Raw genomic sequence first — 288,358 nt, forward strand, 5'->3', positions numbered from 1 at the left:
CTGTTGTATTTACAAACTATTTCCATGGGCAGTGCTGCAGGTTCTTCCTGTTTTGTGTTACTTGAAGCCAATTGAATGTTAACTGATGCAAGGTGATTTCTGGATATCCCTCTTTCATGATGCTGTATCAAGAAGTGTTTTGTTGCCCACTAGCAGACCCTCCTAGCTGGCTCTGGTGGGCAGGTATCTGGGACCAGCTGCTTTTTTGTGTCATTTTCCTCGTTGTTCTTTTCCTCAGGTACATGTGTTGGTGTAGTAAGAAAGATTTCTTACCTGCTTATCCCCCATGTTGTGGGTGTAAGTCTCTTATAGGTTTGTGCAGGAGTTGTGGTTGAGGTACCAGTGTGTGGAAGAAACTGACATGTAAGACAAAAGAGAATGGAATAAATATGAAAGTTCTGTGACAAACTCTTCTGTTTGATATGGACTCATCAACAAAAATATTTTTCTCTGCAACATTCTATCTGCACTTCAAGTGTAAGCTAGGCTATTTGCTGCCTGGGAAGTCCAAGGGAAATAAATGTTTTATGCTTACTTTGTCACACTTTAGATTAAACAGCCTTTCAGTGTAGAACTTCCTTTGACCCAGGATGCCCTGATGTCAAAAACATGGTCCCCTGAAACTAAATTGGAATAATCTTGAAACAAAATCACTGAAGCTTTAATTTAATTTTTTATTTGTGGATGCATATGGAATAATAATTTTGCTTCATAATTTCAAGCTGAAAGATAGCTTTTCACATCTATCGAGATTTTCCTTCTCATGCATTTAATCTTTTATGCTTGATTCCTAAGAGGCACATTAATATTAGGAACAGGGGAATGAAAAAAGACCTCCTCCAGGACAGAGGAAATTTTTTTAATTGATTAGTTTTCTGTCTTTGTGTGACTTTGAAAGCTAGAGGACAGCTGAGTATTCCAGCAGCAAAAGAAGCAGGAGGTATATATAAAAATACACGAGGCAGTGCAGGAGAGTCAAGAAAAAGAAGCAAGGTAGTGTGAAAATAGAAATATCAAGTTTTTATTTTAACAGTATTGAAAAGTTGGTAAGTGAACAAAGCATATATTAAGTGAGGGGACAAATCTCAGTGTGATGTTACCGCTTTCTGACTTAAGCACACCAGGAATTTGTAGAAAAGAAGGAAAGACAATGTTCAAAGCAGAATATTGTGAACTATAATTAGTTGGAAAAGGCAAGTCCCCACACTGAAAGTTTCAGACTTAGCAAAGAGGAGTGTCTTTCTCTTTGTGCCCCATATGAAAGGATCCAAGAAGACTTAGATCAAGAGACAGAGGAGATATTTATGGAATGTCAACAGCACATCAAGAAGCAGTTTGTACTTGTACTTGTGGTGGAGGATCAGCAGAAGGGACTTAGAAGGGAATGAAACTGAATTACTTTCATTTGACCTTTTTTTGTGGATGGTCACTAGCCCAGAGTTTTGGAAATGTGAGGAGCTACTTGAAGAGATGCTATACTCCCAACTGTGTGTGCTGTGTGGGTGCAATCAGAGATCCTGGTTTTCACCACCCTCTCCCACTTCATTAGCCATAAAATTACATGTAGTCTCAAAGAAGAGAACTTTTAAACAGGGAAAACTTCCAGCCTGATCTTTCACAAAATAACAAAATTAACTCATTTGTGGCAGCAAAAAGAGAAGCCTTTTTTTATCAGGGGCTTTGTATCCCTCCCAAAGGTTTTTTACTAGCAGTCTTAGTACAGCACCAAGTATGAACATCTAACTTTTCAGCTTGCACTGAATAATTAAAGAATTGCATGCAATCACACTGCAATTCCTTCAAAATGGACATAATGCTTAAGTACTTAAGGCCTGTTTAGCTTGAACAGGAGAACAGAAGGACATTTATAGACGTTTATTTCTAGATTCCTTGTGGATGATGCAATGTGCATAGAGTGAAGTGAATTTACCTGAGGGGAGCTTGGTGGTAATCTTTTCTTAGGACTTGCAACATCATGCAGTCTGGAGGAAACCAGCTCTTTTGATTTGAGGATAATTTGAAAAGCATCTGTTTTCAGATGCTTTCATTAGGTCATTCCATTAGAAATGGAAGTGCTGGAAATATTTTTGATGGGAATTATGCAGTGGAAAAAGAATGCAGTTGACTTTTATTTCTAAAATGGCTTTGTATTTCAAAGAAGTTTACAAAAAAAAGTGGGCTTCTGAGCATGTCAATAAAGTTTGAATGAGTGAAGATCAAATTGTAAGTGGACTTGGTAATTGCATCGTCAGTTCTGATGTAAAAGTGGCATTTTGATGAGCACTTTTGTTACTCAGTTTAAATTATTTCATGTGGAACTCATTATTGTATTAAATTAGAATTTTATCTGGAACTCTCATGGCTTGAGACTATATATTTGCTTGAGACTAATGTAAGATGTGCAATCAGATGGTACGTTGAGACGTGTATTTAAAGTGATTTTAATCATGATACTGAGGCCATTCTATTCTTTGAGAGCAACTTTCATAGCTGGAGCCTTCTATGCTGACTTGTTGAATGTGAGTGTACCTATGTACCCCTAGAGGTGAGGAAGTCCTGGTGTCAGGACTGGAGCATTCTCTTGCAGCAGACCTGAAAAGAGGAGACAGAGACAGGTCATTAAATACCACCTGCAGAGGGTATTGCCAAGGTCTGCAGACAGCTGAGACTGGCATCTTGATTAATGAGGAAAAGGACAGATTTTACAGAGAGAAGCTATTCTGGGTCTCTGCATCAGAAGGGTCATGTCAAATAATGCCTTTTTCTGTCATGTAGATAGAAACATGTGTCATTGGTGCAGCACATGAGAACAGGCTGGGGCAAATGGTGATTGTCTGTAGGAACGGGAAGTGATGGATTATCAGGTGACTGTGTTGGAACTGCTGGATATGTCTGTAGCCAAGAGAGCTGACTGGTGCTTGGATGTGTCTGGGGAGGGCGTGGTGACAATTACCTGCGTTTTCTTAAGTACCCTTTCCCTCTCAAGTTACTCAGTTTAAATGCATACCTTCGATTTAAAATGCATTAAAGAAACTAAAACTAAGAGCAGGTATGATGTTGGTAAGGCTTATTTTCTTAGGTAACTAGGTCAGTATTTACAGAGAAGACCTGTTTGCCCAAACCTTGACAGCAGTGTTAATAGTTTTCTTTCAAAGGTAAAAGGGAAAAAAAAAAAAGGAAAATACAAAGAAAAATCAAAAGGCAATATTTGTGTGGTCTGAATTTGTTAAAATGATAAAGGAGGGAGATGAGAGGAGAGAAGGAAGGTGCTGGACACTCTTTGGCTATTAGGGCTAGTATGAAATGAAATTTGAAAAGAAATGAAGACAGGAGGTGGACAAATAACTTCTATGCAGCTTTTGGGTGGTTCTGTAAGTTGTTTTGTTTTTTTTTTTTTTTTTTTTTTTTTCATGAGGGATTGGGGTTTGTTTTGGTTTTTGTCTTGGTTGGCTTTAGAAATCTTGATTTCTGTTGAAACTGTTAAAGGTATGGAGTGCTAAAGCAGGGAATCCGAGTGAGTTGGATGCTGGTTTAATTGCTCTGCAACTGACAAGGGTGTGTGACCCCTTGGCAGCTGCCCTGCGCTCTGGCAGCAGGACGAGGGACAAGCAGGCAGAGGAACAATCTGATCAGTTTTTCCACTGAGCTAACTCCCGAGCACCTAATGTTACACACTGGTGTTTAATAAATCAGCTCTCAGAACATGAGTGGGGAGAAGCTACAGTTCAAGTACAGCCATAGGATCCATGTTTAAATAGACACTGTGTAGATACTGATAGCTGCTCAATAAGTTACCATGGCAGGTGCTAAAGCACATCCCTGTGTTTGAGCTTTGGGGAAAGTACATCTGTGATATACATTAGGGAGTCTGCACCAGATCATACTGTTCCATGGTGTTTATTAGTTCACCTTTGTCTACTTACACTTTCAAAATAATTTTCTCTGCTTTCTTTGTGCCAGCTCCTGCTTTTGGGTTCAGGGGTCAGCCCTGATTGAATGCAGTCAGCTCCTAAGTCATCCTCCCCACACTCTCAAAGGTGGTTTGGCATAGAAAAGTGGAGTGGCTGGAGCCTAATGAGTCATACCCAGCTATTAAGTAAGATTTATGTTGATCATAATTAAAAGTTAATTGAAAACAAAATAATGACATTTTTATTTTGAATGCACTGCACAGTCAAGTATCCTTCAACTATTTTCTAGCCATGATTTTTAGTCCCAGGAGACCTTACCATAAGTAAAGAGAAGGTTGGAAAGAACTTGCCCTTTGCTTAAAGGCATAACCTTGCTTTTAAGTCTGTCCCCTGTCAAACAGGGGATCAGCTTTCCAGAACGTGGCTCATAATTTTTAATGAAAATAAAATACTAATTACTAGTTGACAGTGCTTATTGCTAAGATATTTGGGACAGTCTTCTATAAAATTTAAGTGAATTCCTTTTAGTTCTCTCTACACTAAGAGAAGCCTGAATCATGTGTTTCCATTTGGCCTTTGGGAGTACAGCTGAGACTTGAAAAGATATACTTTAAAAAATGTTTTGCCTTGGAGAAATAATCACTTGTTCCAAACTGAGACCTGAGTGGCAAAATGTGTATGGTGCACAGTCAGGAGAAGGGCAAAGCCTGTATGTCACCCTAAATAAACCAGTCCCTCCTAGGTGTGTAGGAAAAACATTAACTTGTTCTAGAGTGAAAGGTACAGCAGTGTTAGAAAGAAAGGCATTCAGTAGTTAGGAGTTCTCTAGCAGTGAATTTGTTGTGGTCCTTTTGTTAGTTTGTGAATGTTAATGAACTACTTGTGGATTAAAAAGAAGCAGCATTCTGTTACATCTACCTTGCAGGTAGAATTCTGGCATGAAAAAACACTGGGTGCCTAGAGCTACACTGGTTAATGTATATAGTTATCAACATGCATTCATTCTGTCAGGGGGTTTCTTACCTACATCTGTCATTATATATCCCACATTCTCCTTGTGGTGAAACTTCTCACTTACCAGTGTTCTAAACATAGACTACTTCAGTTTATAAACTGTTCTTTAATATTTTCAGTTTAGTTATTTTTGAGCATCAAAATAGACAGATTTTCTTTCCAGTGTTTACTTAGAACTGACCCTCCCAAAGAGTAAAAGAAGTATCCAGCCCATGTTATTTTTAAGGTGTTGCCTAAACCCATTCTAAAGCCAGTTCTTCAGAGGAAAGCAGAGACATAATTCATCTGCTGAAAAGGAATAATTTTTTTTTTCAAGCTATAGCGGAAAAATCATTCCCTCATTTTGTCAGACAGCCAAGCAAACTCCTGACAAGTAATTAATCAAAGTAATATATCAAATTTTAGTAAGAAAAAGAGAAGACTTGCATTCCTACTCAAGGAGGTGTGACTGTGGCAGTAGGGAGAGAATTGGATTGTTGTATGTTTATTTCTGTGGGCCTATTTGAAAATCAGGGTAAAATTTTTCCTTTGGAATAATTCAGACACCTACAGAACACCTTCCTACATTGTACAGGTCAGAGCCAGCATCTTCCAAGGACTTAACATAATGCCATATCAAGTGATACTTGTCTTCTTAATTCTGGGCTTTTTTTTTAGCCACCCATCTTCCTGAGTTACATGATCCACTTCTTCTGAGAACCAGGTTTTAAAACTTAGGATTGCAAATAGAGAAATATATATTTATGTGTTCACTTTTGGCTTTTTTATGTTCACTTTTCTTGTAGAGGTTAATTACTTACAAATATTGTGGATTCCCCCACATAGCTCTTTTGAATTGACTACACTGTACAGCAGTTAGCAATGTAAATTGTGATCCAGGCTGGGCTTGCTACCAGAGATGATGCCACAAAAGGTGGGGATGGGAGAAACTGAAATATTCTAGACTGGAATTTTCCTTTCACAATGACAACAGTAGTGCTATAGCGAGTGGATTCAGGAGGTAAACTGAAACAAAAGTAATTTGTATGTTGCAAACTTCAGACTAGTTCAGTTCTAAAGGCAGTTTTATGGGCTGTGCTTTCAGGCACACACCCAGAAGAGAAACTTGAGGAGAAGCAGCACAGGACCCTCCTGGTGTTGCTTTACTTCTTGTTCCACTGCCCTCTTCACTGGCCATTGGCATTTCGCAGACTCCATGTATGAGCACCAAACCTTTTACTTTTTGTAGAGAGGTTTGTGATTTCCCAGAAAAATGCTATTAACACAAATATTTTTCACTCTTGCTTCCACCTCGCTTTGGTCAGTAGTGGGATAATTTTATCTTAATCCCCTACGCTGCTTTATGAAAATGTGGCATTTTAAAAGGGACATGTAAGTACTAGATATCTGAATGAACAGGCTTGGTTTGTATTCCTGAGGTATGAATTAAAAATAAGTGAAAACAGATGTGTCTTATTTTGCATTTAAGAATGATTTTCTTTTTAGCTAATGATTAAATTATTCTTTGTTCAAGGCTCTCAGGATAAAATACAGATTACAAAATACAGTTGTGCATGTCACTATTTTCTGTCATATTTGAATATGTTGGGTGATTGAAAGTCACCTGGAGAGACCAGTTCTAGTGGGAAAACACCACTATATATGTGATTGTCTCCTAATACCTGCTCTTGACCGAGGTTGGTGTGCTGCCAAGCAGGTACAGCTAAAGAAGTATTATACCAGTCCCTCCGTCCCCGAGGACAGGTACAGCCAGAGGTGGGAAATCATCTGTTCTTGCTGGTTTGGATGTCTTCTGACTATTCTGCTGCTGTCACATACATCATTAAAGTAGTTTAAAGGGAATTGCTTCTGTATGTGGCTGTAGTGAAACAAAAATTTTCACTACTGTCTTGACTGTTATTTTTCCATAACATTTTTGAGATTAATGGGAAGAAAAGTATGTGGAAAGCTTCTACTGTAAGATAAATTAGGTTGGTATGTTTCAAAACACTTGAGAAAACTTTTGTTAGGGAGTTGACTTACAGATAGGTTGATTTGTTTATACAATGCACATCAGCCATAAATATTTTGAATTTTTGTTAACAATACCAAAGAGGAGTTGATAGTTTTTTCCCCCCAAGATCTCTATTTCTTTTGATTGTTCATTAGAATGCCTTGTTCAATACACTTAACAATCTGCCTTGAAGCTGTGTCCGTGGCTGTTTGACCTGTTAGCTGGCCATGTCCAGGTGACTGCTGCATTTTTCTTTAACCTGTCACTTACTTTCACTTGACCTGGTGTACTGTACATTTTGAGGAAAAACACATAGTTAACCCTGCTGATTTTTCTGCTATTTACAGCTTCGTTGCTTAGCTACCATCACCTGAGTTCAAAGCACAGTTGTCTAGGATTCTGTATATTTGGGCAAGATATTGACAGAAATAGCCTTAATGAATTTCTAGAATTCTTCTAGCAACTGCTTTTGATGACAGTTTTAGTACCATGTATATAATGTCCTTTTTTGGAAGTGCTACTGACCCTATGATTTGTAAATCTAAGGTAAAGTTCTTCTGTATTCATCTGTTTTCTGGCCTTGCTGTGGCAAAGTGCAAACCCTCATGTCTGTGGCATGTTTTTTTAAGTTAAGGGGGAAGAAAGCATGTTCATTAAGCATTTGACAAAGGATGCCTTTGAATAATTTCTTTCATCTCTTCTCAATTATGTATGTGCTGTGAAATGTGTGTTTTGTGCATGAAAATGGATTATTGGCAACTTGTCTTCTGATTAGTATTGTCAAGGACGAGTTTTTAAAGTTTTTTTCCCCTTGGTGCAGCATTCCACAAGAGATTCCGTTTTGAAGGAACACTGAATTTTCTCCTGTATTTCAGTCCCAGTTTGTCTTAATTAAGCTTTTTTTTTTTTCCCCCAAGCAATGGACTTCTCACTTTTTAATCTAGTCTTACAGTGATTTCAAACTGAACAGACATTTTTCTCATGCAGTTCTATTTTTTTCTGGAGTTTAAATGCTCCTAAACTGTGCATGCTTTGGAATGTACAGCATTTCTCAGTAAAACAGATGCCATACATCAAAATCCATTTATAAGGTGGTGTAGCTTGCCTCTGAAATCACAAGTTTCTGGTTTGGGTAAGAGCTTAAGTTCTAGTTGTGTATGTTTTTTATTTTTAATGGGTCTGCTGGAGTGGCAGCCATGACATCAGTCCAAAACAGAATTACACAGTCACTGGAAAATGCACACTTTCATTAGCCAGCAGTGAAAGAAAGAAAGAGTGTGTTAGACTGTCAGAGTTTATGCTGTGGAACAGATAAAAGGCCAAGTGTAGCAACTGCCAGTTAAATAATTTCTAAAATAAGCCAGTGGTTTTTTTTCAGTTGAAAGATCAGTTTTTCCATAACTCCTCTAATCTTCTAGTTACAGTTCCTGCTTTAGAAACACTACTGCAAAACAGTGGCAGCAAAACATAATCCAAGTTTTTTCTTGTTAATGTAGGTTTTATTTACATATGAACACAAATTATATGTATATAATTTATTTTTTAAAATCATTCTCCTTGCAGCATGACACACTATTTATTGTCAGTCTGCCCAGGTCTTTGAAATAAGCCCTGGTGAATTTATTTTTTAAGCTTCTATAAAGAGATCTGGGAAATTTGTGGCATCTCAGATGATGCTATCAGGTAATTAAAATAGGAGTGAGGGTCGTAGAACTGCAAATATCTTTCAAGTATTGAAGACTTGGCTTCCTGCATATCTGAAAGTACAGATGTAGGACATCTGGCAAGCTCTCATCCTCTTTCTCAGTCTGGATCTATCTAAACTCTTTTTCAGGAATTTTAAATTTTTTTTTCTTCAGTTCCAAAATTTAAATTATTTTACAGGAAAAGTATCAAATGGCATCTTAGTTCTGTATGTGATATGTCATACTGTGATCTGTTCTTGTTGCTTTAGCTTCAGAATTGAGACTAAAAGTGACCAAGGCATTAAACAAAACCCCTTTGCATTTCAGTTTGGAGTTGAAATTTACTTATATCTGAATCAGCTGTGACTTGCTCACATTTTTGTCTGTGCTTACAAAGCTTAGTCCAAGCAGGATAAAAAAAAACAAAAACGAGCATTTTTCATCTCACCAGCCTTTGGAACATTCTGTGCTATTTATTACTGCTCTTTCCATCCACAGTGTATTCAGTGGCAAAAGACACATTACAGCTAAAAACCTACTGCTGGTTTTGTAATCCCAGTTTTGGTTCCAGCAAAACTCTCAATAGAAATGTGAATCCCAAATTTGTCAAAGGTTTGTAAAGAGATCAGGCATGTGAAAATTAGGTTAATTTAGTAATTAAGCTATTTTTTCATTTAGAAGCAGCCTTCAAAGGTCTCTTTCAAGTCAGACTTGAGAGCTATGTGTTTTAAGTCATAGCCTGCTTTCTTGGGAGGTGTAGAATTATAGGGTCCATTTTATGTTTTGTCTTCCTTAGTGTGTTTTTGCTAGTTAAAGAACAAAGCTGTGTGCAATTGTCTCTGGCTTTCATTCTTTTCTTATTACTTTTTTTCCCCTCCCAAAATACAACTAATTGTGCTCATATAAAAAAGATGTTTAGAGCCTGATGGACCCTGGAGTTTCCAAGCTTTCAACAGTTTAAGTATTCATACACTGTAGATTTAACTTTATCAACTCTGCATACATACAAGCAAAACTTGGTTGGATACATATCAGCAACTTTCCAAGACAGTAAAATGAAACAAACTTTTGAACCTCTTTAATGGGCTGTTATAGAATCATTTTTCTTTCTATTCTATTACCCTGTTTCTGGCTCTATAGAGGATTCATTTTCAAACTAGAGTTGCTTTATCTTACTGCTAAGGCACTTTCTCTCTGTTTCAGGATTGCTTCACAAATAATTTGTGGTTAATTTAAGGTACAGCAATACAAAATTTGGAAAAGCTTTGTTGCAAGGGATTGAAAACTTGAGGTTTTTTTCCCACTTAATAGGAGGTATAAAACTTCAAAGGGAGAATAAACCTGGACAAACTGTAGTAGATAATCCAGAGATTCTGTCCAACTGGTTATGATGCCACAAATAGAAATTCAGGAAACATTTCAAACTCTTGCCAGTCAAACAAGAATACCCTGAAACTAACCTTTGATCTTAATTGGTATTCCTTGGAACTGCATTGACCAAGTATATGGCATAGCAGCTGACACTGCTTTGTAAATCAGTAAGAACTTTATTTACCCATTGATTTCAAGCATATAAGAAATTTCCTTTCTGGATCAGTGGAAAGCATGTTCAAGGACTTATGTCTGTAGTCCTATAAATCTATCTTTAATATGCCAGCACTAGCCTATGCTTTGCAGACATGCTTATTTTTCTTCACATATCATCTTCTCTGCTGTCTCCCTTTGCTGTGTTATGACTTTAATTCCAAGTCTGAGGATTTACTAAGCAGTTTTATTGTATACTTGGTGTTAACACAACTATTCTACCCTTGCTTATGATGAATCTGCAACTGAGCTCAGTTGCTGGCACTTTACACGAGTGTATCAAAGGACCATTTCCTCACAGAAATAGATTTACCACCAGAATTGCTCAGGAACTGAATGCTAAACTGCCACCACAATAAATGCTTTAAATGAAAGGAAAATAATAAGAGACTTTTAGTACTTCTTTCCATATGGTTGTGCTTATGGCCCTTTCTGACTATGAAATAACACGTAGCACTATCATGATAGAATTTTCCATGACAAAACCTACTGGCAAAGCCTTGGTTTCTGCTTTTGGAAATTACTACCTATCTCTATTAACATGGCCATTTTAGAGAGATAAATTATTCACATTATTGAAATATTAATTACACTAAGAAATCATCTCTGGAGACTAAATGTAGTCGGAATTCAGTTTTGAGAAGTCCTAGTCCAAGGAGATCAGTAATTAATAGGACTTAGGTCTATGGCAGGGTGAAATAGAAAAATGAAGGCATATGAATCATATCAACAAGTATTTTCTGAACAATGCATAATATTTTTGAACTGATATATGCATTGTTCATTTCTCTATCCTGCTAATTACCTGGAAATTATGGAGAGGAGATGAAGTTCTATTGTATGAAAAAGTAGAAATGTCCTGGCTACAGAAAGCTATGTAAATATGTATGGGCCTGTGTTGCACATTGGATTTGAGAGTCCTTACAGAAAGACACAATACCTTACAGATTCCCTTACAGAATCCCTCAAGACACACATTTATGGTAACTGCTGTTGTAATAGGTAGAGATTTCTAATATCTGATGGCCACATAAATATAATCCAACTCTCAAAAATATTTCCTTTTATATTTGTAAATAAAACCCATTTTTAACAACAATAGCTTCTAAGGAGTACCTCTGAAATGTCTTTCCACCCTTAACTCATTTATCCTACATCAGAGGAACCACATAGATCTCCTAATACCCAGCTGACCAATTTTTAGTCTGAAGTCTCTGTCAAACTCTTTACAGGATTTGAATAAAGGACCTCAAATATGTATCTAATAAAAAAAAAATTCTAACATAGCCAAAGGAAATATCTTTTATCTGTGTTCAAATATTCTGTCCTGACCTACTTTCCTAGGCATCCATTAATTGCAGTATTTTTACAGGTGTTAAAGGGTATGACTTTATTTCAGTTTTTTACAAGCTCTAAACTGAAAACAAAGAAATAATCAATAGGTTGGTAATTATTGTGGAAATAGAAGTGGAACAGAACACTTAGAAATGTTTAATAGCCTCAAAAATAATCAGGAGATGAACTTGTCTGGCCTTCTCTTGAAATAGTCAATTTTTTGTTGTCCTTTGTGGCCCTTCTGTGTGCACATCAATGCCAGGTAGCTTTTTGCTTCCCTATAATTTATAAACTACCCTTCAAGTTGGTTTTAAAGTTGTTTGCTTGAATTCGTGGTATTGTATTGTTCCCTCATAAAACACGCACATATAACTCCTTAACAGCAGAGGATACTACATCTATGTAACAAGAAAAATACCATCTGTGGTAGATGACAGAGTAGAACACACATGGTTCAAATAAGGAAAAAAAATCCATTGTTTACTAGAATTTTATAATCTGCAACAAATACCACATGAAACTTTGGCAGTTTTTTTTTCAGGCTGCTGTCTCAAATGTCAGGGAGAAAAGCAAGAAGAATGCATGAATTGTGGCAGAAAATCTAGTGTTACATGTAATATTTATTGAAATATGCTAGAAATGTGTTTGTTTTCAGAAAAGGCAGCTGTAAAGTGGGAAAGAAGGACAGAAATACTTTCTCTGACTGTCTAGGAAGGCAAGATTAGGACAGTCCTAGGTATTCTGTGCATGTCACTATATTCACATGGATGTAATAAAGCTTTCCAGGCATGGATATGCTCTAGACTTTCATCCTGACCATGCAGCTTACTACTCAGTGCACTTCCTGCACAGCAGATGAGTTTTCCATTGCTATCAGCAATGTGGTGACGTGTACATGGCCACCAATACCCCACCTATTTCATGGAAAGTAACAAGAGAAGACTTTATGCTATCACATTTCCCAAACTACTTGAAGCAGCTGTGAAGAATTTTTTTTTATTTGATTATAAGTAGGAAAACCCCTACCTTTTCTTGTAAACATAAAAGTGCTGTTAAAAAACTGATTTTTACATTGTCAGGCATGCAGCGTGTTTGACTTCAGGGTGAGAAGCTTGCAAGGGCAGCAGATTTGGTTTTCTTGGTAATTCTGTAGATTTATATGCACTTGTAACAAACTACTCTTGAGCAGGTGTTCATTAGAGAATGCGTGGTTTCTTGAGAGAAGGTTTCGGAGGCACATATCTGCATTTTTAGGGCTTGTTTTGGGTAAGTAGCCAAAAATTGCTGCTGTTACGTGGTGGCTAAGTAAGGAATCAGCAGAGATCTAGAAAAAAATGTTGTGAGTCTAACTTATAAGTAATGCTGAGCAAGGTGGGTGATACAGGTAGGTAGTAGAAGTGCAGTAGGCAGCTTCTAAAGGCATCGTGTGTGAGTTGGAATTTGGCTCTTCTTTATCCTCGTGGTATCATAGGATGTTCCAGACTTCCACACTTGGCTGAGGTTCCTGGGTGCCCAGAGCACAAACTCCATGCAGAGTCATAGCCCAGCTTGAGGCTTCTGTGAACTCTTACAAGGTTGGTTTAAGAGCAGCCTCCAATCACTCCTTGGGGTCTGGGAGCTGCCTTTCTGTATGTACAGCTGGAGCTGTCTTGCTGTAAAACCCATCCAGAATGCTGAGAAATTAACATGTGTGTGCTTTGACACACATTACTGCGTGGAACAGTTGATACTAAGTGCTGCATCTCATCACTGACTTAAAATCATATCCCAGTGACAGCAATGGAAGACTAAAAATTGCACTGTTTATATTGATACTAGGCTTACCTGAAATTGGCAAAACTGCTTAAAAATAAGCACAGCAGACTAAAGTCGGTCTCAGTAAGAGTATTATTTTTCCTAGACATTTTTATAGATACTACCTGTGTATCTTGTTTAATAACCTTTTATTCAGAAGTCAACCATTCCACTGTAGAGACTGCAGAGGGAGCAGCAATCCCTGTCTTGCTTTCACAGTGCCTGTGAAAGGGTTCTGGTTGACAGTAATGGAAACTCAAACCTTTCCTTGGCCAGGCCTTCATGCCAGTGACTGCTGGGAAGGGCAAACTTTTCACTCTGGCACTGTGTCTTTGCCCAGACTGCAGGTCCTGGGGCCATCCCATGGCTGTCACCTTTCCTGGAGCTGCTGGTGAGGTGTTTGCTGCACCTGGGAGAGCGGCCAATGCAGGGGGATCAGAGACTGCCAGCTTGGTGTTCCAAGCTATGCTGGATAGGAAAGGTCACACAAAAGCAAACATTTTGTGTAAATTGCTGTTGGTAAGAGAGCAGGCTCTTGTTTTGTAGCAGACTAAGCAGGAGATACAAGATGAGTGAACAAATGTTTATTCTGGTGGTTGAATGTATGTGTTGATGAGAAGGGCTGGGAGCAGAAATAAGCTTGGGCAGCTTCTTTTACTGGAAATTCTTCAGAGAGACACTTGCTGATGTTGTACACAGGAATCAATTTAGAATTCATTAAATTCTTAGCTCTTGTTGTAGAAACCATTTTTTTTTCTAGTTGGTTTATTTGAAATCTGAAAACCATGTAGTATTAGGCTCTAAGAGGCCCCAAAACAGTGTATGTTTTGGAAGTGCCTGTGGGACAATGCAAACCCCTCCCTAGTCCTTACAGCTGTTTTCCAGAGACCTGGGTTTATAAGAGCATACCAAGAAATCCCTTGTCCTAACTATGGAAAGGGTGGGAAAAAGAGAAAGAGAAGGAGCATGACTGAGAGCTTAAAGAAGTCAGAAATAACTCCATTGAAGTTTTACAGTCAGACAGGGACCTATTTACTACAGAGAGACTGCCCAAATCGAAAATTGTGTAATGATGGGTCCTGAATTTTCACACACACTGGCAGAAGAAAAATATAAATGTTGTATTGCAGGAATATAAAAACAAATCTGAATTTGTAGTTCAATGCATTATTACTGTCATGCAATAATGTTGTGTTTTAAAATTGCAGGGAGTCTTGGTTTCACTATGTAGGCTGTATCACAGGCAACCTGGTTTCTCCTTGGCCATACTTAGTAGGAGATGTAAAGATATAGAGGTCAATTAGCAGCTAGCACAGGCATAATTCAAAAAGATGATCTTTCTTTTGGCACTGAGCATGCAACTGCAATATTCTGTAGTAAGCCAATGAGTAAAGCAGCCACCTCAAACTGCTGTTGGTATTGCAGACCAGTAAATAGGAAAAAAAAATCCATTCTAGTTGAATAAGCTGTTAGTCTGATGAAACTCTGGAAGTGAGACAGAAAATAAACCAAAAAGGACAGTCTTTACTGCAGTGTAACATGATTTTAAATTATAAACCGCTCTGGGGACTTTATTTGCCATTGTCTCTTGCCCAACTGTTTGCTACTGTGCTTGAATTGCTTTAATTCACCTCCCCTGGTGAATTCCTTCCATCTTATCTATTATCTAGAGAAGAAGAGTTTCACCTTGTTTTCCACATTCTTTGATTTACAGTTATTTTTCAAAATTAATACACACTCCTAATGTAAGTCTTAGAGACCATCTGTAATTTAAGTACAATTCTTGTAGGGGCAAGAGCAGTCAGTAAAATAAGGTGCTATAAACTGTGTGCCTTCTATATTTGCCCATATTTCCTTAGAGCAGAAGCTGCTGCTTGTTAGGGATTAGAGAACTGAAATGTTCTGGCATCTCCTGCAAGCAGGAAAATCGCAAACCTTGGCCATGCATCTGCTGAAGTAACTGTGGTACTTAAATAAAGGTCTTGAAACCTTAATTAAGATGACATGAAAACTAATCAGCAACACTAGGCACTGATCAGGGAAACTTCATTTTATTTGTCATGCTATTGCACCTCCTTCCCTGTACATGCACTCAAAATCCAGAATAGTGTTTTTCCCTATGAAATATAGTCCCCTATATGGTTCTGGGATTTCAGTATTTTTGACTGTCTCAATTATAAAATAAAAAAAAAAAAAAAGAACTGAGGAAAAAACACAACCACAACTCTGTTTTCCAAAACCTCCAAACTTCACAAAACGAGTGCTTTTCCATTCATGGAACTTGCAGAGTTTGTTACTATTTCCATGTTTTTTTAAAGACATGGGGTTACAAAAGTTATTGAGAGTGCTCTCTTTGGATGGAGGCTTGGTGTGTTTCTCCCAGTCAGGCTTTACTCATGTAATCACGGATTTTCGAGGCAGCGTTAAATTGGATTTCTTAAGGTAACAGAAACCTCTTTGTCTGAAACCTTCAATTCTAGAAATACCAAAGTGCAGTTTAGAGAAAAGAAATAAGAAACATCTGGTAAGTCAGGATGCTGTCTGCACTGGCACAAAGATGCAATAATAAAAAGACATTTTTTTCCAAGTCTGTGCTTGCAAATAACATTATTACAAGAGTTTGCTGGCTGCAGAGCGCCTTATGGGAACAAGGACATGTTGCAAAGTATTTTGCTGTATGGAACAGCTACACTTTGGAAATAGTTCTCTGTTGGCTACTTGCATGAGAGAATAGTGAGGTTGGCTTATATTTGGGGCAGCTTTGTGCATCTCGCACAGATGTATTCGTCGTAGCAGCTGGTAGCAGAACTAAGGGCAGTGTGAAATCTTAGTTTCTTACTCAGTAAGACAGTCATACTCTGTTGTAACTGGTTCTTCATAGTCTTGAAAAGTCTTTTAAATACCATTGGGATCATCCCCTCTGGTGTATCAGTCTGTCTTTGATATTTGATAGTCTGTGGCCTACAAGGAAATGGACATTATGTGTGCATGTAAAGATTGCACCCCAAACCCTACCTGTGCTAGACTTGATACAGCTTGAGCTCAATGCTCCATTGCCTAGGGACAGTTTGTTCTGGGCAAGTAGCCAAAAAGTGCTGGCACAGAGGAATTCTCCTGCCCACAAAATAGGGCATGTAGTGGTTGTAGCTGTTCAAGCAAGGTAAGCTCATGCCAGCCACAATCTAAGCCCTTGCTTTCATTATGAAACAACACTTGTGCTTTTCCTAGTGAGCAAGCTCTGCTCATCCTGGCACAGATTATCTTAATACTGTTCTCACAAAAATGGGGATCTCTATTTTAGCAGCCCTAAAATTATCTTGTGATATGACAGCCAATAGCACCATTTTGGAAAAAGTGCATTACAGAAAAAAACATTATTAATGTTCTCTCACTTTCTTCTTCTGGCTTTAAGTATGTCCCTGGCACTTTTACTGTTTCATTTCTTTTCCCCGTAGTCAGACTCTGCTGTGGTTTGGTGCTTAATAGGAGATGCTGATTTATCTTAGCGTCAAACTAGCAACCCTTCAGTGAAGTGTCAAGTGAGACCTTTGTCCCCATGTAAGATGGCTCTGCTGGCACCAGATGTCAGTGTTGGTCTGCACTAACCGGGCACAGGGCCGGGCATGTCTGTGTGTCCCCCTCTGCCACAGGGGCTGCAAGAGCCTCAACCGGCTGGATGGCGAGAGGAGCCATTGCCTGCGACTGAATTAGAGATGAGAGCTGCTTTCTGATTAATGGATTCTTTAAAAAATAAAATCATTGTTGAAAAAAGTGATTTGATAAATTGTATCAACAAAACAGCAGCCATTTTGCTCAGTTAATATGAACTGCTGTTACATAGCCAGTTCTAGTTGTATTTTACCTCCAGCTGCTGTAACTACTGAAAGTGCAGCCCGTGGAAATCTTCACTGATTTTCCATTTATGTTGTGCTAATTGTTTACAGGCAAATTATTTTTACTAGACACTGATTACAAAAAGCAGAGTAACATAAATGTATTAGCTTTACTAAGATGCCTCATAACTTAAAGAAATAAATGGTCATTATTGTAAGTGAGCAATAGTCCATGATGTAATGAATGACACAAATGATGCCAACTCAAGCCATTGACGTGTGCGTACGTGGGAAAAGGAGTTTGGATAAACGAGCAAGGCAGATGTTTTGACGCCAGTGACTGAATCTGATTTCTGGGTCAGTTTCTGTGTTTTACCTTTGGGAGGACTGTAGAGAATTCTTGGCTTGTTATGATCTATGGGCTGAAAGAGCTTTTGACATAACTTTGCCAGGATGAACTTTACTTCTGTGTAATGGAAGCAGATGCTGGCTGTCTTTGCTTTTAATGGCCACAGTGATGTGGAACCTCGTGCCAGCGTGTTTGGCCAGCACTGCTGGTAAAGGATGGCATTCCTACATAGTAGAGAGTCAGAATTCAGGGTTAGGGATGCTATTTCTTGACTGACACCCTCAGTTTTGAGGGGAGTAAACAAATTTGTTTTGAAATAATTTAAGTGAACCAAAGTAAAACCTATCTGTGATTGAATTGCCTCTAGAGGTTTCTCTTCATCTCTGATCACTGAGGGGAATACAGCAAGCAGTATCTTGGGTTATATAGATCAGCTAAGTGCTTAAGATTTAATGTGATTGATATCTTTACAAATTTTTCTATCTTGATCAATTTTTTTATAAAATTGATATTTTCTACTATCAACTTATGCAATTGCATTTTGCGTTAGGTCCTCAGAAGAGGGAGAAGGTGAAGAAAACTTCAGCTTAGTAGTACTGAAAAAAAAATCGCTTTGGTAAGAGAATACTGACTGTGAGAGAATTGGAACGTTGCTCTAATTGAAAGGAATGCTGAACTAATGTTTGTATTAGAATAAATTACTAAAAAAAAAAAAACAAGAGAAAGTATGAAAACATATCTAGACCACAGGGTTGAAATAGATTAAATTTTAAGAGAACATAGAAATGAACTGGAAATTTCCTGTTATTCCCCTAAGTTAGATTTGTAATAGAAATAAGAAAGTGGTCTTAGCTAGAAATGTATTTAAGTCTTATCTCTCTTTTTTCATATTACCTTGAAAAAACAGGATCATGGATCTCAAAAATAAGAGATCCATATGCCTGAGCATACATGTTTTGCTGATTTATATTTTTGTTGGAAAAATTCTAATTCATATTTGTGATGTAAATTAGGGTATGAATGACATGAAAAAAACCCCAACTTTTTCCCTAATTGAGAATAGATGGTACTCCCCACCCTGCCATACCCCATTCAGGATCTGAACATGGAGCAAAAGGACATGGAGGAATGGGAACACTTGAACTTTAGAAAATAATGAAGTATTACCAGGTGCTATTTGATGCTGACATCCTCTAAAAAGAGATAGTGGCTAACAACTTTTAATGTGAATTTATGTGAATATTTATATCAGATCTTTTATCTTTGCTTTTTAGCAGTGAGAATTCCTACAAACTTGGGCTTTTTGGCAAATATCAAGACTTCCATCCCTCTTTTTTTTTTGGGGGGGGGTGCGGGGGAAGACCCAGGGGAGACCAAGCTCAACAAACAAATAGGCAAGGCAAAATTAGTCTATATCCTGTAGTGGACATGGTTGCATACCTTTTGCAAACTCACCTCAGTGGCAGCAAAATTTGTCTTGCACCCAAAAGCCTGTTTTTCTCAAAGGAAAGTCCAAAGTGTTTTATCAGTTATAGAGGCTGCTTCTGGTATGTGTGCCTCCAAATTAATCCTACTTGTACTCCATTCCACAGTACTAATTAAATTCACTTCTAATCAGTAAAGATGTTTTCTCTGACACTACCTTTTCCAAATGAGTTTCTAGGTTGGAATATGCAGCTATGAGTAAGAAAGGATCTGGATAATTGTATTGTCCATTTAAAAGTTGTATTTCATATACTGTTTCATAAACTGTCCTGACAAGTAGAAACCCCTTACCCCTGCCCCAAAGCTCAGCCCTACCTGGGGCCATCTTTGTAATTCCTGTCAACCTGCACCTCAAATACCCAATAGTATTTAGCCAGAAGATTATTTCTAATTTTATATTGCTTAAACATCCTATCTGCTTATTATTTTTTAGTTCTGTCTGTGATTTGCACTCCCACCTGTTACACTCACTTCTCTCTTACCCTTTCCTGTTCTCACCATAATGCTGTTACAACATAAACTTTGCCTGGTACTTCCAAGGCCTTCCACAAAATAAAATTAAGTCATCAGTTGTTTGAGTATATTCTGACAGGAGTAATTTAAAATATGTTAAAGCTGTAATAACTTGTTTAATAAATGGAAATACTGGTCTATTTTAGAAATATGTAGAAGCTAAAAAGTAGCCACAGCATATATTATAGCTTATAATTCTTGAAGAATTACAACCTGTCAGTGTATTTCTAACTGTGTAGTAAGACTGCAATTTAAATACTCTGTTTACTGAAATTTTCCTGCTTCGTGGTAGTAAGACCAACTGATGTTATGGAAATGGTATGTTAATAATGTTTTGAGAGGTGAAGTAATATTTTGAGTACTAAAAAGGATTGTCTTTCTTTAAGGATTTTTGTCTTGATCTACTGAAAAACTGAAGAGCTTTCATTTGTGTGGATTTTATGTGTTTTATCCAGGGGAAAAAAGTTGTCATCTTCTGGTTCAGTGACACAGATCCAAATCCTATTGAAGTTTAAGAACTTTCTATCTGTTTCATAGTTTTTTGCATCAAGTTAGAAAATACTATCCTTTTGACTTTCATGCAAAGTGATCTACTTGCGTCTCAGATGATAAATCTAACAAGCAGTGGAAGTCAGACAGAAGAATGCCTCTTTGTAGGCACTGAGCCATCGTCTAGGATTTTTACACACACTCTTTCTCTTCTTGTGTGCAAGTAATGACTGAGCAGGACTCAGCTTTCCAGAGGGGAGGGGATGATGAATCTCTTCTTCCCCATTTTTTTCCTCAGGGAGCAGACAGATCTCCTTCCCCAAGCTTGCCCAGCATGGTGTCCTCCTAAGAAAGCAAGAATAAGAAGAATATTTAGCACAATTCTTTCTCACATTTCTTCCTTTAATAAGTTCTGTGCTTTATTTTCCTTGTACTGGATTTACTCCAAATTTTTCATCATGAGCTCAGAGTTTTACTTAAATCTTACATCTGTTAAATGAATCTATTTGTGTGTGGCAGACTACTACAGTGATTAATATTTCCCATCTTGGTGTAGACAGTTGATGCAAAGCACAGGATGATATATTTAAAACTGCACATTTCTAACTAGAATCCTATTAGTCATCTTTTCTAGACAAAAATGAAGGGTCATGTCTACACTCAAAGTGAGGTTAGTTTAAAAAGCAGACAGAAAATATCATGTAAAAGCTCACAGCAATTTCAGACCATGCATTGATATATGTAGTTTTAAAAAATTCCAGGGTGTGAATTTTTTCATTTCTGGAAGAAAATACAGATGTTCAAACTCCAGCATTACCCACAGCACTAGTCATGTTTTCCAGGCTGGCTTCCTAGGTGGACTGTGGCTTCCAGTCTTATATCTCTGGGATTCCTCTTCAACTACATCAACATCTGGCACAGTGATTTTATACAGTTTTGTTATTACTTTCCCCATTTGAAATACATATACCATGAAAAATATTATGGGATGGTGACATATGTTATCATACAAAGGAAAAAGGTTGTGGCTGCAGAACATCACCTCTGCTTTAATGGTTAAACATGAAGGTTTAAGTCATGGGAGGATAGACACCCTGGTCATAACTTGGATTTAATTTTATTTTTCTTACCTCTGAATAAGAACTTTCATCAAACAATAATCAGTGATAACCTAGGCATCTGAGTCAAGCAGAGAGAGCAGTCTGTGGAGCAATGGAGCCACCAATGAAGTTCTCAACCACAGCTCAGTGACCTTTAGTATGGCTGCTGTAATCCAACCCTCCCTTTTGCAATGCTGGAAAAATGCTACTGAGAACAGAAGGTTTCACAGAAGGGAAAGTCAATAATGGTTCTTGTTCATTCTACTTAAAGATGATAAAGCAGGTAAATAACCCATATGCTGAACAAAATTGAGTTTTGAGAATGAAAATAATACCCAAGGTGAATTTGGGGCAGACAGGAGTGTGACAAAATCAGCTGACAAAAGGTGACTTCATAGAATTACAGACTTGATCACTTTGGATGACTTCCATAAGTCTTTAGTTTGTAGCACCCAAATTGCAGGGTTTTGTCTTCAGCCTTAAATCGTTCATAAATCAAAAAATGGACATGCTATATTTCCCCTGCCTTTCTCAGTTCCTCATTTAAAACTATGGCTTTTATAAATTTAATTTTATATGAGGCCTGTGCTTTATGATGTCATATAAGGTAATTTCTACTATTTCTGCCCAGTTTCTGTCAGAGTTTCCTTAATGTGTAGTTCCATGTGCTGCAGATACAATTAGAGCTGCCAGAGCTGTATCTCCCTGTCACTAACATGGCTGAGCTGCATATAAAGTCATTTTGCTGAGGCTCAAAGACCAGGGCGTTTGCAGGACTTACTCAGAGTCAGCTTGAACTTTGTGACTTCCAGAGATACTGGTAAATAAACTGTCTCTGCCAGGCAGATTAAGTATTTCTATTTTAGATTATGGAAGAGGAAAGTAGTAGCTAGCCAAGGCTCTGTGTTTTAGTTTAATTGCAATTTATGTAATTAAATTAAATCATCTAGTGCCTTAGAGGTAGATTTCAGAAATTGATTTAAAATTAATAATAAGAGAATTATTAATTCTTACATTTAACGTAGTTCAGACTGTTCCATAACCCAAAGCAAAAAGTATAGCTTATATGAAATTATATCTTCTAAATTTTTCATTTAATCAAGTAGTCCTACGTGTCTGTCTTGTTCTCTAGTCTGAAAATGGTAATTGGAATTCACCACTTCTGAGGAATGAAGCGAGGGCTGAATTCTGAGTACAGCCATAAATGTAACTACCTGTATTCCTTCCTAAACAGGAGTACCCACTGCCCTGTAATTCAGAGAGGGATGTCCAAAGCTGTCTATAAACACTTAGTCATAAAAAATGAGTCCCAAACACGAAACCTTGATCTTTTCTTTGATAAGAATGCATCTGAATAAATCAATTAATAATCATATTTAGTACTTCCAAGCTTTCCTAGCAGTTATGCCATTGTAATGTCTTGCTTCCTGCTCTTCCTGCTTGCATTCTCAGAACCTTCAGAGTATAGTTTGACTTTCTACTGTACCTTCTCATGTTTGCCAGAATTTCTGAACTGTAGTCATCTTTGTAGCTGCAATCATGGCAAAGTCTCTTGTCTTGTGCTCCCCTGAGAGTGCCTCTTATTGGGATTCTTGGAAAATAAATCAGTGACTGTTTCAGCCCACGTTCTAGCGAGTGGCCGACCTCTGTATCCCTTTGGATAGCTCTGAAGTGACTCACAAGTCTTGTCCAATCCTGGCTTTTATAGCATTTTTCCATTCACTTCAGTTGCAGAACAGTGTTTTTTCCTGCACTTCGCTCTGAGAACATAAGGGAATTCTATTTAGCATACATTAAATTATCTGACTAAATCTGTGCCTCTTACTAGGTTCTTCACGTGGCAGTTAATTTCCTTTTCCCTGCCATGAGCTTCTGAGGTTGGGCACTGAGCAAGTCAGGTGGGCATCTCCTGGCTGGCCCTTGGCTCTGTGTACCAGCAGTGTGACCTTCTTCTGGTACTCCACAGATTGCTGCCAGGCTCAGCCTGATTTAATTTACCTGTTTTCACAGACTGTATTTTGGAAAAGGAATCTGGCCATGCTGATATTTGGAACAATGCATTGACAAAGTCTCTGTGTTGCACTGTGGGAAGTTACTCATCTGCTTGCAAAAATGGACAAACCAAGTAAAGTATGCAGCCAGGACATAAGATTTTTAATGTTACAAAAACCTACCAGGAATTAGACTGACACTTAATTCTCCTGCAGCATTTCCGGTAATAACTTCATTGAAAACCAGTTACAGAAAACCATGTTCCGTTACACGTACTCCCTCAGCACAGATAATGAGACCTTGGGGGCTGTGGGTTCACCACGGCCAGGTTTCTGTAGCTAGGAAACCATGGCATCAGTACTGGCTCCCTACATTTTGGGGAGGTAATGGATTTCAGCAGTCTGCTCCTATAAGACAGCTTTGTCCACTCCATCAACAGAGTTCCTTTCAGAGCTTCCATAAACTCTATTTCTATTACAATACCTTGTAATTTACTGTATCAAACAGCATGATTTCTTGTAAGAAGTAAAGCTGAATGTTGTAATATTTCACAAACTATGAAAATATAATTTTCTTTGTTCTTTTCTAGTTTTGGAATTTATCATAAGTGTCATATTTTATCAGACAAGCAACCTGAGATTTAGAATTATGGGATGATTAAGCCCAGGTTATTTGAAGTATTTATTCATCTTAAGATTCACATCAGATGTCTAAGGGCAGATCTATAAGACATTTAAACAGGCAACAAAATGCTGGTTTTGAATGCTTTTTTTCTGCTCCCTCTGAAAGACTTTAAAAAGTGAGCAGTGTCAATTTTAGTTTTGTTCTGGTTTTGAACACAGCATGAGTGCAGTTGTTCAGTCCCCTGCTCTTGCACAGAACCTGCCTGAGTCTGTGTGGGTAGTCAGGCTGTGCCTGGGGTTCCATTGATGTCAGGTTTGGGTTTTAGTCCTTAACTGTTTCTGACCATAGCCCAGCCTCAGCTGCTAAGCTGTCCTGTCCACACTGCAGACAAAATCCTGTCAAATTAAGCCAGATTTAAGATAGTGCCACTTTCCATGTAAAACACAATATCCATCTGCTGTGACAAAGTTCAGCTATCACAATGATGCATTTATTGTGTGGTATAAAAGAAGCAGGTGTCCTGATCCAAGTCCTGAAAATTGTCTTATATGCATAAACATATTTATGAAACAGTCATTACAGAGGGGAAGGCTTGGTTGTTTGAAAACAAAATGTGTAATTTTTTAAATACAATGTTGTAACTGGAAATTTTTATCAGCAGATTTGACCTACTTGGCAAGAAAGATCTATTTTGATGAAAACTATTGGATCTGAGTGATGGAGTCTTTATTCTGAAGGAGAGATTGCATGCAGTAAGGAGCAGAAGTATTTTGTGATTCTTATTATATTCTTAAATATTTAAAACTCCAGCATACCATGCAGTAGAATAGATTTTATTGAGGCTGAGTTAATGATGCCTAATACTACCAGCTTCTGGAATGGCTAGAGCTCAATTTCTGTAATGGGTTACCTGCCTTATATTGTTAATATTAATTTCCCCCCCCCTTTCCAGTTAAAATTACCTATTTTTACTTATTTAACAAAATATTGCTTTATGGCTTCACAGAGCTGAATCCAAGGGCACTGATACCTTTCTGTATTTATGGTACCTACTGCATTCTTCCAACTTTCACTTCCATGTGGTGGGTGAAAAAGAAGAATCACTGATCTCAAGTAAAAACAGCTCTCAAAGGTGCTTAAAAATTAAGATCTGAATGTTGGATTAAAAATATAAAGCTGCATTTCATTATAACAGCCAGCATTGCATTTCATGTGTTCTACTATTAAATGGAACTTTCTATGCTAAACCCCACCCTTTTAAAATTTGTCCTTTTTTAAACACTAGAGGTTACTTGAGAGATTGTTTTTTTCAAATAGGGTAATGTCTTAGCAAACCTATGCCTGAAAGGTGTGTCTTTTTAAGAATAATTAACTGCTGAAAAAAGACAGCTTCGAAAAGGTATAGCAACCAATAATTACAAAATGTTAATTAAAAAGCTGGCTTTGCATCTGCAACTGATTATGTTTCTGTGATTATTTTTCACAGCAGCCAAGAAATAGGTGCTCACTTGTTAGCAAAAGTAAATTTTAATGACAGCTCTGAATCATCCAGGTTGCTAAGAGGTTAATTCACAAACCAGGTGGTACTAGGTGGAGTTGAAAAGTGTGCCAGGCACTGTAAGAACTTTCCCACAAGCAGTCAGGAGAAACCTTCTCCAGTAGCATGCAGCTATGTCAGCTGGAGGGTCAAGGTAGGTGAATTGTAGCTTTCACAAAGAGCTTGGGGAAGTAAATGTACTGTCTGTGACCAGGACTTCTAAACATGCAAAATGTTTAAGGAAAAAAACAAAGTGAATCAACTGCCAAGTGGAGGAGTTGATCTGTTAATGTTCCTGAGAAGTGATTCAGGTAGCTTCATTTTTTATGTATTTCATTTGCTTTGAAAACAGCAACAACAAAAAAACCCCAGCAAACCAAATTTCAGCACCAAACCCTACCTCCCCAAAATGTTAAAAAAAACCCATCTCTCTCTCTCTCTCTCTTTCTCTCTCTCTCTCTCTCTATATATATATATCTGTGAACCAGATTTTTGTGATGTTTGCCCTCATAGAGCTTATTTGTGACAGAGTATCTGCAGTTTCAAATCTTGCCCTCATATATTTTCCAGAAAAAAAAAAAATTGATAGATATTAACTAGAACAGTAATAGAAATTGCTAAGACATGTACTTTTATCTTTTTGAAATAACCATAGAAGCTTTTTCTTCAAAATTCTGCTTTTTTTTGGTGGGATTTCTATTTATGTGATAGGACTTGACCACTTGGTAAAAATTACCAAATCCTCTAGATTCCAGAAATCTAGAGGAATGTGGCTTGTGTTGCCACCAAGTCCAGATAACTGAAAATATCAGTTCTGACCTTGTCTATCTTTATCAGAACAAACAGAGCTCTTCAGAGATGCCAGTTTACAGCTGTGATAGATCTTGAGGAGTGGAATTTTTATTGGTTTTTGTTAAAGATTTTAAGAACAGGGTCTTGTCAGCAATTTGGTGAAGTTTATGAATTAGAGATGTGACACACAAAATCCTAGAGGTAAATTCCCTGTGTCTCTGGGGCTGGTAAATCATCCACTGTTTAGAACACTACAGGATCAGTGGTAAAAAACTATAAAATCAGTAACTAGTGGAATTTTTTTTGTATATGCCAGCATTTGTGGCACAGAAAATGTGACCACTTTTTGAATGGTTATCTAAAATGCCTCTTTGAGCTTCTTTGTGCAGGCCTGTGTAGTGTCACTGAACTGCATTTACCCAACAAAAATGATTTTACAGGTGGGATATTTTGGATCAAAATGTCAATCCTGTTTATATAGAGTTTTGTAAGTTATAAAGACATAATTGGGCATTTTATATGAGCAGTAACTAAGAATGGTTGTGTTTTATTAATTTGGAAAACAGTAAAGCTTGCATAAATTGTTTGCATTAGCCTTTGAAGTCTGTTGTCTTAACATCTTGGATTCTGCTTTGGCTTCCTGGCTTTGTGACAGAGATGCTCTCTGGAATGATTAAAGAATGGTAGCAACTACACTTGAGCCCAGCTTCTTCAGTGAATCCAGGCTTTGGTAAATGGTTCTTATGGCTTCCAGAAAAACTATAATTTAAAATTGGCCAGAATGAAGAAAACTCGTTTGTAACATCAGTCATAGTAACACAGTCCTTGCAACTTCTGCCTGCTAGAAAACTTGCGGAGTTAAAATTGTATTACTTTGTTCTCTATTCCTATAAAACAGAGAAAAAAATTCTAAACTTTATGCTCATAAAGTTTGATATCATGTTTTTTTTTTCCCTCTCTCCTCTCATAGGAACTTTATAGGCACTTAAAGCATTGTAGTAAGTCACTGCAGGTTTGATGCTCTCCCATGCTGCACAGATGTGTGGGTTTTTTTCTTAGCTGTGATTCTCATCAGGTAGTTTGGACTCTTTACTAAGTTATGTAGCAGAGGAGAAAAGAGAAGAGGCTTGTGAAAGGAGAGACATTGGACTTGAAGACCAAATAATAAATAGGAAAGGAGAAGAGAAACTGTTATCTCCAAAGGAAAAAAAAAGTTGGTTTTTTTTTCCACATTTCCTACATATTCCTTATATAATTTGCACATCTCACATAATGTTTTATTGAAAAGTCATATAAAACATGATTTTTTTTCTTTTTGGGAAATTTTTTTCTAAAAAAATTAAGATTTTGCTGTTTTAACTGGATGACTTATTTCTGAAGCACTTCTAAATTCTGTTGGGTTTTATGAGGAAAATTTTTACAGCTGTATAGTGAGGTATTCCCTTTCAAATTCAGCTGTAGTTGAACACTGAACTCCTATTCTTTGAAAACTTCCCAGAGTACATTTGAGTATTGGGAAAGGGCTACATGGCTCCCTGCAAGCTTGTGCAATGACAGGAATATTCAGAAAGCAGCTTAATTTGTGGCTTCTAAAATCACTGTTTGTGAAAATTATTAATAAAATGTGATGAAGGAACTATCTTAAGAATTACACTGATGAAAAATTATGAGAGAACTTGTAAAGAGAGCAACAGCTAAAAAAACTTAAGCAACAACAAAATTTGAAACCAACTGAACTGCTGATATCAGTGTTCTATAGTTTAAAAAAATAGATGCACACACCCCACACCCCCAAAAAACCCAACGTAAAATCAACTCAAACCTGAGGTTCTGTAGTGTTGTAAACCCATGATATGCTATTTGTAACGTGAAAACTCAAAGTGACCGAATCATGCGTTTGCCCAGTTTAATAAACACATAAGCCAACAGAATATATGTCCTAAAACTCTGAGTACAATTGCTCTTTTTAGATTAGGCTGAAAAACCAAAAATTTTGAGTGTTTATTAAGGGTTTTGTTTTCACAGAGGGTTAAATTGTGAACAGACTATTTCCCTGTGCATTCTTGGAAAAGTGAAAATTAATATATATTCTAGAGTGTATTTTTGGGGTGAAAAAATTTTGCAAATACTCCATGCCTGTAGGACAGGAATACTGTAAAATTAGAAAGGTGGAGTGGAGAATGCAGCGGTGAACACAATGACAAATCCCAAAGAAGCAGTGCTTTCCCCGTGCCCCTTCTTGGTAGTGGCATGGGAGCTGTTGTCACCTTGATGTGCTAATCACTTCCTGGGTGACATTTGCTGACAACTAACTTTACAGTCATCAGAAGAAAAATTTTAAAAGGCACTTGTAAATTACTCTAGTTGCCTTCTTATATACTATGTACTAGTAATCTAACTCTCAGAGTTAAGCTGGGAATTAAGTGCCTTTGATGTAATGCATTGAAAACCCATATGGGCAGTGGTCTCAGGGATTTCTGGTGCCTGACACTTTGCCCTGGCTCATGTTTCTACAGATACTCTAGAGATGAGTAAAAGGACACTTTTCCTTCAGTCTGTAAAAAGCTGATGGAGTGTTGCTTTGGTATGAAAGACAAAGACCTGTCTATGAATTATGCAGTGGAAACTATATGGGAGAGATTAATACTGTAGGTATGGCTCTCCTTCTGCTGGGTCTTGGCAGTAGTTCCAGGTTATTCCTGTGCACAAGTGCTGTGTGTTACTGACAGAGGGGAAACTTCAAGGCCCCATGCAGGTCTGGAAAATTGCTTTAGGAAAATTCAGTCATGTCAGACCAAGTAAAACAGTAATGCAGAAACTGTAACAGGAACAGAAAAAACATTCGCAGTGTCTGACTGCCTGGTCCTCTCTTGTTACGCTTCCCTTTCACTCCTGAGCACCTCATAGCTGTCAGAACTTCTTGGTTTTGTTTGTGCAACTGCTGCTCATGCTCTGATTGACTTACTGAGGGAAAAAAAATGAAAAACAAAAACCTACAGAAATTAAGATGAACAGTTCCCACAGAAAGTAAGAGTGGAGTTTAAAAGTGAGGACTGGAGAGGACTGACAATTCCTCTCCTGACCTCCTTAATGCTCTATCTGAACTTCTGTCTGAGTTTTTGTTCAGCATTTTGGGCAAAGATTGATTTATGACACATGCAGTTTTCATCTAAAGCTGCACTCAAGTCGTGAATGGGTAGGATAGGATTTGCTTTTGTGATGACATTATAAAAATAGCACTTTCTGGAAGCAATTTGAAGTGTCCCTGCAACATGAACAGCACACTATAAAGGCTTTCTGACTTATGAAATATTTTCTATGCCATTAGACTTAACTCTTCTGTGACTGTAGATATGTAGCTGTTGACAAAATGCATACAGCAATGTGATCTAGCAGGAGACAAGCCACGAAGGACATAAAGATAAGATAATATAAAGTCAGAGGTATGGGAATTCTAAGGATGTGAGGATAAATTATTCATCTAAGTAGCATACTGCAGATTAAATGTCCTAAATATTTGTGGGTTTTTACTAAATGTTATATGAATGTTATTTTTACATATATGCATAGAATTGAAATACATGTGTGTTTCATGCTTTTAGATACATTTTTCATGAATATTAACTGGGCTTGCAGTCCAGAAAGTATTTGGACTTAAACTGTTAAGAAGCACCGTCCCAAGGGCACTTTCTTTAGAGAGAGCTTTTATGTAGGTTGGAAATGCCCTGCTGTTCATACATAAGTGCATACACAATATGGACATTACAGGTGGATGTATAAAACAGCATCTGCTAGCAGTTTGTGGCCAGCTTGAGCTGCAAATTTCCATCTGTGACCAGGGATGTCACTTCTTGTAACAACACTGAAGAGTGTTTAGTTTGCTCGAAAACTTTGGTTTCTCAATTGCATTTTTAGTATAAATAAAAGATGTGTCTTGCCTGGAAGTAGCTGATAAGTTTATTATTCTTAGCTTTGTGTTGTCTGAGCTGCTCCTGAATTGAATTGAAGTCCACTGCAATTTCCCTTGCAGCTCTTAAAGAAAAGTGAACTGTTGGTTTGTGTTCCTTAAAATTCTGTGTGAACTGTGCCAGCTGAGGAGATGATTACTGAATATTCCAGTTGCCCCAGGCAGCTGAGGCCACTGCCTCAGCAGTTATCCCAAGCCAAGTCGTTTGTCTCTGTGGTCAGTGAGCTATGGCTTTTTTCTCTTTCCCAGTATATTTTGGATTTTAATGTACAGCTTTTTCTATTCCTTTTTCCTTAAAGACTCATGAATTGCAGTGTTACTGTGCTGAGAAAAAGAATGGCTGGTGTCCCAATAAAGGCCTGGCGGCTGAGGCAGGCAGGGCCAGTGTGAGGAACGAGAGCTGCTGCTATGCAAATGCTCCAGACAGTGTAGCACAGAGGCCTTGGATGGAGAGAAGTTTACTGCATGTCTGCCTAATCTACATTGAGGAGGACATCTTTCTCCATTGAGATGTTGTTTTCCTATGTGATTGGATAGATTATCTTTTCTGGCTGAAAAGCAGAAGGCAGAAAAATGCAGTATATTAGAGCAAGCCAGAGGTTTCAGGTTCTATGAGCAGGGAAACACACATTTTTGGAGGAGCGTATCTTATTGCATAACCTCTGCTTAGCAGCTAAAGGAGAAAGCAAGTGCTTTCTCCAGGCTAACAGCCACTCATGACATGCCTTTTGCTCCAATCTGAGAAGCTCACGAAATAATCATTTACTTTGTACAAGTTTTCCATGTGAGCTGAGAGAATAGCTAGGCTTTATGATTGCAGCTATTACTTTCATCCAGTGTCAAAGCTGAGTTCCAAAAGGTCTGTGTTTAGTCTCCAATGAATGAAAAAAAAGTTCTCTGCTCCTACTGAAAACTCTCTCATCTTTTCCAAATAGTTTCTGTGTGAAACAGAGGATGTGTCTGAGCTGTAGAGGTGGCAGCAGTTATGCTATGCTTTGGCTACAATGGGAATTTGCAGAGAAATTCTCTCTGTCTGGAATCCAAGCTGAACATCCCTTCACTTGAGTAACATGCCCAAGAATAGGCAGGATAACAGAAGGAAACCATGTCCCCTGTGTCTGTGCTCCGTGCTTGGGGATGCACATGAGCACAGCCCTAAATGAACAAAGCCTGAGTGAATTTCAGAGTGCTTTCCTTCATGAAGTGTTTGCTGCTTTATGTAAAAGCTGTTCCTCTTTATTTATATACCACTAAACCACTTGGTGGAGGATATTTAATTAGGAAAAAAATATTGCAACTTCAATTTTGATTTTTATTTAAAATTAGTTTTTAACATTAGAAGTGCAGGCATTTTAGAATAATGATTCTTAGAGTTTTAAAGAAATATTGATTCAGTGGGATTTTTTTAAAATTTGAAAATAGTGTTGAAACTTGCCATGTGGTTGTGAAAATTAAAAGATTTTTAGGTTATTCCAAATCTAAAAACCAGAATCAAAACTACATTGTGTCCTGGCTGTTTTTTATACTTGTACAGAAGCAGTTTATGAAGCCGTTGTCTTAGCGAGGTGGGAGTTTTACACAGACCTCCATCAGGTAGAAATAGGTCTGCAAAGAACAAAGCAGAGGAAATCAACCTCTGGTTGCTCTGTGCTCTTTAACAGCTTCAGTGTTATGACATGCAAGTTCTCTGTCTGCGTTTCAGAAGAGAGGAGCTGGTTACAGCAGTGCCCTGGCCAGATTCCAGCAGGGAACTCCAGAGCTCCATCTGCCAACTCCCTCCTGCAGTTACAGACGGGTAACTCTTGCCTAAATAAAGCATCCACCCACTGCAGATTCTCTCCTGTGCACAAGTACATGCAGTATGCACAGTTTAAGTGTCTTCATGCCTATGTCTAAATAATCTTCTTGTTGTGATAACACGGCAGCTCCTCATTGTTGTGTGTTACGTGGCATGGATATTTGACCCCCACAAAATTTTCTGAAATGCTGAATTATTTTTTCCTCATCTTTGAGCATGATTTTGGCTTTAGAGAAATATTTTTACTCTCTATCAAATTCAATACTGAAGAGGAAATTGGCAGAAATTTCTTTTGTAACAATGTCTAGAAGTATCAAGTGCAAAATGAATTACTGTTATATAGGAGCTGGCTTCACCTCTGTGAGGTGGAGAAGGCTTGGCATCTCTCAGCCTGAGGATACTGGAAGGAGGGAAACTTCTCTCTCCATCCAAAAGTAGGATTTAGGTTTTGCAGCAGGCTTTGACTTTTGAAGACATGCTTCAAAGAAGCAGTCATTGTAGTTTTACCTACAGGAAATCTTCATTGCTTGTCATGCACAAACCAAGATGTGTGTCTTTAGCAGGATGTGACTGAGCATCTTTTCCAGCCCTGCATCTTGTCTTTGCTTATTCTAAACTGGCTCCTTTGAACAAGAGACAATAAGAAAGAAACTATACAGCATCCTCCCAGGAAGGAAAATGTTTGTTTTAGTGAAAAGAAAAAAAAGAGATGCAGTTCAATAGAGGCTCCTGATTTAAAAGACATTTGCAGACAGTGGCACAAGGCAGTGTTAGTCTGATATGATGAACATCCTGGGCCAGCAGTTACATTCCTTTTCATTTTTTGCAAACCAGAGAATTTAAATAAATTTACCCTGAGCATTATTGAGCATTAGTGTTATGTATATAGTATATGCAGGCATTTTCTGATTCCAAAATAAATAACAAACATCTTTATTTGATGCTGAAAGTATATTTAACATTACTGTTTAAATGTATGTTTCTACTGTTACAGAAAAATAACAATTGTGGAATCATTGCCATGCTGCTGTTTCTACAGTTTTTGTAGTTGGATGTGAGGGAAAATGAAGTTCCTTATCTCTAGTTTTCAATAGATTTTGTTTTCCCATTTCCCCAAGGTTTAAGAAAGAAATTGCTCTTTGGCAGTCAAATTTGCAAACAGATTTCTTTGGCATGTGTGCTTCTGGCATAGCTGTATGTTGATAATCAATTTTAAAACAGAATGAAAATAAAAAATCAATGATGGTAATTTAATATTTCCTTGATAATAAAAGGGTTACAGTATGTATTTTTGTACCCTAGCCCCAGACTTGTTAATTGTTGCTAGACTCCTGCAGAATTCAATTATTTATAAACTCTTGTCAGTGTCAGAAAAATGAACAGTAGTTAAAAATCTGGGCATATAAGATGCAAATAGGACTTTCACACTGATAGGATTTCACTGTTGGATTATGCTGAGAGTTCTCACTCAACAGATGCCTGAAAGCTTAAGCAATTTCTTTTCTTTTTTTTTTTTTTTTTTTCTACTGGGAAATAAGAAGTTGTTTCAGGCTTATGTCAGAACCCATCTGACATAATAAGCAGGCAAGTTCCAAAATCACTTTAAATTAAAAATCAGGCCAATGATAGTTAACGTTCCCTGCAAGCAAAAATTTCTCAGTATCCAAATATAGCTTTAAAATACATGGCCCCAAGGAAGGATTAGTACCATCTTATGATAAATATGATTAAATAGAAGAGTCTGTTTGAAGTTCCTCTGGAATTTGCCACTCCTATATTTCTACACCTTTAGCTACTACTGGAGGAAAGTGAGTGAAAGGAATTTTCCTGGGATTTGTATTTGAAAACTTCTAAGATGCAAGGAGTCTTAAATTACTCTAAAATTTATTTGGAATATGAGAATGTGAGTCTATTCTCTTTTTTGTATTTTATTATATTGCTGATAAACAAAGTATTGTGATATTTCAGCACCAAAACCCAGAGAAGCTGTCAGTCTTGTAATGCAGTAGAAGGTTTGGTGAACTATTGAGTGAATGGTTTCTATTTTGAATGTCTAGTAAAATGAATGTGAAGAATACACAGATTGAATTTACATTCTGAAACAGAATTTTGCAGTGAAGGGAAGGAGAAAACATACATGGGCTTTCCTCTAAGAAACAATCACACAGTAAAAGTATGAAAAAAAAAGAATTCTAAAATGTATCAGTTTAATCTCCAGGTTTTGTGAGATGTAGCAGGCTGTGGATCAGGGTCTTGGCAGAAAATTAATGCATTTAAAAGTTAATGTGAAAATACAGGAGGGCATGATACAGGCAATGAATGTTCAGGGAGTTGTGTACTGTGGTCATTTGGTAGATGATGGCACTGCATGGCTCAGTGGATCTTCTCCCTCCCTCATTTGGGTGATTCCTCATATCCCCAGGACTTTTGTCGGAACAATTATCGTTGTGGAAATCACCAGCAGTTCTGTAAAGGATTGGTACTGCAGTGATGGTCTTTGGTACAGAGGTGGAATTTTTGTGGCTGCTAAAGCTGTTGTAGTCATAGGCACACTTAAGGGATCAGGAGGTTGTGTTTTCCTGTTTGATGCTGCCTTCATACTTCATTCTGTTTGTATGGATTCTATATGTGTGTATGAATATGGGTGTGTAGAGTGTATACATTTATAGAGTAGAGTGAGTGTAGAGTGAGTGAATTTTGTGAATGGAAAATTCTAATTTGGCAGCATATTAGGCAAAATGATTGGGAATTAAAGAGATTCTGTCAGGACAGTAAGGCCTCGGGTTTTTTTTTTTAATTTAATCGGAAATAATACTTGTGAAATATGTCATGTTGATTATACTAAAAAATAAAATTTATCTTTTATGAGAACAGACTCAGTTTGAACAGGTAAAGATCAAGCTGTTAATTTACTTACCCTAATTCAGAGAGACAACTTTAAAGCATGTTTCAGCCTCCAGGGCATATTTTGATGGATAGTTATGACAGTTTATGTACTAATAACACTTGTTCAGTAGAAAATAATTTTGAAACCATAGATCGCCTATGTAGTCATCCCACAATTTAACTTTCAGTCATTGTTGGAGTCAACTACATTTGAGTCACAAGCCTCGCAGTCAAAATATTTGTTTATGAACTCTTTGGATCCCCTTGTCTCCCCAGAATTACTTTATTTAGGCACCTAAATAAGCTGATGTTTATTTTAACACAATTAGGGTAAATAATATTTAGGAAATTAGTAACTTAGGAAATTGTAATCTTGGGCAGGGTTATGAGAGATGAAAGGTCAAGCTGGTGTGTACAAGGTAGGTGGATTTTACAAAATAGAGCAAATTCATTTGATAGCATGCCTTTAAAAATTCATGACCTTAAAAATTCATTCATTTTGCTGGTGTCTCCTTAGCAGTGTAGGTAAATAGGCTGCCTTTGACAGCTGCAGACACCATGATAGCATACAGGCCTTATATTTACAAAACACTGAATAGAATCTGCAATTCTTTGACACTTCTGCTACTCTTAATGCTATCATAAGTGCCTCTTCCCTCTTGGCTGGCTACAGTGTTAATTTTTTCAGTGGAAAACCACGGCTGATGGTGAATCATCAGACCAGCAACTACTGGCCTTGTCTGTAATGGTGTAAGTGGTAGTCAGATGCATGTGAAAGGCCGTCATTATCTGAAGCAATACTGAAATTACAATGTTCTAGACAAAAAAAAAAAAAAAAAAAAATCAGATGCCACAGTAAAAAGGTTGCATTGTGAGCAGGATACTTAGGTTACTCAGGGATACTCTGAAAATTATTATAGAATGATGGGACATTTCTTGTTTGAAGCTGATAGGGTTGTTCATATGTAAGTCTCCTAAGGAACTTCTGAGGAACTCTAGACATGATGTGCCATATTTGCCCTATAATTTTAATATCATGTGCTATATTACTGTGTAGCTGACTTTTAAGTTGCAGTTTTAGATGTGTTCTTGATGTGTTAAGTTTAGAGTCATCTATATTTAGCAAGTGCAATGGTTTTCAGGATATTTCAGAATGCTTTTTTGGCATATTACTCTGTCAAAATGCAGGGCTTGAAAGAGTTTTGTGCAGAATTCAGTGCTTGGTGAATGGAAGTTCATTCCTAGCACACTAAAATGGCAGCAGGTCCGTGAGGACTGAAGATTCACAGCCTATATATTTTTAAACAATGGAGAGCACTTTAAATAGACCACATTTAAACATTTTACTGTCAGGGAGGTACTATTAATACTTAATTAAGATCTGTCCTTAGTCTGCTCCTCAAATGTCTTTTAGACTCAAACTAGAAACACAAAGTGCTTCGATGCACTGTTAAATGACTTACGCTTTCTGTTGAGTCACATCCTGCCCCTTTCTTAAAGGAAATGAACATTGGAGACATTAGATTTTATGCCAGTAATGTTTAATGTGAAACACTTGGCCTTAGCAGACCTCATTTTCTTGCTCATGCTGATTTTGCAGATTGGTAACTGCACTTATTTCAGTGGTGCTAGTGAGAATTCATCTTGGAGAGCAAAGCTGTGTTCACAAAGGGTAAAATGCAATCTTCAAAATGCATTAACAATGGCTTTGGGAAAAGCAAGAGTTTTTAATTTTCTCTTCTACATGAAGATATCAATAATTTCTGCACTAAGCTCCTTATGCTAGCTGGGAAAGGCAATATGAATTCATTACTGCCTGGACAGAGAAGGTTGTTCTCCAAAGAGAGCTTGAAACAAATAATTGTAATGTAATTTTATTTTATTCACATTGGTAATTAGGCACAACAGTTGCTGTGAAGTTCTGTAGGTGTTTTAGAGACAGAAATAAAATTAAATCATATATTTTCTGTGTCTCTGCAAATTATTCTGCAGAGATCTGTTTTTTTAATGAGACAGATCTAACAATTTTTCTATCATTAACTAGACCAAAATGTCACTTTGCAAGATGAATTTTAGTTAAACTCCTGAATGGTTTCATGACTGCCTTGAGATTTCAATTAACTTTTTCTCACACAGAGTACAATATTATTAATATCCAAGAGAACAGTGACCTAACATTGTAACACAAATGTCTCGCTCAAATGGAGAATTAAAAATGGGACATGTTAATGCTGCAGTGGTCTGTGAAGTGAGTTGCTTATGCTTGATCTGTGCTGATAAATGTAGTCATCAAAAAAAAAAAAAAAAGATGGGAGGGAGAGGTGCAGTTTTAGGGAATTTGATGACAGCTGCCTTGAAGGTGGAGAGACGCTTCCTTATTTTGGAGAAATTGTTGTAAGCAGCCAGAAAAGTCTGCTCCAGGAGCAGCATAGGAGAAACAGTCAGCAGAGCATGTCCGGTTTGTGGCAGCTGACAGGCAGGAGGTGACTCTGCTTTGCTTCCTTCTTGCAGGAGGACAAGGCTCTCCAGCTCCTCCAGAAAAAAGGGCTGTGCCCAGAAGTTTGTTCCAAACTTTTCTTTCTGGTCATAGTGCAGTATTTCTCTTTGGGTTCAGTTTTCAAACTTTTGAATGAATTTTTTAAACGTGTTGAGGCTTTGGACACATAATTTAGAGTTTATACCACCTTGCTTTTTAAAGATGTGTATGAGGTTTGAGTTCTTGCCCATGTTTGCTCAGCAAAGGTATTTTATTAATCAAGCAATTAAATATGACTGCCACACATAGTTTAAAATTTTGTTGGTACTTTTAAAGTTAAGAGGTGTGCAGAAAAGAACCTATTCCAATTTCTTTTTTCACAGAATCATAGAATGGTTTTGGGTTGGAAGGGATCTTAAATGTCATCTTGTTCCAACTCCTGTGCCATAGGCAGTCACACCTTCCACTAGACCAGGTTGCTCCAAGCTTCAGCCAACCTGGCCTTGAACTCTTTCAGGGATGGTGCATCAACAGCTTCTCTGGCCAACCTGTGCCAGGGCCTCACTATGCTCACAGTAAAGAATTCCTAATATCTAAGCTAAACCTTTGCCCTCTTTCAGTTTGAATCCATCTCCCACTATCCTATAACTAAATGCCCTGTTTTTTTCCCCTACAAATGTGTAAACCATATTTATAAATCTTAGAAATTTACATTTCTAGAACAGCAGATTTCAAAAGGTACCATCTGCACTGTTTCTTGAAAACATATTGAAAAGGTAAGACAAGTGAACTGTTCTTTAAAGAAAAAAGGTTATTTTAGAATGTCTGGGACTGCACATATTCAAAATAAGGTGGTTCTTTCCTCATCTTTTTCATTTCCTTCACTTGAACATAGTTGTGGAGAAGCTTAACCACTCTGGAATACCAGACTACTTTGGTAGGAACATAGATGATGACAGATGCAGCTATTCTGGGGACTGAGAGCTGCTAATCCATGTAATTGTAAAAACACATGAAACTCCATAACGGCTTTTTTGTACACTGAAATGAAGATGTCCACTTGCACTTGTCTTTGAACTTAATTTTAAGAACTCAAGGCAGTCAGACTTCCCAAGAAATGGGGGTACCTCAAAAATAGAGTCAAAATTTTGGCAAGCCATCTAGCAGTAAGTGGAATACGCAGTTTGTGCTTTCCCTGAAGTGAAAATCCAGCTGTGATCCCTGAGGATGTCAGTAGGCAGGTTTGCATTGCCCGAAGCTAGGTCTTAAATCGTTTAAGATCCACTGCATCACTGCAGTCAGAGGATCACCTACTACTGACTGCTCTGAAATACCAATATTTGATGATTTAGAGTCTCCTGTTAGATGGCACACAGCTGTTTCCTTTTATTATGCGTGGCTGCACATGTGAAAAGGCATCTCTTCTATAAGTATAGGTTGGAAAAAATTCCATCAGAGAATCAAACTTGTCCAACCTGTGAAACTTGGACAAAGCTTTCCTTGGAAGCATAGATTCTTGACATAATCTGTCAGTGATGGGTACAAATCAAATTCATTTGAAGATCAGAACTGTAGAAAAGCCAGCTGGCTTCCAGGTTGAAAATAACGTGGATTGAAGTGACAGTCTATTTCACAACAATTAATAATAACTGGGGAATAAGATGATTTACTGAAAAATATCTATAAATATACAAATAATATAAACGTAAATCTAAGTACTATATATTAGAAATCCATTACATAGATTTTCAAGAAATAGAAATTATATCTGTTTTTACAGAATTGTTTCATGTAGCAAACAACAGGACACAAATTCAGTGAAATATCAGTGTAGAAAACAGTGTTGCACCATTGCTACATTTTGTATTTACATGGCAGGCAGATAGATTTCTCTGCCTGGAAATTCCTTTCATGATTGCTGTTCCTGTTTGTGCCACTCAGGTGACACATCTAGCAAAGGGACAAACATAAAAAGGAAGTGTCCATAGGGAAATTCTGTACAGAAGTTGGGCGTGCTGATGGAAGAGCAGCCCACATTACACCCTATTATATGGTGGTGGCAGGGCTGCATTGTTCATCACTAGTTTTAAAGGGTAAGAGTATAATTAAATTACATTTCTCCTTTGACACTAGGACACTGTGAGGTAAAACTGAGGGCTGCTTGTAAAAGTTTTTTTTACAATCAATTAGACTTGTAATGACTGAAAATCATTGAAATAGCAGGCAACAGAGTGGAAAGACTTCCAATGTAAAAAGTCAGTTGCTTGTTTTATACAGTTTCTCAACCTATGTGTTCCCTGTTCACTTGAGAGCATCCACACATGCTTGGCAATGCAGGAAATGATGCATAAATCATTACAGCAAGGTCAGTAAATTCACTACTGGAAGTTAAAAGTTACTTGTGTTCAGAGAGAAGCAGTAAAACCTTTCAAATAGAGGCTGTAGAAATGAAATAAAATTTGAATAAACAGACAAATATTCTAATATGATATGTGTTTCTACTTTGCTTTAATAATAACTAATTTAAATTTTTGCATTTAAGGGAAACTGTGTCTTTGATTCTTTGGTCTTTTCTGGAAATGAGAATATCACCATTAATGTGGAAACCACTTTTTTATGTTTTATGGGAAGCTTTTATTCTCTGTTTCTACAGAGTGTTATTTTAGATAAAGTTGTGACATTCTGTGTCTGAAACTTGTCTGCTCTTCTACTTTTCTGCCAGCAGCCCACGTGCCCCTGGCACTGTAGCTGCTCTCTGATTCTTAACCCCTTTTTTTCTGGCTGGATCTGGTGTGTAGGCTCTTGGAGCAGGAAAGGAGAAATAGCAGCACAGAGGTCTCAGTGTTTCCGTACCCCCTACTTACATCCCTGTCAGACAGCTATGGTTGCCCACTCCTGTGGGAGTTGTCAGCAGGGATGTAGCATATTCCGGTCAGGCTGGATAGGTATTACACCATCAGGTATTCCCAGTGCTTTGGTGAAATGCATTGAGGCCCAACAAGCTTATTCAAGGAGTTTCATTTAATTCAAGTGCCCTTATTATGCCTCAGTTACCTGCTCCCATTGTGATGTTCATTTCATTTCTGTATGGCAGAGCTGCCAGGACATGGGCACAGTCTTGGGTAAGAGCTAAAACATTGGCTCAGAGAAGGAATTAAGAATTCGCTTTTTCTTCAGCTTTCTGGTATAGGACGCCTACAAATTGCAGCCTGCAGAGCTGGCACATTACAGCACTGTTCCCCTGCACACTGATGCACTCTGAGGTCTACAATCTGGTCATTCCTTCCAGCTCTGGGAGTATGAATATTATATGGACACATGGATGCTTTTAGGCACACAAACAAATTTCATCCTTTTCTTGTCTCTCTTCCCTGTAGTTATTTTGTACCTTTCTGCTTATTCTTTTACTTAACATTTGTCTCAGATATCTTCCTTAGTGCCTATAGCCTTCATCTGATTACCAAGGAATGGGGTTTAGGTGCTGAATCTTCTGGCTCCAAGTCCTCTTCCATCTCTAGCTCAAATAAAAGTGAATTGCTTCTGCAAACATAAATGCAATAGAAGCACCAAACAGTATTGAGGACAGAAGTAATTTTTTATAAAGAATGGTATGTGGGCAGGGGTTGTTTTCCTATTTCAAGGCACATAATCAATAGTGCTAGTTATCCTAAAATACTGTTTTTACATTTTGAGCTTGCTCATTCAGGCATGATAGAGTACCAAATGTAATGAATGGTCTTAGCTCCAGTTTTTCCTACTGCTGGCCTGTTCTTTTAATTTTGTCGTGTTGAGTAATTTTTTAGTGTAATGGTCTGTATTCACTTCTGGACAATCAACTTCATTTATCAGGCAAATTCAGTATTTCAAGTTTTCCACACAGACAAACTGATGAAACTTTTGTGTCATCTGTTGACGTTGGCAAGCTTCAGTCAAGGCATTGCTGATATTGCTTCTAGATCTGCATCTTGTGATATGTCATGACATCCCATAAGGTGGATTTTCCAGTGGTTTCCAGCATACCATATGCAACTTATGTGCAGTTGTTATTGCTGTCTTTCCCTTTGCTAATTTGTTAATTTCAGATTTTTCAACTTTATGTTATGCTAGGAGCTATCTCCACATGGTAACTAAATAAATTTTAAAAACTTGAGGATTGTTACGGACACTGACTCCATCTAAGTCAAACTTTATTGTGGCTGTTAATATATGGTTATTGCTATTTTCAGCTGGGGGCAGAAAACCAAAAATCCATGCCCATTTTCTTCGTTATCTACTTACTGATTTGTTTGTGTGTGTGTGAAATTGAAATACTTTTAGCCTGAACCCAAGGCACAGGTACTGAAGCATGAGAATAAAGGATGAAAACAGGGAATAAACACCATGGCATGGAAAAATACCATTGCACAGTGTTATGAAGCAAGTTATGGAATTGGCCCAAGTATGCAAATATTTTCTAATCTTATTTTGAGTAGGTAAAATATACCATGCCCCCAATTTGTTTTTCCCATTACCTGCTCTGCACTCCTGAATCTGAAGAGAAATAGGACCTCTTATAACATCTATTTTTAAAGGATGGCAACCTAGCACAAGGAGTGTCCACATAAAACACATTGTGTTTTCTCTGAACTTAGGCATAACCTAAGTTATTTACATAATTGTACATAACCTTGTATTTAAGCAATGTAATCTTTGTGCCAAGATACTTTGGTTTAATGCTTGAAGTGCCCATGGGAATCTCTCAGATCATCGACAGCCTCTGTGTCATAGTTTTTGAGGTGACATGATGCATCTCAGAGTGACATGTTCATCTGGCTGCAGTTGAAGAATTTTTAAGTAAGATATCATGTTCCTCTACAAAAGTAAAAGTACAAGGCAACAGGTTTGTGATTACTTCAGTTGCTTTCAAAAATAATTATTTTTCTCTTATCTTTTGCATGTCATCCAAGATGAATAAGCTTTAAAATCTCATTTTTAGCCATTATTAACACCTTGCATTTTAAACCATGTTGCATTACTGTAGAACTATCTCTTCACTGGGTGTTAATAAAAAGCAATTGCAAAAATGGAAAGCAGGCTGTAGTTTTCTCTCTAACTTGTTTGCTTATTCTCAGGTTTTCATTCTGTTTCACACCTTTTCTGTTAATATAATAGATATCTACCAGGTAAATTAAAAATAAGGTTACATTTTATAAGCAAGTAGTAGACCATGTGTTACTTTTGAGAAATATCTTGGGCATCATTTCACAAGACTTATTATTTCTGCAAATTAAAAAGTTTGTCATATTTCTTCAGAGCTTTCTTGGAGTCAGGAATACTTTAGCCATTGAGTCAGAAACTCTTCATTTTGCCTTTTGATAATTTTCCAGTTGCAATGGTTGTCTGTGTTGTTTTTTCTAAACCCTACATAGGTAAAAAAAAAAAAAATTCTAATTAAGTGAAAACAGACTGAAATGTGACTCATCCTGCTTGTCAGGGATTGATTTGCAGATGTAATTTTGCTTTCTATAGCTAAAATTATAGTTATAATTAGTCTAACATGATATTATGTTTCTGTTAAACTAAATTAAATGTCAGTACTTTAAAAAAAATTCAGTAAGAATTATTTTTGTTCAGCCCTCCTATTAAGTAAATTTGAGCAGTCCTCAAATCAGTCATGCACTCCTACATGTCTCACGAGAACTTAAAAATCCAGCAGGGAATTTTTGAATAAAAGAACAGCTTTTATGTTCCAGTCAGAGGGATTCCTGGTGGATGACTGCACAGTTTTTCAGGGGAAAGTGAGATATTCCTTAGCATAATGCTGAATTTCCAATCTCCCTCTGTATTTTCTTGGGAACTTTGCTCTGAGACCAAGAAAAACACTTTTAACATTGCATTGCTACGGAAATACACAGGAAGTTAATTTGTGATACATTATAAATTCTTTGGTTCCAAAATGCTTTAGCTCACAATCTCTTTGCTTGCTTTATTATTTTATTATCCTGGCTGGGAAAAAAGACTTTTAAGTTCTTATGTGGGAGGAGGAGGGAGGAGCAAATAGATAAACATCTGCGAGAGAATTACAAAGCTGGGAAATAAAAATAGCTTTTGAGAAAGCACTATGAAGTGAGTCAGACTTTTGGTTAGGGACTCAGATGGAGTAGGGCTAGCTGTGTAAAGGAGAGAGCCAGCTGCTGGGGGATGGCCTGGTGGGAGGATGCTTGGCCATCTGATGGAAAGGGGAAATCTCAGGCATGTCTGTTGCTTGAAGAAGATGGGATTTTAAAGTCAGATTATTTATTTCATATTTCTCAGCTCTCTTAATCTGGCCAGAATTGTGTTTCTTGGAATTTGCAGACCTTTGAATGTCCTCAGTTGGGCACTTGCATGAAGCTTACACAGAACTGTCTTTGAAGCAGGTTTTGGCTTTTGAGCTGGTTTGAAACAGTTTTAGTTCTCTGTTTGGCTCTGCTGTAGCCCTGACCTGCTTTTAAGGCCCTAGCAGCTTTCATAACAACTTAAAGGGACGCATTTTGAACCCTAGTGAGAGGTGGAAATGGGTCCTGAGGAAACAGGACCCTGCCAAACAAGGGATCAATTGTGTCCTATCTCCAGAGCTGCTGCGTGAGCCCTTCTGGAATTTCATCACTGGGTGCAGACACCAGCAGCTCTCCTCATGCCCAGGTCTCTTTCTGAGGAGTGGGAAAGCTCGGAGAACAAGAGGCTGAGCCACATGGATGAGCCTTCCTTTGAACTGGCATGTGTTGGGCAGCCAGACTGAGTCCCTCGCTGTCCCCTGGCAGTGTGGGGACAATGGGAGGAGCTGTACCGCTGTGAGCCACAGCTGTCAGCAGCTCCAGATCCAGCACCCAGAGCTAAGACTAAGCTAACACAAAGCCAAAATGTCGATTAGTCTGTTGAAATATACTATGGCTTTTGCAATTTTAAATTATAATCTGACCTACAGTCATAAAAAGCCATGAAAATGAGCAGTCGTTCAAAAGATCTGCAGCTGTAGGAGACTGTTTTGCCCTCCACAAATGTACAAAATGTCATTTAAGTTTAATGAGACTTACATAGGTGCATTGATGACCTTGGGATTTCAAAGTATTTAATTTTTTGTTTGAGTACTAGTGACTGAATTTTCCTGCCTGGCACACAGCTGGCTTTCTTACAGAAATATTTATCTCCAGTTAGCCATTTAAAGCCCCCATTTCCACAATGGGAACAGAGGATTGCATAGATGAAGGACTGTGCTGATTTCACCTGATTTCCCCAAACAAGTTCTGTAATTACTTATTAAGTTTGAGTATACACATAATTATAAAACTGAATGTGACATTACACCCTTAGGGGGGGTCATTCCACAGAAATTCTGCATTCATCAGTTCAAATGTGAAAAAGTAACATTTACACAAATTGTTTGCTAGCTCTTTACTTTAGAAGTACATTTGGTTTTAAAGGGATACTGTGTCACTCTTAGAGGATATGGAAAGAGTATTCATGGGGAACATTTTCATAGATTGTTAAATTGCAAACTACTGAAGTGCCTTAGATATAAATTTTCTTTCAGTGATGGAGGAAATAGTTGAATTTGTAGAATTCCAGGACCAACAGAGATAACTTGGAGAAGGACCAAGTTCCATAGGCCTGGTGTAGATCATGCATGTTTACTAAAGAAGCAGATCAAACTTCAATTATGTCTGTCCTCAATAATATGGATAGATTCACTTTTGAATAAAAACAGGAAAAAAACATTTAGAGCATGCTTATCGGGATAAGTATTAGACACATATATGTTTAGAGAGGAGTATTGTAGGCAAGCCAAGCTATAGATTAAAGCCTTCCAGTAGCCCCTGTGACTGAACAGCAGACAGAACTATTTTTGGTATATCCTTCTTATTGACAGTGGAGAACAATTTCCATGAAGGCTGGTAAATATTCAGAGAGTTAAGTTTTAATGGCACTTAGAATAATTGTTTCTGCAGTTTCTTTGACTAATTTCTCACCATCATTAGAAAACCAGCATTTGGCTTTGAGTTTTCTGACATTGGATGACTTCTGTTCAGGGCTTCTAGAGCTGATTTGAATCTGACTGTGTAGATGTGACACTAAATAAAGCTTGAAAATAAACAACTGCAAACAGCCTTTACGTGAATTGAAGGATTTACTGAAGTATTCACTGTTGTAGAATCTAATGGTTCTCTGGGTACAACACACAGAGTTTTAAAACCTTACAATAGCACTGAAGGAGTATGCTATTGAAAAGGATCCAGCTTCATGAAAATGAATCATTCTATGATTATTTAGCTGTTCTTTTCTTTCCTATATAACTTTGAGTAGTGACTTTTTTTTGGAGTTTGGATACTTTAGTTCCTGCAAAAAGTGCATGGTTGGACCATGTTCCTGTTTATAGAGACCTGTTCTCTGCCAAAGAAAATATTTGTCTGTGTACCACTCTAACTAAGTACTTCCTCTAGTCTGTGTGTGTGTCAGGTTCAGGTTGGCCTTCTGATGGTCTGTTGGAGCCCATATATAAGATTGTGGGCTTTTAAAATTCCTTGTTATAGGTCTAGCAGCCAACATTCAAATAGACACTACAAGATTGTCATAGCAACATTGCATTGAGGTCTGATATACACAGAGAATGTAAAAGGCTTTATCTACCTTGTTGGTTTTTTTCTACCAGAATCTGTATTTTGTCATTTTGCTGGTGACAGGCAAGTTGCTTTCCTTTGCTATGGTGGAAATCCTACTCTAGGACCTGCTTTAGCAGGTCAGTGGGCTGAGTTTCTTCTAGTACTGATCCTGAAGCTGTAGTGCAGTGAGCTCTCTGTGATCTCCCCACCGTTGGAAATGGCTTTATTCTACAATTTGAGTGATTTTTCAGGGGCCTAAAAATTCTCCTCCATGGCTATAAATAGTATTTTTAAAGATCTGTGGCACTGAGGAGAGGTTAGGAGTAACTTTTTCCTCCTCCCTTCTCTTTCTATTTTCTACACATTAGAAACCTCACAAGATTATTCAGAAGGGCTGGTGTACAAGCCTCAATCTAAGATTTCAAAAATACTAAAAAAAAGAGAAAGAGAAGATAAATTAAATAAACTGGGTCCTGAAGACTGTGTAAGCCCTAAGGATATTTGACTAAACGCTGATGACTTTTTAAGAGTTTGCTATATCCTTGAGTTAACATCTGCGTGGAGCCCTGTGGCTTCAGTGGGGCTTGTGAGACTTTTGACAATTCCTAAGGGAGTCTTGCAGGTAAGACTGGGATCGCTGTCAAGTTCCTGAGAGGACTTTACCTCTGACATATGTTTTCTTTCTCTTCAGAGTGACATTGTCAGACGCTTCCTGAATGCAAATAAATTAGGTCAAGATTTTATATTACATTTTTTCCTGTATTAGAAGAGTAGGACTAGAATTTCACACAAGTCTCTTATTCTTAGGTGTAGTTCTAAAAAAAGTTCCAAGACACAGATGAAAAAATCTGAAAATTCTTCCAGCTTCATTAAAATTGTATATGAATTGACATTTTCTATTGCAACCTTTGTCAGTAAAAATAAAAAAATATTATATAAATTTATAATAGCAGATAGTTAAAACTTGTATTCTAGCTGCAAAGGATAAGGTTCTTTAACACTAAGCAAAACCACATATTTTATCCTGCTTGAAATTATCCTTCACGTAATTTAAACTTTGCTCTTCATAGGAGAATTAGTGCATTGCTGAATATTGGAAGCATACAGAAGAAATTGAATGAGCATTTTCATCTATGTTTTCTACCCAGTGTATGAGATGTTTAAGTATAAGGATAAAAATAGCCAATTACAATCAAACATTTAATTCCCAGTATCCTAAAATCTGTGGAACACCAAGTACTTTCTATTCAGGCCTCTCTTCTTCCTAAAGATGTGATTGGGAGTGTATTTAAGAGACAATATAATGGTCACATTAAATAAACAAAGCCAAACAATCCTTCTGAAAGTACCCTGAATGATTGGTAGGAATATCATGATCAAAATGATGACACAATATGAGATATCAATAAACCAGCCTGATTACAAGAAATACAAGTTGCAATTAACTCGTACCTATACTTGGTTTTCTGGATGTGTTTGTGCTTGGATTAGGTAAAAAAAGCTCAGTCCAATAAGTTTTGAATATATGCGACAATTAGAAATATAAAATGGTGGTCACGGAATGAAGTGGACAGGGAATATTAAAAATCTGTCTTCCTACTGCCCATGAGCAGAGTGTCCTGCAGTGCCAGGGCTGTGTCTCTGAGCAGCAGGAGGCTCAGTGTGTGGGGGCTGCACTCCATGGGTGCTTTTCTGCGTGGGTAATTTTCCACAAGACTGATTTTGGTTAGGGGACCCACACAGAAAGCACCTTTGCTGATGGAAATAAGCCTGGTGAGAGAGATCTCTGAGGTTTGCTCACATTTGTGTGGGGCTTTTTCACACATGGCTCCGTTTGTGTGAGCTTTACTCTGTGTAGCAGTGGTCAGACTTGATTTGCCTGCTGAAGTGTAATGTGGGTGTAATTTAATGTCCCAGCATATTTGCGGGAGAGTATATGTGACATGGTCTGGTACTTTTAAAGTACCTGAATATAAATAATCTATGCAGACCCTTGCTTTCTAACAAGAATCCTCAGTCTTTCCCAGATAGCAAACAGCCATTAACTGAGGGGAAAACCAGCAGTCCCGTCACCTGCTGTGGCTGTTACTTATCTCTGGGCACATTTCAAACCACCCCATTGCTGGATCCATGCTTACAAGGTGAGGTTGTGTTCATGTGCTGCAGTGCCACCAGGTTTAAGTGCTTCTGCTGCTGCCACAAAGGGCATAACAAGAGGTATAAGAAATTTTTGCATGGAAGTTTTTGCCTGCCATGAGGATCTTAGGGTAGGGGGATTTTTGAGAAGCAAATAAGTTGTGCTATTGTGGAAATGTACAACCATCTTTAAGCTTTAATAACTATTTTCTGAAATGACTGAGGCTCATCTAAGCTATTAATCTTTAAAAGGGTAAGAGACTGATTTCCTGAACTACATCATGAAAGCAATCAGTTGAGGCAAAATGAAGCATATCAGTGAGTATGGAGAGTAGATATTCTCTTCCAAAATCTGCTTCAGTCCATTAACCAGATGAAAATCCACTTGGTGATGGGTCATAATTTGAAAATAAGCCTGCCTCTTAAAGAGTTCTGCATTGAAATAAAAATTGCAAAAAGTTTTCTAAAAGAGCTCAGTTTGCACATTTTTTCACAGCAAAAATTAAATGTAAACTTGATGAATTGTTTCTTAGTAAACTATGTTTTCAATTAAAACTTAATGTTTAAAGGCAGTCCAAAATGTGCTCCACACATGCATTCATAGAATCTTAGTGCAATAAGGCTCATAAAAGCTATAAAATATTGGAAAGAAGACAGCATGGAAAGGAAATGGAAAAGTAAAGCAGGCAGAATAAACCTCTTTTGCCTTCTCTATTTGAACCTAGAAACAGCTGTACTGACATTTATTTAATGTCCTGGGCTTAGAGCTCTAGTAGTGACACCAACACCCCCAGTGCTAGAATTATAACTCCGTTATAGAAATTTTATTTTGTTTTAGCTTTGTGTGAATGTGATGCATAAATTCAAGTCTTATATCTTATTCAGACTTACACACATTCTGATTCCTTTTTTCCTCCTTTTTCTCTATTACTTCCTTCCACCGTTGTTGCTATTCCCCTTTATTTTATTAATTATCCATAATTTTGTCCATGTTGGCACAGTTTTTCCCTGACTGCTTAAAAGGAAGAAATAGGGAATGTCCACGTCAACATGGAAAATACTAAAAATACAACAAGTTTTTTTTTTTTCCCATGATTTTTAAAATTGCTTTTAAATTGGGTTTTATGAATGCCCTAGTTTTCCATTTATCAGATCTTACCACGTGATAGAGGTAGATCCTATTTTATAGAACAGGACTCACTTTTAAGAGAGAATATAGACCTTATCTAAATTATATTTTCTTGCTAGAAGAAAAATACTGCTGAAAAGAATCTAAAAGGATCATCTTGACTATTCCAGGCCTTTAAAGCAGATTAAAGTTTATGTATTAACAGAGTGATGAAAAGATGGGTTAAAAAAAAAAAAGGTAAAAAAGGGGTGGAAGCAAGAGAATACATTAATTTAGTATCTGAAATATTTCTGCTAACTTCAACAGGGGCAATCTTTCACCCCTGAGTCTACTGCTTTGAGTTGGTGTCAAAAATGCCTGCCCCAAAATTATTAAATCTGTTTCTTCCTACTACTTAAAGATATTGAATAAAGTATTTTAAGAAGGTTACCTTATAGAAAGCTGAGCAATTCCAGTAAGGTGCTGAGCAAGCTAAGCTCCTTTTGTCAATGGAGCTGAGGCCTTTCCCAATTTTAAATGGTAAGCAAGTGGAATCAAAGGCACTTCAACTATCCAGGACAAAACCCAATGTGTTTAAAACTGGGCCTTTTCTGGAAAATATAAATTTAATATAGGGCATTATATCATAGAATGTGTTGAGTTGGAAAGGACCCATCATAATCATCGAGTCCAATTCATGGCGAAGCACAGCACACCCCAAGAATCCCACCACATGCCTTAGAATGGTGTCCAAATGTGTCTATAGATACTGAACATTCACTAAACATCTGCTAAGGTTTTTTTACATGGGAAACAATATCCTGTGTAAATGGATCCTTTCAGTCCTACTTTATAATGTGTGTAAAGTCACAGGCACTTTGTTTCATATGGATGTAGTAATAAATGTGGGATTTTAGGGGGGAAAATATATTCCTTATTTTAGTGGCCCTTTCCCTGTGAGGGAAGACACTCCTTGGACCTGTCTCCACTTTTGGCTTGCACAGTGCCCCATCTGCTCAGGACACTCCCTTCTGCAGGCCACCCAGCGTGGTTCCCCCATAGCTCCCTGCAGGCAGCAGGCTCAGGCCCAGAGCAACTGCTGACAAAGTCTCATTTTGAACTCACACACATTCCAGCATTTGGTTACCTTGGGGTTTATCTTACATGGAAACTTACTTGGAAACTGTAGAGCTTGACCAGTAACTAACTTTCCTTGGAGAATTATGTATGTAATTTTTCCTAAAATTAATTTTAACATACATGTTTTGTGACTGGCTTGGTGATTCCAAAGTCCCTCCTGGACCTGCTTTAGGCATCCACCAGTCACATCTGTAGGCCAGCTCTGTTAATTGGCATGCAGTGTGTAGAGGCTTTTCAGCATTATAGTTTGCTAGGAAATCAGATGTAACTTGGGAGCAATGTGGTTTGTAGGACTGCATTCTGAACTTCTTGCTCATTTTATGGTTGGTAAGAATGTTGCTACAAACTTAAATGTTTTATTACCCAGCTTTCAAGTAGATGACTCCATCTGCTTTGGATGTTCTACAAATTCAATTCTAGGGATGAAGATCAATGCTTTAAAAATAACAGTGTAATGACAGGGAAAACAATTGGCTGGTGTATTTTCTATACTTTGGTCACAGTGGCCAATGGGATGTTAGTCCAATGAGATCAAAATGGAAACCATGGGCTCTTTTCTTACCCAAGCTGGAAAAATTATAAAGACAGGAGAGCTGAACACAGGCCCAGGCAGCATGATGTGCTAATATGATTATTTTACTTCAGGTAGCTGAGGACACACATGCTTAGATCTATACCTTGCACATAAATACTGGTGACTATGGGGGTTCCATCTGCATGTGACTTTTTAGATAAGAGTATGGGCAATGAGTTTAACTGAGCTCCACATCATCTTCCTGTTCTTTCAGTGGGGTCATTGATGCTTCTGACGTTTGAGAGAATAAATTAAGTAATATTTCTGAATTTGTGAAACCTGCAGCAATTTAAATTTTAAATTAAAATTCACATTCATTTAAATAAACAGCAACAGATAAAAAACTTCAACAACCATGGATGAAATCAATATATAAGATTTTAATAATGTCCTCAGTTTGCACAGTTTAAACTCTTAAAGACAGATACAGTGTTTTTTTCCTTGAAGGTGTATTATGTTATGCTAGGACATGATAGCAAGTTACCAAAGGCTCATTTTGTGCTTGGGGCTGCACTGAGCATATTAAAGCACAGTTCAGCGGTCTGAAATCTGTGTTAAGACAAAGTAGAAGAATGAAAATGAAATAATACTATTTTTAAACTGTGGATAAAGTTTAGTGGTGGTGATTAAGTAATCCTGAGCCTCAACACATCTTGTAACAAGCCTATGCCCACAAGAGAATAGGGTTAAAAATAAACTTTCAGCCGAATTTTTTCTGTACTGTCCCATTGGTCAGTGGTAAATTAATTAAATATTAGGAAAAAAAAAAACCAAACAAACCAGTGAAGGCCATCAGTTGAGACCCATTTGAATTACAGATTAGCATTTGCCCTTGCCACTTAAGTGGGTAGCTTGCTGTGATCCTTTTATGTTCTCACTTAATCAGTTTAAGTTCTTAGGCAGACAAAAGCCAGCTTGACAATGAATTTGTAATAAAGAATAAAATAATGATGCTTTTTTTCCTGTTCTAGGTAAAGAATAAGTATAATATTCAGAGGACTTCATGCAAGACTTTCCCTAATTATTTCCCTAATTAATTCCTTGACTTTTTTTGCTTAGACTAGTGTTGGCTTTAATTTAATTGAGACATTCTAAAGGAAAGGCTGCCAGTGCCCATAACTTATTGAACTTACTGGGTTTGGAGTTCCTCATAGCAAAAGCCTATTTATGGTGACTGATACAATCCAAGACTCCTCAATAGCAGTTTTAAAGCAAAGTATCATCCTATGTCCCAAAATTAAAAATAAACTGAAACAACACTGCAAAGGTTGGATGCAACCAAGAAAGATATCTTTCCTCTATTAGGACTTAAATTCATTTATTAAACCTTCCTACACAAAGGTTGATGGGAATATTCTCCTACAGCTAGGCAGCAGAGTTACTGCTGTAGCATTGTTTAAATCTCTAGCTGATACTAGTTTTTTTGGTGGATTTTTCTGCAGGAAGATTATGATTTTGAGGCTGTACATTTTAGAATCTAGTCCATTTAAAATATGATTGAAAAGTAGTATAATATTCCTCTGTTTTCATTCTTGCCCTTTTCTGTAGTTTCCTATTACCTTTTCTCATTTTAAATAGCAGAATTTTCTCTCCTTTTACTATGTGAAAAACTTGTATAAAATAGGGAAACTGATTCCTTATGCAGTAATGGTCTTAAAAGTGCAAAGTGAACACACTTCAAAGGTAGAACTATTTTCCTCTCATATATTATTTCTGTCATGTTCTTTTTAATAGTTAATTCCAAGAAAGGGCAAGTATTTTATGTGGACTATATTTTTACAAGTTAAATGTATGGTGTGGAAATTTGCTGCTTTTTTTTTTTTTTTTGAAGCTAAGTGTGTGATCGAAGAAGTTATACAAGGTGGAAATTTCAAACAGCACTTAGAGTGGATTTAACTGCCTACATAAAATTTGATGGCACCTCTCACATTGGTGGGAGCTCCCTTTGGTGAAACCGCACTGCTTTTGAAAATCTTGCTCGTCTTTGAACAGACGCCCTTTAAATTCAGCTACAGCTTATTTCCAGTTTCCATGAATCCACTGATTACATATTGATCTGAAACACTGGTGCAGGTTCCCATATGTAGCAGATAGCTTGCTCATTTATATGAAGATACTTTTAATCAGCTTGTTACAGATTAATTTAGAACAGGAGCACTGTCGCACTGTATGTAACAGAGTGAAAGGTGTGAGAGGCCCTTAAACTCCATTGGAGAGACCCTCATGGAGATTGGATTTTAATTGCTCAAATGTATGCATGCTCAGATGCATCTGAAGCTGCTAATTGGGTTTTTCTGGCCTGACATGGAGATTTTGAAAGGTTTAAGTGTGTGAATTATATTTTAACATATTTCTGCATCCTCACAATTACCTAAGAGCATTCCCTAGCCTCATCTGTCACTCACAATATGCTTTGACTTTTGAGTAATTTTTAATTTTACATGTGACTTTTAGGTCAGATAACTTACAGTACTGACTTACTGACTAAAAGTAGGTAATATCAGCCAACAAGATATTAGGGAGTATTTAGTTATATCTTTTTTTTAGAGTATTGTATCTTGACATTTCTAGGAGTGTCCTAGCTTTGGGGACAGCTCTCATTTCACCAAGACTTTTTAGAGCTTATCATTGAGCACACACTTTTTTTGTGTGAAGATTTTTGCTATTTTTTGTGTGAAGATTTTGCTATTGTGTTGTTATTTCCCTTCCTGTTATATAAAGATTCTTAAAAGATGAAAGTTGTTCTAGTGTGAAGCATGAAACACCTCTCCTGTTAAGACAGGCTGGAGGAGTTGGTGTTGTTCAACCTGGAGCAGGCTCTGGGGAGACATTATAGTATCCTGCCAGTACCTGAAGATGTCAGAAAGAAGGGGACACACATTTTAACAGGGCCTATTGTGATTGGACAAGGGATAATAGCTTTAAATGAAAAGGATGTAGATTCAGACTAGGTATAAAGAAGGATTTTATGATGAGAGTGATGAAATACTGGAAAAGGAGTCCTGGAGAGGTGGTGGATACTCCACGTCTCAAAACCTTCAAGATCAGGCTGGACAGAGCTCTGAGAAGCCTGATCTATTGGAAGATGTCCCTCCTTGTTGCAGGGGGCTTGGACTAGATGACCTATAAAGGTCCTTTACAACCTTAACTATTCTGTGGTTCTATCAGAAAGTGGTTTTTAAATAATTTTTCATCTCCTGTGAGTAATCAGCCACAAATTGGTAGCTGAGGCAATCCTGAATTCAAAGTGTCTCCTGCTGGTGGAAAGAGCCTGGGTTTGTTTCCTACTTTTCCACACTTATTTTTTCTGCTGAGATGGACTAGACAAAGAGGATTTAGTCCTACCACCTCTGCAGTGTCTCTGTCTACTAAATTTGGTGTGGTTATTCCTCAAAATGGGGTCATGGGTGTTGCACTGGGGGTCAGTGCCTTGCAGCCCCTTTGGCCCATGGCTCCTCTCAGTGTTTCTTCAAACACATTTGCTGCCCATACTGTAAGCTGAATGTGTAACAATGAAGGTGGACTGGAAAAGAATCTGCTCCAGGAGTTGGGGCCCAGGATTCTTCTACCAAGGAATTTTCTTCTTGTGTAAGTTTTCCTTGGCATAGAAGAAAAATGAGCTCCAAAAAAGGCTTTACTAGTGAATCCATGACCTTGGGCTAATTTGTGAAATTCCACATTCCTCTGTTCTTACAGAATCCTAAAATCTATGGAAAAAAAAGTGAAAAAAAACATTGGAGAGATGTTGCTGCATAAATATACAATATCATTCTATGCAATATAGTCTTCTCCCCTGTTGAGAGGAAGAGGGGAGAAGTGACACTGAGCATACTTGGAATTATTTCTCTGCCCACTCTTAATTGCTTGGTCTGATTCTATTCACAGTGGTGCTACCTGAAGATTTTCTGTCATTCATATCCAATGGAATGCTATCAAATAGCTTAGACCTGGAAGTGAATTTGTTTAAATGAAAAATGATAGGCTTAATGATTGCATATGATGCTTATAATAAAACTGAAACCATCTCTAAGTGCAGAACCATGATAAAAGGAAGCATTTATAAGGGGTCATAAGGGGAATGGATTAAATTAATATCCTTTTCTATTCTATTGCTCATCTGTTTTAGTTATATGTCATAATTTGTGGGTAAGACCAAAGCAGAATTAGATGTGAAGGGCAACTTTTAGATATCACTGTAGGAATCTCTCCTGGGAGTGAAATGATGGAAGGTATCTTTGAATGCCTCAGAAAAAAAAGTGTCAAGACAGCTTGGTGCGAGAGAGTAGGGAACTTTGATGTTCTCTTTCAGTGTTTTTATGTTCATCTCTGGTTTTGTTATTAGAGTGGATTTGATGTAGCATTGCAGTGCTGTGCCATTTTCTGGGTTACCTTTCTTCTGTGAATTCTGGACCTTTGAAGAATCAGAATAAAACTTCACAGGCTTTAGGATTCTGCATCACTGACAGGTGCTAAATCATCCTGTGATTAGCCAGAGAGTTTCCACTCTGTATGAATCCAGGTGAAGATGTTTACTTCAAATAGGATTGTTCTCGAGCTGAAATGGCTGAACACAGAAAACCTTCCAGCAGATGAATCTACATTTCCCTGCAGCAGGTATAGATGACCCCATTCTTAGCTAATTAGGGGATTAGTGACTGAGCTTCCTTTCAGCAGACCATAAACACTGTGGGAAGAAAGAAATTTAACATTCTACTCCCAGCTGCAAGTGATCCACAAAAGAGAGATTTGCTTAGTGCTCACGCTAGAATGCTAATTAAGGCACATTGTTAAGGGCTTAACACTAGGTTGGGGCTTAGGTAGGTTTGTCAGGGAACAGGGGCAGAGAGCCCTGAAGAAAAGCAGGTAATTGGATATTTTGAATGGGCATTCTGGTATTAAAAGTGTAGAGCATCTTCTGCTGATTTTCAACAGTCTTCCCAACTGGTAGGATAGTAAATATCGAGCACGTAGGCATCTGAGGAAAGGTTATTCAGCAAAAGAATTCATTTGAGAATGAGTATTTCCCTTTGAGTGAAGGAGGCTTATTTCCAAGTTCCTGACCCAAGCTGCCTTATTTTAGCTGTGTGAGTCCCTCTCAAGGGACTGGAGTCCCGTTTGATAGCACAGCGAGGCAGGGGGCAGTTATCAGAGGAGAGGAGGAAATCCTCCTCTGGAGCGCTGGAAGAGATCGAGTTCCTAATAAGGGAATCCACTCAAAATGGGGCTATACCCTCCATTTCCAGGAAGCCCAGGAAGCGTGCGCCGGGTGTGGTAAAAGCAGAGCTTTCTCTTCCTGACAGCTTCTTAAAACTCTGCTTTTGCTTGCTTAATAAATGGTCCTGAAAAAGCACATGCACTGCACAGCAGCAGGAAAGTATCCTGCAAGTGTGCTTGTAAAGAGAAAAGTTCAAGGAAGAGTGAAGCCAGCTCTGATTCGGTTATTTACCATCAATCAGACTGTTGCTTGGCAGGGAGTGGATGGTTAGGAGCCTGAACGAGCTGAAAAGGGGCAGGAAGAAAGTGGAGGCAGCATTCTTCCTATTTAAAGCTGCATCCCCTGAAAGGAGTGTTTGCAGACTGCGCTGGAGCTGGTGCTGAAAAGAGGGCTCGCAGACTTTGTCCTGGAACTGATGCGGAAAGACAGAACGACTCCTCAGCTGGCTTCATGGTGCTAAAATAACCTTACGATTCTGCACTTTTTGCTGCCCAGGGAGGATACATGTCTAATATCTAGGCATGATGGCAGTCTTGGTACAAACGAGAACTTTTTTCATCCTCGCTGCTTTATTAGGCCGATTTGTAACCATAAAAGCGCAAGAAGTGGAAGAGTATGAAGGTGGTGAGTTTCTCTCTACCTATAAAACAATTACCATAATCCTCCCTCTTTGCATGCAGTGTGTTTATTGTGTGATTTGGCTAATAAGTGGAGTGGAAAACCTCTGGGATACGAGAGGAAGACTTTTGCTTTCACGTATTGAGCAGGGTGCAGAGAGGGGTTTGCGCTTTGGGTTTTTGAGCGGAAGAGCGAGGTTTGCGGCGCTCGCTGCGGGCACAGAGCGGGAGGCCCGGTCAAAGGCCAAGTGCTGCCGCGGGGCGCTCGGGCTGAGCCCCCCGTCCCGGCGGGGCTGCGGCCGCTGGGAAGTTCCCAACAAAAGAAAGGGCTTGGGACGCGGCTGGAGGACAGCTGGGCAAGCGAGCTGGGAGAGTAAACACCGAAGCCTCGCAGGGTGGAGTTGTTTGCGCTGAACTGCATCTGCTTTCTCACATTCTTTGTTTTAGAGAAAAGCAGAAACGTGGATTCTCCCTTTTTTCACCCCTCCCCCCTCCTCTTCTTTTCATTTTCCCTTCTTTCCTTCTCCGGCTCGTTTTCCCGCGGGCTCTTGCGGAGGGGCTGCCTGACGCCGAGGATGGCACAGAGCCTCCCCTCCGCCCGGGGGCTGGCGGAGCGAGGCAGCGGCCGTTCGGGGCAAGCTCCGTGCGGGCAGGAGCGCTGGCGAGCTGCGAGCCTCACCCGCCCGACCTGCGCTGTCTGCGGCTGCTTGGTAGCCGTTCGTGTTTAGTATCATGCCTGCGAGAGAGACACTGATGGTCAGGAGAAGGCGTAGTGACTGTACTCTTTCATCAGTCGGGAGGGATGTCGTGATCTCTGTTGATTTCCTGAAATGTGAGCAGGCTGGTTGTGGGACAGTCTGGAGCTATTGTACTCCTGAGCGTCCTTCCTAGGCTTCTTATATGTAATACTGGCTTCTTTTCCAAATTATGCCCTACAAAGTCCCTTTGTAGGGCATTTGAGCACATTGTAGGATGTACCCTACAATGCAGTTTGCACTTACTTTATTGTCTATTTTTATGAGTCTAATTTTTCTCGTAACTAAACTTTTTTGATAATACGCTGGATTGCATAAGTGAGGAGGAGTCAAAGCTTGATGAATAAACCAGTGCAATATTTCTGAAACTTTTGTTCTACAAAGCAAAATGAGACTGTCCTGCCCATGCACAGCTGTGTAAGAAGTCCCATAGAGGGGGCAGTTTATATAAACTTTTGAGTGTAATTCATATACTTACCATAAAGGGAGGCATGTATTATGCATTTTTCAATTACATGTAATTCCAAACAAAACAATTGTGAAAATACTGGCTTCATTTTTTGTTATCCATTTAATAAAAATTATAGCTTTTTGCCTGTTTAAAAAAAATGGGCAAAATTTATATGAGTTTTCTGTGTGTTTTATTACATGTAATTTACTAGATTGTTGGAATTATGGAAATTATGGGATAAACCAGTAATGTAGCAACACGTTCTGGGGTATATTTCCCATGTGCTGATGGCTGAGGCAATTGAGAGGTATGCGGTAAGACAGAGAGCAAAATTTGTTGTAATAAATTAGTGACATCTGTTTACACTTACATCACTTCTCATCTTCCTGTTTGAGAAGTAATAGCTTTTGTCTACTATACAGACCCTTTTCCAATGTTCATTATATTAAAAGAAAACCAAACTCAAACCTATTTTAAGATGATGTGAGGGTTGGTGCAGTGAAGATAAAAGTAGGGTACATTCTACACATTGGTCTGGTTTAATTGCATAAGAAATGGATTTTACCTTTCATTTAGTTCCTGATTGAAGCCTACAAATGCTGAAGAGTGGACAGGTTTTACCCTTAGTTTGTCTTGGGTTTGGTATTTGTGTAGAGGTCTAACATCACTCAACATTGTATTTTACTGCAGGTGACTTTGTCTGTAGAGCTGCTTATTATATATATATATATATATATATATATATTCACTTATGTACTACTTGAATATAGGTACTACCAGATAAATAAATATTAGAGGTATCTGGGAAAGCAAGAAGGGCACTTCAGGAAGCGTAGATTAGAAAAAACTATCTGACTTTCAGAAATGACTGGTACAACACTGGTTTACATCCTTTTTTATGACAATCCTAGAACAAATAAGGATTGGATGCTGCTTGTCAACTTTAGACATGGTGGCAGAAAGAAATAGCTTTTGTGGTAGTATGTTACAGAATTTCTCATAAGGGGGATTGATATTGATAGAGGAGTTGAATATAATAAAGCAGATAATATGGTTAAAAAACTTTAATGAAAGAACTGTAATACTACTTTAAACCAAACATACTGCTTAACTTTTTGTCATTTACCATTCTGTACCTTTAAGTAATGCCAGTTTCTTTATTTTTTTTATTTTTTCTCTCTTGAAACCCTTGCAGATTGATCTGTTCTGCTCAGAAGCACTTGGCTGGTAGTGCTACATGGTGCACATGTTTAAAATGCATGTAAAAATGTGAAAACCAGACACTTCCAAACGTATTACAGCAAAATTGGTCATTTTGAGTCTGACTGTTTAAATGTGCCTATTTAAAAGTTATTTATCAATAAGGTCAGTGGTGCAAAATCCTAGAAGGACTGGAAGATCCTGGTTTTAATTTCTTGGTAGACACCTGGTCTAGTTCAGAAATGCAACAGGATCAGAAAATGCCCAGGAGGTGACTGAAATTTCGTGTTGTTTAACTGCTGAATGCCTGAAAGCTCTGAACCTTTGATAACAGGGTTTGCCACACAACTCTACAGTCCTTCCTCTTTCCCTAGGGCTGGGATGGAAGGAACTACTAGCAGAAGCAAGATGAGCTTCTGGGATCCTTTCCTGTTACCTTGGGAGTGTAAAAGTTTTTTAAAAGTAAATTAGAAACAAGCCTTTAGTGGAAAATCAGTACATTTGAGTCAGATTTGAAATTGTGGGAATCACCTTGTTCAAGAAGAATTGTCTGTGCAAATTGCTTGTGTCAAGGTAGTGGTGGTTTATTGCCACCATTTCCTGTATTTCTCTTCAATCCTATACTTGCCTTTGGCTCTCATCAGTTTTTGCAATGTACCTTTGTCTGAATTATATTTTCTTGTCCACTTCTTGTGGTGTCAACCCTCCTTCAGCTGAAATGAATGTGAGTGCTGGTATTGATTTAAAAATGTCTAATTTGATTGACAGTGTGAACAAGAAAAAAAAAGGTCATTGTTCTATTTAGATTAATAATCCTCTTTGCCTTTTTTTGAATTCTCAAGGTCTTTCATTTTGTCTGGAAACCATGCAAGGGAGAAAGGAGATTGGACTGACTTTGGAGACACAAATAGCTCAGCTGCTGGAATGGGGCTGTTAACTGTGTCCATTATCTTCTCACTGATACTATCTTTAGGGAGATAAGACCTTGTTACATTGCACAGTTCCCATAATGGGGCAAGTGTTGGGAATAAGATGGCAAGTGAAAGTCCTCTGCAGCTATGAGAAAGTTATTGAGTATTTGTGCCAAATGCTTTAGATTTGATGGGTCTTTCATCTATGTAATCTATGTAAAGAGTCCAGCTCCTAAGGAGAATGATATTGAATGATTCTATATGAAAGAGGAAAAGCACCCCTGTCTTTACAATTGCCACAGTTTTAGTGAGGATCTGATAATACTTAGAATTACAGAAGTATTGTTTAGGCTGGAAAAGACCCTTAAGATCATTGAATCCAACTGTTTGCATAGCACTGCTTCAGCAGATTGATATTCCAGCTCAGCTTGGTGTTAGCTGTGAACTTGCTGTGATCCCCTCAGGCAGATCATTGGCAAAGATATTGAACCAGGCTGGGCCCCATACTGAGCCCTGGGGAACACCACTGGTAACCACATACCAACTGGATTTAACTCCAGTCGCCACCAATCTTAGGGCTTGGCCATCTAGGCAGTTTTTTACCCAGTGGACAGTGCACTCATCCAAGCCATGAGCAGCCAATTTCTCCAGAAGAATGCCATGGAAAACAGTGACCAAAACTTTACTAGGTTCCAGGTAGACAACATCCCAGCCTTTTCCTCATCCCATAAGTGGGTCACCTTGTCATAAAAGAAGATCAGGTTGGTCAAGCAAGACCTGCTTTTCTTAAACCCATGCTGGCTGGACCTGCTTATGTATGTAAATGTAAATGATATGGTTATGCTGTATTGATTCTCTTTTTTTCCCCAAAAGTTCCAGATCCCCAGATTATGTCTGTACTTCTGCTCTCTTATGTCTGTACCTCTGCTTTCTTAGTGAGGAAACCTGCATATGTGTGTGCATGTAAGTATATGTGATTGGGGGCTTAAGCATAGTAAATAATTCAAAAATAGAAATTACTATAAATCTAAACAAGCAGCAAATAGGAATCTAGTATTTATTAGACAAAGATGTAATTCTGTGGGAACTAACTCATTGAATTAGAGAACTTTCCTGACTGTAAAAGTGTGGGAAGGATACTCTACACAGAAATTTCCACAAGAAGACTCTTCAGGAGGATTCCTTCTGTTCAGAGTGAGCAAAACTTTGCTCAAAATTATGGAATACATAAAATTGAGGGTCACGTTGAACCATCTACATTAACTTGTAGAAAATACATTGTGATTGAAGAATAATTGCATGCTGTGTTTGCTAGTGCAGGCATTTCCCCCCCCTGATGTTTACAAATATGGATAATTGCCATAGAAATGGAATGGGCATTTCATGACTCATGTTTTAAAATGCTCAGTCTTCATTTCTTGGTGAGGTCTTTTCATCCTTGCAATTAATTTCAGTGTGATAACATTCTTTCAGCTTGATTTGTTCATGCAAAACATGCAGGATTGGTCCTGTTTTTAACAATAGTTAAAGGTAAGTTGGTTAAAAATATGTATTTTTAAACTTACTAATGCTTAAGAAATTTTCAGAAAAAAAGAAGTATCTACCAAATCCCTTGACTGATTATAAATGCTCCTAGGAAACCCTGCTTAGGAGCAAGTCCTGGTGTTGAAGTTGTGTTTACTATCTGGGAAAACTGTAAGTTACGATTTTTCTGTGGTTAGAATTCAAAGCGGTCAACTGGCCACATAACTTGGTTTTTGGTGTTTTTTCAGAAAAGAAATGCAGATTCTTGTGTGTATGTGCAGGGAAGCAGGAACTGCAAAGACAGATCTTCATGCAGCAATATAATCCTTTAAAAAAACTGAGCAGATGTTTGTGGCTTGTATACAACTATTTTTCTGTATATAGAAGAAGGCAACAAACTCAGTGCCAAGAAATAGCAAAGTAATGAAAAATAGTCGAAATTCCAGCTGGAGGCATGTGATCTATCCTTATATGTGCACAGTTTCACTTATGTTTGTCATTGTGACCCTGCACATTTTGTGTGTAAAGTCCTGATGATATAAATTTCTCAGAAATTATTCTTAGAAAGAATAAATTAAAGTGTTAATCCAGTGGATTCTCAGTTGGGTCACGGAAGAGAGACTGGACTTGCGCTTCAGTTTATTGTGTAGAAAAACCCCCCATTCTTTATATAACCAACAAGGCAAACCCAAGTATCCTTTAATGTGAAATGAAAAAATTAATCAGATTAACTTGGAATTTCAGTTTTTGATAAAGGCTTCTTGGAGTTTGAACTTTTAGAGCATGAGGAAGGATTGTTGCACTGCCTGAAATATCAAGCTGCAACAGACCTACCTTGTTCCACCGTCCTTGAATGGCCTGAGGCTGTCGTGTGCAGAGGGTCAGGGATAATTTGAGCTGGAAAATAGGATGCAATAATTCCAAGTTTAATGAAGTAAATGTATTTCTTTACATGGTATAAAATGAGAAACCAGGTACTTTCAAGCTGGAGAAAAATGGCTCTTAACTATGACAGTTACGTAACGCTTAGAGGAAGTGAAGTACCCCAGGGGGTGGCATCATGTGTTATGTATGTCTCTAATGTAATCAGTGCATTCTGTATGTACAAATAATACTGTTTCTCTAGATACTTTTTTTTGGTCATGGATTGTTCTGGGATTCTGTGCTTTTCCTAGCTTAAATTTAGAGAAATTTGAAGAGTTAGTGCTGTTCCTGAACTGCAAGAAAGGATAAACCAGTGGTACTGACTATAGGAAGTAACACAATTATTTTAATATAAATGGTTATTTTATAATTTGATTTATAATTATAAAACTGTAACATGCTGGAAGCTTTGAATGATGATAAAGCCTTGATACTGTGGTAATTAAAATATCCAAACCATTGCTTACAATTATCTCTTCTTAGTAAGCAACATACATTTTTCATAGCCTGCTGTGCTGCCTTTTATTCTTGCAGTGAGAAACAATTCCATTATTCCACTGTCCCACCCGCATTTGCTGCAGAAAGGTCATGTATTATATAAGCACGAAGACTAAGAATGATTGTCAGAGGGCCAGTGGTGGGATGCTCCCTGTTCAGGGAGCTTCTATTCATGCAGACCCTTGGGATTCTGTTTGTATCTGCTGCTGAAGATAGGTCTTGTCTTTGGAGAGCTGTCCTAAGAATGCTCCTTGGCCATGCTGCTGCCAGCTGAAACTTGATTGGAGCTTTGGAGGATTTGCATTTTTCTGCAGCTCTGTGTGAGCAGTATAGCTGGGAAAGTGATATAATTAAGTTGTTTTCATACTGAAAAGCTTTCATGATGGTTTGTGTCTTCACTACTTTTCATTTATAGCCTTTGGACTATGCAGCAGTAGCATGGGAGGACTAAAGAATTAATTTGAATCTTTGTGCCCTTGTTCTTTGGATAATGTGGCTGAATAGAAACACAAACAGCGACTCTGATACTGCTGGCAGGAATTCAGAGCTTTGGACATGAACTCATTTAGAGTGAGAACAGAAGAGTAAACTGTCTCCCTGAGGTCTGCTCCCTGCTGAGCAGTAGATGTCTGGCAGAGAAGGTCCATACAGTATCTTCTCCAAATATTCTTTGGTCATTAAGTGCTTGCCAGCGTCCTTCAGCAAGCTGACCACCTGAAGTGGAGGATTATGGGCATAATGGCAGTGTAGTGTAGGAAGAGATTGAAAGAGAAAAAAGAAGAGTCATCACAGAACTCTTCGGGTTGGAAGGGGCCTTGAAGCCCATCCTGTTTCTCCACCTGCCATAGGCAGGGACACTTTCCATCCAACCTGGTCTTGGGCACTTCCATGGATGGGGCAGCCACAGCTTCTCTTAGCAACCTGTCCCAGTGCTTCATCCAACACACAGGGAAGAATTTCTTTCTAGTATCTAATCTAAACCTGCCTTCTGCCAATTTGTGAGTTTGTCCTGGCCCAGTTGCTCCAAGATTATTGCTTCACATTAAAATGATAGTGAAAATACAGCTAAAAGCCAGTAGAAAACTGTTCTCCATTTGAGGAGAGCTGTCTCAGGCCAGCTGTATTATCATAAGTAACCTCAGAGGTTACGCTGAGGGAGCATTTTGTTTAAAGCAGTTGTGTCTCTTTCAGGAAATGATAGACAAGGTTGATTGAGATTAAATGACTTTCTAGTCTGAAATCTCATGTCTCCTGTCAGTGTATCAAGTAAAAGTATTTAAGGGAAAAATTAAAGAAGAAGCAGCAAACAGAAGCTGGTTTACACTCAGCTTTTCACAAATACTTTCTTTACAGGGTTCTATCAAATCTTCAGATCTGATAAAAAATGTGCTGAATTGCCATAGTGATTGCTATCCTATGACAGTTATTTATGATTCATTTTCTGTCTACTTCAAAGTAGGAGTTTTTTCCTTCAGCTGGAGTGTCTCCTTTTCCAAATACTCAGGATGATTTAGTCATCTTTAAGCCATCTATGCTATTTCAGAAAAATCAAGTTACCCTGAATTTAGTTCATCCAAATTATGAATTATAATTATAGTTAACAAGTAACATAATCAATAACCTACTTTTTTTAATCAAGTATGATTTATTTTTGGCTTTCTTGCTTATATCAGTGATGAGCCTCTTGGTAGGAAAGATACCATTGGGTAGCTGGGTTATCTCACTTCTCAAAGGCTCCTGGAGGCTTCCTGAAATTCTTCTGAATAATCCTCAGTGTGACCAAAGCTCTGAGAATAGAAGAGGAAGGGAAGCAAGAGGCGGGAACTTCCAGAGGGGACTTGGGAATGTGATGGGGCTTGGACCTCTCAAGGAGCCCTCAGCTCCATTCAGCCGAGGGGTCATTGTCCTGTTGTGGCTTCAGGCTGTGGAAAAGGGGTGGAAATAGCCTGCATTTTCCACTCCTTCAGAGGCACAGGCAAAAAGTGGTATCTCTTTTCCTCTGTATTAATTTTCCACTGGAGTAACTTCCTTTACCCTTAAAATTCCCAAACCAGCACACATAATGCATGCATTGAAAACCTGTTGGTTTCTAATACTAAAAAGATTTCATGTGTGAGGAGGAGAACACAATCCTAAGAGTAAACATCTGTACTTTAGAACTCTCTGGAATCAGGAGTGTTGTGATCTGTAAAGATCCCCAGTATATATGCTTACATCTTTAAAGAAAATAACGTTTGTAACTTGCTGCAAGGTAAAGATTAAAGTGGATTAATATATAGTGTGTTAGATTTTTGTTGGGCATTTTACATATATTTGTGAGTGTGTTGTCTTCCCACTGTATGGGAGCTACAGTGCAAGGCAGATGCACCTCACTGGTGAAAGTAATGGAGGATGATTTCCAGATGTTTAATGCTTGCTTTGGCAAGAGGCAGAAAGGACTGGAACACGCATTGGCGGCAACAAAGGAAGGGAAGAACCTGATGTCAGAGGCACTGAGCCTGGTGACAAGCTGAGCAGAACATGGAAAATGGAGCCATATGGGGAAGGAAGAGCCAACATGACAGTATGACTACTGTCACCACACTGAATCTTGGAACTGTAACGGTGACTGGCAGAGTGCTGGGAGCCTACTTCAAAAATTAGGAATGAGGTCAGACATGTTATCCTTTACTCTTTTTTTTTTTTTCCTGTAATGACAGAAAATTCCATCTATAGCTGGACACTGAGCTTGAATAACTTTGGCATGCTTTGATTTTATATTTTCACTGTAAAATGCAGGGCTTTCCTATGAATTTGTGTGCAGTGCAGAGCACAAAGCATCCTTGATATCAAGTGAAGCCTTAGGGTACTACTGTAATATACATACTGAGTCATTGTGCTAATAATACATTTCTAGAATGGCATGGATTTTCATGTTGAATAGCTGGCTGGTTTGAGAAGTGGAATTGGCTCCTCAGCAAAGAAATCTCTGGCTAGTGAATCACCTGCTTGCTGTAAGGTTTCAGTAGGCACCTCTCTGGGGCTGGCTGTCCTTTTTAGCATACACGCCAACACTCTGCAGCTTTACCACATTTTATCAAAAACACTCATGCTTCCTGGTTTGGTTTGTTGTTTTTTGGAGAGCAAGGTGAGATGATGGGGAGAGAAGAGCTAAATCTCTATCTCCTTAGGCTGTGCATGTTTGTGCCTTTGAAGAGTACCAGGGCCAAACAGTGTGAAAGGCACTGCTTTAATGTTAGTGATATCATTCACATGGTTTTTAAAATGAGGGTATGGAGCACTTAGTTATTGGGGTTGGCTTTTTTTTTTTTTCTCCAGCTGTTCTCTGTTTCTTTGAGCCTTTCCTGGTTTCCTAGGAAACCTCTGCAGTATAGAATTTATCTATTTTGCGGGCAGTTTATTTTTTTTTTTTGTGTTTAAATGTAATGAACATGCAAAGTAAATATTTGGTAATTCAAATCTCCCATTCAGAAGAGTACTTTAGAACCTATTTTGATGCACATGAATAGTCTTACTTATTGTAATAAGACAACTTATACCTTTATTTTATTTTCACCTAAATCAATGAAAAATGTAATTATTTCAGTTTTTCTTTTAAAAGAGGTTAACAAGCTTCAAGATCTTTAAAGCTGAAGGTTTGATTAGATGAAATAATGCAGCAGTGAGTTATCTTAAATAGAATAGCTATTTTAAATAACTTTTATAAGTTATACTGATTTTTTTTGCACAAATTCACATTATTTGGCTTCCTGTCATCAGTAAACATCAGTACAGAAACACAGCCCAGCTTCTGGTTTCACTGGAAACCAAGGGAATCTCGGTGGTTTTGTTTTGAGTTTGCTTTATGCTCAAATCTGACATATTAAAGGTTCTTGCATCATCTCAGATATACATGTACAGAAGAACATGGAAGTTAAGGCATTTGGGGTTCTCAAGATGATCTGTGTGCCTAATAATGCTTAATATAATAGATGACCTGGTAAATTTTGCATGAAGCTACAAGAGATTCAGAAAAATCTTAAGTTTGGGACAGACTTCAGCATGCCTTAATCTGGAGAGTGACTTGGCATTTGGTGCTTCTATCATCCTGATCTCTAGCTCTGTCTGGAAGAATGTTTTGGGACCCCTAGGCTGGAGTGATGATATCAGAAGGGAATGTGACTGCCTGGAAAGGGGATGCTCCTATGGTCCTGGTTTCTAACAGGATACGGCTGTGGCTTAGTCTGAGTCCTATAAATGTGAGTGAGTGTTGACTCAATGCCGTGAGAAGAAACTTTCTGGTGTGACAGTACCCTGCCTTTCTTCTACTGGGATGAGAATCACACTGCGCAATTCCTGACATGCATGCAATTTCAAAATGCCAGGGGAGAGAGCACGACTCTGCTGCTGCTCTTCATGACTGCATCCACATCCCTGCATTCAAAGTCCAAGTTACCTCATTGGTAAGACCTGCCAAGTAGAGTTCTCTTGAGAAAAGGAGTAAGGCATTCTGCCTGTGCTGCTTTTTTTTTTTTTTTTTTTAAGTCTACTTACCCTATTGGTTAAATGTTTAAACTTCTGAAAAGGAGTCTGCAAATATAGCTGAAATACAGCACTGCTTTTGAGCTAAAGCTGGTCTGTGGGCTGAAATATGAGTTGGAGTAAAAAGCGTGTACTCTTAAATAGTACTGTTACCCAGACTTAGCATGCACCAGCAGTCAAATTAACTGGGATGGTCTTAGGATGCAGGAGTATAGTTCCTGGAAATGTGTAGCTTCGTCAAATAATGCCCTCCAGGCTGTGCTCTTGGACACAGCTGGGAGACACTGTGCAGAACTTACTGTAGGGTATTACAGTAGATAGGCTGTGCTGAGCCCACGTTTAAAGACATTTACCCAGTTTGCCCTTTGATTTCCACCCTCACCCAAGAAAAAAGGCTTTAATGGATGCCTGTTATCTCCCAGTATAATCATATAAATCTGAGTCTGGCTAGGATTAATGGAGTGGTTCATCTTCTGACTTTCAGTTGTTTACTTTGAAAGCACAGATCTGGGGCTGCTTTAGCAAAAGGATATGCTTCTACTAAAGTTAGTTTTTAGTTTGTCACAACTGCCACCCCACCTTATGCTTCTGGTCACCAAAATCAAAAAATCAGTATTATTTTTTTACCTCAAAGTGGATTTTATTTCTTCATGAGATGACTAAGTAAGTCTTATTCTTGTGTGCATGGACTTTCTCTCTCTCTCTCTTTCTTTTTCTTATTTTTTTCCCCTTAAATCTCCTCCCTTCCGGAGGCTGAGAGGCTGAAATTCCTCCTTGAAGTTTGCGTGACTTAGAAAATTCTAAGTAACTTGTTTATACAATGGTATGCAGCTCACAATGAGATGTAAATACCAGCACACTGATCCTCTGGCTTTTGCTTTTGTCTTGAACTATAACTATTTATTGAAATGGCAGAGTGAGCTTTAGGACATTTTGTCAGAACCAGGCAAGACAAATCACTAATTATTATGACCCCTTTTGATATCTAACAAACTGTGAAGTTTGAAGCTAGATCTTGCTTTGGCCTGGTTCTTTTTGTATGTCTCAGGAGGCAAGATTTTTTTCCCTGGGTGATATAACTTTGTTAGATTTTTTTTTTGTGGGGGATGGGCATAGTTTTTTTTTTTTTTTCTCCTTCCTCCTGGAGTTATTTAGCATAAGGAAGATGAAGATTTGACAAGGGATTTCAGAGCTAATGCAGAAGAAGCTTCTCTTTCCCTTTGTGTGTCCTGTTAAAACAATGCTTCTTGTACTGCTTGCCTTGCTCTGAAAAGACATCAACAAATGGTATACGACAAGCCTGGTTAAGGCAAGTTTAATAAAAAAAAAATTGCAGGTGGTTCTGGCTGACAGTTGCCTCTGTCACACTGTAAAACCTATCTTCAGTTTGATTAGGAATAGAATGACAATTTTTCAGGAATGCAGATATGAAAAAGAAAAAACATCTGCTGTGTAACTGGTAGGTTATTACAGAGGCAGTTACAGCAATTATATTTTTGTGCAATGAAGCACAATATCTTCAGGCATCTAAAATGTTTCTTTCAAGTCTTAATGAACATAGCCCCTGACCCTGAGGGTGATGTAGGCGTGTGCCATTCTCTGCTATACATTTTTGTAGCCCAGTAGGAGATTTGAGGCTGCAAAAAATTGTAGCTCTAAATATTATACCTAATGATAGATGTACTAATAAAGGACACAAAGTATTTCCTCAGAATACACTTTTTGCTGTTCTAGCTTACACTACTTTTCTTGGGTTTTTTTTTGGTTTTTTTTTTTTTTTTTTTTTTTTTTTTTTTTTTCCATCCTGTGGGAAACTTGTAGGAGGCTACAACCAGACCAATCTGGTTTTGGAAATGAGATTGTCTTCATGCAAAGTGCCTGAAGGGTAATGTTCTTCTTTTAGTCCAACTAAATGCATAATGAGTTTTCCAGTACCTGTGTTAGCACTCTCCCAGCTCTACAAGGAAGAGTCTGACATACTTGCAAAATGCAGGTTTTTGTAGCCTGTGAAATTTCTGGCATGTCATGTGTGACTAAAGATCATGGCATGTGTTGCACCAGGGCTTTAGACTGTGGACTGTGTTTGCTCAGAGAAACTTTCTACAGAAAGAAATGTGAGTAGTATGGACTCTAATGTGGACTGTTTGGTCAGGCCATGATTATTCCTTTTCTAATAAAAAGGAAAAAATTGATGATGCCTTGAACAGGCTGGTCTGTATGTTATGCAGTCTGCATAAGAGTATAAAAACAGAACAGAGAGAAGAAAAAACTTAAAAATATTGCAGCTCTTTTTGATCCAGAACAGACTTTACATTTCTGATTAAGGAATATTCTGAGTCATTGGGCATTTGATTTCTCAATTTTTGTTACATGTGAATAGTTCTGCAGTTACCTGAAATTATTCATCTGTTGTGTAGGAAAGTTTCCCACTCAGCCTAAGGTGTTACCTACGTTCATAAGAAGTTAATATTAGGGAAGATGGTACCAGGACATCAGGTGCTTTTGAGGCCTGGTTGAAAGGGAGTATGTTTGTAAAGCCATTTCTGGAGCTTGTGTGAAGTGTAGCCTAGCTCCTGTGAAGTGCACTTCTGAGGCAGTATTATAAGCTCTCCTGGTCTCTCAGGCTTGACACTAAAATGGCAGGAATATTCAGTTGTGTAGCTCAATTGCAGGAGGATGTTTTGCAAAAGACTGTTGGACATTTTTGTGTGCTGTCCTGTTTGAAAGAAGATGCTTCTGTAATCAGGTGGATGACTGACATCAATGCTATTCTGTGCTTTCAGTGTTTATTTCCAGGTGTGCATCTGGGATTTAATTTATTGCCCTTGAGAGATTCTCAAGGGTAATTATGTTCTGAATAAAGCAGTCTCAGGTTTTGTACCTCACCAGTTGCCTCTTCTGTCTCTGTGCCTTTATCATGGGGCTCCTCAGAGTGTATTGGTTTCAGAGACAGCTTGCCAGTGATCAGTGAGGCCTTTTCCCATATTGACCTGAAACTGTTCTTAACTACATAAATCCAGCCAGCCACAGCGATGAGGTGTGCACAGAAAATTTACTTCATGGAGGGACTTTATAGAGCTTACAGTGCAGTTAAGTTGAAATTACATTGCAGTTATGGGAAATGCATGGTTAGTTATGCCTTCCCTCATGCTGTGCCTTCCCTCAATTCTGTGCCATGAAAGAAACACATATCATTCACTCCAAATTAGTTTTTGTTGTAGTTGAATTACTTTGAGGGTAAAAAGGGAGAGCTAGTTTCTTTAATATGTATAGATTCCCATTAGTGAAACAAACAGAAAGCCAGTGCTTGACTGCTGATACTAATTATGATTCTGAGTTGATTCCTACATCGGAAAAACAGAATAAACATGTACACTTTCATTGTTTGCCTTTATAGATCAAAGTAAGAAAAGTGATTAATTTCAAGTTAATGTTCTGAACAGTGATGTTTTATTTTCACAACCAAGGTGATTGTGAAGTGGATATTTGACTCTGATATGCTTGGCACTGAACTACCAACCTTAGATATTTTACTTGTAGTGAAAATACTATTCACTGAAATAGTTTGAAGGAGAGTTGCCTGTGTAGATTTTCTGTATAACTGAGATGATTAACACTTTATTTGAATATGATATTTACAGGTTTATTTGTACAAGAAAAATTTTGGCTGAGAAAATGATGAGTGAAACTTTTTTTTTTTTACCATGCAGCTCCCAGGTTTTATTTGTTCACATATTTTTTTTATTGTTTCACATGTTTTATTTGTTTTTCCTCTGGTGTGCAGTATGTAGTGTAAATTCAGGGCTTGGTGAACAGTGGTCTTTGGAAAATTGCTTGGAAATATCTCCCTTTCACCAGAAGAGGTTGGGCTTATGTCAGTGCTGAGACCCAGGAGCAGTTACTGATCCTGAGGTGACATCTAGGCTGCCACTGTGTGTGATAAGCCTGCTCCCTTCTTTTAGGCTGGTACCTTTAAATGCCAAGCCAATTTATTTAATTCCTGAATTTGACACAGAACCAGTGAAATAAGGGCAAACCACCATTTATTTACTTCAGCTTTCATGAAGGAGGCCTATCCCAGGCTCTAGGCAACCTGCCATCAATTATTCATACAATTCATAATAAAAAAGGCAAAAAACCAGTAAACTATACCCATGTTTGCCAACTGCCTTAGCTTAGGGGTAATGAAATCATCCAGCCTCTCACATTCCCTTAGCCCTCTAACTCTGCTCCTATCAAATATTTGTTCCAGAGACAAGCTATGTCTCTGTTGGAGTTAAAAATGTACATTTTAATATATTCCAACAGATCATGAAATTCCCTAGTTTAGAAAGCTGGCTGTGCCAAGCTCCTCTGCTATAGACTATAATTTCCTTTCTGAAGAGAGAAGGAGCATCTGGACCTACTCAGTCCTCAGCACAGAGTTCGTCCACGTCAGCAAACTGGAGCTCCAGTGTGGCTGCCCAGGGTCAGCTGTGGGCTGCCTGGAATCTCCTCATTAAACAAGCCCAGAGTTTTGGATCTGGACCAAGCCCCTAGAACTGAACATGCTGGGACATTTGAAAAGTCCTGTTTCAATACCAGAACTCAGTTGCAAAAGGTCATTGATGCATGCTGCAGACATTTCCCTGTGTGCTTCAAATCTCAGATTTCGAGTGCAAAATCTTATCTGAGCATAACTGTGATTAAAAACGCAGTTAATGGAGGGGTCTGCTTCCATTCATTTCTCCAGTGGACAAGGGAATATACTGTGTTATCTTTCATGATCTTAAACTGTCAGTTTAAAATTGTCTTGGTTTCTTTAGAAACATTTGTTTAGAACTTATATTCTTAGCCACTGACACTTGATAGAAATTTTCTAGCCATTAAACTTCTGTCAAAGGCCATACTTGAATTGTGGTAATGTAATATTATAATTTGGCATTAATGATTATTAATTTTGGGGAGAGGCTGGTGTAACAGCTAATTTTGGTCCTGGTTCTGTCTCCATGGTTCTTTCTAGATGACTGGTCTTCTGACTTAGCTAAGAGAAAATACACTAACATTATTTTTGGCACTAAACCTAAGGATTGTTGGCTACTGCCATGCTTGGATAGATGGAGATATACAAATGGGATCCTCAGTGTGCATTAGTCAGGGAGATTGGAACAAGATGCTTCCACGGGACAGCAGTTGTCTCTTGACCTGATTGCCTTAAAAAACCCCAACCTCAAACCCCACACTAAAAACCCAACAACCTTATCCCCCAAAGAAAATTCATTCACTGGGTTTTCTGGGTTTCAAGTTGCTGTGTTTGCAGCCAAGTCCCACCCAGGATGTCTCTGAAAGGTTTGGTTGAGGAGTGCTGAACCAAGGTCACATCTGCAGTGAAGTCTCTAGGGTTGGTTTTCAACACCAAATAATTCTGCAGTATATTTTTCCTTTGATTGCAATTTCATACTTAGGTTACTAATGCATGAAAAAAATGTACTGTCAAGTCAGATCATTTGACTTACTCTCCTGACATTTCTGTTTGGAAGAGGCAGGTCTTGGAGCAGGTCTTCATCTGGTATAAATTACAGTGCTACCATTACATCAGTGGAATAATTTATGCAAGCTAAAGGTCTGCAAGATAATCCAGAGACCAGGTGTGCCCCATGTTCTGTGTTTTACCCCATTGTCTGTAAAATTATAATGTAGTAATGACTGGTGAGTTCCTACTGTGGTGTTTGTTGTGGTGTGTATAGCTAATGCTGATCATAGTTAGCAGTCATGCAATTAAATTCTTATCCTTACTTGCATGTAAAGGACATGCATAAATTTGGCCATATTTTCTAACCTCCAGGCTGTAATTTGGGGGTAGGAGAAACTCCCACAAGGTACACACACTTCTAAACTGGAAAAACAACCGAAAATGTAACAAACTGTTATTGGCTACTTTTTGGGTTCTCATCCAACATAGCCCTGAAAAACCAGAATTAAGGTTTGGATTAGGGCCTCATTTGGTTGTTGTGGTGCTGTTACTGAGATTGACACTTCTTTTTCCTAATTGGAGAACATGAAAACAGCTTTTCTTCCCTCCTGGGTGAGAAGCTGGGTGCCAGTATGGCCCTGTATTGAGTGATCAGTGGGATGCCATTTCAGGTATCATGTGATGTTGCACAGGATGGCAGCTGAATTCCGATCCCTATGAAGTTTACATTAGCAAGGAGGAGTATGAGGAAGGAAACACAGGTTTCAGTGTGTTAATTCCTGCTCAGAAGTCGATTACTTAGTATTTTCACTGATACCATTGTAAATGTCTTAAAAGAGGAGCAGATCTTTTTGCCTGGTCTCTCAGGACTTGGGCGAGTCCTCATTAGGACTGCAAGTGTTGCCTTAGATTCTGTGATCTTAGTAAAACTATTAGTAGTACTACCTAAATGTAACCATAGGAAGCTTGTTTGTCTCCTCCTGACTGAAAAGTTTTGTTATTTAAATAAAGCATTGGGATATTATCAAGCTTGTGGTCCACTGAAATGAATAAAATTAGGCAAATTATGTTCATGTTGTTCTTTATGTTAAGTCAGGAAGAAAAGCAACTGATAAGATTAATATCCAGATAAGTGAACATTTTAAAGTCCTTGAGATCATGTAATCTCCTGAAAATATAGAAATGTCCTGGTTGCTACAGAGCTCTTTTTAATAGACTGGGGCAAATGCTAAAGCGTGTGTAAACAAATCTATGTATGCATATGTGGGGCAAAAGTAAGAAAAACATTGACTATGTTGATGAATGAATATTAGAGTGTATCACTTAAAAAAAAAAGCAAAGCTTTGTGAATGTTGGCATGGTGAGATATTATTTCTTTCCCCCCCCCCAATTTTTATGGAGATGTTTAGGAATAACTTATGTTTTAAAATTTCTTTCTCTTCTGGTCAAACTGTAATTCTAAAAAAGAGGCAGAAAATAGTATAAAACAAATTTTTCTTGTTCTGGAAAATTAAGCTTTTTTAAGTCAGCAAATTGAACTACTAGACAAAAATGTACTTAGAAGTCAGGCTTTTTACCATAGGAGAATTTCTTAACTGATGTCCCTGTGTAAGTAGTCCTCAATACAGTGAGATAAGCACCCCCCCATCTCTTCTGCAACACCTGTAACTGCTGTCCCTAGAGCCAGGAAGATCTCTGTCCTTGCTAGGGCACTACCATGGAGGTTTCCAGTATGCTGACTTGATTCAAAAATTATGTAAACAAGAAAAACGGACATGATGCCAAAGAATTCACAAGCTGTGAAACTCAGGTGGGGGAAGAGTTGAGCCCCATGTTGAGAGGGGACATTTGTTGTTTCACTGGTTCCTTTCTTTGCAGCATCACACGGCAGCACTGGATTGTTGGGGAGAACTGGGAGGAAACAAAGGGGGAAAAGGAAAGTATACCTTTCTTTCAGCCTTGTGCTAAGTCAGCACAGATTTCAATTAAAACTTAGGGATTTTCTGGTTTTCTAAGATCTTCAATTTCAGTGCTACTTAGTGTTCTCTGGAATTGTCCCAGAGCTTAGTAAGCAGTATGGTTGAATGTAAGTCATTGTTTAATATTGTGTATTGGTTAATAATATGCCTTGTGTTCCAGAATGAAAATAATCAAGAAAACATACATTAAAAAAATTAATGGCTTGACATGCTTTTGTATTTAATGACTAATTATAATGGGATGAGATATGTTTCTTTGTTTCTCTAAATAACTCTCTTCCCTCCTTTTTCCCCCCAGTTGATAAGCATACTTTGGGAAAATGGAAGTATGAAGTATGACACTGTCATCAGTGTCAGTCAATAAAATTCCATTCTGACAAGCATTTTCTATACTTCCATTAGATCCTGACAGAAGTGCAATCAAAATATTTTGTAGCCAGTGCAGAAAGGCAGGAAATACTGTTAATCTTTGTGGGCTGGGGTGTTTATTTTTATAGCTATGCATTAAAGCTCTCTCCTGTAGTTGGCAGAAGAACTTATTTGATAATGCTTAGTAACTTGGCATCACATTGGTTTCCATAATTGCCTTTCCATGTATTACACTGCAGCTGTTTCTTTTCCGGTGATCCAGGTATTGCACTCTGAGGTACCTGAGATGAAACCCTTGCAATGTGTTAACTAGTATCACTCCTGTGGGTGTAATGGTGGCAAGGCCCTTTAAAAAATGACTTTCTGTACGTTTATAAATGAGTTAAAAGTGTAGCTCTTCATTTGGAAACATTTCTGACTGTAAGTATGTTTGTCACTCCAGTGGATGGAAAAAGCACTGCAGGTTCTAGCTTGTATTTCTGGAGGGTCAACATAAATGCTTAATTAAAACAGCAACAAAAGTTGTGTTATCCCATTTTAAGGGCTCTTTGGTTATGATGAAAGTAGTGTAAGTAACTGTGTGTGGTAGTTGATTTTTTTTTCCTGTGACAAATGTTTAATGTGGAGAAATCATATTTCTCTTAGTTCTGAAGGGGACTAATGATAAAGTTTATAGTGTAGGAAAAAAAAGCAGAAGTTACTATGTAGTGTTTGAGAGTAAAATCTGTTCAAAACATGCACCTAGAAGGTTTAAAAACCCACCTGGGGAGTGTCTGTGCATGAAAAGGGGGGTTTCCACCTAGAGTCAATTTCAGCACCTTTGTGGCAGCCAGAAGTCATTTTTTGAATTGAAACAGCCATGCCAGAGGATGGAATGTCCTTGCAAAAGTATTCCTGTGAGAAAAGGTACCAAAACCATGGGAACTGGCCAGCTTTATTTGTGTTTGATTATCACTCACGATATGAAATCAGACCGAAGTAGTACCTTTGCTTGGCTGTTGTCTTCTGTCAGGGCCAAAATGTAGTTTGTTCAGGGTGACAAAATAGGACATGCAATGTATTACAGAGACTTTTGGCTGTGAAGAGCAGGGGTTAATCACTTTCTAGTAAAACTGAAAAAAAAAACCCAGATACTTGTGGAGCATCTCAGAAAAAAACAGATTTTTCTTTTTCCAGTGGATGAAAGGTCTGCGATTGCATGTGTCCTTTCAATACCAGTGTTAATGTTGCATGTGATGTAGCTGTATTTCTAAGTAAGAGATACCTTATTTAAAAAAAAAAAAACCTCAAAAATACTTAAAATATTAGCAAAATATATTCAGCAAATTTAACTTCTTGTCCTTCAAAATCAGGTGAAATTAAGTGCAGCTCTCTTGACTACTTTTAAGACATGACCAGAGAGGCAGATAAAATACAATATTGCTCCTGTAAAATTCTGGGAACAAATTTCATTCCAGGAAAGAGAACTACATGACTTCTCACAATGTGTGATTAGGCAAGCAATGGTGAAATGATTACAGAATCACAAAATATCTTTTGTTGGACAGTACCTGCCAGGACTGTGGAGTCCAGCTCCCATCATAACATTAAAAATCATCATTATTATTATGGAGAAGAAAATAAACGGAGCAAAGCAATAGTTTTCAGTCTGATATAGAAAATGCTTTCAAATTTTATAAAAGCTATTAATTTAGACAAATCAGGTGTTAAATAGACTCTAACTAAAAATAAATTGAATTTATCTTTCCAGCTTAGTGCAGACTAAGGTCAAATTTTTGCAAAGTGACCTCTAGTTGGCCTGCCAGAAAAAAAAAAAAAAAAGGAGGAAGGAATGTACTTGATGAGTAGCTGTCCTCACAGTATCTCAGGGTGAATGGGCCTACTATTTTGGAGAGGTAAAGATTTCAGTGTTCTAAATTGGGAGACATGTAGGCCTGAATTTTTGAAAGAAGCAATTTATTTGCCCTTTTTACTTCAGGTCGAGTGGTGGTTATGCATCATTTCATTAGAAAACAACAATAAAAGAAGTCTTTCCAGCTGAACAACCACAAACAAGGGACAAATACTTTCAAATACTACGCATTCCTCAACTATAATATAGGAACAAAGTAATATTATATAACCTAAGGGTGGTTTGTTTTTTTTTTTGGAAACTTCAAAGTAGTTAATATCCTTTGATGGAAATAATTATGTTTCAAAATATTTTATGTAAATTAAATATCATCTTCAAATTGCTGTTTCATGGTACGATGGAAAAAGATACCCTTATATTATAAACTTATTAAATAATTTTCTTTAATATTAATCATAACTAAAAGGTAGCATGCTCAAACCACATCTGTACATTTGAAATACTTTAGAATGTATACATAATAGATACATGGTACAGAATTTTTTCAATACAAGTATAGGATCCTGATCTTAAGAGGAGATTTTACAGGACACTTCACAAACTCTGTCTATTCTGAATTCATTCAATGGACAGAAAAAGAAATCATCAGGAAAAAATCAATTTCAAAAGAGTTATCTGAAAATAATTAGCATTAGTAGTTTTCAGACAGGGTGTGTGCAAATTGTGTCCCTGATTCCATTATTTGTCATGCTGCATCAAATGTTTTAAGAACTTCAGAATTAGCCAAGATACTATGCCTTTTCTCTGAAAGGCACGACATACCAGCAAAATATTTCCAACTTCATTAAAATTTACAGCAAATGGTTCATGTTAATTATGAAGAATAAGTATCTGGTAAATTATCTTCATGTTCATAATACAAGCAAAAGCAAATTATGGTTTAAGGCTCTAAATAACTTTGCTACTGGAAGATTACCTAATGATTGTATTTGAATTCAAGCATCAGGTTTTTGCTAAGCCAGACATGTGCAAGCTGAAACTGGAGTTGAGTCAAACCAAAACATAGGTTATTCTGCAAATATTAAAAACCTCCCAGCCCAGTGTGTAGGTTATTCAAAAGTATGATGAAGCTTGCAAACTAGTGCCAGCTACAATCCTGAACATTCCAGCATGACCCAACCTGCTGGTGAAGCCATGTGACAGCCTTCTGGATGCGCACACACATTTGCACACCTCAGAAAAGTAATATTTGTTATCTACTCAGACTGCCTAGAGGTTGTCCACACCTTGGTATCCAAAATATCACTAGAGGACCCATATTTAAGCAACTGAATCAAGCCAAATATATTGATGAATGTGTGCTTGTGGAAGTTTTTCTTCTGCAGTGTTTAAATATTCAGACATTATTTTTGTCTAGTGCAAACCTGCAGTTGCTTTTTGGACGGTAATTCATAGCCACATTTAAATTACTTATTCATGTAATGTAATATTTTTAATCTTATAAAATGACAAGAATTTTTTTGATTGAAACATATTTTAGCTGTACTTTTGATCTGAGTGTAAAACTGGATAACTGATAACGATGGTGTGATTGCAGAATAAAACAAACACACACATTAATAGTCACCTGTGCCAAGTCTGTATCGAGAGGGTAACAGTGAACCAATTGAAAGTTGCAAAGCAGGTCATGAGAAATGCAGCCCACAGCAAGGTTCTCAGTGACAGACAGACATTGAGGGAAGTCAAGGATCAGGAGAACTAAGTAAGGGAATCCAGAGCAGGAGCAGGAATGAGGGCTCAGGAATTGAGCTCAGCTGTGTGAGGATGTATGTCAAGCAGAAAGTAAACCAAATAACTTTCCCTTATATGAATAGCATAAATAAATATCTGATATGTCAGGATTTCAGTTTGAGGAAGATTGATTGTGAGCAGTGCAGACCTGCCAGAACCTGACTCTAATCATGCGACCGGCAGCAGGCCAGGATTCATCATTAAGCTTTGTCTGTTCTCATGACCTGGAAAGGATTTTACAGCAAAATACCTGAGCTCCATTTTATTTATCATTGAGTTGTTTTCTGTAAGGTGGGAAGGTAAACTAAGTTCAAACTGCTTGATAATGCAGAAAAGCAGTGTCCCCCTCAGTGTTTTTGGATCAATGCATATGATGAATTCCTGATGCTCAGATGCTGACTAAATGGGGATTTATTAGCTGTGGGTTGCTTTATGTTGTTTTGTGTGACTCTGCAGATGGTTTGTGGGAGGAGGACATAGGAGTAAAGGTAGGAGTTGGAAAATGATTAGATGCATCTGATATGTATATTCTGATATACAGATATATCTGATATATATCTGATATGTATATGTATGTTAGGCTTTTCTTGAAAACTGGGGAAATGCATGTGCAATTAATTAAAACTTGGTTACTAATAAGGCATTTTGAAATGGTAATCTAGAACTAAACAAAAAGAAGGAACATTCTGATGCTGATAATAGTAGAGATTAATGTTATGAAAGTAAAATACAGATAATGCTGTGTTACTCATTAAGACCTTTAATTCTATGAAAAGTTAGCTGCTAAAATCTAAACCATGACTGAACAGTACATTTGGTGCCAGAGATGACATTATTAAGCTTTTATTTTTTTTTATGTAAAAGACTGTAGTCTCTCAGAAACAATAGATTAAATGCAGCCAAAATGGGAGGATGTTTTCTGTTTATGTGCTAAGGAGATGAGCAGATAGATGTGTGCAGTTCTTGCACTGACTGCTGTGTATGAAATCTATGTTTCAGTGTGATAGCAGCAGAGCAGGCCAGTGTGTCTGGTGTTCCCTGAACAAGGGTTCACACGTGCAGTCAGGTAACTGCAGGTGTCTCTTACCACCATGATCAGTTATGGAAGGGATTGGTTACTGTTTGCTTCATGCATTTTTTTCTTGCACAAAATGTGTCAGTGGGTTGGATTGCAGCTGTGGGAACATAGCAAAGGTCTTTTTTAGAAAGTTGAGACAAATAAACCAAAGAAGAGCCTTCTTGAGTGTTAAGAATTGCATAGTTAAGGGTACAGTTTTGACAAGGGACAACTTATAATTCAGAAACATCTTAATGTCACCTTAGCAGAACCTGTCTGTAATTTTGTCTGACGTTTGTAAAATTGAACTGACCTTTTTCTGGAATTCAGCTTTGGGTGGGACCCCACTGGATTTAAGGTAAAATATACAAATGTATGCTTATCTGGGAAGAATTCCACTTCTATTTTTCCTTAATTTATTGATTTGTAGATTGATATTCTTCTGATTCTGTGTGTCTAAAACAGAAAAATCAGGAATAAACCTGTGTGGTAGTGAGGCTGATTTTATAGATGTCTTCTGTCCATTTAGCTTCAGCTGCCTAATACTGCAGTGCTTTAATGGTTAGCAGGTACATTGATAGTTAAATAATTAAGCATCATTTATATTGATAATCAACACCAAAGGTGCTTCTGGATTCATATCAGCTACCAAAATGAGAGTTTGTGGATTCTAAATGAATCTGTGAACTGTTTCAGTACTATCAGATGGAATACATTTGAAAACTGATTTTGTGCCAAAGTGAACAAAATGATAGCTTTGTCCTCAGTGCCAAGAAGATGTGTTTTCACCACGAGATAATTAATGTGCATTTACTCATGCCAGTGTGGAAAACCAGCCTGGATTTTGCTGTAAAGTAACTGTGTGAGATAGAGTTACTCCAGTGATGGTTGACCTTGTCTCCATTGGGATTTTACAGTGCACTTTCTAATGCTGGTTCTTCCACAGTGAAAAAAAAGTCCAACAAAGGAAAAACTAAAACAGCTTTTTCACTCTCATTCTAAGAAACCAAATTTGGATTAATAAAGATTTTTTTCATAATAATAGTTATCTTAATCTCTATTTATTTTTTCCAACCAACTGCAGTCATACCAGGTAAGGAACATGAACAGGGCAGGACTGGTTGGAAACCTGGAAGCCCAGATAGAGAGGGAGAGAGTGCCAGATGTTTCTTTCTTTTCTGGAAGGACAATAGACAACTTCAGGGGATGGTGAAGGAAAATTTTAGGGAATGAATGGAACTGAAATTCAAGGGACAGAAACTGTTGTGATTTGGTAAGAAAGGGGGTGAAGTCCTGACTATGCACTTCTAAAGGAATTGCTGGAACAGAAATGTGTCAGTATTTCCAATGCAAAACCTTATGAATTAATGAGTCATATTAAAAAAAAATAAAGTAAGATTAGCTTTTAGTTGTCTTCACTGCTGTTTTAGGTTTTTAGTTGTCCCTCCATGCTTTTTTCCTTTTTTAAGTTACTTTGTGTTTTAAAGATTTCCTTTGCATGCTTGGGGCTAAAATTCTCTCTCTTTTCATGAAAGAATAAATCCTCATAAATAATATGACCCAGAACCTAGAGTTTTAAGAAAAGCACCATGTATCTTCAGTCTCATTATCAAATCAAGAGAGGAGATACAGTCATATGTCCACTATATCTTACAGCTTGGTACTGACAGATGTGATTATGTTTGGAGGATATGTAATGTAGAAATGGGTAGAATTCACATTAAAATGCAATTTAATAATGTAATAGTAACTATACTTATAATAATCTTTATTATTACCATTATGATAAATATGTTCTACTCATGGCCAGCAGAGAAATAGATGCCTTCCTGTGTCATGGTGAAAAACATGTATGTTAGACTAGTCAGTGTACATAATTTATTATCCTTCTGTAAATTAAATTTTATTTAAAATGAAGATTTAAAAACTTTTGACTTTTATTTTTAATTTACAGACTTTTTTTGTCATTTTGAATTATGCAGAGATATATATTTACTCAAAAGAGGAAGGAATTAGAACATACAATGCAAGTATTTGATATACCTGGAAATATCTAAACAAACTAAAACTTGGTATTACACCATACAACATGGTGTAAAGTTTCTAAATGCTTTTTTGTACCATTGCTCTTAGAAATTTCCAAAGCTGTTCACTATCTGTAAGAAAAGATGATACTGATCTGACTTTAGAGGTAAATGACAGCTAAGAAGTAAGACTTAAGAGTTTAAAAAAAACAGTTTGAAAGACTATGAAAAAGATGTTTTGGACTGCACTGTACCTTTAATTTTTGTGTATGTGAGAACGAAAGAGATGATCTAATGGATTTTTGTCTAACTAAACCCTAGGAAATTATTCTCAGGTGTGAGGCTCCTGTAAGTAAGCATTGGAACAGTGATTTCTGAGAGTACTTGATAAAACCTGCCATCCTTTATGTAACAATTAAATCCACAGGTAAGTAGGAGTTTGCTACCGATTTGCCTCAAAGCACTTGGATGTTTTCAACTCAAGGGTTGAGCGCTGTGGTTGGTGGTGTTTGTCTTCTTGAATGCTCTTCTGGTTCTGGTTATGTGAAATAATGTGTCATCAGAGAAGAAACTGTAGTGGTCTCTAAACCAGTATAAAGAGACAGTTATTACATCCATCCTCTTTTATGCATCCATCTCCTTTTGTTATCATTGCTACCAATATATTGATTTGTGCCTTAGTGCAAGCTATGTATAAATTCTACATTGGTTTTTAATATACATACATACATACACATAAATCTTCTTGTTGTAAGCTGAAAAAATGGGAAGTAGCTGATGTGATCTTGAGTTGTGCTATTTCATCATCTCTGGGGGAAGAATTACTTGTATAGGAAAATGCTCTTCATAAAGACCTAGTGTGTTTGCAAGGGACCTTTTGTGGGAATTTTGCCATCATGGACCCATTGTTGTAAGTAAGCTCTGTGGCTAGTAACATGTATGATTCTGTGTCAGTGAGTGCCACATGTCAAAAAAGGTAGGCATTTTACATATGAGGAACATTTTTAGAAATGAAAACCTGAAGCAGTTGAAATTTGACAGACAGGAAACAGGGGGCTTTGCTTTACTGAAAGGAAAATGCTCCAGGAGTGCCTGCTTTGCATTTCCCAGACACACTGTGTGGTGGACATGCAGTCGCCACACGGAGCAAACACTGAGTGTACTTCATTAAAGGCTTGTTGGAGCTGCTGGGGTGTTCATACTCTAGCATTCCTACAGCTCTCTGGAATTCTTCTGCATTTACCATGATGTTCTATTTGCTCTATAAAGTAGATGTTGGTTAATGCCATGCCATGAAAATGGTGTCCCCTCACCACCCAGTTGGTACTGCCTGCTGGCCATGAACTACATTCCCCATAAACTCCCCTTTGGTGATGTGTTTGAGACTAAAAAAAAATCAGTGCCAAGCAAGAAGCAGACTTAGGGCTCAGCCCAGTGGTGCATCTCTGCTGGATTATGCTTTTCTCTTGCCATGAATGGCACCATTTCAGGTGCTGTTGGCTAGACGAGGCTTTTTCTTTATTTTGAGTAAGCCAGGGTGATAGCCTGAAATAGAGAGGAAAAAATGCACAAGCAGTGATTTGTTGAGTGTAAATGGGAAGGGAAATAAACTCTGGCCAAGGGCTGAAAATGAATCTCATCAAGCTAACCTGGGCCTTCAGACTGATTTGTATTCCACATTTTCTGAATTTAATCTGCCTTGGGATTTAGGAGATATTTTTAAAAAATTGAATAGTTTTCTGAACTCTGGAAGACTGAAGCTATTTCCGTTTGAAATGGCCTTCCTGGCTATATCTCAGTTTCCCATATGTACTAAAATACTGGAAAATGTGCTTTAGTTCTTTTGTGGTATGGTGGGATGTAATCAGTCATAAAGACAGATGAAATGTCGATATTTTTTTTTTCCCATGCTTGGGTTAGTAATTATCACTGTCAGGAATTTTCCCTTATCACTCTTTTATATTTATCTAGTTCTCCAAGTACAAAATATATGGGAACTGCAGGGGGCAGGGGTGCAATGACTGCAGGAAAGGAAACCCACAGATATTTGCTAAGAGCAGCTGATCCCTGCGATAATGATTTTTCAGCGGTTTTTAATATGTGGGCCCTGAAAAATGTTGGGAGTGCAATGTACTACAGAGCATTTTAAACCTGCAAAGAACACATTGCCTTTTCCTCTGGCTCTCTTTAAAGCAAGGGGCTGAGGTGCAACTCCTGGATACATCTCAGTTCTGTGTTGGAAAAAGGGGACATTTCCACAATCTGGCTTGTTTGGTTGCTTTTATGCCCTGGGAATTTTTTTTTTGGGAAGAAGTGTCAGGGGCTGACTTAGACGTGGGCTCTGATGTTATCAGATCAGGACCCAGGTTTGGAATGTCAGGACACCTGGTTTCAGCCAGGACACACAGCTGCATTTGCATTTTGTGCTCTTCATACACAACTGTAGTTATCTTAGGGGACCTCTATACATTAATAATGGATACATGAAATCCATTTGGAAATATATTTAAGGAACTATTTAAATAATTTGGGTTTAAATATATTTTTACTGTTTTATATGTAATTTAATGTGTATATTTAATATGGTCTGATTTCAATAAGCAAACTGTTGTATTTGCTTGTAGCTCACAGAGCTATATGAATGATTTTATTAATTTAAATTTGGTAGACACATTTATAAGACTGTAAAAGTTGCAATGGAAAAGTGATTGGAAAGAGATTTGCTTGATCATATTAAGAAATGTATTTGGATTGAATATTGCGAGAAATTGGTGGCCATGATAGCAACACCATTCAAACACAGGAAAAAAGAAGTATTTTCCAGGAATTCACCCCCCAAATCCACTTTTATTGTCTTTTCTGTCAGGAAGTTTTCTGTCTTTGATGCCTCTTTATATTGATACACTTGGATAAATAGAAAATAGATAGGATAAAATAATTTTTTTATGATAATATAATATATTCCTAATACACATATATTGATGCCTTCTCTCAAATTAGTTTGAATTTTTAAAAAAATACAGCCCTACCATCCTGACTTGGTCCTGGTCTCCTATATTATTAAGCTGTCCCTTTTTTTAACTGGTCAGAACATGCACTAAATGTCTGATAAATACAGTAAGCTGAATCTGGTACATTTCCAGACTGGCCTATTTGAAAGACAGAAGGAAATTTCATGCATATAAATCCATAAAAAATTCAGAATGAATGAAATCCCAGAGTGATCGTGTCTGTTTTCCATATATTATAAATGCTATCCTGTACAGAGCAGGATATTATGAAATAATGTAATGCATAAAAATATTGTGAGGGATTTTAATTCATGGAAAGAAAAAGAAAAACTCTGGCTCACATTCCTTGAAGTCACAGACTCCTGAACAGAGCCTTTACGTGAGGATTGCAATGTACATTGTAACATTGTTGTAAGGTACTGCTTCAAGTGAACAAGTTTGTAGAAGACATTCTGCACATCCTGCCATGTATGTATCTTTTTGTAAACAGTTAATTAATCCTGTGTCAGTAACTTAGATTTTGTCTTGCCAACAGAAATTATTATTTTGGGTTGTTAAAAAATTCTGGTTTAGGCTCAAATCCATATTTTAAGAATTTCTTTGTGAATGTGAGATAATTCTTGGGTTAGCTTAAAATAGGAAGAGGAGAAGAAGAATTTTGTGTTACTTTATGCTGTTTGCCATTACTGACAGATGTCTGAATGTACTTTTTAAAAGCAGTTGAGGCCATTTCCTAACAAATAAAATAGATCCTGAGCAATGTGCTTGTTAAGTGCAGGGGTGTATCTAATTCAGCTGCTTCAGGTTTCCAGACCATCCAGCAATGGAAAGGGATGCAACAGGGTCAAATCTCCTGTTCCCTGAAGTAGGATTGACTGGGGTCCTAGGGATGAAATACCAGAATCACAGCCTGGCTGTGATTAGCAGCCAGTGCCAGAAGATAAGTAAATAGCAGCAGGACGTATTTCTCCTCACCATATGAGACAGAACACTTAAAAGGCAGAGCTGCTAGTAAGCTCTGAATAGAAGAGTCTGGAAAATAAATTCCTGCAGCATCGTTTTGATTTTCACTACATGTCTCAGAGCTTTGAAGTTGTTCTGGCAAGTGATGATTGGTTTGTTGTTGTTGGATATCTCAGCATGTATTCATTATGCTTACAACAGACATGAAGACAAATAAATTGAGTAAACCATTTAAAATATGCTATGTGCTGTAGACAGAGGAAATTTGAGGAATGTGTTTAAATTTTAAGCCCTCATCACTTGTTTGCAGTACAAAAAAAAGCTGATAGGTGCTGCCTCCTTTTTGACCCTAGGTTATGGGTAACTTCTGTGGAGGGATTCCTGTAATATAAAAGTTTCTTATGTCATGGGGTAAGTGTTTTTCAAAGTGAAAAGGTATTTCAAGCTCCTTCTCTCACACACACACACACACAAAAGGTAGTTGTTTGCTGTAGTCAACTTCTTAATTTTTACTCTAAATAATTTGTTAATAGTAGTAGAATTTTTCTAGATGTATTTATTACACTTAATGATGGGGCAACTGAAGCAATCTAAACTCACAGAGAGCAAGGAAAATGGACTAAAAATTGAAAGAGAAACTGAGCATCAGTAATGGTCTGCAGGGGGCAACTTTCATGGTTTTTAAGGTGAAGAGCTGATGCAGAAGATCGATGTCTACTGGAACTTCAGGTTGCAAGACTTTGATCAATGTTTTTTTTAGATAAAATTCTTTTATCTGTGTTAAACCAGAATTCCTCCTCTGGGTATTTTGAAGTGTTCACCATGAGAAGCTACAATATGAGTGGGTGGATCTGGCAGGAAATTACCACTTTCAGCCTAGAAAAATGACCTCCTGTGGCATAAAAATAGATGTAAAATGTGGCACAGAAGCTCTTTTGTCTCTTGAGTTTGGCAAGTTTTCTGTGAGGATGGAAATTTATGTGAAAGTGCTTATTGAAGGTATTGATAAGAGGTTTACTAGTCATCCACTGAAGGAAAATGAAAGAATCGCTGGCTGTACAGATGGCTTTTGAACCACTTGGGATTTGAGAGCCAAGAAATGCAAATGCAATAATTGAATAGAAGTCTAAAGGTGTTAATTGAGTTAATCTTACCTTAAACAAACACAATTATGGTAGTTTAAACTAGTTTAAGTCTAGTTACTTTTCAGAAATGCTTTGTTAGAAGAATCATTTCGAAAGCTTTTAGAACAGATCTTAATGAAGAATGAGAATCATTGAAGGATAATTAAGGCAGATTTTAGGGTTTGATTTAGAAAGGGACTTGTCTATTATTGCAGCACAGGCAATGGTGCATCAATTTCAAAGGACAATATGCTTTGCTTGTTGTTGAAAAAGTCATTAGTTACCTCTCATTCTTGTCAAGTTGCTTTTGGACTGTTTTGTGAGATCTGACATTCCCAGTGGGTCTTCGTAGCCACAGGTCAATGTTTTGGTTTCTGCATTTTATGAAAGTAGATGTCAGTATTTCAGTTTTATTGACTCATGCTGTTGAGATGAAGGCATCCTGCAGAGCATATGCTGACAATCTAAAAAATGTCAGTTTTGTTGAAAATACCCAGTTTACATGTATGAAAACTTTTACATGCCAAAGTGGCAATAAGCATCTCTGGTAGGGAAATCAGTCTGATTTAGTGGTTAGAGACTAGTTATTTCATAAAGCTTAGGATGCCAACTCTCCAAACTGTTCCGTTGGCCTGGGCATCCAGGCAGTTCCCAGAGCAGCTGCTGGCTTGCTGCAGTCTGGGGCTCAGCATCCTACTGGCTCTGTGCCATTCCAGCCTTGTTCTGCATCCGTGCTGGAACAGCCCCAGGCTTGAGCTCACCCTACAAACAGAGTGCAGGTGTGTTTGGAGATGTCCATGGAGAAACTGCATCTGCCTGGGCAGGCAGAATCTCCTCCACAGATCTTAAATACCCCCATGCTGCTCTCTAATTGACTCAGCAGGACATGGAATTTATCACTGAGGGCTGCTTTGCTGGGCGCTGCAAATTAGGCCCAGGTTGGGTATCCCATGTTGTCCTGTGTGCTCAGAAATTTGTAGAAATCACTGGCTGTGAAAATGCTCAGGAATGACTCCTTTTCAACATCCCCACACCTTACCTGGATTTCAAATCCTGGACCATGTATTCTCACAGGCCATTGTGATTAAATGAGGAAGTTTTGCTTCCCTCTTTTATTATCTGAGGTGGCATCTTTGGCATTGAGCTAAAATAATTTCCTATTTGTGGAGATGGGAAATTTCCCACCTGTTGAAAGGAGCATTATAACACAGATGTGTTAAGGCTGAGCCTCATGCTGTTTGAATAACTGCTTAGTGACTGTGCTATGTATTGTGACTTCAGGCTGGAACTGAACTGGAGTTTCAAAAGGCAAACATGGAACAAACATTGCTCAGTTCTATAGATGGTAATATAGATAAAAAAAATATATACATACACAGAGAATACAAAAGCTTGGGGGTCCTTGTGTATTTACTACTTTTAAACATAAATGGGAAGTCAGTGCTGAAGAGGAAATTTCACCACTATGAAGAAGGCAGTATGATGTTCATCTGTAAGCCATGGGTTTCATCCCAGAACTTTTCTCCAGTATTTAAAGAATAATTCTTCCTAAGTACTTGAGTGAACTACTTATTCCATAGCACCAATAAAGGATCCTATAAAATTATATAGTTTGGAGTAAAAAGAAAGAAATCATGTTGTCCAAATGTAAACATGGGTATGTATAAACCAGAAATTTCTGTAGCACTTTGTTAAATTTCTGAAAGATTATTTATGGGGTTCTTGCATTTGGAGGTGAAAGTGACTATTAGACCATCCATTATCTGACCCTTTTATCTCATACTTCATTTGCTCTCACCACTTTACTCTTGAGCTCATTATTCTTTGCTTTTATTATATTGAAAATTGTTGTCTGCTATTGAAAAATGCAGTGTGCCTCATTATCCTAGCTCTTCCAGAATTGTTAAAGGTATCTTTTAGTTTTTTGGTGGCTCCTCACCTATCTAGCTGGAGAATGTTGTCTCTCAAGGAGGTTCTTGTGGATACTTGGATCCCATGTGTGTTTCTGGATAGTGTCAGTGGGGTCTAGTATGTCTGGTGTGGTCTAATGTCATGTCTGTTTGCATGCTGGAAGTCTTGGGGTCTCAGAGATGCAGACTGAAGGGTCTTGTCTGGTATCTACACTCTCATTTCTTAACAGGACAGAATCTTTATTATTCTTTAGTGCCTCAACACTAAAGCTCAGCAGTGAGTTCTGTTACCGAGAGTGAAATTTTTACATGATAGCAATATCACATCAACTTGAAATCTTGTTCTGTGATTGTTTGGGGATTTTTTGAAGACTGACTACATTGTAGTTATGCCCTAATAGGGGCCAGGGATCATGGATCCCATTATAACTTGGGAGGTTGCACTGCCTCTTACAGTGAGATTTAGTGGTTGAGCTTCAGTGATATTTACCTGGATCTGTGGAAAGGCTTCAGAGATCAGCTCTAGTACAAATAACTTCCTTTCCAGTTGTAAGAGTCCTGGAACTGCTGCTAAATCAAGTGCAATGAGGCACGCATCTAAAGTAAATTACGTTATGGATAATAAGAAAACACTAAGAAATTTTACAGAATTTAAATTATTTCTGAGAGAAATAATTTAATACGTTCAGAATCCAATTGGTATGATGAGCTCTAATTGCATATCTAATATTTCTTTTGAAATGAGCAGTGACTGGCCTACTAACATAACAGTTAAGAAAAGATTTGATTAGCAGCATAAATTGAAATATTGTTTGAATCAGATCTTGAAATGTAATTACCAAGTGCTGTATAGTCATTATGGAGAATGTGGTTTCTGCAGATGTACCTGAGAGCATACAGAGATGATCTACACCAAACTAAAGCTTTCAATTAATTTGACAGGTTATATTATAAAATCAATAAATGGTGGTGTCTAAGAATTTTTTTATGGTGTAATAATTTCAATTTGATAATTTGCAAGCATATAAAATGATATCTTGTTTTATATTTAGAGGTTGTGTATTTTCTGATGATTGAATAGCAGCCAACAAGTGCAGGTATTTCTGGGTTTTGTATTGAAACCTAAAGAATACTAAGACTTTTAGCCTGTTTCAATGGCCAGACACTCAGCAGCTAGCCAAGGTTATTTCTTAGAATGGACATTTCTTATTTATGACTAGTCCTTTATTAATGCCACAACTGTATCTCACTCAGCAGTCACCTTTCTGATTCGTTGTCAAGATTCTGTGAAATACAACAAGCAGCCTGTGAGCTATGTGCTTTTGTAAGTTGTTATATTTGATTTATAGACTGTATGGAGTGTAAACTGCACTGTTCTGCTTAATATCAAGAGTATAAGGGGCCCTGAAACAACAAGGCTGTTTATATTCAAGTGTTGATATCCAAAGAATGCCTCAGAGTGAGGTTTGCTTTGAACACAATGTATTTGTAACTCATATTGTTCTTCTAGTACAGTGAAAGGAACCTTTTTGATGCAGCTCTGTCGAGTAACTATCTTCTAAAATATGACTGGATGATTTACAAAAATGAAGGAATAATTTGTAGTACCAAAAGAAGTCTATGTTTTGCCATGATATATTTCAATAACTAAGTCAGGCTGATGTCTGGTATTTGCTCCTGACAGGGAAAAAAAATCAGAAAACCAGCAAATTACAGTGTTCTGGTTTTAAATTACTAGATTTCTAAATTGGTGAGTATTGTATTAAAACCAAATCAGAGTGATTTCTATGTAATATAGCAGTTTATCAGGTGTGCACAATGGGGTGTTTCTGATCTTGAAAGTAAGCTTCTCCCTGTTTGTCCTACAGTACCCCCATGGGGAAGATTCTCCATGCACCATGAACCAAACACAAATTTATATCAATTTCTTGTGTTTGCATTTACGGATTCAGAATTGCAGAGGAGGCTACATCCCTGCTGAAATGTCACAGAGCTCAGTACTCAGCTAAATTGGTCATTCACTCAAAATTTTTTCAAAAAACTCCCAGCCAAACCCAAAAAAACAACAGTCTTCAGTTTTCTGAGAATTGCATTAGGGGAATTTCTCTATTAAAAACCCCATGTATGCAATTTACATTATATATAATCATATATATATATATATATATAAAGCTGTTACCTAGCTTTAGGTGGGTGCAGCTTTTGTTGCACTTTGTACATTTTCATGGTTTACATATGAGAGTAACTGCAATAGCTCATGGCATCTGATACAAATTTAATCTGTCATGTTGACAGTGTTTATTATTACTTTTCAGTGCCTTCTACAACAGTAACAAAACCAAATCAGCCCACCAAACCGCTAATAAACCCTGTCAAAAATTCCCCTGTCAAGCAGTGAGCAAATTCCTTGTCAAGAAAGGGTTTGTGATCCAAATATAGGAGGAAATTCAAATACTCCAAAGTTTCTAGCAGAAAAACAGAGAGCTAGTCAATGTGAATTGTAAATGTACGGAGAGGAGCCTGATCCAAATTTATTGAAGCTAAAAACCATTTTTGTAATTGTTAAATTAAGGGGGTGTAAACTATAACAATAAATTCTGGGTTGGATCTAGAATACAGTAAGAGGCACATTATTATATTTCTTTTTTCCATATGTCTTCAAAATCATTGATTTTCAATAGATAAAGTTAGTGAAATTACATGAAATTATCCCAGGTAATCATCAGTTCTAGATCAAAGCAGTCAATGCTTTTGGACAAAGGTGAACTAACTTTTTCCAAAATGTATCTGAGTGTGACTTTTTAACTTGGGTTTTGTTTCAGGGGTCGTGAAATCTGTGCTGGCTCATCCATTAGACAGAGATTTTTACTGGGACTTTTTTTAGGACTAACCCAAATAGCTGTCTTATCTGCATTATTTTAGGTTTCTAACAGGTCTTATCCTTGGTTGAGGACTGTTCTTAAAATTGTATATTGTATCTGCATGTCTGGGCATAGATGGCACAGTGTTTGTGCATCTTGGACAGGGCAGGGATGCCATGGGTTGGGGCTGTGTGTCAGTGAGGTCACTGCAGCAGTGCCTGAACAGCCACAGGAGCTGGCTGAGGTAGGACCGTGCACAGCCAGTCCTTTCTGTCAGCAGTACCATCACACCCTCTCCCAGGCTGCCCCCCAAAACACCTCCCCTCTCTCTTTTCCAATGCTAGCTCAAGGATTACTCTTCCCCTGGTTTTTCCAGGTTACTCCTGTGATTGTATCTTGCTCGTTAAGGTAGAAATGTTGCCTGCCAGCTGGAAACTGCTGGAAACAGGGAGGCCTTTTATGGAAATGCTGACACAATTTTATCTATAGCATAGCAGTGCAAACCATCTGTTTCCAATAAGGTGCTTATTATCTTTTCTTGTCAGACTTATCACTACAAAAATATTTTGCTCCATTCACTATAAAGGGGTGCAGTTATGGACATGATAAGGAGGAACTTTATGAAGGATGGTTTTCCCTTTTGATACTGATTTATGCATGTTTATTTCATGGCCAGAGGCAAAAAGCCATATTCCTTTTATATTCTCCCAGTTCATCTGTTTTGGTAGTTCTTTAGGAATACAACACAGAGGACCATGCTTAGACATGTGTCTTATTCTGTGGCTTTTAAAATTGCTGCAATTTATTGTTTAAAAACTGGTGCACAGGTGACTGTGCTGAGGGGCAGTGGTAAACAGTGGGAGAGTCTGTCAGTGAGAATGTTGATCCATTAGCCGCAGTGCAACTCTAGCTCTTCACACAAATTCTGTGTATTTAGTCTGTGACAATTTGTCTGGTCTTCTGTTTTGCTCACTTAATGCAGTTCTGTCTGTTGTTTTATCATGTGTAAAAGTAAGATTCGTGACAACAGGTAGAGGTTAGGAGAGCACAGGCTTTGAAGGATTTTACTGTAAACATTGAGTAAGACCCGGGTGAACAGAAGAAGAGAAGAATTAATTCCTATGATGATACCAAATCAGTGCTGAAGGCCTGCTGCTTGTGGGTGGTCTACAAGTATCAATTTGTTTTATTACATGCATCTAGTGTATGTTGCAACATTACTGAAAGCCTGAACTCTCACACGAAGTTTTGAAAGGAGCCAGGCAGAAAGCCCTCTCCCAAGGAGATGTTCATTGGTGTGTCAGCACATCGCATTTCCATCACTGCTCTCCTTAAGGCAGAAGTTACCTTGTACCTGAGGGCAGGTGAAAAGCTGTTTTGGAGTACTGGCTGTTCATTGAGTAATTGGGAGGTCTGGGTGCAGCACTCAGGTGAGGCAGCTCTGCCTGGGATGAGATGCAGAGCTTAGTCTCATTGCATGTATGATACAATCTGGCTCCTCGCTCATATCTTGCCTCTGTGTTCGTGCAGATCAGTTATATCTCTCTCATGTGTTGTAGCTCCACTGTGGGACACTCCTCCCTCAGAATGCTCTGTCTTGAGCACTGTTGTGCATCTTTAGTGGGCTGAAATTTTCACTTCTTAAACTCTGCAGAGCATTTTATTTCAGAAAATTTGTTTTATTATAAAAACCTTTTAATGAATTTTATTCCAAGCCTACCAATCTGGTAGGATTAATGATAATATAAAATAATATGGTGACGACGTGTTTAGCCTTATTTGCAGAAAAGATTGTTGGCAGTAGCTGCATGAGCCTGTGTTAGCCCAGAGCACCAGTGGAGAAGGAGTTAGTGAAGCAGGGCATTGGCAATATTGCATTTCTTCACTAGTGTAAATAAATCTAGCAATAGGACACTGCATGCTGGAAATTGTCACAAACCTCTAGTGCACTTTGTGGATAGATGCCAGCTATTTCTAATCCTTTGGGAATTGTCCAACAGGTAAGTATCTATGTGAGAAACAGCTCCTGATCAAGGGAGTGAAAGTCAAGATCTTTAGCTGGCGTTAACTGAAGCAGCTACAGATTTCTCAGAGCTGACTCTTCAAATTAGCTGTGAATGCATCATAATATTTCCAGCCTCTTTTTTTCAAGAAAAATGAGTAGTTCTGGTGGTGCCCTTGGTGATTCTAAAGTTCTGAAGGAGCTAATAGATCAGATTTGTTTCAAATGCTCTGTTAAGTCTGAAGAATAACATCCCTGACTGATTAATTTAATTGCAGTACCAGGTAGAAGAAAACACATTAATTTGCAGAGATGTTCCAGTTTTGCTTTACAATAAAATGCAAGTAGTGACCCAGGTACTAAAGCCACTGCTTAAAGGACTTGAACATAAATATCTTACAGGCTTTGAAGAACCAAGATAATGGTCTCACTTCTGTCCTTTGATAACAAGCATTGGTCTTTACTGTTACCTAGAGTGTATTCCAACATGTTCAGTATTTTGCTGAATTGGATTAATATTTCTAAATTCACAGTAAAATGCAATCAAATGATTGTCTATTTAAGGTGTTGTGGTTTACTTCTTGCTTCAGAATTATCAATACCTAAAAAGTCTTGTCAAGCAGCTTTTGAATGGGGCATTGTAATGTTAAAGTGTCTTCTTGGTGTAACACTCAGATGTGTAAGGTGGTGAGGTAAGGCAAATATATAGATTTTCCTTAGGGAAAAGGTTTCAAAGAAAGAATATGGGGCTTGAATGGAAAAGTTGAAGTGGTTCAGAAAATGAAAATATGTAGGAACCTAAAAAGATAGGAAATGAGGGCACTTTTTGAGGAAAATTAAGACCTCCAAAGACTCTGATGAGCTTGTGATAAGCTGGAGTTTATCTGAACCAAGCAAAACATTATTTGAACTTCCCCAGGGAGTGATTAAAAAAATATCACAGAGATTTGGTGAAGGAACTTGCATTATGTTTGTATGCCAAACTGCTCTTTCAGTCACAGTATATTGTTTAAATGCAAAGCCAGCATTAATTCCCTGTTCAAACAGAGCCCACAGGGCCCTAAAGTGGACCTTTATGTCCTTATGAATGTCCTGAACTGTAAGGTTCAAACAAGTGATTGGGCTATTGTTATTTGTTGTTTGTATTGCAGTCTTAAATGCTGTGTGAAAGATGCAATTTGAGATGCATTTCTTGTGCCACAGATAATCACTTCTAAAGATCCCCTGCATTAGAGAGAAGAAAAAAACAAACTATGCTGAAAGGTGTTTATAAGGAGTTGATGTGATGCATCATGAAATTTTAGTAAAAATTTCAGCCTCTAAATGTAACACAATAATGCTTTACAGGGGGTTAAAGCCCACTGCCATTAATTAGTGTATTTTGATACCATAGGCTCAGTCCCCAAAGGTTTATCATTTAATGGCACTGAAGACTTAAGTAAAAAAACCCTGTTTTTTAGCTGGGTTTGTGCCAAATTCTTTCTTGAAACCTTTTCTCTAAGGAAAAAGCACATATTTGTTTTTGTTATTATCATGTAAGTTTGGAGATGTCAAAACTAAGACACTTTTACTGTTAAACTGAGTCAAATGTGTTGTGCAGGATTCCTGGCTTCCAGCTGGTGATTTCCACTTCAGAGCCCAATGTTTGGTCATATTAGAGCCCAGCTTTATGTCAGGGTTCCCTGTATTGATTACACAGGTTACTGAGTGCAGTGAAGGCCAAGTTTTGATACCAGCAATGGGGCATAGTCACACTAGAGTGCCCACATACCCTGGATTGTTCCCTAGAAGTGATCTCGAGCCTAATGCTTGAGTTGCATCCCTTAAACATGGATGCTTCTCTCAACCACACACAGGTTTCCTTCCTTTTATAGAAATGTTTTATTTTCTCTTTTGTATTTTATACATTTACATGAACCTAATTTCAGGTCCTAGCTCTGCTTTGGGAGTTAAGTGGTGTGACAAGATGTCAGTATTCAGAACGCTTTGCTTTGGAAAATAAAATGTTGTAACTTGGATGCTGCCACCTTGGGCTTTTAAAGACTCATATCAAAGAAACAATAGTAGGGTAAAATTAAAAAGATCTGAAAAATGATGAAGTCGTTTTGAAAGGAGGAAGTAAGGGAAATACTAAATAGATTATGTTCAAAGCAAACAGTAGCTGGAGGTGATGACGGCTGGTTTGTTTTAAACTAGGCATCCCTACTTGAATTTTAATTCATTCCAAACTTTTTAGTATGGATTATTTGCCTGACAAACTTCATAATGCTTCCTCCCTGACGTATGGAACCATATCCAATGACTAGGAGCAGGGGAGCCTGCAGAAAAGCCTTTCATTTCCTCTGTCCCAGAAACCATAATCCTGCAGCAGAGCTAAGTAATGGCTGGTATGTATCCATTTATCACTGCTATGCATCTAAATGACAGGGTGGATAGTATGTCTTCTTTGCTGACCTTTTTATTTTCTTTTATTTTTTTGATTTTTTTTAAACACTTGTATGGACCAAGGATTGGAACAGTACCAAAGACAAGTTAAAAATTGAATGGAAATAAAAATATGTAGTTTTTATCCAGTGAATCATACTGTAACACAGAGTCTCCAGGTGGCAAAGACACCTGCAGTTCTTTCAAGGGATTTTCTTTACAAAGTTAACGTTGCCATTTTCCACTGTTACATCAAGGAAAAATCAGAAAGTGGATTTTGCTTAAAATTCCTTCTTAAATATAATGAAATTATGCAGCATTCTGAAAATGGAATGAGGATGTTCTTCACCTCACCTAGCTCTGTTTGTCTTCCAGTGGGATTTAAAGTACATTGGTCTGCAAATATGAGTCTACTTGAAGTCATCCTTGTTGCATAGAACAATCACCAGCCTGTGCTAGAGGGGAAGATTCTCTTAAATAACTGAGTTTTCCCTTGCCGGCCTGGATGAGTTGGGACAACCTTGAAAAGGTCTTATGACTCAGAAATGATGAAAAAGATGGAATTGGGTCGGGTCAGTGAAAACATTTTTCTGCAGCTTGACTTGGATTTTTTTACAAGGCTTTTATTGGTGTGAGGTTCCCTCTAGCAAATCCCAATGGTTTTTTTTGACTGAAATAGGTGATTTCAAACATCCCGAGAATGAAAGAAAAGGTTTTCAAGTTATGTAGCTAATAAAAGGACTGTCCTTGGTATTTCAGTAATGAAATACTTTCCAACAAAAAATACCCTCAAAAACCCCACAACCCACATTGTAGAAAAATTCCTGAGCAATGCTAATTATCTTAAGGAGTTTTTTTTATCCCAAACTTTTCTTGAAATGAGCTGAGCCCTACTCACTTGTTACTTACTAACGTTGTTCCTTTTACACACTGAAAGGAGGAAACTGCTTATTGCTCCTATATCTGTAAGTAATAAATAAGTTTAACTCTCTCTTGGGCATGAGACACATCCAAATGCCTGTCTCTTCCTCATGTACATATGTGTGATTATCTTCAGGATTACACTTGAAAACTAGGCTGCTCCTTTAGAACCTTCCTCTCTGATGCTGTGCAGAAAGCAGCCGTGGTGCCCTGAGGGCTGCCAAAGTCTGTTCCATGTCAGCTTGGAACCAGAAGTTGCTGACTGAGCTGTCTGAGCTGTGGTAAAGGTAATGGTGGCAGAAAAGAAACAAGAGGCTTTGTTCCTGAAATTTTTGCAGGTTTTTTGCTTACCATTCTTCTTTTTTACTTTCTTAGAGGCCCAGAATTTCAGCAAATGAATGGCTTTGCTGTACAAACAGCATATTATGAGTACAGCTTTCCAGCAATACCTTCTTACTCCACCCAAACACTGGGTAGTTTTCACTTCAGTTTGAAATGCTGAGCCTGTTGGAATGCAAGGATTTTTAATTATGGAACTGAGTTTTCTTGCTAATTACAAATCTTTATTTTTAGTTGAAAAAGAGGGTGATATTAGCCAGCAAGGATGCATTTAGGGGATTACAGGAGTCCATTTTGCAAACCACAATGTAGAATAGCTTTGTGGAAAAAGGCAGCATGTAATGATAGGTTCCTATTGAACTTTGATGTGTATGGCTTCAAAGAATGAGAGTGTTTGGGCAGCAGCAAGTGTTTCTCTTAGATATAATAAAAAAAGACATCTATATGCATTTTTGGTGACTTCAAAAGAGCTAAATCCTGCAAAACAAGGAAGGCAAACCAGTTATTTTGCAGTGCGTTGCTCTTTTACCAGTTAGACTCTGAGTGTTAGAGCATATATGAAACTGGAACAGTGGAACTTGTAAGATTTAGAATAGATGGGTACAGAGAAGAGCAGACAGAGTTAGGGGCTATTTATTTAATGCATTTTCCTCTTTCCATTGAATTGGTTAAATCTCATTGCCTTCTATAAGATAATTGGCTCGGTGCACAAGTGAAGCTGCTGTTTACTTTTGGTTCAGCAGCACTGACATCATCTCCCATAGCACCCATAGACAAACTGTGGAAGAACTCAGTATGGTATTGAACGGGTGGATAACAAGGTGAATGATGACCTGGTGGGACTGTTGAGTTCACAGAGTAGTGGCTGGCAGTTCTGAGTCCAGCTGATGGCTAGATCTTAGTGACATTCCTTAGGGATCAGTGCTGGGAGCACCAAGAGATGGTTATTTTGGAACCTGACTGACACAGTGTGACCTTACCCTGCATGGCTTGTTCCTTGTGCCATAGGTTTCTGGCTGACTGGACAGCCAGGGTGGTTTCTTGCGAATTGTCCCTAGATCCCTACAGGATTCCAAATGGGTTGTGAGTGGAAACTGTGTCTCACTGATAATGGCACAGGAAGTAGCTGAGAGAATTTTCTTCGCAGCCAAAATGCATTATTTTTACTAAATCACAGCAGTCCAAGTCTGGCTTTTGGAAAGACCAAAATCAAACATTTATGGATTCCAGAAAGGGAGCCAAAATAGACCATCGAATAATATTACATTTGTACTGTAATCTTGCTATTTTAGGCTTAAGTTTAGAATTATTATGCACAGTTCATTATGTCCTGATCACATTTGCTTAAATTTCCAGTAGCAGCAAGTTGGGTAGGATTTCCACTGTTGGGGTGTGTTTGCTTTCAGAAGGTTTCAACCTCTTACATTTTGGGAAATGTGCTAATTGCAGGTTTAGTTTTGTTGTAGTTTAAAGACAATGCCTGCATTGCTGAACTTGTGTGTGTTCCACAGTGCCAAGCCCAGGCCCTGCCTCCACTGCTTGAAATGTGTTTGCTGTGTGTTCTCTTTGTGAGCTCCCCACCAAAAGAATCTGATATTTCTCTGGGACCAGCCTGTCTTCATGCAAATGAAGTGATTCTTCTTAAAAATGTCATCCCATAGTCAAGAATGTGCTCCAACATTTGCTTATAAAATGAAATGATCTCTGTTGCCTCAAGCCTCTTTTGAGATAATTAAACATAATAATTGTCCTTGATAAGCACTTTGTTTAGGCTTTTTCCACACTGAGTCAGCAATAGCTGAACTGACTTTAACTACCTTGCATGACAAAGTCCAAGCAGAGCATTTGTGGCCACGTGGGCTCCAGCAGAGACCAGGGACCCTGCTACTGACTTAGTCTTTTGACTGCTCTGCTCCAACTGCTGAAATCTGCAGTAGTGTTTTCTCAGGCGAGCCCGGAATGCCTCCCCGTGACAGTCTCTGTGCAGCCTTGGACATTTGGAAGTCATTTTATTTCCCACTGTATGCTTGAGGCTTCAATGTGGTCATCTGAGAGTATTTGTATAAGCACTGCTGGCATATCAGGCTCCTCAGCTCCCTCCTTCACCCTATTCTCCTGCAGGCACACAGCAATGTGTCCTGCCAGCCTACTTGGGAACTGAAGTAACAACAGAGAAGAAGAAAGTTAAACACGTTTACATCTAACCTTATTCATGGGATACCTCTAATGAGTTAGTTTAACAGAGTGCTTTTGAAACAGACATGTCCAAGACTGGGATAACCAAAAGGAAAGGACCAATCTGACTAAACTTTGAGCAAGGTTGCTTCTGCACAGTTTCCTGCATTGTCTGGAGTGTTGACTGAATAAGGGTTGAATCTTGTTCAGCAGCTCAGGACCAGTGAGGTTAAGATGCAGATACAACACCATGATTTGCTTTTAGGGAATTGAATAGTACAATAAAAAAATTGGATAGTGCTGTGGGACCAGTGAGAGAAAGCCTTTTCACTGGAAGGGATCCCAGTATTTTCTGCCTTTGTATTCATCATGTATTGGATCTTGGAACAAAAACATTGTTTTTGATTGTTCTGTGTTGGAAATGAAACTTATCCATAAAAAGGCAAGCAAAACTTCTCTTTGCCCTGATGGAGACATAAATTCATGAACATGTGAGAAAAAGGGGAAATAGGGGGCACCAAACCAATTGTAGGGTAGTATTGATTTCATCAGAGTAAGTGTAGAAGCAGTTGCATACTTCAGATATTGATTTACAACTAATTTGGAGGTTTTTAACTGTATCCTAAGCATAGTTTTTCCTATTCGGTTTCCCCCTCTCAGTCAAAACTGAAATCACAATGCTGAATGGAAAACAGATTTATTTATTTATTTAGGCACAATTTTCTGAAAGAAACAAACCCCAGCTGCCAGGTCACCCTAAGAGAGCCCTTTACCTGAGACATTATTTTTTCTCCTAAGTCAGGGTATGTTGTTTTGCTGTTGCTTTCTGCTTCTGGACTGCTATTTAGAGCTCGGAGGCTGGGTTTTCTTGGTTGATGAATCTCAGATGGTGAACTCCCTCCCTTTTAGAAGCAGATGGCCAGATGAAGTGCATGGCTTTAGGAAAGCTTCATTGATGGTCACAGTAATTTCAACAATTAATTAAGTCTCTTCTTGGGAGCTTGCACCTTGGTGCTTCACAGTATTTATTCATACTTAATGGTATCTGTGGCCTCTGCAGGAAAAGCAGTTGAGTCTGTAATTTTCCAGCTGAAAATACATGTTTTAAAATTATCTATATTCTTTTAGAGAATACCCTGGAACTTTTCTTCTTCTGAAAGCTTGCAGCTCCTTGTCTAGAGAGCTGACCTCCTCAATCACATTGAAACTCACTTGGACTTTAAAGCATTCAACATCTTTTATTCTGTGGAATGTTGTTAAAAAGGCTTATTAATTGTCAACTTTGCAAATTATCCCCTAGGATTTTTTTTAAGCAGGAACTTTGAAGGATGGATTAGCCCTCCCCCACCTCTTTTCTGAAGAAAAAGTTCTGATGAAATCTGGTTTCCTACAGATTTGTGTTTTAAACTTTGTGCCTGTGTATATTCCCGTAAGTATAATGCAAGGGATTTGTTCTTAACCACTTTTTTATAAGGGAGGTAGGGCAGTGACTTGGAACTCCTTTCTCTTCCTAAATGCTCATGTGCACAAAATTGGCAAAAAACTGTGCATCAATTCAGTCCTTTATTAGTAAAGTATTCCAGGTTCATCCCTGTGGTATTCACATATACCACCCATCCTCATGTATGTAACTGTAAAGCTCTTTCGTGAATTCTCTCTGTTAATCATTATTAACAAGAATTGTTTCTGTGCAACAAATGCAAAATAGATTTTGTATTTGTCAGCACTCCTGAAAACTACCTGATTTACAGAATAATTGGTGTTTAAATTATAATTTGCAAATCACAGTAAGTATATATATATATTATATATTAGTATTATAAAAGATAATACTTTATTACTACTCAGAAAAAAAAATACAAAAATATAAACAAAACAGGCAGTCTGATTCTTATTGAAGTGAATGAGAGGGTTTTTCCCATTGATTTAAGGGGATCTGGATCATGCCCTACATTATTGTTGCAGCAGGCTGACAGTCAAACATTATTAAGCCCAAGCTCCTCTTGTCCCTGTCCTGGCAGTCTGTACACATGCACAGCAGTACATCTGCAGAATGGCTGTTAGCACGTATCATCTTTCATGTTGATCTCCTTCTGCACCTCTGCTTTGTGAGTCAGCAGGATTAACTTTTGTAATTCATATCTCAAAACTCAGCTTTTCATTTTCTAGCTTTTTAAACCTTAAAACCACTGTATCTGTGTAATCTTATATATCCCTATGCTTTTCACAAACTAGCATGAGGATGATAAAGAGAGGATGAGAGGACCCCTGTGCAAGCAGTTTTATTTGCAACTCTTTTTCATTAAATAACTGTACCCCTTCTGTTCCAGTCTTTTTATGTTAAACAATGCAAAAGAATTGGGCTTTGGTTACACTGTGCATCAAGAAGCCCCTCCTGGCAGAAGAAAGCCTAAAACTGGTAGGCTGCTTTCAGTAGCAGTCATCATCTTTTTTCCTTTTGTTAGACTGTGTTCTCTACCACTGTAGGTCTGTCAGCCTCTAGACTCCTTTAATTAGCACATTTGGTAGGACCAGTAAAAGTGCGATGAAATAGAGCTGCTTTGATGCCAAATCCTTTTCTTTTCCTTGTCATTTCATCTATGACTCAATGGGGTTCATGTCTGCAGAAACCACTCGTATATGCAGGTTTTGCTTGGGCCATTTATTTTCTTCAAGTAGGTCATTGAAAGATGTGTTCCTGTCCTTCATATACCTGTCATCAACTCAGCTGAAGTAGTGGTGGTTCACTGCTTCTACTTTTTATGGTGCACATTTTTGTGGCATCATTTTCCCTCTCTCCTTCTCTCTCCTCCTTCTCTCTCCTCCTTCTCTCTCCTCCTTCTCTCTCCTCCTTCTCTCTCCTCCTTCTCTCTCCTCCTTCTCTCTTCTTCTTTCTCTCCCTTTCTTCTTCTTTCTCTCCCTTTCTTCTTCTTTCTCTCCCTTTCTTCTTCTTTCTCTCCCTTTCTTGTCTTCCTGTCTTTCTTTCCTGCTTGGTTCCATATCCAGACCTTACTTTCCTTTTTCCATGTGTAAGATAGGAACAGGAATCAGTGAAAACAATATGGGCACAATAATGGGAAGTAAGTAACTTTAAACAACAAATGAAGCAATAGTAAATTTTCAGGTGTTGGTTTCAAAATGATGTGGTGAAAAATTGAAATTATTTCATGTGCTGTCTTTTAAAACCCTTATCCTGCTGTTGGTGTGAGAATTAATCTTGAGAGAGATGTACCTGAAATGAAAACAAGCTCAGCACAAGCAGCCCAAAGGGAGGAGGCCTTACACACCTGATCTGTGCATGAAGTTTGACACTTGCTCGAGATGACTGATGGACATTGACAGCCATCTAGTGGCTGGGATGGCACGCTGGGTCCCCTGTCCCCTTCCTCCCCTCCCAGTAATTAGCACAGCTTCAGTGGTGACACCAAACTGGCTATGTCAATGCCTGGTGTGATTTTACTTCCAAGCTGCTGATGCTAGTCTGTGTGTCTGAGGATCTGGTAAATTAGTTGTAACAGATGGTTTGACTGCTGATAAATTAGTTCTTTAAAGTAAAACCATACTCCAACACATCAATATATGGCAGAAAAAAATTGCATTTTACCTACTGTGCTTTGCATTGAAATCCTCTTTCTGAAGGTTGGTTGTTGTGTAAGGTCATGGATGAATGAGTGCTTAAATGTATCATTGGGTATCTCTCCTACATTGCCTTTTATATTCGCAGACTGCTTTGAGACTTGGTGGGTTTGAATCCTGTCAGTTCTTTAGTCAGGTCCAATACCAACTAGAGTTGTACTTTTTTGTAGATAAGAAAGGAATTGTTTAATGGCCTAGCAGATTCTTTTGCCTCATTAAAAATTTCCAAAGCTGCTTCTCAAGCCACTCAGCACCTTATGTTGCAGCTGTAGAGGTAGAAAGAACACGTGATATATAAAGAGTTTGTAACTTGGTCTCTGTGATTAAAACAATCCTGCAAATTTCCAAGCCAGAGAGGAAATGGTAGAATGATTTCCTTTGCTGCCTTTGCTGCTCTGGGCGTAGCTGGATAACATGCCTGCAGTTCAGGCCTGGGAATAGAATGTCAAAATATTCTTGTAAAATGAGCTGGCTTTGAAAGAGCTGCCCTTTCCAGGTTACTCTTTCAGTGTAATGCAGTCACAGCAGAAAACAACCCCTAGGAGCACTGAATTTAATCAAAAGATGTATAATGTTTTCTGACAATATTAAAAGGTGGTAGGTTTTTTCTTTTGGTTTTGGCTTGTTTGGGTTTTATTTTTGGTTGTGGGTTTTTTTTTTTTTTTAATTGCCATCACATCTGCAAACTGATAGGGAGGCAGACTTCTTAGTAGCTTTCAGAAGTTGGTATGTGCTTTTCCTCTGCCTTTGTCTGCCTCTTTCCCAGCTGCTGAGCAGGACCCAGGCAGAAGCTAGTCACCATCTGGCTCAGCTCTGATTTGCCAAAGCGGTTGCTATGTGGTTTATTTGAAGTTATGACAGAATGCTGACTTTGGGCTCAATAACTTAGAAATTTCATTTATGCAAACTGTTGCTCTTTTGAACAGCACAACGAGTTCTGTGGGTGATATGTTAAAGAAGACATAGACCATATGCCAGACATCTGGGGGGAAAAGGCTAAATATGTCAGACACTGCATTATGTCATGCTCACAAGGGAGAAATGAGAAGAGTGGTTTCCAAAATATGATCTGCAGTTTGGAAAATGATTCTCACAGTGTCATAAATGGACTGTACAGCACACTTTGTTGATGTCTTTACTTCACACTGAAAACATTTCCTCCTGAGCTTCTGCAGCACCTCTTCGAGTCATTTAGTCTGTTGGTGTGATAAAGCAATTGAAGAGGAGCTGACCTGGTGAAAATTTCAATTTGAGTTTGTGTTAGAAAGCTGTTAGTGATGGCAGGCAACAGTTAATGACACATCTGCTCCCTTTCTTCAAGCTTTCACTTTGATGGAGTAACTGGGCTTGAGATGAGGCACAAAGCTGAAATTCCAAATCTGCTCATATTTATTACTTTGTAATTTTCTGTTGACATCTGGTTTAAATTAGGACAGAAATGTATAGAACAGTGGAATTGTCTTTGTGCTTAGAGCTGTTAATTTTTACATTAGTAACAGGTTTGCTTAAACAAACAATGGTTATGATCTTTGATTAGGCAGATGTGTCCTATGTATATAGTTGACTCTACTCCCAGTCTCGTATCAGTTAGAAATTAGACCTGTTTGGGAACTTTCAGAAGTGGTTTTAACCGGATTGTCCAATTTCAAAGATATTTTGGATAGGAGGGATTTCTGTGGTCAGATGGAACTCCCACCCATGTGAGATCAATCTTCTCTGCAGCATCTCAGTGATCAGGAGAAAAATTTTTGGACTGTGAGTGACAGCTTTGCCATGTGTGACTCAGACACTGTCTTGGCACTGGGATTCTTGGTTTGCAAGTTGTGACACATGGTCTGTGGACAGCCTGGGGATGGTTCTTTGGTTTTGCAGCTGCTTGCTCCTTTAGGGGATGAAATATTTATTAGGACAAAATGAAAAAAATCCTTTCTTGCTGCTTTCATATTCTGTGAAATCTTGGCTACACAAGCAAAACTTTTTACTTGTTTTTTGAACTCTTTCTTAGACATATTTTAATTTTAGGAGAAGATACTGAGATATACTCACCTCATGATAAAAAAGTAAATCCAAACATATCCAGTGTGTTTGGCTACAAAGTAGGAAGAAAAAGGCAAATACTTATACATGGTAAAACAGTACAAATGTAAATGTGATTGTTTGAATAAGAAAATAGAGAGGATGTATGCATATAATCAGTCCATACTGGTCCTGTATAAATAGTGAAAAAGGATGGTCTTTTATACATGGTTAAAATATGTAAGGGGTATTCTGTATGTAGTTAAGATATATCCATGGCAGTATTGTGTGTGTGCTGGGTTAATCATGTGGGGCCGCGGCCAGCTGGATTATAAAAACTGACCATAAATCGTGTGAGGAGCCTCTTGTTACTCAGCTGGATTCCCTGCTGCAAATACCACTGCAGTGGGTGCTGCTATTGCCTCTGGACAGAGGCTGGCTGTCCTGTTTGGAAGATTTGATTCTCAGTGCTGGTATTCCCCCACACCAGTAAATAAACCTCACCCAATGAATGGGAGGGTCTTTTTTCTTTCCCCCAGCTGCTGCCGTGTCTGTTGAGCCCTGTCCCATCTGGCTGTGTAGGCCAGCAGGGAGCAGGCAGCATGTGCTGTTGCAGACAGAAGTCACAGGTTCTTGTCCCCAGTCAGACCTCTCCAATGTGCTGTGCTCAGCACTTACATAGAGCAGGGGATTGGCAGGAGTTCCTCAGGGCAGAAGTGACACCCCACTGAGCAGAGTGACATCCAAAGACTCCTGAGGCAAAGTTTCTTTGATAGTGTGGGGAAATTGAGGACTCTATTTTACTTCTTTCTGATCAAGAAATAAGGTGGTAAGAGAAGAAAGACACATCTCTTAAAAGTCCTTAACATCAGCTTTAGCTATGCTGGTGCATTGTTTTCTCTGTGTATGTAATGCTGCTTCTCATCTCCAGATGTGCTCCTTCCTTGTCCAGTCCCATTCCTTTGATTTCACGGTTGGAAAATGTGTTGTATATTCTTTCCTCTGTCCCAGGAGAAGATGGTGAAGAAATAGCCTGCACTCAGAATGGACAGATGTACCTGAACAGGGATATTTGGAAGCCCTCACCGTGCCAAATCTGCGTCTGTGACAATGGAGCTATTCTTTGCGATGAAATCCAGTGTCAAGATCTGCTGGAGTGTGAGAACCCCCAGGTGCCCCCGGGAGAGTGCTGTCCTGTGTGTCCCCATACACCACGGGATTTCGACCCCACCATTGGTAAGAGCCTCTTCTAGTTTGAGAGGAGAGGCAGCCCAAAGAACTAGGAACCTTGTGATATTGAAATTCCTAAAGCTATTTTTATGGTGAAAATTTAAGTCTGAATATAGATACCTGGCAGTTATCATCCCTCTTGGGCTGCCCCATAGCTGACTCCAAATAGTTTCATTTAGACTATGAGTCTCATATAAGCCCAAATGGCTTTACAGCTAAAAGTTTGATCTGAAATCTGTCTTGATATTTTGAGGAGGTTCAATTCTGGCTTCTTTTTGTGGTTCATCTGAAACTGAAAGATAAGTATATATAGTAAACATACTAATATATATATATATATATATATGTTGAACGCATAACTGTATAAAATAAGTGCATTCTTTAAAATGCTCAATTCAGGGACCCTCTAATAAATGTAAACTGAGTAAATGTAAAATATTTTCCCAAAGTGAAAACACAGATCCTTTTATGAGACATAAAAGAAGCATGAAGTATTATTGACTCCCTATTTGCATCTTTTCTGCTATGTACCTTAAAGATTATGTCTTTTCTTCCTGGACAGACTTGGATAAAGGAACCCCTCCTCAATTTTCCTATAAGAACATTTTTTACCTTGCAATTAAAGCTACATAATACAGTGTATTGAATTATTAGAGTTGCATTCAATGTATAATAATTAATTTCTTCAGGAGATATAATTGCTGTTGATCAGCTTAATATTGAACAAAGCAGCAATAAAGACAAAAGCAGGGACTTGTGTAATTGAGCAGTGGAGCAAGATGTGGTGAGCATTAATAAATAGATGGTGCATCCTGCTCTGTTTTGGGAGGCATTGGGCCAACACCAGCAGGGTACACCCAGCAAATATAAAACAGTATGGATACATTGCCAAATTCCTTACTGTTATTAGAGGCATTCATAAAATATTCTTCTGAAGGATTTTTGTGGGCATGAGTGTGGCTATATGGCTCTGAATGCATGCCCATGGTCATGCAGGTGCTTTCTAAGAAATAAAAGGTCAGAAATCTCTCTGTGAGCTCTGTTTTCTGAAGAATACCATGTAATATGTTGTGGCTCCATCAGCAGTTATTGTTGGAATCAGTAATAAAGCTCCTCTGACTTCCTGTCAGTCATTAGGCCAGCATCTCACAATCCCCCACAAGATACTCTGCTTTCCCAAAGTGTTTTTTGTTACTCTGTGCAATGAGGAAAACGGGTAAGAATTACAGCACATTTTTGCACAGTGTTGTGATTCCTCACACCTGAACCAGTGAATATGTGTGTCCCTTAGAACTCTCCCAGCTCCCTGTGGGCAATGCACCATCCCTTCTGCATCCAGGATCAGGGATGGCTCTAGCTGCAACACCTTCACTCAACTCTTACTGTATTCTGTCTCTCAGAGTAAAATCACTAATTTCTTCTCATTTCTTCTTTTGTCCTTTCTCATAGGTAGAGGAAGAAAGGTAAGATTTCCTTTACTTTTTTGTAATGTATTACTACCATTAAAAGAATCCCATGCATCTCTTTGAAGCATATCACAAAAGATACACATAATCTCTGTTAAAAACATGTAGTTCTTTCTCTTGGCCTTGGTGGCTAGGGAGATTGCAGTCCACATGAAAAAAACATTGGGATGCAGGCAGAAATCCTGATCTTAATATAGAGAATCCCCTGGCTGAAAATCCCTGCTGTCTACATGAAAGGAATTCCAGTTGGAGAAGTTTGGTGGTGTCACCTCTAGCAGTGCCACAGGCTGAGGGAAGGGACCATTCTGTCAGTAGATGCTGAACTGTTAAAGCTTGCAGCTGGTTTTTGTGCTGAAGCTGAGCTGCCCAGTGGGCAGGATGTGGCACTGGAATCCTGTGTCCTTGCCCAGAGCTGCGGTTCTATGGGCAGCTTCTCTCGTTGTCTGCAATTAAACAAAGGGAAGACCTGCTCTTACAGAAGAAATTAAAAGGCATTCCCATAATTAGGCTTCTAAGATAGTAAGCAACTGCAAGAAGTAATTGAAATAAATTTTAGATGATCAAGTACATGCACTCACCAAAACTGAGTACTCTTTGCAGTGGTAGTTTACAGAAATAAATGGAGTATACCCACCTTATTATTTATTACTTGATAAGCAAGGCAGGACACTTTTTATCTTTGCAATGTCCTCTTTTTTTCCTTAAAAAACCAGTTACCACTGGTAGGTCTAAACCCAGTTATTTGATGTAATCATTGTCAACACATTCAGCTTAAAAAAAGGTCAGTTGTCAGTTGCTGTTGTCCTTCAGTCTGAAGCTATGCAGTATCATTGTATCATAACCTGTCCCTAGGCTGCAGATGGATTTCTATATCCATGGATTTGATGATATGTATTTTAATTTAGTACCTTGAAGAAATGGCATCTAAATGCTGCTCTAGGCTCTGTATTACACATGAATCAAATCATCCAATAACAGAGCTCCAATGTATTTTCTAGCACTTTCTAGCAGTTCTAACAGAAAAGTTTCATATTTTTTAACTTTAATTCTTCTTTCAGACAGTATGTTATGCAGCTAGAGGATAATGGTAATTTATGGCCTTCATTTAATCAGTGACCATAGTCATTAAAATAATATGGATTATTTATCGTAGGTACTTTAATTTAGTCTTGTTGTATTTTTAAGGAAGCCTTACTTTTATCACAGTCACAGGGATGGTATTGCTGAAACTGCTACTGGTAATTGTACTTGCACTTCTTTTCTGGCATCTGACGTTTTGGTATCTTTTTCCTACAGGGACAAAAAGGAGAACCTGGAATAGTGCCACCTGTAAGTCAGTATTTTCTTCATCCATCAGCACATCCTAGAAGTGCATATATTAGTGCTTTAAAGCAGAATTGCAGTAATGAAGTAAATAAAACAAAACCCTACAGCCTAGGAATGAAATAAGTGGAATTAATATGCTGTTTCACATATGTAACATTATAAATTCCTGCTAGTTGTTAGTTCTTCTGCCACAATCTTTATTTTTATGGTTAGAGTTTTGTAGAAGTGTAATTGGTAAATTAGCATCTAGAAAGGGGTGAAATAAAATTTCATTACCTATTTATTCTTTTCTAGTGTGAAGGCAAACAGACTTAAATAATAAGTTGAGACTAAATAGTTGTAATTCACTTATTTATTTAATTTTTTTAGAGGAGCAGTGATACTTCTAAGATTTTGCTCACATTGCTAAAAAAAGACTCCAAACTGGAAAAAGATAACCAATGTTAATTATATTTACTACTTTTTTCCCCCCTTTCCCTAAAAAGCCTTTTAACTTTCTTGGTACTTTAATGTCCTGCCTTGCTATTTGCTTTTCAGTAACTGATTTTCTGTAGGGCAGTCATGACAAATGCAGCCATGATGTGTGGTGACTTTATTTATATTCCCTGCTCTAGGTTTCAGGCATACGAGGCCGCCCAGGACCAGCTGTGAGTACTTTTTCATCTTCTGCTTCTCTGATGAGGCATCTGCCACTTCCTGCCATGCCTGGTTTGTGTTGTGAGGGTGATGTGAAGGAGGGTTCTTCCACCCCTCAGTAGGTGCTATCTGCAGAGCCACTGGCTCTGGGAGATGAGAAGATGATGGGATGTTTTTCTCAGTGTCAGGTCAGCCCATGCATGGAGTGAATGGATTGTAGCACATGGATATCTGAGGCCCTTAGTGCTGGCTGGATGCTGGGGAATGCCCCTCCAGCAGGGTCCAAGCAGGAGCAGGAGGAGCTGCAGGATGCTCCGTGCTGTGGTTGAGCACAGAGCAGTCCTGGACGAGCAAGGAGGGTGTCTCAAATCCAGCATTCAGAAAACCTTTGCTGGATTAACCTATGAAGCACATGAGAGATGAAACCATTTTGTAGACCTCTGCATCGTGGTTCTACTCCCTTCAGACAATGTCCAGTTGAGAAGAAATATTGAATACTTGGTTATTATAGCTGTTGTCTACATGATGATGTAGAAAAAAATCCCACAAATTAATTTTCAAATAAGCATTGGATTTCATATTTGCAGAGCTTTATTAATCACTAGGTGGTTTAAAAGAGACTTAATATTTCTGGTCTTTCTTTTAGGGACCTCCAGGCTCGCAAGGTCCACGAGGAGAACGAGGACCAAAGGGAAGACCTGTAAGTTATTAAATATCTCAAAAATAAAGTATCTGAAGCAACCTCAAAAGATTAAATGGCTTTAAACTGTCTCTGTGTCTTCTAGCGTTACCAAAACTGTCCAAAACTGTAATTTCCAGGAATCAGGTAACAAAGAGGAAGACATTTCTATTTCATCATTGCTGGGGTAGATTGAAACCTGAATATTTTGAGAAATGGACAGAGGTTTAGCAGTAGTTCCACCAAAGCCATACTTTCTCTACAAACATTCTCAGACAGAACTAGAATATCACATTCCCTTGATTAGAACTCGATGGCTGTTTGCTGGTGACTGCTGTGTGGCTTGGAGCACTGCAGAAAAGACAAAGCTCATAAGTTAGCAGGAGTTAATATGTGACTACATTTGTTGGTATGCTGGTGAATAATGTAACCAGGATTGCTCAGTGGAAATAAAGACATCATAAGGCAATTTCGGTGTCTGCATGTGGAGAACCACAGAAAGGCCAAAAAGGAGTGCTTGAAAATGCCCCAGATGACATGCTCCTTTTCAAAAAGCTAGCTTGAAGAGCAGAAGCTGCTAAAAGCAGATTTGAGAGTTGAATCATTATAATTTCAATGTGGATATTTTCCTACCCCTCAGGAGAGAGCAAGCCAATCCTGAGGTTAGGCACAGGCCTAAACCAGACTCCCTTGCCCTGTTTCCAGTGTGTGCCTGTTGTCTGTAGATGGTAATGACATTGTTAAAGCAGTGCAGGAAGTGTGTAGCCTCTTTGGGATGCTTGCCAAGCCACTGCTGCTCTTCAGATCTCCAGAAGACATTTGTCAGAAGAATGAGTATCAAAATGCTTAATAGAACTCTGGGAGACGTTGTGCAGTCTTGGGGTGCGCAGAGAAATCTTGACTTGTGTTTTCTGAATGAGGCTGTGTCCCAAGTGCTTTCCTAATGTGCAGCATTGTCAATGAGATGCTAAATAAATCCTGATTCCCTGCATTGTCAATGAGATGCTAAATAAATCCTGATTCCCTGCCATGCATCCCATGTGTCTCTTCAGAGTGGTGGCCACAAGCACCTAAAATCCCAAAAGGCTGTAAATGGCTTTGAGTCCTTTTGCCACAGGTTATTATTCTGCTTTCAAGGAATAACACAGGATTGAGAAGCAGTCAGCTCCTTTGCAAATGTTCCATCAGAGGTTCTGATGAGCTGTGTGTATGCCAGTGTGGGTCTGAGACCAAGAGCACTGCTCTCAGAGACACAGTGACTGCTAGTGCAGGGGCTTTATTTTTACTTATGGAAAAGAAATGTTAGCTCACACCTGCAGTTTATATTATGAAAAAAACCCTCATGGAGCGGATAATCTTGTACAGACTTCCCTTATAAAATTAATCTGGCTAAATACATTACTGACTGAAGACATTAATAATGCACTAAACACATTTCCAAGCTTTTTATTTCTTCAGATTGTTTTTTGTTGTTCTTTAAAGTCAAGTTCTTGCTGACTAGTGAGCAAAAAGAACTCAACCTTGCTGTGGATCTCCATATTTTACAAAAGCAGGACCCTTGGATGTAAAATGAATTCAGGAATATCAGCATATTTTTTACACCGGATTCTTTGTTAATGGAACAGTGAGAGACAGCTAGGGAATAGTATGGCTGCATTTTCAGAATGCATCTAGGGAGGAGGAATTTTGGAGCATGATGACATTTTAGTTGTTAACAAATGGTCTTTTGAAGACAGAAAATAAACTTGGACATCCTCAGAACTATTCATATGTTTTTCTTTCCATGTGGATTTACACTCAATTTTACTTGCAGTAGCAGTTTAAGTAAATAGAAATTTGGGAGTGTCCTACCGTGAGCTGCTTTTTCCTTTTATTTTATTATAAGCAAAACCTTTAATTGTTTCCTGACCAGCAGCAGCGGTGGGACAGAATGAGAAAATTGTGTGTTTAAATGGTGCCACCTCGTGGCATTTGTGAGAAAGGTTTTTCCTTTTTCCTCTGTTCTTTTTTTAAATTTAAACCTTACTGACCTTGAACTGGTGAAAGAAAATGAAAGGGCTTTTTTCTATACAAATAAACGTATAAATGCTGTAAAATGAATAAATGATCATCAATATTTTATTAAAAACCCTCCAGATTGGTTATATACCACTAGCTACCTACAAATACAAACATGCATTTTGATGATTTTTGGTATTGAGGTATGCAGTTGCATTTTTACTCTTAAAGCAGGTTGAGTTTTGGTGACTAAAGGTATCTCATTCTTTTCCTCCTTGGGGCAGTAAGCACTTTTAGGTTTGGCAGTGTGTACTTGTGTTTATAATAGATATATTTAAGAATATTTTGCTTAAACCTCCTCCTTCCATCCAACATGCACAGACCTTCTCATTTGTTCAGAATACCATCTATTCACAGCTCCTTCTGTGAACCATACTAGTTCAAACCATACCACTTCAGACATAAATTCCACTGAAATGTGTTGCAGACACAGTCCTCACCTCATGGAAATCCTGGCAATCTGTGATGGTTAATTGTGTTTGAAAAGATGACTCAGTGAGCCAGGCTTCTAAAATTCTGTGTTTAAGGATCCTTAAAATGGAAGAGTTCACTACATAGTCTAAAACTTTTCCTTGCCTTGGTCAAGCATTTTATTCTAATGAAGAAAAGTAGTAGGAAGCGCTTGAAAGTCTGTATTTATGATTGAAGCATGTCTGTATTGGCCCCATTACCACTCATTTTGTTCAACTAATGTTTTATTAGCTGCCTCAATATTTAATTTTTGTTCTTATATGAGGTGAGTGCAGTTTAGGAATTAAAAGTGGGAGCCACATTTAAATGAGAGTCGCAGGATGGGCTCTAACCTATTCTGTAAATACTAGCTAGAGATGACTTCAACACCAGGTAACTTTCCCTGCATTTCTGGCATTATAACCATGTTGAGAATTCAACAGTGCTATGAACTGGCTAAACTATTCCTCATGTCAAGTAGGCTGTGAAAATCCAGCATTTCTCTGTAGTTTCCTAAGCCTCTGTGTATATTTACACTTATCTGAGCTGTACTCATTTTAGAAGTGAATTGACTTCATTCTATATAGTGTGCAAAGCCAAAGAGTTTTTCAGGAATAATATACTCTAGTATGAAATTATTGGAAGCCTCAGTTTCTAAAAAAGCTTGAGAGAAATTACTGCAGTTTACTTAAATGTTGGATTCATGATTAATTTCAATCAGTGCTTCTGATCTGAAGGTGGGAACAGAGCTTTAGGGATGTTGAAAATCTTTCAGTAGAAATACAGATTTATCCCAAAGAGGCAGATGTTTGCTAGTTACGGTGATTTCAGTGAATACCTTTGCACTCTGCTGGCATTCCTGATTTTCTTTGTAGGGTCCTCGTGGTCCTCAAGGGATTGATGGGGAACCTGGTATCCCTGGCCAGCCTGGTGACCCTGGTCCTCCAGGGCATCCCACTCACCCAGGACCAGATGGAATAAGTAGGGTAAGTTTTACATTTGCTCTAGCTCGAAGTGGAGTGTTGGACCAGATCCACATGATATAAATGGTGACTCGCCTTTGGTTCTGTGACCATGGAACGCTGTGCCCACACTTCCTGTCTCCTAGTCACAAGGGGCAGCAGCTAGTGGCACTGCAAATTCTGCCAAAAATTGGGACAAGTTGAATATGAGAAACCTGGGAAAGGATGCACCTTTCACAGCAGATTTTAGCATCTAGCAAAGCCAAACTGCCCTAATCTAGAACCACCACATGGGTTGTTTTACTTCCACCAGCCAAGGGGTCTGAGCAACAGTACAGAGGAAATGAGCACACCAAATTAGGAATATAGAAAAATGAAAATTAAGATAAATGAATTATAAATAACTAATGAGAGAAACTAAAATGTGGTTGATAATACTTCTTGCTGGAATTATTCAGGCAAACACTGAGAAGATTAAGAAATTGTTTGTTAAAGCAGCACTGCTAACCAGCTTTATAGATACAGACAAGGTATTCTGCAAAACTTTTTTTTCCTCCCATTTCTATTGGATACTAATTATGGTCAATAAATAAATACATATTTGAATTTGTCAAGTGTATTCAGTTACACATTTATTGCTGTTTTGACACCTGTTTTGATTTCTCATTCCATTGTTCCTGAGATGTTCCTGAAAACAATAGTTATAATGGCAAAAATCTGCAATATTCATGTTAAGCCAATAGCTTGCAACTTTGGGCAGCATTTCATGTCTTAATCACATTTCCCAACAGTTCTGAATCCAGCAGACTCAGCCCAAGTAAATATCTTCAGCACACAGGAATCTCTTAGAATCATAGAAGTGCCATAATGGGTACTTACATAGAATATATGGAAGAAAGGTGTGGCTGGAAATCTAAGACATTTTTTGTTTGTATTCCTGTCTCTGACCTCAGGCAATCTCCAGCCTTTAGAAAATGTGTTTGGGGACTAATCTAATGAGGAACTAACTGTAAATGTTGGGAGATTTGAATCTACGTTTGAGCCGTTTCTTTTCAGCCACTGTAAACTCTGGCCTGCTGTGAATGAGGCTCTGGCTCTGAATGAAGGAAAATAAAACTCTTGATTTCAACTATTTGCTTGCATAAGAAGGAGGGCACTGAAGCTTCTCCCTTCTCTAGCTCATTGGTCTCTGTTAATTGATAGGAAGAGCAGTGGCTTTCAGCTTTGCTGGATAAGGGCAAGATGCTTAAAAATTCTAATTTGTCATCATGAAATCAGTTACATTTCCATTTATCTTAAGAGATTTCTGAACTTGAAGCGTGATAAGTGAAAAAAGGAAGCCTTAGAAGACATGAAGGAATATGGCAGTTTTGGTCTAGATTTGTAAGTCATGAAAAAATGTAATTAATTTAGTGGGAGGCTTTCCTCTTTTTTGGTCATTTTATACTTGTTTAATATTAAAGTGGAAATAGAATAATAAACATATAATGTATTCACATGGTCTTTGAAGCTTTAAACACCTCAAATTTACAGGAGAGACAAATTTTAGTTTAGTGTTTAAACCAAGGTTTGAACTGTTATCACTGCAAGGTAAATGATGAAGATGTGATTGCATGGATTTTTGCCTTACAAACCATCACAATGACTTAAAGTTAAAATCACCTTCTTATTTTTCCAGCCTTTTTCAGCTCAGATGGCAGGACTGGATGAGAAGTCTGGACTTGGTAGTCAAATGGGACTGATGCCTGGTGCAGTGGTAAGACTACATTAGCCCTGTACTGTAAGAGAGGCTAGAAGTGGAATGCATGCCCAAAAACTCAAAAGGGAATTCATCCTCTACAGCTTCCTGTACCTCTTCAACCTGGATGTACAGTATATTCTAGTGGAGTTTTGCACAGTGCCTGGGGAAAAAAGTGTTTTTCTGTTAAATGACAGCTTCTCCTCCCACTTCCATCCCTCTCTCCTTCTGAAATATAATGGCTACTAACAGTAAGGTGCAGGAGGAAAAAACATCCCCTCTTGAGTCACTGCAGAGTGACTGAAATTTGTCAGGTATAACACAAAGCAGAATAAACAAATATGTAACTTCTTTTCACATGTGACATCAAATCAGGTGTTTTTTTTTTTTTTAATAATTAAAAAAATACTTTCAAAACCAGCTCTTTACTCAAATCTGTGCTTTGCTGTTTCAAGACAGACTTCCTGTTTCTCCAGTGGGCCCAGTTTTTGCACTGGCATCCCTCACTATTTAGATATGCTCTTTACTGGGTACTTAATGGTAACTGACATTTTCCACTGTCTGTGAGAGCTGTTTCACCACCCTAAGTTATCTCTTCTGGAACTCTTGGGGTTGTTTCTTAATAATACCTCTCTTCACGTTTGATATCTTGGAAATATTTTTACCCTCTTTGGTGATATGTTTAACATCCATTCTGAAAGAAACCATCCTTTAGTGATTGTATTGCCCATGAGTTTGTCCACCTGAATCTTATCCAGGTCCCTACTAGTAGCCTTCATAATCAGTTCCAATGCCATATGAAAGGTTCTAAATATAACTTGATACTTTGACTTAGTATTAACTTTTTCAGTGGTTTCTTCAAATAACTTTTTGATAAATGTCTCTCTACAGTGAATTTGCTTTCTGAACATAAAAGAATTTGTTCCACAAGTCTGTCCCACTTTGTTGCTTTCATTGTTTTGCTTAATCCTTTCACTCAGTTTTTCTCCAGGTGTTGCATCTCTTGTACCATCTCTTATCATTCTCAAATATGATTAAATTTAATGTTAATATATCTATAGCCTTAAACAAAGTCTGCTAAAGTCAGTTGGCACTCACTTGCTCTTTCTCATGTTATGTGACATTCTTTTTTCCTCTCTTGTAAACTGGGTAACTGACAGCCGAAATAATGTTTTGTTTCTAATGTTCATTAGTTTTTTTTTTTTTAATGACCCATTGCTAACTCTTCTACATTTGCTTTTTAAAAATTAGTAAAAAATTACTGAATTTTAAGACATAAGTCTCAAATTTCTGTCAAAATGAATGGTTGTCTGTTATAGATATTTTTGTATTCCTAGAACCAAGATAATTACTCTCCAATAAGATAATATTTAGTGTTAAAAGTTATAATTAGGTTTGAGATTTTTCCTAAAAGTCCCATGATACTTTCTAAGGGACAATCTGAGTTTTTTGTAACTAACCACAGTGATTTGGAAAGCTCTTTTGGTGGTTTGTATGATACATTTAAACACGTCCTTTCATTACTGCTTTTCAGCTTGACTGAGAACAAGAAGATTAATTTATTTTGTCATTGATTCCATTATGAGATTCATCTGAGTAATGGCATTCCCTTCAAGTGAAGACTATTCCCCTCAACTCTTATTTTGTTACTACAATTTTTCATGGAGATAGACAGACAGTTTGGTTATTGTGATTCCAGAGACTGTGAGGTTGGAGGAAGCAGCCAAGTCCATATTTTCAGCTGCTAATGAAATTACACTTCTGTGGCTTTTGGACTTTGAAGATTTCATTCAACATCTGTGTTTCATAACACCAGTTTTCTGAGTAGAAACCTTTCAGACTGTAGAAATGCTGGTGGTCCCTATCAGACCATTTTGCCCTTTGTAGGTTCAATCTTACTTGGGAAAGGTTGTTTTCCAGTGTGTAACAAGTTGTGTGTTCAACAGGGTCCAGTGGGTCCAAGAGGTCCTCAGGGTCTCCAAGGAAAACAAGTGAGTGCTTCACCTGAGGGGATTAAATTGGCCAGACCTGAAGGCAGAGCTCGTGGTGAGAGGGGTTTGTGCACCTCCGGGGCAGTGTCCATCCTCAGTGACTTGTGGCTGAGTGTACCTTCGTCCAGAAGGGAATTTAAACAAGGGCTCTGCTCCAGATGGACTCTATACACAGGAATTGGCTCCAAAAGCACAGTTTATTAGATCTTTAACAGGGTTTTAACCCAACATGTTTTTTAATGAGTGAGCAGCAATGAAAATGGAGACTGTTCTTGTTTTGGTATTGGCATGGTGTTAAGTTTCCAGTGGGGTTTGTGTATGGCACAGGATTTATCTACAGCTTGAGGGGTTTTAGTATCCAATTTCATTCCTATGGAAATGTGAACTGGTTCTAAATTCGAATCCAGACTCTCAGCCATAGGCTGTGATTTTCCTGGTCATGGATTTTAAATTATGTCCTTATAATTGCTTTTGGAATTTGTAACTGTATTAATCTTTGGTTAATTTTAGGGTGGTGCTGGTCCCACAGGCCCACCTGGTGAACCTGGAGATCCAGGACCTATGGTAAGACCAATAAATGCAAACATTTCTACAACAGAATTGCAAAGATGCTATACTTTTTAATTTCAGAACAGAATTTTTGTCATGTTGTTTCAGCTGAAACTATTAAGTAACTTGAGTGAAGAGTTGTGGTGTTCAAAGCATGTTGTCATGAATCAGTGAATTTGAGTTATTTTAAATGCGAATAGCAATGATTATATTAGAAACAATCGTTCTTAATTTTCCAGCACAGGCCTGAGAATGGTAAGACACTGGTAAAACCATACCTGATAGTGTAACTTACACAAAGGATGATGAGAATTTTTTTTTTTGAGGCAACAAAATGATTCAAAAGTAAAAGCAAGAGCCAGAGATTTGAAGCAAACAGCAACTGTGATTTTTAATGTTTTGGGGTTTTTTCCTAAATAATCCATCCTGTATTTTCTTATAGTACAATGGTTTTCTAAGGTCAGGATGGTTAGAAAGAGCACCTCAAATCTAAGCAAATGTGCTTAGGCATAAAATCTTCCTTTTTCTACATCTGTTTTTGTAAAACCAGACTTTGAAATGGAGTAAATAGATATTTAAGTGATGGCTAAACTGACTTCTCAACAAATATATTAATTTCTTAGGGGCCAGTTGGTTCTCGTGGACCAGAGGGACCTCCAGGCAAACCTGGTGAAGATGTAAGTTTGTTATTCTTTGTATCTTGTTTTATTTTTAATAAAACAAACATTGGCATCTGTGAGGCAGTGACTAACCAGCAGCTGTGCCTGTTGTAACTACTATTGTCTGCTTTCCTTTGTAATTGTACTCCTCATTAAATCCGGCATCACAACTGTGAATCTTGGCAACCATTTCTCAACCCCTCCTTTCTTTTTCTTACGTGTCATCATCATATCTGGAGTCTAGCACCATTGCTATTTCTTGCCTCAGTAAGTTCTTAACTGAGATAATCTTTCTTGAAATCAAACATAAAAATAAATCACAGGGAGTCACTTGGAGGCATCTCCTCTCTTTTTGGTTTTCATATTGGGTTAGAAGAGCTGTAATGGCAGCATACACATGTGTCTGGATAAGATTTTAGTATTTAATTTATTTTAAAATGATAATTGATTATGTTCCTGATTTTTTTTCTTTATCCATGTATGCATACATATAGATGTAAAATGTATGTTTTACATATATTATATGGGTGTATATGTACTGCTGAACAGTAGCCCAAGACCTTACTGGTGCATGTATATTAGTTGTTTGCAAATCACACAAAATCCATCTGAACTGTAATTTTTAACTTGGAAATTAGTTAGAAAACTGCAGATGCCATTTTAGTATAGAAATTAATTGTGTAACAGCTATCTTCCCATTAAACTGTACAAAGATTTTTAAGAATCCTTGGCAACAGTTAACTCTCAGTGCAGGGAAGTCCAGTCTTGACACTGCTCTAAGAACTTCCCCCATTTCCTTTGTTTGGCTGTTTTTAATTGCATTTGTGAAGCACTTTGCCTTCTCTCTGACCTGAAACTATTTTTATGAAGCCTTTCATATTCCTGTATTCTGGTGTCCTGAGTGTATTTGAACTGACTGATACATATAAAGGAATATTTGGCTGTGACTCTGAAGGGCTTTGATTCATCTTCAAAATATACTTATTTGGTTTCACCATATTGTTTTTCCTATTACAATACACAGAAAATAGTTACCGTCCTAGAATGAAATTATACATGTATTAAAACATTTAAACAGAAGGAGAGTCACAAGCTACAATGCAGGTAGCTTTTAATTGCTGTTCCAGTGGGAAATAACAGCAATTTGATGCTCTCTGTGAAGATGACAGAAGGTTGACTCATTAATTCTCAGGAAAACCAGGTGGCAGGACCATCTCCTAATGACTGGGATACATTGTGTGCTCAGCCTTCAGTTTTCCCAGTTCTTGGTTAAAAACCAAGTGAGTTAATGTGTCTAATGCACATTTGCTAGGCACATATGCAGTTGATTTATGTCACTGACAGTGTTGCAGCAAAGAGAGGTTGCATAATACTGATGTGAATGTCCTCATATGTTTGAGTGGAAAAATGATACAAAAAATCTGTTTTCAAATCTCCTGCTTTAATGTGTTCCTTTTTTTTCCCTCTTCCCTTAGGGTGAACCTGGTAGACCAGGACAATCCGGTGAGCCTGGATTTCCAGGATCTCCAGTAAGAGCCTGATTATTTAAATTCTAGCAAAATAATCGTATGTCATCATATGATTCTGGTTCCTTATTGCTTCAACCTGATGTGACTCATCAGTATTGCTTTTAATTATGAGTGCAAAGTTCTGCCATTCAATATCTGAAGTCCTTGTCTTAGCTCACTCCTAGGCTCCAGGTCAGTGCTTTGTTGCTGAGAGGATAACTGTTGTTATCTGAGATTTCAGTTCTAAATTCATATCGCCAATATTCTGGTACAAGGCACTTATCTCCCTTCTGTTAGCCTTTCCAGAGAAACTTGGTAGGAAGCTAAGTGCAAGAGAGCTTAGGTCTAATTGCTAAATGTGTTTTGCTAGCAGTTGTTTATCATGTTTCTAGACTGACATATTCTGAAAAAAGAGGTACAGTTTGCAGGTCTGAGTTTCTAGATAATTTTAAGTGTTTGATCTGAATTTTGATCTCAGCTTATTAATGTTTGTCCATATTAACCCTCAAAACTTGACCTGCCACTCATCTTATTTCATTACTTTTGGTGAAATTTGAACTTTGATCACACAACAATACAAATGATAAAACTTTTAACGTCAGTGAAAAATGTGACTAATGCTGAGAAGAACTTCAAGGCTGTATCATCTGTGAGCTGCTCAAATGCTGTTCCTCACTATGATGAAGGTGAAGGAGTGTTAGCAATATTAATATTGCTGCTGCCCTTATTCCTGTGTTAGTACAATCGTTGCTGTGTTTATCTGCAGAACCAGGATTATATTTGGTTTTTTTTTGTTGTTGTTGTTTTTTTTTTTTTTTTTTTTTTTTTTTGTTGTTGTTTTTTTTTTTTTTTTTTTTTTTTTTGTTTTTCTTTTTCCTTCCTAGGGCCCTCGAGGCTTTCCTGGTGCTCCTGGTCTCCCAGGTCTCAAGGGTCACCGGGTAAGAGACAAGGTTTTCCCTCTGATATAGATATTTCCTGGCAGTTTCGGAATGAAGTTTTTTCTTTGTATCTGTGCAGAATTTGCCTACACTACAGACAGTGCAGCTGTAGCAGAAATACTGGCATTTGAGAGAAAGAGGGCCTTGCAGAAAATCAGTGCTATTTCCCTTTAAGCTGACCTTTGTATTACATACTCCAGTGCTTTTTTACTCTATTTCAAATGTTCTGGGAATCTGGAAGGAGCTTGCATGAGCCCTGCCAAGCTTCAGGAGGCGCAAACCCGACAGTTCTCTTTCTTTGTTGGCAAGTCATGCATTAGGGTGGGGAACCTGAGAGGTGGATATGTTTGCAACATAGAGTGATTGCAAATTACCAAGTTTTCTGGCCAAATTTTACTTCAGGGAGGAATAAATTGGTTTCCTATGGCTCAGAGCCTCCTCCTTGTTGTTTTAGGATTTTTAAAAAAAACTTTTTGTTTTAAAAATGAAACCAAATCCAGGGAAATGTACCTTGTACAAATGGTTTCCATTTAGGAAATGTTTGAAAACTTTATTCCATCTGTTTTTTTTCTTCTTTATTTTTTTTCTTTTCTTACTCTTACCACCTCAGATCCATTCTTAATACCTTAATATCAAGTTGCTTTAACAATAATAGTAGAAGTGCTCTCTGTGTGTACATATATAAATAAAATTTCTTTGTAACTTACAGGGATTGAAAGGACTTGATGGTCCAAAAGGTGAAATTGGAGCAGCTGGAGCAAAGGTATTTTTATGGCCAAAACAAATAAATGATTAAACATATTTTGTGTAATACCAAAATCCTGAAAGGTGTGAGATCTTTTGAACAAAGCTTTGTACCTGCTCTGACCTTTATATGGGGGAGAGAATTCAGAAGTGCCAGTCCCAGCTGCAGCTGGGGCTGCTTTAGGCCTGTAAGGCATCCCTGGGTGAGCTGAGTGCTCCATTTGTGACCTGTATGTCATACTGAAGACAGCAGAGTCTGTTAACAAAGGGCCCATGCACATCTTGCAGTTCTTCACTTGGACAGTTCATGGTTCTTGGTGGCTCTATGGGACCAAGTTGAACATTTTGTAATATAATCAAATAAAGCAATGCATAACAAAAACCTGTCTCTCCTCTTTCAAATAGTAATAGATTGGCTTAAAAGAAACAGGCATTGGAGAGGGGATGTATTGTACTCCAACTGACTATTTTATTAGTTTATTCTCAGAATTTTTGATCTCCATTGGCACTGCACCACTCTTACAACTTCAGATCAAAGCAGTGGTAACACAGGATAGCCAGCTGGAGTCAGTCCTTTCAAGATATGTTAAATGATGTTTTAAAAGAGAATAGAGCACTTTTTTCAGGCTTTTCCACTTTAATCAGTGCTGATGCTGAAGCATTTTTGGCCTGGCATAGGTGATAATTGAATGTGGGAGAGAACTATTCCTTTAGATTAAAAACATAGTAAATGAAGTGGATCTTCCAAAATCTAAATTTAAATGTGAGATTAGTAGTTAAGGAGAGTTTGTGTAAGAAAATATTTCTTTCCCAAGATTGCCTACCACTTTCTGTGGCGGCAACAACAGCGGCAGTCTTATCAGAGAACACATAAACACTGAGAACATATAAACATGGCATTTCCATCAGTGTGGGGAGCAGTGTCCTTGCCATATGTGATGCACACAGGTACCTCTGCAAATCTGCCCCTGAAGTCCAAAATAAGCACAGAGGACAGGGGTGAGATGTGAATCAATTTTCCTTTCACCCATTTCTCTAATAATTTCATTTCCTTTTCTAGGGAGAGTCCGGACCGACCGGAGCCATGGGTCCAACAGGTCCTCTAGTGAGTGTCACATGCATTGGGTGTTGCAGAAGTGATTGCAAGTACTACTGCCAGTGGGAATTTCAGGGGTTTGATATCTGCATTTGAGCTCATGGAGCTGAACTTTCTCTTCATGAAGGCTTGTTTTCTGTTAGTCTGACAGTAAATTTGGCCCACTGCAAGCTGTTCCTCCCCTCCATTCCCAGACATAGGTAATAATGATAAATCAGAAGGCTCAGCAGAGACTTGGCTGTAGGTGTGGTGATGGCTACCCAAATCATGTAAGTGTAGGGTGATAGTGTTTTCCTTTTTACATGTTGATGCCTCATATGGAGTGATTTCAACATGAGAAAAACTGGCTTGGGTTGCTCTGAGGTAGAACTGGAGTAATTTAGATCAGGAATGAACTGGCTAAGAAAACCATGGACAGAGGGTTTTGGAGGTTATGACGAGGATAATATGCATGATCTGGAAGTAAAATGGAGAAACTTTTTTTTAGAATAATTTTCATTCACATGTGGTTTTGGACAACTGAATATGCATGAGTAGTGTTACATGACAAAAATTTACTCTGAGCAGAGCTCCTGGAAGTAAGGCCTCTTTCTGATATCAGATAATGGCACCTCTCTGTGAAGCACTATGTTGAGTGTAGAATGTAATATCCCTGAAGTGGAATCTAATTTGTGAATGAGATTCAGTGAAAGAAGTTGCATTATTGTCACAGGTAAGTATATAAAAAGTTGATTCTAATTTGTTTAAAACTCGAAGTATTGTTGGATTGGAAAAACAGAAATTGCAGTTTATTAAATTTCCACTGGGCAAGCCTGTGAAGCTGTAAGAATTTTTATGTGCTGCTGCTTCTTTTCTGCTATAGGACAAGATAAGTTACTCCTGCAGGAGTGAAAAAAAAACAACCCTTTTTTTATTCTGGCATGATGACCTCCTGAATAATGCACTTTTTGTTCTTTCTTCAAGGGACCTAGGGGAATGCCAGGAGAAAGAGGACGGATTGGACCACAGGGTGCCCCTGTAAGTAGAATCTTCCTTCTCCCTTGTAATTCTTCTCTTGTTAACTTAAATTTAAATCCCTGAGCCTGAAAGTGTTAGTCCATGTGACTTGCTAGTCACTTAGGTTGTGAGTTCTGCTATATCTTAAGAAAGTTAGGGCTGAACAGTTTTGTGGGGTGATGTCTGTACTATAAATTTTGAAAGTTAAAAACAGTTTTAAAATGAGAGTGGTAACTGTATGTTAACTTCTCATAGCAGAGCTGCCCATGAATCCAAACACCCTCACAGCATGATTTTCTGGCATATAAAAATGTCTTCTATGTTTCTGTTGGATTTCTTGTGAGAGATTTTTTTCAGCAAAAATTACTGAACAGGAAATAATGTTTCAATTTTGTCTGGAAAAAGGTTTAAAATGAAGGTTAAGATTAAATCTTTCAATTCAGATTTCAATTTAGATGAAATCTAAAAATTTAATTTCAGATAATAAGGCTATCTTCTTAAAAATATTTTGATTTTCATCAAAAAGAGGGATTATCCTTGACATGAGATCATATTTGATATTAGAACTTTCATCCTGCTGCTTTTACATCCAGTGTCAAGTGTTGTTTTTCTGGCATTTCTTCCCATGATTTTTCTGTGATCCACTTGTGTCATGTGCCCCATACAATGACACTCTCAAAATATTGTCCTTTCTGAAAATAGAGAAATCCATTAACTCAAATGGGAGCATAATTTCTTCCAGAAGGTTTCCATGACAGTATTTGGAGGAAAGTATGATCCAGCATTTCTTCAATCACGTTAGTGTATATAGTTTTATCACAAATGCTGACAATAAATGATTTAAAAACTAGGTTAAGTTCTTACAAATACTCTGTGTTTTCTATTTTTGTGTCTAGGGTGGACGTGGCCAGCATGGTATGCCTGGGAAGCCGGGCCCAATGGTGAGTGATTGGTTCTCAATCAACCACTTTTTCACTCTATATTTCCACTTGCCTTTTGACACTACAAAAAAAAAAAAAAAAAACCCAAAAAACAAAACAAAACAAAAAAAAAAACCAAAAAAAAAAGTTGGCAATTGCTGGTATCAGTTAAGTGTATCTGGAATTAATTATCTGAGAATGATTCCTAGTTCTACTCAGTTTTAGTGCTGCTCTCTGCAAAATTTTCCTGTGTAGTTTACTTTGTCTAAAGGTTTTAATTTGCAGAGGGGTCGGCCATGGCCTCTCTTGGGGAGGTGATGCTTTGCTGCTCTTATGGAGTTCATATGGTAGGGGAAAAAGTGCCTCAAAGTGCATGCACTGCAATCTAAAACAGTTCATAATTGCATGTTATCTTCCTTCACACGCAAAGCTGGCAAATGAGGCTGTTGTCAGCAAGAAGAAAGGCACTCACTGATAGCACTACTTGCTCCCTGCAATTATTCTATTACCAAATGTGTAAAAGAGCCTTTTAATTAAGGACAGTCACTTTTTGAACTGAAGGACCGAGGCTTGTGTCTGAATGTCTGCCAAGCTGAGAAAGCCTGGCCTGCAGGGCTGTTAAGTTCTCCCACCATGGCAGCAGGGCTGCAGAGGAAGACATGACTGTTTGCACCCAGAGTGTCAGAGTAGCAAAGGATGTTGGTTTTGATCCTACAGTCCAATCTCACACTGCATTTGCAAAATACATTTGTGTGAATTCACAAGTCGGGGATTATTCCCACACATGCAGTTAATTTTTTGTTGCTTTTGCATGTGAAAACTGGTGATGTTTTTGTACTAGTTGTGCAAGGCCAACTTCCACTTTAAAAATGTGGTATTTATGTTTGCTTTTTTTTGAAAGCATCACTTGTAGGATATGGGTAACGGCTTCTACCCATTGATGTAGTCAGCCTTTACCATTTTGTGATGTTCGGATTAGAAAAATCCAAAAACCAAACCCAAAAGCCAATAACCAAGCCAAACATCCCAAAAGCACTGCACCAAAAATACCCTTCAAAACCCTAAACCACCCTGCTTGCAGTTAGAATTTCATTTTGTGCATACTCTTTTTTTTACTTGTGACAAAGTTCTGAGAAAAAATCATTTACCTATGTCATCTTAATGAACAGACTGTTCTATTAAACACTTCATGAAGAAACAATTAACTGTAATAGAAGCTCAAAAGATGAGTGAGTGACTAAAAGCTACAGAACTCAATTATTTAGTGTATTATGAAATAAAGTTGTTAGAAGAAACTTTCAAACCAAGAAAATATTTTTTTCTGTATTTAAAACATACTATAAAGTTAAAAGAAGCTGAGTGGCAAGCTGTGAGGTTTTCCATGAAGCTTGTAATTTTTCTTTGGGATAAAATGTGAGCTCAGCTTCACTGGACATGATAAGTGGTTGGCTAATATTTTTGGAAAATCCCATGAAGTGTCACAAGGGAGATACTCGTCCTTAACGCACGTGTTTCTCACTGGAGAAAACGTTAATGAAATGTGCTGTAATTTGGGTCAGTGCAGTGGTACAGCATAATCCTGGATCTCTTCCTGCAACAAGAGAGAGATTTGGCAGACATTATTTGAGATCCAGTAAACTGGGACATAGGTTTTCAAAAATATACTTGGTGAGCTGTTACATCAGTTCTGTAGAAATCCAGCACAAGGTCATGGCAGAAATGTTGTCTGTAATTAATGCTAAGTGGGACAGATTGTTCTGATTAAGTTTGTCATGAGAGCTTTATTACATAGAACATTTTTTCTCAACATGAATCATATTTTACAAAAAGACAGAAAATCGGGAGAAGATAAAGAGGAATTATCTGGTAACAGTGTTGCAGTGAGTATTAATAACCACTGTGTGCCGCCGTCCCAAGCCTTTGGAATAGAAAGTTCTCTTGAATGTCTTGTACAGCACAAAAGACATTATGGAAATGGAAACATCTCTAGCCCGGAAATTTTGATACAAGGTCTGTGTTTTACAGCTTGCAAATTAATTTGCCTGTGAGTTTAGGAGTCTTAATTCCCATAATTGTTCACTGTGAATTGTGTACATTGCAATTCAGGCATTAATAGCTGAATCAAATAGCTTTGCTGAAGTCAGCAAACACATTATTAAAGAACTGCACCACAATTCCATAAAATGTATATGTATCACTTAAAAACCTGGTATTTATAGTTATTTTGGTTTTGTTATAAGTAAATGTTTTATGACTAAAAAATATAGGTAATTCTAGACCCACATTTACCCAGTGATGAGATAGTAATGTGTGTGATCTAAACCGCTAAATTACAGTTTTGTGTCTGTCTTTTATAGGGCCCACTTGGTATAACTGGATCTCCAGGTTTTCCTGGTATTCCTGGCATAAAGGTAAAAATAAAAATGAAAGTGTCCTTTTAAAATGTCTAACCACACACAACTAAAACTGTGTACTAGACTACACAGAGCCCAGGCTGACGTGTGTACAGATTCCCAGGAACTGCTGTGAAATCCGTCTTAGTCAAGACCTTCAGACAGAAGATAAAACCCAAAGCCAAATGAAGCAATTGCAATTCACCACTTTTAAGATACTTTGCTTTCCCTTTTGCTCATGTCAGAGGGTGATTATAAGATCACTGCCGTGCTGTGCTTCAGGAATTTTGTCCAGAATATTCAAAGAATAACAAGATATATTGCTAGAAGTGAGGTTGTGAGGGCAAGTCAAAGACAATATGGAGGGAGGACCTTCTAGTGCTGAAACTTCTAGTTTTGGACAAGAAAACTTTTTGGGATGATCTAGACTGGTAAGGGGGAAATGCCTGAACCTCAACAAAGATGTGTGGTTCATCACAAGAGAGAAAATTACAGCTACTACCTTTTGTGGCTTGGAGTGATTGGGCTGTGAAATGAAGAGATTTCCTTTGCTGAAGCACTGTCTTTGTGGCACTTCCCTCTCTTGCTTTGCAAGAAAATGCTCTTTTTTTTTTTTTTTTTTCTTCTTAGCCTTGAGCCAATGTCTTCAGAGATAGGAGATAGAAAAGACAACTCATTCAGCTTCCTTATCGTTCTTATGCATGCCCTGCATCCAGCTGCTCCTCTTCATCCCTTTACACTCCTAAAACATGATAAGAAAATATTATACAAGAAGAAACCCTCAATTGGTCAGGTAGCCAAGATCAGCAGATGTTTTTGTGTTGTTGTCAAGCTGGCAAGATTCATGACACTGTTTGGAAACAAGTCTTAATAACAGTATCAACTTAATCATAGAGTCATAGAATAGCAGGTTACAAGGGGACCTCTAGAATCATCTGCTCCTACTTTTCTTGGAAAAAGCACAGTCTAGACAAGAGGAGTGTACAGTTAAATGATAGCCCTTGTAGTGCATGTCATAAAATACTCATAGTATGGCTCAGCATGATTTTACCTAAGGAAATGTCACATGATGAATCAGAGCTTTTGAAAAGGAGAAGCTACCTTCCAGTTTGATCATCAGATGATGTAAAATTGGGAGAGTTGAACTCATAAAAGCTCAGCAGATTATACAATGAAGATGTGGACTTGTTTTACAAAGATGTGATATTAACAGCCATCAGTTCCAAAAAGCATATTTCCTAATAAAATTAAAATTCAAAGAAGATGCTGTGAGGAATTTTTTATCATCCAGTCTAATGTTACAGGGATTTGATATTTTATATTGTTTTGTAAACAGTGAATTCATCTATGTTTTGCAAAAAAAACCCCAAAAAACCAAAACAAATCAACCAATCCCAGATGTGTTGCCGTATTTAAATCTTAACAGCCTTGCTGTTAATGAAGGTAAACAAAACTTGTAAAATTACAGACACATAGTGGGATTTTAGAGAAACAGGTCTGTTCTTGATCTTATTTGGACACCTGGATAGTGCTGCTTTTCTGCAAAGTTTCCTTGTCTTGTATATATTGAGAAAAAATCCTGTCTATACTTTTAACGTTCACATTCACCTAGAAGTAATAGAAGCAAAATTAGGTAAGCAAAATTTCATTTTAAGTATAAAAAACTATTTCAAACACTAATTTTTTGTTATAAGCTCAGTATTTCTCCTGAGTTACTTTATTGCGATGCATTTTAGAGCAAAATAATCTGAAGTTGTTTTCTCATGTGGAATCCTAGGGTGAAGCAGGTCCAACAGGTCCTCGAGGTCCTGAAGGTCCACAAGGACAAAGAGGTGAAACAGGTCCTCAGGGCCCAGCTGGGTCACAAGGTCTTCCTGTAAGTACATTGAATTGAGTTCCTCAGTGCTCAGCTTTTGCATGTTCACCTGTTTATGGGGGTTTTTAGTGTGCCACCTGACAACAGAGTTTTACTCAAATTACCTTTTTTCCCCAAGGAAAAGAGGTCTCATTCCTTTGTTTTGTGCTAATAATTTGGTATTAATAATAACTATTTGTGATTTTATTACAAGTTGGAAACTTAAAGTTACACAGTCTCATTAAAGTCTCAATCCTCAAAGTACTTAAAAACTAAAGCTTAAACATAAGATCTTCAACATTAAAAACCACATTAACTTGCATGATTTATTGCTCTTTTTAGCATTTGCATATGTTGCTATATTTATTTAATAGCCTTTATTTTCTGGTCTTGTAAAGTGGATAAAATAACTGTCCTCTGCTTTTATGATTGATGCTCATCTCATTAAAATGACTTTTAATGATTGGTACCTTATCTTTAGGGCGCTGAAGGGACAGATGGCTCCCCCGGTGCAAAGGGCCCTACTGTAAGTAATCATATTTCCTGTTGAAGAAATTGTGCAAGTTAATTTCTTTTATTTCCTTGTTTTGGTTGTGTTTCCTTACTGTGCTTCCTGTTTGTATTTGTAGGGATCTCCAGGCACTGGAGGCCCCCCTGGATTATCAGGCCCCCCTGGTTCCCCAGGACCACAGGGCAGCACCGGCCCCCCCGGGATTCGAGGCCAGCCGGTAATGGGGTCTTTGTCCCTTTGGGAATTGCAGTACCTGGCACATGTGTCACTCCATGGAACTGAACTTTGGGAATTGCAGTGCCTGGCACATGTGTCACTCCATGGAACTGAACTTTGGGAATTGCAGTGCCTGGCACATGTGTCACTCCATGGAACTGAACTTTGGGAATTGCAGTGCCTGGCACATGTGTCACTCCATGCAACTGAAGCAGGGATTAGCAGTGGGATATCTTTAAATACAGCAGTAGCATGCCAGGGAGACTGCTAAGACTCAGATCCTGTAAATCTACTGTGTATCCAAAATACCACTACTTCTTTGAAAAAGAAGTGTGTCTTTATAGTCCTGGGGAAAGAGATTTATTTAAGTTTTTGTCTTGATAACATTATAATAAACAAGCATAATAAGGGTAAAGACAAACCATTATAAGCATCATATTATACTGCCTACAATTAGTGACTAAACTAGGAAATGTTTGTTTCATGGCATAATACAAAATGATGAAGTGGTTTATGCAGATTTTTAACTTTACTGATGCTATTCATGTGTTTGATTTCAGGGAGACCCTGGTGTCCCAGGTTTCAAGGGAGAAGCAGGACCCAAAGGTGAAGCTGTAAGTCTCCATATGCTTTTTAAGATGAAGAGGAAACATAGAGGCTTATAACCATGTAACTTTTTGGGAGAAAACCAACTCTGAAGTTGAGTTGATTTATTAACCAATCTTCAGCTTTTCTTTCTCACTAGTTAAATAATCATGTATTAACTGACAAAAATATAGAGGTGAAGTAATAGTTTACCACTGTCTTCTCCTTTGAAAATTTCTATTGGAGTCTCACTGAATTTTGACTCCTTTGCAGCTTGGCAAAGTACAAATTATTGTGGGTGATTATAAGAAGCAGTGTCCAGCCCAACTTCAGAATTAGAGTTTATTAGCTTATAAACATTGTAAAAGAGAATAGCAGATGCTGAAAAGCTGTTATTTTTAGGTTAGCTGTTAGTTAGGTCCAAGACCTAACTATTTTCTTCTCCTTTATTTGGAAAAATGTTTAGAGTGTTCAGAAGACAGTCTGTTTCAATATGCCTGAGAAATGGTGAGCTTAACAATGTTTTTTAAAATAACATTTTCTTCTCACTAGGGCCCACAAGGTCCCCAGGGTCCCATTGGCCCCATAGGTGAAGAAGGGAAAAGAGGTCCTCGAGGTGATCCAGGGTCAGTAGGTCCACCAGGTCCTGTTGGAGAGAGGGTAAGAAATCTAGAGGAATAATATGTCTTAAGAGATGCACTGCTAAGCTGAAAAACTTTTTGACTTATCCATGGATGTTCTTACAGCTGGATTGTGGGTGTAGTGAAACCTTATTTTCCTAGCAGTAGTTAGTACTGTGTGTTATTTTTTAACACTGGATACTTTTATGTGGAGATTCAGTACCCAGGATAATATGGTAGGAAAAAGGATGGAGAAAGGACCAACTCATCTACTCATCTACAGACTTTTTCCTAGGCCTGCACAGCTGCTCATCTTTGCTTTCAATGAGGCTGTTCACACAGAAGGAGCTGTCCAGCATGCATGAATGAGACACTGAAGTTTTTACCATTCTTAAGTCATAACCCCACCCCCTGCTCCCCAAGTTAAAGTATCGAAGTAAAAAAGTTCTAAGGAAATGAACTGAATCTTCAGTCCACAGATCTGGTCCTTTATTTGTAATAAGCTATGTAAAAATTAACATAATTGTATCATATCTACTGCTTTTCCTAGGGTGCTCCTGGTAATCGTGGTTTTCCAGGTTCTGATGGCTTGCCTGGACCAAAGGTAAATTATATTAAAGTGTCCATCTTTTATTGTGCAATTTGTTAAATCTTCATACATCCAGACATATAAAAAGAAAGTATTCATTAAAAATATTAATTTCATTAAAAATGTCTGCTTCTGGGTAGAAAGGCAGATGCAATTTACAGATGCTAAAAAGGGGTCTGAATGTTTTGAGACAAAAATTTTTAGGGAAGACTCACTTTCAGTTCCCATGATGTTCAGCTTTGCTTGCTTGTCCCTGGCTCAATGCTCCCTTGTTTTGACATGTGCACAGTAAAGGATTGACCTGTTCTACTCCTATATTGCTTTATGTATTGCTGTGTAGGAGGGGGCTCTGTGAAAAATTGCTTATTCTTTGTGTGTGGTGTGATTTTCTAGACTTGTCCCTTAAAAAAGATGGGTTTATCTGGCTTTCCTAACTGCTCTAACACTTCCAGGGAAGTGACTCACATAGGCATTTGTCTAGTACTTCTGTAAATTTCTACCTTCTTGGTAAAAATACAGGGCTTCTAAAATGCTTATATAAACTTGCTCTAAGGAAAAGAAACTTTTAAGTAATAATTTTGGGAAGAAAAGATAATAATTAGGAAACTAATGATAGTAAAAGTATTAATGATTTGTAACTTTGCAAAAATAGATCTTTAATAGAAGATACTGTTTTATTTCACCTGCTCCTGCTGTCACTGTTCTAGCTGTTAATTAGTAGCTCACTGGTGTCTTTCTAGGGAGCCCAAGGAGAGCGTGGTCCTGCAGGATCTTCTGGACCTAAAGGAGGTCAGGGAGATCCTGGACGTCCTGGTGAACCTGGCCTTCCAGGTGCAAGGGTAAGGGACTGGTAGCAGTACCCTGTAAACTGTGGTACCTTGCATTTTCCAAAGGCAACCGTGAATGTTGGGGAATTCAGAAGCTGTTATGCAAGGGCAGACTGGTTTCAGTGGGGCTAAAGGCCAAAAGACCTGTCTTTATTTCCTGCTCACGGTGCGAAGCACAGGTTTTGGCCTAGAAAAAGGAGAAATAGCCCTGATTGAGAACAGCTGATGCAAATGAAGGACGTGTGTTTGTAAAGCCCAGTTGCCACAGGTAACATGATTGAAGGCCAGCCTTCATTAAATTGGTGATTGATAACATAGAAGATTGAGTGGTACATATCACCTAGAGAATTTTTTTTCAGGAAAATTATTGGAGGACAATTCAAAATACCAGAAAAAGAGGATAAAGGAAGCAGTATAATGTGATATAGATCATGGCAGAAATAAAGATGAGCCTATGAGAAGCTCAAGAGGTGGAAAGCAAGAAAAGAGGGACTAGGAAGAAGGAAAATCAAAGACAGTGAGGGATGAAGCTATAAAATGAATACAAGGATGAAGATCTTTAACATAGAGAAGTTTGTGCTACAGCAGTAACTGAGCATTCCTTTGGGATTTTTTTATGTTTCTTGATTGTTATAGAATTATAGACCGAACCCCAACACCAATACTATTCCTGCTTTTAGGGTTTGACAGGAAATCCAGGTGTTCAAGGCCCTGAAGGAAAACTTGGCCCCTTGGTAAGTGACAAAACCTAGTCTTTTCAGTTAATATCACATTAATTCAAGGGTCCCATCTCACTGAAATTTCTTTTATTAGCATGAGTTTTCTTTATTTATTAAGGCTCATCTTCTCTTTTGATAGTTCACTTTACATTCCTAACTTCAAATTAGTTGAAACCAATAATGTTTGTTTAGTTTTGTCTGTGTAGCAGTGTCTCTTGCTTACCAGCTGCTGCATCATTGTTAAACATTTGAAATAAATAAATATTTTTCTAGTTGTCACTTTAAGGACCCAATAAATTATTTGTACATGATTCAGTTCTAATAATTACATAGCATTTGGTTAAATCCAGCAGTATGGCTATTGTTATATGTGCTGTAAAGACATTTTGACTGATAAGTAAAGCCCCAAGCCTGGTTAATGTTATTTTCCTTATATATACAAGCATTTTCTTGGGATTAATAAATTCATATGAATAAATATATATAGAATTTAATGTGGAAAATGCTTTATGTCTGCAGGGTGCTCCTGGGGAAGATGGACGTCCAGGTCCAGCAGGTTCCATAGGAATTAGAGGTCAGCCAGGTAGCATGGGCCTTCCTGGGCCAAAGGGTAGTAGTGTGAGTATGGCAATCCCTTTTTGACTTTAACCATTTTTGTATATTTTAATGGGTGAAAAAATATCTAAACCCAGTCATTTTTATTTCTGCAATTTAGGGTGATCCTGGAAAACCCGGAGAAGCAGGCAATGCAGGAGTCCCAGGACAGAGAGTGAGTGTGGCTGTTATTTGCAGTGATCGTGGAAAATGGTGCTTTTCTTTTATGTGTGTTCACTATACAAGATTTCTTCTCCTGTAATTTTAATGTAGGGAGCCCCTGGTAAAGATGGTGAAGTTGGCCCTTCCGGTCCTGTTGGTCCACCCGTAAGTCAGATTTTACCTCTCTGCCTGCCTGCCTGGCACTCTGTCTACTCACTCCTCTTTTCTCTTTGCCTTCTATTCTTATCAACCTTCATGCCAGTTGTTGATTTCAAGAACATTTAAAGAAAAAATTGTCCTGGAAAAATTACCAGCTTTGTATTAAAATAAATATTAGTAGTCTAATTCTTTTTACTAACTATTATGAAAAAAAATATGCAAGGAGTAAAAAATTATTGTAGTTAATTTTCTCATCTTTCTTGGTTTTAATGGAACTGAGTGTTTTCCTGTTACCAGAGAACCTTTAGGGGAAGGATTTTAAAGAATTGATACACATCTTATTACATCTTTTAGATAGGCTATCTTGTACTAGGATATGTAAAAATGTATAGCAAATAAATGCCTAATCGAAATATGCATATTCAGAGAAAAGAAAAAATTGTGGAGCTTGCCTATATTCCTCTTATGTTTACTTATTACTTCTTTTTGTGTAGGGTCTGGCAGGAGAAAGAGGAGAACAAGGCCCTCCAGGTCCTACAGGGTTTCAGGTATGTGCATTCCTTTTTTTTTTTTTTAATTAAAAAATAAACAGCCATAACTTTATCAACTTAAATTGGAGAAATTCAATCAAGTCATGCATAATATAACTTCAGAATTAAGGCAAGAAGGTTCAGAATAATTAATGATCCATAGCTTTCATATCAGCTGTGCACTAAACCAAACTGGCAAAGGCTTAAATACCAGCTCTGTATCCCTTGAGAGGACCTTTGATGTTAATCAGTTTTAATTTGAAGATTTCCAAAAAAGTTCAAAATATGTAGCAAAATAATTGTCTTGATAATGAAGTATTAATTAAATCAATATCTGTTTATAGAGAACTTTACTTTTAGGGCTGAGATGTCCTGCAAATGTTAAGGAAGGGTTGCCATCTCATTTAGAGAGGGGGAAACACTTTGGTGCAATATTCATATAATTCCCTTGGGGATCTCTGAGAGTGTGCTCTTATACTGAGTGTACTGTAACATTCATGATCTTGATGTCCTAGTTAGGTCTGGATTTATATACCTTTCTATCATGTTGGTGACCATTTCATTTACTTTTTACAGGGCTTGCCTGGGCCACCAGGTCCTCCAGGTGAGGGAGGAAAGCCAGGTGATCAGGTATGTGTATGTGTAACATAACATTAAAAAGAATACAATTTATAAAGTAATTTTACATTTTCTTTTCTCTCTAATTGAATTTCCCACTCTGTTCAAAATGCTTACTGACTGATATAGTCTGCAAGCTGTTTCAGAACTTCTTTGGCATAAAATAATTATGAGAATCTGTGTTCTTGGCCTGAGCTGCACTATCACCTCTTGTCATTGACAGATAGGATTTAGAATTGGCCATCTACATTCACAGTACTTTGGAAATAAAAATGTTTGTCTCTAATTTCCATAACTATAAAGTTATGAATAATGATTTCATTTTAATGGTGAATTTTGTTCTTAGGGTGTGCCTGGAGATCCTGGAGCTGTTGGTCCATTGGGCCCCAGGGTAAGTGTTTTCTTTCAGAGTTCAAATATTCATAACAGTTCTCTGAGGTTGGAAGTTGATGCATAACATGGACTTTAACAGCTAAACTCCTTTGACCTTTTTGCCCATTAACAAAATGGTTCTAAATATGGATATGTTTTAAGATAGTTTCTGTAAAATCTACCACCTTTAATAATTTTTGTAGCTCCTGAAGTGGTGTTGAGTACTAGCTGCTAAATGATTTGGTTTATGCTGTGAAATGGGACTTTTTAGTTTGCTGAGCAACATATTTCCCCCACCTCTAACAGTAAAAGCATAAAACTAATTTTTATTTAATCGGTTCTACTAAATATGTTCACAGGCTCTGCTGCACCTATGGTGCATTTAGGATTTTGTCTACCAGAATTCTACCCTGCCTTTTAAATAAATGATGATCTTCCGTTTTGTAGGGAGAACGTGGCAATCCAGGGGAAAGGGGAGAACCAGGTGCCTCAGGTCTCCAGGGTGAAAAGGGTATGGCTGGAGGCCACGGTCCTGATGGCCCAAAGGTAAACTGAGTAGAGATTTGCATTGCTGCAGTGATGTGATGTATAATTCTGCTCATTTTCATGAATATAAGAGAGATATTTTTTACTATATATGAAAGATATCTCCCTTGTATAAGGAAGGACACACAATTCCAATTATAATAATATTAAAAATTTGCAACATACTTAAATGTTGAGAATTCACAGTAGTGCTGGGCAAAGCCATTTGTGAACTGCAGAAAACCTTCTAGCAATGTTGTAGGAGCCATGCCAGTTTACACAGAGACACTTGGTAGGGCTAAGCCATTAAAAGAAAATGCTGAAAGCTTCATGCCTGCATGCATGCACCTGCTGTGATGTGATTAGGCCAGCAAAGTCAGGTCAAGCAGGGAGTGCCTCTAGTTCCGCAAGACCTGTAATAGACATGAGCATCTCTGCACCTGGAAACTTCTGCCTGTACCTAGTTTCTGTACTAAATCTATGTGACATCAAGGTCAAGGAAGAAAGATTCTCAAGCTTCTTTTTTTGTCTGTTTTCATCTCCAATATTCACTGATTAAATATTAATGTATTTGGAAGAACTATGGTATTACAGTTGAACTTCCTGAGTAACACAATGGGAAAAGAAAAGTATTTGGATGTGAATAAAGTCCAAATTTCAGATAAAATTATTACTTTAAACTGTACCTCAGAGATTTCAACAAAGGCACAACATGTTCTGCAGCCTGGAGACAAAGATGCTTCTCAGATGAATAGGCAACAACTTGTTTTTTGTTCCAGGGAAGCCCAGGCCCTAGTGGGACACCTGGAGATCCAGGACCACCAGGCCTTCAGGGCATGCCTGGAGAGAGAGGGATTGCTGGAACACCTGGCCCTAAGGGTGATAGGGTAAGTGTGTTTATTGCTGTCCTCTTGAGTAGCATGACCTGTCTGTCCCTTAACACTGCAGTTATTCCAGGGTATGACCTACTCAGCCTTCAGTGCCATAACTGGGACTTTCTGGGTGTTTTCCATAGGGCGGCGTAGGTGAGAAAGGTGCTGAAGGTACAGCTGGCAACGATGGGGCAAGAGTAAGTAAATCTGTCCCTCTCTTTAGACCTGCTCTTCACACACAGTTTACTGTGCTAGGGGACTCAGCTTGTGGAGTTAAACACTATGCAGTGTTATCATGGTATGTCATGATATACATATGACCTCACCAGTCATTACCTCACCCTCCAAATCTTCAAGTTTTTCAAGACTGCTGTGCACAACATTTTGGGGCGTGTGTTCCAAGCCCCTATATGGTATCATCAATAATGTGGGTTAAGAGCTCAATGGAAAGGATTCACAGTTGATTTGGGATTCGTCTAAGTTGACTATAGTAAAAAATATGAGAAAATGAACAGGCAGAGATGAATAGGCAAAAAGCAAATCTTCCAGCTCTCAGTTTTGGACGAAGGCAGATGCCTACTTATTGTCTGCATTGAGTTGCCCACAAACTGTCCTGAATTTCACAGGTGAAAATTCCTGTCAGTGTACTAAGCTTCACATAAGCAGTAAGTTGCTGGCACTTCTGGAAAGTTTTGAATCTCCATTGCATTAATAAGATCTCTAGTCTGCTCAAGATGTGTTCAAGACACATTGCACACACACTGCTGCACAGACCAGCTGTCCAATAATCGCAATTGCACTGGGTTTTCTTTGTATGCACTGACCATTTTTCCTTCCCAGATGTTATTTGAGTTACTTTTTACATGAATTGAGAATATATCTGAGATTCTTGGGTTGTGCAAACCAGCTGGAGTACTAGCCCCTAAGCATTTGGAAGTCTGAGGTACAGAGAAAATACAAGGATCCTGTCTGGACTACATTTAATTGCTAAAGAGGACAATTTTTTTGAGAAACCCTATACAGAAGCTCTAATAAAGTTATCATCTGTGAGCTGGAATTGGTTATATAAATCAAACATTATCCAGAGACACAGAGCAGTTCTTAGTCATTGTAAGGGACGTTTACAGCTTATGGTAGTTAATGAACAGGTGAAGTAATGGTGAATTGAAGTAATGGTGGAGATGGTGGGTTTGGAAGGAGAGTTTGCAACTTATTTGCCTGCCTTATGAAGAGATAAAGGACATTTTTGAGTAGTTTGTAAGATCAAAATGAATCTTCAGAAAAAATGATGGATACATTACAATTAATTTTAAAAGTTAAATACTAATATAAAAGAAACAGAGCATTGTGCAAGTGGGGGAAAAAAGACCTGATTCCTTTTTGAGAGAGTAAAATAAAGCTGGGGCTTCTTTTTTCATATCATTGGCCTTATTCATGAATACCTCATAAAGCAGATGATGAACTTAGAGAAGAAAGAGAGAATGAAGGAAAGCAGATCTTTTGTGGGGAGTTTGGTCATTGGGAAAGGAATTACAAGTCAATTTTAGATAAAGAAGACAAAAGAAGTTTCCAAAGATAAAGTAGAATTCAAGGGAATGAAAAAGGGAATGGTAATATATGAGAGGTTTTAAATTGTCTTTTTGGAGCATCACTTTTCTAACTTCCTATCATCTTAATTTGTTCAAAAGGGTCTCCCTGGTCCAATAGGCCCAATGGGTCCAGCAGGTCCCACTGGTGAAAAGGTAAACTGATTTTCATTCCTTTCCCTACTGAAGTTTCTTAATATTATCAGACTTCATTAGCATTTTAATGACCAAACAAGTCATACATTTAATACTTGGGAAATAAAATTCTTTCATTTTATTTTAAGGGTGAGCCAGGTCCTCGAGGTTTAGTTGGTCCTCCTGGTTCTCGTGGAAACCCTGTGAGTAAACATGCTTTTTATTTTGTCTGGTATAAGTTACCAATACCTAACACTGATCCAAACTCCAGGCATTTTTCTTATTTGCTGATATATTTTCCCTTTTTTTCCTTCCCTTTCTCTGTAGCCAAGTGTGAAGTTCTGACTTGTTGCTGTGCACTTGCAAAAGTATTACCAAATATTCTTCCAGTGACCTATATTTGTTTTAGGGCAAACTTTATAGAATCACCCTCACTTACCTCACTCCTGAAACTATGCCACCACTTGTAATTGTGTCAGCGTTTTTAAAAGCATGCCCCTAGCAGATACCACTGCACATAAACAAATATGTAATGGGCAAAGCACAGAGGTAATCCTTAGTTCATCCAGTTATGTAACTCTTGTCATCTTCCATCTATTAGTGATTTGAAGTATTTTAAGGGTTGACTTCAATTAGGGAATTAGAGGCTCAGCCCTTCTAGATCCTTCATACTGCTTGAAATTGATTATGTCCCTGTCATAAATCAGAACACTCTTATTTCCAGTATAACTTGGAGCAGCTTCCACCCTTTAAGGCAGTGCTGGAGTTGGCAGCCTTCATCTGCTTCTTTTCCAAGCAAATGCTGAGTGGAAAGCTCAGTTGAAGCCTGTTGTGACTTTATAGAAGAGTACATCTTTGAACTACTGTTTTTTTTCCCCAGTGTGATTGGAGTGGTAGGTTGAATGAAGTGTGTACTCTTTGGCCATCCCTGGAAGGGGTGGGTTGTGACCAGAATTTCTCCTAATGCTGTTTTAATACTCGCCTGTGTCTTCCATTTCTGAAAGCTCAATATAGTCTTGAACGCATGGCAGCTTTTAACATCATTTTATGATTAAAAGCCCATGTGATTCTGATTAATAGAGCAAAAGTATAATGACACTTATGATGGTAATAGTTAACATCCTTTCTGATATATTGAACTGTAACTGATACTATGTGTAGAAAGATGGTTGTTAAATACAGTTATTTAAATTTTTCTGACCAGGGTTCCCGAGGAGAAAATGGCCCAACTGGTGCTGTCGGTTTTGCTGGCCCCCCGGTATGTGTTTTGGAACACTAATGAGTTTCCTTTCCTCATGCTTTTGACACACTTCATTTCCTTCATTATGTATAATATTGTGGTGTTCTGGATCAGGAGTTACATTCTTGCTGCAAAAAGAGCTGTTTCTTTCTCCCATCAGTGTATCAAGGGAAGGAAAGGGCCAACAAGCGCCCTAGACATTTGAAAGTGGTTTTCTTGTTAAGATTATGTAATTGCTCACCAGATTTCATATTTTCATTAATATGTTATGTTGCTCCTTTGAGATTAAAATGAGGGAAGTTAAAAAGTGTCTACTGAAGGTAGCAAAGATTTGCACCATGAGTAGTGAAGGCTGGAATGAAGTGATGGACCAGATGGACTGGAATACACTCAGCTTTCCCACAGCCTAAATATCCTGTTTCAGGATCCCTTTCACAGTCTTGCACCTGTTTCCCTTGATGGGAATATAAAGCCTAGAAAAGACAATGTTTGTTTTGTAGCCACTGAGGCTACAAAGGAGGAAAACAGAATATCTAAAGAGAAGAAAAATGTGAGCTAGATAAGTAAAATATTTTAAATGAAAATACTGGCTTCACAGAATGTTTAGAAAATGTCATGTGTGATCTTCTAAAGACCATACTGAATCATTAAACAAATGCAGTGTTTTCTGGACTGATTTTTACCCTTGGTATTTTTATTTTTTGCCCTTTTAAAATTATCAACAGAATTATTTTGTTAGGAATGATTTGGTGTTGCCTGCCCTGATGTTTCTTCTAAATAATTTTTCTTATAGGGCCCTGATGGTCAGCCTGGTGTGAAAGGTGAACCAGGAGAGCCTGGACAGAAAGGAGATGCTGGATCTCCAGGGCCACAGGGTCTTGCTGGGTCTCATGGTCCTCCAGTAAGTATGAATAAAATCATTATCAGAACCGGTGGCATAGGCTGATCTTGTTAATTTAAAAAGTTCTGGGTGTTCACTACCATCCCTCTCTTTCTCCTTTCCTTTTAGGGCCCTCCAGGTGTTCCTGGTCTGAAAGGTGGTAGAGGAACTCAGGGTCCACCTGTAAGTAGATATAATGTGTTGAGACCTGGCTGCAGATAATCTAATACAGAAATGTTATGTAATGTGTGTATTATTCCTCATCTCAGCTTATTCTTTCAGTATGTAAATATAATTTGCTCACTAATTCAGCTAAGAACATTTGAAGTAACTAGTGCTGTGTTTCTTTTGATAAAGATGGCATTAAAAAGAAGCTTTTTTTAGGGTGCTACTGGATTCCCAGGATCTGCTGGAAGAGTGGGGCCTCCAGGACCTACTGTAAGTTAATTATGATTTTCCTAGTAGGCATGTTTTATAAAATGGTCACCAAGAATTTGAAGGTTAAATAAAGTAAGAAAGGCGAGCCAGTGTTTATGACCTGATTCTATTGAGGAGAACAGTTTGTCAATACTGACTTATGTGACTGTTTGCATCATTAAATAAAGCTCATTAGTCTTCAACTAGGTCCAATGCCTGATACTGGTCCAAAGCTTTTCTTTGAGTTAAGTAGGCATTCAAATTGCTGCTCAAATTGCTCCAATGACTTGATTACTTGGAGGAGTAAAAAACCCCAACTTATATTTTCCTCTATATTTTACTTTTTGTCCTTTTAGTGGTGACTGGAATTACAACAGTTTTTGGAAAAGAAAGAACCTCTACTGAGCTCTCTCATTGGTAGAGTTTCTCATAAGTTCCAATAAAATAAACTCAAATCCTCAAACACAAAATCTCCTCTGTTCAAACATTTTCAGAAAAACTATAAAAAATACTAGCTGTGGATCAAGTTGAGGGTTGACCTCCACACAGAGAACTGTGTCATGCTTCATATGCCTTTTAATATTATGATGAAAAAAACAACTTGCAGTCATTGTAAGGTTATCAAAAGTGAAGTTTATGGAAAACTTAATAGACATGTGAAGTCTTTTAAAAGTATTTGAGAAATAAACAAAGGTCTGTTGAAACACTAATTTGTACCATGGAAATGAAAAGTTTGGATGTGGACTTCAGTTTGATGATATTAGAAAGAATGGGCAAAGGTGAGTTTTCTAGCAGTTTTTATATACTTGAGGTGAAAAAAAAAACCAAAAAAGAGACAAAATAAAGTGTCTTTTAAATGAGTGAGTTTGAAATTGAAAACTGGGGGGGGAACATGGGTGGAACTTGGACATAATTTGGTATTTATTTCATTTCATTTATTGATCATAAAAGAGATGATAGCTTTTAGCTCATTCACATATGTTAGCCTCAGAGCATGCATTTATAGTTAATTGAAACACAGTCCTTAGAATTTTATTGTCCTGGTCAGAAAAGGGTCCAATGTAATGACGTGTTTTCATTTTTTTAGGGAGCCCCAGGGCCTGCTGGGCCTATTGGTGAACCAGGAAAAGAAGGTCCCCCAGGTCTTCGTGGTGATCCTGGTTCTCACGGCCGTGTGGGAGATCGAGGGCCAACTGGGCCTCCTGGTGGCCCTGGGGACAAGGGTGACCCGGGGGACGACGGGCAGCCGGTATGTCCCTCGACTGTCCCTCCACCAGCTCCAGGCTTGCTCTCTTTGTTTGTTGCTGCTGACATGACAGTGACATTGCTTCCTCCTCTGTGGATTTCAGGGCCCAGATGGCCCCCCTGGTCCAGCAGGAACTACCGGTCAAAGAGGAATTGTTGGAATGCCAGGACAGCGAGGCGAGAGAGGCATGCCTGGGCTGCCAGGGCCTGCAGTAAGTGACCACCAGGCCATGTGCCACCAGCCTGGGAATTTCCGGGTGGGATTTGCAGTGTAGTGCTCCTTAGCATGAGGAGAAAGCTGGAAAACTCTAGTTGCGGGAGTGAATAGAGAGATAATAGTAAAGAATTTAATCTCATCCAGATGCATGAGGTGGAAGGTTTACTTCCTTTTTGCTTCTGCCATAATGGAAAGTCTGAACCTGAATTAAGAGTGAGTAATACCGTTAAAGCCTTTGGCTAAAATGTTCCTATTTGACTTAAAACTTGATCCCTGAAAAAAACAACCTTGCACTCTCATTTAGGTGCCCAAAGGTCACTTGAATGTGAGTAAATACTCTGCAAACACTGTTTCATAAATTGTGAACTACAGCCTTCCAAATTGTCACTTTCAGCTCTCTTGCATTCATGTAGCATTTATAGATATTTGTTCAATAGCCTAATGATCCAGTAAATAAAGCAAATAAATAGACAATTAGTAAAAGGATTGATATGGAGGATCTGCCATTACCACAGGATCCATGAAGTCACTTTATAGCTAAAGTTGGCCAGAAATTTTTCCAGGCTAACAAGGTTTGTTGGTGTTGAGACAGAAAAATCATGTTAATTATTTCAAACTGCATTATATTTTTCTGAAATCTAAATCACCATACCTATTGCAGATAATGACATCAGACTTACTGATTTACCAGTAACTTCTTAAAAATACAAAGTCTATTAAATACATATTCAAATTCTCAAAGAACCTTTTCTTTAAGCATCAGGACTATTTTTCATTTATAAATTTAGATGGTATTTCATTCTGGATTAATGAGTAGTTTGTTAGGCAGCAGGTTTTTAGTGCTTTCTTTGTTTTGTGATTAAAATTTTAATATGATATTTGTCATCTTTTTTTAGGGTACTCCAGGAAAGCAAGGTCCCACGGGGCCACCTGGTGACAAAGGTCCCCCAGGACCTATTGGCCAGTCAGGTGCCACTGGGCCTGTAGGTGAAGCTGGTCCAGAAGTAAGTGTTACAGCATTGTAGCATGCAAGAAAAGTCGTGGTCGTTCTCCTTGACTTGAAGTTAGAGGTGGAGAACAACTTTCTAATTCTTCTAGAAATGCAGGATTACAGAGTGAATCAATAGCTCTGTTTTTATTCCCTAACTCCAGGGACCTGCTGGTAATGACGGTACTCCTGGACGAGACGGAGCTGTTGGAGAACGTGTAAGAATATTTTATTTTCTTTATTTTCTTCTGCAAATCCCCATTTTATTCTTGACTTATTGTAGATTTTCTTTTCATTCAGTTAACCTGATGGAGAGCTTGTTCTGAAAGTGTATCATAGCTTTGAATATATTGCCTCTCAAAGCTGAGGATGCCTGGCTAAGAGGCTAAGAACATCTTCTTCCACAAACTCAGACTTGAATTCTTGCAGCAGGAATATCTTTGTAGGTTGCAATTGCTCAAAAATAGACTGGCAGTGCTACAGTTTTGTTGCATTGGTCTAGACCAGTCCTCTTTAGATAAACTGTTGAAATTCTGCTTTGCAGGGTGATCGTGGTGAACCTGGCCCTGCAGGCTTACCAGGTTCTCCAGGAGGCCCAGGAACTCCGGGTCCTGTTGGCCCTCCAGGAGATGCAGGTCAAAGAGGTGAAACTGTAAGTGAGGCTTTTTTTAAAAATACTTTGTTTATCAAAAATTATCGTGTATGATTTTCATGCATTGCCTCACATTCTTTCTGTATGCAATCTTTGTAGGGTTCTCGAGGTCCAATGGGTCCCCCAGGCCGTGCAGGGAAAAGAGGTTTGCCTGTAAGTTGCCTGTGGTCACTGTGGTTTTGTCTGAGATACCACTGAGAAAAGTGTGTGAGGAATTCAGCCCAAATGAGAATGCTAAGCAGGGCTTCACCTTGTGTTCTGGCTGCAAGTGGGTACAGGTAGTTCTGAGCTACAAAGCTGCACAGATTTGAATATTTGTATTTGGATACTCCACAAGTGCTTTGGAAGCCTCTTCATTTGGAGCATGTTGCTGTCTGGATAATGGCAGGACCTGAGTTAGCAAATGGCTAAAGTCTGGTCTAATTAAGCAGTAAGGAAATAAATACTTAACAAAAAGGGATGTTTTTAGATAAAAATGGCAGAAATACAACAAAATCACCTGTTCCCATTAAAAGGCCTTAATTCAACTCATGAACTTCCACCTTCAATCTGAAAAGGAAAATAAACAAAAGTCCTCTTTTTTATGTTACATAAGTCTTTTACAATCCAAGCCTGGAACAGAAAATTAATTGCAAACTTGGGAAATTCAAAATAATGTTGTCCTGTCCCTAAGCGGATGTCATTTGAGAGACAGTAAAGTTTATTGAGTAGTTAGTGATAATGATGCCATTGATAAACTATTTGGTATCTGGCATTGAGAAATTTAGCCTGTAATTTGGGCTGAGAAATATAGAATTGAAAACAGCAGCCAAGTTTTGCAATGACTCTTGAATTAGTGTAAGAAGTTTGCAATTATCAAAACTAACAATTAAATTGTGACAGTAATAGGTACAAGGTATTTGTGCTGCCTGGATGTTGTTGTCTGTAGTTGGGGAATGTAACTTCAGTTGTGCTTTAATCATAATGAAGGTGAAAGAAGCTGTGAGAAGTGAAGATGCAGCCTGGATGATTTCATAGTGAAAATATGCTTTATCATAATGAGTCTGTGAGAGATCTTTAACATTTCAATCTCCTTAACAAAAATCATCTGCCATATACAGTAAGGCGAAGAAATACATTGATATTTAAAAAATTTGTTTTCTAAATTATTCATTATTATCACTACAGTTCTGTGTGTTTTTTACTGTATTATGTAGCTAAGTAGAGTAAATTTGCTACAACTGTATTTAAGCACAACACAGTTTTCTGTAATTATTTATTTATTTTTTGGTAAAAAATTAAGATTCTTGGATCTGCCTCAACATCAGCATCTTTCCAGCTTTAAAAGGGAAGGAGGTCTGATTGCAGTGTCTAAAATCAAATGAGGGAGTTTTGAGGTTGGAGGTTTTTTCCCATTTCTGAATTTTACATTTCATCACTGATATTTACAGGGTCCCCAAGGACCTCGTGGTGACAAAGGTGACAATGGAGATCGAGGTGATAGGGGCCAGAAGGGACACAGGGGTTTCACTGGGCTTCAAGGACTTCCTGGTCCTCCTGTAAGTTGTTCTGCTTTTTACTATAATTTTATTTGCTTGGTACTTAAATAGTGTATCGGGAACATAGTTATTTAAAGTGGAAAAGAAAGCAAACTAGTTATTTTTCCCCACAAGGTGTTTGAATGGCCTGGTGTCTGTACTTGCTAATATTTTTAATGCAATTTTAAAATACTGTTGCATGATGAGGTAAATCTGTTGTTACAAGATGTGTGTTCTGTTCTTGTTCCCTAAACAAGGCCAATCCCTTACAGTTAATGACCTGTCAGCACAAGATGGTCGCAAAAGCTGGTAGCTTGAGATAAGCAATTTAGAGTGTGAAATGCTTTTTGGCAGTGTTTGAATTCATTAGAGTAAAGGAATCCAGTGCAAAATCCCAAAAGGACTGTGAGACCATCTCTTGCTAATATTTTCAAGAACTTTGGGATTTCATTATCAATTGAATGGAAATATCATGGAAAACTTGCCTTTTTTTTTTTAACATTTATTCAATGGTGCTATGAAAATGTTGGAAGTTTCAATGCACAGGAACAGCAGCACCAAAAAGCCTGATACCCAAATTACCTTTTCACTTGGTGACAGAGCTGTCATTTACTCTCTTGTAAGCCATTCTGATTATAAATACCCAGAACCTGGGCTTTTCTAGAGAAACAGCTTTATAGACAAGCACCAGTAAATTTTATGAAGTTACTAAGGGATTAAGATAAAGGTACCACCCATTGTTTATGTACCTTTTAATCCTATTCATACCAAATTGTGTGTATCACAAAGCCTTAAAACTAAAGTAATATGCTCTAAATGGCACAATGATATAATAATTTCTTCTGTTTAGGGTCCAATTGGTGAACAGGGCAGTCCTGGCATTCCAGGCCCATTTGGTCCTCGGGTGAGTATAACTTTTAAGGTTTTTCTTGCTTGGTGTTTCTTTTTGTTTTTTTGTTTTTTTTTTCCTTGCTCAGATGTCTATTTCTGCATCACTTGTATTTCAATGACTTTTATTGGCTTCGATATCATATGGTCATTACCCTAATATCTTTTGCTGAGACATCACCTTGTTTAATATAGTAAAGCTTTGTCATGAGTGTAGTTTTTTGTAGATAAAAATGTTGGCTCAGAGTGACTACAGGGCTGCAGTCTCTTTTTACAGACACTTTTGCTGCAGCTGATACAAACCATGCATGCGGCAGCTTTGCCACTCGTCACCTATATATATCATTCATTCAAAAATAAAGGAGAAATACTGTCTCTTGGGAACATCCAAGGGAGGCATCTACAGCTACCTCTGAGCCTGTAACTGAGGGTGTACAAAAGCTACTCCAGTCTGTAGAGCATCTGGAATCTGGAACTGATCCCACTTAAATGGTTAAGGAAAAAACAGATATACAGATATACATCTGAGCCAAGTTATATTATCTGAGGTGATTCACTTGAGAAGAGCTGCTTTTAAACCACCTTCTTACTTTTACAGAAGAAGAAAAGAGGTGATTTTAAAAAGTTTAGTAATAGGCGCAAGTAATCAGATTGCTTCCTGACAAGATATTGCTTATAATGGGCTGTTTTGTAAAATTTTGTTATTAAATGATAAAATACATTCCATCTGTCTCCTATATTTTCTAGGGTCCTCCAGGTCCAGTTGGTCCTTCTGGAAAAGATGGAAGTCCTGGTCCACTTGGGCCAATTGGGCCTCCTGGTGTTAGAGGGACTGTGGGAGAAGCTGGACCTGAGGTAAATTGATGGGAATATTGGGGAAAAGGTTATCTTTAAATAATAAGATTATTTTTATAGTCCCTCACATTATTTTCTTGAACATCTATGAGCTCAAGATAAATGATAAAATGTGGTAGTTTCTCCAGCAAACATCCAGGGTAACTGTATTGAAAGGGTTCATTACTCATTTTCATCTTCTGAACCTGGGATGATCCCAGTCTCATCCACCTGTGCTCTCCTTAGTCTGAGCTGGATGTAGTTCTGCAGGTGGCTTACTGGATCCTGCTGCATCTGTGGTCCAACACGGCTGTTTGGCCAGTTGGGTCCTAAACCCTCAGGCCCAAGCACAAGCCAGCAGTAGCTCAAAGCTGGCAGTCCCACAGAGTGAGCACAGCCACCTGCCTGCCTGCCAGCACCCTCCTCCACTGTGCCATGTGTTAGGGAGATCCTTCACTCCAAATAAACAGCCCAAACTCTGACACTGAGCCCAGCTGACCTTCATGCTGGGCTGAGGTTTACAGACACCAAACCGTGACCTGATTCACTACTGATGAAAACTGGTTTGATCAGTTTGAAAAGAGTCCTGAACCTTGCTGAATGCATCAAGCATGTTCCACGTGCACCAATTCAAAATATTCAAAAAGGGTAGTTAAACTATTTGCAAGAAGATGAATTAAAAAAATTAGAGAAATTTGAGAAAAGAGTGATCTGGGTGGTCATGTGGAGAATTAAAAAATTGATATTGCTTATTTTGTGGAAGGAGTAGAACAAAATAATGGGCAAGAATAGGAAGGCAGTTTTTGCTGACTTTCTGTCTGGTAAGACATGGTGTTTCCTGTGTTCATCATGTGCTAATATTCTGCCTATTTCATTTGAATTTCTGCTAATTATCAGTATCTCCACTTCTGTCTGGACACCAAGACCTGTATGAAAAGTCTATGGCAGAGCATAAGAATGTAATAAGTCTCTATCAACTGTGTAATGAAACCACACAAGAAATACCACATTCCAATATTTTTAGTTTTGCTTTCCATGGGGGCTTGCCTGCAGCTGTAAATTGGAACCAAAAAGCAGGAAATAAAAGATGAGATTTCACTTTTCAGACACAGTGTGTGTTAGTTTGGATGTGTGCTCTGTGTGTGCATTTGGAGCACTAGTGGTGAGTTCTGAAGTAATGACTCTCAAAGGAAAGGCCAGTTCTGATCCACCAACTGGTGCAGCAGAGCATCAAAATTCAGCTGGAGGTGCATTACAGACTTTGTGTTGCCAGAGAAGGGCTGGCAGGGTGAGATATGTTTATTAACAGATATCTTCTCATGTGTCCTGGTTCATGGTGACAGAAGGACCTCACAACCCACCATTTGGGAAAATTTACTTAGTCAGGAAAACACTTGCTCTTCCAAGTAAGGATGATGTAGATTCTGTCCCACAGAAAGACCAGAGTTCTGTGGCCAGAGAGCTCAGCACTGTGCTGGATAAATATATAGATATTTCTAGTGCCAAATTTTCCATCCAGGAAAATGATCCTGAGGCAACTTATGGAAAGCAGGAATTTTAAGAAATAAAGTTGTTAGGCAGGGGTCTGAACAAGGAGGGACAGGTTTAACAAAGGGAATGAGGGCATTCCTTGGAGACTTTTTCCAGCTATTAGTTTTAAAATCAGGAGTAAGAAAAAGTTGAGCAAGGCATTAAGGCAATCAGAGAGGACATGAAGCAGAGTGAATACATACCTCACATGCAGTTCTGATCTCTTATCCTTGTTCTTTGAAAGGTGAATTCTTTATATCTGAATTATTCCCCGTGCTTTAGAGTGACTGGCCTCAAAGTTTTGAGGGGGTTTTTGGTGGCAGGCTTTGCTGTCATTTGGCATAATATTTACTCTACTGAACCTCTGTTGCCTTTTTGTTTTGAACCTTAGGGCCCACCGGGTGAGCCTGGTCCTCCTGGTCCTCCAGGGCCTCCAGGCCACCTCACTGCTGCCATCGGTGACATCATGGGACACTATGACGATGCCATGGCGGATCCACTACCAGAGTTTACTGAAGATGAAGCAGCCCCTGATGACCACAATAAAACAGACCCAGGAGTCCACGCCACGCTGAAGTCCCTGAGCAGCCAGATCGAGACCATGCGCAGCCCCGATGGCTCCAAGAAGCACCCAGCACGGACCTGTGACGACCTGAAGCTGTGCCACCCCTCCAAGAGGAGCGGTGCGTGTTCACATCTCTGCTCTCTGCCCTCCGAGGCTGCCTCGTGTCCAGCATGGCCTTGGTCACTGCTTTGCACTGCTGCACCATATTTCTGCTCATGTCTTCCCAGTTGTTTCAAAAATCTTTGTAACCTAACAGAGTCACGTTTTACATTCTTTGTAGGTGAATACTGGATTGATCCTAACCAAGGATGTGTTGAAGATGCCATAAAAGTGTACTGCAACATGGAAACTGGGGAGACCTGCATTTCTGCCAACCCATCCACTGTGCCCCGCAAAACGTGGTGGGCCAGCAAGTCCTCTGACTTAAAGCCTGTTTGGTATGGCCTTGATATGAACAGGGGATCACAGGTAAATAAATACAGCTACTGTTAAGAATTGGCTTCTGAGAAGCTTGTTGCCTTGTGGTTTGGAACTTCATCTGCTGCTCTGAGCAGGTTCTGCTACAGTCACAACATTTTACCTGTTGATTGACTGGCTTATAGCCAATTGATTGTGAGTATCATATAATAAAGATAGGAAATACCTGGGAAAAAAATGCAAGTGCATCTAATGCAGGATTGGCTAAAGCAGACCACTAGTGGACAAAAACATCAGCTTCTCTCTCTTTTACTAAATGTCTGTCTTGTCCTTAAACAACTGTACCCTGATACATAATCCAGATCCCTGCTGTTTTAGTTGAATTCTAATCTTCTTTCAGAAAACTCTATACCGCTAAAAATTGCAAAACTTACTTTAAAAATTTGTTTTTGAATGAAAGTGTGATTGCTATCATATGATCAGGTTGGTCCATGATGAATCCACCAGTCTCTAGGCAGATAAAATTTCACTTACCTTTCTGCTAGGCTTTTCCTCTACAGTAACTTCTAAAATTAGGCTTAATGATCCTGACAAATAATAGATGTTTCCTAAGAAGTATATAATTTATTAACTAGTTTTTGCTATTTTTATTCCTAGATTATCAAAAGCACAGAGAATATCTTCAAATGTTATTTCATAGAGTGTTATTATCTTTAAATTCAGTATTTGGTGCATGAAAAATAATGCTGTTATCAACTGGATTACTAAAAACAGTTCAGAACTTTAACAGCTGAGAACAGGTGTGATATTGATTGCTTTTTTGAGATGCTTTCACTTATTACTAAATTTAGGAAGTCTTGCCACAACCCAACACATCCCAGTTGATATTTAGCTGCCTGCAGAGCTACTCAGAGGGATTTGTAAAGCAATTGCTCTTTGGAGGAACAAATTATCTTCAGGAATACTAAAAAAAAGAATATTTCAGTATTTTTAAAACACTGTCAGATTTGGTAACTAATAGTATGAGGCATGTAATAGTCAAGTGCACTCCTTATGGATTCTAAATAATAAATGTGTCCAAGATTACCACACTTTATACATTATGACAGTACCAGTGAATAAGATTTTCTCTTCACCAGTTTCAGTGAAATTTATAAACTTTTAGTAATTCTTGACTGTTGTTTTTTATGTTGCAATGATTCGTAAAACATGAGTAAAATGGAACCTACATGAACAGGGAAAAAAAAAAATGAAGGAATTTTAGAATTTGTCCTCCTGGTAGAAAAATTACTTCTTTTTTATAGAAACAGTGACACTCCATGAAACATTTGTCAAACTCATGTGCAAACTGATTAGTTGATAAGACCCATATGCAAAATTTGTTTGTTTATAAGGCCCACATAGTCAAACTTTGTTCTGCTTCTAAATGCAATGCAAACCCTACAGAAAACAAGTTAATAAATTGGCAATATATCAGGTGCATTGTAAAAGAGTTTTCTGTGCTTGATGTTTCTTACCTGCTTCAAGGTTGCTCTAATGCACTATTTCATAAGTAAGAATCCCTTTCAGAAATGAGGCAGAATTCATTCCAATACTTGGCATATCTGTGGAGGTCCAACTTCCTCTGAGTTGTTCAGTTGCAGAGAATTATGATCAAAATTCTCCAAAATTTTCCCTGTTACAGAATGTCTAAATTTCTTTGTCCTCAACTGGCAGCAAATTACAAAAGAAACCACCCTTAGATTTTATGTAATAGGGCTCCTACTAGTCATGTCTGAAAGATGACAATGATGGCAGATGTTTCTAAATTCACCAGCTCTTAATTTCAGTCGTAAGTTGATCCATTTCTTTATCTCCAAAGTTCGTGTATGGGGATACAGCTGTCACTCAGATGACATTCCTGCGCCTCCTGTCCAAGGAAGCTTCCCAGAACATCACCTACCTTTGCAAAAACAGTGTTGGGTACATGGATGACCAGACAAAGAACCTGAAAAAAGCTGTGATTCTGAAAGGGGCCAATGACCTGGAGATCAAGGCAGAGGGAAACAGCCGCTTCAGATACACTGTTCTGCACGACAGCTGTTCTGTAAGTTTGGGGGTTTTGCCCATAAGGACTTTTGTACATTTTCACTTCTCTCTTGGATTAGAAAATACACCCACGCAAGGAAGTAATTAAAATTCTGCAGGATTTTGTAATGAATTGCAGACATAACTGATCAAACTGGGATTTTGCTATAATTCTAGCTTCACTTAATAAAAGTCTGCACTATTTACTGGCTATTTGCAAATTCCTTCTTAGTGAGCATAATGAGGTACATATCTTGGCATTTTGCATTTCCCAGTACTTGTTTAGCTGTGAGTGGAATCACACAAACTGGTGCGATAACCACAAACTTCTGTATGCCAGATGGGCAAGATTATTGCAGCAGTACTGAGGAGGAAACTTATTGGTACTATGCCTGAGCTGGAAAGGAAAACTCTCCCTAAAATTTCATGGTGGACACAGAAACCATCAACTAGTAGATTTTTCATGTTCAAAAGCAGTTTCAGCCAAGACCAACATACTGGCAAATATTCCTAAATCTATACCTGCACCTGAAAAAAGTGCTCTGTGCTTTAAAGTAAACCCACAATTATGGGTGAAGGCACATATTATTAACTGTAGATATAAGGTAGTTTTTTTATTTTTGTGAGACAAATTAACATGTAGAGAAGAATTTCATAGCATAAGAGAAAAATCAGCCCTAATGTGTCAGTCTGATAGATCTGCTCATTAGAGACATTTCAAAATAACCCAGGTGCTGTGCAGACAGCATTGCTCAGGGTGTTACTCAGCAAAGGTGCAGTGACACCCTCCTGAACAATCAGACAGCTGACTCACCAGCTTCACTTCAGGCTGGTTTTGACATGAGCCCTGGCCTAATTTTTAATTTTTTTTCCGCTTCTTTTCCCTCTAGAAACGTAATGGGAATGCGGGCAAGACTGTTTTTGAGTACAGAACGCAGAACGTGGCACGCTTACCGATCATCGATATTGCACCGGTGGACATTGGCAGTACTGACCAGGAATTTGGAATTGAAATTGGGCCAGTTTGCTTTGTGTAAGAGCAAAGGGGGAATATAACACATTACCCAGCAACAGCAGCAATTCAACATGAACTTAGACTGATTGAAGTTAATCCTGAGACTCTTGAAGTAATGGCTGATATTGGATCAGCATTGTATATACAGCTCTTTCTAAATGCCCGGCCTCCTTTTGAATATTTATTTTACTTACAAACCTTCTGTTTTCAATAATTGAAACCAACACTTTAGTACAATTTTAAGAGGATTGATGACAATCTTCTAAAAGTAATATGAATTCTTTTCCTCGGTTTTGTTTCAAATTATTTTGACATTTCCAGGTATTCAAAATAGATAGATTTAATGTGGAACTATGTAAAAGCTCTAATGATTATTTCCTTTGCTTTGATTTGTACTGAATAACAGAAAAGTAGAGCACTTTTGTGAACCGTTGGCTGTATTTCAATCATACCTGCTCCCTCTACCCCAGTTTGTGTTCCTGTGCTTGCCATTCACAGAAGTCTGTGTCTTTTTTAGAAGAAAATATCTTCAGACCAGACCATCTTAATTTGGTATTGTTTTTCTTGTACTTTTCTATGTAAGGCTGCTCATAAGAGTGATCCATAGCCATAGTTAATTTATGAAGTAAAAATATTACTGGGGTAAATATGAATTTTCAGTAGGGGTGTCCCATATATTAACTTTTAAGGCTAGATTTCACTTCTCACAATGTATCTGTGTAATTCTATTAAATTTTCCTTAATCTTCAAAATATGTCTTAAACCCAAAACTTGTTGATTTTCCAATATTTGCCCATCTAAGAAGCCATTACATATCAAATTATACAGATGTCTTATATATGGTGCCAATTTCTGTGTGTTGCAGACCATTCACATGTATACCAGACCAATTGCTAATAAAGAAAGTTTAGAAATTCCTTGGTTTTAGCTGACATCCAGATATGCATCACCAGTAATTTGACTTACTGGCCTTGAGTTGTCAAGGCAGGAAAGTTCCATCATTTCTTAGCATGAGCTACCTCATCTCTGGAAGTTGGGATGCAATTAATATTCCTGGTTTTCTTTTAGGTATTAAAAGGTGCTATGCTTCTGTTGTTATTTCAAGATAGGAGATAGGCAGGGCAAAAAAAAAAAAAAAAAAAGCAACAAAGTGATGGTGCTAAATGACTCTCTAGAAGGCTGATGAAATAAAGATGCCTGCTGTCAATGTCATGTTCAGAGCTTAGCTGTTAGGCTTACAGTGTTTGAGAGAACAATGTTACAGTGCATTTATTTGTTGGTCATTCAGTATATAGAATGTTTTGTACCTCCAACATGCTTTATTTTGTAAAGTATGTGGGTACAAACTTACTTAGGTTTTTTTGTTTCTTTACTGCATCTGTGCTCTCCACGTTTTTTTGTTTGTTCCTTAAAAAAATAAACAGCTGGGGCTCTCCCTAAAGAAAGTCATGCACATAGCTTTATTCATGTATCTTTGCAAAGCATTTAATTAAATACATGCTTCTCGCTGTATAACTGGTTTCCTTTTTGTAAAACTCCTTCCAGTGTCTTAATTCCATATCAGTTTTAATTTCCCAGGAAATTAAAAATAGAAGTACTTAATTGTTGATTGATTGCTGTTTGCATAAATAATTTGTAAGGCGCTGTGAACTGTTTTGAAGACAGGAGTATTTTTAAAGTACCTTCTGTGTCAGTTTTTACCTTCTGTGTCAGTTGTATGAAGGAAATCAGCAGGCTAGAAAAGCTGCCTAAATAATATTGTTTGAGACTCCAGAGAGAATTTTTATTCAAAAGTGAAATGTGATTTGGCCAATTCCTCGTGGCAATGGGAGTTAACACTGAGAGAAGACAGTTTCTGGACAAGACATAAAGTTACATTTGTAGTGAAGCAGGCGAGAACTTCCCTTTCCCCCTTCTGAAGGGGCAGGGGCTTTGCAGGTTTCTAGGTTGTCCAAATGCGTGTCTCTGCAGGGGAGGTAAGGGCTGGGAAGTTGATAGGTTCATGCTGATGTTATCTGTTTGATGTTATCTGTTTGCTTTTACTGTCCATGCAGGAACTTTGTGCTTTCTTTCTTACTGGCATGAAATAATTTCTATAAATATGTGACTCGGGTTAACTTACCATACTGGGTCTTATACTGGTTCCAAGGGAAGTTTTAGATAATGTTAATTTCAAGCTGCATTGTAAAGGCTTGTTGCAGTATGTTCAAGCAAACATATCTCTACAGCACATTTATCCAGATGCACAAAATGAATAACATTTGGAGGATAGGTTTATGGTTGTAATTAGTTTTAATCTCTAATTTTAATCAAGTATTATAATCCATGTTTGGTATAAGTAGTACGGCTGTTGAAGGAGAAGAGTACTTGATTATGAAAAATACCTCCTCTCCCTCTCCCTCTCCCTCTCCCTCTCCCTCTCCCTCTCCCTCTCCCTCTCCCTCTCCCTCTCCCTCTCCCTCTCCCTCTCCCTCTCCCTCTCCTCTTTTCATTTTCGTTTCTCTTTGCATCTCTATCTCCATATCAAGTGTGCAGTATTTCCTCAACCAGGTTCTTTGAGAACTGAAAATGAGCTGTAACTTGAGAGCCATCTGAGGTAATATTCTGTAAAAACCAAGGCTGGAGAATCACTAAAGGAAAGTCTGCTCTGAAGTGCAAGCTCTCAGGTAGTTATATGAGGAGTGTGTAATGCAAGTGGTTGGACATGCTTTTCTCTTGACTCTGTTTAGAGAATACATAGATATCCCTGTTTCTGCATTCTTCAAAGTATTGTAGAATCATGTTAGGAAGGAAAAAACAAAAAAGTGTATGTAGGGCATTAATTTAGTGAACCTAGAATGAGTGAGATAATAAATTGTAGTCTATGAAGTAGCATTAGGTAAATGTCAGCTATAACATTTAGTGAAGTTCTGTCTTAGTGATAAATAGCTTCAAAAATGGTAGAAAAAAGGCACTACAGAGTGATTAAAATAATCAGTATCAGACACTGCATTTAAATTAAATTTGAGTTACAAGAGTTGGTTCTATTTTCCTTAACTAACCTGTCCTCAGGAAGAAACAAATCCCAGGACTGCCAGCATTGACTTCTGTCTTCTCTTGGTTTCTTAAAAGCAGTAGTGCAATATTTGTTTGGCAACCATTCATTAAAAGCTCATCTAAAACTTAAATTCCCATACTGCTTCCCTGCATTCTGCTAGCTTCCTTGTGGCTATGATAAATAACCAGCTTGAAGTTTTCAGCACTAAAAAAGTTCTGCAGAGCACCAGCAGTACTACATGCAGTAGAAGAATGTACCAAGCAACACAGAAATCTAACAAAGAAAATGTCATGGTGTTACAGCTAGAAACAGCACAGCCAAAGCCCACAAAACAGCAAGAAAATTGAAGATTTTTCTTCTCTGCAAAGGCAAGTAGAGTCTAAAACCGATTTAAGAGCAAAAAGCACTGTTTTTCTTATTGTTGTAGAATAAGAGCCCCTATGGCTTTCTTTTATCTCCTATAACTGCCTGAGACTGAGCATAGTAATTGAGCTGGTAAACACTCACATAATCTATGGATATTTAAATTACTTTTTCAGGAAATGCAGTCTATACTGAAGATTTAATACTCAGTGGGCAGTTTTTTCTCACTGAGAGAGGATTCCAGAAAGAATAAAACAATTGCAGAAGAAAAAGCAAAACTAAATGGAAATGTAGAAATGTTAATGAAGGAAAAATAAGATTCTCTGCAACTGTGCAAATATCACAGAGAAAACAAGGTAAAAATTAGAGCATTAGATGGTTTCAAAAATCATGCCAAAGATAAAATTAAATCAGCAGTTCAATAGCTGAAATAGAAATGCCTTAGAAGCTGTAGACCCATAGACAAATTTTATTGTGGGTTTGCTGCTCATTCCTGTGAGGCAATTAGAAAATATCTTCAGGACCAGTAGAAGAAGAAAAGAAGCAGTTTATGATTTTTCTAAAAGCCAGCAGAGAAAGGTTACAATTGTCATTTGTAACAAAAATTACAATTGGCCTCTGCAGAGCTCAGGAGAACCTGAGTAGATTGGTACAAATATTAAAACTGAAAAGTTTTACGGTATTGCACAACACCAGAGAACTTGATTGCTGATCCATCTGCTGTGCTCTTGGCATTCATGTTTTATCCTTTGCTGGGAGAAGGTCTGGAAAAGTGCAAAGATACCAGGCAATACTAGTTTGAGCAGGATGCTAGAGAGTCCATTTTTAACTCCCTCCCCCAGGTTTATTTTGTTCACATTCCCATTTCCTTGCTGGTAGAGATAGAAGTCATCTTTCTATAAGCTCTGAATTAAGTTTTGTTGTGTTCTCAATATCTGAGAGTGGTGCACTATCAAATGTTTCTATGGCAAAATTAGTAATTTGTTCCTTGATTGAGATACCCCTGGCCATCCTCCAGAAAAGGCTGCAGCCTTATTCAGGGACATTTGTGCAGAGAAAAAGAAAAAAAAAAAAACAACCAAGCAAATTCACATCTGCCAAAGCACCACAGAACTGCTTTTGGGCCTTAGTCAACTGAGTGAAAAGAATCTGATACAAACCCAAACAAGTATAACAAAAGAACATAACTACAATTCTAGAAATCAGTGAAATAGTTTTGCAAGTTTGGTATGGTATGATCTTCCCTGCCACAAAGGAACATGACAGTGCCAGAAGATGGCGATGACTGCAGGAGCCATCACTGTAATTCAGGAGCCTCTGCCCTCTGAGGAGCAAGCTGTGTGACTCCACACAGAAATCAGAGAAATCTAAGCATTTCCTTCTGCCATATTGCTGGGGTTTAACCCAGCCCCTAAACACCTGACAGACACTTGCCTATTCCTCACCCCCCTCAGTGGGGCAGGGAGGGGGGGGGGGTAAAGAAAATACAAGATTAATTGGATGACAGAAAAGGAAGATAAAATAATGATAAATAACAAAAGAATTCAAATATACCAAACAATTGCATAGAATGCAGTTGCTCACCCCCAGTGACCTATAGCCAGCCAATTCCTGAGCAGAAGGCTCCTGTGGCCTTCTACCACAGATTTATGAGTGAGGATGACTCCATATGGTCTGGAATGTCCCTGTGATCAGTTGAGATCACTGTCCTGGCTGTCACCTCCCAGCTCCCTGTGCTCCCCCAGCCTCCTCGCTGGCAGGGCAATGTAAGAAGCTGACAAGGCCTCAGCAGCAGGAGCAGCAGGCCGTTTGCAGCAAGATTTTCATCCCAAATCCCAAGACAATACTGGGAAGAAAATTAACTTTGCTGCAGCTGACACATATCAAGTCAGCCATTCCTGCTAGGAATTTTGATCCCTGCTTTATAGATGCACCCAAACTGAGAAGAGGAGTGAAGACTTTTCCGGGTACCTTGGAGATGTTATAACAAATCCAGTGAAGCTGAAATGCAAGTTACAATAGGAATATTCTCAAAATCCCACAGAAAGCACATCTCCAGTGCCTCTAGGAGTGACCTTTCAATGACTGCCTTCTCAGTGGATGTGGACTCAACAACAAAATTTAATCCAGAAATGTCCATGGCTAAGTGATACACTGAAAGGACAAAGTTTGGATAAGTATAGCTTTGCCAGGTACAACTTCAGGATTAAAAATGAAGAAATAAAAAAAGAGGATTAGTGGCTTTCTCAGCAGGAGTCAGCTCCAGCCAGAGGGGCTGCTGTGATGGAGAAGCAGCAGTGTGGGTTACAGTCAGTCTTTCTAGACAACACTCTAGGGTGAAGCTATTGCAGGATGAAGAGCAGTTGGGAAGACCAGACCCACTAGGATTTTGTTCTGGAAGACTTCTTCAGCAAGCCCTCAGTGTAATGTGAGCTACTTTTAGCTTCCTCCCAGTAAACAGGTAGGCAAAAACATGGAAAGCATCTCTTCATCTCCCAAATCCTAAAACCTGCAAAATAACTTTCTCTTCTAGTACTTTAAACAGAAGTGACTACAGATTTTCTTTAAGATCATAACAAGATATAGTGGAGGACATCTGATTACAAGCACATTTGAATTAAAATATTAGATCATGATAAAAAAAAAATCATATGCTATTGTAGCTTAAGACTTTTGCAACATTATGTATCTGTATTTCCAGAAGAGAGGCACTTGGTTTAAATATGGAGTTTGCCAAACCCAGCTTCTTTCTTGGTGCAAAGAAGTGGATATTTCATTGAACCATCAGGCTTTTGGTCTTGGTTGAAATGAGTATGAAATCTGTATTAAGAAACATATTCTACTTTAATGACTAGAGTAATGCTGTCTTATTGCCATAAATAATAACCAGTCCTCCAAAATAACACCTTTTCCAGTCTGTATGAATAACATGCACCTGACAAGGAATACTGGACCTTAGCTTTTCCTAATGAAGCTATGAGGACAGACATAGCATGGCAAAGTGTCGGGAAGAACTTTCTTCTTTACTACAAAATTTTTGTAGACAGCTCTTCCTCCAGGTTACTGCCTGCAAATGGAGGCTTAATATTATTTAGCTGGAACCACAACAAAAGAAGGGTTGCAAATTGCACCCAATGCTTATTTAAAAGTTGGTTTCTTTTGTTTTAGGAGGGGAAGTTATTGACAATTTGCTAGCTTCCCGAAGAAATTCCTAGCAGCTGCTCAAATCCTGAAACCATCATGAGCCCACTCTAAAAGCTGCTTTACCCTGGCTGTGCTTTAGGTGACAAATTACTGCTGGGAGAGGTGACTTGGGTAGGGGTTTAAAGCAGCTGCCAGCCATGGTGGTCATGGAGAAGCTTTGCCTGTCTCCCAGAGGAAGCTGAGGGTGTAGCCCACTGAGTTGCAGGTGTTTACAATTTGTTTGCAATTAGGACCTAATCAGGTAGCAGTTTTTCACTTAGACAAGGGCTGGCTGGATTGTTGTCATGTTCTAGGGGGTTTTATACATAATTTTTATAAACAACAAGGAAATGGGATGTTGCAGTGTGCCACAGACAATAGGACATCCACGTTCACTGGAAGAAAGGCTCTGGTGTCCTACAAAAGAGCTCCACCCTGAGATGACAACTTGCAGTTAACAGGAAAGGCGAAGTTCCAAGGTAAAATTAAAGGCTATATTCTAAAGTCACTCATATGTCCTGAAAAACTCCTTGAGGAAGGGGCTTTTCCTCTTGTTTCTTTTCTTCTCTCAGAGAGCCATGGGAATATGGTGCTGTGAAGTAAATGAGATCGGCTGGTGTAACCGAATAAGATCAAAATTAGAGATGTCTTGTATCAGTCTTATTACTGTGTGGGCAGCTTCTTTCCTTGTTTTTTCCTGCCTCTCATTCAGCTTCATGCCTCTCTTTCAACTATGTGGACTACAATATTTTCTTCTTTTCTGCAAGACAGCTTGAAATTTAAATGCTTGAAAGCAGGTGTTGGTGTTTTCATTTGGACCAGTTTATACTGAGCAGTTCTGGAGGCTTAAAATGTAATGAAGGCAAACAGGGAATTCATGGCTTCAGCCCTCTCTGGGTGAGAGGCTTTGTTTAACCCACAGTTTTGGATTTATGCACCTCAGTTTTAGACTAACTGTGATGAAAAGTTTATATTTTTATGGGTTTGTCCCTCTATGGAGGCGAGTAAAGAGTCTAAAGATGGATTAAGAGCAAAAAACTATGATTTTTTTTTCTCCTACTGTAGGGTGAGGGCCCCTAGGTTTCTTTGCTCCCCTGTAGCTGCCTGAGACTGAGCATAGTAGTTATTAAACTCATAATCTGTGGTTATTTTAATTAATTTTTTCAGGAACTTAAGGCTACACTGGAGGCTTATCATTCACAAGGCAGTTGGTCTTGCTGAGAGAGAGTTGCAGGAAGACAGAGAGTAAAACAGTTGCAAAAGGAGAAGTTAAACTAAATAAAAATGTAGAAATGCTAATGAAGGAAAAAAGATTCCCTCCAAGTATGCAAATACCATAGAAAAAAAACAAGGTAAAAATGACAGTTAGACAATGTTGGTATTATAGTTTAAAAATCATGACAACGGGTAACAATCAGCAACTCAATGGCTGAAATAGAAAATGCCAGAGAAACTGGGAATCCATAGATGCTGTTGTCCAAACGGTGTGATTATGCTAGAAAGGAATACATAATCTTGGATTATTTGTGTTCAGTGCATCACAGTTTGCTTGCTGGGAGTTTAAAGATTTTTGTTGAAGGATGTGATTTCAGTCAGATGCTGCAGAGTTCAGAATATCCACAAGGTGCCTGTTTGGGCAGAGTTGCTATCTGAGCACCAGAAAATTTAGACTGTTTTTAGCCTGCCTATTTTACCTGCTGTCATGCTATTCAGACATACAGCCTGTGTTAAAATCAGAGGTAATGCTTCTTAATGTATGAAATAAATAGGAAAGAAACATAAAGGCTGTGATGAATTACAGCTGAGAACCACCTCTGTTAAGCCCTGCCCCAAGGGAAAATTTGTGTGCACAAAGGGAAGACCCCGAACAACTGACCAGCTTTCTTGTGAAGCTGTTGTCAGTCCTGTGAGGAATTGGACAATATCTTTAGGAGCAGCAAAAGAAATCTGCTTTTTCCACAAGCCAACGAAGAGGACACTGGGTGAGGGAATGAGCCACAGGTGTTTATAATTTGTTTATAAGGAGGGTCTTATTAGATAGCAAAGCCCTTCTGTTGGAGAAGGGTTTGCTGGATTTCTGCCTTGTATTGGAGTAGTTTAAACATATTTTCAATTTAAAAAGTTCAAAAAGGAGATGGTGAAATAGGCCCCATGCCACGGACTCCCACAGAAGAAAAAGCTCTGGTGTCCTGCAAATGAGCTGCACTTTCAGGTGATGGCCTGTAAGTAATTGGAAAGGTGAGGTTTCAAGGCAATATTGAAACCTAAATCAGTGATACTTTGTGCTCTTGGTATAATTCAGGCAACTTTTTGTGGTAGGGTTTAGTTTGTTTGCCTGTTTGGGGAGGTTTTGGTAGGTTGGATTTTTTTGTTGGGTTTTTTGGGGATTTTTTTTTTTTTTTTGAGTGGGGTTGGTTTTTGTTTTGTTTTGTTGGGGTGTTTTTTTTTATATTTGTGGTTGTTATTGTTGATTTTTTTCTTGTTTTGCCCAAATAGTAATGTGGTGATATAAAAGAAAAGACATGTGACAGCCTTGGTTGCCTAATTAGTGGCTCTGAAAAAAATGAAGGCTTTATATCAAGTACATATTTTGAGGTGGTCTTGCTTATTTCTTTGTGTTTTCTCCAAATGTTCCAGAAAATCAGCTTTCATTAGTAGACATTATTAATGGAAGACTTGATGAGTGTGTGTGCTTCAGAAAGTAACCCCCAAAGCTTGAGTTTTAAGATTGAGTCATTGTTCCCAGCCATCCACCCAGCCCCAGTAGCACTGGGGATTGCAAAGGCTATTTTCTTCTGCCATGGGCTATAAGGACAGGTGTTTCCAATGCATTTTCCCACCAGCCAGCATTCTTACTAGCTGCTTTTAAAAAACTCCAATCAAAGGCTTCCTACCGTGTAATTTATGTCAGATTAATATTATTTTGTACATGTAACTTGCATTTTCCATGAACAGTAGTTTATTTTCACCATCAAATGAGGAGGTTTCCTGCAAGAGCCAGTACTTTTTATGAATTGTTGGCACAGTTGTTCTGTGTTGCATTAAGTACAGTCATGCCTGTGGTGATGCTGCATTTGTGCTGTTTGGGTCTCCCTAGAGCCTCACTGTTTTCCTTCTGTGTGAGCATGTCCAAATTTGCAGTGCCAAAGCAGGGCAGTGTCTTGGCTCAGTCGCAAATCTGGTGAGATTTCTTAAAAAACAGCATTCTTTGTTCATTTTTTCCTGCTTGGGCTAATCAGAAAGTATTCTCTGAGGATGCATACTCCATGTTGTCAATGAGAACTTTTAAGAATTTGATTTTTTTAAATCCCTAGTCTTGTTGCAGAGTATCTTTAATGGTCCTGGGCTGTGCAATAATGATGTAGGGACAGGCTCTGGACCTTGCTCCATGGGAAAGGCTGAGTGGCATCTTTCAGCATTTAACTGAGGGAGAGTTTTCCTGGCCTGGGCTCTGTGGTGCTCTTTAGTTCCTTCTTCTGACCTTGAGCTGCCAAACTACTGTTGCTCCTTAAATGTTACTGTGGTCACTGTTGCTCCTTAAATTTTTGCTAAAATCTGGGGATGACTGAGTTGTACAGCTCCATTGGCCATAAAAAACTTTGTCAAAATGCTGGTGCTTCTGGCCTGCCCTGTGGGAGCCTGAAGCCCTTTATTTAAGCTGCCCCCTGGAAGGCTGGTAGCCTGTGACCACCTGGTTGTTCACACTGAGGCAGGTTTCTTGGATTAGGGAAGGTTAAGATCTATTTCCTCCAACCTGACCTGCCTTGGTGCATGGGCCCTGCTTTGGGGATTGCTGTCACATCTGAATCCCAGCTGACAAAGAAGCTTCCTGTGCTTGCAAATGTGAGCCACTGGATGAAGAGGAGTAGAAAAAGCAAGAAAGAGAAAATTTCATACTAGTACACCATAAACTGCATCCCTTAGGATTACCAAGGCTTCCTTCAAACAGAGGAACTGATCTTTGAAAAATCATAGCGATACCACCGTTGTGTCCTGCCTTGCTCATTTGTTTGAATGAAGGCACAAATGGTAAAATTAAAAAAGAAGTCAGTTTTATGAAACAACAAGAAATTTTATTAAGATATTTTATTATGTGTCTCTGTAAGGAATAGACCAACAACCATATAAAAGCTTACAAAGATGGTTAACCTTCAACACTATAAATGTGTTAACGTGACAGAAGAAATTCACAATTTTGCATCTTTATTGACTTTTACAGAGTGAAGGGAGAAAATTCTCAACTATGATTGCCAATGACGATCGTTAACAGGAGACATTTACAATTGCTTTAAATCCTTTAACTTTTTGGCTTTTTGAGCAAGTCAATAACCCTGACTTGCAGAGTTAGGAGTGAAAAATACATTAGCACCATCATATTAGTCTTTTACACTTCCCTAATTTTAGTGGTCTTGACCAGCAATGACAGGAAAGTAGAGAAGCACCTTTGACAACAGAATACAATCCAACAATAAAATAATGGTGACTACTGACAATAAGGTATTAAACTCTTAAGATAAACTGTACCTTCCACAGCTAATCAGTACAGAAATAAACAATTTTGTACCAAATGCATCCCTGGAATTGACCACTGGGTCCAATGCATTTTGATTGATTTGATTAATTTTTGGTTTGACTCATTAGACACATCCCAGTTTCTGTCCATGTTGAGGTAGTTGAAACAGGGAGGTCGTTCTAGCTTTATGGACTGCATCTTGAAAGAAGGGTAAACTTTGGTACTGGGAACAATCAGTGCTTTGTAAATTGGCTAACATTCAACTAATAGAACACAGTGTTGTTTTATTAAGTGTTGAAGTTTTATTATAGCACCACGGAGACATGTTTCGAAGATGGAATTCGTTAAAAAAATAGAGCAAAAAAAAAGCATTTTTACTGTATTTTGTGTAATAGCAAAAAAAAAAAAAAAATAACCCTTGATATCAAATTGATTTTTCCCCCAGAAATTTTGTTAATAAATAACTGGGATACAGATGGGCACCTGTACTAGCTGACAAGGCTGAAACAAAGGAGCACAGTTGGAGTGTGAATCTGTTTGCTGGGGTTTCAGAAAAAGCAGGATCTTTGATTTATAAGAAGCAGACTGGGCCAATGTCCACGCCAAATTCCTGATCAGGACCACCAATATCTAATGGTGCAATATCAACCACCGGCAACCTCATTGTCTTGCGCGTCCTGTATTCGAAAACTGTTTTACCCCACTCACCAGTGTGTTTCTGTGAAGTTGAAGAGAAAAGAAAAAATTGTTAGAGACAAGAGTGCTGGCCTATGTAGCAGCCATCCCACAGGTTATCAGATTTCAGATTTCCTATTTCTGTAATAACATTGACTCTAAAGAAATGAGATACCTGTAAAGCACAGATTTAAATGGAAGTGCACTTCACTTCCTACAGTTGCTACAGGAATGGCACTTCTGGTGTACAGAATCTAGATTCCCCCTACTAGCTGTAGCTGTGTTCTTTCCTTACCCAGGCCATGCAAATCTCTCTTTTCCTTTATTATGAGTCTAGTCCTCTAGAGGGATTTATTAACTACAGCGCTAAATTCCTGTATACTTACAGTGCAGCCATCTTCCAGAACAGCATATGTGAATTTACTGTTTCCTTCAGCCTTGATCTCACTTTCTGTAGAGCTCATGAGTTTCAGGGCTTTTTTAACATTCCCATTGTCGTGGTCCATGTAGGCAATGCTGTTCTTGCAGTGGTAGGTGATGTTCTGGGAGGCACGGCTGGAGAGGATGCGCAGGAAGGCCAGCTGAACTTCGGAGACATCCTCTGGAAGCTCAGGATCTCCATAGCTGAACTGCAGAGTACCAACATGGGCAAGAGTGTTCAATCATGTCTAGGGTCAGTCCACATCACGATTTTTTTCACATATTGTCTCATTCAGTTTAATTTCAGAATTATTTTTGAGCATGTTGTGTATGTTTTAGTATGCACAATCTGGGCTGTAAACTGTGCTCATTTCTCACCTGGAAGCCTCCATTCATAGACTCTCCAAACCAAACGTGTTTCTTTCCACTGTTTGCACTGGTCCACCAGTTTTTCCTTGGCACAGTCCTGGGGTTGGCATTGAGGCAGGTCTCACCAGTTTCCATATTGCAGTAGACTTTAATAGCATCCATCTTGCAGCCTTGGTTAGGATCAACCCAGTACTCTCCTAGAGGTAAGGAAATATGTTAAGGGGCTTAATATATTTGGAGAAGAATCTGACTGCATGATGGTAAACTTTATTTCTATGACAGATTTCTGAGACAAATCAGGAAATGTATTAATTTTGACAGAAGAGATGCCAAAGAAAATAAGATGATATAAAAAGATACTGAGTTTATGTGAATTCTGTAAGGGGAATGAAATTTGGAATTAATTTAGAACTTGTAATGGTTTTTTTCCCTACAATTGTTTAAACATATGTTCACTTCTAAGGACACAGTGAGTGGAATTGAAGTCAAATATATATTCTATATATATAGAATAGTAAATTAATAGTCAATTAATGTTTAAAATTGGTTTTACATTTATCATATTTTTCATGACATTTGTTTGAAAAAAAGTAAAGTTTTTATGGAAGATATCCGCATTTAAATTCTCAAGTTAGAAAAACCAAAAAACCAAAACAATGCCCAAGACCTGCTACCATTGGTGAAAAGAAAATCTATACATACCACTCTTGAGCTCGGGATGGCAGAATTTCAGGTCTCGGCAGTTACGAGCTGGATTCTTCCGGGACCCATCAGGACTAATGATGTTTTCAATCTGGTTGTTAATTGATTTCATTGAAGATATGATGTCACCCAGATTGATATCATTTTCCTTGGGCTCATCTCGATATTCATACCCGTAGGAAACTGGACCTTTCTCACCAGCACCCAGGGCAGCTACACCACCACCACAACAGGGGCCAGGAGGTCCAGCAGGACCAGGAAGACCAGGCTGCCCTGGTGGACCCTAAAAAAAATAGTGAACAGGTTACAACTAAAAGTCTGTGTGGGCCCTAGTCTTTAAAAAATGAGAATTCTTACACAAATATTTAGTTTACTTATTCATTAATTAAACAGATGTGTAAACATCTGTTAGATTTTTCAGGCCTTTATTTTCTTAAAATTGTATTTTTTTCCCCTCATTTTGTCAAGTTCAACCATCTTTATGTCTGGGTTTTGTGAAAGAACCTTTTCCACTACAATCCAGAGAATGACTGTTTCTTGGCTTTAGCAGGTGGCTGTGATAGTGACACCTTTGCAGCTCTGGCCTCTCTAGAGCAGTGTAGGAACCTCATTGCATGGCTTTCCAGACCCAAAGGGAGCCTGTGGTCTGCAGTGAGGAGAAGATCCCATTGTATGCAGAAAATTCAGCGATCAGCCGAGACCAACACAGCACCCAGTGCCTCAGTAGTCACACCAAACTGCAAACGAGCTCCATGGTTTTGGATTTACCCTCGGTAGCTAGATAACCTCCTGCCACAAATCTTGCCCATGAAACAGAGAGTTTCTGAGGGAGATCTTTAAAGAGTTGAGCATCCTATGTTTTATGAATATTCCCAAAGATTTGCTTGTGTGAGTTTGCACCATTTACTTACAGCAGGGCCACTTTCGCCTCTGGTACCACGGGGGCCGGGAGGACCAATTGGACCCGGGTAGCCACTGGTACCATCTTTTCCAGGTGGCCCAGCTGGTCCTGGGGGACCCTAGAACAATGAAGAACACAAACAATATGGTCAAAATAGTTCATCAGATAATTCAGAAATACTTTGTGAGGTATTTCAAATATTTCTGTATGATTTATCAGGTGTTTTTTCTTTCTTCAGCTGCTGTCTGTTAAGATGGGTAATTAAAATTTATGTCTGTATCTATGTATATATTAACTAAACACCCTGAATTTTCCTTGCAGTTAGGCTGAGTAAGGAGTTTTTCTTACCCTTGCACCTGAAGCTCCTGGACCTCCAATTGCACCTTGTGGACCCAGAGGACCCTAAGAAAAAAGGAAAAGTCAGTCATACACCTCCTGGTAATATCTTGCAAATAGCTGCATGTGCCTTAAAGAAAGACACTGAAAAGGTCTTCAAGATTATGCAAAACACATCCTTATAAAAAGGCTATGTAAGGCATGAGAGAATGGTGGCCATACTTTAATCAGAAAAAAATATGGAATGTTCTCGAATATATTTTCATATAGAGATGTGTTATTCAAAATGCAAGAAAGCCAACTGACACCAATGAGCTCTGGATTAACTTTAATATTCATAAAAATACATAGCTATAGCCAAAATGCTGCAGTTTTAATAATATTACCAGTAAAGTTATTTAAATAATTTGACAAGCACTAATGATTTCAAATACATCTACAAATTTGTTCTGTGTGTGCACTGCAAAGAATTAAGCCATTTGTTTAAAATTATCTATCATCAAATGAGAGTTTATCATTTTTTTTCCTCATGTTATATGTTAGACTCCAGGTTCTATTGTCTTGTTGAATAGGTTGGTACTGGTGCCATCTTTGGCATGTTAATTGAGTGAGCTTTGGTTTCTTGATTCGCACTTGTATCATGAGGGGTATTTGTAGATTTTTTTTAGAATAAATCCCTTCTTAAACCTTTACTAGTCATAAATATCTATGGCATGCCTGTCTATTCTTGCCCTTCAATTCTCTTAGCTGTGGTCAAATGGTAATGCATGTTCATGTACAATTCAGTAGTTTACAATTTCCTGCCCATTTTGCCCCAGTATTCTTTCTTTCTATAAAAGATAGATGGGAGAAGAGAGGTATTTGGACTCTGAGTAGCTTTAGTTGTCTGTCTAGGATAGATTTCTAAAAGACATAGGCATTCCAACCCCTACTTCTCTCGTTCCTAATTAAATCAGGAATAGCCTGATTATATTATAAATGAATATATAAGAAGTTTTTATTGAAAGGGTTGTAGTAAACCCATCTTTACTTCCTAACAGCTTCTTCCAGTTCTTTAATTATGCTTATGTCAGGTTGATTCAGGGAATCTGGATTTTGAAACATCTGACAATCAAATTTACATAGATTCACATCAAATTAGCTAAGGTTAATTAGGTACCTGGGCCTAAACACAGAAGGACCAGCTGTAATTCCCAATCCAATGCAAAATACTCACAGGAGGACCAGGGAGACCAGGGGTACCAGGAAACCCTCTGTGACCCTTTATGCCATTGCTGCCTCGTTCACCAGGTTCACCTTTATCACCACGAGGACCTTGAGGACCCTGTAAGGGTAGATTTGCAATAAAAGGAAGAAAGGAGATAAGAGCATTGCTCATATAACAGGAAATAGTGAATGGATGACATCACAAATACTTTAGATATGACTTACGGCAGGACCACGAGCACCAGCAGGACCAGTAGAGCCAGGAGGGCCAGGTGGACCCTGTGACATGGTAAGAATGAGAAGGTATGGGTCACTTGGAACTGCCTAGCCCACCTCTGCATTTCCAGATTAGCTGTATGTTCACAGCCAGCAGGTGTTGGAAAACAAGGGGAAGCTCCACACACAGTAGAATCAGCAATAATCCTGGGAGGCCATTTTTGTACCAATGTCAGCCTTTCTGAGCTGCCTGTAGACACTGATCTGTGCACAGGCACTACAGCCCTTCTTCCCTTTCTCAGTGAGGTGCTCTGTGCTCACTGTGCTGGTGTCAGCACTCCTGAGAAATAACTTGAGGGCTTCCAAAGTCACTCCCTTAGTTTAAATAAATAACACATTGCTTGTGCTGCATGAGCACCAGATGGGATGGAAACTGGGACAGGGCCTGGTGCGATGATGTGCTTTTTGGCATCCTAGGGAGAACGCAAATTTTGAGCCTAATTTCTAAATATTGTCAGGACATAAACTCTGATATGTCTTTCCCCTGGATATTCTTATAGAACCGGTCCTTGATGCTGAGAAACTCTGACAGTAACAAATGTATGACTCTTCAAAACTTCCTCTCTATTCCTGCATGAAATGGACTTTGCATAGGAAGGGTATGTAAGTAAGCAGTAAGTCATTTACTTTGGTCTTACCTGAAATCCTCTTTCACCAGATTTTCCAGGTGCACCAGCATTACCTGCAGGTCCAGGGTGGCCAGGGGGTCCTGGAGGGCCAGGAGAGCCACTTTCACCACGGTCACCCTGCAGATAGTAAGGGGTAATAAATATCATGTTTTCTAGAACTCAGCATTAGGAGTATATTCAGTGGAGCACAGGAGGTTCAAGGAACAAATTACATAGCATATACATTACATATATTGCCATGTAGTTCATGTCTCATTTACTGGGCAGTCTAAGGATACTGGTGGTTTCTTACTTTGCCACCTGGGGATCCGTCACGTCCAGGCAAGCCATCGGAGCCAGGGTTACCCTGCAAATCAGAGTGGCACACTTTGTTCACAAGCTGCATGACCAGTAGACAGCATATTTCCCAATAAGTTTGAACAATGCTCATCAAAGAAAGAGTTTACAAGAGGGAAGAGTTCCTGGAGGTGAAGTGTCTCCTAAAAGACCTGTAAGACCTGCATTATTTTGTAGGCAGTGCAGTTCCAAGCGAGACAGACCATGTCTGCAGGCGGAGAAGGGGATGGCAGAGACAGGAGGCTACACCTTACAAAGGGCAGAATCTGCCCAGGCCCCTGCCTTGTGAACCTTAAAGCATATTTGCCCCCAGAATCTCCCATTTGTAACTCACAAGGTAGCAGGGAAATCCCATCCACTCACATCTCTGCCAGGCTCTCCAGGTAAGCCTCTTTGTCCAATAGGGCCTTGGGGACCAGGAGCACCGCGTTCTCCTGGGATACCGTTGGTGCCTGGTTTACCATCTTCACCCTGAACAAAAAGAGAAAGGATGCCATTGCAGATAATGTTTTAGGAGATACCAGTGTGTTTTGTATCTTATTAACTATGCAGGGATTTTGAAGGAGACCTAATGAAGTGATGGGCCAATGTGTCTTTCCTGGTTGTGAATACATAAAAGAAGAGAGAAAAACTTGGCCAAACTGGTTTCTTTTCATTGCTGGTAATATTCATGCAACGCCATTGAATGTTCCTCATTAACTGACAATTAAGAAATAATAAACAGGTATGTCTCTTCTTATGTACCCAAAAAACAATGGCCAAAGCTGTTAACCAAAAAATGCCAGTCTATCACTGTATTAGTGATAAAATATAAACCAAGCCTCACCTTACCTCTTCTGAAGGGAGGTGAAGGGTACTTTTCTGTTTGGGTCATAGTATTTAAGCAAAAAACATATTAAGAATTAAGTAAGGGTAAACAACTAGTGGTAGGTGAGACTATGACTTGGATCTTGTACCCGGGAGAGGTTACAGCTTTCTCCTTCTTATGACCCTCCCAAAGTGTGTGAAGTGGGTAATATACTCCTAGATATATAATATAATCTGAAAGACAACCTTGCATCCCACAGCAGCTGGATACCAGACATTTTCAAGCCTGATCTTATGCATGTAAACACAAATAACTGTAAATTCTCTCATCTCTGGACTAGAAAGCATTAAACCCCCCACCACCCCCAATACATTCATTGCTTTTTGTGTCTCTAAGCTATTTTTAACACTTTTTGCATCTCTAGGCTAATCTGAGCAGCTGGGTTAGGGTTGTGTTAGGGTTGAGGTGGTAGCTGCAGGGAAGGGCTCTCACCTTGGCCCCTGCCATCCCGGGTGGGCCACTGGGGCCACGCAGGCCTGGCAGACCCGTGTTCCCCCGGCCGCCAACGATGCCTTGAGGACCTGGCTCACCTGGTGCCCCCTGTTTGAGAAAAGGTCACCGCAGTCAGTGGGAGCATCTTTAACATTCTTGGCTGCTTGTTCTGGATAGACATAATCCTGGTCTCCTGGTGGAACCGTCCCTGGCTGAAGGGACACTTACCCTTTCTCCTCGGGCTCCTGGGGGCCCTTTTTCTCCTGGTGCGCCGGGCTCACCTCTGATTCCAGCAGGTCCTGGACCTCCTGGAGCACCAGAACTACCGGGGGGTCCGGGAGGTCCATCCTTGCCTGCAGGGCCTGCGTTACCAGGGGGACCTGGACTACCCTGAAAAGAGTTTTAGGAAGGAAAGTGTGAGCTGCACACATGTACTGGCATTGGTCTCATGAAAGCCAGCCAGACCTGAGTCATTGCCTGAAGGCAGATTTAGGGTCCAGCCCCATGCACCCAAATCTGATCTGGTGTTGTAAGAGAATTCTTTCATATATCACTTTCACAGCTGGTATTTTTTATGCCTGCTGTCTGGACATACACCTGCGCATTTTGGATGCCCAGTGCCTGTAAAGGCATCCAACACAGGGTACACATTCCTTACTCATGGCTCTACCACAGAAACTGGAAATAGGCCGCAGGGCCTTCTGCTTTCTTGAATCATTCCTGCCATATGCCTTTAATATGGTGTCTTGGACATGTGCAGATTGAAATGTCTTTCATTACAGTCTTAGCTGAGCCAATGAATGGAAAGAATTGCATTGACTCTAATGGTACCTTAATTAAAATCCTCCCTTCTATTCCTCACCATAAGGAGGGTAAACTCTTTTTTGCAAATTTTTTTCCATAAGTACAAGCATAATATTCAGAATATTTTTGCATAATATATTAATATTCGTCTAAATGTATCCCCAAAGTAAGACTAAAAGAAAAGGGGGATAAACCAACTTACATTGTTACCAGGGGGACCAGGTAGACCACGAGCACCTGGGAAACCAGCAGCACCCTAGAGGAGATCAATACTTTTAGTTGTTATTTTTTGAAGACTGGAAAAACAGGAACAAATTGATTCTTAGACACCTGCTGAGTTTAAATTATAGTCATGTTTTGTTTGAAACCTGAATTAAATGTCCTGAAATGGAACTTGAGTTAATGGGTTTTGAGATAGTTGGCAAAGATGGCAAGTGAATTTAATAACTATTGAGATAAGCCATTGTAGAGCTTTGGGTCATTGTGTCAAAAGCTATTTTGGCACTTATAATAAAATCAATGTAATCCAGATCACTAAAGACTTCTACTTTAATTACTCCTTCTAGAACACTTTAAATATTCTTGAACTGCCAATGCTATAGTCATTGAAGTTCTTATTTTTCATTTATATCACATTTGTTGCAATAAAAAGAGGCATTTAGCAGTGACTAAGTTGAAGAGATACTCACAGGCCCACCAGGAGATCCACGGTCTCCTTTTATTCCTTGAGGACCAGGTGGACCCTACATGGAAGGAAGTAGATAAAGCAAAGGATTTGATAAAAATTAAAATTATAGGAAGTGTCAATAAGTTTCAGGCAGTTCATCTCCTTGCACTTGGGCCCAGCACCCTGAGGCTGAGGGAAGGCTGAAGAAACCTCTCTGCAGCCACAAGGAATGGCAAACACTTACTGGGGCACCAGGGCCGCCCTGTGGACCAGCTGCTCCAGGGGGTCCGGCCTCTCCTCTCAGACCAGGGGGGCCTCTTTCTCCTTTCCCACCAGGTTCCCCATTTTGGCCCTGTTGAAAAATTATATTGTTATATTACCACTCAAAGAATCAGATGATACTGTGAGAAGAAATGCTATCCAGGTACTTTTCTGAAGGGAATTTAAATATTAAATTAAGCGTCGAACTCTACTGCCCTACCAGTGCAGGAGGGGAAGGACAAAGCCATGTTGCCCTCTGTGTGCCTGAGTACAGGAAGAGTAGTGCAGACACTTACTGGGGCTCCAGGGAAGCCAGCAGGCCCAGGAAGACCTTGTTCTCCTCGTTCACCCTGTGGAAAACCACATGTTAGCAATGGAAGACGTTAGAAAGATAAACTTCACTTTAAAAGTTAGAGAATAGTGCTATTAAGGCTGCTGAAGTTTCCTTGTCTTACCAGGCTTTGGAGGAAAAACCCCAAACATCTGATCCAATACAACTTTTGCTCCAAAGTACTAAATGCAGCTGTTCAGGAATTAACTGATAATTGTCTAAAATATGGTAAACTTAATTCAGCTACACCTGTATGAGCCCTTAGAACAATCCATGGTGTTCAACTGAGATCGCAGAGTGTTAAATATAAAAAAAAAATAAATACAAAAAAGAGTGGGTTTTTTTTTTACTTAACTTTAAATCTAGATGGACATGACTGTTGCTCACACTCCTGCCTTGCCCTGTCACTACAGCCCTCTGACCCCTTTGCAGGTTAAAAGCCCTGATTTTCTGAAGCCTTTAGTACTTATGAACCCCAAGAGTCAACAGAAGCTGAATGTGCTTGGTTTATTTACAACCCAAGCCACGTGTATAGCTGATAGGTTTGGTGCAGCACTGATGTCTACACCAGGCATGGGGAGCCATGGTGAGGTTATACAGGAAGAAAAATTCTGTCACTTACAGGACCTCCACGGGAACCCATCGGGCCAGGGGCACCTGCTGGGCCAGTCTCTCCCTGCAGGGAACAAGGATGGTCACGGGGTGTTTGTCTTCTTCCCCTGAGACAGACACCCCTGGGACTCTTTACAGTACAAACCCCATGGTGAGGATGCTTTACCTTATCTCCAGGTGGGCCGGCAGGACCAGGAGGACCGATGGGACCTACATTGCCCTAAACAATTGGAAAATGAGAAAATTATGTATTTTGTATCAAAATATGACAATGTTAACTCTTCTGGTTTGATCAATAGTATTTATGTTTCAGTGTAAACAAATTGCCTAAGCTATTTAAATGAAGAAAGTGTACAGTGCCAAAGTGCATTTGAACACCACATTTTGGAGTGATGCTCTGAAATTACACCATTTTGCAGTGTGAGAGATCTCCAACTGAGTGATTCCCTTTTTTTCCCCACCATCCAAACCTAATCCAAAACCACCTGAAACTAATAGGTGTCTTTCACTGCTATACAATAAAAGTGACCTGTTGCCCTGATTTTCAGTTGGATAGTTGATCCACATTTCTTCAGCACATATTCAGCATCTCCTGACTAGCTCTCTGACTTATTTTTTCCTTGAAAATTTAATGTGCACCTTATGGTCAGAAATATATTTTTTATATTTCCTCCAACCCAACCAAGATGCATTTGTATATTTGTCATTCCTCATTACTTTCAGATATATACTGCCTGCAGGTAGTGATTTGATAGATGTATATATTTCAACTGTCTATTTTATGCGTATTTGCTATATAGATGTATAAATACATCATATTAGTAACCTGTAGGAGTATTCTGTATGAGAATATTTACTCTCAATATCTTTTTGTGATTCGTTATAACATCAGTTGGATAGATTTTCTCTTTCATATGATTTCTTTCCCTCTAATACATTGTCCCAGTCAACTACAATCTTTCTCAAAAAAATTCCATTACATTTACCCAAGGAGTGGGAATCACAAAAACCAGTATTAGGGCTAATTTAGTTTACAAACCCAGTTTTACACTGCTGGAATGAAACACAATGAGATTACCACTTCAGCTGTCCTAGATAGCATTATTCACTATGAGGTTACTCATGTTCTAAGAGCTGGATGTGTAAAGCTGATGGATAAACTGGATGTTTAAATACTCACTCTCTCTCCTCTTGCACCAGGAAGGCCGTCAGCACCTTTACCACCAGGTTCTCCCTAGGAAGTTTAAGGCATAAAAACCATGAGCAAAAAGGAAGCATGAGATGAGCCTTAATGGGGGGAAGGATCTCATACTGAGGTTCTCTCAGTAGCCAGATTTTAATTAAACTGGGGAAGATATTTTGCCCAGTATTCAGCATCAGATACTACATTCTTTGATGAGGAAAAAACCCCAAATTGATTCAAAATTAAGTCCAGGCCAAATTGTCTTCCCATGGTAAAAACTATTTTCATCATTAATTAGATTCATTTGAACTGTTTTGATGTTCCCATCTCCCAAGAGATCCAGTGCAGCAAAATATCTAGCATGTATTAAACTGAGGGTAAAACCTCATACTTTTCAAAATCTAGGACCCACATCTCCCTGCTAAATCAACAGTACTGCTACATCTGCACCTCTGAAATCAGGCCAAAGTGAAGACGTGGACAAACCCAGTGCCTTGCGGGATGCTAGCATCAAATCCACATAAAATCAAACGTGTGTGTGTGTTACCCTCTCCCCTTTTGGTCCAGGACTTCCAGAAGCTCCTCTTTCTCCTGGCATTCCCTGTAAGCCGGGCAGTCCTGTGCCTCCAGGGGGACCAGGTGGGCCAGGAGGACCCTAAGGAGTAACAAAAAATAATTAGAATAAACAAAATTAACTCAAATGGTAGCAGAATAGCAGAAAAAGAAGACATTCTGTGGATACCTTGGCACCTTCTGTGCCAGCAGGACCTGGTCCACCTCTTGTTCCAGGAGGTCCAGGAGGACCTTGTGCACCACGTTCTCCTGGGATACCATTTTCACCCTGTGATAAAAAAAATGTGGTATTCTTTGTTTTCAGGCTCATATATTGTTAATTCATTTTTATCATTACAAAATTTTTTTTTATTATTTACCTTAGGGCCTGGGAATCCAGGTCCTCCAATATCACCTTTTGGCCCCTGGTTATGAGAAAATAAATGTAAGTTAGCCATGAACTTAGTACATCTGCATTGTGATTGGCATCCTGTTATTTCCCCAAATCAGATATTGCTGCTCTGAGGAGAGCTGAGAGCTGTCTGAATTTGGAAATATAATTTAGGAAGTACTTCTCATTAATTTTTTGTTACTTAAAAAAAAGGAATTACTACTTACTGGTTCTCCAGGCTTTCCGTTCTCTCCAGCTGGTCCTGGTCCACCAGGCAATCCCTATATGAAGGAACAGTGTTATCCATATTACACAGATAAGTTACGCATTTTCCATCTTCAGATTTTTGCTTTTGATACAAAGAAGTGTGGCCAACTGATTCCTTGTAACTTTTGTCAAGTGGTTGATCTGTTATATTCTTTTATAGTCAAAATATAAAATGTGTCACTCTAATATAAATGTTCAAATGCCTATATATTTAAAAAAAAATTTGTGTGTGTTAGTCTATTAAAAATAATCAGAAAACAATAAACACACAGCACCTGGAGGCCAGGTGGGCCTGCTGGTCCTGGTTCTCCTCTCTCCCCAGAAGCACCCTAGAATAAAAAAATGAGGAAGAAAATCCATGAACTTGCCTGAGAACACTTCAACTTATAAACACCTCCTCTAATCTACACTTCCTTATTGTGACCTGATGATGACATTGTACAAGCTCAAAAGCCAATGTATGTTGGTGTTGTAGTATTTGCTCTTTTCACTCCAACTCTCAGATGTGATTCAGCAGACACATTTTAACTTGACAGGAGTTTGAAATGCCATAAACATTAAAGGGAGCAAAAATACACTTCTGCTTGAAAAGAGCTCTAAAATGACTTTTCATTTCAATCTACACCAGGTATACCTGACTCAAGTTTCTTCCACCAAAGTTTTGAATATTTGTTCATTAAAATAACAGCAAAGAGCTCTTTTATTTGTCTTCATAAAAGGAGATTTCTTTATATCATTAAAGATGTTTTCCTTCTGCTAAATTCCCAGTGTCTATCTGTAGCTGCCAGACCCCTGATCATTGCCTCAGATGAGCCCACCACACTTACAGTAGGTCCCGGAGGACCTGGAAGGCCAACATCACCATTCTTCCCAGCAAGACCCTATTCAAAGACAAAATTAGGCTATGGTTAGAGAGTGATACCACTTTTGTAAGACTCATCAAGTTATTATTAATATTGTGTCATTATTAAACAAAATATTAGCAAAACTTACAGGTGGTCCCGGTGGTCCACCAGGGCCTCTTTCTCCATTCTTGCCTGGTGCACCCTTACAAAAAAGAAAGACTACATTTGAAATACTTGTTTCTGGTCAGTGGACCATTGTCTAAAGCAGCAGCATGAGATAGCCCCACTGTGGAGCAATTTAGTTTAACATTTGAATCATCAAGAATCAGCACAGAAAAGAAGAAATCCCACTCACCTCGTTGCCTTTAGGACCGGGGAAACCCATCACACCTGGCTGGCCACGTGGGCCTGGAGGGCCAGGTGGGCCAGAGCGTCCAGATTCACCCTGATTGCCCTGGGAGAAGCAAAAAGGAAGGGGAGACATGGCGTCTGTGAGGTGAAATAAAGCAATTCTCAGGACTCATTAAATATTGAGTGCGGGGGAGACGCTGTCCAAAACTCAGTATGTGTTTTGCACTGCAACTCGTGGCCCGTCTACTCTGTATTTTACACAGTACCAAATGACAGAGTTTGCAGGCTGCTCTTACCATGATGCAGCATAAAAAGTGCTCTGGTAGTTAAAGCAAACAGAGAGTAGAGAATTAATCTGGCTGTGATAACAACCTGTCGTGGATACTGTGGGATGAGGGTAGGGTTGGGTCAGCAGGAGGACTGGGATAAAATATTTGCACAATGTACGTACGGGAGGGCCAGGTTTCCCATCGCTTCCAGGGCTTCCTGGAATTCCGGGCAAGCCCTGCAAATTGAAGGAAAAGAAAAGAGTGTTATACTTCAGTTTAAAATGTACATAATGAAGTTCAATTAATGAATATAAATATATAAAAACTATTGCTTGTTATCATCCTCTTTATTAAAGATTAAAACTCTTCCCATTTCCCTCAGCCCATGAAGGGTGAAAGGTGGAGAAAGAAACCAGTTCTGTCATCATGGGTTTACTGTTTTTTCTGAGAGTTGCATATAAGCAAGACACCAGACAATAATTAACTAGCACAAAAATTTCCTTTCACTATGTGGGAAGCAAACTATATTTAGATGGAATAAAAAGGAATTAAACAATTCTGACTACACACCTCTACCTGAAAACAACAAAATGTGCAACACTTTTTCTTGAACTTGTTTAAATTTCTAAATATTATTTTTGTTGTATTTTAAATATTTCATTTTCCTTGCCAGTAAAATTTTGTTTATCTCATAGAGACCTGCAGTTGTGCTTTTGAATGTCAATATATTTGTTGTTAGGAGTTGTTAATTCTTAGTACAGCTCCCAGAATGTTGTTCCATTTACACTTAGATGTTGTCTACACAATAGGACATCTCTGAAATCTTGCTGATATGTACTGTAAAAAACTGACCAACAGCTTATTTCCTCTAATTGTAATAAAAAATATAATACTGTATATTGAAATAATTTAATTTCTATTTAATTATTTAAGTCTATTTACAAAATGACTGAAATATAAACATATTTAAATAAAACCCCTGTCACACTACGACACAAAATAACTCACGCACGCACACTAAGATTGAAAGAGCAAAAGGAAGCTAAAGGAGGAGACTTTATTTCTGACCTCACAATATATAGAATTCTAAAAGTGACAGTGGATTGGAGGATGAAATTGCCACCTCTCCAACCACACTGGTCAAACCAACAGTCCATCAATTCTCTTCTCCCACAAAGAAGAATGCAAAACATTCTTTACATGACAGTGCATGAGATACTCCAGTAGAAATATGTAAACATCAGAAGGCATAGAAAACTTTTCAAAGAACTTTAAAACTTTTAAAAGAACAGGGTGACAACCCCCTAAATACCTAATGTCAGAATTTGCAGAAACGTAAAGAGCTAATGCAGAAAATCACCCATTGCTGACTCATATTAAAGGCATTTCTCATGGCAGGGCCTGGCATGCTCTGGAAGGCTCCCCAGAGCCTCCTGACTCCGTTGTGGCAGTGTCCTGGGAATGCCCTGTGACTCTGCTCAGTTACCTGTCCCACCAAGAATGGATGCTACTACTGCCTAAAGGAACTCATAGAAAGGATTTCTAGTTGGAATCCTCTATCACATCAGCTCAGATGAGTCATCTCTAACAGAGTTTATCCCATTTTCTCAGAGACGCCTTGTCTTACTCTCATTCCAGGAAGACCTGGGCCTCCGTCTTGTCCACGCTCTCCTGCAGGTCCGCTGGGGCCAGGGGGACCTGGGCTGCCACGCTCACCTGCAGGACCCTGAAAAGAGATGTGGAGATTCACAGCAAGGGAATCAGCATCATATTGAATCTGAAATTGTCCATCCAAACTCACATGGAGTCCCCAGAAGTTTGGGGGAAGATTTATACCTTTTCTCCAGGAAGTCCATTGCTACCGGGTAAGCCACGGAAGCCAGGGGAGCCCTGCCAGATAAAAAACAAGCTATGGATCATAGGCAGTATGACACAGGCAGTAGCAACTGGGTTTTCTTCTAAACTATTTCCCATTACACTTATCATCATGAAAATTAATGGGAAAAAAAAAAAGATGAAAGCGGCATTTCACTGCAGTAAGGACTGCAGACTATTTTGTCTTTGATGGTAGTGTTCCTGTTGAAATTATAGCCTGTCCTCCTTTAATTATAGCCTGTCCTCCCTGCATCATTATTTATGAGTTTTCTAAAGTGCTATAAAAAACAAAATCACATTCAGTATTGACAATTATTTTCCTCTAATTCAATACTGAGAAGAGCTCTGTTGAATTGCTTTAATATTTACATTTGCTAGTATCTTTATAAAAGAAATTTGAATTATAAATTTCATTTTGCAGCCCCTTTTATATGCTTAATATGATTAATTAGTTCATTATGCATCTTTGGTTTCCTCATAGCTTCAGCAAATATTGCAATCAATTATTAAGTTAGGACTTACAAATAGATCAACACAATTTCTTCTGTTTCTGATGGGAACAGAAATCTAAAATTTGTAATGGTGTTGCTCTTTATTTTGTTGACTAGAATAATTAGTGAATTTCTCTGTGAATTATTAAATTTTTGGATATTTTTTAATATAGTAGCCAATAAACCTGTTTGCAGTTGAAATACTATAACATAGATGACACCCTGACAATATTGTTGATATCGAAGATGTATTAACAATAGATATGTTGACATAAAGACATATCTTGAATGTAGAAGAATTCCTATTAATTTCACTTTCCAGAGCAGAAATTCTTTTGATTGTTTATTTTTGTTAACTGAGAAGTAATTTTGAAATTTTGATTATTTGTTCCCCGTGTAGTTCCCATAGTTTATGGTTGCTTCTCAGCAAAAATCTTTTGGTGAAACTTCCAGATATATAAGATTACTGCTTCTTCTATATCAAAAACTGAAATTAATTTTTTTCCAACTGAGATAGATCCAAAAGCTGCAATTCAGAGGAGAAACTAGATAAGAATTCTCCCCAGTTTTGTGACCCAGTTTCACATCTGGAATTTGCTGAGAAGGTATATGGAGCCAAATTTCTCCTAGAAGTGTTCTGAACTTCAGAATTTTCTGCCTCTGTCTTGGCTCAAAAGGTCATGTACCACAGCTCACCCTTTCTCCAGGGGTTCCAGGTACTCCATTCTGCCCAGGTTCTCCATTTGCACCTCTTTTCCCTTCCTCACCAGGAGGCCCAGGAGCACCTGGGGTGCCGTTTTCACCCTGGCAACAACAGAAACCAAGCCCATCAGTGAATTAAAAGCCTCCAGAAAACCAAACAGGTGTGGTATGGGAAATGATTAAGGGTTCAGAGTTCCTTGAAAGAAGTCTCTGAACACATTTTGAAATAACTTACACGCTCGCCTTTTGGTCCTGGATCTCCTTTTGCACCATCCTTACCAGGGTCTCCCTAAAAAGTAGAAAATCCCATTAAAATTAGGGGTTGCAGCTGGGTATCAGTTTGGAGCTACTAGACATACTGAAATACTAGGAAGTAGACATAATATTTCAAATTATTGACTCCTTTTTTAAATTTAACATTCTGCAGAGAAATCAGCATGCACAGGCTGAACATGTAAGTGGAAGCCATGGGACTCCTTAAAAATGCAGTAAAGAAGTGATACAATCTTAAAGACCATTGAGTAAAATTTGATATCTGTTCCTGAGTTATTTCAGACATCATTGAGTCTTTTGTTGAAAGTTCCTGAATATTTTCCTCTGACAAAGAGCTACATGCATGTTGTGTAAGGCTGTAAGAAAAGGGCCTTCTGGGATAAGTGACAGTGAAAGACCAGGTACAACTCATGGGGTTTAGTGGACTGTGGACTCATCCCTTGGGAATTAAAACTGGTGAAAATAAGATTGTAAATCAACAGATTTTGTCTGATGTAGCCAATTTTCACAAGCAATATCTTTGTTGTATCTGAATTGGTAGATAATTTAGGAAAGCAATTAAGTATTATCGCCATATTTATGTACAATCTTTATGTATAACAATATCTATATGTACGAAACAAAATATGTTATATACTTATAAAAATAATTGCCTATTTTCATTATAAAATAATTAAACCATTTCAAGTGACTATGAGAAGATCAATGGGTTTTTTTTAATGGTATCAGGCTTACTTCCACCATATTTGTTGGTACAACAATACAACAATGGTGTAAATACCATTAGTAACTCACCGGACTGCCTTTTGCCCCAGGGTTTCCACTTGCACCTGGAGGACCTGGAAGACCACGGCCTCCTGGCAGACCAGGAGCACCAGGAATACCAGAAGGTCCCTGCAGAGAGAGAACAACAGACAGAGATGAGGAGAGAGTGGCATTGATGGGCTCTACCCAGTCCAAACAGTGACCCTCACCAACAGAGTGCAGCAATGGCAGACATGTGGAAAGTACCTACCATTTCACCCTTGTTGCCAGGGCTTCCAGCTCTTCCAGGAGGGCCCTGGAAAAATAAATACCTGAGTAACCCATGCTGCTAACCCAGGACCAGAACGAAGGGCTCTGTGAAGAGCAGGTGACACAGCACCTCTCAGGTCCCAAGTGTTATTGATGTACCTGAGGCCCAGGTGGCCCAGCATTACCCTGAGGACCAGGTTCTCCCCTCTCTCCAGGACTACCACTAACACCAGCAGGACCAGGAGGACCAGCTTCCCCCTATGGAAAAAAAGAGTACAGTGAGAAAATGAAGGCATTTTAGTCATCTCCAGGGCAATCAGCATTAAATTAATGGTTTCTACAACTTAGTGGTGTTTTGTTGTGGGCATTCATGAAGGTAATGAGGATTGGGTTTGTCTAATGCTGCATATAGCACATCTGTTCAAGGCTTGCAAACAGTGTAATAGCAGCCAGGAAAAGGAGGGCTCATAAAATAATGATGTAGAGTGACATCAGCTGTGTAACTAGAGAAAGGTCCAAATCCCATGTAGTTATGTGTCTTTAGTTAAATACCTTAAAACCTGGAGAGCCTGGAAATCCTGCAGTTCCAGGGGGACCTGGGGGACCCTTAAAAGTGAAAGAAATACTATTAATGCAATAGGTAAAAGCCATATGGAATTAATATGAAGTTAAAAAAGGGAGTCTGATTGTGGGATTTTTCTCTGAGTAAGGAAACACCTGGAAAATAGCAAATATAAATCATGCCATAAAAGATGAGATTGGCTAGTCCTAAAATATCACACCTACGTCTTTAGTTACCCTGACTTTTACATGTTCAGTTGAATTTCTGTGTTTCAAATTTAAAACCATGAAATCCATCATTAAGGAGATTAAGTTATAAAAAACATTCAAAATTTGTTCTAATTATAAAAAAAGAAGGAGAAAAGAAAGCCAATACAGCTGTTACACACACAAGTGGACATGCTCAGGTTTCTAGGCAGATGGGAAAGAAAAATGTTTGCCAACTCCAGAAAAATGTTTGTCAACTCAATATTTTTTTTGATAAGATCATTCAAAATTTGATCTTCATGAAGTGTAGCAATTCCATCCATTTATATGCTCTCTGAGAGCAATCTGGGTTTGGACTTTTGCATTTCCTGATTTACAGTGTTAAAGCTCTCCTATCACACTGTGTCCTTTAATTAAGTATATTAACCAACACAATGGAATATACACAATTGAAACACAATTAAATATAATGCTCATTCTTGAACAAGTGCACCCCAATTTTGGGTTTGCTGGCACTGCAGAACATCTGCTAGAAGTAATTAGACTAAAGCAACACAAATAATGAAAGTCAAAGTTGCCTTACAGGTGGGCCTGCTGCTCCTGGAGATCCGTCTTTGCCGTGGGCACCCTGCAGAAAGAAGAGCGGTATTAGGTACAGAGCACTACCCTGGACACCAAAACCATATCCTTTCATGTCCATGACTCAGGGACCATATTTTTGTGTCTGTTCTTTCCCACTTTGTTGACTAAGACCCAAGGATTCTTTAAATGAGAAATTCCAAAGTAAAAATTAACTAAATATTTTGTGAAGGAATATCCAACACTTTATGTGACTTGCAGTGTGACAGGCAGATGTAAAAATACATTCCTATTAATTTTCTTAAGGAAATAACAGCTACATTCACATTGTCTGTGTGAATAAGTAAGATTGCAATAGATGTGTATTTCAAAGTAACAGTTACTTCTGATTCACATAAAAGGCTAAATTTCACTCCAAAAACCTGATGAACACTGATGACTTAACCGTGTTGCCTGTTTTGCAGTCATATTAGACCCGACCCTCTGCTCAGGTTATGCGGTGTCTGCACAAACAAGGTGCTGGCTGTAAACTGCTTTGTTGATTGTGTTGAATGCTATTGAACTAAGAATTCCTTCAGAGCGAGGGACATACTCTCTAACCATCAAAGGGGAATTTTATCATTTCCCACACGTTTCTTCTGAGATTGCATTTTTCCCCTCTCTCTACTGTCCCCTGCCACTCTTTGCTTCCATTCCTCCTCCCTGCTTCTCTTTGCCAAACCTGAGCTTATGCTGAAACACTGACCTTTTCCTCAATGTGTAATCTATTCATTTTAAAAAGCAAAACAGGAAATAAGATGGTGAACGTGTTGTGGATTAGAAGTGTTACATCTTCAACTGGGGACTGAAAAGTTTTCATGTGAGATTTCTACAGATGCTATATAGCTTTTTACTCCTTTACATTACAACTGCTTTAAAGAAGTAGGGAATTCTCAACATATTGAGTCCAAATATGTGCTGCCTCTGGATAAAAACAATGTCTGCAATTACTTACAGGGCCACCGGGATTCCCAGGCCTTCCTCTTTCTCCAGCTGGACCTCTTGGTCCCTAGAAAACACGTTAAAATGAATCTTTAAACGGCTTCTAAAATCAGATGGCTGAGCGAAGAGACATTGCTCTTATTTGTGCAACTCACTATTGTCCACTGCAGGTGGTAGAGTAATTAAAGTTAAAAGGATGAGGAACAACTCAGCTAACATTTAAACACTTCAGGATGCACATATTTACCGGTTGGCCTGGTGCTCCATTTACTCCAGGAAGACCAGTTTCACCCTGTTAAAGAGAGAAAAGAAAATTAACTTTGGTGAGAACCTTTTTTGGTTTATTCAAGGGGAAGAGATGCAGAAAAAAGCCCAATTTTGTTATCCCTTTCCATGGGGTTCTGGGTGTCCTCAGCATAAACTGAGTTCTGAGAAGTGTAAACAAGTGTCAAATCAAAAATTAAACAGGAAATAAAAATCAGAAAGACACAGCTTTCAAAATACTATACAAGAAAGTCAGATGGCCAAGACTTGTCCCTTCATTTTGGTATCTCATGTTTATTATGGCTGGAAAACTGAGACATGATGTGGTTCTGAATGTCTAGCTCCTTTGGAATGATTAATATGCTTTTCATGGAGGTATGAAATTGGCTTCTTCAATGCTTATTGTATTTTTATAATTGTTTAAGATGCAAAGCACAGCTATACAACAAATAATGGGGTCATTACTCTACCTGCTTAGAAAGATGACACTCTAGATTTTTACCTTTGGACCAGGAGCACCACTGTCACCTTTGGCACCATCTTTTCCATCAAAACCCTGTGGGAAAGTAAAACCATATCTGTGAATTGTATTCCTCCTGCGTTCTGAAAAACTTGACTCCTCTTGGCAAAATATTAAGCCCCCAAAAGGGGTATATTTTCAATAATGAGTGCTATCAGCTGTTGGCACCCTTCTTGGCATTAGGGATGGAGCTCTACAACTGAGGTAACCAGAAAAAACTTGAATCTTTGTTATGGAAGTTCAGATGACATTGTGCAGAAAGTAACTTTAATTCTATGAGTCAGTCTTAGAAATGATGACTGAAAGATCACAACTGTGCAACACCATAATTCAAGGAGACTAACAGACTCAGTCTGTTGATCAATATACCCAATACTTACTCTTTGGCCTTTCATCCCAGGCATCCCAGGCATCCCAGGGTGTCCTTTGTGACCCTAAACACATAAATATAGAAAGATTAATAAATCATGTACTTATTGTATGAAGGGTACAAGCCAATGTTCACTGTGTGTCATTTGCAGTTGACTAACTTGATATGGGAAAACAGAACCTATGATTACAAGACCATTGTTATTGGGAGATTTTCCATACCGGTAATCCAGGGATTCCACGATCTCCATTCCTGCCTGGTCTTCCTGGTTCTCCCTGTTGAAAGAAAATAATTATTTTTAGTGTTTTGTTATTGCTTGACTCACTGGTAAAGCATCAGTTGTGGTAGAACAAGGTGAGTTGGAGTAAGCAGGTGAAACTTCCACCAAAGACAGTGGTGGTCTTACAAATCCTCTCAGGGTGACAGTTCACTCTGTCACTTCCTTCTGGATAACAACTGCCAGAATTTATAAACTCAGCTTTTAACAAGATTCTAGTTAATTTCTAAGTTACTTCAAGGCAACCTTTAGCAAGAGATGATCCCATTAAACTTCTTTTTCTTAATTAACACTCAAAATGGACACAGACTGTATGTTTGCACCTTGCCTGGTACTCCATCTGTTCAGGACTCCCAGCTGTGACACAGACAATTGGTGTCAGTGGCTGCAAGCCCCATAGTAAGATTTTAAGGGAGCAGAAAGCTACCACTACTATTTGATTTTCTTTATAATTGCTAATTTATTTTGCACCAAATAAATAGCATGTTTCATGCTTATGTGTTGTTCCTTTTGTTTTTTTTAATCAATCAAATTGCCTGCTAAATTTGAATCTTTTATGGAATGGACAATTAGACCTTATGTAAGCCAAATTTCCTTTCTTGAAGACATGTTGTCAAACAGAGAAATAGGGAGATGTTAAGAATTCTCAAATGCAATGATATTAATGCCCTCTATTGTCTTGCAACTTAATGAACTTTTTTCTTCCTATTTATTAATAATGGGATGAATAATAATGAACTTACATCTTTTCCTGGTGGACCAACTGGGCCTATCATTCCAACAGGGCCTGGAGGTCCCTATAGAAAAGCATTATAAATATATAATTATATATATAATTATATATGTATTACACAGAAATTATATTATATATCAACTATAATAATAACAAATATTAAGTATTTTTCAAGCTAAAAATGCAGTAGGCATCATAAATACTTGTACATTCGACATGCATCATAATAAACTACTAGGATAAACTGCACAAGTTCCATCCACTGCAGAGGTGACACAGATTCATGCTTTTCAGGTCGTGTCTTTAACATGCACAGTGATACTGAATGGGTACGTACGGGAGGGCCGGGTTGTCCTGGTTCTCCAGGGGAGCCCTGGTATCCAGCAGAGCCCTGGAATGCAGCAAAAAAACTCAGTTAAGATGTGAACAATTACATGCACCATCCCCTGGTGCAGTTATATTTTATAATCCCATAATTGTAAGGAAAACTGTAGTCAGATCAGTCAAAAAATGACCAAAGGTGAAATTACCAGAACCAGGTAGAACATGCCTCCATGAAAAGAGAATTAATCTGCTCCTCTAAAAGGAGACAGATGTTGAAAAACTCAGACCCTTGGTGTGTTCACTGAATGTGTATCCCACTTTCCTTTAACTCCTGCTAATATTTTGTATGGATAGACATTTGGGAATGTCAACAGGATGTCAGGCAGTTGCATGTCTTCAAATAATAACTGACACCCCATGGACTTGCAGAGATCTCAAGGGGTACACAAGAATTTAAGCCAGCACAGTATACTGACCTCAGCTCTTGAGTCTTGGTGATGGTACAGCCCAAGATGACATTTATGCATAAAATTCTTCAGCATAGTATCCAGTTTTATCAGTTGAAAAGGTGCTTGATATTTATTACAGAGGAAAGGAGAAGCTCATATAAAAGAACACAAGAGGATTAGGAGAAGATTAATGTTACTTACAGGGGGACCTGCATGACCAGGTGGGCCAGGGGGACCACTGGGGCCAGGGGGTCCTGGAAAGCCACTCTACAGTGTAGATTAAAAAATAGTAGTTACGTTTATGTAATGTAGCTATAAAGCTTAATGTAGTTGCAATAGTCATCAATAACTGTGAAATAAACTTTTACATAATTAGTTCAGAGAAAAATCCTCGGTGACCTGCACTTGGTGCAGTAAAAAGGAGGCGGCAGTATATTCACACAGTGCTGAAGAAATACATTGTCTAATTGTCCCTCCAGAAAAGGCTTCACTGGGTTGTTCCTTGCAGGCTTGGCTAACATACTCCCAAGGTATTTTCAGAGCTGCAGCTTTTCATTTTTGAGTCTCTACTGCCCTTCTCTAGACCCCAGAGGGATGCTCAGAACTCTGCTTTTCAGCTGCCTGAAGGGGAAGAATAGAAAGTAGAACCGAATTTGTTAGAAAAAATGAGTGCCAGCTTCTCTTCCGTGTAACTGAGATTAATTAGCCCAACACTAGAGATTCTTCATGACCTAGAGATGCACTGAATTTAGGCCATACTTTTGTTGTCAGTAAGGCAAACATTTTCACCAGTGAAATATTTTCTGAACTTTAACAGTACTATGCCATAAGAAAGAAATGAGGTCTGGACTAATCAAAACCTCAATATTTCTACTTCTTGTAGCAACCACCACAAAAATATTTGATACTGCAAAACAGAAAGCATTCAAAAGTTAGCACAGTGGTCTACTGCAGCTATAGGGTTTTTTTTTAAAAAAAAGCTTTTGTTAAATTAAACTCTTCACGTGTTTCCTACAGCCAAAAGAATCACAAATATGGATGATATGAGGATCACTGTGTGCTGCAGTACTGGCAGAATATTCCATAGTTAATATTGCACAGAATGTGTTTCACGGGATATTGTCACTGTGTGTCAGAAAAGGTCACGTATTGCAATTTTATGAACCTAATTTTCATAATACAAGATTGTCAGTATTGCCGTACTATATTAGCATATGTAGGACAGTACACCACTATACTAAAAAAATAAATAATATTAGTTCACAGTTGTCTTTTGTCTAAAAAAGTGAGCCATTTTAATATTTGCTGTTTTCTAGGAGAGAAGTACAACAAGAGGCAGAGCTGTGAGGGTTTGGGAAATGGGGCTGCCTCTGATGTGTGACTACAAGGAGCAGTCCCTGTTACTTGTTAGAATCATCATGTATAAAGTAGCTATAGATCAAACCAGAATTAAAGCCATCAGCTCATCAACAGCAATCAATCAATTAGACATACAGCTATAAACAAATGAGATACAATTCTTTTCAAGTTACACACTGAGGAGATAAACTGATAGTTAGGGGTGTGCTTGCTGCTAGAATCTCCAGACTTTGAACAGATGAGCATCCTCCAGTTAGTGATTGTGCACTGGTGGAAAGAGACATAGACAATATGTGGAGGTTACATGGGCAAGTGAAGAGAAACTGTGATGTAAAGCACAAAATCAGTCTACAAGTGGTGTAAAGCCATGGGAATGCAGCAATGGAGAGATGTGTGATTGAGGAAATACCAGGCATGGTAACCACTCACAACCAATGTTGGTACTATATTTTATTGTTTTGCTAATATTCCAAATTATTTCAGTTTGGATATTTATTCATTAGGAGTATTTAAATTAAATTTGATATATTTATAAAATAATAAAGAAATTAGTCTATGTAATGAAAATTATAAACACTATTTAGCTCTAGTGATTTCAGCCACATCTGCCTGTAACTGCTGGTACTTACTTTGAGGTCACATAGGCTATGATGCAATATAAAAGCCCTTATGACCTGAAAATATACAGACAACCCTGAAGATGTTCTAGGGTGCTCAATAAAGTAGTTTGGTGGGGTTTTTTAACCCAAGTCCAGGAGTCAGAGCACAAGAAATTACTAATCACTTCCAGGGAAAAAGCCAAAAGAGAGAGGACTTAACCACAGTTGCTAACTGAAGGTGTTATCTGCCTGGTTCAGCACATCCCAGATTAAGACACCATGTAGCAGAATGTAGATGGTATGACAGCTGTGGGTGAAAACTGTGAAGAGTGAATAGGAATAAATGAATAAAGAAGGATATAAATGGATGGTTGAAGAAAAATGCACGGATGATCATATTAGCAAATGAAGGAGGTAGAAATAGATTAAAATTAAGGTGAGAAAATAATGACTATATTTCAGGAAAAAGAGCTGTTATAATTACTGAACCTTATTTCACAAAATGATCAAATGGAACCCCTTCCTTCCTTCCTGCCTCCCTCCATCTCCTTTCTTCCTCTCCCTTCTTCCTCTCCTTCCTTCATTTTCTTGGAACTGCCTTATTATGCTACAATATGTGATACCCAGACCATGTTATGCAGAATTGGGCTGTAAATAGTGATTATGTTTAATGAAGCACAACCAATTTCCAGGAGCAAGGGGCAGAACTTGCTACTTGCAATTCACCACACCCTCTATGTAGCAGGTTGCCTGAATCAAGAAACTTCATGTTGAATATCTCTAAATCCTAGTGCCTAAAAGGAGAATAATGAGTTGCAACATTCAGATTTATGTTACACATGAAGCATAGCTCAGGTACAACTCTTTGAGGCAGTCCATGCTTTTTCTCACTTAAAAACCTGAAAATCTTGGACCAGGTCTAGCAGGCAGATACAGTCTTAGCACATAGTCTGAGTAGCTGTGGGTAAAAAATGGTAATTGTAAAAGGAAAAAGTGAAAATATTTTGAGTTTTGGAATTAATAAAGTTCCTAAGAAGGCTTTACTCTCTTGCTATCAGGCAAATTTGAATCATGGAAAAGTTAGCAAGTATGGAATATCATACTTAGTAAAGACAAATTATACTGAGTCGGTGGAGGAAGATTAAAGGCAGTGGAAGAGATAAACATTGTTGGAAGGAAGGGAAGAAATTAGTGGAAGAATATCAAGCAGATAAACGAGGAATGTACATGAGACAGAAAAGGAAAAATGTTTAGGTAGTGTAAGAGGGTGAATCACAGACAGAGATGAGGAAAAGGAAGGTAAGAAACTGAAGAAAGAATGCTAAAAATGAAAAATCCAGATAGCTACTTTCTAGAACAGTGTTGCTGAACAAACTGGTGCCTTACATAACATTCAACTTGCAGGAAATAATTAAATGAAAACTTATATTGTTAGATTAAAATCAGGACACATTCACATCCAAGCTATAATCTATGAGCAGAAAATGTGTTCTTTAAAAAGAAGAAAGGACAGAAAAAGTTTTATCATCTTACAATGGGTTGTGGGTACCCAATACCAGCTCCACCAGCCTTCACATCATAGGAGTCGTACTGTGGAGAAAAACTCTGTAAAAGAAATAGAGAAAAAAAGAAAGAGAAGAAAAAAAAAGTGATTGCTACAAACCAAATAAGTATTTTTCCTACAGTGATATGGCAAATGCATGGAAATAAATCATTTGTATCTGCTGAATAATACTAGCTTGACCTATAGCTGCCACATATTTACATAAGAGAAGCCCAGCCAGTGTCTTTCTGAGGTCATGGTGACATTAGCTCCCTAGGCTGGGCACATCCATTTTTCTTCTTGACAGCTGGACCTCAGCTGAACCACAATATTACCTTTCTCTCTCCTTTTACTCTGGTTTGACTCCTTCTTAGCTTCTTTCCCCATTTTCTCTGTCTCTTTTCTGTTGGACTTAGTTGTCACTCAAGGAAGTTGATGAAATATTTTATGTTGCTCTAAAGAGAACAGCTGTTTATTATTATAATTTTCCTGATTTCTTTTACCTGTGCCTAACGAATGACTCATTTCACATGAGCAGACAGTCAATGATGTGGCATTAGTGCAGTGATGCATTATTGGCCCACAGGTGGTTGAGCAGGAAGGGTTGAACACGTGCAGTGTTCGGCCTGTTCCCCCAAACCACTGTGGATCTGGCTCCTGCACTGAGCAGGTGCAGGAGTCCCGTGTTCCTGATACCAAACCTCCTGTCAGGATCCAACAGCACATCTTTGATACCGGGTTGGAATGGGAGATTAATTCAGTCTGTTTTCCTCTCCTGTGTTTGCCTCTCCAAACCCCAAACCAGTGTCACTGGTCCCCACTGGGACTGGTAAACTGATCCAGAGCTCAGTCCTGCAGAGGCAATACCTTTCAGGATTAAATAAAAGCAAGACATCTTTCTTTAGTTTCTGTCTTACCTAGGAATGGGAAGCATGTATGGAAATGATAATCAGTGGCCTGTATTCAAAAGCAGCAATTGTTCTAGCATAAAATTTTTATCAGCTTTGTGCTGAAGAAGTCCCATCTTGTAAACCTGGGCTTGGTGGCCTGCATGGATGACAATGTCACCCTGTAACAAAGCACTGCCTGGAGCTCAGTGCTAGTAAACTGCAGTTACAATCAGCTCTCTTGCTCAGTGTGCCCAGCTCTTCTGAAAGGACTTCAGCATTCAGTGAGCCAGAAATAAAGAGACACCATGATAAATAGTGCTTGCATGGCACTTCCCTGCCAGCAGAGGAGCAGTGCTTCAGTCTAGTCCTGTTGGAATGTTCTATTATTAAACATGAATTGATGAAATACAGGAAAGTAGGAGACTTCCATAACTATTAAGCTTATGGGGAAATCCTCCATCACACTCTTTCTGATCAGATTATTTCTGAATTACCAAAGTCCTTCAGCAGATCAGGCACCAAAAGTTTAAAAAATAAAATAAGACAGAGATTTGATTGCACTCCAGAAAAATCTTTTGGACAAACTCCCAAAACAACAGCAAAACCCCACCTACCACCCATCCCTGTTTTCCAAAGGCACAAATGGGATGGATGTCACTGAAAGCAAAGCACCTGGGAAGATGCAAGGGACAGGTGCCTACAGCATTGCTTTGCATGGCTATGAGCATCAAAGTAGAAGCTGAACATAACAATGACTTACACCTCCACTTATACTGGGACACGACTGGCAGATTCCAGGGGGCCCAGGAGCTCCAGGGCTCCCTGGCTGTCCTGGTGGGCCAGGGGGACCATTTCTGCCTGGAACTCCAGGAGAACCCTGCAAAGGCACAAACAGAGCGGATACAGATGTTGTCACTTGCCTCCAGCTGCCAGGACACTGAGGGACAAACCTTTCCATTTGTAACAAAGTCTGTGTGTCTGTGGTGGGAAACCTCTCCTAAACAAGGCCACAACCAAACATTCAGGGAACACAGACAAAATTCACACATGGAAACACTTGATTAATGGAACCTTATTAAAAATTATATATTACTAAACACATCAGAAATATTTAGCAGTTCAGTTCCTGAATCTGAAATTATTACTGCTAGTAGAGTCTTAAAGATTTTTTTTCCTCCTTCTGTAAAGAAATATAACAAAACATAACAAATGTGATACAGTTTGGACTGTAAGAAACTCTGTGTTCTTTCAGTTTAAATTTTTCAGAATGTTATTGAAGCTAAAGTTCTACTTCAAAATAACTATATGATGCAGTCCTGCTGCAGACAATTCAGACATCAACGAAAGTAGGATATCTTAGCAGCTTGAATGGGATATATAGCACTAGAGGAATGGGATCTTGATTTTGTTCCTTTCCTTAGAGAAAAAAAAGCTGCACTTACAGGGTCTCCCTTGGGGCCTCGGCTGACTACTCCAGGAGTCTACAAAAAAAAGGAAAGGTAATGAAATCAAAAAACAGGATCAAAATAAAACAAAAAATTGCACACATAAACAAGAGCAAAGTGCTTAAACATTTCATATAGTTTTCTCCCATGAATTCCATTAATGCTTATTCAGTATATTTAAAAGCTGAAGGGCTTTGGTCAGTCAATCTACTATTGCTTGGATCATTCATAGAATTACATCTTCCCTAGAGGCAAAAACATGGCACTAATGAAGTCAGTAGAGCTTTGCCATTGAGTGCAATGGAGACAGAATTCCTCTGTGGAACGCTGTGATAGTTTTCTTGTGTCCTTCTTACTCCAGCATGTGAAGTGTGATGAGCTAATTTTAAATTCTCAGATCTACTGCTGCAATTTATTTATTTTTCATTTAATAACTGAGTTACATGTTACTACCTGGATTTTCAATTTTTGTGTTCAGCTGCTACCAGTAGCAAAGAATATTCAGCTGAAATGATCTTGGATCTTTCAAGATGGCATTTCCCTATACACCACCCAAGGTCATCAGGACAACTTCCAATGGCCTGACCAAACTCCTACATCAAAGAGAGAGGCTGGGGGAATAGTTCACATGTTCTTCATTATCAGGAACTCCATAACTGAAGAGTCTCTAAACAAAGAGAGGGAGGTGTACTTAAATCTCCACCGTGCTTGTCTATACCACTCATTTCCACCTCTCAACGTGTTCAGTGAAGTAGCTCAGGGGATCCTGGGAGCACTGGAGTACTGCTAGTGAGGTGCAAATAAGACTAGGTGACATACCTGTGTGTGACATATTTGTGTGTGACATTCCATGTGTAAACAGATGTGCTGTAGAGCCACAGAAATGCATCTTCTCTCTCTTCCTCACATCTCTATCACTCTCTTATTTTTTAGATAAGGATTTTTAATGTGTCTGTGGCAACATAGGGGGTAGGTGCTTTAACAGAACCTCACGGATCTTTAACACTGGTGAAATGTTCAGATAAGCTGAAAGCTCAGTATAGCTGGCTCACTCATTGAAAGACTTAGGCAGGGGACTTGGCATACACTAACATTCTTGATTTTCCTGAGGCTAAGTTGCTGCAACTGGTTTCTAGAGTGTTGGTGACTATAAAAAGATGGTGATAAATTAGTATGTACAGTATAATCACCTTTCCTTTACAGGGCATTAAGTCAGCAATAAGCCTGCAAAAGGAAATTCATTCTGTGATGATGTAGAATTGAATTGATAGGAAATGCAGACTCAGAGATGCTATGAAAGTTCTCTAATTTTCTTTGACTCTGTGTTGGCATCATTTTAATGGATATGGATTGAGTATGAAGTAAAAAATAAGGTGTTTGCATTATTCCTATGCTTTTCCATAAAATGAAAAATGTAATGCCTAGTTGCTGCCCTCTGTCCCTTTCTACTATATTGGTGCCCGTTATCTACATAAAACTGAGTTGGAAGACTTAATATCATCAGCTGCATTTTCCATCCTAAGTATTTGCCTAAATTCAGAAAGTGGCATTGAAAAGAAAAGCATTTAAGAACATCTAAGCCAAAATGAATTGAGGTTGACATGCCTCAAGAAGGCAGCAACACCGAAGAAACAACAGTAGGAATAAACTTACTCTTGGAGGTGGTGTTGTTGTTTGTGGACATACTGGACAGCACTCTCCAAAAGGAATCTCTGGATTGGGGCAGTCCAGTTCCTGATCATCACAGATGATGTCATCACAGAGAACAGATCCTGAGTCGCACACGCAGATTTGGCATGGCTCTGGTTTCCAAACATCCCTGTCAGCATAAGCCTGCCCAAGATGGGTACATCCTGTGACTGGAAAGAGAGACAAAATTGTGTTGGATATTATTTCAAATGTGTTTTCCAAATCACAAATGAATAACATGAAAACTGTTGGATAGTTTGTCTAGTTTCCTGGTTCATGCATGTGAAGTAAAAGGCTAAAGCTGCTCTTCAGGCACTGGGGGGATCTGTTACATTAATTGCAGAGTCTGCTCCGAGTTTATAAACAGACATCAGTGGAAACCTCCTGGAGCTGAGCCAAAGCCCAATTAAATCTCTGATAATCTGTCTTGAGTAATTTTCATGTCAGACAGAATTACTGTCTAATTAGCAATCAAATTCTCTGCTGCAGCTAAAGAGTAAAAGTGCCTAAGCTCTTCAGCAAGAGTGCCACTGGCCCCATGTGCCCACAGGAGCACTTGCACATGGATGTGGAATAGGCCATCTGTCCAGCTCCAAGCCCTGTCTCCAGCATCTTACATTAACAACTGCCACCAAGGGGTTTCACAGAGTTTTTTGAAAGCCAGTGTATGTGACAGATCTGAAAGAACATTCACATTAATTGCCCAAATGGTTTGCAATTACTGTATCAGCTGGCCTGATCAAAAGTTACACGTGTATTTTTCTCAGAAAAAAGCTTGTTCATCTGTAATACTCATGGCTTTGTGAATACCTTCCAACAGCTGTTTTACTGATCAAACTTGTGATAGACTATGAATATGAAAAGGCTGACAAAAACTGCCTTGACACATTAAATTTTGGATTGGTATTTTCTGAGAAAGACATGATCCAGAAAGCCAGGTCATTTAAGAACCCAATATAAAATAACACTAAGAGCATCTAATTTGAGTTTTACAAACTCATTTTAAGTTTTGTAGATGTTATTAGAAGTCTTAGATTGCAAACATAAGTATCACTGAATGTCATGAATAATTTAATAAGACTTTTTTTTCATGGATAATGAAAAAAAATCAATTTATAAAAATAACATTCTGGGGAAAGCTATTTTTGTGCCTACATCATTCTTAAAACTTTAACACGAGGATAATTTACATACTATACACGACCCTTAAAAAGAAAAACAAAATGACGAAATATGGAATTCAAATCTCCAACATTAAAATTGCCACTGGCTCCAGGCAGAAATTTCTGAATATCATCAAATAATGGCCACAATTATCTAGTATGAGACTGAGCTGAAAGTTATTGCAGTTCCTTCCAACGGGTTATGCAGTCCCCTTTTTTTTCCTCTCTGCATCTTTAATCTCTTTTTTTAATCTTTCCACCACTGCATTAACACCCTGGTCTCTTTTTTTTTCCCTTTTTCTTCCTCTCTGTATTTATGGGTGTGTATTCCCATCCCACACCAATGTTCTTTGGCAATGTGCACACTTAGATGTGTTTCCTCTCTTTTCATGCTTCCTCTGCATTTCACCTTTCCCATAACATGTAGCTTCCCATTTCATCTTCTGAGAATCCTTTTATTTTGCAGCTTTATTGCAGTTCCCCTTTATTGCCATGTGCTCAACTGAGCTTAGTTTGCCCCTGCTCCCTTCCCACTTTCTCACTCAGCTGCTTTTCCTTGGTCATTTTGGCCTGACATTTTCCTCTATTTCACCCATGAAGTTCATTGCCTCCTACGAGCTCTGGAAGGGCAATGGGGGAAACAATCATGGCTCCCTGAGGGGAGAGCCAGAGTGCAGGTCTTGGGGCAGAGCACTCCATGGGACAGGAGGGCTTCTTTTCCCAGTTTCAATCCTACTACAGGCTGTCCATATCCATGCACACCATCTGGTGTTATTTTTGCACTTTAATTATAAAGGAAGCAAACAGGAAAATGTTGACTTGTTAAGGCTGCCACTCCTTATGGTTAAGAGTTGATTTTGACCACTGTCTTGATTAGAACAACAAACCTTCAAAAACCCTTTCCAGACATTTTCAAGCCAATTTTTTTTTTTGCTTGATATCAAGCTGAGATTCAGTATTTTACCTTCCTTTGACAATACAAAAAATCTTAAAATGGGAAACCTTCCAATGACATATGAAAACTCACTCCCCTCAGACATTCTCTATCACTTATAAACTCAAATTTTCCTTTTCCACCCTTTTTGGGCCTCTCTAGAAACTTCATATTCTGCACAAGAGAGATGGAGCAGAGCTGCTCATTTCCAGGACAGTCTCTTCCCCACGTCCACATGTCGGAAGATGCTGCTTCAAAGGACACTACCTAACAATCTGCCTAGCATGTGCCTAACAATACTTCCTTAATCTGCCAAGTTGGAGCTAGTTTCTAAAACGTTGTTTGGCTTCCCAGTCCTCACCCCACAGAACCATATCCTTGGATCCCAGGTGAATAAGCTGATTCTCTGCTTAGGTGCTGACTGTTTCTGCAAGAAACATTTTCCTCCTTTTCACAAACCAGGATCATGCTGTGGACACTTAGGGAAAAACCAGGCTGCCCAGTCTTGACAAGGCTAATGACAAATGTTTCCTGACAAACAGGAAGGCTGAAATGTAGAAGGGAAAGATTATGAATGAAACCTTTATAGCCTCTGAAGTGACTCAAGAGAAAAAGCAAATCAGAGGGTGGCTTGTTGCACATGTGAAACCCTCGAAAGCTGTGTGCTGTGGGAGGCAGAACCTCAGCAGAGCTGCTGGGGAGGTTAGAGCTTGTAAGCCATGCTGAAAGAGTGGGTGGATGCACCCTGGAGAGCATGGATGGGCACAGATCCACGTCACCCAGAGCACAGTGACTCAGCTGTCACTCTGCTTGAGCACCTACCAGCTCCACAGGTCAAAACGCTCTTCTCATTTGTAAACATAATAAGGAAGGGGAGAAATTAATCTTTTCTAGGGCAAGTCATAATTGTTAAATAAAAACACCATTGTATGGAGTTAAAAAAACCTAATATTGTTACTATTTGCACTTGTAATATACAGTTCTATGAATTGCATACACATATAAAGGGATGCATAGCATACACACTTTTCTGTACCCAAAGATGTGTTTAATTAATTGTAATGTTCTGATTTTCAGCTCCCAATATCACTTTCTTAGTCTTTCAAAGCCACATTTTTAAACTATGTGTTTAAAACAAGAATGTCCTTATTTACCAGGAAATTCATATGAACATTCCTATGTCAATTTTTTCATAATTCTTACTTCTTTTTAATTGATTTGTTTTGTTGTTGTCATTTTCAGATATGTGATCTTGCTGTCTTACAGCAAAGAGGACAGCTCCAATGAGGAGCAGAAAAAGGCCATCTTTCCCCTGTTTTTGCACTGCTAGTTAATAAAGATTCTGTTTCCAAGACAGAAGCAGAGTCTTTCTTCAGTGTCCAATTTTTCCCACTGCAAATACTCACCTGCCCTATATTATTCAACAGTATCAATAAAAAACGTGGAAATTTAAAATATGTCACAACGACTGATAATTTTACATTAATAAGGAAATAAAGGCGATTTCTCTGCATTTTTACAAGCTTGTCATTCAGTTATGCTACAGTAGATGGCATCATTTAACAGGAAGACGACAAAAATTTGAAGACATATGGATATAATGATATTCATATTTGCTTCTAACTTTCTGGACATTGTTAAATGAATTAAGAAATAAGCTAGGAGAGCTGCAATGAAAACTGCTGTGGCCTTTGGCAGAATGAAAGTATTAAATAGATTTCCAAAGGAAACTTACATCTGGGAAGACATAGGGTGTTAAAGACACCCCCTCAGTGCTAAGATGTAGATCTGTGTGTCAGCATGTTATGACATAATGCATTTTGCATTGCTCATAAAGATTAACTGTTAGCTCCAAAATCCTTTGGAAAGCTGATTTGTGCTAAAGCACTGGCAAGTAACAGATAGGAATAATGAGGTTATAAAAAAGCTGACTTGTCTGCTTCTAGACTTGTGGTATAACAGCCACATACTTGCCTTAGCCAGCTTTTCTTATTGATTCCTAAACAAACCCATTAGCCTGAGATTTAAGAAACATTAGAACTCAACAGTATTTGTCTATGGCAATGCACAATCTCATTCTTCCTCCCAAAGCCCTAAATATGATGGCTATACAGCCCTTCACTTTTGTAGCACTTACTGCAATGCTTTGTTGGAAGCCCTGTGTCAATCTCTAGTGCACTGTTATGAAAGTTTAACATTTGAAAACCTGAATTAATTTGAAATTAGGCTTTTTACCGAGCAGTCATGTTGTTATAGGTTTTGCTGTGTGTAGCACTTCCCTGGGCCAGCCTAAATAGTGAATAAAACAAAAAAAAAAAAAAAAAAAAAAAAAGGCAAGACAATAATTGTATGTTGGTTTTGAATTATTTCCCGTTCTAGAGAGACTGGCAGCTGTCCATAAGCAGACCAACAGTGAAAGCTGAAAGGAAAATCACAATTCAGTTCCAAAGGACCTATAAGTGGGGTACATAGAAGGGCCCAAATGTGTGCAAGGGAAAACACAGATGGCCATTGTCATATGGCCTGAGAGATGACAGATGTCATACGGGACATAATCCCAGTCCCAGTGAGGTGAAGGGGAGTTTGTTATCACATGAGAATCTGACCTACTCTGTAGCTGGTTTTGGCATTGCATTTGTGCAAGCACCATGATCATGACTTAACCACAATTTTATGGCAAAAGGAAAAAATTTCCTAATAGTATCCTCTAAAACCTCAGGCTTTTCCACTTTGGACAAAGGCAATGTCCGGCTATTGCATTAGTAGCAGATTCACATATCCCACTTACAGAGATGTGACTAAAGGGTTAGAATTTAAAAAAACATCTTGAACTTGTCTGGTTCTTCCTCAGAGAGGGTAACAGTCCACAAAGGGATGACTCATGATCCTCCAGCAGCTGCCTGATGGTGGCCTGGGAAGCAAAACTGAGGAGCTTTGGTCTGTGAGAACCTGGTCACAAACACAATGAGTCAAACAAATAACTTCTGCTGTATTTAAAGTGAATCTGGTAAAGGCTAAAGCACCAAGATGAAGAAGGCCTTGCCTCTAACTTTGACAGAATCCAAAGCCTGGTGAAGTTAAGAAGAGCATTTGTATTACTCTTTAACGGTACAAAACCTGTGCTTCCTCGCCCTGACCTAGTTTTGGTCATTTCCTTTGCAGGATGAGTACTTCAAAAATTGTTTTACATTTCTTCTGTAGTAAATACATGTTAATTGCATACCCCAGCACTGTCTGATACACTGTTTAAGCAAAGCACAAAGTAGAAGGAAGATATGTTGTCTATTTTCAATAGAAACACTATCAGTCTCTTACTGGAGTAGGTGGAGGAATCCACCCCAGCATGTGCAGCAATGCTGCTTTCCATTTCCTGAGCAGAAAAGAACGCCACAGCATCTACCTCAAGGCAAATGGTTTGGGCTCCCTGTCTGGTATTAGGATGATGTTTATAAGAAATCCAAACACTCGTTCCATCCCATCATTAGTAATGGAAACAAGCAGAGTCTCATAATGAATGAATTGGCTGGAGGAGCTGGGATGGCCTGGTTTGTTGGCATGTCCGGTCAGTGCTGAGTACTTGAAAGGGCTCAAACCCTGTCTGGGTCTCAGGAGTCAGAAAAGAGGTGGAAAAAAAAAAGAAAAGAAATAGTTTAACCAGTTGGCTTTTTTTTTTTTTTTCATCTGCAAGGCCTTCAAACATTCTCTCAGCTGGAATTGTCTTAAACAGCTAATTAATCTAATCCATTTCACACAGTGCATAAGGGCCAATTTAGGTATCCATACCTATTAAGATATTTTCAGGTTTAATAATACTGATGAAATATTTTGTAAGGCTTGTCCACTTGTGATTGGAAGAAATGAAACCTCCATTTATTAAACACCTAAATGGAGACCCAAACACCTTAAACACCCAAAAGTCGACCCCACCCATATGGAGTGGGTCAACCATAAAAATCCATTGGTGCTCTGTGAGCTGTAGAAGGAAGAGCTGCTATCAGGTGGAATGGAAAAGGAGCATGAATGAATAGTTCAGACTTCCCAGGTTTCACACCAAAAAGGACAGCTACACCCTGCGCTTTCAGAATGAAACTGAAGCTTTCTTACTTCTAGAGATGCTTGTCTGCCAAGAAAGCTGGCGTTGGAAGAGTTCTGCTGTCCCAGTTTTGCCCTTTTCTCAGATGCAGTGTATGAAACAGAAAGCTGCTTAAAAGAATGCTGGCTAAGCATAATACTGTACTTGTCTGTCAGAGGTGTTGCAGGATAGAGTCATGTGCTGTTTCACTGGCAATGTACAGAAGAGTCTGGATCCTCAGGTAAAGGATCTTTGTGTCACACAGCCAAACTGCCCTTGCTTCGAGACCCATCCAGTCTGTATGTCAGATTACAAAATAAATAAATAAAAAAGCAGGCCTGCACTGATGCAAACAAGTGCTTGCATTTTAAACAGCTCGTTCCTTGTTCCCTTCATTTGTGTTTATATGCTACAAATGCCGCAACCTTTCTGCAGCTTTTAAAAAATTTTAGAAATATCAGGATTAGAATATATCCTAAGCATATTTGTTACCAAGTAAAACACAAAATGTCTCTATTTCCCCTGCATATTGTTGTCTTTTTTCTAATCTTTCAAAGTGTGATTTAAAAACTCTAATTTTCCTGCTTTATCTTCAGAGGGCTGTTGTTCTTCCCAAAAGGCAATGTGGTCTAAAGCAGCTGATTCTGTCACACTGGTCCATCTCAACATTTATGTTTCACAAATTGCTCTACTTGGGCACACATGCTGACACCCTGGAATGATGTTCTTCGTACAACTTCCAAAGCTCACCCTGCCGTGGCAGTGCTGCAAGGAAATAGTGACCAGCGATATCCCACCAGAGATGTTGTTACACAACAGCCTCACTGCTTCAGCTGGTGTCTGGCATGAAAAACCATGGCAAAAGACCTGGCTTGTTTCAAAACTGGCAATAAGCAAACAAAGTGCAGGGCGGTTTCTTTGCTGGTTTAGTTGGGGAGGGTTGTTTTTTGGCAGAACTGTCATTTCAAGCTGAGTCATACCAGGGGCAGGGGTAGAGCAGACTGCTCTGTATTTATCACCTTGCTTCTTTCTTGGGGCTGCCCAGGGAAACGTTGACTGTCTGTTCATAAAAGTAATTTTGAGGATAAACTTCTGCTGGATTCAAGAGACATTTATACCCTTTTTGTTCTTAGCTATTCCTTGACAACATCATGGGTCAAACTGCTTTTTGCATGGGAGGAAGATATTCCTGAATAACCATCTGTACTGAGATGTTACTCTGGGATTTCCACTCCAGTGTCCCCTCTCAACCGGCTGACTCTGTGACTAAATTATATTTATGCTGCTGACTTTTTAGTAGACATTAACCTCTTTTTGCCATAAGCTGCAGAATTCAGATAATTCCTCCCTGATTAAGGGTAACCACTGCTTGATCAGGAACTCCCTTGATTTTACTGGGCTCTGAATCAGACCTAAAAGATGTTAGCTTCTAATCATTCTGGTGGTAACTGAAGGTCTTCAGTGCCTGACATATCAAATCTTTTACTAAGGGTAACATTAGCATTAGAGCAGGACACAAAGTAAGAAGACATTTCATCATAATTTAGTGCACTCAAACCCTTTTAGAAGGACCATTGCATCATACTTCAGCTACTCTTCAATTACTGGTAAAATGCCTATGAGATTTTTCCATCCCTTCTGTTCTTACATTACAATATTTTTTGGCACATCACCTTTTATGCCATGCGATGTCATGCTAAAAATAAGCAACAGGCTGCAAGAACTTCATTTGTGGCTATTTAGTTGTAGTGCTGGCATAAATTCTAATACTACTCTGCAGTAATATGATTTTAATGTGCTTCATATCATTAGAGTGAATGATACCAAATTCTTGCATAAGGACTTGTGTCTTAAACTAAGCAAAAATAGACATAAAATCAAGGTCCAATATGATTTCTGATGATTTAATGGATTTATTAGTTACTTTAAACATGCATCCTGCTCATTCCTTGGGCAGTCAATGAAGACTTCTAAAGTCAGAATCCAAGTGTCAAGGTAATGTTAGTTTTGAATACTTGACCACTTCCAAATGTATTCCATAACAAGCTGGCTTAATATATTTCTAAAGAAAAGTAATAGTTCAAGCTCAACATTACTAGGATCAATTACGGGGGAAAATTTACTAAAATACAGCACAAGATTTTGCCAAACTTAAAAAAAAAAAAAAAATCACCACCAAGGTGTAGCTCAAAGACATACTTCTGCATTCCTGATTTTAGCTAGGACCAGGAAGAGTCCTAGCTAAAACACTGGAACACTGGAGCACTGGAGGGTTCATTGAGACATTTTTTGCAATAGGTCTGTCCTGGGAAGAATAAAGAAAAAACTGGAAAAGTCATTGTGCACCGGTTTCCCAGACTCTACAACCACTCTGACAGATCCAAAACATCACGAAAGAGAGGTTCATCTTTTGATCTGATAAGAGAAAGGGAATGAATGGAAATTGATAATTGTTAAAGCTTGGTCCACATAGAACCTCTTTTAAAACACTGAACTATAACTACCTAATTAATGATGCTTTAAGCTTCTGGCTTGATAAAACCTAAACTCTGTGTGGGGGAAAATGTATGACTTTTGTTTTACATTGTCTAAATTTGTAATTAAAATAATTTTTGGCAGGTAATTAAAATTTCAAGTGGGACATGATCTTCTCTTTCCCCTCAGCTCTGTGAGAGAGCTAACAGATTTATGCAATGCTGTTTCTGTGGTTTGCCTTGGAAGAGATCAGCCTGATTCAATGCTTCTCTCCTGAGGCTGAAGCAGATGAAAATGTTACAATGGCAGTATAATACATGTGGTAATATCATTTATATTTTCAGATACCTTGGACAAAGTCACCCCAATATTACTCCACAGCCATAATGGATTTACATCTGAGATGAGTAAAGCAGCAGGGGGGGCAAATTCTACACTGGCCTAAGTCCCTGCACAATTTTATTGGTTTCCCTGTAATTTCAGAAGTTGGAAGTAAATGAAGGATTTGGTTCTTGCATTTCATATTCCAGTGAAGGATTAAAGTGCTCTGGCATACTGTCTAAAGAAAAGAATCATATCTTTGGCTGCCAATAAATTAAGGGTATTTGTAATTCAGAAGGTTGTGGTGGGGTTCTAAATACATAGAGCATCATTAACCTAGTTTCATCTGCAGAACAGTTTGTATTCATTCACTCCTTATTCCAGTTTGTACTAATTCACCCCACATCCATTTTGGACAGTTTGTTGGATATGGATGGTAGTATTTGAAATTCTTCTTAATCTGCCTCATAGAGGATATTAAATGGCTATTTGTACACTGGATATAATGCTCTTATTGTCAGCCTCCTAGAGCTACTAAAGTAAGTATTGTAAGGGTTTTCTCAGGGTACCAAAGACAACTTAATTTTGGAGACGCTTTTAAATATCAAGTTTTATGCCTGGCCATTTTTCAAGCACAAAGACCTATGGATCTTCCTAACTAATTCCCTTGTGAGGTGAAAATTCCCACTTTTGGTGCAGCGAAGAGCCTGCAAGCAGAGAGCTGGCTTTTTATTAATATCAGAGGTCAGCAGCCTTGCTACTGAAGTGGCTGCCTGAGGCCTGGCACACATTTAGCTCTCCCTACTCTGTGCAGCAACAACCCCAGCTGGCACAGGGTGAGAATAAACAGCACCACATAGCCCAGGAGGGCTGGGACATCTGCAGCAGACACAACCCGATCCAGCACAGTTTATCTGCTGCAGCCCTTAAAAGGTATGGGTGGAAGAGCTGGAGCCAGAGAACACCTGATAAATGATAAAGGTTCTGTACAATTCACTTTTTTTGATTCTTCACTGAAAGATATTTACAGCAATCTTTCTCTCTTCTTCTGCTCAGAAATAATCAGTTGAAGTAGAAAACCTCTCTTCTTTCTTCCCCCCACTCCTCCATATTAATCCTATTCTGTTCATACAAAAAGAGGGAGCTACAAAGAGGACCACCCCGCCAACAGCTAAGCCACCAACAGCCTCAGAATATTGTGCAAAGAATCTTCAAAATGTCTGAGTAGATTTCAATTACTCTTTTCAAAGATTTGCAATTCCCACTACACAGCCCATTGTTTGCTTTCACTAGGACATTCTTCTCTTAAACAGCTGGCACGGAATGACTACTGCTCTGTAGGGAAACAAGCAAACACCATACAGTAGATTAAAAGACAAAACCAGAGAAGCTGTAGGTTTTTTTTTTTTTTTAAAGAGGCTCTCATGAACATAAAAGTGTTTTCCAAGAAAATATGAATCCTATTTTTGCTGCTTATAGCTGAAGGAAAGCATGGGCGATGTAGTTTATTCTCCTTTGATGCTCAGCATGGCTATTACAGCGAACATCAAAGGAACAATGAGCGATGCTTCCCATATTTCCCATTAGCTCTGTTTGGATGAGCAATTGTTTCTGTCTCATCTGTTTGAAAAAAAAGATGCAATTTTGTTCTTGCTCATTTTCCTAAAGAAAATGAAGAAGGAAAAGAGAAGAAGCAGCACAAAGGGAAAGAAGAGAGAAAAAAAGATGTTTGCTGCAGACAGCCTTCTAATGCACCGACTGGTCACTGGGCATGAACTGCAGGGAACTTCAGTGGGAACTGATTATGTCCAGGAGTTTTCCAAGAACTGCCAGAGCTGAATTGCTGTGGGGAGTATTTTCCAGACACAGATCATCCTTTCATATCTACTGCTGCAAAATGTGCCTAGGTTGTTCCTGTGATTCTGCTGCCCTTTGCAGCGCTGGAGTTGGGAATAAAGGAGTGCCTGAAGCTACCCAAGAAAGGTTTGGACTCAGGAGGAAAGGTTTCACCTGATGGGAGAGCAGAGGTGCTTGTGCCACTCTCCAGGGTGGGATGCACAACGACTTGAAAGAGAAATCCAGCGGCAGAAAGGGATGTGTCTCCAGTGGCTGTGGATAACTTTGCATTTTGCTGAAGGCCAAACTCTGCTAAAGTCTTAAATCTACAAGTCACATCCCTCATTTCTTGGCAGTCATTTGGGTGTCCCTTCAGTTGTAGGAGAAGGCCTAGGCTTTCAAAGCAAAAAAACCACATTCAGCCTTGAAATACATATATTTTCATTACCCTGTTCAAAGTCCTGTGCATGCTTTCTCTTTCCTGGCAAACATCTCTTCATGGAGTACTTGTGTGAATCAAAGCAAGACAAAAATGTGCAGACATTGTTAAAGGAGGTACCATTTTCATTCTCATTCTGATAGTTCATGTTTAAATGAAGGGTTTGACATAAATGGGGGAAAATGGAAGTAGTCTCTGAGCTAATCTGAAAGGAATCTCCTCTGCTAAACTAAACAAAGCCAGAAGTCCCAGAGCTGAAGTTTATCCAAACTAAAGCCAACAAACGGTTGTTGTTGGAGGGGGTTATATCATGTTTTCCATTGTCATGTTGACATGAAACAGGCAGAGGCTTCCACTTTGCAAACTCAGAGACAAGATTGGCTCTGAAGTGGAAATGAATAAAGAGAAGCAGTGGTTGGAAGTAGGTTAAGTTTCCTCAAATCAAAATTCAAAGAACCTTTCCTATAAAAGAGAAGACACTTTGCAAACTCAGAGACAAGATTGGCTCTGAAGTGAAAATAAATAAAGAGAAGCAGTGGTTGGAAGTAGGTTATGTTTCCTCAAATCAAAATTCAAAGAACCTTTCCTATAAAAGAGAAGAGGAGAAAAAATAATGACTGCTTGAAAATATAAATGAAAAATACAATGTACTATACCTCTGTGTGAAAGATGAGCTATTCTACAGCCAATGGTGGATCTCATTCCTCCTTGCACACTTCCAGCATTTAAGACAGGGTTAGCAGACCTCCCCCTTCTCTCTTGTACTTACAGAAGAGACTTTCTGATTCCAGTAATTTGCAATTTTTTACTTGGAGGTTCTCTCTTGATGAACCATAGTCAGAAGCAATGCAAGGGTTAATATTTGATTTTTTTTTTTTTTAATACAATCTCAAAGCCATGTGAGAAATATGAATAGCATGGCCACCACATATAAATATGTAAATCTTATTTCCCTGAAACAAAGCCTGACTGTGTTGAATGGAGAAAAATCAGAGAATTCTGAGGGAATTCCTTACAGATTTTTCCAGTGACAAAACGTCTCGTCAGGGAAGCCACAGGAAGGACAGAAAGGAAAGCTTCATGAACCCTGTGCATCAAAAGATTCAGTGGAAGAAAATCCCTAGAGAAATAACAATGCTGCAGCAGTCACCAAGGCTGTGGGAAGCCGCCAGCAGTGAGCCACCCCACAGTGCCTCTGCCACAGGGACACCACTGCTGTGACAAGCAAGGCCCCAGAGAGCCAGCCCTCCAGAAGAAATCCACAGCATCCCCTGGGGTGCAGATGGGCAACACACTGAGGGCCAGGGCTGCAGCATTTGCTGCACCCAGCCATGCTGCCCTCAACAGCTTGACCTGAAGTTACAGAGATAAAATAATCCTTCTTGTACCCCTCCTGGTGCAGCAATCACATCTGTGCCCGGTTCTCCTTCTGTACAAGGTGTATCACCATGGATATGTAGAAGCAGGGATAGGCTGGTAAAGTGTTGCAGCAGGTAAATGATGACACTGAAATTTTTGTTCCTTTTAGGGTTGAATATTATTTATCATCTGCCAAAAACCAAAATCAGAATGTCTAAAAATTATAGACAATTGGCAGTAGATATTGAACTCCAAACCATGTTAAAGTCATGTAATCTACAATTTACCAGGCTACAACATGGAGAATGAGCTAACAGAGGCAATGTTGAATCAGAACAGATTTTATGATACCTTTCTCAAATCTGTTTTATTTTTTTGGGTGCTGCCAATAATAATTTGAACTGTGCTCCGTCATAACAAACTGCAATGTGTAGGACTCTAGTCCAGTTACTTTAAGACCATAAACCCCCCTATTTGTTAACAACATATCTTTGCCGTTGCCAACAATTTCCATTTCCTTAACTGAGATCTTTTGCCCAGTTTCTTAAACAAGCATGACTAAAGGACAGCATAATCTGGAGTATTAATGGTATGACCATTGCACTAATATCTAATTCTGTGAGCTTTGACAAGTTATTACTCCAAACCAACAAATTAAATCTTGCAACTCTTACAGCGGGTGTGGCTTGTGCTCTTCAGCAGTCTAGGAACCTACCACAGAAACATCAAGAGCGATACAGTGCTCCAGGTGCCTGCTAGCCTGGGAAAGTGCACTTTGTAATTGTTTGCCCTTCCTGGTAGGCTGAACCTTTCAACTCTGAAGAGGTTGCTTTTAACCCCAAAGGCTAAATGCTGCTCTGCATCATTTCCTTTACTGACTCTCAGTATGCTGTCCCAATTACAAGGGCAGGTATGTCCCATTTTCTGGCAGATTAAAGCAAGGTGTGAACAACACTAGCACATAACTGGGACAACAACTAATGGAACAGTGTCAGTCTGGTTTCTCAGCCAGCCTATGGAACAAAAAAAGTGATGGTAATTTCTTTTCTTTTTTGAGTAGCATTAATTACAACTCTCCCCCAGCTGTTGCGTAAGGCTGGCATCAGCAGAGTTTGCATGTGACACCTGGCTGCTTGTTTCAAACCTCAACACTTTGGCAGAAGCTGGAAGAGGAAATAGGATCTGCTTGTAATCTGCAGCACTAAGAGGAGAGCAAACATAATGACTCTGACCGAGGCATCAACAGTGAGGTTTGTGCCAGCAACAACACCCTTCTACCTCTGCCTCTTCCCCCTGTAATAAAGCAGTGGATGTTTCCAGCTCCACCTCCTCTTTCAGAAAAATCAGCCTGTGTAGATTTGGTGATTTGGTCTCAAGTCAAAAACAAATCTGGAAAATAATGAAAGGGTTATATAATAGTCTCATTTTCCTAAGGCCAATGTGTTCCAGGGTTGTGTGATATAAAATGTGTTTATGAAATTTGTCATATTTCCAAGAACATATATATAATGTTTGGAGGGGGTGGATTCCCCAGGTTTTCATTTAGCATTATTTTTCCAGACCAGAAAGGAATGCTTCAATTTTCCTAAGCATAACCTTGTCTGCTGTATGCTTGGTAAAAAATAGCTAGGAAAAATGGAAAAAGAGGAGTAGACCTCAGATATTTAATTACTTTGCATAGTCCAGGTTACTTATGATGGTTAATTATCTCTTGGCACACAGATGTGCATCATCTGGTTTTACAGTCAAAATTCTGGAGGGAAACCTTTCTGAGTTACCAAAACTTTTGAGGAGAGATAGTTCTGTTGTTAGCATTACCCTTAAACTAGAAATTTATCAACAAAGAGCACATGTGTGCAGTGTTCCATACAGCTAACTGCTAAACATGACAGTCTGTCAGTCTCACAAATAAACTACATCTGTACAGTACCCACCCACTTCATATGCTATCCAATCCTTCCCAGTTAATAAAAAAAGAAAGCAAAATGGCCAAATCAGCTGCTTACAAGTTTTCCTAAAATACCATTCTTTTCTCTGGGATCAGAAATGAGTGCTCAGCAGGAAAAGTAATTTGCATGCTGCCTCCTGAAACCTACATGTAATGGTTATATATAATTTTCAAACTGCAATTTGCAACTGAAAGTAATATGAAAGGTCAATAAGTCTTGTCGGAGAGATTTTAGCATTCAGCCATTACCTCAGAAACGAGTTTCCTGACCAAACATCCAAGATAATACTTGCATTACAATGAAAACACTAAATTACTTTAGAGCAAAAAATTACTTGGAATAATACTGAAGGGTTTCTGGCATTGCTGCCACACTGCTTTCAGAGCAGCAGAATTTTCCTAATGACCTCAGTGAAGTTCCTCAAGGACTGGGGTGTACCTACGAGAAGTGTCCTGCTCTGGCTGACTGAGGTGTCCTTTAAGCATCACAGATGCAGCTGAGACAGGCCCAAATCCATCTGACTTCTCTTTTGGCACTGATGTGAGGGCACTGTGGATGTGCTTCCTTTGTAGGCAGTGGAAACTGCCAAATACCTCCAGTCTGGCTAGCTAAAATTTACTCTGTCTTCTGGAAGTAGCTGTCATGATTACCTCTACAAACTCCAGATAAATGGGATGAATGCAGGCTGCAAGGCTTAGCAAATGCTTTCACAACTTGGGTGGAGAATGGATTTATTTCCTAAAGAAGCATTCTAATATCTTACACTTCTGAGTAGTTTAATATGTCGGATGTGAAGGTGCCTTCAAAAGGTGGAACCCAATATACATTGCTGGACTCTGAATCATCTGTCGCGTCCAAAGTGCCGGCTTCGTGTCCTGTCAGCCATCAGGGGGCATCTTATCTTGAACATGGACAGGGCTGGAAAGCCCTGACACACATCAGAAAACCTGGATTGTGTCGAGGTGATTTCACCTCCAGGCTAAGAACATCCCCGTGGGTAACAAGGACACAGCTTTTGAGCTCACAGAAAATTCCTTGTTGCACAGTAACTGGATCCCAGGCTCTAGAAGAGGTTTAGCCCGAGGCTGTACTCAAATCTCCATTCCAAGCTATTACAGCAAGACAAAGAAACACATAGCCCAGGGGTACATCTGACTACCCTAAACTCAGTGTATACTGAGCAGTTTCCTTAATATCTTGCCAAGTCTTGTCTCCTGGCAGGCTTTCCTAAGGAAAATTTTATATTGACTTACATTTGATACTAACCATATAAACATTTTCCTTGACAAGAGAGAGCATTTCAACATGTCTGGAAATTCTCTTTTCAGTTGTGGAAAATTTGGTTTCCCAGTCCATTCCCTGCCCTGCACATGAATTAGTGATACGAATAATCAACTCCTTCAATTATTATTTTCTGTGAGAAAAGCATATTCAAATGTGCGGAAGGAAACATTGTAAAGTGAGGAGAGAATCCAAATTTTTAAGGGATAACCAGCGATTTTTCATTCTCTCTGTGTAACCTCATCCCTGTAAATAGTATGGAAGTTAGCCCAGTAAGGAAATGTTACAACACCGTGAAACAGGAATGTGGCAGAGAAATGAGAATACTCATTCACACTTCATTTGTGTATTGTTCTTCTACCCAAAATTTACCATTTATTGAGTCAAATATATGTTGCACCTCAGAAATATCCAGGGATATGACTAGAATGAGTGAAGGAGACCTGGCACTCAGGAGGAATTTGTTTATGTAGAGAAATAAAATTCATGTTCCTTCTCTTTATATTGGGTTGTCTCTTAGTGCTTATCCCTCTGATGAGAGACACAGGTATATAATAGAACACTTACTGCATGTTAAATATAAACAATATACATATTGTCTGCTGCTGTAAGCAGAGAAAACTCACAGCACACATTTTATAATCACTGCATTTTATAATCCTTACTGAAGATTATAATCACTGCATTTTATAATCCTTACTGAAGATTATTGGAGAAAGAGTTTGTATACAACAAAGCAGAAACAGAAAAGGATCAGTTCACAGTAAATTCTGTTTACTCTCTACAGAATATATGCATTGTTTTTTTTTTTTTTATATAGACACTTAGGCTTAGTCTGTGCCTGTGCTAGGTGAGGGAGGCTGGTGCTGCAGAGGCTATTGTCTGATTTGCTCATGCACAGATCCTCCTGAGCTCCAAGTGCTCCAGTGCCAACAGGCTGCTCCTGGTGGACTCACTCAGCCCTCCACAGAGGTCCCTGTGCAGGTATGGTGAGACAGATGGGTTTGCCATGAACTGGCTCAAGTAATCGTTTTCATGATGTGTGTCATACAGAGTAGCATAGGGTGTGATTTTAAAGGCATTTGGCTTTCCTTCACAGCACTACAATTTCTTTGGCTGCTGCTTATCGAGTTAATTGTAAGGTTATTACTTGCCTCTCTGTAGGAATAAATAAATTGCTGATCTTTCATATTTACGGGAGATAAAAGTGTTTTATCTTAAGGAAGGTCTGGTTTACAATATCTGGCAAACAGGAACTGAGCACATCCAAAAAAGGTCAGCTGTACTTGTGGAATGTCATCTGTTTAACTTAAATACTCATACTACACTTATCTTCACTCTAGGTTGAATTCTTGTATACAAAGTACTTCTCTCCCCTCTGAATTCCATGTTCAGTTGGTTTTTGGTGTTCTTGCTCTCTGTAAACATGCACACACACACACTTGCATGGACATCCACATACCATCAACTGCTAATCAGTCTCGTGAAGGGCTGAAACAGCCTGCAGATGCCTGATTCAAACTATTGCAGCTGAGGGAATTAATTTACCCTCCTGTTCTATGCCTAAGTAAAAAATTCTGTAAGCTGACATATTTTCATACATCACTCTTAAAACTCCTTCAACAAAACCATTCAGAATTTTATGGCTTTTTTTTTCTGCACGCAAATTGTTGAAAGAAACCCCCACGCTGCCAGTGTAAGACAAACAAGCACAAAGGAGAACTCCAAATAAAATAGCTGGAAGCAAAGACTTATTCCTTGTGAAAAAGAGCTTCCAGGCAGTACGGAGCTAACAGTTAAAATGTTATTCCAAGAGTTAAAAGAAATAGCATAGAATCTCCTCGGTGTCTGTAGCAGGAAAACAAGTAAGAACAAGAACAAATGCAGCCAAGGCAGACAGCACTGTACAGTCCTTCTAACTTTAAAGAAAGCAAAGCAAAGAGAAACCTTTGGGATGATACTGCAAATCCTTGCAGCTTTCAGTTTCACCATTAAATATCTGACTGCTGAATTAGTGAAGGAAAACTGTTCTGGTGAGATTTGTGCATACACACTTCTGACAAGCTATTAAAATTATTGGTAATAATAAAAATAAAAATAAAATAAAAACATGAAATCATAAGAAGCTTGAATTACTCACCGACTTGTTGTGCCAAAATAACTGAGGGTTGAAACACGGCAAGAATGAGCAAAGTTACTTTTTGCACAGAGCTCATCATGTCTAAATATTAGACATGAGACTCTCTGTGCAAAAATAAAAATGGGGGGGGAAGAAAAAAATCTGTTCAAAATAGCAACATCGGTTGTTCCCTGCCCTTCCAGCACCGGGCCATGTACAGAACTCAGCCACAAGCATTCCCCAGCTTTGGCCTTAAATAGGAAAAAAATTGGCTTACTTTTCTTTTCCACCCCCTTTACTGAAACATGAGAAGAAGACCCATCCCCTAACAGTAAATGAATGATTAATATTTCTCTTGGCTTTACAGAAGACTAAAGTCAACTAAACAAGATACACAGCACATCTGGAACTTTTGTGTGCATACAAAATGCATGCTGACACTGTATATGAACAGTTAGTGTGCACTCTATGTGACATATATGCACGTGAAAAAAAAGCCCCCTGCCAAAGCACCTGGGGTAAAGCATTTCTTCATGTCAATTAGGAGTCAATCGGTAAAGCCCAAAGAGGATTTTTAATTCTTAGTGGTCCCTAACAAAGATAAAAGGTAAGTAGAGATGTATCTGCAGAGACTGAAAGAATCCCAGAAGTGGAGGAACAAACCTGGGTATTTCAGCTAATGAGCAATCAGCGTCAATGAGAGGAAGGACTCAAAATCACACTTCTGTTCCAGGGCTTGTCTCACCATTTCCACCCCACAACGTGATTTTGTGTTACCTGGGGAGAAAGCAAACATGTAAAAAAATTATGAAGAGAATAAGATTGCAAATAACAGGCATCAATCTCTCAAACAAACTCTTTTCAAGTAATTCAGTTTGATGCTGTCATTACAACATTTGAAAGGAATGCAGAACAGTTTTTGTCTGCTTGCTCCTCAAACAAGAAGGTAGAGAGGACAAAAAAAAAAAAAAAGAAAAATCTTGAAACTACTAATGCCCTTTAAACCTAGTTATTTCTTTATTCCACACAATTCACTGAGAATAAGATCAGAACACACAAACTTGTTTTCCAAATCAGACGGTTTGAGCAGGTTTTGTTATGAATCTAGTTTTGCTGGGAATTTAGCCTTAAAAGATCCCAAAGTGAATGCAGAAATCTGTCACAGTGGACATCTCTGCTAAAACAACAATCAACCAATTGCTGCTGTCAGTCAATCAATCTGATCCAGGTCATGTCCTGCAGAAGTGCTCCTTCATTTGTGTTTCATTTCAAGTGTTGCTGAAATTACAGTGACCCAGGGAACCATCCCTCCTTTCAATAATTTGTGAGTGCCATGAACTGTCATTCAAAAAACGGATGAGATCTCTGTATGCATCACAAAATAAGAACAGCCTGAAGTTTAATGTAGTAGGTATTGGATCTCATTCAAAACCTATTTCTCTGAAATAAATTTGCACTTAAACTGAAACACCCTCTGCTGCTGGGGTCACCTGAGGTGGAGTAGGTTGAAGCAAGTATGAAGAGACTTCAATAATTTGATGTCACTTTTAACATATCCTGAGCATTTCTTCTGTGTCTTAAATGCTCATAAGGTATGAATGCCTTGATACATGCCAAAGGAATTGCACACCACTTTTTTCCCCTGAATCTCCCAATACTCCATGCTATCTCTGTTGCATTGGCAGAGCTATTTCCTGCAGGTTTGGGTTTTCATATCCAGGATCATATCACTTAACAGGTTAGGTTATTTTGTTTATAGCATTCAAGTAGCTACAATCAACAAACAGATAACCAGGTCCTGTTGAGTCACCCTAGAACATAAGACAACAGGCTTCAAAATTTTATGCAAGGGCCTATGAGGTTTTCTTCTCTTCTGGAGTGATGCTCAGAACATAAGATAGAACAAGGAATAAATCCAAGAACCTGGATTTATCTCTCTTCAATAGAAATGCACAAACAGATCACACCCTAGATAAAAACCATTCTCAGCTATAGAAAGATAATGAAACTGAATTAACTCTTATCAAGATCGCATGTAGGTCAATTTTCTGTAACAATGTCTATGTGTTTGTCACAGTAATTGTTTAATTTTCATGAAGCCTAATGAATGTTACTTGATAAGTGTTCATATTGAGGAAAAAAAAATCCATTCAAGGTATTTGACTTAAAGACACTTTCACACTGGGTTTTGCAAATTTTTTAGCCTGTTTGACCACAATAAACATTTCTCTAAATTTCTTAAAACTAACCTTTCAATAAAAGAGCGTCCTTGGTGACTCCTTATTTTCACTAATGTTTGCCTTCATTTTTTACACTACAACACTTGTCTGAGTAAAATTTAAATCCTAACTTTTCTGGATTGTCCACCTTAGATATTATGCTATTCTCTAGCTAGATTATGAATCCAAATTTATCCATAACACCTACTATTTCCCATAGCATGGGAGTATCAGCAAGTGTGCTTGAATTTGTACAGAAGTGAATCCTGGGGTTTCTGTATAAAAGCATAAACCATATCTCTTAATGATTACATCTCATAAAAACAATAACCCTTCCTTGGGTTCTGCAGTGCATTTGCTGTGGTTCAAGGAACAATACACAGCAATGCTCAGCTACATAAAAATTCCTCATCAGTGTTACCTTCACATAATAGTGGTTGTAGAATTGATTTCATAACTCTAGTGTAAAACTCTCTGGCAATTGCCACTTACTGTCACAAGTCAATTCCTTTTGAGTGGCATTTGCCATTTTACTTACATGGCCTGAGGAGGCTGTGGCACAGCAACATTCCTTGAACATCCTCTGCACACTTTGTGTTCAAAGTCTTCATTTTCACATCCTCTGCACAGAATCAGCCCCCCTAAAAAACAGTCTTGCAGGCAATGTTGGATTATTTAGTAGGTAGCTCTTGTTTAGAACTCATCTTCCTCAGGATGCAATGTCTAGGCATCTGGACTAAACTGGAAAAGATACTCATCAAAATTGGTACACCTTTGATGGAGGAACCTGAAACAATTTCTTGTAAAAGTTATTGAATGTATTTGTGCTCTACGGTAGATACCATAAAAGATGCGTAGATCAAAACTGTTGACTACCTCTCCAGCAGATGCTGGAATATTCATGCAATGTGGGATTCCTTGTGCCTGTTTGAGCATTGTGGTTAGTGACACTCTGCCTAAGAAAGACAAATGAGAGATTTGCTTTTACATATTTATCAGGTGACCTCTTGTCCATCCTGACAAAAGATCAGTCCTTAAGTAAATACATTATATAAGTGTTGCTTTAAAAGTTCCCAAAGTTCTGGCCTGTAGAATCAGTTGATAAGTATTTCTTGTTTCCGAGAGCTTACTTTGAACTAAGAATCTTCAAATTTTGCCATTGCAGTTACTCCTATGCCAGCAACAAGATTTTTTTTTTTGTTCTGTGTGGATTTTAATGATAGTAAAGATTCTCCACATTTTAAAAGGAGTGTACAGTTTCACATAAATAAAGCACTGTAAATAGTGCAAATAGTGACAGAAAGCACACTGGGGGAAAGAACCTACAAGAAAAACTGAGTCTAGACCCCTAAACAAAGAAAACCCCAAAACACAGCCACATACTTCTCAAATACTCTTGTTTGTAAGCTAGAAGCAATGCAAACTATGACTGATGCCCTAATGGACAATTACAGGAATGAAGGCAGCCAAAGCAATGAAATTGTTTCATTCTTCGCCCATCTTTCCATTTTCTCTGAAATTTTATCCTAAGACAATGGGAAACCAAGTTTTGAGACCCAGCCTCTTGTTCTCATGCTCTCTTTTTTCAGCTTTGCACATTCTCAAGGTTTCCACAAACTAAAATTCTCTTTTTTTTTCCAAAGGCCTGTGCAGATTAAATAAAATCCTTCATCTGAGTCATGTTGGGAACTAACTGTGTTACAGCACAGCTGTGAAGGCTCTTAAGGCAGAGCCAACATTATGACTGCATACGGGTGAAGCAGAGACAGCACCCACAGCATTTTCTCTTCCCAGCAGGAGGGACAGAAGCCAAACCAGTTTAATGACCTCTGGGTGTACCGAGTGCTGGGGAATTTGACATCCATGGCCAGGGCGGGGTTTCTCCGTACTGAACACGCACCTTCTCCTGCCGCCAGGGACGGAATCCGTTAATGCAGAACTTTGGCTCCACGCCTTTGTGAGGATGCTCCTCCTTTTCACTGAGGTGTCAAAATAATTTTGAAAGGAATCCTTTCTTCTTGTCTCTAATCCAGATTTCCACATGGCAACTGAAAAAAAACCTCAGCTCTGCACTTCTTAAAGAAATAGCATGGTCCTATGCACTTAAGGAAGTATTTAATGAAACAGCTGCAAGGTTTTCTGTCAAGATAGTGTCTCGTAAAGGCTTTTGTGCTCTGCAACTTGTGGTTGTTGGACATCAAAATAATATAAGATGGCAGAAAATATTTATAAATTTAAGAATAAACTTGGTTCTGAATTTGTGTGTAGGCTTAATTTTATACAATCACAAAAGAAACAGTATTTTGATATATCTCTAAGTAACAAAAAAATGTGTTAAATTCATCAGAAGAGCAGTCCAAGAATGAATTATCATAAAAAACAGGATATCCTTTTGACCTTAGGGTGGTGTAGAAAGTGGAGGTACATCATGCAAATCACTCTCTCTTGTTGGCTCTGCTCAAATCACCATTGCTCCAGACAGCACACGTGTGTCCCAGAAGTGCCCAGGTTCACTGTACTTCAGCTATTGGTTCCTATGGGACCTCACCATCAAAAGGTTCCAGGCTTAAGGTAACAGCAATAGCAATCCAGCTGACTTTAGGAGCACTTTTTTATGTCATCTCTTTTAAATTAAAAAAAAAAAACCAAAAAACCACCCCCAATAACTGCAAGATATGACAAAAAATTTTTTAAAATAATTGTTTCACATTTTTATGTTTGCTGATTTATTGTTTTTCTAATGAGGGAATAAATAATCTTGTTTGAATTTACTAAAGAATAACAAAAGGCCATCCATTCTATGACTCATTCATTAGAAAAAACAGAAAAGAGAAGAACACAGGATTAAGTGTTTTAACTCTTGATCTGTTCAGTTTTAATGGGGTGGGAAGCAAAAGAAATTACCAAGGCAAAAAAAGGAAATTTTGAAAAAAACACAACCTTTTCTAAATGAAGGCCACTGGAGATGTACAAGAAGGTCAGAGACCACTGCAATAAAAGAGTCTCACACTAAAAATGAAATCCCAGTTTGTAAAAAGAAAAGAAATAGCAGTCTTCAGGAGTAGAGTCAGCCCAGTTTGGATGGTATGAGGCAGGTATGACATTCTCTGCTGGACTGTAAGTGTTCCATATGTCCCAAAGTGCACACTCATTTCCTAGAAAGGAGAAACAACATCCAGCTGCTTTTCTGGAAAGAGGGGAAGTGTACCACACTAGGGCCAGCCCTGCTGCTGCTCACACTGGTGGGTGGACAGCCCAGAAGGCTGATTGCAAGGATTCTCTCACATGTATTTTCTGGGATTTTTTCTGATCTGTGACATTCTCACATTCTTTTCTCTGCTGTTAACTCCAGTGTCCTGTCACAGAGCCCACTATACCTCTGCTGTCAGAAACTGGTATCACTTATGAATTCATGTCATGCATGGAGCAACAACTTGGGACCCTAATTTAGATGTATGTGTTGATCTGTTCTGCCCTTCAAAGGCAGCCTTTAAAACATCTTTCATTTTAAAATGAATCCTGTCCTAAGAACATCACATCACCACCTGGTATTTGAGAGTCTCAAAGTCTATACCAACATCAATTATAATGGCATATAAGGAAGATGTCAAAGAAATATAAATAGGTATGTAGCTATGCTATTGATTTGAACTGATTTTATGGTTAAGCTTTATATGGGCTTGCAGGTTTTATCTTAATATTACAGAATACAAAACCCTACTTCAAAAAGATCAACTGTATGTCAGTAGAACTGTCTGGGCTATGATAGGAAAGGGTGGGGAAGTTTTCTTAGATACACTGAGTAAAAAATACCACAACCCCACACCCACCCCTGCCCCCAAAGTAGTAACAACCAAGTTGTTGTAGGCTCTGGTGACCAAGTTCAACAGTTAGGAAAAATCATCTGGAGAACCAAATGAAAATACCACATATTCATTCATTTTAATTTCTGTAGACTTTGTGCCATGAAGGGTGGTAATAACATAATTATTTTTAAATTTTTACTTGAAACCCTTATTGAAATTGGATTCAAACTTTTCTGTGAATCAGAAAATTGCTATGCCTCATTCAAGATCCACTCACTCTTTGTTTCTTAAAGACAAAGGATGCTTTTTATCTCCTTTCCTAAAAATTGTCTCTCATGGAAAATAGAAATAAATATAATAGGAGAAACATGCTTTGTAATTGGAACAATATAACTTTTTTCCAATAAACAGCTTTGAGGTGTGAAATCTTCTTACTCCTTAACATATGAATGTATTCTTCTCAGCACATCATTTTCTACACACATGGAAAATTCAGAAAAGTGCTTCCTCCAATCAATGAAATCCTTATTTGAATAGTATTAAATCTCTTTTTTTTTTTTTTTTTCAAATGGCAGAACAGTGAATAGGCTGTTATGATTACAGTGAAAAATAACACTATTAGGCCAGCATTGTGATTACAGAAAAATACCGCAGCCGTGATTTTGAGAACAAATAATTGAGAGTATGCCTTAAATGAAGACACATCGCATCCCACCTTCCCAGCCCAGCTGACCCCCTGCCCTCAAAGGGATACTCCACCAAACTCTTGCTAGGGATCAGTAAAGCTCCAGGACCCACACCAGTGAAGAAATCTTGCATGCAGAAAATAAAAAGAAGGAGCAGTAGAAAGAATCTCTTGGTGAATGCCACTCTGCCCGATTGGTATTTATTCCAAGGTTAGAGATCTGGTGTGGGTGACTCTTTCCTGATGTTTACAGCAGTGGCAGCATTCAGCCAGTTCAGTTGGCATTACAGGAGAGAAGCAGAGTCTTGATTGCAAAGAGATCCTCTGGTGGGAAGAGAGGACTACACAAATCCTCCATCTACAGGACAACTCTGCATCCCAACAGCATGGAAAGAGTGCCATTCCCCTGCCACCCACCCTGCATCTCCTCCACTGGCTTCTGCTTTTTCCCAAGGCCACCAGAACACACAGCTCTTGGAAATGCACAAAACAAGCGGACACGTACACAGGACTGAAAGCCTGTTCCCATTCCCAGAACTTCTGGTGCTGGTTTTGATTTAGGAATTGCACTTCCTAATTTCTAGAGGCCAGGAGGTCAGGGTTGTTATTGTACTATGTTTCCCATAAGCTGCCTTCCTGTGCATCTCCATGTTTTGCCATTTTGGACTAAACCACTGCATACCATGAATTTTCTAGCTCCCAAGGTATCACCCGTGACCATTTTAACTACTCAGAAAGGAAAGATTTTCCTTTAGAAGAGCAATGAAATTTCAAATAACTGACCACTTCACATATTTACCATCTATAGAGGTCTGAGAACTTTATCAAGTGCCATCCTTACATTAATCAAGCAGGAAACTATAACATAAGGACGAGAGAATATTTTCTAAAAATACAAAATAAATGCATGATCAGAATAAGCATGATCACCGGTCCTGATCCAGTACCACATTTAGTGAATTACAGTTTATGGAGATTGTCAGGTACTTCAAACTTGATCCTCACCAGCCAGATGACACTCAGCATTATTCCTCAGATATATAACTGACATTCCCAACAAACTTTTGGCGCATTTGGAAACAGAATTGTGCCACCAGGGAATGAAACAGTACAACATTCTGCAGTATTACACTGCAAATTCTTTAGTCCGCTGCCACTGTTCAGGTAGTGCAGACCCCCAGATTCAGCTCTTCTATACTTTTGGCTGAATATCTGAAGGAAAAAAAAAGGCATTTCTTAAATACAGGCGCAGCATAGAACAAATTTCTGAGGATGTATTTAATCAAAATTCTTATAATGGTTAACATTTCTAAAATCTTGCACGTGCACAAGCTAGAGAGAGCTGCACTGCTGTTGAGGTTCTTGTTCCAAGTTAAATTGGGCATTGCAGTACAAAATATATCAATGAACTTACCAATTTTACTAACTGATACAAAAAATATCAATACAAATGATAAATGACTTTCTGCCCCATGCCTGTTCTTCCCAGTAAATGCAATTCCTTCCATTTTTGTGATTTGAAAAGACTGTTCTAGGGAAACAACAAAAAAGACAGAACATGCATGATGCTTTCCATCAGTGTCTGTTCTAATGCTTTTTAACCTGGGGCGATAAAGCAGGATAAAGTTTTACAGTAGCCTTCTGCGTGTGTGCACGTTAGCCTGGGTGTGACACAAACCAGGAGCCCTGTAGGTTATTAAGTATGAAAAACATGCTGACAAGAGTATTGACTTGGTTCCCCATTGCAAAAGAGTATAAAAGATCCTTTCCTTTTGAATAGTCCTGCAGCTCCCTCTTACGCACCCTTTGCAGGCAGAGCTGTGCAGTACCCAGCTCTGGGGGCTCAGGGCTGCTGTGTCAGTGCAGGAATGCACAGCAGCGCCTTGAAACTTTAGTGGGAAAGGAGTAGCAAATTTGCCACATGTTGCAACAGGTTGTCACATGATATAGTTTGTAATATTTAATAGTCACCTCCTGTTGTAAATTGGTGAAAAGCCTGTGTGTGGTATGCCGCTGTTAAAATTAAGGACAAGGGAAGATCATGGAAAGGTTTATGAACTTCTAGTGGGACAGATCCTCACTATCCTAAAAGCCAGAGCTTCCTTCTGTGTAAGCAGCTGGTGTTGAAGCAGATACCCCCTCCTGCCACACCTGGCTGCCACAGGTGTCATGCTCTTCAACAAAACCAAGGGAAAGGGCATGCATCCTCAAGAAACATCAAGAGAGTGAAAGCTGCACAATACGTTTGGTGACAATTTGTAACACTTATGGTGTATGAACTAAAACCTGGTGCCATGTGATGTTATCACCAAAAAGGTTTTGAGTGTCAGGACCTCCATTTAAAAAAAAGTCTCACAAATTATGTCACAGGAAAGCCTGAGTTTCTCTACCCCTCAGTACGGATGATATTGTGATAAAAAGAAAACACTAGTACAAGGTGTGTGAGTTCAGGGCAAAATTATGTCACCATCATTTTAGTGTATTTGTGAATTTTACCTTAAACATCTACTAAAGATGTATGAGCATAGAGCATGCAAAATTTTAGCAATGGATTTTAGTTATATTATGTTTTCATTAACTTGAGAATAAAATGTCATGTAGGTGAAAAAACAACATATATAAAATCAAATATTTCCGATATGCTAATATGGACGGGGGAAGAATGGGTTTTTTTTTTATTAATTTTTTGAAAAACCTTTTCAAAGTTGCAATAAGGTATCTTTTCAGAGTTCATCTTTAAACCCTTATTGAAACACTGTTTTCAAAGAAATGACCTTCAGGAAAATTCACCTCATCAGTATCTTTGAAAAGCTACAAAACTGTCAGCAGCAATACTTAAATATTCATAAGATGCTTTTAATGTGGTACCCGTGAAAGTACACCAGAAGGGTGGACTGCAATTTCTGCTAAGCAAAGAGTAAAAAATATTTCAAACCATAAGAATTCAGAGAATTTGACCTTGAATAACTTACAGTTATCAATCTAACAATGTGCACTACTTTTTCTTTGGATCCAGTGCTTTGCTGTTTTGGAATACAATGAGCAAGGAATCTTTAATCTGTTCATGCAGAGCTAATGACCCCTCCAAAGAGAAAAAAACTATTAATCCTTCCCAGAAATTTCTGCATCTGGCTCCTTCTGGAACTGATATTGAAGTATGGCATTCTGATATGTTTCAGGCAGAAAGGAAACATTGAAGATTCTGTTTAAAATAGATCAGAATTCCAAAACACATAGATGCTCATTATGCAAGTGTTAAAATAGATAGGAAACATATTTATAGACAAACCAAGGTCTTTTTAACGAACTGAGTAGTGGAAAGAAAGCATAAACAAGCAAGAATTTTTCTCTATTTTCTGTTTCTGTGAAAGTATCAGGCAAAAATGGCACATGAAAGAAATTCTTTCACTGTAGAGTTATTTCTACCACTTCAGCAAGGGGTGTGGGAAAAAATGTTAGTTATTAACATGTAAGTCAGACACTTGAATATCTTAAACACCGTACGAACATCACAACTTTATCATGACAATACAAAGACACTTCCCACACTCCTTATCATTGAAGTATTTTTGATTTCCCAAGAGTTACACTAACCATATCTAGGCTGGCTTGATCTCCTTGGGAATCCAGGCTCAAATGCATCTGAACTGTGCCTTGATGAAAGATTTAAAAAAAATTACTATCAGTTAGTCTGGAGAGAGCAGCTACTATGAGGTAGAAATAGGACCCCAATACATATTGCCTTATTTACAAGAGGAATCTGTGAGCACCGGCAGATCTCGAGGCTCCTGGATTGTGTATCTACCTGCCATTTTTACCTGCTGCATTCTCATTTTTTTAGAGCTTCTGATCTAGTTCTCATTCCACTTACACATCATTTGGTTAACTAAGAGCACTGGGACATCTGGAGTCCAGTTGGACAAAAGGAAAAAACCCAGCAATGAGACTGAAGAGGAGCTATTCAGACCTGTGGCAGCTGAAGAGCCTGCTCTCCAAAGTCCTCACCCCTGTCCCCAGAGAGCCACAAAGCAGCCCCACAGCCAGCCAGCAAGGCACAAGTAGGACACTCTGCTTCCACTACTTGGCTGACCCTGCAGGCTCTCAGTTATCTTCAGGGAATCAAGAGCTAGAAGCTGCTTGCTCTTTTAACATTTCTGAGTTTCACAGTCATCACACTAATGATTTTGTTGTAAACTACTTAACACAATAAAAATGTAAGGACAGCTAAATCGGTGCTTCTTTCTGTGCTGCTATTTCACTGCAAGTATGTTTGTGGCATGAACAGAAAACTTTGCCCCAGAGAATTTACAGTATTTCTCTTTGTGTTTTGCTTTGACAATTACGTCAAATTTAAATTAACTACTCAAGTTTCATGCTTTTAGCATTAATTTCAGATGTAAGAAATGCTTGTGTTTTTACAGACCCCTCAATTTTTAAGCCAGATGTAAAAGGGTCTGCAAACATGTGATATTGTAAAATAAGTCTTGGAAATTGTTCCTTTGCACATTATTACAAATACTTTGGATATTTTCACCAGTGGTCTTTATCTTTAGCCAGCTCTATTTCTATGAAAGCATGTTTGTCTGCCATGGGTTACCATCTAACCCCTGTTAACTGGGCAGTTCTGCGTTTTTGGTCTCCCTTCAAACAGAACTAATGTTAAACCACCACAAAAATCACCTGTCTAGACAGGTAACTAAAAACTTACAGTGTCAGCTGTTCAAGAGGGGAACTCTCAAGGTGTGTAGGATGGGTGCCGTTGGAGTGACCAGGAAAAAGGATGCCAGGTTTCTGAGAGACTTGGGTTTTGGGAGGAACCAGACCAAGCCTTTTGCAGGCAAGAGGCTGACATTTGAGCCATGGACTCTGTGAATGGAGAAAACTTCAACATCAGATCACATGAGGACAGAGCAGAAATGCAGAAAGGCTGACACCTCAGCCCTGCCAGCCCTCCTGGAGCTTTCTGCTCCATCAGTGCCTCTGTGGGAGCATGCTGGAGGAGCTCTGCTCCTGTCTGCTGCCTCCAAACTCATGAGGCAAAGCCAGCAACAACAGAACGGCATATTTTCTTTACACATGACAACCTCCACCCATTGAACTGAACTGGAGTCAAGACATTTTGGCACGTTTATAAATAAAATGTATTCTGTCTGAAATAAGTCAATATAAGGACTGATCCATCTGTGCTCCAGAATGGCCTCTGGAATGAGATAACCCTAGAACAAAAACGCTTCCTGCATTTTGACCTTTACCCTTTGCCACTTAGTGCAAACAGAAGCTTTGGGATTTGTGAATTTTGAGTTTTAGAAAATTATCTTAAAAAAGAACCTAGCAAATAATGAGTAGTTTTTAATTACATTGACTTTTAGAATGATAAAATGACATATCTGAGTTTCAGACAAATCTTATTTTCTCAATTCTCAGGGCAACAACAGTTATACTTTCCTGCAGATCATGTGAGCCTTTTAATATAATTTTATGGTTTTAGCATATTTTCTTGGACCAGAATTTTTAAAAAAATTTATTCTGCATCTACCTGAACCTATAATATGAACCTGAACCTGTATCTGAAAACAAAATCTCACTCTTTTTTAATGACACAAACCATCCTTTTTTTTAAAAGTGCAACTTCTTTAAGGTGTAACTTGCCTTTCTGCCTTTAAGAGTCACTTGAAATAAACATGGTTGTATATAATTTATTTTATTATAAACTGCCTTTGCTTTCCCAAGATTTGGCCTGCTTCATGAGATGACTGCCTTGGAAAGCATATTTGGATGTCCAAGTTATTTTCACAGTTGCTAGCTATCCTTTCCCCAATCTCTGTGTACTTTGGGAGGGACAGGGCCTGGACAGAGTCACAGCTATCCGGCTGAGAATTTGAAAAGCAAAAGAACCACACACAAAATGAGCAGCCACTTTAGATGTTGCTGCAGCAGAAGGAGAAAGGTATCGATCTGTCTGCCAACCTTTTACCAATCCAGCCTTGTAAGCAAATTTCTGGAATGTCTGCCATGTGATCCTCTTGAAGGACACATGTTTATTTAAAAGCTGCTTTGATTTTATTTTTTAATTTATGGCAAACAAATGGAATACATACTGCCCAGAGATTCCTGTTCTAGGGTGGGCAGTTTTTTCGACATTTGTTAATAAATTTATCAGGAGCAGAAGTAATGTGTGTAAACTCAGGGATTATTCTAACTCACCTGGATAAAGTGGTATTTTTGGTGCTGCAGACATAGGCATATGCAGTAACATGGAGAAACATTTATGTTCTTCAATAAATGGACACCAGTTTCTTTGAAAACCTAAAAATAATATGCTGTTTAATTAGTCACTGAGCACTAAAATCAGGCTGAAAGCAGTTTAGGAATTTGCATTGGGTCGAAATATTTTTGTCTCCTCAGTTTGAAAATCCCTCTGATGATCGGAATATACAGAACTAAAGACTAATTGTGTTGAGGAGTGTTTGCAAAAGATGTTACTCATTTCTCTGGAATGTTTGGATTGCAGATCCTTGGTCCTGGCCACATCTGTCTTTTCCATTTTGGACTGAGTTTTACACCTCTGCCCTCTTTATTATCCTGCACTTTTATTTCCATCTTCAACAGTCCTATTTTGTATTTTTTATTCAGATAATTCAAGAAGAAATGCAACAGATTTAAAAAAAAAAAATCTTACCAATCCACCATTTCCCGCAGCCTTTTCAATAAAAGTATCCCTGGTATTTTCTAATTAGAAAATTTCAGACTATTGCTGGCTGAACTTTCTGAGTGAATTAAACAGTGCAGGTAACGATACCTAGATTGCATCTGCAAAATTAATTTCTGTCTCTGCTGGCAAATGGGAAGTGATTCTTTTGTTTACTATGCTTAAAAATTTATTTTTCCCCCTGAAACACTCATAGTAGTATCTGGACATAAAGTTGGTCTTAACTCTTCAGTTTTTGGTTTCACACTTCATCACTTTGGTCTTCACTAATACTATAATCATCAACTGGCCAAACATCTCTTTTCTTATAAAACATTCCACTGTCTTCCTCTTCAGACTATTTATCAAATGCTCTTTTAGTACCTTCACCTAGGTCATTAAAAACCACTTTACAGGCTTTTTTTGTTCCCTAGTTTCTGTAAAATGAAGCAAAGAAGCAATGTTGAGACACAACATTTCTGCATGTCTACAAAAATTCCCACTAATGCTGTTCTCTTTTGTGAAAGTGTAAAGGCAGAGAAGCACAATAATTTTACAATTATCATACGAAAGCTTTCACAGAAGTTAAGACATTGGTCTTAAAGCATTTTTAATCTTGTTCTGGGAAAAGTGAAAAATATTTTCTTCCTGACCTCTGTACTAAATAATAAATATTTTGTAATTGTACACAGTGCCTCCTTTACTTCCCAAATTCCCATCTACAGAAAGTATGATCAGAGCCTCTGTATGGTCAGGAAAACTGTAGACTTCGTCAAAGAAAACTATGTAAAGTTTATAAAGTCCCATGAAAATTGATACATACGGAAAGTTTTTTGTAAATTGAGTTGGGAAGACTTATGTAGAGAAAAATTTGAATCTTCAGTGCTCTGTTTATCTGATACTGAGGCTTCAGTGTTTACTTTCCATCAGTCTGTGTTTACAGTGAGTCTGTGGACATTAGATTAGATAGCAATGAGATGTGTAAAAGCCTGGGAAAAAATGAACAATTGACTTCTGAGTTCCAGAAAACATATAAACTGTCAGTAACATTTGATATCATAATGACCAATAAGTACATGTTATTAAGTAAGCTTCATATGTTTCAGCTTCAGAGTGAATCACTTTGGAGCTTTTTTGTGGTTGGGTTTTAGGGTTTCTTTTCAGTTATAGGGTATTCTTTTTAAGGCAATTATATCCAGAAGAGCTCTTGGCCTTTTCCCCACAGCCAATAAAAAAAAGGACTAGAATTTTCAATTTGGTGTTCTAAATTTATATCTATTCTCAAATATAAAAATAAGACATTTTTATCATTATAACCAATATATTAGCAGAGCAAAGTTCAAAATTACTTGATTCAGTGGAATGATTGGAACTTGGTCTCCTGATTTCTGGGTACATCTTTCAAGGTGAACACAGTATTTTGAAATTAATACCTCTTGGTTCCTGTTGCCAAATCCATTTCCCTTGCTCTCATGAAAGACCTAACAATCAAGGCAAGCTGGAACTTAATGTTAGGAGAGGTTGTAAGCAACTAAATTGACAATGTAACAGTTTGTGGAAATTCTGTGTTTATGTTTGTCATAAACAATTACTTCCTTGTACAAGGTATAATTCAGCATAAATATCTTAAGACATTTAATGTGTTTTCTAACCATGTGTAGAAAATATGTTCACTTTTTTTTTTCCCAAGACTTTTTCAATAGTTAAAGAGACCTGAAATAAAAGATAAAATGTTATTAGGCCACAATATGTGGCCCTGTGTTAGGAAATAGATTTGGTGGATAAACAGCAAAACTTAGAGAAGTGCAGTTTCTAAGGTCTTATATCCTCAGTCTTGAAACAAGAAGAAGAATCTCTAAAGAGAGCCTGAACAGTTATATGGAGAACTAAGAGAATTTTCTACATTTTGAAACAGAACAGTGGCAGTTTCTTTGCAAGTGCTTTAAAAGAAGGAAAGAAGAAAGAACAGGCCCTGGAAGTCTATGCAGATGTTAATATACAAAACATTTATGCTTCCACTACAATTTTGTGAGCACAGCAGCAGAAATTTTGGACCTACTATGTACATCCAACCATGAAGAAACATTTATCTTTGGTTATCCAGAAACCTGGTGCCCAAAAGGACTTTAAGCAGCAAACTGTCACTTTTATGGTAGCTCTGATAGACCTTCTGAGGATGCTTAACTACCTTGTACCTTGCTACATTGATGAAAGGTGTTTTGGAACCTAGTTTTGAGGACTGAGTCTCTTGAAGATTCCACTGACAGGAAGAAAGTAATAGTAAATCAGTCAAAATCTGAGAAACATCAGGCCTTGTGCAGAGAAAGAGCTGAATCAGGAGTGAGGTAGCATGGGAGATGGCCTACAGAGCCTCATCATAACAATGATTGACTTCTGGAAGACAAGAAAAGATTTAGACTGGGGATGTTGTCAATAAAAGCAGAGCTCTGCTTAGAAAAGGAGAAAAAAGAAAAAACAGAAGAGAAACAGAAGTTTGTATGTCTGGACAATTCAAATTGTCAATTTTACCCTGTACTCTGTTCACATACCTAGAATTGTGCAAGTTCTGATGTAAATGAATCTGATAAACAACTGAAAAATGAGCTTCAAAAGTTGCTTTTTTTTTAAAGTTCCAGTGTAATTTTAAGGCAAAATTGCTGGTTGTGGTCTTAGTCTGAAAGGAGAATATGCAAAATCTCCAAGTCTTTATGGTAACTGAGATGAACAAGATCTGCCGAATCTGCAAATGAGAGCCTTTCTCCGCTGAATTTTTTGACTGAACTGATAAATCCTGCTTCCCTCTGTACATGGCACAAAAAGGCAGTAGGCAGAGAATTATATTTAATTAAAAATTAAATTTCAAAAATTAAAAAGATAAATTAAAGCTGCAGTGCACAATCATGCACTGGCAGATGTGTAAACTGGGTGATCTAAAATGCCCTTTCCACTTCTAGTGTCCAAGACTTTGTGAGCTTTGTGAAATAGTACTTTTTTTTTATTAAAAAAGCCATCTGAGGATGAGTTTGTTTGGAAAATGAACAATTTTTGTAAAAGAGAGTAATAATTCTCCATGCAGGCTTGCGAGCTGTTGACACAGCATTTGACAGCATCCAGGGCAGTAGGCAGCTTCTCTACAGGCAGGCCAGAGCAGAGGACTGCTTTGTCAACAGCTTTTAGCAAAGCCAGTAAGTATTTCCCCCATATTCTAAAATGGGATCCTTAAAATCTGCTTCCACTTTCTACTGCTTATGTAGCACTTGACATTTGAACTGAATATAAATGTACAGCTGATCAGAAGTCTGATCAGCCCTCAAAGAAAGGAGCTACAACTACTAGGTCATGCTAGAGTTCATTCTGTACATAATTTCACTGCAAGGGAGTGAATACATTACTAGGCATTACCATTTACAGTTCCTAGGTGATACCTTCTTTTCCCCTCAATACTGTAAAGCTAAAGTCTACATACTGCTGGCAAGGACAGCAATCTTCACCAGAGACAATGAATGGTTTCCTTTATTTATTTAATTTTTTTTTAGATGCCTGTGTAAAGCCAGCATTGTCAGATGGGGCTGTTGTGCAGCTGTGAGCAGCTGCAGAGGATGTCAGTGCACAGAGTGCAGGTGCTCTCTATACAGACTGAGAGTGGGGCTTCCACACCCTACACCATGAAGGAAGCTGCTGCTGCTGCTGTTTGGCAAGAAACAAAGCAACTTGAAAGACTTCTAAAAAATATTAATTGAGAAATCAAGATTCAGAGTTTCAAAGTAATAGGATTACATTACAAACTCATGTATCCAATAAATATAAACAGTTAAATTAAGGCTGCTCTTGATGAATTTAGGGCAACATGATGAGGTCTTAAAGGATTGTAGGTCCTAGACCACATGTTTTCTTAGGGGATATGGGATGCTACCTAAGGGAAAACTTATTTCCTGACAGCGTGGGTAGCATTAGATTTTATACTGAACCTTTTGTAAAGTTCTGTGTTGGAGAAGCCAGGAAAAAAGTTACAACTTAACTTTGCTAGATAACTCCTTGAATTGTGTTAATTTATTTGAATAGTTATTCATAAAGATTGTTAAGGAATTCTAGTAGGACTTTGGAAATTTAGATTTTAGTAAATGTATGTTTTATACCAGAAACAGTCTCAGCGTGTGTTTATGATGACTTAGGGTGTGGAGTTATTTATAAAATCACACAGATACTCACACTTTGTAGTCCAGGAATCAGGAATTAAAAGTAAATACACATTGCTACAAATTATTACATGTGCTCTCATTTTTCCAAGTCTCTATGATGGGATAAAAAGACATGAACTAATCCAAGGGTGATATAGTAAAGCATTAAACAGAGTATCAGAAGTAACAGAAAATGACCTCGTCTCACTTCTGGTGCTTGACTGCATGCTGGATTACAGTACATGTGGGTATTAAGCAACACTAAACCAGAGGTGAAGTTGAAAAGATAACTAGACAATGGGAGAAAAGAATATATAACCCAAAGGGAATTTTGCAGACTTGGCAAAACCCATTGCCTTAAAAAACAGCCGTTGTCCCAACTTGGTAGTAAATAGCCATGAGGTTTATCTAAAGATCAAAAGAAATTAAAATGCAGACATGATTTAAACAACAAAAAATAGCCAGTATGGGATCTTCTCCTCAGGCAGATTAGAAAAAAGTTTTAAAACAAAATGTAGTTGATTACAAAATCAGTTAATTAGTTAAAAAGTAGAACAGGATCCTTAACTAACTCGGAAAACAAAGGGCACAAGACCTATGAGCACCTTACTACCAGCTCAACTACTTTTTGGAGCATGGTCACACTACTGTGAAAATTACAGCTCTCCATATTCTCAACTGCACACCATTTAACCAAAGAGTTTGTTAGAAACAAAGAAAGCAAATAAGACAAACCATCATTAGCTCTTTAGTCTTTTCTAGAAAAAAAAAAAAAAGGATATGAAATGGGTCTATTTGGTAAATTGAAAGAACAGGATGAAAATCTTTTCTAAATTACAGACTTTGGAATGAATAAAAATAACATACTGTGCATATTTATGCAGTCTGTGTCCCGCTCTCCCTCTGTTTCCATTACAGATTTCATCTGCTGTTGGCTTCTCTGCAGGCAATCTACTTCATGATCTGCACTGAAGAAAAATTCATCATTAAAAATTACTCTCCTCTTTTCTCGAAGAGAAAGCACTTCAATTTTATTCTGTTTTTCACATATTTTGATTTCTGCAAATTCCTATAATTGTAAAAAACCATACTATATGCTATTCCTATCTAAGTGCACAGGTAATAGCAATATTTTAAATACTCTGGCCTTGCTGTTGTCACCATTAACATGATGGACATAAAGTCCTTCAAAACCTATGAACTCAGTGCATGCTTTATTCCTGCAATCATAGATACAGGCTGACTACATTATATAGTTACATATGCTATGCAGCATATAAATAATTTCCTTTATTCCCTCCATATTTCCCTCCCAGTATTCCCTGAAATAATCTGCTGCCATGAGGCTTTGATTTGAGTTGTAAGAACTCGATAATAGGAGGGACTGTTTTACTGTGCTTCAAACAGACATCCAGAATATTGACTGCTTTATATTATAATAACTATTCATTATTTATTTGTATTTTCATGTAGTCCTAGAGCTACCCAGTGAGATTATTAACACTTGTAAATTTAAATAAGCCACCAATACTAGATGCCTCGATATTTATAAGGGAAAACACCTGATTCATAAATATTTATAGCTATTTAGGACTAACACATGGACAACAATTCTCAGTGTGCCCTTATTTGATGAAGAAGCAAAGGAATCTAAATCACAGATAAGAAAACTGTCCCTCTCCTATGCAAAACATCTGTAAATTTGGGGTGTGCTATGTCCAGCTCATAGGAACATAATTGCATTATGTTAAGAGATGGTTCTACAGAAGTATCAGGCAGTTGCTATTTAGCATTGCATTTATTAGTCTGGCAGCTGGGTCACTACTCCTTACCCCAACTTTTTTCCTTCACTGAAGATGTTACATGGTCAGAAACATAATTTACTTCACTTAACACTGTCCTTTTACTGATGAACCACTGTGCATCAGGGAGTTTGCTGCAAAATGTGGTATGCATCACTTAGAACAAGAAATTTTTTTCCTTATACTGGATCAGACTAAAAGCCCTTCTAGACTCAAATTCTAGTTTGACCAGTGACCAACAGCAGACTCCTCAGGAGGAGTCTTAGAGCAGGACAATTTGAAACTGATACTCTCCCAGAGTAAAATTGCTTCTTGCAATTTACAGCTAAGGGATTTCCTAAGCAACAAGCAGCATTTCTGTTTTAATGTCTTCCAAATGTGATTTTGCCTTTTTTTTTTTTTTTGTTTATTTTCCTTGCAAGTTCTCTGGGAAAATTCTGAACCTATACAAACAGAATTCAGAGCATCCCATGGCAAGGCCCATGGCCTTGGCAATTTGAATTTCATTGTATTGTGTGAAGAAATAATCCTTTTGTGTAGTTTGTTATTGACATTTGCTAGTTTCATTCAATGCCCTGTAGCTCAAGGCAGCACAGAACCATTCCTTATTTATCTCTTCCATTCTTCTCATTATTTCATAAACAACTCAAAGTCTTTCTCCAGGATTTGCTTTTGAGGCTGGGGAGCATTGGTCAAATTGTTGTTCTCTAAAAAATTGTGATCTCGAAACCTCCTCTGCCAGCTGAGAGACACAGGAATGGAATTGCTCTGAGCTCAGACACATGGACCTGGAGAGAAACAGAAGGTGTCCCTTCCCATCTTTCCCACAAAAGAGTTCAGCTTGTCACATGTATGGTCACTGTTTTGTTGACAGAAGATTGATCATTGTGCCAGGAACATGAATTACCCTCTGTCTTTTAAAATAAACTTCGAACTTACTGAAAGAAACAGAGGCAGCTGGTCAAGAAATAAGCAGAGAAGTACTAGACTATTTCATGCAGAGTATATCTGAACTTGTTCTTTTCAGAATCATAGATTTTTTTTCAGTTGTTCTTTGTGACTTGTTTTTTGAGCATTGTTTTTTTACTAATCTTTAACAATTATAATACAAGGCCGTATGGCTTTAAAGATCACATGACTGCTTGAATATGTTGCATAAACAGAATGAGTTTGGAAAACATCACTAGAATGTCCAGAATATTTTATTTTGCAAAATTTACTTTTTTAGTTTTGGTTTTTGGGAATAACTGGGCTGAAAATAATGAGCTGCCACATTCAACAGACTATAACAAAACAAAAAATAAATTTCTGAGAAGAAAATCTAACAAAAACAAAGCTAGCAGGTGGTGTATTTCAACATCATATAACCATTTCTTTCACTCTGTTCTTTCAAAATACTTCCTCACTTTTCATTTCTTGCTCAAAATTTAAATTGCAGTGTAGTCATAAGCTAAAGCTTCAGCAAACTTCATTCATACTGGACAAAGCAGGCATATCATCTCTTCTGTCTGTGCACTGCCTCAGCCATAATACATCCTTTAAAAAAGTGTTTTCATAAATGGATATGGACATTTCAGATCCAAACCTTATTTGTTTCAACTCAGTTCTCTCTTTCAGGCTCAGCAGGATAAGGTGGCTATTTTCTAGGAGGTTTCAACATCAAAATGATACTTAATGCCAAAAATTTTAGACAATTTTAAGTAAGTAGAGAATCATCCCAGGCTCTAAAAGATGATTTAGCACAAACAAGTCACCCATCACCACTTTACCTGCATTTTTCTACATTTGGCCAATTAGAAATTAGTATATACAGAAAGAACAAGGATTTCAAAATGCTGAATGAATAATGAGGCTCAGATATCTGTCAGCACATGGATTTGCTTAATTAAACTTAAACACTAAGAGGTGTGTAACTGTAGAATTGCTTGTTCTTCCAAGGTTGTCAAAAGGGCTAATTTGTTTATATAAACCAATGCTCCTCCATTTTTCATTGAGATCACCTACAGTAAATGCTTATTTCCCTCAAAACTGGAAAATTAGATAGGATTTTTTTTTATGGCTGAAATTAGGAAAAAGTGTTATGGGAGTCTAATGGATTACAGAAGATGTGATCCTTGCCTTCTGAAATTGTAAATAAAAGATAATATTACTACAAAAATGTTGCAGGAAAGAAAATATGCAGGAGTCCCATGCAGGAAAGGTGTCATAACAGCAACCTTATAGTTTCAAGTGTCTTAAACAGGAAGTTTGTTCGCAAAAGAAAAAATCTTCAAAATTACCATCTATTATATGAAAATTAAGAGCCCATTTCCACAGGATATAGTGGCAGCCTTAACTGCAATGTCAAAATCATTAAAAAAATAAACTGTATCTTTAGTCTATATGACCTACAGGAGTATAATGTTGACAAAAAAGCAAAAATGTTTTTGTCTTAATTATATTCAAAAATCTTCTGCGCAATTTTTCAAGAGAATAATTTCTACTCACATTGACCTTGAATTCAGTTCCTCAGATCTTGCATCTAATTTTTTTCTCCTCTGTCTTCAGATCAACATACCAGGGAAGCTGCACATACCTTGTTTGAGTTTGTCTTGTTTAGCTTTCCTATATTTCCCCCTAATGCTGTAAAAGCAAGAATGATATTATGTTTACACAAGGTCCTAGCTCAGCAAAGCTTTTGCACTTAATATTAAATACCTGAATAATCCCAGTTAGGACAATATTTCATAGAAGTGCTACATATGGTCTAAAGCCGTGTCTTCTGGATTTTCATGCAGTGTGTTTTGGCTAAATTTAACGTAACCTATCATGTTAAAAGTAATGTTCTAAATTAAATACTCTAAACTGAATGCTTATTAGGATATGAACATCTCCATGCAAAGAAAAAAAAATGTGTACTGAAAGAATGGGACTCATAGTCATATCATGATGTGGTTTCACTAAATATTTTGTTGGATGTATCGGTTACAAAACCTGCAGGAAGAAGCAGCCTGCAGGAAGACCCTGCTTTTTGTGTGCAGAGAGCAGCAATGCTGCACTACAACACAGATTATCAAGACAGTTATCCCTTTGGGCTCCTGCAGATATTTGTTCTCTGGGTATGACACAATCAGCAGCAAAATACCAGCACACAATCTAACCAGTAAAAGGTGTCCTATCCTATTATTATTCTTCAGTGTGTATCCTAATGACACTAAAAAAAGAGGCTAAGGAAAGGGCTGCAAGAACTGTCACAGAATCATGCAATATCTTGAGTTGGAAGAGATACACAAGGATTATCAAAGTCCAACTCCTGTCCCTGCACAGGACTCCCGAGAATCTATCCATATTGTAATTCATAACTGTCTATATTGTTATTTATAAACATGCACAACAAATAACATGGCCTAAGAGTCTTGAGGATTTTTCCTGGTGTTCTGGTCTGAAAGAGACTGGTGTTCCAGTTTGAAAGAGAAAAAAGTTGTGGCAAAAAGGAAGTAAAACCCTACAGATTTCTGAATGGCAAATTCAGAAGGAAATTTATCTGGAGGGAAAAGTTTGTATACAGTAGACAAAATGTTTTTCCTCTCCATTTAGTCCAAGGTTTTTGGGAAATATGTTTTGTAAAGGCAAAATGCAGAGACCAGAAAGACTGAGCAGAAAGATCAGTCATGAGCAGCAGCAAGAGTTTCTTCCTAGAGCCTCCTGTTTTGGAGGACTCATTACTCTGCTCTCTCCCACTACTACACTCTTTTAAATCAAACTGTGTCAGCTGCATGGCTGCCATCCATACATTCTGGCTTCATACGAACACGGACTGCTGACTTGCCAGAGACGTGAGCTGAAGTGTGGGAAGGTTTGTGTCTTATAAAATAGTTCAGCTGTGCCAGAGAAAAGCAATAGCCAAAAATCAGAAGAGTCAGTATTTCTTAAAATGAATAAAGCAGGGAAATACCTGCTGGAGAGGCCAAGAGCCCCTGATAGCCTCATTCATGCAGAACTGCAAGGCTGTGATGTGAGCAGCTCTAGCCACAGCACTGGTGCCCCAAGAAAGCTACTATCCTTATTTACTGTCGGGTGCTTCTGACTATTATGCAGTCCAGATAACAGCTTAAATTAATGAATTCAAAAGTATAATTTAATAATGATTTGGAAACTTGGCAGAATCACTAGCCTTCTATGTTTTCTTAGAGGCCAAAGTGGAAAGGCTGGAACTGCCATCATGACCTTACACCAACTTTTAGTGTGCCTTCACTGTAGTATGTCAAAGCAGACACATTGATAATTCTTACTGTAGTATCTCAAAGCATATAAATTGATGATTCTTCTAAACATCTGTGTTAGAACTAGAAGAATGAAAGAACCTGGTTTTAAATGGGATACCTGTTTTAACCAAAATATCAGGCAAAACAATAGACACAGATGCTACAGCTTCCTCTCAGTTGTGTGCTTTGTTCCTAGCAAACTCTAAATTGAAAACCATAAAACTAATTAGGATGTTGTCCATGGAACTCATAAAATACTAATGAAACAAGCCAAATTTAAGGCAATCTTTTGTTTCATTTGGTCGATCAAAAGTTAGTCTAAACTATCTTAGATTTCTGAGAGAAAAAGCTTTCAAAACAGTGTTCTAAACATAGGGATTAAAAGATGACTTTAAGGAAAAAAGGGGTCTGAAGAAAGAAAATGGAAGCAAAGATAGAATGAAAGAAAAGATACCATTTGAACCATTCAGAAGATTTATTTTTCTTTTCCACTGAAGACTTCAGCAAGTCAGTTTCACATTTGTAATGGATGGGACATCTGTTACTTTTTGGCCAAGCATATATGATATCAGGACAGGAGAAAGTAGAGACAATTAGAGGAAACAGAACTAAAAATACTTACAAAATATGTATCTAAGTTTGGAATAGACACACTGTGGGATAAATAAATAAAACATATGTTTCTGTATTTTGTTAAGTGATTGGATCATAGAGAAGTATGTCTAGAGGATGCCTTTAATATTTATAAAATAGCATAAAGAATTTAGTTATGAATGGAATTTTGTCATGAAAGTACAAAAATTACAGCATCATTGTTTTGATTCAGTTACAAAATAGCCAACTGCCTCATGAAACTCTGTTATAAGACCAATTTAAGCTTTTTTATGTGAAAAATTTCACCTTTTTTTTTCATACATGACCAAACCCTGGGCAAAACTCAATAAGCTTTGTTGTATGGCAAGAAAAAGGAGATAACAACAGGATGAAAAAAAATCTTATTTCCACTCACACCCTTATCCAAGATATGAAGCTAACTTCCAGTGGTGAAGGATGAATGCAGCATCCAGCCAGCAATTCTTAGTGGCTTGAACTGAATCATGGTCTACCGTAAAAGTATGGAATGGCTGCAAGAATGTGTCTCACTTTACAGAGAAATGGAATACCTGAACAGCTTCCCTAACCTGAGCAGAGCCAAACGTCTGCCCACAAATCCTTAGCCCTGCATGGATTTCCACTGACATCACTGGGCTGTGGAGGTAATTGTCTGTGCAACCAGATTTATCTGCAGGTTATGGGCCAGAGTTCGTGTCTACTGGGCTGTCTGGTTTGCTGTATTCATCTGGGAGACCTTTCAGTGTTGGAATTAAACTTCACTGCTCAGCCCCTTGAAATTTTCCCTTCTCATTCTTCTCCAACGGAATTTTTGGAGGGAAAATTTCAAAGAGAACAAGATTTTCTCAAAGTCATACTTCATGAGGCAAGACTTTGGTCTTATCTGATGCCTGCTGAAATGTTGCTATGTATATAAAAAGACAGTTACATGAACAAAAATAACTAAATTCAGATTTAAACTTTAAAGAGAATATTGAAGAGAGAGATGATAAATCCTACAAACACTCATTCAATACCTAGGCCTCACCACTTTTGTTAAAAGGTCTCCCTGAAAAAAAAATCTAGTCCTATTGTTCCTTCCTGTGTTTCCAGCAAAGCAGTAAATCAGGATGTGTTACTTGAAAAGTTAGTTAGAGAAGTCCAAGATATTTGATAGCATTTGCAGAGATTTGGCTCATGCTTAAATTATATACTGTATTTAAGTACTTAAGAAAGAGAGATCCATGCCATGATACACAATAATTTTAAGTAGTATATTGAGAGAGAAGGTATTTTAAGAAAATCATTAATTATGATTGTCATAAATTTGGAAAACAGTTTCCTAAATGACAAAATAATGCTTCAAGAAACCTTGTCTTTCATTTCTGCTTAAAAACTCCACAATCAAAAAAACCTATTAAATGCCCTCTTCAGGGTGGCTTAGTTATATTACTTACAGACAGAGTGTGCTAATGAGAGAAAAGAGAATAGAAATGTTTGCCTTTGAAGATCTGAGCACTTTTACATTCCTGAGCATCTTGCCTATGATTTTAGAGGGTAGAAGACTTCCAAAGCATTTTCTTAGAGCACTTCATTTCTCTTGTAGTGGAATATCACCAAGGAGTGTTTCTGTTTTCTCATTAGGAGTCTGATAATTTTTAGTAAGTAAGAAATGAGCAATAAAAATTATGGCTGCAGTTTTAGGGAGACAAGGAAAAAATGCCAAGAGATAGAATCCTGTACCGCCCATGACCCCTGTAGCACAGATCCCTTTAAAAAATACCTTGGTCAATCCAAATACTTGCCTGAATGTTACAAAAATCCTAGCATTCATGGATACCCCGACTTGTCACTGTCTCTCAGGAATTGTGCTGTGCAGACCACTTGGAAGCAGGAAGGGCTACTGTGCAAGACATGAAGCTTGCCTCTTGTTGACTGAGAAAACAGTACTTGCATTTCTTCTGGCTCTGGACCATATCCAGAGCACTCTGGGTGTGTAACTTTGAAGGTTCATGCCCTAGGAGCTCTCTCCTTCTGGCGCAGGCCTGGGTGACTGCTATTCTGCAAGTGCTGCTCTTCCTGTCTCACTCCCATCTGGCCAACAAGTTACAGAGACTCAGATTGCCAGATTACAGCTGTGCGCTGTGAAAGTGTGGTTTTTACATTTAGGTTGCTTGGCCCAATGTTTCTGTCGTTCTCCAGTCACAATAATCGTGAAAGGTTGAAAAAAGCAGAGACTAGAAGTGATGGTTATCCTTGGCTGATGTAAGAGCTTTCCTGCACTTCTGCAATGGTCACTTTTAATGGCAAAAAAAGGCAATAAAAGTTGCAGTGACTGGGAAATCACATGTAGAGGTACACACAAGCCATAGGATTCACACCTATGTTAAATTTCACTTCCTTACCATACAAATTTGAGAATGTTTGACTCTGTGACTCAGCTCATGGTGAAACAGAGGAGAACCAAGACTTTCAGTTCACAACACAGAAGTCCATGTGAAAGTGAAAACAAGAGGCTAATCTCTTTTCCTTTGCAGTAAAGGGACTTAATGAAAATTACAGTGGTGCTGAGTAGGAAGGTATTGTGAAGGGTGAAATCTGTCTCTTCTGCTCTCTTTCCACTCACATGGAAGAACAAAACTGCCTCACAACATCAGATCTGACATAACTATGTTGTCATGAGGAAGCACATCAAAGCAGCAGCTGGAGCTTAAGCCTGGTTTCCTCTCATGCTTGCTTCTGATGTACACTGAGGGGTTGTGGGGGTCACTGAATGCAGAAAAATATGAAACGCTAAGAGAAATGTGTGATATTTACTCAGGTTATCCTAAGTGATGGAACCCCAGACTATTCTTTTTTGCCACAGATGCCTATTTTCTCTCAAATAATTTAAAATTAGTTGCTTTGTCTTTGTCATCTTCCATCTTGTTTCAGAGGAATTTCATGGGGCCTGCCTAGACCCAACATAAATCAAAGAGCCTCATTTCAAAATGTCACTGTAATACCAAGCAAGGCTGACTACTGAAGGAAAGTACAGTTGTTAGTGTATATTATAAAAAATCCCAACCAAATATGATAGATTCGCTGAGAAAATTTTAAATTGAGTTTGAATGGATATAAGCTCAGAGTACTTAGGGTGTTATTCAATCAGATTTGGCCACCCAAGGAAGAGTGAAATACTGAAAGGATGTGAAACAAAGTCCTTTTATTCCTTTCTCAACTAATTATCAAGAAAAGATAGGCTAATACAGAACAGATGCATGCATCTGTTCAAGTGCTAGGAAGCAATGGTTTGTATGGCATTGAGAAGCTAAATAAGAGAGAAACTTGAGCTCAGTGTCCAAATACATGAACTATACATGCCAAAAATCCAAAATGTTGAACAAAATGACTGAGACAAAATTTAATTCTAAACATCATATTGTGTAAATAGACAAGAGAAAGAGAAGAAATGAAGAAAACTGCAGAGGAGGGAAGGAAACCAAGATACTTAGAAACTCAGAAACACCAAGAAATGGCCTAAATTAAATGGTAGTTTTTCTTGTTTTACATCTGACATTTTAAACTCTTATGTAACATTGAATCATGCTTAAATCTAGTAAAATTGACTTTTGTTCCAAGTAGAAAGCTATGGAATACTTAAATGTAAACAAATTTCTGATTTATTAGAAGAATGACTCTTGGTGTCCCACATGGCAGCTTTGAAACATGTACTTTCCACAGAGAGACCTCATTTCAAGGGGAATAAATAATGGACGAACCTAAACAGAATTAAATCAGTATTAGTTCCAGAAAGAGAGACAAGAATTCTTTTGTTTGTGCCCCTGAAGAGCTCTTTTCCTTGCTAATGCATAAAAATAAGTGTTGAGTTTTTTTTTCTTTTCTCACAACTTGACTTACCTAACAGACGTTAGAATGAAAAAATATTCAGGTAAAAACCGAAAACCAAAAATACCTCAACAACAAAAGCACCCCAAGCCCACAAAACCCCTCTAGAAATTGAAAATGCACTGCTTGAGGGAAATGAATTGATGCTGGAAATCAGGTGAAGTAACATAAGCTACAAAAGAGCCAAGAAGTCACTTCTCTCACCCTGGGCAAGAAAAACTCCCTGTGAAATTGTTTTTATCTTGAAGTAGAAAATCATATCCTAGAAATTTTGAATCTTGTTTCAACATAAATTTCACTTCAAACACTCATTAAACATTTCACTGGATTTCATTAGTGTCCATTGAAAGTATGAGGCCAATATTGGACTAACAGCACAGTGTAAAAATAAAATTTGTCTAAGAACTTGACAGCTGCAGCAAAGAAAGCACAATTGAGTTTGGATGGAAGTATCACTTCAAAAAGAATTGTTTTCCAATATATATGGATTACATCAATATTTATTTTAAAGCAAACAAATTTTCAGAAACCCAAATATTGTTGCAAAGCCCTATCTTTTATTAAGACTGATTGCCATTTTAAATGCCAGACAGGTGGATCTTAACAATTTTAGTGCTTTTATCTTAAATAATGATTTATATAACTTAAGGTAACATTGCAGTGACTTAATTTTTTCTATAAATGTTTGATATACACATTACATTTTCATATCCACTATGAAAAGAGGACTACAAATAATAATAAAAAAATATTCAAATGAAAGTTATTCTCTCAGCAAAAGTGTCTTCCTACTTGCACAAATGGCAAAACTTTGGAGACTCCAGCGGGACTAAACCAAGAGCCTTTGGTATATGGAGAAAAGCACCAAAGAGGCCCAAGGCAGCCAATGGTGAAAGTGCCTCTCTGGGGAAACAAAGGCATGAGTCCTTTCAGGCTGATATGGAAATGAAAAGCTCATCTGCAACACTCTAAAACAGCAGAGCCTTCCCTAAAGCTTTTAAAAATAAACCTGCATAAACAGAAGTCAAAAGAGCTGCCCAACAGAATGTACATGTAGCCCTGCACATGATTCCATATAGTGGCAGGCAATTCTTCTGGTCTTGTTTAAACTACCACAACTATCACAGCTTTAAAGATCTCAGCTTCCCAAGAACATGGTATATGTGCTCCTAGACCACGCACTGCACTGGGGCTGCCTTGTGTTTAGTTGTTCAGCTGTCTAGTTCTTGGAGCAAAATCAAGTCTGGGTAGAAAACAGGCTCTGAGCTATCCAGATAAAGGCAGTTCTGGACATGTAAGGAAGCATTGCACAAGGTACATAAAGAACTGTAATATCAAGCAAGAGGATTCCAAGGTGAAAACTGGCAGCACCTTCCACTCTGTCTTTTTTTCTTTTCTTTTCTTTTTTTTTTTAATAGAGTTTTTGCCTCAGAAGGCTGCCTTTAACCAGATCTTTCTTCTCACTACTTTTTGTGTTAAGCTAGTTAAGATGATACTTAAATTCTGAGGCGTATGACCTTGAGCCATCCACAGTCATTGGAGCAACACTTGAGGAAAGCCTAGAGAAGGAGCAGCAGTTTGAATCCCTGGCACTATTTCTGTTTTGCTTATATGGTAAAGGTTTGGTCTCCTGTGGTGCTGCCATTCAGCAGAATTCAGTAGCCCAAAGTCTTCCAGCCTCCTCCTGACAGCAGCAGGCTAGGTACTGAGCAGCTCTTCCTAATGAATAAGTATTTCCTTTTTATTTCAAACAAAACTCTTATCTTTTAACCTGAACACTGGAAAATTAATTGAATCCCCATCTGTTACAGAGTCAGAAAGGTTTACAACATTTTTGCATGCTTCTAAAAAAAGTCTTCTAAACAGTACCTGCAGTTTTAAAACTAGTTTTGATATATGGGTGTATGTAATACACAGCCAAAAGGAATAGAGCAGCTTACATTTATGAGAGGACATTTTAGAAATTTTGATGTGCTATTATCGTATTACTCTGAAAGAAATCTTGTGCATGCTCAAATAGCTTTATGAAACTGGACCACATGAACAGCCTAGAGTTCATTGTCATGCTTAAAGTTTGCTCATACTCAGAGCTGACCTTGCAGTGAAATTCAAAATCAGAAAGATTTAGAGATCTTTGAACAGCCCTCATAAAAATCACACAAGCCTCTCAAACTCTGTAAAAAGCATTGCTTGTTCAGGAAGCTAAAGTGTTTATTTAAAGCTGCATGTACATACATGAAAAATTCAGACCATAATAAATAACTTATTTCATATCTTTGCTAATGAGTTATCTATCTTAAATAAAAGTAACTGTTGATTTACTTGTTGAACTTTGCTTAAGACATTCCAGACTGAAGCTAATACCACAAGTAATACAAAATATGAAAGACAAAATAAGCAGACTTGAAAAAAAAAAGTGCTCAAGGCTTTGCATTTACTTCTCAAAATTAGTCACGCAGAAAGTGGTATGATTCTCGAACCATGTTTTTCCTACTCCTAGCCAAATCAACAATTTGCATTATTCCTAGTGTTCAGCATGTGAAGCAGAGCACACAGATGTATGCCTGTCAGCTTTTCCAGTGCAACACACTAATATTTTCCTTCCACAGAACGAGGTCCTTGACTCAGTGTCCTAGCAAGCAGACGTTATTCATTATAACACAACACAGATGTAATTCAGATTTCATTTACATTACTTTCATTCAATGAGTCAAGCTGCACATTTAGATGAACAGAATTCCATGCCCATAATACATTTTACGGAAAAGAATGGAAAATTACTGAGGTTTTTTAAAGGTTACAGAGGTGGCTTTTGTAGCATGCCTAACCTAACTGCATCTCATTTAAAGACCCTAATAATGCTGCTTTCATGTATTTCTGACAGTATTGTGACATATAGGTCATAATGTTGGAGATAAAAGTGTGTTACCCCATGCAATCTTTGCTATCATTATGCAAACAACAAGGTTATTTCCTTTCCCTTGCCTCAAGACCATTGAATAATCTGGGTGAGAAAATATTTTGGTTTTGCTTCTTTTGCCAAAAGCTTATAATAATGATGGAGAAAATAAAAACAAGAGCAGAATTTGTAGCGAAATTATAAAGGATAAAATCTAAATCAATTTTTGTTTTGCTAGGTAAAATTTCTTACATTCTGCAGAAGACTGGGTTTAGCAATGTTTGTATTACCCCTTGTAACTTCTACAGCATAACTATCATAGAGTGGGTTTAAGGTATTTCCAGCCATGGCTTTGAATAAAACTGGAACTTCATCTCTATTAAAGTCAAAGTAAACACCACTCCAACCCTCTGCTATTATTTAGGTTTGATTCAATCTGCCTTTAATCAAGGTCTCCTTGAGCTAAAAGACCTTAAGCAAAGTTGGAAAACTTGAATTAATTCCTGAGGATTTGTGCCTAACATGACATCAGTATGTAACATAAAATAATTCACTTTCAGTGAATTTTATAACATTTCCATTTGCAAGTGTGAGAATCAACATTCCTATAATGAAAGATATAAGAGGAATAGGGTTTGAAAATGATACTCCAAAACAGTTCTGAGAAGATAGACTACAGAACCAAGCATCAACATTAAGATGTGCACAACTGGGAGCAGTGTGAGGCACAGCTGTTCCAGAGGGCACAGAAGGACTCACCACTTCTTTGGACGACAGCTAAAACTCCCTGAGCCTCGAGGTTGAAGGTACTACATATTGTCTGTAAAACAGCAACCACCACACATGGTTAAGACTATCTGAGAGTCTCTGTGGTATCAAAGAATCTTTCTACTTCCAGCAAGGAGTTTGGAGGCATTTTCAGCTGTGCTGCATCTCTCAAAAGCAGCTGCTTGCTCTCTACCTCCTGCCTCTAATGAAGGTGACAGGTCTGACTCTGAGCTGCCCCCAAAGTGTATTCCCACCCTGCAGCACATCAGGGCTCCCACAGAGCTCCCTGTGAGATAGGTACAGCTTCATGGCAAACTTCCCCATGATTTAAGACAAACTGCCATTTTCACTCTATTTCATGCAATACAGATTCATGGCATTTCAGGAGAGGATGCAGGCCCAGAATAGTTCCATCAACACCACAGCACTAAATTTTACTGGTCTGAAGCATTAAATAGGATTTTTTTCTGGGGGAGGACCAGGCAGTGTCAAGTGTTCTCCAGTACACCAGGCATCTTTCAGACTCAATACCTATTGTGTAGCTGCTAACTATTGTGTAGTAACTATGGTGTAGCTGTGACCCGGAGGTTAAGTACTTCCCCCTAAGTATCAAAGTTACTTCATTTAAACCAAGGAGAATGATTTTCAGTCTCCTTATGCCAAGGCCAATAGCTGAAAGCTAAAAAATTTGAGTGGTTGTTCAAAATTGTTCTGAAGAGTGAAAACCTGCCACAGGTTATCACCTTCAACCACGAACAAATACAAGCAATGTGTACAATGTGCCAGATGTTCCCCTTTGGGTGTTCCAGGAACACCTGACAGGATTTAACCAAGTGTTCTTTACACCTGGAGGCTGTAGATGCTGTGAATCATCTCAAGCATAGCATGTGCCACGTTATTGTTCAGTCTTCCCTGGCAGGTATTTTATAATGTAAGCCTATAATCCAGCTTTAAAGATTGGCAAGCAAATGTTAAGTATTCTGTTATCTTTTGAGGTTTAACTTATAAAGCCCAGTAGAAAGAATTTTTTCTTCCTTCAGGACTGCTTATCTTTCATCAGACAGCTTCTGCAAACATGAAAAAGTGATGGGAGAAGTTCCAAACCTAGATTGTGTTACTTCTCATTCTGCAACTAATCGGTCTATGGATTAGTCATAAACTGTAGGGGATCTTCTGTCGCTTCAGAAATCTGCATGTTCTGGAATGTCTTTGGAGATTTTTAGTTATAAAAATTGACCAAGTTTAACATTTCTGAATTTCTACTTACTGAACTATTGTGGGTTAAGTGGTAGCCATCTGCCTTTTAATTTCATTCATGAAGATACATCACCCTCCTGTTGTACTCCTGCAGAAACTGTATATTTGGCCAGTGGGTCACAGCTAAACACTAAACATATTCAAGATACAAAAAAAACCCAGGGAAAAATAGGCTTCCATCATGCAATAAAACTTCTGTATCAGATCATAACTCTAACGATTCTGACTTCCATCTCCCATACTTGCTGGTGTCACTTGCTTCCAAGAAAAGCATAAAGAATTCTTGCAGAGCAGCTACAGAATAACAGACCATCAAATTAATCTCTCCTCTTAATTGGACATTGCCAAAGCTTTGTTTATATACAACTTTATATAATTCCTTCCAAACCTTGTTTCTTGTTGTGCTGTATTGTAAATGTTTTGATAGCTGTAATTTACTTCCACGACTATCAGTTAAAGTCTGTGAAAAGTTTATCATCCTTCAGTATGTTTTTTCCTGAAATTTTAAGAAGAATATTTTGGGAAGCAAATAAAAAAGTATAAACTCATCATATTGAAAACTGTTTATGACGAAATGTCATTAATAGCCCTTCCTGCATGCCATGCATATATAGTTGAGCCAAATGGAAGTGGGTACTCAACTTCCATTTTGAACACTGCCTATTACTATGTTTAACAGAGTAATTAATTCACTAAGAGCCTACTTTCATTAATTTATATATAATCAATCTTTACATATGTTTCTAGAATGCTTAGAGCATTAACAGTTTAACAATATATAGGGGGAAAATATGAATATTTTTATTTTTGTGAATATATCAGATGAGTGTCTGTAATAACATAATATTAAACTACTCACTAAAAGTCACAAGTATCCTTCTTTCAACTGCTTCTTTTCTATTGCAACAAGCAGAGCAAACATGTTGGTTTAAATCCACTATTGTTATCCACCTCAGTTATATTTCCACTGCCTTCAGTGGGCACTCTAAAGAGGGCTCTGTCCTCCCACTTACACGAAAGATGTTGGGCTCCATGATGTAATTTTTTAACCTAGTTATATGTAAAAATTCTTATTTTCTCGGTTGCAATACTCTTTTACATTGACTTTGTGGATAAGAGTAAGTAAATTTGGTGTACAGGCATGCCAAACACCATGAAATATGATGAAAGAAAATTGAATTATTTCAAATTCCCCTGCATTAAATACAGAATGAAATTTCTGTACCAAATGAAGGGATAAAAAAATAATTAGTTGCAGAGTACAGCAGTGTATTTCTACATTTCCATGTAAAAGTGAAGGACACACTGACTCAGCTAATATGCTTTTTGGAGCATCATCCAAAGAAATTGATTAAAGCTATCAGAATTACACACCAGCATCTTTCAAACAGACTCCTTACCTAAAAGTTGTACCATTAATTTTGCCAGAGAAATGTTTGGGCCAAGGATACACACAGTAGGCAGATTATTTGATACTTGAGAGAAAGGAAAGGGTGCAATATTCACAGCAGAATATCCTCTCACAGAACTGCAGACCTCAAAGGGAAAGCATCTTGAACTCCTGATACTCATCTTGAGTCTAATCTGAATTAGCCTCACTGCTTAAAATTGTTAGTAGCTGCAAGACACTGTACACTGAGAACCTGACAATTTTGCAGGTGGTATTGCAAACCTTTACTATTTTAAGATAAAAAACAAATTAAATTTCTGATGGCTTTCCATCATTCAGAAAGAAATCTGAAGAATCTGTAGTAGTAAGAGATAGGTATGAAGTGAAGAGGGTGACTCATTGCTATGGCATAATGGTTAGCAAATATCGTTTTGGAGCTTTGAAGATCCTAGTGATAGGAAATTGAGTGCTACTTGGCTTTTCTTTCAACATAAACAGATGGGATACAATGCAACATGCTTGGATTTACTCTTGCTAAATCACAGTTTCTCTGTTTAGAAACCTTTTGCCGTTGGATGACAGTATTCTTTCTGTTCACATGCTTTGGCCTTTCTTAGGTTAGTTCATTGATTTTTTTTTTAATTAGTTTATTTTCCATCAAATTCCACTTTTTTTCCTCATTAATACTAAAATGCTTTAAACAATCTCCTTATCTTCTGATATGCTCTCTACTTATTCCAACATTTTTTTGCCATGCTCCTTAGGTTAAAATGAAGTTTTAAGGAAAGAGTTTAGAAAAGCAAGGAACATACAAAGGAGCCCACCAGAGAGTCACACTTTAATTATGGTACCCACAAAAACCAAGAGTATGCAACAGTAGAGACTGGAGAGGAGCAAGTTCCATTCCTTTTTCTCCCCTAGTGATTCTTAGAGGGTCTACATTTGAGATGTTCCTTCTCTTATTTCCTAAAGTTTAACATTCACACCTTCTTCTCAATCTCTCAAAACACTCTTATTTCATAGAAAACTACTGTGCACTCCTCATTTATAACTTATGCCAAAGCTCTCATCTGTATGTTGTGGTTTTGCCCTTGTTTCCCTTTACTTCAGAATAAAACATCTCCTTTCCACAAGTGTGAACAGAACTTATGTGGTCTGCCAGAAAAATTCTAAGTAAAGTAGTTTGGATCCACTAGTAAAAAGGAAAAACCACACATAATACCTTGGTGATTGCTTTCTTTCTTGTTTAGTGAACTTGTTCTCCTTCAAATCCAAAGAATACTTATATATCTACATAATTTTCTGTAAGCTATGATTGCTGCCACAGTAGATCATGAGAATTTTCATCTCTATAAGAAAAGCAGATGAATTCTGAACAGTTTTTCTGCTTTGCCATGTGACACAGAGATTGTTTTCTCAAGAATTCTAAGATATTGTTTTAATGATTAAACAAAAAACCCTGCCTTAAAAAAAAAAAAAAGTATTCATTTTATTGAGCATTCTTGATAGTCTCCAAATTTACCTTAAAAAACCCCCGGGGTCCCTGATAGAATTTTTTAAACAAATTTTATCCAATGGTTACATAAAATGACTGAAAGTTAAACTCAAACATGAGGATAGAACCCATCACCCACACTGGCCAATGGATCAGTTCCATTGCCCTTAGAGGGGTATGATATGGTCTAAAACTTGGCTTTTTAGGAAAAAAAGAATTTAGCTTATGAGAAGATAAATTAGATTTTAGAATAAAATAAATGGATAGAAGTGAAAACTTCCTCTTCTAAAAAGGCAGATATTCTCCTTTACACGTGAATGCTTATTTGTGGAAATGTTTAAATACATTTCCATTAACAAATTATGGCCCCAGTAAAGCAGGAGGCTAGATGTAAAAGAAAGAAAAACTGAGTCCTTATGGATAGATAAATGTTTATATTGCAGAAGAGCTGCATGTCTGGTACAGTAGTATTTCCTTATCAGGTTGAGATATTACTAAATTAATGCTTCATTTTGGGGTTTTTTATCCCCTCCCATGTCCCCTCCTTCTTGGCTTTGTCTCTTACAAACTGTAGGCACATTTCCCATTTTAAGATCATGTTAAGTCACCCAAAACTGACAGGACTTAAGCATAACTATTTTATATAACTGCACCCTCAAAACAATTCCAAATATTTCTAGTTTTGCATTTTTAAAGTAGTGCCATTGCTCATAGCATTAATGTTTTACAGAAGAACCTTTCAAGCGAAGTAGATTTTTACAATTAATGTACACAATTATGCCCCCTAAATTCTTTTGTGGAACAGCCCCTAGTGGAAAATAAGAATTAGAATCCATGACTGTATTAAAGAAGTATTCCCATTTAGCCTTGTTTTGCTCTTTTGCTCCACCTATTTTAGGACTTATCTATTTTTATAGCTGTTTAAAAATAAGCACCGCTTGTTTACTATAACAGAGAAAAATAGAGCAACCACTATAATAAAACAAAGATAATAAAAAAGGCTGGATAGTTTGTATTTGAAAGTGTAACTGTGGCACGCCAACATCTGTAGAGTTTGGTTTTCTTTTTCAAATGCCAGCTGGCTGTGCTGGAGAAGTGTATCAATGTAGCATCTTGCAGAGGATTACTCAGAGCCATGGAAATCACACCAGGTAGGACAGAACCAACCAACCATCCATTAGATCTTTGCACTCAGGATATCTACTCATGTATATCACGTTATCTACTTATGTATGTACTTATGGTTGCTTCTTATACTTGCAGAGATTTGTGTGATTCAGGCTGCCTAGTAGACAGCTGAAATTTAATTTTTCTTTTCTTTCACTTAATTTCTAAGCATCGCTGGCTGCATTCTCATCAGCTTTTGTGATTAGCAGGACCAAAATTGGTCTCTGTTTTGCCAAAGTACTCAGATTTCTTTCTTTACGCATATATTGCTTTTTTGGCACCCTCTTTCCATCCACAGCTGTTGTAGACCACTCAGACTCTAAAATGTTATACTGTAGTGTCCTGATGAAAAATTTAATGCTCTGTGATTATTAATGTAATTTTATTTTACTAGTTATGTAACTTTTTTTTTGGTAGTAATTTGCATCTGTGAGTATGAGATTTCTGCATATCCAAATATCTACAGAAAACAAGAGGATGATCTGAGGGGAGGAATTCCAAAGACAAGTACCACAACAAATAAAATGGGTACAGGGGTTGTAAACATCTAATTTTCCCCTGGTTCATGCCTACACAGCACTTACATATAATGCTAATATGAACCATGCTAATGCATATGTGTTTGTTAAACCAGCCCTTTGGAAAAATGCAACATTCCTAATGGTCCATTATCTGAAATGAGCTCACCACAAAAATACTTCGGCTGCTTTTAGTTTAGGGAGGAATGGCCAGAGCATAATTTTGATAAGATAGTTCTGAAAAGATGACTGATCATCACCAGCACCAATTTATATTCCTAGTTGGATTAAATGAGCTGCTACCTGCTTCCATCCCTTCCTCCGTTCAAGAACACTTTTTTCACTTAAGTCTGGGACTTCCCACAGTTATCACAGATCCATTACATACACATTATTTTTCTCTTCTTGCATGACAAATAAATAGAGATTTGGACTCATTCTTATACAATATGTCCCCCAGCTGTCATTTATGAATCTTTTTAAGAAGGTCTGTATATGTTTGGCTTTGAAATCATTATTTTCTCCTAAACTCCCATTAGACTTTCTCTCAGGTCAACATATCATAATTTCATTTTTGTCAAAGCTATTCCAGTTTAAAAATCCTTTAAAAAATTCATGTTGCTGTAAATTCTTTGACTGCTTTTACAAACTTAGATAGTGATAAATTTTGAAAACCTAACCCATTCCACTACTTTTGTACACTGTCATTTGATGAACTTGCATAAGACATTAATACAGATTGTATTTACCAATGTTCTCATTTAGTCTAAAAATTGTCATTCTAGTATTATTTACTTATTTTTACATCTGCTTTCCCTGCACTCTGTGTATCCTCTCAACACTGTCTGTATTCTACACTTGCAGAAATGTTGCAAGGCCTGCCAAAATCTGAACGAGAAGGCAATGACATTCATTAGCCTTCTACATTTACGGTTCTTTGGGAAAGTTGAAAATTTCTATTTATTTTAATCACAGCTGATTCATTCTGATATAGGATCAAAGAGCTAAACTGAGTGACACAGACACATAGAGAAGCCATGAATCTGCAGGCACCTGTATCCATCTGACTGGCTGTCCTGATCATGGTTGCATGGTCATGCTGCCTCTCAGCTCTCTGGATCCTTGCTGACAAGGCATGAGTCTTTCTTGACTTAGTTCAACATGCAACCAGCTTGTGAGAAATCTCAGAGGAGGGATTTCCTGGAAATCAGGATGAGAGTAGAAGCACAGCAGCCAAGAGTCAGACTGACCTAGCCTTATAAACCTTGCATTTTACTTGTGAAGAGGCTGTGTGAGGTCAGCCCTGTGCTTTCTGTCAGCTGGAAGTAAAGCATCATCAATCCACAAAGTGAACAGATCTCGTGGGTGCTCCATGTCTAGCTCCATATAAAACCAAAATTACTCTGTTTAAGTCACTCATAGTTTTAAATTTTTTTATTTCATAACCTAATATATTCTGCATCCCATAAATAGTGCTCCTGCAATTTATAATGTGTTGCAACAGAACTCTGCAGAAAGAATTTTAAGCAAGAGAAGATTTTGCTGCTTGTGGTATTTTGCAATCTCCACTAACTTTAATGACATTGTGTTGTTTCTTAGCAGCATATGTGTTATGTAAAAAATGCATTTCTGCATCTTATGCTTCCTTTTTGGAAGCTATTACAAGCAGCCAGTGGATGCAAAAGGCACTTTGTCAAGCATCTCCAATCTACAAATGTCAGCACCATAAAAATGTAAAATGAACAAAAAGAACATCAGACATGTATATGTCATTTTCTTGACAGTTTTTCAAATTCTTTCTCCCTCCAGATCTTCTCACAGAACAAGCAAGTTCTTAAAAATAAAAGCCACTTTTGACTCTGAGAATTCGTCTTTTATCAAGTTAAAACAAAATAACAAAAATCTCCCCATGTCCTCAGCTAAAGTCAGGTTTAAAGGCCAGATCAAAACACATTTCCCTCTGTGGTGCTCCTCACACTGATGCTTTAGTTTCTAAGGGCTGTCTGGAGCCATTTTCTCCTGTTTCAGACTATGTCTGTGTGGCATTTGCTTTGCATTTTGACGAGAGGCCTGACTAAAGCCAAAGAAAAATCTATGAGAACTGTTTCAGCAATGCACAGCAGTACTGTGCTGCTCTTCGCCAAACTGAAGCCAGCTGTGCTGACCACTGAAGAACATTTGTAGGCTGATCTCTGCTCTAGGGAAGTAACCACACTCCTCCCACCTGTCCCAGGACAAAATGCAGGACTGAGCAAGGGGCTTGCTGCAAACCCTCATCCAGTGTCACCCAGGTCACAGCTCGCCTGCTTCCCTTGCAGAGCTGAAGAGGGGGCAGCTCCCACAGGGAGCGGTGAGGAAAACCTCTCCACAACATGATGTGAATGCAAAGAAGATTTATGGAGCTTCCTTGGCAAAGGTCAGGCAGCTGTGCTCTCATCCACTCCTTCCCTTAATTACGGCTTATTTTTATTTTTCCTGATGAGCTATATGAGTGACTTACAATATCAGTTTTCAGCTTACAGTCAAAGTGGGATAATTCAAAGAGCAGCTGCCAGCAGTTTTACTTCATACTGGCCCACACCTAATCACTTTGTCGTACCAATCTGCAAGAAATATTTCAGCCAAGAACTTCAGGCCCAAACCTGTTGGCTTAACCTACTTCAAAGGTGATTTACACTTGTTTTTACACAATGGCTTCTTCAAAAAACTGTGCTTCCTAACATGATTGCTCTTTGAAAATATATTCCATCCTGCATCACCTTTGCACTGAGTTTCAATGGATTGATTAATAGGTGGCAAGTGATGCCTGGCCACAACAGCCAATTGCTATGCAGAGCTGCAAGTTAAACTTGAAGGGTCTTGTTTAACAGAGTTTTAATCATCAGCCAACACTCTCAGAAGCTCTAATTTACATGAATTAGAATGATCCATATAGCACTGCAGTTTCTTAAACACTCTTAATTCCTTATATCAAGGATATTTTCCTGACGAGGTAGCAGTGGAAAACACAATGCATTTATGATGCTGATGCAGAAGTACAGGTACTGCTCTGCATACGGCCTCACAAACACATAGACACACCTCAGACCATACTGGTAACATCATCTTGATCACATTTTCACCAGGTGTGTCACCACGCAGTTCCACTTTGGGAAGTTCATACAGTTCTAGTTATTTAAGCTAAAATAATTCAAAACCAAACTCTCTCTCTCACACTAGTATGGAAGCATAATAAGGAACAATATTGGACAAAACACTTCGTTCACTTCTGAAAATGAAGCAAAGGAGAGGAATAATGCTTATTCTTTGAAAGCCTTTCATGTCATCAAACTAAGGAACAAAGTGTGGGAATTTGACAGGACACGACCTAACATATTTCACTTTTCTTGTGAAAACCCACCAAAGCTTGCTGAATGCAGAAACATTTCAAACACTAAACCTGCACATGCTTATTAGGATTTGCTTAATTGTCATTACTCCAGAGACTCCATCTGCCCTGGAATCTGGCCAAGGATCCAATAAGGATCCTCTACAACCAGAGCTGATGTGGTCTCTGCAAAGTCATGGCACTGAAATGAAGTTCTTTCAATCCTGTATTTTCAGTTATTCATACTAGTCATTGAACTGCTGTTCCAAATAATTGTTATAATCCTTATTAAACTATTATCAACACCTCTGCAAGCAACACGGCGCCCAGCATGACCTGATCGATCTTAATCTGCACAAAGCCTGATGAAGAGGGTTCCCATGAGCTTGAAAGTCCCTGTTGCACCAAGAAAACATGAACTACTGAAAACATAAGCATGGCCCTTGATAGTTCTGTGCTCTCTTCTTCAGGAAAGTATGGGAAGATTCACAGGGACCATCTGGACCTAGTTTTGTTCTTATCAAGCAGCAGAGGCTTGTGGGTCTTTCCCTCCCTCCCCTCCTTCCTCTTTCTTTCTCTTTCTCTCTTTCTCTCTCTGAGTGACTCATCCACTAATGTTGTTTAGCCACAGCTTTTTGTCTTTGCCAGAATGTGTTTCTATTGAGCACTGCATGAATGGGGGGTGAGAGGGGTAGTGGGATGGAAGAAGTCTTAATTGCATCTCCAGCTTTGTATGTTTTCTGCAACAAACCTCAATGTTTTAATAATAGTTATATCAAAACACCATCATTTAGCTTTTCTAAATAATATTTGCCCAGGTTTCAAAAGCTATGGAAATCATTCAGGAAATACAGAAATGGGTCAGGACAGAATTGGGTCAAACAAAGTTACTTAAGTAAAGGGACTCCACCTTTCTGAGAATTTTTTTGGGGGAGAATTCATTAGCAAAAAGGAGCGGATAAATTTTGAAATTCCAATGCCTTGATGAGGTCACACTTGACAAGAGTCACAGGAAGAAAGTTTTGGATGAAAATGTACATGAAGGGAAGTGGAATTAAAAATTAAATAAAAACAAGCTAAAGTTAGAAGACATTTACTCAGTAGAAAATACTAAATATTGCATTAATGGAAAAAGTTTCCCATCCTCACACATAGGAAGTCAAAATGGCTCATCATCTATAGATCATCAGATTTCAGTCAATTCTCAAAGATGAAGCATCTCTATAGTTAATAAAAATATCTTTTGCAAAAATAACAATAAAGACCTAGAAGATAGAAAAAATATTAAGGCAATTTATACTGTATCTCAACCTACACCAACCTACATAAAAGGCTAGAAACATACTCTAACATACTCTAAATTGTTACTAAAATGATAAATAACAGTTACTGATAACAACTACCACTAGGCAGAACATTGCAAAGGAAGGAAAGTTTGAAGCGCTTAAGAATTTTCTTAGTGAGAGATAAATAAATCATTAATTTGACAATGTATCAGTTTGGTTTGTCCTGAAAATGGGGCCATTCATGTGCAGAGACAGGGTGTAGCATCCTCAGCAGAGATTTACACAAGGTAAATCCCTTAGCTACCCTCCTAGTATGCTATTAGAGTCACAGATGGGTATAGATGCAATGTTTAACTACATAGATAGAGCAGAAAACTACTCAGTGAGCACTGTGAGTAACTCCACACAGCTGAACAGTTGATCCAAAACCTCTATTATTTGCATTTAAAAAATAATTTTTAAAAAGCCCATAGGACATAGTACACAATTTTTCTTGTCAAGCTTGATAGCAAACACAAGTCAATTCTACCTTGCCAAGATATTCCAAACTACCTGATTGTTTCAGTTGCTGAAGCTGACATGAATAAAAGACATGATTTAAGGGAGCTGCTGCTTACCAACCTCCTTAAGATCAAACTGCATAAAACATGAACTTCATTTTCCTTTTTTCCTGTATTTACACACTTGCACAACACACCACAAAAAATCCAAACCAACCAATCAACCAACCAAAAAAAAAAAAAAAAAAAACCAACCAAAAAAACCCAACAAAAAACATGCCTGGATGCTTTGCAGCAGTCATGGAACTGTTTTAGAGAAAACTGGAATTAAGTCAGCCATTTGATTAAGAAGTTTGAAAATTAACACCTTTCTGAACAATTCCCACTGCTGTTACTACACCATTAATGTTGTGATACAAGACTGGTATGTTACCACACTCTGCAGGGTAAAGTAGAATTCTTTTAAGCCAGATATCCATGCACTTGGCTCCTTTGTGCTTCTAAAGGGAGTTCCCAACGAACAGATGGCAATAATTTAATAACAGGCATGTGACTGGGCAGATAAAAGGAACTGGCTGTATCTGCAGTTGAGAAAGGATCCTGTGAAACTACAACTTCTGTGCCTGGGAAGGGCTCTGCCCTGCACCCGCCATGCTTGCCTGACTGTCCCTGCTGCCAATCCCTTTGTGCCATCCCCAGGACCTCATTTAGCTTGGCATGTATTGGGGACATGCACTGGAAACTCTTGGAGAGCTGACCGTTCCTCTCGGCAAAATCCATGCTACCACTATCACCGAAATGTGAAACACACTGTATAAACTATATACGCATGCATGGTTGGTGGGACTATGCTGGGAGTAGGTGTGAGAGCACAGTTTTGGAGAGAAGAACTTTACTGGTGACCAAACCTCTGGGAACTGCAAAGCGGTCTGCACAGTAAAGTGCTATTCAGGAGAAGCGTTGTATTTTTTGAGATAATAAGGTCTCTTTAAATTTATTAGGACCTAACAGGGCTCACCGACACTGGAAGGGTTAGAGCCCTGGCTTGGTGTAGCAGCTGCTCCCAGGAATGACTTGTTATTCTGTATCAGCTGCGTGATGACTCTGCCCGGGTCACAGCACAGGTTTTTTTAATCCAAAGACTCTGGCCTAGTACACTGCAGCTGGCTTGAGAACACTTCATCTTCTGCTGCAATCATAGAGAAGGAAAATTGTCCTCACTTTGGCTGATGCCTGTAAAACATTGGTTCCAGATAACTTCCCCAGCTTGGATAAAAAAAATTGTGCTTCGCTTTTACAAAATTTGTTTAGAAATGTACAAAATTTGTCAGGCAAAACCACAATGTCCTGCAGATCTGTTTGTACACAGCATCAAATTGAGGCCTCCCTCATTCTGGGACATGGATCCTCATGCAGGCATGGACAGGCTGCATGAGGATCCATAGGTACACAGAATTCACCTTAGGCATTGTCAGGAGATAAAACTTCAGCTACTGCTGTGGTGAAAAAGCACAAATAGGTAGTACTGCTCAGCCACTGTAGTGGCCAAATGTAGAGAGATTGGTGAATTGCTTTAGTTTCTCCCTGTTTCCATAATTCATCTTTTCTACTTCTGATGTCTCCCTCCATATTTTTCTGGACTTTTTTTTTTTTTTAGTTATTATATATATTATTGTTCTGTAGAAAGATTATTATTAGAATTGTTATTGTTACAAACTCCTACATTTAAGTATAATTTTAAATGACCCATACTTACATAGCCTTTTTAATATTGTACGAGTAATATGCAAACTTTTTAAAACTTTGTTTCCCTGCCTTTGGCTGCTTTGCAAGGAATATTTGTCAGTATTTTTGACATGAAGTGTTATACTGAGGCAACTTTTTCCTTTTAGAAATTGTTATTTTCAGACAGGTTTTGATCATATTCTACAGATGAGGTTTATATAACTACACTATTCATTTTAGGAGTAGGTAAACAAGAAAATTGAAGCTCACTTTGTCAACCCATGCCAGATATAGTAGTAAAATGTTTTATATGTACATACAAGCGACATGTTTTTGACAGAATGGTTCCTCGTAGAAGGAGAATTTGCTTTGGCCTTTTCTTTTCACTGGTTGACTCATTAGAAAACCACTCCACCTGACTGACCAGCCAGTATAAAGAAAGCGGTATTTTTTTTTAAATCTAACATAACCTTTTCCATAAAACCGTACTAAATAATTTAAATCTCAATAAATAAGTATACTTTAGGTGCCTCTTGCTATATGTTCCTGATGAGAACCACTGCAAAGTCTGTTGCATCCGAAACACAAAATCCATCTGCTTTCATTGCTGCTGCTGACTCACCGTGAAATGGCTCCCAAGAGGAACAGCTGTAATACAGGGAATCAGGAGTGGGCAAGGCAATCAGGAAAGATCACTGTCTTTGGGATGGGGTTGCTGTACTCCGTGTACTCTCACATTAAAAGGAAGACAATGTTTTACTAGCTGCAAGCACTTTGCCAACAGATCCTTTGTAACATTTTGTGGCATTGCTTAGGAACTGCTCGACTACAAAGCTTAATCCCACAGGCATAAATCCTAAGGCCTCAGGCAAGTATTTGCTGGTTTTGGCAAATTTTATAGTGGTTTGAAACAAGAGGTTCACAAAACAGTCTTCTGAGATTCAGAACGTGTTTAAAAATGCAATCAGCTGATTAATTGGCAAATGTCCTCTCTGCACAGGCTGTTCTTATGGATGAAAGTCAGCCACTGTGCCAAATCCCATCCAAGGCACGTCCTGCAAAGGTGTTCCATCCTCCCACTGTGCTCTCAGGCATCACTTGACCATCATCATTTGGTGTCTGCACAAAAGAGAAAGGCTGCAGTTGCATCAGTCTTCAATGACCTCTCCATTATACAAGAATATTGGAGAAAAAAAAGGCTAAATTCTCCTAATGTATTTGTAATGGTTATCAGCATTGTATGATAATGTATTTGTAGTGGTTATCAGCACATGCTTAAATCTGCTCATTGTAGTTGAACATAAGAAATCACACATAAGAAATCTCTTTGTCAATTATTTATGCTTTTCATTCCCACAGTGATGAAATTCTGCAGGCCTTCAATTATTGGGCTAGATCCAATTTAGGACTGTTATCACCAGAGATGGACACAATGACCTCTTCATGTTGTTACTCCCTGTGGAAGGTGGAGCATCAGGTTCATTCTGGTGGATATAAATACCTTCTCCTGTGGTCCAGTGCTCTGCCCAGTGAAGAAACTGACATAAAATCTATTTGTGCATTTTATTCAGAGATGCAGATTTCGTGGCTTAGGAGGAACAAAGGTTTTTTAGAGGTAAAGTGGCTTAAAATTTATATTTAATTCCTCAAGATTTTAAAAATTCAGGAAAACCTACCATTTAGTTCCAAAACTGGATGTTTAAAATATGAATAAAAATTAATTGCATCCTCATTTAAAAAGGAAATTCACAAATATACACATTTTCCTCTCTTTGTCCATGTTTAGGACTCTAGGTCATTAGATTAGCTAGGACTGCATTGTTGTGACCTGAAAACGTACAAGTCCAGGTCTTAGAAGAAAAAGAGGGTGGTGACATAGGAGACTGGATAATACTATACAATATACTGAGACCTTTAAAGAAATAAAAATTTAAATGCAGAACCCTACATGAGTAAAAGTTGCTGCTGGCACATACAGAACACAAGAGGTGAAATAAACATACCATCCAGAAGATCTTACAGCATGGATTCATATAACTGAGAATTCCAGTGTAAGTGAATAATATCAGTTTGCAAAAAATACTGCACAAATCTGAGACACAGAAACGACTCAAATCTCCCCAAATAGTTAAATTATATTTTTTTCCTCTATGATCCTTTTGTTTTGTTTCTTGGAGAATGCATCCCCTACAGTAACTGCAAATTAGAAGGTGTTTTCAAGAACTTTTGGAAAACTATGTTCATTAAAAAAAAACAAAACAAAAAAAAAACAAAAAAAAAAAACACAATGCAGTTACCACATTGCAGACAACCCATTACATCAAAAGGGAAAGTCTGAAGCAAGAAGCTGAATTCCCTAAAGAGTTACTGGAAAACACAGGCCAGCCATATGCCCATTTGGGATGTGAAAGGTTTGCAGTCCTCTCCACTGCCAGAAAGGGAGTATCTGACAGAACGAATGAGGTGTTCCCTAGCAAAGACAACCACAGTTAATCATGAAAATATTTTCCTGACTATGAAATAATAATAATGTGGTTTTAAAATATCCAACTGATAATGGTAATAACAGCTTTCTATTTGGAAATGCATGTTTTTCATGGGAACAAGCAGAATAATTCTGCATAGATCTTTAATTTTATAGCATAGATATGTATACCTATATCTATCTATCTATAAATATCAGCTTCACAGAAATACATCAACATTACTTGAAAATTTTTGAAAATTATCCATATTTAAGATCCTGTAAGCTCACAAGAAGATGTTAAAGGATATCTTGACTGGGCAAAAATCTTTCTACAGCATGGTTTGAGCAAATAGAATGTGCTGCCTTCAGGCACAGAAGGCATAGGCTGCTAATAGCAATTTAGCCTTTTACACACTCCATAACATCCCAGTATCTTGGTATTCCTCGCATTGTCATCCTTGTCATTTGCCTGCTGTTCCATTCCTTTTCTGTCCCCAAAGTCTGACCTGGCCCTAATGGTTTTAGTAAGCTTTGCCATGAATTTAGTAACCACCTGTTTTTTCTCTTCTGAATCTTTAGTAATTTTCACAACACCTTTTAGTACTACTGTTTCTAATAACTTTTACTGCTCATCATGCATTTCCCATTCCCAGGATCATAATTCTGGTGAAATCAAGGAATCTTCTCCCTTTTTCTTTCCCTGTATACTGTACATATATTTCAGTCTTCACACATTTCTCACTGTCTTTACTCTGTCAATCTCAGCCCATTTCTAGCCACCTTTCTCTCTGATTATAGATAATTGTTCTCTGTCTCACTGAAAGGCGTTGCAGAATGTCCAAGATGCAACTATTAACTTGTTTGTCTGTCTCAACATTGCTGACAATTGTCTTTGCCTAAATCCATCTCCCTAATGTGTTTTAGATTCAGAGTTAAGTTCCTTCTGCTTGTTTACAGGGCAGGTGGGACATGCCACTTTTTCATCACAGCATTTACAAAATCCTTACATTAATCTAGCAGTTTACAATTCCAGGTTGCTTACATTTCACATTAACCACCTTATTTCACTTTTTTTTCAGAAGTCTTTATTGGTTTTGCTTAATCTGGTCTTTATTTTGGCAGCTCTTCTATAAAAACTCACTGCAAGGTACTGTGAGATTTTGGTTGGTTTTGACTGTGTCTCTACAGTTCAGCATCCCACTGGGTGCATTCATAGGAATTATTACAGCATTGCTGAGCTTTATTCTTTTAAACATAACCCCTTTACTGAGGTAACTTGCTGTTCTTTTACCAAGTCTTAATTATGCACCCCTTAGTTTTATTTCTGACTGCTGAAAATTACCTGTCTGTTAAATACTGGAAGTACACAATAAAAAAGATAACATGCAAGTCTTTTTGCTTCTTTCCCCTATTTTTATTCTCACATTCAATCCTTTGAGGAATACTGGGTTTTCTTTCTATTTATGTTGTCATCTTCTGGGAACAAGGGGCAGTTATATTTGCTATTTTTAAAAGTCAATACTTTTAAGAAACTGCAGTATTAAATCTTCTATCCATTTAGCCCATTATGGTTTCAGCTCTTCAGGAAGCCCACAGGAATAGCTGGTCTATTTTCCCAGTAAAACCCTGGGCTTTGAAGTCTTGAACTTGGCTTTTATTTTAGGGCTGCAGAGTATAATTTCACATTTATACAAACAAATTCAAAATGTTTACCATCTTGGCAGCTGTTCCTTCTGAATGGCTATACCAGGATGGGTGACTTAAATTTAGATGCATTAAAAAATAGAAATTAAAAAAAAGCTGAAGGTGAAGTTGCTCTTTCCCCAATGCTTGATTAATTTGTAGCTGCTTTATTTCTTGACCAAAACCATAATTTGCTTGATGTAAAAGACAACACTTCTACAGAAGATTAAATTGGATATTTCCAGCAAAATTGGAGCTAGGCAAATGACTCTTGACTCTTGCTAAGAAACACAGCAAGAGGAGGAGCCACATACTCAGTACTTCCAGCATGGAGCTGACTAACAAGACAAATTACAACTTATTAAACCATTTCAAGCAAAAATTTGGTGCAAATCATCAGTAATGGAATATATAGAAGTCCCTGCATCCTACACTCATAAAGTAAAGACTGTGCCATTAAGTCACTGACAAAAGAGAACCTGTTCCCCTTAATTAACAAATATTAGGAAAATACTTAAGTCTTGTAACATCTTGAGTTACATCACAGACTTGATATTTACATAACAACCTTGGCATTATCTGGCCTCATGCTGGAAAAATTCCTTATCAAAAAATTCCTTACATTTTGATCATGCTATCCCCATTTCCCAGTATGCTGGAAGTGTTTGCAGAGCCAGTATAGTAAGGGAATATCAAAGAAAAATCATATTAACTTCAGTAAGCACTGTCAGCAACAAGCTCCAATACAAAAGCCTTATAACTGTATCAACAGAACACTGTATCTGACTGAAGACCACCAGGCAGCAGCATCACTTGGCAGCAGACAGCTTCTGGCCAAAGCTGCTGGCCGAAGCCAGGCTCTGAAAGCCACTTCAAGCAAGGGCAAAAGTGTTCATGTCTGTATTTGCTTATGTTGCCATCCCTGTGCCTGCCATAGCAAGCTTTATTGATGTGTTTTAAATATGTGTACTACTCCAGTCTCATTTCTCTGTGCAGAGCTTTGAGAAAAGGCTCAGAATATGCAAAATGCTATTCAACTGGGTATCTAAGCCCATGCTGGTTTGCATCTCAGTAAGGACACCTGAAGTATTCTGCAAACAACAGTGCCAGTGTTGATTTTAGGGTATGTCTATACTGAATCTGCCTTCTACTATTTGACTTGTTTTGTCTCTGTCTTTGTCTGACCTCTGATGTATGACTGATATTTAGAATCAGTAGGCAGCAAGTTTAGGACCAATTCTCCTTTCAATAATACTACCAAAATCATCTTTTCTCCCCCAAAAACATATGCAAAAGCTTATATACAATTCATTATACTCAGTTATGCATTAACTTGATCAGTATTGCAAAGCAACAGGGAAAAAAGGATAAAATGAGATATTAAGAACAAAGGTTTCACAAATGTATATAGAGAGAGTGACACAAGCTATTTGTTATTGGCAGAGTAGTTATTTGAAATAACCTCATTTTGCCCTAGGCATTAAGACTGGTTAATGTGGGCATTGAATGACTGCAGCATAATAGTGTCAAACACGTCAAAGACTATAAAGAATTTCTCAGGGTCTTCTAAAAGAAATTTTCTCATGATCTTTTGAAAGAACATCTGGACTTGCTTATGCAGACATGTTCAGGAAAGACTCAATTAGCTATGTGAAGCTAATGAGCACAAATTAAAGCATATTCAAAATCCAAATAGGATCATCTGCAAGGGAATTTAAGATGCTACAGCTCATGACCACTAATCCTCCACCAATCCCTGAGTCATCTGTAGCTGTCCTAAATATTTCCACACAAAACAGCTACACTAAAAACTCCATATTCCTCCTCTGGAATCTACTGATTTCTAGAGCTAAATTTTCACGAATTGCACTATTTAAACCACAGAATTTCACTTTTTACACTGGAAAGAATTACTCTTCCCCCCACTGTGCATGAAAGATGACTCACCAAAAGTCTGCATAACACTATCCGAAAGTGGCAAGACCATGTTTATTGTTGCACTAATACAGCTGGTCCTGATCCACATCAGAACCATTTCACATATTCTCCAGCAAAGCTAAACTTCCAAAACAGGGGATAGAGCAACATTTACTTCTATGAAACAACTGTTAAACAAAAGAAAAATGCACATCCAAACCCACCCAAAGACCATCATTTTTGGTCTGCATTTTATGGCTTTAAGAACATTTTTTTTCATGCTTTTCTCAGCACAACAATCCCAACAAACAGGGATCAACAGGCTCCACTGAAATATAATATAACTTTCAATGATTTATTTTGGAAAAAAAATCTTTTGTATTGCAGATATAAGCATGTTCCACAAAATGAGGACTAAATGCTAGTCCTAATGCATAAAATGCTTGTCACTGGTGATAGACTTCTGTGTTCAGGGAAAAAGAAAACAAACATGATGGCTTCAAGAACTCACTATCCACAAAAAGTAAATGAAGAGAATTTTGTCTGAGTTGTCAGTTTGCTTATATATTTTCTATTGTAGTCTCAGTTAGCCAATGTACCTTTTATTCCTGAATTTAATATATCCATTGTTTGCTTTATTTTTATCAAAACTTTTGTCAAAACCAATGCTTTATATAACAATGCTAAAGTTTGAGAAAAGAAGGACAAATAAACCAGTGAGGTTTACCTTTCTAGATTGCATGAGATTTTGGAAATGGCTGCTTATGCCTCCTCACAGGAGAAATGCACATTCTGTGAGCAAGAGTTTGACTAACCAGATATAGAAAAATTTAAAGCATCAACAGGCAGCATTGTGTCTCCATATGGAATGATATGGGGAGTACCAACAGACTGAATATTTGACATGAAAAATGACAAAAGTAATAAAAACCCCCACTTTATTTTTTCCTGGAGCTGCTATATGATTTTTCCCAGCATGATGGCAATGCCACAAAAGATGGCTTATTTTTTTTAAACAGCATGACTAAAGGGCTTCAGAGTTTCATACTAGACACAAACCAAAAATAAATTTCCAAACCCAGACTATTACTCTTGCATATTGAAATGGAAAAGAAATTGCTCCAACAGACACCTACAGTCTGACCTCAGCAGTATGTGAGATTCAGGACTCATTTGAGAGAATATTTTAAAACACTTGCTGGAAAATGTGGTAGAACGAAACAAAGACCTCACAATGATATATGGCACCTGATGAAGTAGGTATTTTTGATAAGACAGATGGTACTCAAAATCAAAGGAAATTAAATAAATGTACTCTTTCTAGATTCTGCTTAAGTATTCAATATTGTGTCACCCAGTATATTGCTTGTTGTCCTGGATTTCAGATATAAACGAGTTCTGAGAAGGGAAGTTCGGCTAAATGGGATGTAACTGCTGTTGCTGTTGAAGGGAAAAACAGGACTCCCTAAATGGTTAGTTATGAGGAACATTTTTATAATATTTACACCAAGAAAACTATGGAGCTCAATGAGTTAAAGTGGGGAGTATTTTCAGCAAATATGGAGGAAAGTGACCTATCAACTTTGATGTCTCAACAACAAATACAATAGAAATGGGACCAAGCTAAGTATAAGAAAACGTAGACCCATGCACCTCACGAATAATCAGTATAATCTAATTAGTTAAAATCAAAAAAGGATTAAAACCTGGATGCAATAGGATTCACAGTAGGAAGATGAACTATCAATACCAGTTGATAGTGTTGGAAACTACATCTAATATTGAGCAGGTAGAGTGTGGATTGGTTTTGTTTAAGAAAAGTAAGAACAGACTGAAAGATTTTTAGAATTACAGAAAAACACTATCTTACACAGTGAAACAAAATGTTACCTGTTCAACCTGATAAAATAAAGACTAGAACAGGTGTGATTTCCATCTAGAAGTTTATCAAATGCATTAAATGGCATTAAAAAAGATCAAAACAACAGCTGTTTAAAGTAGAGTTTATAGCTATAACAAGAGAAAATAGGTGTAAATTATAATGAACAACTTATGAATAAGAATTCATGAAGATTTATAATCAGTGAGGGGGTAGGGTGGTGGAGGTTTGATCTGTTTAGGAATTATTTAATCCACTTTATTCATAGTAGCTGAATGAAAACAGCAGTCCTGTTCTACATGTAAACAGCGACATGTAGGAGTGCACAATTTAAAGGCAAAGACATGAATTTTCAAACTGGGAAGATGTTCCAGGTACAGGAAAAAGATACAAACCTGAAATTTTATCTGCCTGATCAAGACAAATCCTTTCATTCTTATTCCAGTGTTGGCAGATGTTGAAGGCTTGTGACTCTCATGTTCCGGATTACTTTGCTAAAACATTTTGGCTACCTCTACAAGCTGAATTTCCAAATAAAAAGGCTGAACACATATCAGAGCTCATGATGATGGTCAGGATTAAGTTCTGAAAAATATCTTAGTGTTTACAAATTTTCACACAACAAATGTCTTTTAGATTTGGATTGGAGACATGCCAAAATTGCATTGGTTTTTGTTTGTAGCTACAAGAAGGTGAGCTTCTTAGTTTCTATAAATGTTCATTCTTACTGGTTTCAGCTGAAAAAATTGTGCTTTGACTAGTTGAATAACAAAAAGATATTATTGCTGGTTCACAAAATGAAAAATAATTAACTTAGGGCAAAGTATATTGAAAAGCAAGTGTTTGATTTTATCTTTGGGAGTGTGAAGAAATTTTAGGTCATTATGCTGATTATTGTTTGCCAGATTCTATGTGATTACATATTACCCTTGTTATGATGAAGTCAATAAACTCTTTGCTTTCACTAACCAAAGAGCTAATTATCACACTATAATAAAAGAAAGATTAATAAATAAAGTTATAGAACATCAAGCTGCTTTTTCAGAGTAAACAATTCATATTTACTCTGCTCCTGACTCAAAAATCTCTCCCCACTTTCTTTCTCATGGTCTTAATTGCCTATCCTCTTTATTTTTAGCCTTTTATTATTTTCATCTATGTCTACATGGAAAATCTTAAGATTTGATGTCTTGGATGATGAGTGAAAACCAAATACAAATGTCATTATGAGGCAGATTCCTGCAATGCCATAAATGGAAATCAAAATGGCTAAACATATCCATTAATAAAACAACAATTCCCCACACACTTGTGTTGACTTAATTCTCTCCCTTCTGAAATATCTGGAGAACAATGACGTCTCCAAAACCACGACCAGCCCATAGGAAGTGCTTCTATTATTAAACTTTATACTGAAAGACAACACACAGGTTTATCCTGTGGCATTGGCACATTATTTTCTGTTTGCTTATATGCTCTTTTACTCTTTAAGGCTAAGTTTTTAACAACAACTATAATTCTAAACTTCAAAATGAATTTTCATTACTTAGAACTCAGTGGCTGACATTATATTAGCCCTATTACTGTTTCTTAAATATTTTAGAGAAACTCAGTTTCTGTCTTAAGGGAAAAAAAACCTACTTGCTGTTCTGGTTCCACGACTTTTTCCAGTAACACTGGCATCAACTGCAGACTTTTAGGCCAGCTTTCAGTAGGAATTACAGGTATCTCTCTTCACTGTCTGTTCTACAAACATGCATAGTACATTACTAACAAATACTGTGACGCCACACTACTTTATAGAAGGAATAAATTAATGACAATTTCTGCATTGGATTGAATCACTAAGTACTCAGACTTTTTACGAAATATTTACATTTATAATCATCACAGTCTAAAAAAAGGGTAATGATGATGTAGGTATCTCCCACAGCGGTGCGTGTTCTGTGGCACTGCTCAGTTAGAGCAATGACTCATTTTATGGTTTCACACAAGAGGTGTGAAAGCTATGGCCACATTCACTTCATTTAAAAGTATTCCCTCTCAACATTCTGATCTTTTGACAATCCTAAAAAAATTTACTAACCTAACCAAAAGAAATTTGATAAGGATCAGTGTTGCCAGAAAGTGAAATTCCTGAAGCAGGTAAGGAAGCATACTAACATTTAGTACTCATGGAAGTGGTGTCTCTGCCTTGTCTGAACTAAATCTGAGTTCAAACAGCCAGAGGAGTTTTGTGTAACAATTAAAGAAGTGACGGCCAAGAAGTGGCAGTGATAACCCAACATAACGAAGATTCCCAGCATACTTTTCTTAAGGTTAATTCACTCAGTTCATGCCTTAAAAACTCTCCTGATTTGGGAACTTCATGTAAATTTTGTGCAAGTCTCAGAACTGCATTGATGAGTGAAAACACTAGCTAGGAGTGGAAGAAGAGCATTTGTCATGACTGTCAATTGAAGGGGCAAAACTGAAAACCAGAAATTGATGCCTTGATTTATGGTGGCAGTCTTGCAGAGAATACAAGAACGAACTTTAGATAGACCAGCCTTTGCTGGTCTCTTTGCTTCCCTCAACATCAGTAGTTTTGGTTCCTTAGAATCATGGTACCCCAGAGTCCAAGATTTGGTGCATACAAGCTAACTCTACTAAAGTGTAAAACATACCAGAGGAAGCAACTATAGAGGTTTTATGACAGCTGGAGTCTAGACTATGGTTTGTTCCAAAATTAGGGTTACAAGGCTTGAAATAAACCAAATGTTTGATGTGGTGGAATGCAGTAAACTCAAAGTTATTGCACCATTCCTTATTTATTCTAAACTAATAATATGCAATTAGTTAATTCCATAAACAATCATTCAGAAAGTACTTCATGTGAGGACAGCATTCATATATAATTTATGTATTATTAAGCCATTAATGGAAAAGACAGCATTACTACTCTCGTGCAGCTGTTGGTGGATGCCACATCAACAAATACACGACTGAAGGTTCAGAGCATTAGAATATGTTTGCCTCAGAACAGGGAGAGGGGTAAGGCTGGAGAGCTCATCACCATTAGGTAAAAGACAGCTGTACACTGCTGGGCTCCTGGAGCAGCTATGTATGAGCTCAAGCACCATTTTCTGAGAGAAAAACTTGGGCTACTGATCCACACCCTTATTTTCATACAACACCTTATCTACAAGAGTAAGTTCCTTTATCATTTAGACTATTGCACATGTTCCAGAATCTTTTGGGGCTTCCTGCGAGTTTACCAATAAGCATTTCTTGAACCTTGCCAATAGGGTAGAGAAGGATACTATTATGCAATTCAGAACATAAATGGTAGACTGGTGTATTAAGATGGGTAAATTAAAGCCTAAACAGGATTCACAGAGTTTATATATGTTTTGTATTTTTGGTAGGACTACTCATGTGATCATGGATAGCCATTAATCAGGGTGCTGGGTCCTCAATGACACAAGACTTATGTTGCTTCTTCAGAAGCAATTTGTCTGAGTTGTTAACATCTGAAATTAAAAATCTGGCACTAAAATTAAACCATGAAATACTAATACTTCTTAAACTAAGACTTCTTCTCGAGGTCTATTTACCATTTTCACTATAAAAGACGTTCTCCGTTTTCTGCAAGGGACAAAGAATACCTTGCCAATAACAATGTCAAAGACAAAGCAAATCTGTCCTGCAATAAGATCCAAAGTAGCCCAGTGTACCAGAGTGGAATCCTTACACCACAGAGAAGTACTTTTGGACATTATTAGAAAACTTTTTGATCAACTTCAGCACTGCAGCCCATTGAAAATTAAATGTAATTTATAAAAAGTCTTTAAAAAGTAAGTGTTCTATTGACTTCCAGAGCAGTAGTATTAACAGCTGTCATGAAATAAACAGAAAATTTCTTCTAATCTCTATTTTTAAGCTGGCTGAGTTTAAAAAAATCCAGTATTTTCCACGAACATCACTTCTTATAACTATATTCTCTTTAGATCTTTTGTATCCTTCTGTATTTTTACAGCATCACTTCTCTTTATACAAAACATACTGAGAAGTTACCTCCCTGGATACAATATCTTGCCTTATATCCACTGCTGTCAGCTTCTGTGCTTGTACAAATTTGTGAATCCCATTCTTTGCATTAAAATTTTCTCAGCAGTTAAAACACAGAAGTTCTATGCTGTGAGTTATTGTAGTGGAAGAACTCATATTTTCATAGGTAGGTCACCTAAGTAATTTCAGAGAAATGTACACGTAAGAGGAGCTTACATCACATTACATGTTCTAGCATGATAATACCTGGTCATGTATTCTTTATCACTCACACATGGACGTTGATAGATACTGAATAAGATGGATTAATGCTGGTTGTGCTCTTATAGTGTATGCCTAGAATGAAGCCATCAAAATAAATTAGCTCCTTTTGTGATTTTCTAGGTTAACTTGATGTAGTAATACCTTGAAATTCCTAGTATTTAATATTTTTAAAGTCTATAGTCTACCTGTTCCACATAAATGGTGTCAGCACAGAAGTGATAAAATACATTTCACATATCTGAACTACCAGAAAATTCTAAAATGCAAGGTTTTTCACAGTTTAAATTTAGTCTTGCTATAGAAAAAAAAAAAAAAAGTTAACTGGGATGGTTTCTTTTCCCCTGGGTGAATACACAGTGAAACTAGGTACTGTAAAAAAAAAAGGGTTTTTCCTCCATGATTTTTGAGGCCAGTTTTGCTATTGAGATTATTTTGTCAACTGTGAAGTGTTAAAGCCAGACATCAAAACTCACAAAAACTGTTCTGAAGAAAGCTTGAGTCAGTTTTGTAAACAAATCCTTTGAACTAAGGAATTATTTATAACATGCTAATATCAATTAACTCACCAGTATTAAAACCCTTGGAAGAGAAGAAGAGAAAAGTTGAATTTTGAACTGATGTGGCTGATGTCTCTCCCTCCCCATCTGACCTGAGGAAGGGGGAAGGGCATCTCAGTGATGGGGCAGTGCAAATCAGAGCTGAAGGCAATAATAGAAGGTGGCACAGAGCTGGCATTGAATATGATGGGAGATTGGCACCTGGCAGCGTAATGACCCAGAGTGCAGGACTACTTCTAATTTGGACTTACTGAAGAGTTCTCAAATGTGAGAGAAATACATGAGATCTTTTTCAGGACATGCTCATTTTTTAGTTCTGTGGGCCCAGCTCAGATGGATTTATTCTGGATAAATAGCACTTGATGGCCCAAAGAATCTTTCCAAGAAATCAGGACTTAGTACTATTCATCATGAAAAGGGTGACACACTTCAACCAAAAAAAAAAAAAAAAAAAAAAAAAAAAAGGAAGAAGAAACAAAAAAATGACCTTGTGGAAGGTCTTTAATCTTTAATTCTCCGAGGTAAACATAACCACACCAATTTTTAGAATGGGAAAAACAATATTTACTCATGGCTGGTAGCTTTCTGAACAGACTTACTAGTTTCTCTGGCAGTTTTGAAGGCCATCTTGTGGCCATGGCATTTTGTTGTTGGGCCTCAAAACTGTTTTTACAGAGGGACAAATTCTTATTTCTCAGTTTTACCAGTTAATACTAATGCCATGGAAGATATCAGAATGACCACATTAAAGTGAGGTAAAGAATCAAACTTTATACCCCCACTCAAGATGCACAGTCATCCTGCTAATATTAAAATTTAAAAAAATAGATTTATTTTTAATAGGGTTTTGATTATGCATAAGTGGAAGTGCTCCTTCAAAGCAGGAGGGATTCACAAGGAGGGATTCTCCCAGCTGCTGCCTGCTTTGCAAAGGTAGGTGCCAATTCCAGCACTCGTTAAATTAGTCCAGCACTGCTGGTTAATTGGGCATCAAGGTGCCCAGTGAGGCAGTGTTCAGTAAATACAGTGAAATATCTAAGAAGCTGCCTTGTCACTTGGACTGCCTCAAGAAAGGACTTGAAGGACTTTATTCAAATCTTCATCTTTTCCTAGATTGCATACAGAGCCCCACAGAAGCCAGCAGGAATTTGCTACGGGAGGTGGTGGCAGTGAGGGGTGGGACAGGCACTAAAAAACTGAGGCGGCAAGGAGAAAGTACTGAAAGGAGTGACGTGATATTGAGAAATGTGCACCAGAACACTCCTAAAACAGAGTGCCACCATCCTTATCCACACTTCATGCAAAAGATTTTGAATAATTTTAGACATACACTGAGATAAACCTTCATCAGAGAGCCATCAATATGTTTTTGTTACTGCAAGCACACAAATGCTCATTTTTAATCTAAGTACAAAAATTTTTTTTACATACTGTCACAGACCTATTGTTTTCTCTCTAGATTATTAGAACTCTCTTGTTCTTAGTGAACATCAAAATATTAATTTAATCTACTTATGTATTTTAAACATTTTTTTACATACTAAATGAAACAATACTTTGTTGAAGGTCCACATTAAATCACCTGTAATGTCTCATTTTGTTTTATAAAAGCTGATCTTGACAAGAGAGAAATTTCAGCTTATTCAATGTAGCTTATTTATTTTTTGGAAACAACAGGTGTTGTAACTTGTTTCTGATTACGAGCCTCCTAGTCATGAATTACTTTTCTGGTGACTAAAGAAAATGATACTATGACTCTTAAAACCACTAAAAGTTTCTAAAATAATACTGTATTACTATATACTATCAGTCTTTATTGTTACAGAATCGAATACATCAGGACAGTGACTAAGGGGTCCCTGGTATTGCAATAGGACTAATACTGAGACACTGTTGGCTGACTCATTGAAAGTCAACTTTGAAACAAAAATAACTTCAGAAAACAATGCATTTTTATTGTTTTAACAGTCTAACATAGAAATAACATGCCTTTAATTTTGGGATTGCTGAAAGAAATAAGGTTAATATTAAAGTCTGTCTTAGAGCTTAATGAAGGGTGTATTAACTGGGGGTGTTATTTTGCAGTGACAACACATGGACATGAAAAAGACACTTGCTACAAGCCCAGACTATGTCACTGGTCAAAAGCAGCTCTTCTTGGAAAGCTGGGTCTCACAGAAACCTGGCAAATCTATTATGGCTGTACCCTCTTAGTGCCTCTCCCCTCTTGCCAGAAGACACTGGCTGTGTTTTGTCTGCATCCACAGCAGTTCTGAGCCTGGCTTCTGCCACATCCTAAGAGAGATTCTATTTGTGTCCTCAAAAGTGAACCACAAACTTTGGGAAGTAGCAGCATCTCCACAGTGGAACATATGAGAGGCACCTCTGATGAAATCACATTGCAATACATTTATAAATTCACCAAGATTGATTGAAAATGGATGTTGGGTAGCAGAAAAAAGGAATAAAAAAGTTAATCGTCACCTGGAAGTGATTTACAAGACTATGTTGCACTTGGTAACTAAATCAAAATTTCCCAAACATGTAAACATCTCTCTGGGAGCTGCTGAAGTCATAGGTTCCATGTTTCCATTTTTTTTGGGCCGTCAGGAGAAAGAAAGCTGGTCATTGTTGAATCACCACAGAATAGAAAGTACTTTGTCTTGGCCACTGACCTGCTGTGCAGGTAACCTACAAACTGCTTTGAGCAGGAACTCTCCAGGATGCACAATTCTTCATTACACAGGCAATTTCCCATTATTGCAAACCAGATTATTCTCCCTTTGAGGTACAGTTTATAGCACACCTGTATTTTAAAAAGTAAGAAATGCCCAAGCAAGATGGAAGCTGTCAAAGGCAGCATGTTGCTTGTTTATACCAACAACAAGAAATATATTTCAGCATCAGAAGTAAAGGCAGAAGCTGCATAATTCTGAGCTGTCAGCAATATTTTTAGATTTTCCTCAGACTAACCCATTCCATACACTGCGTAGAAGCAATTTTATTGAAATTGCACTAAGAAATCACTTTCATGAATTTCAGCTGTTGTAATAGTGAAAGAGATATTTTAACAGCTGGTTTACAGTTGGTCCTTAATATAGAGAACAGTGCTACATAGAAGAGGGCAGCTTTTTAGAAGCTGAAGGTGCTGTGATCATGACCACTGGAACATTGGTGTCTCTGACTTCTCTCTAAACCCCAGTGTGAGAAACCATGCCTTTGTTATTTCTAGTTTTGCTTGAAGTTTCAAATTGTTTTCACTTCTTTAAAAAAAAAATAGTGGTAAGACTGTAAGAAAGTAGCTATACTCTGGGTAAGATTGTTGAAGCTCATAAAAAAGAAAAAGAAGTTTATTAGTGTGTGCAAATGCCTTTGTGGAATACTCATGAGGAAACAGTTCTGCAACACTTAATAAAGAAAAGCTGAAATTGCAGTGGAATAGATTGCTACAGTGTTCAAACCAGGATACAAAGGACCATGGTTGCAGCAATATAGTTCTGGCAATCGGGGGAAGCATTAATTGTGAGACTATGTGGAAATTGTCCCTTTTCTTTCTCTAAAAGCAACAATAAAAAGCCTATCCTGGTTGCTCAGTCTTTCATCCATATTGATGAACCGGAGCCCCAAGTACCCAGGTTTACCTACCAGGTGTTAAACCTAAAACCAAATTTCCTCACAGCACAGAGATTTTTGCTGTTTTGCTGTACTGAGTGTGGTTGGGAGGGAGTTAATTTTCTTCAGGACAATCTGTAGGGTGGTGGGTTTGACTTTTGTGACCAAACCAGTGTTGTTGACAGCACACCTGTGTTTCAATAGTAGCTGAAGAGCTCTTGCACAGCTTTGCTGCACCAGTGAGTAGGTTGAGGGTGAGCAACACACACTGTGCTCAGTGTCCTGCTTCATTACCTATTTCCTTTTGTGACTTCAACTACATAACATAAGCAAAGTTTTATTCACTTAAATGCAACAGGGACATGGAAAAGACAAAAAAAACCCTACACCTATAATTAATGTAGCTAGACTGGCAAGGCACTCGAACACACAGTAATTTCCATTTTCATGTAATTACTTGTCCTGCAGGAAACCCAAAGGAAAACTTTAAACGTCATAAACACGTTTTCAACATTGATGGTGCCTTACTTTTCCTGGCTCAATGCCTCCTGGCCTGATATGATTGCTATATCAACACCCCCATGGAAGGCATTCTAACAGCCTTCATTCTGGTTATCCCCTCCACCCTTACAGCATCCCCACAAAACTTTACAGAACTCAAATCACACCTAAGTCTCCTTAGATAAAATACTTTGTCTCCTTTGAACTGCTATCCATGACTGCTTCACAAGAAAGGGCATAGGGGAAAAAAAGGGAGCTGCAGTGATCTGTGAGTGGACAGCACACCATGCAGGTCCACCTCTGCCCATGGCTGGGCATAGGAGCCAGCAGCTACAACTCAAATTTACTGCTCTTAAGCAGAAAATGCCTTGGAAAGAGAGAGTCCACTTCATGGCTTGCCCTCCTTCGTTAGCAGACAGGCTAATAAGATTTTCTTTGGAAAGGTTTTGGCTAAGGGCACTAATATGAGCCTGCTTTGATAATATTTTTATAGGCACTCTGACAGATAAATAATACAGCTGAGAAAATCCCAATCAGTTTCACACAAACTCTGAACTTGAGCAGAAGAGCACATGGTCTACTTAGCTATTCCAAATTACTTCCTAAATCAAGATTAAGGGCTAAGGATTATGACAATAGAGGATAAACTACCCTCATAGAAAAGTCCCCCTGAAAACTGAAATCTATTCAAGCCTTCTATTAGGACCTGCAGGCCTGATTTAAGGTAGAGCTTTCAGGTAAGCTGACTTTGGAAAGGGTCCTACAGAGATTTAGCATGGCCTCTTATTAATGTGTGTCTGTTCTAAAAACTACCGATCACGGCTTTACTCAGTTTTATGCCATTTGAGCTGAAATAACCTGAAGCAGGAGAGAGGCACCCCCAGGTTCTTTTCAACCTCAGATCCACTTTGTGTTCTATCTGCATTTCCCCTCAACAACTTTGTACTGAATCCACGGCTAATAAACCCCCCCAAAATGTTAAAGAACCATGCTGTCTATACTATTGACAGATTCCAGATTAAAGAACCACGCTGTCTATACTATTGACAGACTACAATTTGGTATGGACTTAGTGCTATTTGGTGCATTCCAGGATTCACTTTGCCTTAAATTTCAACACTATGATTTAAAGGAAAAAACCCCAGCATAATCTGTATAACTGGCCATCAAATCACAAGAAAATGTTTTCAGTTCATACCTGAAGTCTTGCCACTGAAATCACAAGATCTGTTTGTCAGGTTACCTAAACACATAGCACCTGGATTAGAATAACATCCAGTCCTTAAGGGATGACATATTCACTGCTTTTTGTGCAGTATCTTTCATTTTCTTAACACTGAGTGACTTTAAAGAGAAATCAGTGAACAAATATATGTAGCAAATATGATAGAAGAAAAGCTGAAGACACAAACAGGACTTAGTTCTTTCCAAGAATATTTAAAATGATTCTGTTACCAGAGCATTTGGTATCCCAGAAAGCAAGAAATAGGAAGTGAGATGTAATCCTTAGGAAGCTGAGTCTGGGAGTTCCTAGGCACTAAAAACATTCATTTTGTTGAGCTCTACTGTTTTTACTCAGGATGCTAAATTTTACAGCCCAAAGTAGGAGCTTCTGAATGCACTCTGAGTTTTTCAGTTATTTTAGCATCGCAAGGTATTTTTTGATAGCTTTGAGAGAAAGAATGAAGACAGAATGGCAAGGAGCCTTTATTAAAACTACATTTTTGTCCTCTTTACGTACTTTTTCTTTTCACCAATACAAGTACTCATGTAACATTTATGAGAACATTCATATTTTTTCCTTTGTCACAGCTGGAAGTTTTTTGAATCTTTTCATTGCTTTTTAAATCAAAATCAGAGAATATATAAAATTTAGTTACAAGGAACTTTATGAAGGATATTACCAAGTCAAAGAATTTTCACTGTGGGATATTGCAGACTTCTAATATAAAAGAAGTGTAGGCAATATCTTGAATTAGCCTGAAACACAGGCCATGGTACAATGAATTTTCAATCAGATGCAGCACTACAAGTCAAATCTAAACCTAGGGAACAGCAGTGAGGGCCGACAACAGGCATACAAGTGCAGGTGAGGCAAATGTCTTTATTTGCCATCACTTAGATGGCAAGGTAATAAATAATTCTCTTCCAGCACAGCTGTATTTTGCATTCTCATAATATAATGGTCATTTTTCTGGATGGTCCTAAGACACACACAAGTGCAAGAATACACAGAAAAAAAACCCCAAGAATGCGAGAATATCACAGAAAAGAGGCAAGCACAGGTGTGAAAAATATTACTAGTCAGCTTTTAAGCAAAAGTAAATGGATGTGTTCTCCCAACTGAATCACTTAAGTGTCTGAAACATGAAGTAATTCTTCCCAAAATTTTTGAATAGGAAAGGGACCCGTAAACTGTAGGTTGATTGAAAACTCCTGGAAGAACTTAGCACTAATTTTATCCTGAAGTTACATGCTACCTTTTCCTGGAAATTGCCACCTATAATTAAATCACTATAGATAATCTTGAAAATTTGAGCACATGCCAGTTGGCTTTTACTTTGTTGATATTCAGTAGTTAAGCTGCTTTATCCTCAGAGAATTCCCTTTCAGAGGATGAGATAAGGAGAGAACGGTAAATGACAGGCAGTAACAGGAAAGAACTTGGTAAGAACCTCAGCTGCTCAGCTGAGTGTTTGCTCAGTTTATGGCTATTCTATGGTAATCTGGGAAGTCTTGGTAGAAGCATAAAATTTAGTGGTTTTTTACTTCAATTTTGGCAGAAGATGCAGACATTCCCCTTTGAATTCAGTATACTGGACTATTTGCTGTCAGAGGTGGGTAGAGTGTATATTTTTTACATAAAATACACCTGTGTGTATTTTTTGAATATATTATCTTTTGAGTGGTTTCTCACTTCTGTGAATGAAAATAAAGGCAGGTGCCAAGCTCAGGTCACACCACTCAGTGCTCACTTGTCTGCTAATTCTGGAAGGACATATGGCTTAACTTGCTCTAGAGGTCATTAAGTTTTGAGTGAGGGTTTAGTTGAATATTCTCCCACTCTGATCGGTTGCTTGTCTTGCAAGAATGCATTCTGCTGGCATTGTTGGGATTATTAATTTCCACATTTTAAAGTGTCATTTGAAAGTTAGGAAGAATTTCCTGTAGAAAAACAGTGATCTCTCTTTATTTCCAAATCATTTAGAATGTACTGGCATGTGCCATTTGGCAGTAAAAGCAGGCAACATGGGACAGAAGGGGAAAATAATTAATTTTTAGTAAAACTGCTGATTTTGACAGATTTTAATTTGTCCTTTCTTGGTCAGGAAGTATTTAATGAAAGCAAGAAAAATGGCACTGAGGCATTTGCTATCTAGAAATAATATTTTTTTGTTCTACTCTATCATCTTTGCTTACGTTGGATTGTTTTTTTCTCACTGATTTGATCCTGTAAACAAGAAAATTCCACAAGCAAGATAAGAGATGAGAGAATAATACAACTCCTCCTTTCTTCTGAAGCTTTTACTAAATTGTTCTCTCTCACATCTAGTTTGTTATGATGGGGAACCTTTTTTATTTTTGAGGGATGGATGCAGGGCAAAAATCAGTATTTGGGTTGATAACACAGCCTTTCACACCTAAAGGATTTTGTATTGTCATAAGGATAAAGAAATGACCATCCAGCTGTTGGAAGATATTCAGCTTGAAATTGTGTGGGATGATCAGAGATTAAGCCCCCAAACACTGGGACAAAGGAATGGGGAAGGGAGCAGTGTTCCACTGATCACACCCTCGTTTGTTCTAGACTACAGTTCTTTTTCTATTAATGCATTGCTGCAGCAACTAAGGTGACACAGACAGCATTAGAAACAGAAACCAATGGAGAAGACCGGCACCTAGAAATTATTACTACTGCAAATAGAAAAATTGAAATAAACCTAACTGCTCATGAAAGTTTTCACAGAACACCTGCAACTGTTTTTCAAGGTAAGGGCAGTGCAGCCACAGAAATACAGATCTTTTGCTACCTATTCATTCAATCACACCCATTGACTTATTTCCATTTATTAATTGGCCCTGAATAGCAGAATCTGCTGAAGCATGAAGCTCAAAAAAATATTTAGTTTATTTAGTTTTTAGTTTTCCCCTGCCCTGGAGAAATGCCATCTTCTAATCCAGCAAAGCAGACCAAAGTGTGAAAACTCTATTTTTTCCATACCTAAATGCACTTGAATATTTTCCTGCTGTGAAATAGCATCGAAGAGCAATACAATATTTTATATCCTGCAAATATTCAATATTAAAGAGGATATGAAATGGATTTCTGGATTTGTATGAAGGAGAAAGCATAACTGTGGAACATACCACAGCATCAGTCAGAAAGATTTCTGTCTTCAGGGGATAATAAACTCACTGAAGTAGTGAAATAATCAAGTAGTGGTTAAGTGGGAAATTAATGCACATAGACTTCCTTCCCCCATCATTGCCTTTAGTGAAAACATGAGACAGTTTAGCTGAAATACATAGAAAATTAACTTCTGGTGGTGCAATGAAGCACATCCACACCATGCTTATCCTAATATCCAAATACACCTAACAAGATTATGTACAGTTCAATACCTATTAGTAAGCCAGATAAAAATTGATTTCTATGAGCTTGCTAAGAGTACAATGATTACAGGCTTCTCCTATAATGTTCCTTCTCTCTCTTATATATTCTAGAGAGCATTCACACTGCTTCCTTAAGGTGCTGTCAATTTTGTCTATGTTCTATTTTGTACTATAGGTACATTACTGCATTTTGGTCAGAACATACCCATGGCAACCCTGCTCTTCTGACCATTCCATAAGTTTGTTCAGAAATGGTAAAAGCTTTGTCAGGGCAAGAATTTAGTTTTCGGAAAAAGTTCAGCACTAAGCCAGTACTTGTTAAAAAGAAATAAGATTTAAAAAAGAAAAAAATTGGCTTCAGAGAGATGTACAAATACTAAGTTTCCTGAGCTGCTGATTCATCTTGGTGGAGCTCCACGCATGTGTTTTGAGCTCCAAAAACATCTTCCCTGTGTATACAAGCCCTGGCCAAAGGCATTACAGAATCCAAATTTCAGCTGACAGCATCCAGAAATGTTTTGCAAGCTTGAAACCCTGCACTGAAGAAACAGCATTTCAAACTTGACACAGACTGTGTACTGTGTTCACAATGCAAAGAACAGTCTATGCTGTGAAAACATAAGAAGAACTTTGTCTCCCACAGTTTTGTACCACTTTGGGCATCAAGACCACCTGCTCTAATAAGATTTTCCTGAAGCTTCCTCTGGAAAGTTCTTGCAATATACCACTGCTATGCCACAACCCCAGGGGCAAAGAAAGGCTTAGTATAGTGTGTTCAGACTGTCTGAAACGACCAGATGGTTTTTGGGGAATGTTCCCTGTTATATATGCTAGAGCCAACCCAAAGTTATATCAATGTATGTGAAAGTAAAAGCAGAGCTCAGCTAGGCCCAGCTCTGGAACTGGCAGTGACTCCTTAAAGTTTCCTCTCCAATTTTCTCTGGAATAACCAGGTATTTACTGCTGCCAAGATCTCAGCCTTAGTACCTATTTTTCAACAGTTTTTTCAGTTCTGTAAATTGAGGAGCAACCTCACTTCAATACATAATTGAATGAAACCTCGAGCACAGAAAACAAAAAATCCCCTGCAACACTGACAATAAAGAGCACTTAGAAAGAAAACTGGATTTTTTTTCACTTAGAGACATTGCACAGCTTCACCTTACACTGCCTAATGCTACAGTCAGGAAAAGAAATGACATTTGTGTAATCGTGCCTTGGTGATGGAAAGAGCAACTTTAGAAATGTCATGTATAGGAAACTACCCATAGCACACCCAGTTATGTATTTGAGTGACAGGTTAGGTCAGTGCAGTATTTAATGCTGTAAAAATCTCAAATTAACCCCACATATTAATGACAACATAAAGATGCAGTAAATTAGTTTGGCTGTGATTAAAATGAAGACTTCTAAATAGCATAGGCCATTATCTATAGGCCTTTTATAAAATGTCACAGTTTTCAGTGACTTTTCACTTGGTCAATAGATCTTTTGACAATAAAAAAAGGCTTGCAACTGGAAAACTAGTGTGTCACATTCTTAAAAGAAAAAAAATCACTTATTCCATTATCTAGGCTACAGGCTGGGGCCAGACCCAGAAGATGTTTGCATTTGAATGACTGTACACATAAAAAGAGAGTTCCTGACGAGTCAGTCTGCCCAGCTCTCTTCCACAGCTAAACCATGCATTGAGAACAGAGTTTTATAAGGGAAAACTAGGTACCAGAACTAAAAAGCAGCACAGCAAAAGAATTAAATAAGGACCTTTTATTCCATTGCTTCCTTAATCATCCCAGCACCAGGCTGTGGATTTGGCATAGAGATGACTAAAGAGATGGAATATGAGGGCAAGGGAGGCTGGCTTTAAGAAAATATTCTTAATAGTCATGGGGAATAAAGAGATACCTACTAAATATTTATATTCATTTCTGATTCAATTGGAATCTTAGCATTTAATTATTTGATTAATATTTAAAATGGTTATTCTCTCTTCACATTCTACCTTCTCATCTGTTAACCATAATTTTATTCTTCAGAATGGTTCTGTGAAATTACTCTGTGTTTCCACGACATCAAACCACATTCATGTGGAATACAGAACATTTTAATCTTAAAATCTAAGTGCCATATGCTATCAGTCTGTCAAGAGCAGGGAAAGTTACATGGGGACAACTGAACTGCAGTGGAGACATGCTCTACTTTTTCCAGTTTAAAAAGGTGATTCAAAATAAACCCCCAAGCAACCAACTCCCCATCCCCCAAACCCCTGAAACAATGACAAAAAAAGCAATGTGTATTAAAGTTGTGTTTTGTCCCAGTTCTTACATTTTACAAACGGACCTCAAAGCAGTAAAATCCATACTCCACACAACACATGGCAAATCCTGGAGAATTACTGTTAAGAGTTCAGTACTCTCCTGTTTGTTTTCCTTCAATCTTTTACCAATCTCTTCCCAAGATGTCACACCAGATATACAACTATTTTCCTTATATTCTGATGATCTGATGTTTCAGGAATAGGACAGCATTACAACACCTTCTTTAGCTTATAGAACAATTCTGACTTCTGTTTGGATATATTTTGACTTTTTTTTGCATATTCTTTAACTCTTATTCTCTTACTACTTCCTCCTGAAATAAGATATGGCATTCCTGTTCATTGTTATCTTGCATGCATGATTAGCTCTAAATAATTTCTTAGTCTAAACACAGAAAATCAGAGTATAAAGGAAAAAATTTGCAATTTTACTATGCCTTCTAGTTTTATCAGCAAGCAAAAATCAATCTTTTCTACTCTAAATGCCACACTTTTAGCAATTGAACTGAAGGGCTAAGCATATATAAGTAATTTTTGAATCTTACTTTTCAATGATATCAAACTATTTTGCCACAGATGAGCTTAAGTTTATAAATCACTTTAGGGATAATTAAAACAAAATTGGCAATTTTTAATCTAGTTTTTCCAAATGATATATGCAATCTGTGACTTAGTTTTGGCATTTTCATGCAACTAACTTGGCCAGAATGTTACGTGAACATAGTATATTAAATTTAATTTCTCCCAGCTAAAGAAACTGCATCTTTTTTGTGCAAGTTGTTTTTTTTTGTTTTTTTTTTGTTTTTTTTTTGGCTGCATTATTCTGACTATACCTAAGAATACTTAATTACTTGGATTGCTGACATATAACCTTCTGTCCCTTGGCTATTTTCCTTGTTAGGAAATACCTCGCAAAGACATCTGTGCTCATGGCACTTGTTTTAGACATCTGATCCATAAGAATAAATTCAGATTTTGCAACTTCTTAGTGGATGATGGTAACAGTCTTATCTTTTTCTCTTTTTTGCAGTGGACAAAATTATTATTCATTTAGTGTTGCAACCAACAGACAGAAAAAATGCAGCTCCTGAAAGATGTGAATTTAAGAGTTGATTTAAATGGAAAATAAGTCAACTTTTCACTCCTCTGCATTTTCCGTTGCTGTATTTCCTCTGTGTGGAGACTAGAAATCTTTCTTTGTAAAGCAGAACAGAGTAACACTCATCAAATTTACTATGCCAGCAAGACAGTTCTCAGTGTGATGTTTAACTCATGCCTAAACATCAACAGACAAAACCAGTTTTTGCAAGAGTTTACCATGAGCTGGATGTAGCCTATACCCTAAAGTGAGTTTTTCCCCTGCTGAAGAAACACAGGCAGGGTATTGCTACACAGAGCAATTTCTTTAGCTAAAAGAAAATCTCTTTACCTAAAAAAAAACAACCCAAAACACATTATATCCCACTCCCATGCTTTAATTTTTTTTTAATGTTGCAGGGAAAGAATGGAAATGCATAGCACATGCTTTTCATTAATAGTTTTGTAGTGCCTGTTTTTCAAGTGATAGAAGGGTTTCACTGAAAGGTAACAGCAAATGACAGTGCATCTAGGTGTTGTTATGAAATATGACATAAGGAATTATGTAAAACAGAATAGGCATGATACAGAAGAAAAATATGCATATTTATATATCTCTGCTTATTTTATGCAATAAAGAAGAGGGAGATTTTAATTAAAAACAGACATTACACTACTGCTGTCAAATAATTCACAGAAAATTTAAGTCTTATTAATTTGGTACTTTGCTAAAAGAACACTGCAGGAAAATATGTTAAAAACAAATATCCCAGACTCCTAGAGTATTTAATGCAAGATAATTCATGCAGCTGGACCAGTAAATATATTAATCTTATCTCATTTGGCCTAGAAATGGAATTGCCTCACTTCTTGGAGATCCACAGCATACTGGAGGTCAAGGACAGGCAGGGTTTTTGACCTGGCTTGTTGCAAGGTTATGTAAGAGATTGACATTAGGTTTAGACTCCATTGAAAAAGTGTATTTACCAACAAAGTCTTAAATAAAGGAAGAAACCCTGAAATATAAAACTGCCCACAGCAAAGATCTTCAGAACTGAAGATCTTCAGAAATTGAAGAGGATCACCTGAATACTGCCTTAAAGTACACTAAAATTTTCCCTTCAAAATGCCGTTCCTTAAAATATTGGACGTTAATTTTATTTAACATACTCTAGCAGTGTTGGGAGCCAGCCTCACACTGGTTCATAACTGTGCTGGGAAACAAATACAAGACACTTAAACCCACAAACACAGCAGCACCACTTGCACCCTGGCTTAATCAACTGTTTTAGTTACAGGTATCACTCATATTTCCTGCAGGTTTATGTCACTGCTAGTGAAGGAGGTTGGACATGGGGAAGAATTTTTTCACAGGAGTGACTAGACATTGGAATGGGTTGCCCAGGGAGGTGGTGGAGTCACTGTCTCTGGAGGTGTTTAAGGAAAGCTTGGATGTGGCACTGAGAGCCCTGGTCACGTTGACAAGGTTATGACTGGTAAGAGGTTGGAGTCAATGATCTCAAAGGTATTATCCAGCCTGGTTGGTTCTTTGATGCAGTGAGAAAACTGAAATTTCCTAGGAATGAACTATGTGTGACTTGGCTGATTTGCAGAAAATGTCAGGCCAAAGGATTTGGCTGTGAAACTGTATTTGTCTTTTGAACTCCACATAAAATTCCAGAAGAGCATCTTTGAAAAGATGCTTCCATAGGCCTTTCTTTTTCATATTAGGTTGTTCTTCTCTGGTATGCATTATATTTAAAACCCAAATAAATAAAAGCTCTGCTGTGTGTTTGGGAGGGAGCTGCTGCAGCAAAGTGGTTTGTAGCTAAGAGAGCAATAAATACCACTGTATGGCCAAACACTGCTGTAACAAGGACACAAACAAACCCCTGGATTCAAAGGCCTCTATAAGTGCATGCAATCTGCAGCATGTTCAGAGTGTGAACAAGTCAGCACTACAGCAGATCTGAGTGGGAAACATATTCCTCTGACAAGGACCTTGGTGGACACTCCCATGAAAGGCCTGCTGGCAGTCATCTGGTTTTGTACAGGTCTTCCTTGGAATCAGAGACCAGAGGGCTCTGTGCAAAGAGCAAACTGTGTAACAAAGAAATTGGTGTCTCAGATCAGCCAGAACTAAATCATTTATGGTTGACAGGTGAAAAATAAATTGAATTCCCCTTTGCAAATACAGCAGACCATGGTACTCTACTCCCACAAAGAACATATGCCCAAATGACTTCTGCAAATGACTCTCATCAAAGATGCAAATGGGATTATTTCCAGCACACCACATGATGCCAATGGCTGACGTGAGGAAACAGAAATCCACTAGATAGGAATTTCTAGGAACATCCCATCTGTATCTTCTCTGATTTATGGGATAATTCTTTTCTAACCCTCTGCTATGCCAGTTTATCCCCTCCAGGGGTTTCCAAAGTAAATAACGCATTTGTCTGAATCTGTGCTTCAAAGCATACTGATCGGTTGCCTCAATTTTTAAGTCAGTGTGAACAGACCAGAAGCAGGTAAGCTCTGGAGAAATAGAGAAAAGCTTAAAGAAATATTTGCAAACTCTTGAGGCATAAGTGCTAACACGTATAAAGATGACATATACAGTATTCCCATGAAAACACAGTTCTAGCAAAGCTCTTCCAGTTTAGGCTCACAGATTAAAAGCAGGGTGTGAACCACTTAATGTTCCTGAACCTCCAAATTCCCTCCCTTCCCTCCCCTCCCCACATAAGCCTTCCAAATTTATCTGGAAGGCAGATATTTTTCAACAGTTAGTGTCCCATGAAAAAAAAAGTACTCTGAGGCTGGAGTAAATACATACACTGTAAAGAGATTTTGGCAATCTTCCTACTGTCTGGGTCTTGTTAAACTCCTACTGACAGTCATACTTGCATTATACAAAGGAACAGAAAAGGTCAGGTGCATTCTTAAACAAAACCAATGCCAAGGTTTCTTTTAGATAAATTTATGCTCAACAGTTTACGCATATAATTCATTTGCTGAGCTTTTTCTCAGAATTGTTGAAATTAAATGTCAGTTATATAAATTATGCAAAAACATTGTGTGTGTACAGCAGAGGATTCAGACAAATAACGCTCAGCACCGCAAAGGCATTCCTCAGACTCAGTACACTGAAGATTTTAAAGGACAAGACTGTCTATACTCTCAACTCTGCTTTTTTAACAGGAGGCTCCTATAAAGTGCAGGGGCGTTTCTAGTGTAAAAATTACCAGGTTTTATTCTTAGACTTCTAGTATTCTTACTAGAAGGATGCTCCAAAGAGCTTTTAAAGCTTTCTTCTATTTTCCAGACTAAAACAACTTTGGTCATACGATCAGAGAATCATTTAGGTTAGAGAATACCTCCGAATCATCGACTCCAGCTGATAACCCAGCACTGCCAAATCCACCATTAAAACATGTTCCCTTAACACACCCACGTGTTTTAAATACCGCCAGGGAGGTGACTCCACCACTGCCCTCAGCAGCCTGTTACAATGTTTGACAACCCTTTTGATGAAGGAGCTTCACTTCATATCCAGTCTAAACCCACCCTGGCAAAACCTGAGGCCATTTACTCTGGGCCTGTCACTTGTTACATGGGAGGAGAGACTAATCCTCATCTGCCTACACCCTGCATTCCACAGGTTCTTGTGCCATCTTCGCCAAGGGAAAACTGTCCTCTAACAAACAGCTGGCAATTGCAGAGAACTTTTCACAGAATCATAGAATGCTCTGGGTTGGAAGGGAGCTTAAAGACCCAAATCCCTGCCATAGGCACAGATACCTTATACTAAAAAGGGGGCTCAGAGCCCTGTCCAGTCCTTGAACAGTTACGGAGATGGAGCATCCACAGCTTCCCGGCTCAACCCGTGTGTAGCCCTCACTAGGGAGAATTTGTTGTGTTCTCCATCTTCAACTTGGTAGCTGAAATAAACCAAGGATTTCTAGCCTCTCCCTTCCCCGCTGAACATCCTGACACACTTCCCTGCATTAGCTGCGTCTTTGTTTTATCTTTAATGTTTTTACACGGTCCTGGGGCACCAGGGTTCTAGGTCATTTTCAAAACCACTTTGCACGGCACCACCTGACGCGCCTAGGGGATGCTGCCGCTGCCGGGGGAAGCGCAGCCTCCTCCTTCATTCCTTGCTTTTCCCTGGCTTCCCTTAGCTCCCCACGCTCCTCCAGGACAACAACTGCCCTCTGCCTCGCCGCGGGGAGCTGCGCATGGCCTGCGGGGTCCCGAACCGAGTCAGTCCCGGGGGCGCGGGGCCCGGGCAGTGCCTGAGGGGGGCCCGTGAAATCGAGATGTCGAAGACTTTTCTGACCAAATTGTGTGAAAAAAGCGGTTCCTGAGGCAGGAGCTGCAACGGGACCTCAGGACCCCCGCACGGCTGCGGGGTATGCCCAGGGAGAGGGATGCCTCCACTCCAGGGCTGAAGGTTAACCAGAAAGGAGAGAGAGAGAGAATATTGGGACTGCACCTGCCTTCCCTGGGATGGGTGTGTCAGGCAGATTGAGACAGGGCGATGATCAGTCCATGCACATAAATCCATGGGAATTCATCCCAGGCTAGAGAAAGAGCTGGCTGCCATCATTGTGGACCCCTTTGGATTATTTTCAAAAGTCATGGGGTTCTGAAGAAGTCCCAGCTGACTGGAAGCTGGCTAACGTTATCCTGGTTTTCAATAAGGATAAAAAGGATGTCCCTGTAACTACAGGCCTGCCAGTCTCACTTCAGTGCCTGGTAAAATTATGGAGAAGGTTATTTTGGGAGTTATTGAAAAACACTTGAACATCATTGATCATAGCACAAGTTCATGAGGGAAAAGTCCTGTTTAACCAACTTAACTTTTATGACAAGTTCACCCATTTAGCTGGCTGAGGGAAACCAGCAGATGTGGTGGGTTTGGGATTTTAGCAAAGCTTTTGTTACCCTCTCACAACTCCCTCTGGTTAACCCTTGCAGCTCACAGCTGGAGATGTCCGTGGTGGATTTGCTGAGCAGCTGGCTGACACGGGGGTAGAAAGGGGTCACGTAATTAATGGGGTTATGTCAGGCTGGTCACCAGTGGGGCTCCATCCCATGGCCAGTGCTTTTTAAGGCTTTTGTAAGTGATCTAGATGCAGGTATCAAATGTGCATCAAGTACATTTGCTGATGCTGCCAAACCAGGAGGAGCTGTGAGTGGCCATATAGAGGGACCTGGATAGGCTAGAGAGCTGGGCAGGCAGAGACCATGGGAAATTTAACAAGAGTGAGTGCCTGGTTCTCCACCTGGGACAGGTAATGCTGGTTATACCTACACACTGAGAACAAGATGTTGCAGAACAGTCCTGTGGGAAGAGATCCAGGGATTTGTGTTGGTAAAAACTGAGCTCTGTATCATGGCACTGAGGTCTATACATATTGTCCCAGCAGTTTAGTAACAACAGAATATATGTGTGAAATATTTTTTTCACTTCAATTTAGTGGAAATTTCATTGCTGAGTTCAATGAATCCAGAGACCAAACCTT

General features: G+C 38.3%; 2 protein-coding genes and 3 long non-coding RNA genes across 10 annotated transcripts; 2 read left to right on the top strand and 3 right to left on the bottom strand.

Annotated features, from left to right (window-relative positions):
• The first annotated feature begins 24,356 nt into the window (after positions 1–24,356).
• On the top strand, positions 24,357–155,050 carry COL5A2 (collagen type V alpha 2 chain). 6 transcript variants are annotated; one of them, XM_068196380.1, is made up of 55 exons: positions 24,434–24,453; positions 47,807–47,916; positions 106,267–106,491; positions 107,935–107,948; positions 109,248–109,280; positions 109,892–109,924; positions 110,560–110,613; positions 113,976–114,086; positions 115,741–115,818; positions 117,747–117,791; positions 118,302–118,355; positions 118,964–119,017; positions 120,475–120,528; positions 121,392–121,445; positions 122,155–122,208; positions 123,250–123,294; positions 124,249–124,302; positions 125,178–125,222; positions 127,559–127,612; positions 129,372–129,470; positions 129,931–129,975; positions 130,079–130,177; positions 130,737–130,790; positions 131,314–131,421; positions 131,932–131,985; positions 132,711–132,809; positions 133,478–133,531; positions 134,036–134,134; positions 134,232–134,285; positions 134,384–134,437; positions 134,926–134,979; positions 135,538–135,591; positions 135,926–135,970; positions 136,399–136,497; positions 137,256–137,363; positions 137,492–137,545; positions 139,037–139,090; positions 139,219–139,272; positions 140,274–140,327; positions 141,103–141,210; positions 141,319–141,372; positions 141,574–141,627; positions 142,694–142,855; positions 142,956–143,063; positions 143,965–144,072; positions 144,221–144,274; positions 144,601–144,708; positions 144,808–144,861; positions 146,139–146,246; positions 147,076–147,129; positions 147,861–147,968; positions 149,869–150,160; positions 150,323–150,510; positions 152,321–152,545; positions 153,417–155,050. In XM_068196380.1, the coding sequence occupies exons 1-55, from the start codon at positions 24,449–24,451 to the stop codon at positions 153,561–153,563; spliced, it is 4,503 nt and encodes a 1,500-aa protein (XP_068052481.1). In that variant the 5' UTR covers positions 24,434–24,448; the 3' UTR covers positions 153,564–155,050. The 6 variants fall into 6 exon arrangements, with proteins under 6 accessions (XP_068052485.1, XP_068052481.1, XP_068052484.1 ...); XM_068196379.1 differs by lacking the exon at positions 24,434–24,453 and adding an exon at positions 25,358–25,392; XM_068196384.1 differs by lacking the exon at positions 47,807–47,916 and having other exon boundaries at positions 24,357–24,453.
• On the bottom strand, positions 144,785–145,645 carry LOC137477398 (uncharacterized). The gene is made up of 3 exons (XR_011000975.1): positions 145,575–145,645; positions 145,208–145,257; positions 144,785–145,082 (listed from the first exon to the last, which is right to left on the bottom strand). It is a non-coding gene; the product is annotated as an uncharacterized lncRNA (long non-coding RNA).
• Positions 155,051–161,497: 6,447 nt separating the features above from the next.
• On the top strand, positions 161,498–168,357 carry LOC137477404 (uncharacterized). The gene is made up of 2 exons (XR_011000980.1): positions 161,498–162,346; positions 168,026–168,357. It is a non-coding gene; the product is annotated as an uncharacterized lncRNA (long non-coding RNA).
• Positions 164,176–213,680, bottom strand: COL3A1 (collagen type III alpha 1 chain). The gene is made up of 51 exons (XM_068196385.1): positions 213,435–213,680; positions 195,430–195,635; positions 193,774–193,812; positions 193,092–193,208; positions 191,432–191,503; positions 188,142–188,207; positions 187,505–187,558; positions 187,178–187,231; positions 186,379–186,432; positions 186,168–186,221; positions 185,770–185,823; positions 185,251–185,295; positions 185,017–185,070; positions 184,027–184,071; positions 183,228–183,281; positions 182,835–182,933; positions 182,677–182,721; positions 182,457–182,555; positions 181,624–181,677; positions 181,383–181,490; positions 180,157–180,210; positions 179,948–180,046; positions 178,503–178,556; positions 178,056–178,154; positions 177,849–177,902; positions 177,683–177,736; positions 177,131–177,184; positions 176,816–176,869; positions 176,578–176,622; positions 176,388–176,486; positions 176,193–176,300; positions 175,643–175,696; positions 174,629–174,682; positions 174,473–174,526; positions 173,816–173,869; positions 173,503–173,610; positions 173,281–173,334; positions 172,794–172,847; positions 172,016–172,177; positions 171,788–171,895; positions 170,851–170,958; positions 170,444–170,497; positions 170,161–170,268; positions 169,472–169,525; positions 169,257–169,364; positions 168,053–168,106; positions 167,715–167,822; positions 166,804–167,086; positions 166,111–166,298; positions 165,699–165,941; positions 164,176–165,355 (listed from the first exon to the last, which is right to left on the bottom strand). The coding sequence occupies exons 1-51, from the start codon at positions 213,511–213,513 to the stop codon at positions 165,209–165,211; spliced, it is 4,383 nt and encodes a 1,460-aa protein (XP_068052486.1). The 5' UTR covers positions 213,514–213,680; the 3' UTR covers positions 164,176–165,208.
• Positions 213,681–220,644: 6,964 nt separating this feature from the next.
• LOC137477399 (uncharacterized) lies at positions 220,645–231,968 on the bottom strand. Its single transcript, XR_011000976.1, has 3 exons — positions 231,857–231,968; positions 226,328–226,429; positions 220,645–221,335 (listed from the first exon to the last, which is right to left on the bottom strand). It is a non-coding gene; the product is annotated as an uncharacterized lncRNA (long non-coding RNA).
• Positions 231,969–288,358: the final 56,390 nt, after the last annotated feature.

Source organism: Anomalospiza imberbis, chromosome 7 (genome assembly GCF_031753505.1).
Source record: "Anomalospiza imberbis isolate Cuckoo-Finch-1a 21T00152 chromosome 7, ASM3175350v1, whole genome shotgun sequence".
Taxonomy (NCBI): Eukaryota; Metazoa; Chordata; class Aves; order Passeriformes; family Viduidae; genus Anomalospiza; species Anomalospiza imberbis.

Excerpts from the sequence above, each read along its gene's own strand:
- COL3A1 (XM_068196385.1), bottom strand. The coding sequence starts at position 213,513 with ATGATGAGCTCTGTGCAAAAAGTAACTTTGCTCATTCTTGCCGTGTTT. Across the intron at positions 177,737-177,848 it reads GTGGACCACCGGGACCACCT|GGTCTTGCTGGGAAGAATGG; the intron begins GTAAGTTTTGCT and ends GTCTTTGAATAG. Across the intron at positions 167,823-168,052 it reads CAGGAGCTTCAGGTGCAAGG|GGTCCCCCAGGACCAGCTGG; the intron begins GTAAGAAAAACT and ends TCATTGTTCTAG.
- COL5A2 (XM_068196379.1), top strand. The coding sequence starts at position 25,373 with ATGTCAGCTGGAGGGTCAAG. Across the intron at positions 137,546-139,036 it reads CTGGCAACGATGGGGCAAGA|GGTCTCCCTGGTCCAATAGG; the intron begins GTAAGTAAATCT and ends TTTGTTCAAAAG. Across the intron at positions 139,273-140,273 it reads CTGGTTCTCGTGGAAACCCT|GGTTCCCGAGGAGAAAATGG; the intron begins GTGAGTAAACAT and ends TTTTCTGACCAG.